Here is a 288358-nt window from a genome sequence, read left to right on the forward strand (position 1 = left end):
ATGTGAAGTCCCATAGTGCTCAGTGCCATCTGAACCATTTCTGATACATCTGCTCGACGGGTGTGTTGTTTACAGTGTTAGTGATGGCATGACGTGTAATTTCACATATTGGACGCCGCTGCTATGCGTTTACCTATTTCCTTGTAAGAGGTATTCTCCGTTACTAACGATCATTTTTTTAACGATTTTTAACGATTTTTTTCCGCTCAATATTTTTTCACTAATGAATATGTCAATGCTTTTTCTAAGTACCAAAAATAGAGAACGTATAAAAAGACTCTTAATTTGACTTTTTTAGGTACTTGATACTGTGACAAGACAAGGTACCAATCATGCTCGATGAAGGGACCTCGAGAAAATTTAGTTGGGAACCCCTGTTCTAACTCGTAATAGGTCATCGACTGGCTCAGTTAATGAATTCATATTACTGAGCATCAACGTACTGCAATATATGTGTGACACCGACTCGTTTGCGCCACTTAAGGCAAAATTATATAACTTATCATGTTATTTCGAAGTAATGGAACGCCGTATAAAACATTTGTTTCAACATTTGTTTAGGTGTAAATGCTGTAACAAAGATTTCTTATTAAAAACGTCACATAATAAGAAAAGGTTTTATAATACTTATAATACGACTTGTTGAGAAAGTGTCTGGTAGTATTGACCATAAAACAAAATATATATTATTAAATAAAGAACATGTTCATGTGCCCACAAACCCTTAGTTTGTATATCAAAAGGAACAAGATATTAAAAAAAAGACTTTCTATTTAAATTATTGATGCGGGCATATTATAACTTCTGAACCGTGAACGGATGTGATCAGTAGATTCTATACTTCTCTGGAAAGCTACATTGTACATGTATCACACAGACTCTATATTTTAATGGAGAAACTTTTTTTTTAATTTTATTTATTTATTTATTGTTCCGTGGGACCAAATTAAGGAGAAGTCTCCATTGTCATGGAACGAGTCAATACATGAAATTATACCACGATATTAGAAACAGATAAAGTGAAATATAAAAAAAACGTATTCAGGTGACAAGTCATAAGTTTAAATAAAGAAAATCAACAATGTAGTCCGCAGCTCGTGGTCGTGCGGTTGCGTTCTCGCTTCCCACTCCCGGGTTCCCGGGTTCGATTCCCGGCGGGGTCAGGGATTTTCTCTGGCTCGTGATGACTGGGTGTTGTCCTTAGGTTAGTTAGGTTTAAGTAGTTCTAAGTTCTAGGGGACTGATAACCATAGATGTTAAGTCCCATAGTGCTCAGAGCCAACAATGTAACACTGGAATTTGCTTAATTTTTTAGCTCATCCAGGAGCTCCTCTACAGAAAAGAAGGAGTGAGCCATGAGGAAACTCTTCAGTTTAGACTTAAAAGAGTTTGAGCTACTGCTAAGATTTATGAGTTCTTGTGGTAGCTTATTGAAAACGGATGCAGCAGAATACTGCACTCCTTTCTGCACAAGAGTCAAGGAAGTGCATTCCACATGCAGATCGGATTTCTGCCTAGTATTAACTGAGTGAAAGCTGCTAATTCTTGGGAATAGGCTAATATTGCTAACAAAAAACGACATTAAAGAAAATATATACTGTGAGGGCAATGTCAGAATTCCCAGACTATTGAATAGGGGTCGACAAGAGGTTCTCGAACTTACACCACATATAGCTCGAACAGCCCGTTTTTGAGCCAAAAATACCCTTTTTGAATCGGAAGAACTACCCCAAAAAATAATACCATACGACATAAGCGTATGAAAATATGCGAAGTAGACTACTTTTCGTGTTGAAGAGTCATTTATTTCAGATACTGTTCTAATAGTAAATAAAGCAGCATTTAGTTTCTGAACAAGATCCTGGACATGGGCTTTCCACAACAGCTTACTATCTATCCGAACGCCTAGGAACTTGAACTGTTCCGTCTCGCTTATAATATGCCCATTCTGTCTGATCAAAATATTGGTTCTTGTTGAATTGTGGATTAGAAACTGTAAAAACTGAGTCTTATTGTGATTTAGCATCAAATTATTTTCCACAAGCCACGTACTTATTTCATGAACTACATCATTTGATACTGTTTCAATATTACACACAAGATCCTTCACTACCAAGCTGGTGTCATCAGCAAACAGAAATATTTTTGAATCACCTGTAATACTAGAAGGCACATCATTTATGTAAATAAAAAACAGCAGTGGCCCCAGCACCGACCCTTGGGGATTGCCCCACTTAGCAGTGCCCCACTGGGACTGAACATCACTACCACTCTCAATATTGAGGAGAATTACCTTATGCTTTCTGTTCTTAAAGTAAGAGGCGAACCAATTGTAAGCTACTCCCCTTACTTCATAATGGTCCAACTTCTGCAGTAATATTTTGTGGTCAACACAGTCAAAAGCCTTCGTTAAATCAGAGAAAACACCTAGCGTTCGCAACCTTTTATTTAATCCGTCCAATACCCCACAGAGAAAAGAGAATATAGCATTTTCAGTTGTTAAACCATTTCTAAAACCAAACTGAACATTTGACAGCAAATTATGTGAATTTAAATGCTCCAGTAACCTTGTATATACAGCCTTCTCGATAACTTAGCGAACACCGATGGCATAGAAATAGGTCTAAAATTGTCAACATTATCAATGTCTCCCTTTTTATAAAGTGGCTTCACTACCGAGTACTTTAATCGGTCAGGAAACCGACCACTCCTAAAGGAAAAGTTACAGATATGGCTAAGTACTGGGCTAACATACATAGAACAATACTTCAGTATTCTGCTAGATACCCCGTCATATCCATGAGAGTTCTTGGTCTTTAGTGATTTAATTATTAACTCAGTCTCCCTCTTGTCAGTATCATGGAGGAGCATTTCAGGTAACAGTCTCGGAACACTTTTTTCTAAGAGCGCTATATGATTCCCATTTGGGACTAGGTTTCTATTTAGTTCACCTGCTATATTCAGAAAGTGATTATTAAATACTGTACATATATGCGACTTATCAGTAACACGGACATTCCCACTACGCACTGATTCTATATCCTCGACCTGTCTCTGCAGACCAGCCACTTCCTTTACGACTGACCATATGGTTTTAATTTTATCCTGAGACCTAGCTATTCTATACGCATACCACATACTTTTTGCCTTCCTTTTTAAGCACCTTACAATACTGTTTGTAATGGGCTGCTGCATTTAGATTTTGCCTGTTTCTAACGTTTTGATATAATTGCCACTTAGTTCTACAAGATATTCTTATCCCTCTAATCAGCCACCCAAGCTGCCTGTTTGTGCTAGTACCCTGTTTTGAACGTTCTAACGGAAAGCAACTTTCAAAGAGCACGAGAAAAGTCTTGAGAAAAGCATTATATTTATCATCTACTGTATCAGCGCTATAAACATCTTGCCACTCTTGTTCCTTGATAAGGTTTACAAAGGTCTCTACAGCAACTGGATCAGCTTTCCTAAGCAGTTGATAACTATATTTAACATGTGTTGCAGCACAAAAATCTTTTAGAGTTAAAATTTGTGCATCATGATCTGAAAGGCCATTCACCTTTTTGCTAACAGAATGCCCTTCTAGTAATGAGGAATGAACAAAAATGTTGTCTATGGTTGTTCTACTGTTCCCTTGCACTCTCGTTGCAAAAGATTATATGAATTAAGGAGGTCTACCAGCTTCCTCTTCCTTGCACAATCACTTATACAATTAATACTGAAGGCACCACATATAACTAACTTTTTGTATTTCCTATAAAGTGAACCAAGAACCTCCTCCAGCTTTAGCAAAAATGTTGTGAAATGGGAGTCTTGGGATCTATAAATAAAAACAGTTAGAAGTTTAGCTCCATTAAATGTAACCACACCTGCACCACATTCAAACACCTTTTCAGTGCAGTACTTTGAAACATCAATTGACTCAAATGGGATGCCGTTTTTCACATACATGGCTACTCCCCCACACCGCAAAGAGCTCCTAGAAAAGCTACCAGCCAACCTGTATCCTGGTAAAGGAAGCCTCTGAATTATCTCCTTATTTAAGAAGTGTTCAGATATACAAATAATTTCAGAGTCAACATCTACAAGCAGTTCACTAACTTTATCTCTAATACCTAGTATATTTTGATGAAATATAATAATTCCCTCATTACTCGGATACCTAAGCTTTGTCAAAAGTGGTTCCTTTGTTAGAGAGACTTCCCTTAAGCAGGAATACCTATCAGCTGACTTCAATCTAAAAAAGGTGCAGCTCTAACAACCACTACTGCAGGAATTTTCCAATGAGTGATCCCACCAACCCCACCTATGCTGTCACCTAGCTTTGCCAACCTCCACTTCCCATACCTGTTGAGGTGCAGGCCGTGTCTAGTGAACCCCGTCCTGCTGATAGACTCCACCGACACCACTATAATGTGACCCATGCTTTCTGTCATCAGCGCACGCCCAAGTGTCATGTTATTACGCCTGACGGCTGCATTAAAATGAGGCCGATCGTGACGCTGAAACAGTTCCACGAAAGGCACATTCGTGTTGCCAGTCTGAGTGGCTATCTTTTCCAGGTCACCATCTATGTCATACTCCCCATACCTATCAATACTATTACCAGCCCCACCCACAATCACTACCTGATCCTCTTTAGTAAAATCCCTACATAACCCCCCTATGTTAACAGTCACCTGAGCCAATCCTGCATTAGGCTTCACAATGCTGGTGACCTGGTACTCACTCCCCAGCACTTCCTGCAACTGCTGGCCTACACCTCTGCCATGAGAACTACCTAACAGCAGAACCTTCTTCTTCCTCTTCGACTCTGCAACTGTTCTAGCCACCGTAACCACTGAGGTCTGCTGCATATTTCCTACATCTACAGCTACTAGAGATTCCTCTCCACTATGACAGTTGGTCATATCTATTGTAAACACCAATAGTAAAACTATCTGAAAATCTTCTTCTCCTAGCAGATCTCTTGCTAACAGCCAGCTCCCATTCCCCAACCCCCTTCTCCCTCCTCATCCTATATAGCTCCTCCTGTGCGTTTTTCAACTGCACCTGAAGGGCACAGATCTTACGCTCCTGCTCCTCTATCAACTTACTCTTGCTACATAATCTGCAGTTCCAGGAGAGGATCTCACCAGAATGCCCACTGGCTTCCCCACTGCATTCCCCCCAGTGAAAATACTTCGAACAAGTCTCACACCGCAATCCACTACTCACGAACCTACAGCAAAGCCCACACTTCTCACTCATGGTAAAATTTTGCTTTTTCTAAGTTCCGCTACTACAATAAGAAGATGTTAAAAACCTGACTACAATAATCGCAAACTTATTGTACAAGGGAATTAACTACTATTATTAACAGTATTAATAAACAACAAATGTGAATATAACAAAAGACTAATACTGAAAGAGAATCAAACGTCTAATGGCACAGTAACGAAGCTGAAAACAGTTCCCAAAAGGTTCTTCTGAAATTATTTCACCATAAAACACAAAAAACACCGGTTGAAGACTATTAAAGTTCCTAAATAAACCACTATACACAAACAATTAATTACTACTTTTCATTTTGCAGTTTGTTGCGATAGTTTATCGTAGAGAAACCTGCAAGAAGGATGTATGTCATGCGCTGTAAATATATTTCTTACATTGGAATATTAACAGCGATGCATTCCACACTACTAACAGGTCGGAAACTGAAGCGATCTAACATTATAGAGTGTTTTAAGGTCAGACCATGCAGCTTTAGGAGTGCGTGTGTTTATGTTGTCTCTTACCAGTACCCTCCTGGTGCTGATCCCAGACACTAGAACAATACTTTAAAATTAATAGCGTAGTTGATTTATGTAAAATGCTTCAAACTCCATCCGTCTGGAGCTCCATCATGTATAAAAAACACACGTTTCTTGTTCTACTTAACCGTCTGCTATTACATCACAACACTTTCAAATCTACGACTATAGACCGTTAAGGTGTGCTAACCTCCTAGACATTGGCGGATTCGGAGAAATCTTCCGCACTTGAATGGTCGAGGACTCTGGAAGCTCCATTCATTCACGACACACGGGCTGTAATGGTCTACTTATGGTCAGCTGCAGATTAAATTGGTAAAGGTGTTGCAAGGCGTTTTGGTCAAAGACAGTGCGAGGGGGTCTTTCAGTCTCTAATTTTATTCCCTGTGACACCCACCCACATAGAGATAGACTGTAAATTATGCACTACGCTCGAGGTGCTATAAACTCACATCAACAGACATTTTGCATCTCACCGGTTCCCAGAAGTCCGAAAGATAGACGTCGACTGTGGATATTGTATCACAGTCACAGTCCCTTTGACTGTTCAGGGATGTCACTAAACCCATCCAAAGTAGTGAGCAGCGCTTCTCAGACGGAGGGGGTCCCACAGCTGATCAGTTGCAGTCATTCCACTAGGAACGAGGTACACGGCTCGTGTTGTCTGTATTTCGAACATGCTTAGATGGTTAATACCGCGGTTCGATTGCGTCCGTATTGTTACTTTGATCCAGAAAGGTCTCTCAACAAGGGGAGTGTCCAGGCGTCTTTGAGTGAACCAAAGCGACGTTTTTCGTACATGGAGGAGATATAGAGAGACAGGAACTGCGGATGATAGCTACTACTGCAGTGGATGGTCGCTACCTACAGATTATGGCTCAGAGGAACCCTGACAGCAACGCCACCATGTTGAATAATGCTTTTAGTGCAGACACAGGACGTCGTGTTACGGCTCAAACCGTGCGCAGTAGGCTGCATGGTGGGCACCTTCACTCCCGACGTCCGTGGCGAGGTCCATCTTTGCTGTACAGATGGACCCAACAAGCCGAATAGACCGCTCAGTATTGGCATAGTGATCTCTTCACCGATTAGGATCCCATATGCCTTGAACCAGACAATCGTCGGAGACGTGTTTGGAGGCAACGCTGTCAGGCTGAACGCCTTAGAGACACTGTCCAGCGAGTGCAGCAAGGTGGAGATTCCCTGATGGTTTGGGGTGGCATTATGTGGGGCCGACGTACGCCACTCGTGACCATGGAAGGCACCGTAATGACTGTATGATACGTGATCGATAGCGCAGCCATATCGGCAGCATATTGGTGAGGCATTCGTCTTAATGGTACAACATGCAATGTACGGTTTTCATGAGCAATAAAAAGGGCAGAAACGATGTTTATGTTGATCTCTACTCCAAATTTCTGTACAGGATCCGGAACTCTCGGAACCTAAGTGAAGCAAAACTTTTTTTTATGTATGTGTGTAGATCGTCATCTGGTATACTTTGATGTATATGTTTGAGAATTAACAATGAATCGACGTACTTCACAGTCATCTATCTACATTTGCAATGATGCAAAGCAGAGAAGTGGTGGTTTAGTGATGATTCTGAAATAAGGAAACATGATGTCGTATCATTGGCCGGTGTCGAATTTACTGTAGAATTGCTAAAATTGTTCACACTATCAACAGTGTCTTTTCCATTTCATCCGTCCACTGGTACGCTATTGGTTACCACATAATGACTGACTGACATCGCTTGTTTGAGATGGAGAAAGAGTTTTGGTGGAGGGGCAACGCCTTCTAGGGATGGCTAGCACTGAAACAGTGAGTGCGTACATGACTGCAATATGAAGAATCAGTCGAAACGGAACACAGAGCCATCAGCTGTTCCGTCACAGTGACAGATGAGTTTGAGTGTAGAGGTCGTCAATAACCTTCGGACAGCAGGTTGGAAACCCTCCACAGTGCCGCCAAACTCTTCCAGTTTCCTTATGTTGTAACCGTCTTTTATTTAAAATCATCCAGTGTGTGTAGTGTGTTATGGTAGAAGCAGTAACAACATGATTTACACTGTGCGACGTCTAGTTTTCTGCAAGAAACAGTGGATCAGAACGTGTTAATGTCAGTTGAGAACCTGACAGTCGTGGCGGAAAAAACAAAATGTATGGCAGTGCACAAAGCGTGTTACATCAGAAAATAACAATGTATCAAAGAACGAAACGGTGTCACAGGGGGCATCTCTTGTGACTTATAGTGTATTTTTTTTTTCTTTATTGAATTTCAATTCCCCCCGAAGGGGGCGGGCTGGCAGCAGCTTACTACGCCGCTCTTCAGCCTACAGAAGTTGTGTTAAAAAGATGAAGATAAGAAAAAAATAACAGTTGGCGACAAAATCGGTGATTTAAAGGTAAAATGGCAGAAAATTCTAGAACTTAAAACATAAAACACAGGGTTGATGATACTAATAAAATACACAAGAAGCAGAAAAATAACAGACAGACAGTTAAAAAACACGGCGACAGTCTGGTTTCTGTTCGCAAAATATAAAATGCACACCCAGCGACAGCATGATTTCTGTTCGCATCACTGTGGAAGGACGCACAACACTGAACACTCACTTAAACACGGCACTAAAAAGTGGGCACAAACATGACATACCACAGCCGAGAGCAGGTGGGGGGGAAACAGGACAGATGACGGAGAAATAAAAAAGGGGGGAAGGAGAGGAAAAGGGGAAGGGTGGGAGGGGGGAAAGAAGCCAGTGGAGAATGAGGACCCATAAGAGGGGTGGGGGGCGCTGAGCAGACGGGCCAGGGAGTGGGGAAGGCAGAGGAGGGGAATGCAAAAGGACTCGGGGGGGGGGGGAGAAGGGACCTAGGGGGAGGATGGGCGGGGAGAAAACACAGGAGGGAAGGGGGGGAGGAAGAGGGAGCCCAGGGAAAGGACGGAGGAAAGGAGGGGGAGTGAGGATCAGAGTTGATAGGAAGGATAAATGGAGGGAGAGAGGGCATCATCCGGGCTTATAGTGTAGTTTGTGAGATACGGTTATACTCCTACAATACAGGCGATGCAACTTTACACTCGTCTATGCAATGGATCAATACCTGTATATTTAACAGGGTCGTCACATGTGCTCGATGCCGGCATGCAGACAGTATCTGTTTTTCATGTACAGGGTGGTCCATTGATAGTGACAGGGCCAAATATCTCACAAAATAAGGAACAAACGTAAAAACTACAAAGAACGAAACTCGTCTAGCTCTAAGGGGGAAACCAGATGGCGCTATGGTTGGCCCGCTATATGGCGCTGCCATAGGTCAAACGGATACCAACTGCGTTTTTTCCAAATTCTCGATTTTTTATTACATATTCGTGTAGTATGTAAATAAATATGAATATTTCAGTTGGACCACTTTTATCGCTTTGTGATAGATGGCGCTGTAATAGTCACAAACGTGTAAGTATGTGTATCACGTAACATTCCGCCAGTGTGAAAATACTGCTTCGTGATACATTACCCGCGTTAAAATGGACCGTTTACCAAAAGGTCGATATCGTGTTGATGTATAGCTATTGTGATCAAAATGCCCAACAGGCGTGTGCTATGTATGCTGCTCGGTATCCTGGACTGGATCACCAATTTAGTATTGGAGGGCATCGTGGAGGGTAAAAATCGTAGGGGGAGACCAAGAGATGAATACACTAAGCAGATTCAGAAGGGTGTAGGTTGCAGTAGGTACTGGGAGATGAAGAAGCTTGCACAGGATAGAGTAGCATGGAGAGCTGCATCAAACCAGTCTCAGGACTGAAGACCACAACAACAACAACATCCTGGACGGACCGTTCGACGGATACTTACATTATTTCAGGAAACAGGAAGTGTTCAGCCACATGTGAAACGTCAGCCACGACCTGCAACAAATGATGATGCCCAAGTAGGTGTTTTAGCTGCTGTTGCGGCTAATCCGCACATCAGTAGCAGACAAATTGCGCGAGAATCGGGAATCTCAGAAACGTCGGTGTTGAGAATGCTACCGTACCATATGCACCAGAAATTGCATGGCGTCAACTTTGAACGTCGTGTACAGTTCTGCCACTGGGGGCACAAGAGAAATTAAGGGACGATGACAGATTTTTTGCACGCGTTCTATTTAGTGACGAAGCGTAATTCACCAACAGCAGTAACGTAAACCGGCATAATATTGGGCAACAGATAATCCATGATGGCTGCGACAAGTGGAACATCAGCGACCTTGGCGTGTTAGTGTATGGTGCGACATTATGGGAGGAAGGGTAATTGGCCCCATTTTATTGATGGCAATCTAAATGGTGCAATGTATGCTGATTTCCTACGTAATGTTCTACCGATGTTACTACAAGATGTTTCACTGTATGACAGAATGGATGACAGAATGGACATGATGGCTGTCCACCACATAGCTCGCATGCGGTTTAAGCGTTATTGAATATCTTATTTCATGGATAATACGGAATACGATAATACGACAATACTGAATAACGATGATGTCGTATTGGGGTGATAGACGAGAGTGGGCCCTGAGAGACGTGGATCTGCTTCGGACTGCAGTACCTGTGTGTAGTTTGGGGACTCACCATAGTGCAGTAGCCAAATCCTCGTCCTTCTCCCAGATCCAGTACTGTCTTTTATGCTATCTCGTGTTGCAGGAGCACGCTTCGTTTGGCGCTGACCTTACACATTGTATACTGTTGGCGGAGCTACGATCACATGTTCCCATTTCCACTGATTGGTCAAAACGAGGTCCTGTCACACTCTGTTTCTACGCGGGTTGCAGAAGGTGGTAGATATAGCTCTCTCCGACTTCTTCTCAGTTCCATCTTAAATTGGGATTATCACATGCGCAAAGCTGCATAAGTGGCAGCAGTAGCAAGAGGCATAGGGACTATCTAAAATTTTACTGTAGCAGATAGGTTCGATAAAAGGTGACCCTATTTGAGATATGAGAATGCCAGAGATATGATTCACAGTGACTTCTCCATAGGATAAAACGCAGGTATGTGGTTGAATGGAAAGACTTGATTAGAAATCATAGACATCATTTCTCCTGGAAAGCGTTGCACTAGAGATCTGAAAAGCTCATTACCTCAATCAGCACACCATCTACCGTTTGTGATTCAACCATCTCCTATACCCCAGTGGATACATCACTGAACCTCCGACACGTTATCGAGACACAGTGCATTACAAATACTGGAGAATATCTAGCGGCGGCATCAGGAAGTAGCAAATACCGGTTTCATACCATGATACTTAGCGAAGCAGTTTCTAAATTCGGTAATTTTATTACAAGGTTGCAACGTCTGCGACGTGTAATCGCGCTGATGGTCTGATAATATACAGTCTGGCGATCACTGTCTATATTCAGTGTCGCGGTATTTGTCTGGAAAAACCACTTCATTCGGGGATAATGCAATATCTCGATTGCTAAAGCCAGTATAGCTTTTAACATGCGTACTTGTGACCACCTCTAGAACCGCTTCTGACAGTAACGTACAGTCGTTGCTGCGATCGTGTTTTTTAACATCTGGGATCTATAGGATCATTACGTTTCTCTTTCTAAGACAGAGTGGTACCACTCACAGGAAAATTTATGAGACAAGTCCACCAATCGCTGATTTTCGGTCAGTATTATTTCGTATCGCCAGCAGTCAGCTATTGGCGAAGTATTATACTTAGTAATAGGGGACACGTGATAGGTTCGCCTTGAGCATCAGGTTTATAAAGTATGTGTGTGTTCCGACATGTCCAATCGTAAGAAAGGTATTGATTTGAAGTGAAATACTGTAATAGAAATGGGAAAAAGTATGTCAAGTCATGAGAATGGTACAGAGATTTCTATTTCCAGGGCCACAGCCACCAGCACAGTGTATTTCTGATACTTCACTCATTGTCGAATGTCGTCCAATTGAGACCGCGATCGTAATATTTAATTGCAAGTATAGCAATCAAATATGTATGTGGCTGGTTCCCTAGGACGATTCTGTCTATGGGTGTGTAGTGCGCGGTGACATTGTCCTGCAACGGAAATGATTCATGTTTCCGACTAACAGCAGGAGCTGTCCGAATGGAAAGGTGTGTAGGAAAGCAGAAATTTACCTGAATTAACAGTGTCGTCCTCTACAACTAATCCTTAGTATGTGTTGGACAGTATTTATGATTACGTGGAAATTTGAGAGGATTCAATATGGACGTGTGTTTCCGCTGTAAATTTTCCAGCTTACTGTTTCTGCACCTTTCCCATCTTTATTTGGTTGAGAGAACATCGATTGTGGTGTGTGTTGTATGCGTATAGCAGGTGAAGGACGGCTAGAAGAAACGTTTGCTGCTTCTCTAGACATGAGAAACACTTAAGTTGACTTTGTAATTTATAAAGATGATTTGGAATCCGTTATATCACCGACATCGGTATTCGCGAGTGGAAATATCAGTCTCCTATATTTTTTTCGAGGTATCACGTTAAGGTCTTCGCAGACGAGATAAGTTTCTAGTTACTCAAGTTTCGAGTTTCTAGAGAAATAATTTCAGGTCTGTATCTTCGGAATTATACTGTGCAAGCGATACTGCTATGCAAGCGATATTGCTTTGTGCTTGATATAGAGAAATATAGCGGAAATGGTATGATATTCTGGCAAACCATGTGATATGAGATATGTTCTTGTAATCTCATAGTCTGGAGACGGATGTAGAAAGCAAGCAAGCAAGCAAACAGGTCGGGGCCAGGAACAGTAACGATTTAATGCCTTTGTGCTGAGGGGAACTGACCCCAACTCTGTGAAACAGTTTGGAGAGTGACTTCGGTCCGTAGAGGTCGCTCTGGTCGTGAGTTGGGGGAGGATGACTTGCGACCGACAGCTGCAGTGGATGACTGCCCGACCTTGCGGGAAATATCTAGCACTGCGAGGAGTATATACGGTGCATGTGCTTATGCTGTCTGTCTTTGCATTATGTGTACGAGTGTCTGGTGGTCGATAGCTATATACATGATGGAAAAGGGGCGATTTTGTATGGCGCACGATACAGGTTGTATGTTTACTACATTGACATGGTGTGTGGTGATATACTGCCATGTTGGAGATCGGTTTCACGCTGTAATATTTAAGCTTCCGTCCTCAGTGGCATAGCAGTGTAATTGGGCAAGTGTCTTTCCGTATTTGACGATATGTAGACCACTTTTGCAGGGTTTAACTGTCAGTACAATATGGCGATCTGTACAATATAGTTTTGCTGCTGAAAGTATCGTCTGCAGAAAAAAATGGCGGAAAGTGCTCCTGCACTGGCAGAGACAGGAGTTTGACGACTAAATTCAGCCAAAATGCTCCATTCATTTATGAGACATCGTTTGTGCTGGGATATAGGAGCCTCTACATAGTGGTGAGAACGTTTACCATTTCTGAGACGTATGTTGAAAGCAGGACATTATGATTTTCAGGAAGGGTAGCATGGGATGTCTCATCAGCACCACCAGGAAGAATGCATTCGGTATTATTCTGAGCTATTTTCGTAAATTGCTCCTGCTAGGGCGGATATTTCGATGCAGATAAGCCGAGACCTCGCAAAAGCTCCTACAACAACAACAAAAGTGACCGTTAACTATTACTGCAACACTTTATGTTTTCAGTGAGAGTCTAATATGTGATAGACATACTCTGCGATTAGCAGCATCAGGAAGAATATATGCCACTTCAGTTTTTCTCGGGGTATTCCACTGATGAATTCTTCTCGGGTTATCAGCCGAGTGGTGGCGTCGTCTTGTCGCAACGTTTCAATGAGTTTCGTACCCATCATTCGCCAGACGATGATGGGTACGAAACTCACTGAAACTTGCGTGAAGATGACATCACCACTCGGCTGATAATCCGAGAAGAATTCATCATCAGGAAGAATGCTTTCGGTGTTATTCTGGACTGTTTTCATTAACAGTTTATGAAAGCATTGCAGAAGATTTCTATGGCGCGTCCAGAGGAAGACTTGGATATTATTTACATATACATGAGACATTGGTATAACAGTGAGTGCCTTTTAGCTGCATCTGTGGGGGTCAGCCACTACGCAGACATCTCTCACTTGGCAATGAGGCCTTTGCTGGACCAGCAGATACGTGTGGTGGCTGGGGAAACATGTACGTGGTCGGAGGCGTATCGCATGGCCCGTTAGGGTCACTAGGGAGAATGCACCCTGTGCTACTCTTGGAAGCATTGCAATGGATTTATATAGTGCGTTCAGAGGGAGACCTGACTGTTATTTGCATAGATACGTGACGTCAGTATACTACTGAGAACCTTTTAGCTGCACTTGCGCTGGTGAGCTGCTCGGCAATTAGGTCCTTGCTGGACTGTAGGTACCAAGGCTATGCGTCATCGCGCCAGCGAAGATGGTTAGGTGAACACGTGTGGGTCCAGACAGAAACTTAGCTCTTATTTACGCAGACATGTGACGTCAGTATAACACTGGAAGAATTCTGACTGTATACCCGAAAATGGAGGCAAGCCATTTGCTGATACGTCACGGTCGAATTTCTTAACGATAGTTCAAAAGCTACATTATGTGCAATGAGTGTTTGTCCACTGCATTATTTTCGGCTGTTTAAGCATTGTGAGCGTGTTGCCAAAGCGTCATATTTGCATTATTTTGACAATTTTACGCATAGTTAACGTGTCTGTTGCATTATTTCGTGAACAGGTCTGTAGGCTGTGCTGTACATTATTTTGGTAATTTCCGAGTTGTGTGCGTGTCTGTACGTCAGTGTACTGCATTATTTCGTTAATTTTTCGAGTTATTTGCGTGTACTGATATTATTTCGATAATTTACGAGTAGTTTGCAGGTCTGTAGGCTGTGCAATGCATTATTTCAACAGTTTACAATTAGTGAGCGTGTTTGCGGAGCGTTGTACATGCATTATTTTGACAATTCAAAAACTGTTCAACTGTGTGTGAAATCTTATGGGACTTAACTGCTAAGGTCATCAGTCCCTAAGCTTACACACTACTTAACCTAAATTATAAGGACAAACACAAACACCCATGCCTCAGGGAGGACTCAAACCTCCGCCGGGACCAATCGCATAGTCCATGACTGCAGCGCCTTAGACCGCTCGGCTAATGCCGCGCGGCTAGTTTGACAATTTACAAGTAGTTTGCGTGCCTGTACATCAGTATACTGTATTATTTCGGTGACTTTCGAGTAGTTTGCAGGTCTGTAGGCTGTGTATTGTGACCCCAAGCGCGTCATAGCGAGTGTTTTGTATCAGTGTAATAAATAAACTACGTGAAATCTGTCCCCAAATAAATTGTTCCAAAATAAATACACTCCTTTCTCTCTCCAGCAGCCCAGAACAGGCTGATTCCTTTACCTGCCGTTTTTCCCCCAGACTGTCATGGGATAACAGTGCCCTCTTGTGGTAGTACTGTGTACCATGTCAGTTGGAGTCCGGACCTCATGGTGAACACACTGGATGGAGCTACTACCTATGACAATTCAAATTATTTAAATAAACACTGCATGCAAAATAAGGATTTACCTCCATCCTATCCAGCAGCACAGGACAGGTTGAGTCCTTTTCCCCAATTCCAAGGAAGAAGTGGCGGTCGGATGACTTAGGTTAGTGGAGGTAGACAAGTGACCTATTTTCCTGCCATTTTCTTACGTTAGTGGAGGTAGCCTAAGTGACCTTTCTTCCGCCAAGGTTTGAACTTCCCGCCATTTTCTGGAGGTTGGGAGTGGGGAAGGGAAGGTTAGGGGGTTAGGTTAGTGGAGGCAGCCCAATTGTCCTATTTTCCCACCAAAATTTGAGCTTCCTACCATGATGCCATTGGACAGTGCCACTTCTGTTGCCGCCATCTTGGATCCGCCATCTTGAATAAATTTGGCAACAGTACAGAGTGGGGTAACGTTCTTGTTGTCCCAATAGTATTGTGTTTTACATATTTTAGCATGACGCTACTCAAAATTCGTAAAGTTTGCAATGAAAAACAGGTTCGATATGATTTCGCGTTTGTTGCGCATTGCACCATATGATGCTGCGTATGTACAGGGGAATTTAGGTAGTCGTTCTTCGCGCGCCCCAAACACGATTGAAACGGGAAGAGACCCTTTCGCTAGGCGCAAATTGAGACGCTTATAGCGCGTGGTAGGAAATTCAAATTTTAGCAGGAAAATAGGACAACTGGACTGCCTCTACTAACCTAACCCCATAACCTTCCCTTCCCCTCCCCGCCTCCAGAAAATGGCGGGAAGTTCAAATTTTGATGGAAGATTAGGCTACCGCCACTAACCTAAGAAAATGGTGGGAAAATATGTCACTTGGTCTACCTCCACTAACTTGTCATGCACCTGCCAATTCTTCCTTGGAATTGGCGGGAAAAGGACTCTGCCTGTACTGGGCTGCTGCATAGGATGGTCGTAGGCCTTTATTTTGCATGCAGTGTTCATTTCAAGAATTTGAATTGTCATAGGCAGTAGCTCCATCCAGTGTGTTCACCATGAGGTCCGGACTCCAACTGACATGGTACACAGTACTACCACAAGAGGGCACTGTTATCCCATGACGGTCTGGGGGAAAAACGGCGGGAAAAGGAATCAGCCTGTTCTAGGCTGCTGGAGGGAGGAAGGAGTGTACTTTATTTATTTTGGAACAATTTATTTAGGGACAGATTTCACGTAGTTTATTTATTACATTGATACAAAACACTCGCTCTGCCGTGCTCGGGGTCACAATACACAGCCTACAGACCTGCAAACTACACGTAAGTCACCGAATTAATGCAGTACACTGATGTACAGGCACGCAAACTGCTTGTATATTGTCAAAGTAATGCATGTACAATGCCGTGTAAAGAATGTGCCAGTTCAGGTTATTCATCATTGCCATGACGCTCTTCTGTGAGTCAAACAAACCTGCGACACTCGTGCCACATTTTTTCCTATACCTTGAGTGTCCCGTTTAGTTCTGTTTGGTAGAGATCCCACATGCTTGAGCTGTAGTCTTCAGTGGGGCGCACACATTATTGATAAGCACTCTCCTTTGTAGATTGACTGCATTTTTCCTGTATCCTGCCAAACTATAGGCCATCTGCCTCATGTATATAGTGTGTCTCAAACCTTTTTGCGTAAATTCAATCAGATGATAGTGGATCCACAGCCGATTATACTGAGAGAAGGAACCAACGGTTGGAAATGCATATTTATTATATTTTTTTAAGTAGTTAGATTCTAATTGTAACTGATGTTGCGCTCTTAGGATAACACTTAATTCGTTTTGCGACAGGCATTACTTTACATTTTCGAGCATTTGGAGCAAGTTACCAATCTCTTATCACTTTAAAATATTATCGAGATCTGACTGGAAGATACTTTAGCAACCTATTTTCGTATAGCATTTCATTATCCCCGGTGTGTTAAAAACGGCTGAACTTTTGAGATAACAGAATATAAAAATGCAATTTTTCAAAACTTTGTCTGTTTGAACACGCTAATCTCCAAAACTACTAGACGAATTTCCATGAAGTTTTCACAGGTAACTTGAGCGCAACTAGGGAGATCATATACGCGTGATTTAATCAAAATCGGATCATGACAATTAAAATGTTTTAGGGGTCTACTCAGCTTAGCAAGTTTCGATATATACCTCATTAATATGGTCGTCACAGCGCTACACACCAGAGCCAGTACATGGCGCTGCTTGTTTCGTAGTACCCCAGAAAAACAATAGATGACACTGTTAGTTTTTTATGTCAGTGACACAAGTCTATTTTTAGAAGTTTACGCCAGTGACAGAATAAGTGCCGCAGTCATCTTTACTAATACAAACATTGAATTTGCTTGGCTGGGATATAGGGATTTACTGATTTGTAGACATTGCTTTGCTTCAAAAATGACTCTGAGCACTATGGGACTTAACTGCTGAGGTCATCAGTCCCCTAGAACTACTTAAACCTAACTAACCTAAGGACATCACACACACCCATGCCCGAGGCAGGATTCGAACCTGCGACCGTAGCGGTCGCGCGGTTCCGGACTGTAGCTCCTAGAACCACTCGGCCACTGCTTTCCTTCTTTCGAATGCTTTTATTTATATTTTGTGACTAGGAAAAAGAAATTTATTGAGTTCGCTTTGTGATTTGTGTGTCTACTTCTCATAGCTTAATTTCGTTTTGCTTACAAATAAAATGCCTTGAAAACGATCAAGTCTCTTTAAGTACTATTGAATAACTAAAAGACTGAGGACTATATGATCTGTAATGTCAACGTCAATATTTTGTGTCTCCAGTGTATGCGACAGTGTATGAGATTTATGAAGTAACAAATATTTTTCCAGAAATGATTTTTAAGCCTATATGTGAGAAGTGAGAAAAGGCTTATTATTACATTGTGACTTATTATTGTACTGTGAAATAACAACAATATGTTTCATTAATTTTATAAGCAGTTTTCTACAAAGAATAATCATATAACAAAAAATAATAGGCCGGCCGGTGTGGCCGTGCGGTTCTAGGCACTTCAGTCTGGATCCGCGTGACAGCTACGGTCGCAGATTCGAATCCTGCCTCGGGCATGGATGTGTGTGATGTCCTTAGGTTGGTTAGGTGTAAGTAGTTCTAAGTTCTAGGGGACTGATGACCACACAAGTTAAGTCCCATAGTGCTCAGAGCCATTTGAACCATTTTTTGAAAAAATAATAGCACTAAAGGAATGTATTGGCATTTTATTGTCTGTGAAATTTTTTCGTTCTTCTGTTGTTTCCTACGATGTATGAAGCGAATCAGATCGAAGATAAGCTGAGGTCTGTTCTTTTAAATATTGTAAAAGGTAGACATAAGTGATCAAAAGAAAAATATAACGTAAATTTAGTAAATGGTATTCTGTTGTAGGGACTTTTATTTGTAAATACATAACCGACTGTGAATGTTTTAAGTTTTGTGTCTGCAGCAGTCCAGACTGTGCTTTGTCTGCCGCCATTACGTGTGGGTATGGAACGGCAATTTCAAACTGCAATTTCAAACTAATCAGACATTAATTCTTTCGATTGATATTACAATATTTGAACTCAGAGGACAAGAACCCACAGGAATTTATTATTTTTTATTCTAACAGTAAAAATAAAAACTAAGTGAACAATATTAGACTTCATGTAAATGAAATAATTTTTACGGCTGGTGCGTAAGATTAATTTTTCTCACAATAATTTAACAGTGACTTTAAATAAAAATATTTACGACACCAATGTTGTTATGGTTAGAGGTTGTGGTGTGATATATTAATTGTTTCATGCATACATTTTAATGTCAAGCACTGAATTATTGAAACATCATTTCAATATTTACACTACTGGTCATTAAAATCGCTACACTACGAAGATGACGTGCTACAGACACGAAATTTAACCAGCAGGAAGAAGATGCTGTGATATGCAAATGATTAGCTTTTCAGAGCATTCACACAAGGTTGGCGCCGGTGGCGACACCTATAAAGTGCTGACATGAGGAAAGTTTCCAACCGATTTCTTATACACAAACAGCAGTTGACCGGCGTTACCTGGTGAAACGTTGTTGTGATACCTCGTGTAAGGACAGGAAATGCGTGCCATCAAGTTTCCGACTTTGATAAAGGTCGGATTGTAGCCTGTCGCGATTGCGGTTTATCGTATCGCGACATTGCTGCTCGCGTTGGTCGAGATCCAATGACTGTTAGCAGACTATGGAATCGGTGAGTTCAGGACGGTAATACGGAACGCCGTGCTGGATCCCAACGGCCTCGTATCACTAGCAGGCGAGATGACAGACATCTTATCCGCATGGCTGTAACGGATCGTGCAGCCACGTCTCGGTACGTGAGTGAACAGTTGGGGGCGTTTGCAAGACAACAACCATCTGCACGAACAGTTCGACGACGTTTGCAGCAGCATGGACTATCAGCTCGGAGACCATGGCTGCGGTTACCCTTGACGCTGCATCACAGACAGGAGCGCCTGCGATGGTGTCCTCAACGACGAACCTGGGTGCACGAATGGCAAAACGTCATTTTTTCGGATGAATCCAGGTTCTCTTTACAGCATCGTGATGGTCGCATCCGTGTTTGGCGAAATAGCGTTGAACGCACATTGGAAACGAGTACTTCGTCATTGCCATACTGGTGTATCACCCGGCGTGATGGTATGTGGTGCCATTGGTTACACGTCTCGGTCACCTCTTGTTCCCATTGACGGTACTTTGAACAGTGGACGTTACATTTCAGATGTGTTACGACCCGTGGCTGTACCCTTCATTCGATCCCAGCGAAACCCTATATTTCAGCAGGATAATGCACGACCGCACGTTGCAGGTCCTGTACAGGCCTTTCTGGATACAGCAAATGTTCGACTGCTGCCCGGGCCTGCACATTCTCCAGATCTCTCACCGATAGAAAATGTCTGGTCAATGGTGGCCTAGCAACTGGCTCGTTACAATACGCCAGTCACTACTCTTGATGAACTGTGGTATCGTGTTGAAGCTGCATGGGCAGCTGTACCTGTACCCACCATCCAAGCTCTGTTTGAGTCAATGCCTAGGCGTATCAAGGCCGTTATTACAGTCAGAGGTGGTTGTTCTGGGTACTGATTTCTCAGGATCTAAGCACCCAAATTGCGTGAAAATGTAATCACATGTGAGTTCTAGTATACTATATTTGTCCAATGAATACCCGTTTATCATCTGCATTTCTTCTTGGTGTAGCAATTTTAATGGCCAGTAGTTTATTTGTAGTGATAAGGTGTGACAAAATAATTCATTATAGTCGGGCTCAGCAGCACATAAATAAGAATTATTTATCTCTTTCAAATATTATTGTTATTCTTGCTACTACATTTTCATGCGTTTTACATTGACACGTACACACCACAAAAACAACTTTAAACACAAGCCCAAAAACCCATCACTGGTCTCAAGAATCCAGTTGAGATCGTGAAGCGAGAGTTGCTGCGGCTCAAGGACATGAGGCCTTAACGTACTGTTTGTAAATTCCTGCCGAAAGCGAGGCGCAACCTAGCCCTGATCGAGAGCGTCACGCATTATCTCACTCCTCACTACGTATTACAAAGCAAGTCGTCCAGGTATACATACTTGGCCTACTTGTGCCAAACCGCGGCGGGACACTAATGAACAGTAAAGTTGTTACAGGTTTTTTTTAACACCTCTCGTAGATAACTGCAGCATCTGCAAAAAAAAGTCGGTGGTTACTATTAACATCGTCTGCCAGGTGATTAATACAGAATATGACGCAAGGCTGCTAACACACTTCCCTGGAGCACTCTTGAACTTCTGTTGATGACTCTCCATCGAAAGTAACATACTATGTCTTCTCTACCAAGAGATTCTCAATCCTCTGGCAAAATATTGTTTGATATCCCATGAAATCGTAATTTGGTTAAGAATTGTTGATATTGTTCTGAGTCAAATGCTTGTCGGAAATAAATACTGCATCCGCTTTATTTCCTCGATCCATGAAGATAAACAAATGGTCGGTCCCACGTATCGATACCAGCCTCCTTCCTCCCCTGTTTGTGTCTCAGTGCGACACCTATGTGCCGCCGGGGGCAGAGGAGGAGGAACAATAGCAGCCAGCGCGCAACTTGGCCGCGGTGCACCGCCGTGTTATTTGCCGGAGCATCCGCGGCGTGGCCTTCTCCTAGGCGGCCGGTTTCGCACACGTGTGTGACCGAAGGGCAGCCCGCAGCATTTGCCGAACAGCTGACTCATCGCCGAAAGTCCGGGTGCAAAGAAGTCACCGACGACTCCTTCTTCCGAGGAAACGAGACTGTGTTCGTAGAAGAAAACACCTGTACGCTTATTTGGCGTCTTGCTACCATCATCTCCATATCTATCAATGTCACAGAGTCAAAAGTATTTCTGTCTTCAGAAGACTAACGCTGTTTTCGTCATTGCCCCCTCCCGGTTAAAAGTCCCATTGACACTTAAGTGCGGAGACGCGTTACCCCTTTGTGTTTGAATAACATAAAAAAATCAATATTAAAATTTTTCTCAAAATTGACCTCTATCTTCATAGTAAGCAATGAAACAAGAAGAAATTGGCAAAAAGCAAACAATCAATTGTCTTAAGCAGATGGTTTCACTATGGAACCACTAGGCCACACGGTTCTCAAGAAGCCTGCATTTCATGACATATATTACAAAGCAATCTCGAATTTTCTCTAGACACAATTCCACATTTCTATCAAATCATAATGTCTAAAACAAATTACAGTCCGAAAAAAGAAGTAAAAAGTGGGCTTCAAAATTAATAAATCTGTATCAAAAGTACATACTGCCTATGCGATTTCATTTCGAAATCACACATAAAAGCTACAGTGCAGATTCAGATTTACATTACAATAACTGTGGATGTACTTACATTCAGTTTCAGTGAGCTCCTCAATACGATCTCAAAAAAAAAAAAAAAAAAAAAAAAAAAAAAAAAAAAAAAAAAAAAAAAACCTACAACCATGTAGCACAGTCTCCGCGCCGACTGCTGCTTTGAACACTACAGTACACACTACTTTCGTAGAATGTACCACTAGCTGTCTCTGTGTTGCAATAACATCAATGGTTTCACGCGAAAGGCACTAGTACTACAAAAAAATGTTGGTTTCAGACAGAAACCACTGGTACTCAAACGGTTAACGAGTAGGTTAGGGGTTCCCACGACATCAATTTAAAATAAAAAAACACTTTCTTTTGCTATTGTGTTTTGGGGCCTTGTATTTCGTAAATTACCCACAAGTAATTATTTTTTATGCGCTTATTCGCCTAATTTCTTCAATGGACAATTACGACTCGCTTTTTACACATCTTATGTATTCTGATTTTCTCAATGTTTCAAGAAAAAAAGCATACTAACAATGGGAACAGCATTGGCAAATATCAAAACAGAAAAAGAGCTTTTCTTTCGTTTCAGTACAGCAAAATGTTCCTATAAAACCATGATACAGCCAGAAGAACTGTTCGAAGAAACATGTAACATTAATTATTATTCTAATAAGGTTGGATAGACTAGAGTCACGGAATCTGCTACATGCAGCCAACATACTGAAAACGACGGAGATCTATGCTCCACATCAAAATAAACGGTGGGAAATCATCGCAAGAATGAAAGTTCCATTCCGAACACATGTTAAAAGATTAATGAGTAAGGTCAACCTCGAAATGAACTGTTTAATAGTAAGTTACCTGCAAAAGTGGATATAAATGTCTAATGTATCAAATACTGACACTTATAATTTTGTATTTGCAATAACGATCCTCACGACAGGTGAGATGAGAAAGTATGTTTGGAAACTACATCTGCAAGTAATCGCAAATTTAGCAGCGGAATATTTTCGCGCATCGAATTATGTTTATGGCTGCAGTAACTTGGCGACTCGGAAACGTACTCGAAAGCTGAAATATTGGGGGGGGGGGGGGGGGGGGGAGCCGGCCGAAGTGGCCGTGCGGTTCTAGGCGCTGCAGTCTGAGACCGCGAGACCGCTACGGTCGCAGGTTCGAATCCTGCCTCGGGCATGGATGTGTGTGATGTCAGGTTAGTTAGGTTTAAGTAGTTCTAAGTTCTAGGGGACTGATGATCTCCGATGTTACGTCCCATAGTGCTCAGAGCCATTTGAAATATGGGGGACAGTACTATTCTCACTACAAAAAGGAATTCTAAATTCCAAACCGATTCAATATGAAATTCTGGCGGCGTATGGACCAAATATATACATATATACAGGGTGGTCCATTCATAGTAACCGGGCAAAATATCTCACGAAATAAGCGTCAAACGAAAAAACTACAAAGAACGAAACTCGTTTAGCTTGAAGGGAGAAACCAGATGATGCTATGGTTGGCCCGCTAGATGGCGCTGCCATAGGTCAAACGGGTATCAACTGCGTTTTTTAAATAGGAAGCCCCATTTTTATTACATATTCGAGTAGTACGTAAAGAGATATGAATGTTTTAGTTGCACCACTTTTTTTGGCTTTGTGATAAATGGCGCTGTAATAGTCACAAACGTATAAGTACGTGGTATCACATAACATTCTGACAGTGCGGACGGTATTTGTTTCGTGATACATTACCCGTGTTAAAATGGACCGTTTACCAATTGCGGAATAGATGATATCGCATTGATGTATGGCTATTGTGATCAAAATACCCAACGGGCGTGTGCTATGTATGCTGCTCGGTATCCTGGACGACATCATCCAAGTGTCCGGACAGTTCGCCGGATAGTTACGTTATTTAAGGAAACAGGAAATGTTGAGCCACATGTGAAACGTCAACCACAACCTGCAACAAATGATGATGCCCAAGTAGCTGTTTTAGCTGCTGTCGCGGCTAATCCGCACATCAGCAGCAGACAAATTACGCGAGAATCGGGAATCTCAAGAACTTCGGTGTTGAGAATGCTACATCAACATCGATTGCACCAGTACCATATTTCTATGCACAAGGAATAGCATGACGACGACTTTGAACGTCATGTACAGTTCTGCCACTGGGCACAAGAGAAATTACGAGACGATGACAGATTTTTTCCACGCGTTCTAATAGCGGTGAAGCGTCATTCACCAAAGCGGTAACGTAAACCGGCATAATATGCACTATTGGGCAACGGAAAATCTACGATGGCTGCGACAAGTGGAACATAGCGACCTTGGCGTGTTAATGTATGGTGCGGCATTATGGGACGAAGGATAATTCGCCCCCATTTTATCGATGGAAATCTAAATGGCGCAATGTATGCTGATTTCCTACGTAATGTTCTACCGATGTTACTACAAGATGTTTCACTGCATGACAGAATAGTGATGTACTTCCAACATGATGGATGTCCGGCACATAGCCCGCGTGCGGTTGAAGCGGTATTGAAAAGCATATTTTGTGACAGGTGGAATGGCCCGCACGTTCACCTAATCTAACGTCCCCGGATTTCTTTCTATGGGGAAAGTTGAAAGATATTAGCTATCGTGAACCACCGACAACGCCTGACAACATGCGTCAGCGCATTGTCATTGCATGTGCGAATATTACGGAAGGCGAACTACTAGCTGTTGAGAGGAATGTCGTTTCACGTAATGCCAAATGCATTGAGGTTGACGGACATCATTTTGAGCATTTATTGCATTAATGTGGTATTTACAGGTAATCACGCTGTAACAGCATGCGTTCTCAGAAGTAATAAGTTCACAAAGGTACATGTATCACATTGGAACAATCGAAATAAAATGTTCAAACGTACCTACGTTCTGTATTTTAATTTAAAAAGCTACCTGTTAACCAACTGTTCGTCTAAAATTGTGAGCCATATGTTTATGACTATTACAGCGCCATCTGTCGCAAAGCGAAAAAAGTAGTCCAACTAAAACATTCATATATCTTTACGTACTACTCGAATATGTAATAAAAATGGGGGTTCCTATTTTAAAAAACACAGTTGATATCCGGTGGACCTATGGCAGCGCTATCTAGCGGGCCAGCAATAGCGCCATCTGGTTTCCCCCTTCAAGCTAGACGAGTTTCATTCTTTGTAGTTTTTTCGTTTAACGCTTATTTCGTGAGATATTTGGCCCGGTCACGATCAATGGATCACCCTGTATATGTCACATTGACGTGTAGCGTAGCATTCAATGAAAGTTACACGATCTGTCATAATGATGTGTAACTTCTTTATTGAAGTCCCTTGATTTTACTATAGTCTGGCTCTCCGGAAAACGAGAGTCATCGTCAGGAAAAAAATTGATTAAAAACAAACATTGGACGATTATTTCTCGAAATTGAACTGAAAGAAAGCGATACGAAACGACACATTTTTTTTAAATATAATTCTGTAAATAGTTTGTCAGTTTCCGGGGAGTAACGGACTGATCTTTCAAATGTGAGATATAGGGGGCTGGTTTTATAAGTTTGGTAAATTTGCATGAGAAAATGAAACATTATTGTCGCTCCTTTATGGTTGGTAGCGATCGTATAAAAAATTTCAACAGCGTGCAGTTCATTGTTGACAGCCGCCTTTGGTCAGCGGGTCGAGTGCGACTGTAAACGGAGAAAACCGAGTTTCATTTGAACATTTTCATTTGATGGGTTTGACTGACGTACTGACCAAAGCAGAACTGCATGAAGTTCGAGCGTACTCTCCACCATCATTGAAGACCATTTACTTTTGGATTAATGAATTTAAACGTGGTCGGACAAGCACCGAAGGAGAAGCGCTCTCCGGCCGTCCAATGGAGGTCACCACTAACGAAACCATTGTCAAAATCCAAAGACCGCCGAAGACTGTACGCATGTCAACTGAGCGAGCGCACAATATCCTGCACGGAGAACTGGGTACGAAGAACCTGTATGCGTGGTGCCTGCCGCAGTCAACCAAAAGCTTTTTCGGCTCATTTCAACACAATGTCTGGCGATATCGAATCGAAATGCGCAAGACTTTTTGCGCCGATTTGTGACTGTTGATGAAACCTGGATCCATCATAACACACAAGAAACAAAACGGTAGTCAAAACAACGAAAAAAATTTTTTGGGACATTGACCCAGGAAACAGTGATCTAAATTTTTGTGGCGGCCTTCGTAGCGACAACACTTCGCTGTAGAAACGGCCTACGAAGTCACCGCCACACTTTTAATAGCGGGCCGACCGGTCCGCTGGAACAGTGAACAGAAAGATGAAAACCCAAACACTCGGATTAAATGAAAGTCGGTACTTATCTTTATTAACGACGATACAGAACACAGTGGTGAACATGGTCTACAGAAATGTGTCTAGTTCGAGTCGGAGCGGCTAGGTCAGCGTCGGCTGACGACAAACAACAACTCTGCTGCGATGAACACACAACTTACTAGCAGGTACACAATTCGGTGGCGAGTATACAACTGAGCGGCGAATCCAGAACTGTCCTAGCGCTCGCGACTCCAGCGCTTAAGAAGCCAGAAGCCAGCGGTGGCGCGCGCAGACTTGCGGCGATTTCCTGTATCGCTGGCGCTGGTTATGCGGACGGCGTCCGGACTTGATGCTGCCAACCTTTTTGGCAGCGGGCTCGGTTGGCATTACTGGCTAGGATATAACATAAATTATGATTTATTTAGCAAACACAGTCGTGGTCGCGTATAAGTAGTTACTTTTATCTGTGAATGACCGCTTTCGACCTACTACAGAGGTCACCATCAGATCCATATTCCTCGGTGGCAGCAGGATTCCCTGGCCTGGATGAGGCGCACGTCCGTGCTGGCTCTGAGAACACTGCGGAGGACTGTTCACCTCCACGCCAGGGATTCCTGCTACCACCGAGGAATATGGATCTGATGGTGACCTCTGTAGTAGATCGAAAGCGGTCGTCCACAAATTAAAAGTAACAACTTATAGGCGACTACGACTGTGTTTGCTAAATGAACATTGAACTAAGGCTGGCGAAAATGCACCGGAGAAGGCAAACATTTTTCTGTCGGCTAATAAGCTGATGGTCACAGTTTTTGGGGATTACCACGGAATAATCCTCATGGGTTACTTGTAAAAAGGCATAAACTAAACTGAGCGCTATTATGTTTCATTGTTAGTTCGTTTGAAACCTGCGTGGTCTGAAAGAAGACAAAGATTGGCACGCAAGAAAGTGCTCTTTGATCACGATAATCCACCATCCCCCACATCAGCGATAGCAATGGAAAAAGTGCGTGAATTGGGCTTTGAATTGATTCCTAAACCAGTCTATTCGCCAAGAGACTTTCTTTCTGTTCCCTGACTTAAAACTTTGGCTTGCAGGGAAGAAAGTTTTAACGAATGAGGAAATTACACTTACAGTCAACGGGTATTTTGTAGAATTTTCCCTACGGGATGAAAACATGGAGGATCGCTGGACGAAGTGTATGTCCTTCAAAGGAGACTATGTCGAGACGTCTGGTGAGTTGTTTACGAATAAGGTATTTGGCTTTCTTTCTTTCCAGACTTATGAAAACAACTTCCTAGTACGTTTCGCGAACAACAGTATGTGGTAAAAAACATGGTTTTCCGGTTATCCGTGCGGTCTCGGGTCCTCATGACCCGGATAAGTGGGAGCTCTCTACAGGGTGTTACAAAAAGGTACGGCCAAACTTTCAGGAAACATTCCTCACACACAAATAAAGAAAAGATGTTATGTGGACATGTGTCCGGAAACGCTTAATTTCCATGTTAGAGCTCATTTTAGCGTCGTCAGTATGTACTGTATTTCGTGGATTCACCGCCAGTTGGCCCAATTGAAGGAGGGTAATGTTGAGTTCGGTGCTTGTGTTGACATGCGACTCATTGCTCTACAGTACTAGCATCAAGCACATCAGTACGTAGCATCAACAGGTTAGTGTTCATCACGAACGTAGTTTTGCAGTCAGTGCAATGTTTACTAATGCGGAGTTGGCAGATGCCCATTTGATGTATGGACTAGCACGGGGCAATACCCGTGGCGCGGTACGTTTGTATCGAGACAGATTTCCAGAATGAAGGTGTCCCGACAGGAAGACGTTCGAAGCAATTGATCGGCGTCTTAGGGAGCACGGAACATTCCAGCCTATGACTCGCGACTGGGGAAGACCTAGAACGACGAGGACACCTGCAATGGACGAGGCAATTCGTCGTGCAGTTGACCATAACCCTAATGTCAGCGTCAGAGAAGTTGCTGTTGTACAAGGTAACGTTAACCACGTCACTGTATGGAGAGTGCTACGGGAGAACCAGTTGTTTCCGTACCATGTACAGCGTGTGCAGGCACTATCAGCAGCTGATTGGCCTCCACGGGTACACTTCTGCGAATGGTTCATCCAACAAAGCGTCAATCCTCATTTCAGTGCAAATGTTCTCTTTACAGATGCGGCTTCATTCCAACGTGATCAAATTGTAAATTTTCACAATCAACATGTGTGGGCTGACGAGAATCCGCACGCAATTGTGCAATCACGTCATCAACACAGATTTTCTGTGAACGTTTGGGCAGGCATTGTTGGTGATGTCTCGATTGGGCCCCATGTTCTTCCACCTACGCTCAATGGAGCACGTTATCATGATTCATACGGGAGACTCTACCTGTGCTGCTAGAACATGTGCCTTTACAAGTAGACACAACGTGTGGTTCGTGCACGATTGAGCTCCTGCACATTTCAGTGGAAGTGTTCGTACACTTTGTAACGCCGGAAATGCATATCCTTCTATTTCCATCTATTGTACTATACATTTTTTTCCTTATTTTGTTACTTGAATATATGACATTTCTGTGCCTTTATATATTGTAGTTCTTTTACTATATATATATATATATATATATATATATATATATATATGTCGATGTATAATTGGTTTGTTTTGTAAATATTATTTGTATTTTTACGCTGGGTCTTGCCTAGGTAAAACTATGCTATCGAACGAATACATCGGTAGGTCGTGTGGAGAACCAAAGTGTTTAGGATCTTTGGTAGGGTTAACTCTGCCGCGTGGAGCGCGGGCAGAGAAGATTCTGGCTGGGGTGGTGCAGTGGAGCAGGTGTGTTGTGTGAAGCTCCCGCGAGTTGCCGCGCTTTCGGGGTTTGGCAGCATGTAATTGCGCTCGACTTGCGATGATAGTTTCTGACATGGTGTCGCGGACGGGAAGCATTAGCTGGCGCACATCAAGAGCCCGTTTCGTCTGGTGACCGTGTCGAGAAGAAGCCGCGCCAACATCCAGCTTCTGTAACAGCGACGGCCGACAATGAGTGACTGTCGCCACCTCCTCGATCGACGGCTTCAAACCTTCAATCAGCCAACAAGGAAGACTGGAAGCACGTAAAGTTTTAGAACTGTTTGGCAGACCACAGCTTTTCAAACTTTTAAAATTGTTGCATCACAAAATTACAGCAACTTGGCATGAACCTTTGTTGCTCATTGTCCCAATTGCATTGCCAAGCAGGGTCCCTTCCTTTTCCGAAATGAGCCCGAGTGTCGTTGAAATTCAAACGCCAGCATCATTAGATTTCACTGCTTTAATTTCAAAGTTCAGTTAAGGTATTCATAGCTGGCTACAATATTTAGATTACACAAGCACAAATTAAGAGTGCGAGTTTTGTTACCGTATTTTAGCTCACCTGTGACTGCAGCTCAGCTTGGTACGTACTAAATTTTACTATTGTTAATTGTTCAGAATCATTTAATTCCAGTTCAAAGTTAAATCTCTTATTTCTAAATTGCGTAGATTCAAGTAGCTTTTGAAATGATTGTTGAGGTAGTCCATGACTAACGGTATTTTACTGAATTTCGATGTGCTTCAGAAAGAAAGCTCACTATTAACTTCAGTCACTAAATTAACTTTCGATTTTTCCGGTTTTATTAATTCTTTTGCTAAATTAAGTCAGAGTGTAGGGAAATTTATTACTGCTGACAAACTTTCAGTTTTCACACTACATGTGTCAACCTTCAGTTGCCACGCTTCTAGTGCTAATTATATGTGTAATAACCTTTCTTTTTCAGTTACTATAGTAATTGTCCTTAGGACTGGCGACCGTAATTTCCCCCAAATCTCAAATATCTAATTACCGCTAGTTAATTAACTTCGGTGACGATTGCTTTTTCCAAATTTCCATTAGGTGCACGCGGTTTAATTTTTAGTGTCATTAAGGTCGATAAGTGAGGGGGAGGTTACACGTGGCGACCTGGTGACAGGACGATCTTCAGATTTGAGGTTGTCCTGGACACGAATTTTGCATTGTGCAAATCTCGTAACAAAGTACTGGTTTTGAGAATATTAGTGTGAGGAATCCTAATTAGATTTGAGATTTGGCATTTATATTGAAAATTATTAAAATGAGTGAAGGCAACAATTACGAAAATTTGGTAGACTTGGATACGGAACAATCGGTCGAACAGTGGGAAACGCGCACCGCGGAACCCATTGTTCAGGGGCAGGCGGCTAGCATGAAAGACGCGACCGCCGAAACGCAACAAAGAGCAGAAATGGAATTCCAAACTGTAGAAAATGTTTCGGAATCGGAAGTGAAAATCAAATCTGAATCCCTTGATGACGAATACGGGGGGACAATTAAAGAGGAAGCCGCTACGGAAGTAAAACCAGTAGTTTCCGGGAATTTAACTGATTTATTGAATGTTTTGATTAACGAAATCAAGAGTCAATCGGCAGAAATTAAAGCTCTGTCTGCCAAGCAAGAAGATCAGGCTGCCAAGCAAGAAGCTCAGGCTGCCAAGCAAGATGCTCAGGCTGCCAAGCAAGAAGCTCAGGCTGCCAAGCAAGAAGCTCAGTCTGAAAAAATTGAACGAATGCTAGACAATCAGAACAAAGCTATTAATATTGTTAACAACAATGTTGAAGTTGTTAACACAAAAGTTGATAAAATCAAAGACGATATTGTCGTGATTAATACCGAAATCAGTAATCTTAAACAGGAAATGATAGGCGTTCAGGCGGAAATTGCGAGCATAAATACTCGTTTTTATTCCGAAATTAGCAGAATCGAGAAAAGTGTAGGAGAAGCAGTTGCTCCGATCATCGAGAATAAGGTGACGGAACAAATTCAATTAGTGAAAAAAGAGGATCAAAAGAAGGTGGAAACTTTAAAGGCTTTGGTATCCGAAGTAGATACCAAAGTGACGAAGCAGGCTAATACCTGCGAAGAGAAAAAAAGGGAAGTAGAAACGCTTGCGACAACCACTTGCCAAGTAATTACGAGAGTGTCGGAATTAGAAAAGAAACTTGACGAAAAACAGAGCTATGCCCCAATCTGTGCACATAATTCGGAATTGTTGACGAAAGAGGAGCGGTTCGACCCCTTGAAAAAAGGCGGTATGCACGCGACGGATTTCATTAAAAATTGTGAAAGAGTTTTACCCAGATCATGGACTAATGAGAGAAAAATTAATGCGGTTATTGATGTGTTGGCTGGTGATGCCAAGCGTTGGGGCTTAAACCTCAACATTACGAACCTGACTTTTGACGAGTTTAAGAATTTGTTTCTGGCTGAATACTGGTCAGAGCAAAAACAGCAAAGTGTCTGGCGCGAATTTGTCGTATCGAGGCCTTTCGATGCGAATTCGCGCGGCTCGATGAAGGAGTTTTGTGAGGGCTGGATCCGCAAGTTGGAATATTTGCGTGATCGCCGCACGGAATCCGAAATAGTCTGGGAACTCTACAAGAAGCTTCCAGATGATACATAACGCTACATAGGAAGCAATTACAGGACAATCAATGATTTCCTGGAAAGAGTTGAGGACGAGGACAATTGGCGCAATAATCGCGACAGTGGTAGAGGCCGTGGTAACAAAAACAGGTACCACAGCAACCACAACAACGATAACCATGGGAATAATGCATACCGCAACCATGTCAGCAATAACAATAATGTTTCGGACCGTAATAACAATCGGTACAATGCAAATAATAATAGGAATGACGGAAACCAGTATCATACTAACGTGATACGGGCTTCACAGAATAGTAATAACGCCAGAGGGAGCGATAAGCCGCCTCAGCAGCGTCCAGGGAGCAGATCTGCTGGGACGAGACAGGGAAACCATTAGCCACGCCGGTGAGGGGCCCACCGGGCGTGGAGAAGTTTTGGAGGCCCAATAACAGGAGATTTTGCAACGTTTTCATGACGTTAAGTTCATGACTAGTCTCGATCTGACGGCTAGTTACTGGCAAATAGAACTCGAAGAAGGATCTAGGCCATACACCGCCTTCTTGTTTGCGGGCAGGTGTTATCAGTATAGAGTACTGCCGTTTGGACTTAATATATCTGTGTCCGTATTCATCAGAGCCCTAGATAAAGTGCTAGGACCGGCTTTGAGTTCTAGGTTAACTGTATATGTTGACGACCTGTTGGCCAATGCCACTTGGCATGACCATTGTGACCTGTTAGATGAAGTTTTTAGAGCATTGCGCCGTGGCGGAATGACTCTAAAGCTAAAGAAATGCGAATTTGTGAAGCAGGAACAGAAATTTTTAGGGCATGTAATTACCACTGTTGGTATTACGAAGGACCCAGAGAAACTAGAGGAAATAAGGAATTGTCCTCCACCCAAGTCTAGGAAACAGTTAAAAAGTTTTCTAGGGCTCACAGGATTTTACCGTAAATTTGTAAAAGGACAAGTGTTTAATGATGAAAATTTGAATAACCTCTTACGCAAAAATGTTCCATTTGTGTGGACTGACGGGTGTCAGGCCGCTTTCGAGAGATTAAAAGACGAGTTGTTAAGATCTAACATACTATTTCATCCTGATTTATCGCTACCCTTCCATCTGGGAACGGATTCATCGAATTACGGGGTGGGAGTAGAACTGTTCCAAGAAGTTGGTAAAGGAGAGGATAAGGAACACCGGACGATAGCGTTCGCGAGTCGAACTTTATCAAAAAGTGAGCGAAACTACACGATTTCTGAGAAAGAGTGTCTCGCTATCGTGTGGGGATTCAAAAAGTTCAATGGTTACCTATGGGACCGTAAGGTGATTATTCATACGGACCATAAGGCGCTCACTTATCTGAAGGATTGTAAACTACTTCACGAAAGACTGACTAGGTGGTCGCTGTATTTACAGCAATTTAACTATGACATCTGTTACGTAAAAGGGACCGACAATTGCGTAGCGGATGCGCTGTCGCGGTTGCCCGAGTCTAATCAAGATATATTGAAAGATGAGTCAGATGGAGTGGTCAAATTATACTATTTTAAAGAAGTTGAGGGACGCAAATTAATAGTGGACATCTGTAAGAATCTACGTCGTCATCAGAACGAGGATGGTTGTTTCAATATGGAGAAAACCCGATATGACGAAAGGAGTCCAGAAGGAGAGAAATTAAGGAAGTATTACAAGATATACGATCATATCTTGTACATACGTAAGGATGAAGATAGTAATATTTGGCGGGTATGCTGGCCCACCAAATACGTCACGGAAATAATAGACTACTACCATTTGGCGTATGGTCACTGTGGACCAAAGAAATGTACAGAAAAGCTGAGTAAAGTAGCGCATTTTAACAACATGTTAAAACGCGTTACTGACAGAGTGAAAACTTGCGATTTATGTCAGAAGGTGAAGGTTACCAACTGTACGAGTCGTGGTCCTATGCAAAGTATAAGGCCTAACGACACCTTTGAATTACTGTGCGTGGACTTGTGCGGACCTTTGCCCAAGTCATCAGGAAACTTTGCCTACATTTTAGTAGTGCTAGAAGCTTTTTCCAAGTTCATCAAACTATACCCGATTAGGAAAGCTACAGCCAAAGCGGTCTATAGCAAGCTTGTAAACGATTATTTTGTTCATATTGGTAAGCCCAAGGCGATTCTATCAGACAATGGGGCACAATTTACTTCTAAGTTGTGGAATGAAGGCATGGAAAGTAATGGGGTCGAGGTGATCCATATTTCAGCTTATTGTCCGGCTGGGAATCCCGCTGAGAGGTATATGCGCGAGCTAGGCCGACTTTGCCGTACCTATTGCCATCACAACCATAGGGCATGGGGCAAATATGTAGCAGTATTTGAGAGAATTATGAACACCTTGAGACATGAATCTACGGGATTTTCTCCAGAGGAAATCCTGTTGGATGACAGAAGTAAAAGTTTAGTGGAAGAGATAATCAAAATCCCTCCACGGATTGACATTAGTATTGATGTGAAAAAAGATCGTTTGCGAGAAGTAATGAAGCTAAAAGCCGATGCTCGCATACGTCGTCATGACGCTAAAGCGCGTTTTGCTAAGTTTGCAATCGGAGACTTAGTACTTGTAAAAGCTCATGAGAAATCTAGCGAGATAGACAATGAAATCTCTAAATTTAAGTTTGTTTATAATGGACCATATAAAGTCATTGGTGTACCTCACACAAATGCTTATTGCTTAGAGTATCCAAGCTCTGGAAAACTATTAGGTATACGGAACATTGTAGACTTGAAATTGTACCAACCTAGGATCGATTAATACCACACAATGGGTAATTTGTACAGTATGTAAATATAGAGTGTAAGATTTAAGGTTTGCTAGATTGCCATGCTTTTGCCTGACCAAGAGGACATTAAAGAAGTTGTAATTAATAAGTAATTAATTTTGACTGAATGATTTAAGAGGAACTGATTAGTAATCATCTGAAAAATCCAAGCTGCTAGTTTAAGTTTTCAGCTGAGTCACAGTAGATTAAGGAATGTAAATATGATTTTAACTAGCTGTCAGATTTCATTAATGTGTGTTTTACTAGTCATTGCCGATGTACTTAGATGCTGTTTTAAGTTTCAGGCTAGTACATGCGTGTGATGATGGACAGTGTTGAGTTATCCACTGTGATAGTATTAATGGACTCCTTGAGATTACTCGGGAGTGAGTTTTTCCGAAAGAATTCAGTGAAACGGACGTTCTGGAAATGCCGCTACACAGGCGAGTGAGATCAAGCGTGCCGCACAGGCGGGATCAACAATATTGGCGAGGCGGAGCCGCTGTCGGCTCTTGTGCCGCTGTCGGCATTCTTTGTACTTGCGAGTACGGAAGGCGGAGTTGTTTTTCTTCCCAGACAGCTGATGTGAAAGAATTCTGCTATCAATATTTATGTTTTTGTCGATCTGCTGTATATTATTTTCTTGTTTAGCGTTAAGTGGACACTCATGGCGAGAGTATTAATTATGAAAAGGTTATATAAAGTGTGTACTCTATGCAATTAATTATTAATTTGCGTATTTTGATATAACTGTTTTTTTGACCATGTACTCTGATTAATTTTGTAAATAGTATTCCATTTCTTGATACTGTTAGGAATTTTGATGATTTTAGGATAGCTAAACGATTTTCTATGAATTTTAATATGTTGTCAACATGCTTTCATTTGTGTAAGATGACAGAGTGGAATAAGATTAGGAGTGTCTCCACTCAATTATTATGGTCTAAAAATTGGTTTATGGTTAATTAGAGGAATGCTAAATTTTGTTGATGTTTTGAGCATATGCATTTCCGCTGTTTCTTTTTTGGGACATTTTCTGAGCCTGTTTAGGTTACACGAACTTCCTCAGACAATGTGGGGCACGTGTAACGCCGGAAATGCATATCCTTCTATTTCCATCTATTGTACTATAAATTTTTTTCCTTATTTTGTTACCTGAATATATGACATTTCTGTGCCTTTATATATTGTAATTGTTTTACTATATATATATATATATATATATATATATATATATATATATATATATGCATTTATGTCGATGTATAATTGGTTTGTTTTGTAAATATTATTTGTATTTTTACGCTGGGTCTTGCCTAGGGAAAACTAAGCTATCGAACGAATACATCGATAGGTCGTGTGGAGAACCAAAGTGTTTAGGATCTTTGGTAGGGTTAACTCTGCCGCGTGGAGCGCGGGCAGAGCAGAGAAGAGTCTGGCTGGGGTGGTGCAGTGGAGCAGGTGTGTTGTGTGAAGCTCCCGCGAGTTGCCGCGCTTTCGGGGTTTGGCAGCATGTAATTGCGCTCGACTTGCGATGATAGTTTCTGACATGGTGTCGCGGACGGGAAGCATTAGCTGGCGCACATCAAGAGCCCGTTTCGTCTGGTGACCGTGTCGAGAAGAAGGCGCGCCAACATCCAGCTTCTGCAACAGCGACGGCCGACAATGAGTGACTGTCGCCACCTCCTCGATCGACGGCTTCAAACCTTCAATCAGCCAACAAGGAAGACTGGAAGCACGTAAAGTTTTAGAACTGTATGGCAGACCACAGCTTTTCAAACTTTTAAAATTGTTGCATCACAAAATTACAGCAACTTGGCATGAACCTTTGTTGCTCATTGTCCCAATTGCATTGCCAAGCAGGGTCCCTTCCTTTTCCGAAATGAGCCCGAGTGTCGTTGAAATTCAAACGCCAGCATCATTAGATTTCACTGCTTTAATTTCAAAGTTCAGTTAAGGTATTCATAGCTGGCTACAATATTTAGATTACACAAGCACAAATTGAGAGTGCGAGTTTTGTTACCGTATTTTAGCTCACCTGTGACTGCAGCTCAGCTTGGTACGTACTAAATTTTACTATTGTTAATTGTTCAGAATCATTTAATTCAAGTTCAAAGTTAAATCTCTTATTTCTAAATTGCGTAGATTCATGTAGCTTTTGAAATGATTGTTGAGGTAGTCCATGACTAACCGTATTTTACTGAATTTCGATGTGCTTCAGAAAGAAAGCTCACTATTAACTTCAGTCACTAAATTAACTTTCGATTTTTCCGGTTTTATTAATTCTTTTGCTAAATTAAGTCAGAGTGTAGGGAAATTTATTACTGCTGACAAACTTTCAGTTTTCACGCTACACGTGTCAACCTTCAGTTGCCACGCTTCTGGTGCTAATTATATGTGTAATAACCTTTCTTTTTCAGTTACTATAGTAATTGTCCTTAGGACTGGCGACCGTAATTTCCCCCAAATCTCAAATATCTAATTACCGCTAGTTAATTGTTAACGTAACGGCCGCACATTTACTTTCTTTATTAACTTTACCCCTTTTCAGAATTAATTTCCACCACTTTCATTTGCATTTTTCGTTTCATTTAGATGTAACCCTTTCCTCCCTCTTTACCGACAAATTAACTTCGGTGACGAATGCTTTTCCCAAATTTCCATTAGGTGCACGCGGTTTAATTTTTCACTGTCATTAAGGTCGATAAGTGAGGGGGAGGTTATAACTTCTCAACAACAGATTCGGTGACCGATGGATTGGTAGAGGCGGACCAATTCCATGGCCTCCACGCTCTCCGCAACTCAACCCTCTTGACTTTCATTTATGGGGACATTTGAAAGCTCTCGTCTACGCAACCCCGGTACCAAATGTAAAGACTCCATGTGCTCGTATTGTGGAAGGCTGTGATACAATACGCCTTTCTCCAAGGCTGCATCAGCGCATCAGGGATTCCATGCGACGGAGGGTGGATACATGTATCCTCGCTAACGGAGGACATTTTGAATATTTCCTGTAACAAAGTGTTTGAAGTCACGCTGGTACGTTCTGTTGCTGTGTGTTTCCATTCCATGATTAATGTGATTTTGAAGATAAGTAATAAAATGAGCTCTAACATGGAAAGTGAGCGTTTCCGGACACATGTCCGCATAACATATTTTCTTTCTTTGTGTGTGAGGAATGTTTCCTGAAAGTTTGGCCGTACCTTTTTGTAACACCCTGTATATGTGGAGGTCACAGCCTCGGGTTTAGTAGTGTAGCACATTGTTTTATTGCGAGATGACTGCGGGGCCGTCAGCGGTGCATCAGACAGGCGGGCCGGCAGCGCAGCGCGCAGGCGCAGAGGGCCCCCCTCCCCCCTTCCGACGCCGCGGTCCACGCGCGCCCCGCGTGACGTAGCCGGGCCAGGCCGCGCGCCGCCGGCGTCCACGTGCCGCCGGCCGGCCGCCGCCTCTATAAAGATGCCGTCGCGACGCCCCCGCCGACACACGCGGACACGCCACACGTCGCACACCTCCACAACCGTCGCCGGTAAGACGCCACGCGCCGCCGCCGCCGCCGCCGCTGCTGCGTCACGGCACAGGTCTTTGTGCCAAACATTTACTTGTCCCTGTCCCCCCGCAAGCACCGTGCCCTTGCAGCTATTGTTATTTTGCGTTTCCGAAAGTTGAAACCCGATGGGTTGTAATCGCTCTCCATTCCTTCTATTACACGCAGTCGTCTTCCTCAAAAACATTTATAGTATTCTCACTATGTCCGTACATTAAGGGTCGAGCTTTCGATGATGTTCACCATTTTCTGCTTCAGACGTACTGAATATTTTCGAAAGCTCGAGTTTTAAATCAGACATGACGCTGATGCAGATCAACTCAGACATTTTTGGTCGTGTCGGTCCAGCGGGTAGGGCGCTGGACAACGGCCCTGGCGGGATTTTTCTTCGTTCCATTTCTCTACAAGACGGTGCGCGCTCCACTCAGCCTCCTATCAAACTGGGGAACCTTTCCGGGGGTAAAAGGCAGTGCGGGCGAAGGGCTCGCCACACTTCCCTCCTAATGCCCTGGCAGACGGAACGCTGCATTCTTCCTAGAGTCGGGTCAGAAGCCCGCTCACGGGTTGAGCGCCATCTACATTTATACTGCACAAGCTTCTGAACAGTATTTTAGTTTTCAGAATGAGATTTTCACTCTGCAGCGTAGTGTGCGCTGGTATGAAACTTCCTGGCGGATTAAAACTGTGCGCCCGACCGAGACGAGCTCGGGACCTTTGCCTTTCGCAGGCAAGTGCTCTACCAACTGAGCTACCCAAGCACGACTAACTCCCCGTCCTCACAGCTTGGGTAGCTCAGTCGGTAGAGCACTTGCCCGCGAAAGGCAAAGGTCCCGAGCTCGTCTCGGTCGGGCGCACAGTTTTAATCTGCCAGGAAGTTTCATACCAGCGCACACTCCGCTGCAGAGTGAAAATCTCATTCTGGAAACATCCCTCAGGCTGTGGCTAAGCCATGACTCCGCAGTATCCTTTCTTTCAGGAGTGCTAGTTCTGCAAGGTTCGCAGGAGAGCTTCTGTAAAGTTTGGAAGGTAGGAGACGAGATACTGGCAGAAGTAAGGCTGTGAGGACCGGGCGTGAGTCGTGCTTCGGTAGCTCAGATGGTAGAGCACTTGCCCGCGAAAGGCAAAGGTCCCGAGTTCGAGTCTCGGTCGGGCGCAAAGTTTTAATCTGCCAGGAAGTTTCAGTATTTTAGTTGCAACGAGGTCCATAGCCATTCTGCACTGGCAGTTATTGTTGGGATTGAACCGCTTTTACTTTATAGAGGCGAACCCGACCCTGGGGTCGCAATTGCTAAGTAAGTATGCGAATTTGATATATGTTCTAATATCCTTCTCCCGCTTCTCTCTGTCCATCTCCTGCTGCCCCCTCCACCTTTCCCCTCTCTGTGTCCATAGACTCTCCTCCCCCTATTTGCACCTCCTCTTCCTCCCTCTCTCCGTCCTTGTTGAGCATTGTTGATACCAACGAAACCTTGACTGGGAACTGAAGTCGCTGGGTATATCGATTGGGACCATTGGTATGCAGGGTACCACAGACCTCTCCTGCTGCTGCTACATCTGTAGTGACAGTAGCTGCAGTGACAGTATTTCGCATATTTTCTATGTACAAACAGGTCATATTGCAAAGTTCACTCCATTCAGATTCCGTAGTACAATTCTAATCAAAAGCCGATAAGCCACAAACACAGTTTTCCTGTCTTCTGCGAAAACCGACTGCGAGGAAGAAATAACAGCGCATATCTGTGTATACAAAATTCAAATGGCTCTGAGCACTATGGGACCTAACATCTGAGGTCATCAGTCCCTTACAACTTCAGAACTACTTAAACCTAACTAACCTAAGGACAGCACACACATCCATGCCCGAGGCAGGATTCGAACCTGTGTCCGTAGCGGTCTCGCGGTTCCAGACTGAAGCGCCTAGAACCGCACGGCCACACCGGCCGGCCCTGTGTATACAATTTTTGTTTGCAATTATATGGGCTCTAATTGCACAAGGAGAAACAATATATAAATGGCAGAAACAATTTGTCTAATTAATTAAATACCGTGCTACCGTAGTTAAAACTGACTGCGAGAAATGAAACGAACCTGACCATTTCCACAGTACAGTACAGCACAGCAACAGCATTTTCTTTCTCTCATTCCGTTTTAACAGAAAACCTATGCATTGTGGTTTAATAAATAAAAAAACACTTATCTTATGCTCGTCTGAATGTTTATTAAAATATCGTGCAAAAATCTGAAATAAGTCGGCCAAGAAATTTTAGAGATGTTAGAATGTTTAATGTAAGTATATTAAATTTCTTGACCGACTTATTTCAAATTTTTACACGGTACTCCAATAAACGTTTAGACGGGCATAAGATAAGTATTTTATTTTTTTAAAACAACATACGCAGGTTTTCTGTTAAAACTGACTGCGAGAAATAAAATGCTGTTGCTGTGCTGTGCTGTGCTGTACTGTGGAAATGGTCAGGTTCCTTTTCGTTCTCGCAGTCAGTTTTAACTACGATAGCAGGGCATCTAAATCATTAGGCAAATTGTTTCTCCCATACATATTGTTTCTTCTTGTACACGTAGAGCCTATATAATTTTAACCAACAAATATATATATATATATATATATATATATATATATATATATATATATATAGCTTATGTCAGTCAGAACATTTATTAGAATGTCATGTAAAATTCTGGAGTAAACTGGTCAATAATTTTTCGATGTTATTGCAAACAATGGTGTACATAAAAAGCGCTCAAGTATGTGTTTTTACAATATATATATATATATATATATATATATATATATATATATATATATATATATAGGGTGTACATAAAGTCCGGTAACGCTTTCAATTACTTATTGCACAAGAACCAAACATTGTAGAGATATCATTCATATGTCATTTTGAAGAGAAACCATGAAAGCTTTTTTTAAATGTGTACCGCCACAGCATAGTTTGGTAATTTGCCGATAGTCAGCGCTAGTCGCATACATGGCGTGTTTAGGTACGGAGCGAGCGTTCTGTGTGTTGGAGTTTACTGTTTCATGAAATGGCCTCCCCGATTACCAGATCTCGCTCCGTCTGACATTTTTCTGCGGGGACACATCAAAGATCTGGTATAGGTACCGCCTCTACCACGTGATGTAGCAGAGCTGCGGGAGAGAATACGGGAAGCGACTGCCACAGTCGAAGATGCCATGCTGGGACGGGTATGGCAAGAATTCGATTACGGTATTAACGTCTGCCGGGTCACTCAAGGTTCGCATATCGAATGTTTGCAAAAAAAAAAAAAAAAAAAAAAAAAAAACTTTCAGAGTTTCTCTTCAAAATGCAATATGTATGACATCTGTACAATGTTTAGTTCTTGTGAAATAAATAACTGAAAGTGTTCCCGGACTTTATGTACACCCTGTATAGCTTATGTCCGTCAGAACATTTATTAGAATGTCATGTAAAATTCTGGAGTAAACTGGTCAATAATTTTTCGATGTTATTGCAAACAATGGTGTACATAAAAAGCGCTCAAGTAGGTGTTTTTACAATCGCGTTTCCGAATGGAACATTAGGTCAAAGTTTCAATGGCTCTGAGCACTATGGGACTTAACATCTATGGTCATCAGTCCCCTAGAACTTAGTACTTAAACCTAAGTAACCTAAGGACATCACACAACACCCAGTCATCACGAGGCAGAGAAAATCTCTGACCCCGCCGGGAATCGAACCCGGGAACCCGGGCGCGGGAAGCGAGAATGCTACCGCACGACCACGAGCTGCGGACTCAAAATTTCAAAGCAATCGGTGAAAACTTTCGGAGATTTATAACATTCTGAATAAAGGAATATTTATATTTGTATTCGCACACGAAGATTGTTCATTGCTACGTATTTTCGGTGATTTAGCCACTCCCAAGATTAAAGTATAACCGATTAAACGCACATACTTCTGTAGTTCTGTTCCGCTTCGTCGGTGCTGGCAGGGATTATCGTAGACACATCAAAACATTTGGATAAACGGGGCAAAACATTTGCTGGGCAGCTTGGGAGATTATCTATTACTCATCGCCTCTGTCAACAATAGATGAGACTAGCGTAAGGCTTGTGTGCGTATCAGGGCGAGGCATTTTACGACGACCGTAATAAAATTTCTGTGTAAGATCGGCCACAAGCGCACGTGAATTTAACTTGTACTCAACCGTTGAAGACCTGCGATCCTTAAAGTGTACCTTTCTGAGTCTCATTTATGATGATGATGCAAACTTTCTAAGCGGGCTGAAATCACACGATTTCTTAGCAGCAAAAAGAAAGAATACTTGGCTCATAGTCAACGTAGTTATCTGCGTTACACAATTTAGTCCGATCCGCTTCTAAAATTATGTAACGCGGTTTAGTATGTTGACTGTAACCCAAGTAGCGGTGCATGCGTTTACCTAACACGGCGAAACTATAAACCTGTGAAAAATATAAAACAAAAGACTGGCTTAACACAAAGAACCACAGCCATTACGGCAGGCTAATGTACGTGGCGGGAAGTACATTGTACGAATATTATCGATTGGCTTTCCAATTCCATTCGCTTGCTTTTATCTTACTGCCATCGACCCTACGCGAGTTATACAATGGTGGCAGCATGACAAACACTCAAAATTCTTCGAATACGGCTCCTCTAAACTAGCTCAAATGGGCATCGCTGGACGATAATATAACGTTCTTTTCGCGAAATACTGTTGAGAAAGTTTAGAGAAAAGATATCTGCAGCTGACTGCACAACGATTATACTGTTTCCTACGTATATTTCGCGTACCGACCGCGAAGAGAAGATAAGAGAAATCAAGGTTTGTACTAAGTGGAGTAGGAAAGGAAATGACTAGTAGTGGTACGTAGTGCGCTCTATCATACGTCATACGGTGGTGTGCGGAGTATGTACGGAGTAGATCTGGATGAAGTCTCCGCTATTCCTAATTCTGATTTTAAGTGATCGTCCCACTTCACATCGTTTCTCTGTATTGGCCATGAACACATTCCAAGTGACGAGCTGGAGATGTTCACCACTAATCTTATAGTCAGATACAATCGGGTTCTTCCTCTTTGTTTCAGGCACTATCTTACAAGTATTCACATTTAAAGTGCGTAACCTGCCAGCTTAGCCGAGAGCGCTAATGCTCTGCTTCCCGGACTCGGGTAGGCGCGCCAGCCCCGGATGGAATCCGCCTTGCGGATTAACGACGGGGGCCCGTGTGCAGGCCAGCCTGGATGTGGTTTTTAGGCGTTTTCCACATTCCACTAGGTGAATACTGGGCTGGTCCCCACGTTCCGCCTCAGTTACACGACTTGCAGACATTTGAAAACCGCACTATTTCATAGTTTACATTAGACTCAGACATCCGGGATACGGGGTGGCGACAGGAAGGGCATCCGGCTACCCTTCCGATCCTAACATCATCAGACCCATAGTAACAAGGCCGACCCCGCGTTGAAGTGGGACAAAGGCCCAAAGAAAATGATGATTCGCACTTCAAGTGCAGATTTTGTCCACGCCCTTCCGCAGCTTTTTATGACCGTCCAGCAACGATACTTGCTTGCATCGTCAGCGCCCTGTCTGATTTATTGTATATGTACGTTGAGAACTTGAGTGACCTTATCACACTTCCTTGATATTACTTCTGTTTTTGTGGAACATTCGCCACAGATCAGTGCAAAACCATTATGTGCTTGTCTTTATTTTTTTATTTTTAATACTACTTCACCCATTTATAATGGGTTTTGCCATCACATGACCAAGAAAACACAAAATTCTAGAGTGATGATTCCTAATCTATATGAAGACTGCACTCACTTCGTGTGAAACTCAGTTTCGTGACTGAATATTACAGGGATGTTTGCTGGGAAATCTCACATCAAGCGCAAATGCTTTCACCGCTTCCCGAGCTAATTGTTTCTCTTGTGCCCCAACAGAGAATAACGCGTGATATTACCGCACGCTCTCATTGCGGCGTTAGTAGGCTGTACAACGTGGCAGGTAAACTTCCTCAGTTAAAGTCGGAAATGTCATTAACGATCTTCGCAAACTACGAAACTCTTACATCCTGAAATGGCAATACATCGCCTAACAGCTCTGCCTCAGTATTTATTTACACGCAGGATTTTCGTGTCTTCACTGGTGATGTCAGAGAAACGTAGTGAAAATCTACCGAGAGCTCTTCGTTCTTAAGAACGTTCTCTACGTAACGTGATTTTTTCGTTTTTTCGTTGGCTCCAAATAAATCTCGTCAATTTAATCTTGGTAGCGGCGGTAAAAACCTAGTAGACACGCGGAAATAATGCCCGGGTCTAACCAAATCAGCACGTGCGGTCTTACGGGTAGAAGTTGGCTCTCCAAAGGCGATAGGAAGAAAACTTCGAATATAAGTTTCCTTGCGTTCCACGTAGTGCGTTGTGCACGTGGCTTGCAACCGTACCACGAGATCCTTTATTTATTTATCTAACTGCTTTGAACTTCATAAACAATACGGTCATACAGATCGGAAAACAGAATCGAAATGGCTTTGGTAAATTTTCTAACTGCGATGACCTTCCTTCTAACGCACTTTATTACTCCTGTGCTATACCTATGTATGGAACAACGAAATCGATAAAGATTCAGAAAGGGGTCCGGCAAGGCTGCATACTGTCACCGTACTTATTCAATCTGTATGCAGAACATGTTATGAGGAATGCGAGGCTAGATGAAGAAGAAACAGGAATTAAAATAGCTGGAATAAATGTAAACAACCTCAGGTACGCGGATGATACGATCCTGTTGGCAGAAAGTGAAGAAGAATTGAGAACATTCTTACTGAAGGTGAAAGACGAAAGTGAAAAGGCCGGTCTTATGCTGAATGTGAAGAAAACGAAAATTATGGCAACTACACCTACAAATTCGTGGCATACAGCAGGAGAAACCATGGAGGTAGTGACCACATTCAGTTATCTCGGTTCCCAGATCTCTGCTGACGGCGACTGCAGCCATGAAATCCGGAGACGCCTGTTGCTCGGTAGACAGGCGATGTCAAACCTTGACAAGGTTATAAGGTCCAGAGATATAACACTAGCAACAAAGATGCGTATTGTGAAGGCTATGGTCTTTCCAATTGTGATGTATGGATGTGAGACCTGAACCATTAGAAAGGCTGAACGGCGAAGAATTGACTTCTTCGAATTGTGGTGTTGGAGGAAACTTCTTAGAGTTCCATGGACTGCAAAGAGAACCAACAGATCAATATTGGAGCAAATTAAACCAGATTTCTCCCCGGAAGGTCTAATGTTAAAACAAAAGCTGACCTACTTTGGACACACAATGCGAAGGCATGCCTCGCTGGAAAAAACATTAATGCTGGGGAAGATTGAAGGAACTAGAAGAAGAGGACGTCAGAGGATGAGATGGATCGATGGCATCACAGAAACAATGTGTTCCAACCTGGAAGGTCTACGGGAGAAAGTGCAAAACAGGAAAAAGTGGCGTGATTTGGTTCATGGGGTCACGAAGAGTCGGAATCGACTAAACGAATAGAGAGGGAGAGAGAGAGAGATACATTGAAAATTTTACAAAAAATAATTGCTTGCTTTCGATCTCCAGCGTGGAGGGAAATCAGAAGCAGTACTGACTCTCAACATCGTTAGTAGAATTACAAACTGCACGTTTGCTCGCGAATCGCAAGGACGGACAATGGCCTTATTAAGCTCTGGCCGCTGAGTGACTTAGTTGGGACATTGTGTTTATAGGAAGCCTGCTCACACTGATACGTATCTGCGAGCTGATAGTTGTCACCATCCAGCTCAGCGTGAAGAGTACTTCGTACCTTGGTTCACAGGGCCCACGTTATCTCAGACCCTGAAAGTTTGGCAGCTGAGCTATCGCATCTCGAAGTTACCTTTCGTCAGAATGGTTATAGGAGAGGCAGATGAAACGTGCGTTGCGCTATCAGTCTTCTGTGCAACGGGTGAGTGACGATAGCAACGAAGTGGCACCTAACTCTACGGCCTTTTTGCCTTACGCAGGATGCATTTCCAACAGGATTGGTCGTATTTTGCGGAAATATGATGTGCAATGTGTTTTTCGACCACCTTCTACAATTAAGGCTCTGTTGGCGTCCGTAAAAGATGATCTTGGTTTGCGTAAGGCTGGTGTCTTTCCTTGCAGTTGTGGCATGTCATATATTGCACAGACAATCAGGACTGTGGAAGACCGGTGTATTGAACATAAGCGTCACACACGCTTACAACAGCCGAGAAAATCCGCTATTGCAGAACATTGCCTTGACACCGGTCATCCTATGGAATACAACAACACGCAGATTCTGGCTTGCAAATCCATCTACTGGGATAGTGTTATTAAGGAAGCTGTTGAAAGCAAACTATCAAGCAACCTTATAAACAGAGATGGCGGATTTTGTTTAAATGTTGCTTGGAATCCGGCTCTGTGTCTCATCAAGAAACTGAGGGACAGAATTAGTGCTACCTCACCTGTTAATAGTTACTATCGATATTTCTGATGTTGGTTATCTTTGGTTGTGTGTTGACTCTGCGGTTACTTGTTCTCTGTGTGGTATCTTCCTTGTTTCTCCTCTGTGAACCGAGGTATTAAATTCCCTTGCGCATTGCTTCCTCCTTGCAGTTGTGCCTTGAGAATGGCAGGGTATGCTACTGTCGAAATATCGGCGGTGGTCGACGACGTTATCCGGCAGAAAACCGGTAAGTTATTTGAACAAGTCTACAGTTATTTGAATGTGTTCGTCAGTAAGCGAATTGGCGCATTTGGGGAACTGAGATCGAGATCGAGAAGTCTCTTCACCCTCAACGGGTGACTGTGTGGTGTGCAATGTCCAGTCACTGAATAATCGGTGCAATATTCCTTTATGACACTGTGACTACCGAACGATACGTGAAGGTTTTGAAAGATGATTTCATCCCCATTATCCAAAGTGACCCTGATTTCGACGTGGATCACGCAAGACGGAGCTCGACCCCATCGAAGCAGGTTCAAATGGTTCAAATGGCTCTGAGCACTAAGGGACTTGCATCTGAGGTCATCAGTCCCCTAGAATTAGAACTACTTAAACCTAACTAACCTAAGTACATCACACACATCCATGCCCGAGGCCGGATTCGAACCTGCGACCGTAGCCCATCGAAGCGGGAGAGTGTTTGATGCACTGGAGGAGCACTTTTGGGACCGCATCCTGGTTCTGGGGTACGCAGAGGCCACAGGCATGGACCGCGATTCGCCGCCATATTCTACGGATATGAACACATGCGACTCCTTTTTGTGGGGTTATATTAAAGACAAGGTGTACAGCAATTACCCCAAAACCATTGCTGAGCTGAAAACAGCCATTCAGGAGCTCATCGACTGCATCGACGTTCCGACAGTGGGTCGTGCAGAATTTTGCTATTCCTCTGCGCCACATCATCGTCAATGATGGCAGGCGTATCGAACATGCCATAACCTAAATCCGAACATGCTAAGTTTGTTTCATGCAAAAGTAACTCATATTTTAAGTGACAAAATGGAATTCAATAGAGCTTTCTACATCATCTACTGATTATTACTACAATGACTTTACAAAATACGTATGGTATGTCTTATGTCTTATCAATGGGCAACATCGATAGTTGATATTTCGTCTTTAACGTCGATGTTACGAAGTTTCATAGATTTCAGTATCGATATTAAAATATCGATGATTACAATCCCAATGAGTATGTTTTCAAAACAAACGCTGACAATCGAACATTCCAGACTTTTACACGAAGCACTGTCTTCTCGGCTGCGTCTGGAAGCAGCTACGTCAGACGGTCATACGAGTACACCACACCGCACAATCCAGACTATGGGGGCGCCCATGGTTACCAGCGTAATACGTCATCAGATTAGCGACACCCATGCTCTACTCGAAGAAAAATGAAACAAATTTTAAGCAAAAAAAAAAAAAAAATCACTGTGGACATTCACTTTCCTGTTAGTATCAAGACAATCTACTGCCAAGTTTTGCGACAGATCGACAATAATCGTACAATGGAAATAATTTTTTTTCCAACGACATTACTAGTCAAAAACTATCGCGTTTTTACACTATTTGACACATGTCGCCACGCGAGTCAAGTCTCAGTGCACCGACAGACGGCAGAATAAATGTATATTACTAAAGTAGCATTCTGTTGATAGTGAAATTCAAAACTGTAGACGTTATGTTATAGTCTAGTACAATACCTGTACTATTAATGGGAGCATTAACTAACTCGATGCCAGTTCTTCCTGAGTCTCACAACGTAGATTTGCAGACGGTACTACTACACACACTGTTGATTTCTTGTTCGGAGATTCATGTATTAAGCAAAAGCTAACGTGCCGACGTGTTTGCCCATTGATACGATATAAAATATACCATACGTATTTTATGAAGTCATTGTATTAATAGTCAGTAGATGATGTAGAAAACTCTATTGAATTCCACTTTGTCACTTAAAATATGAGTAGCTTTTGCATGAAACGAACATGTGGCTCTTCTGTTTTACAGACTGTCCATAATGCCTTGTTATAAAACCGACTACAGCATGATAAATGCAAGCGCGGTGACATGACAGTTGTAAATTGTCTTAGTTGTGTTGGGAAAGTACCAGAGCTCCAAGCGCTAATAGAAAGCACTGATGCTCAAACCGTTATAGGCACTGAAAGCTGGCTAAAGCCGGATGTAAGCTCAGCTGAAATTTTTGGGAACTACGTAACGGTGTTCGGAAACGATAGGCTAAACACGGTTGCCGGTGGCATATTTGCTGCTGTCAGAAGTAGTTTAACTTGTTGTGAAATCCAAGTAGATAGTTCTTGTGAGTTAGTATGGGCAGAGGTCATTGTTGGAAACTGAAATAAGATAATAATTGTATCCTTTTACCGACCTCCCAATTCAGATGATACAGTTGCTGAAAGGTTCAAAGAACACTTGAGTTTGATTTCAAACACGTACCCGACTCATACGATTATAGTTGGTGGTGACTTTAATTTACCCTCGACATGTTGGCGAAAATTTTTGTTTAATTCCGGACGTGCGCATAAAATATCGTCGTAAATTGTGCTAACCGCATTCTCTGAAAATTTCGAGTAGCTATTTCATGAGCCCACGCGAATTGTAAACGGTTGTGAAAACACACTTGACCTCATAGCAACAAATAATCCTGAGTTAACAACGAGAATCAAAACCGATATAGGTATTAGTGAACACAGAGTTGTCGTCGCGAGATTGAATATTGTAACCTCAAATCCTCCAAAAATAAACTAAAAATACCTATTCAAAAAGCAGATCAAAATTCACTTGACGCCTACCTGAGAGACAATCTCAATTCCTTCCAAATTAATAACACAAGTGTAGACCAGATGTGGCGAATTCAAAGAAATAGTATCGGCAGCAAATGAGAGATTTATACCAAATAAATTAACAAACGACGGAGCTGATCCTCCATGGTACACAAAACGGGTCAGAACACTGTTGCAGAAACAACGAAACAAACACGCCAAATTTAAACAGACGCAGAATCCCCAAGATTGGCGATCTTTTACAGAAGCTCGAAATTTAGAGCGGACTTCAATGCGAAATGCTTATAACAGTTTCCACAACGAAACTTTGTCTCGAAACCTGACAGAAAATCCAAAGAGATTCTGGTCGTATGAGAAGCATGTTAGCGGCAAGAAACAATCAATGCCTTCTCTGCGCGATAGCAATGGAGATACTATCGAAGACAGTGCTGCCGAAGCAGAGTTACTAAACACAGCCTTTCGAAACGCCTTCCCAAAAGAAGACGAAGTAAATATTCCAGAATTCGAATCAAGAACAGCTGCCAACATGAGTAACGAAGAAGTAAATATCCTCGGAGTACTGAAGCAACTTAATAAAATCAAGTCTTCTAGTCCAGAATGTATACCAATTAGTTTTCTTTCAGAGTATGCTGGTGCATTAGCTCAATACTTAACAATCATATACAACCGTTCGCTCGATGAAATATCCGTACCCAAAGACGAAAGATGCACAGATCACACCAATATTCAAGAAAGGTAGTAGGGAGTAATTAACTAAATTACAGGCCCATATCGTCAACGTCGATATGGAACAGGATTTCGGAACATGTAGTGTGTTCGAACATTATCAATTATTTCGAAGAAATCGGTCTATTGACACTCAGTCAACATGGATCTACAAAACATCGTTCTTGTGAAACACAACTAGCTCTTTACTCCCATGAAGTGTTGAGTGCTACTGACAAGGGATTTCAGATCGATTCCGTATTTCTGGATTCCCGGAAGGCTTTTGAGACTACCACACAAGCGGCTTGTAGTGAAATTGTTTGCTTATGGAGTATCGTCTGAGTTATGTGACTGGATTTGTGACTTCCTGTCAGAGTGGTCACAGTTCGTAGAACTCGACGGAAAGTCATCGAGTAAAACAGAAGTGATTTCTGGCGTTCCCAAGGTAGTATTATAGGCGGCCGTTTGCTGTTCCTTATCTGTATAAACGATTTTGGAGACAATCTGTGCAGCCGTCTTAGATTGTTTGCAGATGACACTGCCGTTTATCGACTAATAATGTCATCAGAAGGTCAAAATAAATTGCAAAACGATTTAGAGAAGATATGTGAATGGTGCGAAAATTGACAGTTGACCCTAAATAACGAAAAGTGTGAGGTCACCCACATGAGTGCTAAAAGGAATTCGTTAAACTAAGGTTACACGATAAATCAGTCTAATCTAAATGCCGTAAATTCAACAAAATACCTAGGAACTACAATTACGAGCCGGCCGCGAAAGCCGAGCGGTTCTAGGCGCTTCAGTCCGGAACCACAGGGCCGCTACGGTCGCAGGTTCGAATCCTGCCTCGGACATGGATGTGTGTGATGTCCTTAGGTTAGAAAGGTTTAAGTAGTTCTAAGTTGAGAGACTGATGACCTCAGATGTTAAGTCCCATAGTGAGTAGAGCCATTTAAGCCATTTTTTACAATTACCATTTTTTACATTTACGTACAACTTAAATTGGAAGGGAGACATAAAAAATGTTGTGGTGAATGCTAATTAAAGACCGCGTTTTATTGGTGTGGAATCCTTACCAGATAGGACTGGCGGAGTATATCGAGAAAGTTCAAAGTAGGGCAGCACGTTTTGTATTATCGCGAAATATGGGAGAGAGTGTCACTGAAATGATACTGAATTTGAGCTGGACATCATTAAAAAAAGGCATTTTTCGTTGCGACGGAATCTTCTCAAGAAATTCCAGTCACCTACTTTCTTTTCCGAATGCGAAAATATTTTGCTGACACCGACCTACATAGGGAGAAACGATCACCTCGAAAAAATAAGGGAAATAAGAGCACGTACGGAAAGTTATAGGCGTTCATTCTTTCCGCGCGCTATACGAGATTGGAATAATAGAGAATTGTGAAGGTGTTTCGATGAACCCTCTGCCAGGCACTTAACTGTGGTTTGCAGAGTATCCATGTAGATGTAGATGTAGACTGCATCACTTTTACAATATGCGCGTAACCCCTGACAAGAGTGGTTACACATAATAATAATTAACCCATTTACTAAGTTTATTCGGTTTCTAGATAAATATTATGCATTTACGTTCGTTAATATATTATAACGTTGACATGTAATCATAAAGTTACGATCATAAATCTTTCGTACGACATTTAGTAACACAGCAAAAAGTTGCATTTTATAGTAGAATTCATTTTTGTTGGTTACAAGTGAACATTTATAATACGGATATAATATATGTGCAACGATGAAGAACTAAATCGACTTCACGGTGCTCGAGACTAGCAGTATATGGCGCGGGATAATTTGCACCTTTTTGCCAAATTCAGTCTAATATTTCATTTACGGCAATTACTATTTTAACAGAACAGTGGCGGTTACTTACCAATAAATTTCATTGGAGAGTATACGTGTAGTGAAGCTGAATCGGCATGGATGTGTCTACACGACGATCGACGACGGATTTTTCTCTGGTATTCGCAATGATAGAAAGTACAAAGTTTCCAACCTATGTGTTTACGAGGCTCCATGAATTAGCCGTCTATCTGTGCGTCCATAACATCAGGAGCCTGACGCTACTCATTTATTCCTTATTGTCTATACTTGTTAATTTATTAATAATGCTGTAACCATCAGCTGTAATATGAGATACTGTACTGTAGCGAAGGTATGTCAATTGTTACGTTCCTCTATGCAATCTCGAATGCGTATTACGGTAGCGTGCGTATTGTGATTAAAACGTAAACCTCCAATGCTTACCGTCAACGAGTACGAGCGATACATCGAAGAACTGGTCTCGACTCCCTGTACCGCCGCGAAAAGGACGTGGCGCGGTTTCCTTAGGCCTCTTGCAGACGACGGAAGGCCGTGCGTCTCTACACAGTGGACGGCTTCCCGCTTCCTTCTATAGCACCACAAGTCAAAAGTTTCGAAAAAATGTTCAAATGTGTGTGAAATCTTATGGGACTTAACTGCTAAGGTCATCAGTCCCTACGCTTACACACTACTTAACCTAAATTATCCTAAGGACAAACACATACACACCCATGCCCGAGGGAGGACTCGAACCTCCGCCAGGACCAGCCGCACAGTCCACGACTGCAGTGCCCAAGACCGCTCGGCTAATCCCGCGCGGCAAAAGTTTTGACTCTCGTCTTCTCTGGTTTCTCCACAGTCCATTATAATACTACCATATAACGAATTCAATGTTTCAGACGCACATTCTCAGTAATTTCTTCCCTAAATTGAAGCCCGTGTTTGGTAATAGTAGAGCTCTTGGCGAGGAATGTGCTCTTTGCCCGTCCTTGTGTGCTTTTGATGACCATCTCGCTTCGTCCGTCATACGTCGTTTCGTTTCCGATGTAGCAGAAATCTTTCACTTCGTCTACTTCACTCTCACCAATTTTGATGTGAATTGTGTCGCTTCATTCATTTCTGCTACTCCTGATTACTTTCTTCAGTTTCACCTCGCATTCTACCCTAATTAGACTTTTAATTCTATCATCTGAGGGTAGTAATGTCATCTGCGAATCTGATCGTTGATATCGCCTCACCCTGAATCTTAATCCCACTCTTAAATCTTCCTTTCCTTTCAGTCATTGTTTCGTCGATGTGGAGGCTGAACACTAAGAGCGAAAGACAGCACAAGTCGAACGCCATTTGTAATCCAAACACTTCGTTCTTAGTCTTCCACTGTTACCGTTCCCTTTTGGTTCCTGTTCGTATCGTATACTGTTCGTCTTTTGCTGTAGGTTACTCATGTTTTTTCACAGTATTTAGAACATTTCGCAACATGTCGAACCCTTTTTCTAGGTGACTGTTCCTTTGAAGGTGCTCCATGTTTCTCATGCAATCCTTCCATTTCCAAGCACAACGTCAGGGCTGCCTCTCTGGAGCCTTACCTTTCTTATAGCCAGACTGATCATCGTCTAACAATTCCTCAGTTTTCTTTTCGACGCTTCTCCATACTCGCCTTGGACAGAGTGAAATGGGAGCCTTCAGAGGCAGGCAGCGAGCTGCTTGGCGTTAGCGGTGAGCTTTTCGCGTTTAATTTCGGAACACATTGTCAGGTCAGCAGCTTTGTAGTTTCTGCCCGCCATTTGTCGTTAGTGTACAGTATAGTAAACGATTTTTTGTGGATGTCGGATGATTGAAGAAACTGTGACTATATATGAGTAAATATTAGAGAGTTTCGCTAGTACTGCCTGACTGTTCCATACGTGCCTATGCAAGCAAATAAAAAGAGGCTGAAACCTGGAATCAAATATTTAGATTATATAACACAGATTTTTGACACACTGCCATCACAGGAGAAGAAAATGATCGAAACTTACTTTTCTTATTTTTTATTAATCTTTGGCAAGATATTTACAATACACACGTGTATATGGGCTGTACAGGCTACTGCAGTTATTTCCGTGGTAACTGACAACAGCAACTTACAAATTTCCTTCCTCAATCTGTACAGTTTCCATGACTTAAACTAGAGAATATCGCCATTCGCGTTCTCCAGTACTGCTAACGAAGTAGTCCACTAAATTATTTGCAATAGTTTTCTCTGCACTCGATCTGCAGTTTGTAACCGAGACAGATCCTCGTATGTTTAAAACCATCGCACCGTTAACTGTCTTCGAATTTTACTCCGTGTTGAGCGCAAACGAAACTGTGAAGCGCAACACACCACTTAGATGTTTTGCATACAGGATGGAGCCACTGAAAGGTTGGTGAATATTGGATATTATTGGATATCAGTCCTGTTGTACATTCAATAGGACGACTTGCTCTACGCAGTCGGTTATTCAACATTCTCTTTTCCATACATACAGATGTTCTACAAAATGGATGCATGTAATTTCAGGACAAAGAGGACACCTGCAACAACAACAAAAATGGCATCTCTGGCTTTGTGGTCCCTGTCAATGGCCGTGGGTAAGGTACATCAGCTGTTTCGTTTAGTATTTTTTACCCAGGACCCGAGTTCACGGAATGAGGAGAGTCACGACGTCTCTTCCATATTTTGCATTTCTTCACAATTACAACACCTGCAGCTAGCACTGCTACCCCCTCTACGAGGAACACTTTGTGACTATATGGTTCTCCAGCAACACACCGACAGGCTGTAGCTCCGCTACTAGGACTAGGGACTAGGGCTCTGTGTACCCTAGCCGGCCGTTGTGGCCGAGCGGTTCTACGCACTTCAGTCTGAAACCGCGCGACCACTACGGTCGCAGGTTCGAATCCTGCCTCGGGCATGGGTGTGTGTGATGTCCTTAGGTTAGTTGAGTTTAAGTAGTTCTAAGTTCTAGGGGACTGATGACCTCATATGTTAAGTCCCATAGCGCTCAGAGCCATCTGAACCATTTGAACCTGTGCGCCCTAGACGGCTGCGGGAGCCGTCCACTGTGCAGAGACGCAGGTCCTCCCGTCGTCCAGAAGAGGCCTAAGTAAACCCCGCTTTGTGCATTCCGCGGCAGTGCAGGGAATCGAGACCAGTTCTTCCACGTGCCGCTCGTACTTGTAGACAGTAAGCATCGGAGGTTTATATTTTAACCACAATAATCACGCTACCGTAATGCGTATTCGAGACTGCACTCGGGTATATGCTGCGGGACATACGAGTACATCGTTAGCGTAGACTAACACGGTGACTGATCAACGAAAGCATTCAGAGAGAGCCGGCAGGGCAGTCTGCGAGAGAACGTGTTACACCGCTGCCGCAAGTAGGCCGACACGACACACGATGTGCAACGGCCGGCCTTGCCGCGAGGCCACTGAGGCAGTTCGTGTCAGACCGACAGTGGTTACAGGGGAATGGTCGGACCTGTCCTGGAGAAATTTGTGCTGATTTCGTTCCCACCGTTAGTCAATTGCAGATCGTAATTTACCACTCGCAGATATGGCTAGCTTAGTGTTAGAAAATGAGGTACATGAAAGCTGCAGGGAGCACAATAGGGGCTAACAATGGAAAGGAGCTTCATGTTTCATCCTTACAAAAAAGTGATGTAACTGCAATCACAAAAATCTCGATGGTAGAGACGATGCATCCATAGAAATCTGCAAAATTCTCAGGAAACTGTGTTAATGTTCTCCAGAATGTATTTTTATGTTCCACTTACAAGCGGCATTGTCACCCATACAACAACAATGGTAAGAAAATAATTTTTTTACAAAGTTCTCGGGAATGCAGCTTAGCATTACGGTCGTTCTTGAACGATATTTCATCAGCCAGTCCTCCCAGTGTTGACAAGGGAACAACTGTCCGATAAAAAAGATTCATTTTTATTTCGTTGGAGGTGTATTTCAAACTCTTCACCACTGGAAATGGAGTCCCATGCTTCTTGACAGAGCGTAGGGGAACGATGCTGGATGACCGCACCGCCGTACTAGGCAAGGTCCTAATGGAGGTGGCTTGCCGTTGCCTTCCTCCGACCGTAATGGCGTTGCATGATGATGATTAAGACGGCACAACAACACCCAGCCATCTCGGGGCAGGTGAAAATCCCTGACCCCAACGGGAATCGAACCCGGGAGCCCGTGGTACGGAAGCGAGAACGTTACCGCGAGACCACGAGCTGCGGACTAGAGAACTAAAATCGAAAATAAATATCGCCTCCGACGTTGTTGTAGCATCTCTTGGGCACTGAATATCCAGTATGTTAGTAACAAACTAAACGTTGATTCTATCTGCATTTTAGACAATAGTTTCAGTCATAGTGAAACTTCGTGCCTTAATAAAAAAAAGGAAATATCCTTCCCTAGTTCATCTCTATGGTTCTACGACTGTAAGCTAACAAGACCTGTAATTGTAAGCTTAGAGAGTCTCTCGTGAAATGGTCCAGCTCTTTGAACGCCCATAGTGCTCAAAGCCATTTGAACCATTTTTTGCTCTCCCAGACAAAGTGTCTAAACATCCATCTCACAGCATCCTCTTTATGCATAACGGAATGTGAAGTAGCGATGAATTGCCAAGTATTTGGCAGCGTGTCTAAGACCTGCCACAGACAACAAAATGACAGTGAGTGATACTAGATCACATAAAACTACAGTTTGGTCATACACGCAGATATCAAACCTGTGCCCACTTAACTATCCAGATAATTACGGTTATAATTCTGTCTGTTTGCTTTATAAATGTGTATTGTTCAGTTAATTGTATTACCTGTTTTTTTTATCTTTCATTCCACCTCTGAGATAGATGGTGGACTGTAGGATAGCATAGCCCTTTTCAGCCAGTAGTTGTGTGCTTATTTAATTTTTACGGATTTTTATTTGAATATTAATGGATAACTGAGAGGAAGCTGTTGTTCTTTGAGTTTTCTTCGTCCAAATCCCGACATTCGTCTTACGGCTGAGCGAAAAACCTCTCGGTCGAAGAAACCCCAGCTGAGATTGGTTGAATGTTTTTCTGGCTTACGTCTCTTCATATTATCTCACTGGTCTTGATAATGTCACATTGTGATCTTGGAATTTTGTTTATGTAGAGAATTTTTGTCTAATTACGTAAAAGACGGAAAACTTGATAGTCTAGTCGATGTAGAGAACTTTGCCTCCTTTTGTAGGATTTGACTGAAGTACCATTGCTCAATAAGTTGTTCTTTCCCTGTCAGGCTAAGTCATCCGAAAATCTTGTAGGTGTTCTTGGTCTGGTGGCAGTTTCATTGACTTCTCCGTTTTCCAAGGCCTCTTTTGGAGTGAATTCGATACTACTTCGACAATAATGTAGGGAGAAAATGCATATTTAAATTTCGGAAAATTGAACGTAGTAGGATCGTGCTGCAAGGGTGACTTTGTAAGCCCATTGTCACGTAAACTGTCGAGTCCGAATCTGGTGACTTTATTTTATTCTGTTTAGCCTGCTTTTGCTTTTAAGTGTTTCATAAAGGGAATTTGTTGGGAAGTCGTAGCGCATATCTGCAGCTATAAGAAGATATCACATTGGTGTGCGAAAGGTTGCTATTCGGTCAGAATGTAGGTGCGGTAGTGTATCCCTTCTTCGTTATGGAGAAGGGTGGCAGAGATGCTTGAGGGACAAATATTTTATGTGTAAGAAGGGCGACTGGTTGTTCCACTCTACGCGTTCGATATTTCATGAGACGTACTAAGTTAAGTCGGCTTTCAGCTTGTATGGTCTTTTCAGAAATGATTTTCTTCCAGTTTAGAAGTCCATAGAGAGAGATTATGAGATATTTAACGTTTGGTTGTGGAGTAATGTCTTGTCCCTTTTTCTCCGTGTACGTTATGTATCCAACAAATACCCGGACACTCCTTCAGTCCAGAGTAATTCTAACTCTGTGCCGAATGTCGCTTGTCGTTTACGGCCCAAGTGCTCGTTGGCAATTCGTGGTGCGTTCCAGCGCGCCGTACATATGCTACGGCGCTCCTGGCTTGTGATGTCTGGCGCAGTCGGGCTGCGGAAATTTGCATCTTCAGTACGTCGAGTGTAAGATTTATTGCAAGAAAATAAAATGCAATCAACATAAAAAAGTATATTTTCCTTTTTTTAACGCCTCAAATTCACTCTCTACTGAAACAATCGATTCTGCGTAATATAATTTATCGTTGCTTGGGAAAAATACCCGCATCACCAACATTACGTACACAACTCCATTCAGCACGCTAATACTAGTGCGTCGTATTACTAGTTAGTGGTTACATTCTCCTTCTCTCTCTCGTTTTCAATTGTTCGTTTGCTGACACCGTGAGCAACTTGCATTTTACGAGTGATTTAAATTAAAGGATACGATTTGCTTATATAAAGAAACGTTCATTTTCCGCGCATAGAAAAAATATTTTTGTCACTCTTTCGACTTATTTATGCCCTCTCACAGAGAAAACAGTATCATAAAATAAACGTTACATATCGTTGTCTCCCATGGAGAAGCACTACCTCAACAGTTTCGTTGATTATGCGCAATCCACCCACTGGTTGGAAGTAACGGCCAAAAACTAAAATCGGGATAAATCCTGAAATGGGCAGTATAGAGACAGTGATATTTAAATAATAAGGTCACATACTTCACCACACTTGACTACAGAAAAGAAATAACGGAGAGTATTAACGGCTTTTGAGTCGAATCAACGCATAATGTTCAAAATAGTTGGCGCTAACACATGTAATTGGTTTTGTGGTCTTCAGTCCGCAGACTGGTTTGAATTAGCGTTCCATGCTAGTCTGCCCTCTGCAAACCTCTTTATCTCTGCGTAACTACTGCGACCACCATGCAGTGAAACTGTTAACTGTAATCAAACCTTGGTGTCGGTCTAAAATTTCTATCCCATACATTCCACTTCGCTACCAAATTATGTTTTCCACGACGCCCCAGGACGCGTTCTTTAAACTAGTCCCTTCTTTAGCTAAGTACTGCCATATTTTTTTTCTGCATCCTCATCTCTGTCCAGTACATCATCATCAGTTATTCGATCAACGTATGTTATATTACGATTTCTTCTGTAGCACCACGTTTCAAAAGCTTCCATTCTCTTCTTGTCTCTTTATCACCCACGTTTCGCCTGCGTACAACGCTACATATCAGATAAATGCTTCCAGAAAAGATTTCCTCACACTTAAAATTATATTCGATGTTAGCCAATTTTTCGTTTCAGAAACGCTTTTGTTGTGGTTGCAGTTTGCATTTATACTCGTCCTATTTCAACAATCGTCAGTTATTATGCTGCTTAAACAGCAAAACTCACCTACCACTCTGATTGGCTCGTTTTCTAACTCAATCCCCTCAACATCGCCTGAGGACGCTGTAATGAACGTAAACAGTTTAGAGTAAGTCCTTGAGCAAAAATGAGTGATATATATATATATATATATATATATATATATATATATATATATATATATATATACGCTGTTTCAAAATGTATTGCCTGAAAGAAAATGATTGGGTCCGTGTTGTAAATCCACACAAGTCAACCGATTAGAAGGCATGTTGTAAGAGAGACTGTATTCACTTTATCGAGGACTGGACCTCAAGTCGCCGTCTGAACATCTAGATTTAGAATTGCCACAATTTCCCTGTCTCACTTGAAGCAAACGCTGGAGTGGTTCTTTTGAATAAGAAAACGTGTGAACCGTCCATTACATCAGCTTGTGCTCCAACTCTAAACGAACCTGTCTTCGATGGGACGTCGAACACTAAACTTCATGCCTTCAAAGAGGGCTGCACAGTTCTGATTCGATGGAACAAGAAGCGCTTGGGGGTGAGACTCGCTTACCTATGAAGGAGTTTGGACGGGAATGAAGAAGAACTGTAGCCCACCACGCACAAATACCCGGGCTTTATTTATCCAGGATATGAGACTCAGAACACTTACTGACTTGCTACGAACTTCACACGTAATTTCAAATCTTTTCCAAACTTTTTTCTTGCTGACAATCCCCACAAAATGACCAAAAGAACTTATTGCTTACAACATTTTCGCTGCCGCATCAGGCATGAAGTTCTGATTTATTACTACCTTAGTACTTACTTTATTCGCAACAGATTTCTCAGCCCATATCCACATATGTCGCTGAACGAACCTTCAAAACTATATCATTGTACAACATTTTAATGTACCACTTCTTTCCTGTTAACTCTATTCGATACCACTGAATGTACCTCCCAAATTATATCATTTTACAAAACAGAAGTCAGGGGACATGACGTCATAAACAGCAAGCTGGAACTGGAGGGTGAAATTCGCTAGATATGCTGGGGAAATATGTGTACAAAAACCTGTGAAATATGTTAAATACTGTATACGTGGCTTGTGCGAACACGGGTGTAGTCGCAGGTACAAAACTTTCTAAATCCCTGGGTCGATTTCAACAAAAGTTGATAACGATAATACTATCTGGAAAGAAATACTGTTGGGGCAAGAACCACATACCTCGTTTCGTTGTCGGGCTGGATGGAATGGTCAGAGGCAGAGGGAAGAGGGAAAGAGGAGATGGAGAGAGAGATGGGTGGGGGGGAGGGGGGGGAGGGCGCAGGAGATGGACCAATAGAAGACTGGGATAAATACAAACCCTGGCAACGCCGGGTATTCAGCTAGTTTTCAAATATATAAATTCAGAAACCTCACTGTTGCTTTCGGAGAATAAAGTAGAATGCCAAGCAGTTGTGGAAATTACAGCCTGTTTATACGCACCATACTTTCGAGTGATTGCTGAATGACTACCCCAGCACAAGTGGCAGTGAGTGGAAGGCACAGATTACCCCTCATTTACTGGCTGATAAAGCCACAGTCTTCAGGTCTGTGGAGTGCTACGTAACTGAAATCTGATCCCGCTGCAAGTACACTACGATTTTATATTGTGTAAATTATGACCGTGTCAAAATTTCGAGACTTTTTTCTGTTAAGGTTCTCTGAAGGAGCGAAATTTTCTTGATGATTGGGAAAAGTCTACTTTATTCCCGTTCTCAAGAGGAGTCATCGAACAGCCGCACAAAACTATAAACCTTTTCTGACGTATGTCAGTTGTAGGATTTTGAAACATGTTCTATGCTAGCGTATTATGACATTTCTGGATACTGAAAATCTCTCCTGCAGGAATCAACTTGAGTCCCGAAAACAAGGAGCTTGTGAAACCCAGCAGGCTATGTTCGTCCACGAGATCTAGAAAGCAGTAGGTACCGCCGCCCAAGCCGGCCGCTGTGGCCGAGCGGTTCCGTCTGGAACCGCGCGACCGCTACGGTCGCAGGTTCGAATCCTGCCTCGGGCATGGATGAGTGTGATGTCCTTAGGTTAGTCAGGTTTAAGTAGTTCTAAAGGACTGATGACCTCAGATGTTAAGTCCCATAGTGCTCAGAGCCATTTTGTACCGCCGCCCATGTAGGCGCCGTTTTCCTCGACTTCCGCAATGCATGCGATATAGTTTCACACTGCCGCCTAATGGACAAAATACGAGCATACAGAATATCAGAACGACAGTGTGAGTAGATTGGAGACTTCCTAGAAAACAGAACACAGCATGTCATTAAAGTCTTCAGACGTAAAAGTGACCTCCGGCTTACTCCAAGGGAGTCTTGTACGTGCAATATATCATCAATGAGGCTTTTCCCGGATGGTGGTGTTGTATACAGAGTAGTCCAACGCTAGAAAACGTGTAGCGGAATGCAGGAAGACCTGTAGAGGATCGAAGCTTGGTGCAGGGAGTCGCAACTGACTCTCACCATCTTCACATGTAACGTACTGCATATATACGTAGGTAGAGAGAACCATAATTGTATGATTACGCAATCACTGGAAGCAGTTACTTCCATAAAATATCTAGGAGTATGGGTACAGAGACAGCAAAGGAGTTGGAAGAGCAGTTGAACGGAATGGACAGTGTCTTGAAAGGAGGATATAAGATGAACATCAACAAAAGCAAAACGAGAATAATGGAATGTAGTCGAATTAAATCGGGTGATGCAGAGGGAATTAGATTAGGAAATGAGACACTTAAAGTAGTAAAGGAGTTTTGCTATTTGGGGAGCAAAATAACTGATGATGGTCGAAGTAGAGAGGATATAAAATGCAGACTGGCAATGGCAAGGAAGGCGTTTCTGAAGAAGAGAAATTTGTTAACATCGAGTATAGATTTAAGTGTCAGGAAGACGTTTCTGAAAGTATTTGTATGGAGTGTAGCCATGTATGGAAGTGAGACATGGACGATAAATAGTTTGGACAAGAAGAGAATAGAAGCTTTTGAAATGTGGTGCTACAGAAGAATGCTGAAGATTAGATGGGTAGATCACATAACTAATGAGGAGGCATTGAACAGAATTGGGGAGAAGAGAAATTTGTGGCACAACTTGACAAGAAGAAGAGACCGGTTGGTAGGACATGTTCTAAGGCATCAGGGGATCGCAAATTTAGCACTGGAGGGCAGCATGGAGGGTAAAAATCGTAGAGGAAGACCAAGAGATGAATACACTAAGCAGATTCAGAAGGATGTAGGTTGCAGTAAGTACTGGGAGATGAAGAAGCTTGCACAGTATAGAGTAGCATGGAGAGCTGCATCAAACCAGTCTCAGGACTGAAGACTACAACAAACTTGGGTACAGAGCGATTTAAAGAGGAACGACCACATAAAATTAATCGGAGAAAAGGCGGATGTCAGGCAGATCCATTAGAAGAATCCTCAGTCAACAGAGGTTTGCAAAACACACTCTCGATCAATATTTGATTACTGCTCGTCAGTCCTGGTCGACACTGGAGAGAAACCAGGGGATGTTTCTGCCTGAAAATTTGACTTGCGTACAGAACTTCAAGATTGATCACGTTATTGCAGTGCCTAACCTACGTCCAGGGCGATTATAATTAAAGTGAAACTTTCAAACTGCGGTAGAAATAACACGAGTGGTCGGAATGACGTCAAATTGCAACTGAATATTTTCGGAGAAGGGAGAAAACGTATGGCAGAAGAAAAATAAATAGTTACAAAATGTAGCAACAGATGGCGCTGCAAGCATCATAATTTAATAGTGTTCTATTACCAATGACAACTGAATCGTACAACAGTGCCTAAGGTGTACGTTTGAATTAAACATACTGTAGTACTCAGTGTGCGTGGGTGTACAGGTGTGATACTGTAAGTTACGCAAGCCCATTCACCACAGCAACGTCATATTACATCGGATGGCAAAAAAATCGGTTTTTAATTGTCCTGAGGCAAAACCCCGCATTAAAAGCATCAATCACACATACTTTTTATAGTCCTGAGGCCAAAAACCGCATAAAAAGCATCAATCAAAATCAAAAGCGGGTTATTAATTTCCGTGTGACCGGCGCAAAACATACGGGTTAAGATCAGTTGACCGGAACGGCCAGGCTGTAGGGAAATGGCGGCTGATAGTTCTAGCATTTCCAAAATGGCGTTTCAGCAGCCGCTTAACTGGATTTGCAATGAGCGGAGGTGCGCCATCTTGCATAAGAATGCGCCCATCCACACATCCACGCTGTTGGAGAGTTGGAATCACGTGTTTGCACTCATAGCTCTTACCAGTGACGGTACAGGTATCACGATAGGATGCACCTGTCCCTTCGAAAAAATATGGGCTTATGATAAGTGACGCCGTAAACCCGCAGCACACAGTGATCTTTACACGATCAAGTGGTGCTGGTTAATTTGCTTGTGGATTTTCCGTTGCCAGTATTCGACAATTCTGTCTATTCACATATCCTGTCAGATGGAGGTGGGCTTCGCCTGTCCACAAAATCTTCCACAGCCAGTCATTGTCCACTTCCATGCGAGCAAGAAATTCTAAAGCAGAGGTCTCGCTTGCTGGCAGGTCAAAAGGAAGCACCTCGTGCACATGGGTGATTTTGAATGGATTTCAAAGAAGGGTGTTTCGTAGGATTTTACGCACCGTGCTCACGGGTATGTCCAATGTTCGTGCAATTCCCCGTGCACTACACGTTTGCACACCACCACTCGTCTCCTCCCGCACTGCTGTGGCCACTGCTTCCACTGACGTCGAATCAATTCGCTTCCTCCCTCTACCAGTATGCACGCCAAAAGAAGCCGTCTTTTCGAATTCCCGAATCATTATCTCCGGACCCACGGCAGTTATTGGACCGCCTTTTTTCAAACCCTTCAGTGTCCGGAACTTCTGCAGAGCGACGTGTGCACAGTCATTAATTCTTCTAATACAGCTTTACAAGCAGAGCACGATCCTGCATTGAGGCAGTCATGGCGAACGCCGCAGATGCGAAAGGAGAAAAAAATGGTTCAAATGGCTCTGAGCATTATGGGACTCAACATCTCAGGTCATAAGTCCCCTAGAACTTAGAACTACTTAAACCTAACTAACCTAAGGACATCACACACACCCATACCCGAGGCAGGATTCGAACCTGCGACCGTAGCAGCCTCGCGGTTCCGGACTGCAGCGCCAGAACCGCACGGCCACCGCGGCCGGCGCGAAAGGAGAAAAAGCCGTGTAACCGGAGTCTTTATACTAACTTCAATGGGTCGTGCGCATGACAGGTGTTTTCATTTATGTATTCTGACACATACAGAGCCATCTGTTGATCAATTTTCACACTATTTTTTTCTTCTGCCATACGTTTGCCCCCTCCTCCGATAATATTCCGTTGCAATTTGGCGTCATTCTGACCAGTGGCCTTATTTATACAGCGTTTTCAATATTTAATTATAATCACCCTTCACATGCCATACACAAGTAGATCTGACAGAATACAAAGTATCTGCTTATTAAAGAAACCGAAATTGTGATCTCAACGGCAAACTATAGTGAAAGAATGCCAAAAATGATCCTGGATTTTCACTCAGACTATTTGTCTTCTATTGACATCATCCGACCTTAACCTATAGCTAAATCCGAGTCGTTCTTTATTTTTACTGTAATGATCGGAGACGCAGTCTGATCTCCATTATTTGTGTGTCTATGTGGCCCGGCGGGATAGTGTCACACTTCTATACCAAAGGTCTGGTATTCAGGCCTCTGTTTGCTGACATTTGTCACATCGATAACTTCAAGCAATGATTTCAAGTGATTAAATCGCCCTTCTCACACTGCCATTCGTGCATACTTTTCAGAAAAAGTTCGCCTTTCTATCGGCCGTTATGCAACTCCGCCCCGAATTCTTCTGCAAAACAGTGGCCTTGACAGAAGTTGCCGATTGTGGAAACGTCCCGTCGGCTGCGGCCTGTTAACTGGTAATGAGTGGTTGCAGGAATTCGCTGCCGTCTGCAGTACGATTGTTCCTCGAGTAGAGGCGGCGCCCCTGTCTGGGCGACTCGGATTACGTTCCGCGTCAGTCCGCGCATAGCGCTGCCTAATGGGTGCATTGCTTGGAAAAGCTGGCGACTGCAGTTTCTTATGCAACACGAAACAATGTTACTCTCACGTAAGCTGACGCCTTGCGCGATATTAGCCAAAGCGGACCGGGTTTCTGCTATCCAATAGTGTTAACACTCGCCTTCTTTTACATCTGTATCACCGCACTGTCATGTCCCTCTTTTCAGAAACAATAAGTGGCTAGTGAAAATTTCAATTGTCATTTTGTATCTAATTTGGCCAGCGAATAATACATCGAACATGCCGCTCTTCCTTGTCACTTCTTAATTACAGTTTTACTTACTTTTTATTTATGCATTCCTTTTACCGTGGAAGATTACTACCTTCAAAGCCTTCTTACATCGATGTCTATGTACGGTTGGCTCTAATAACGTGGCTGTTTAAAGTGAGGGGTGATCTGGAGTATGGTTGGGAAAGGTATAGGTCGGGACTGTATTGCTTCGTTTATGGCGCTGCCATCTTTCCACCGTGTCCTGGAGCAGCATCTTTCAAATGGTTCAAATGGCTCTGACCACTATGGGGCTCAACTTCTGAGGTCATTAGTCCCCTAGAACGTAGAACTAGTTAAACCTAACTAACGTAATGACATCACAAACATCCATGCCCGAGGCAGGATTCGAACCTGCGACCGCAGCAGTCTTGCAGTTCCAGACTGCAGCGCCTTTAACCGCACGGCCACTTCGGCCAGCAGCAGCATCTTTCACTAGTAATCAAAACGTTATCGGTTTCGGGTTCGAATCCAACTACTTAACTTTTCAATAAAAATCATCAGCAGTGCCGGCCAAAGACTTTCAGCTTAAGAAGTCACCCTCGTTCTGCCAACGGCTTTCTCAAAGAGGGCAGAGGAATGGACAAAGGATCACGGCTCTCCGATTAGGAAACTACCCCTAAAAGGCGGAAGACTCAATAATGATTAACAGCATGAGCATACAGAAGGAAATGGAAATCACTTCATTAAAGACACATATTATGCATCTACAGCACATGTGGCGCGTAACTGAAAAAGTATCACGATGATCTCTCCACAGTCAGAAGATTCCGGACTAGTCCGCTATCTGAATCTCCGGAAAGGAGCTGGCAGAGGGGACGTAGCCATGAGAGTTAGGGTAACGTTCTACTAGTCGGGACGTGGAATGTCAGAAGTTTGAACGTGGTAGGGAAGCTAGAATATCTAAAAAGCGAAATATATAGGCTCAATCTAGATATAGTAGGGGTCAGTGAAATGCTCAGATGAGTATAGGATAATATAAACAGCAACAGAAAATGGCATAACGGGAGTAGGATACGTTATGAATAGCAAGGCAGGGCAGAGAGTGTGTTACTGTGAACAGTTCAGTGTTAGGGTTGTTCTTATCAGAATCGCGAGGAAACCAACACCGACAAATATAGTTCAGGTATACTTGCCGACGTCGCAAGCTGAAGAGATAAGGAAAGTATATGACGATACTGATATGGTAACATAGTACAGAAAGGAAGATGAAAATCTAATAATCATGAGAGACTTGAATGCAGTTGTAGGGGAAGCACTAGAAGAAAATGCCACAGGAGAATATGGGCTTGAGTCAAGGAATGAGAGATTATAAGACTAATTGCATTCTGTAATAAATTTCAGTTGGTGATAGCGAATACTCTGTTCGAGAATCACAACTGGAGGAGGTATACTGGGAGAAGGCCGGGAAGATTACAGTTAGATTACATCATGGTCAGACAGAGATTCCGAAATCAGATACCGGATTTTAAGGCGTACCCAGGATCAGATATAGACTCAGATCACAATGAATTAGTGATGAAGAGTGGGTAGAAGTTTAAGAGATTAGGCAGGAGGAATCAATACGCAAAGAAGTGGGGTACGGAAGTACCAAGGAATGGCGACAAACGTTTGAACTTCTGTAAGGATGTAGATACAGCAAAAAGGAATAGATCAGCAGGCAGTACAATTGAAGCGGAATTGACATATCTAAAAAGAGCAATCATAGAAGTTGGAAAGAAAACCGTAGGTACAAAGAAAGTAACTTCGAAGAAACCATGGGTAACAGAAGAAATACTTCAATTCATCGGTGAAAGAAAAAAGTTCAAAAATGTTCAAGGAAATTCAGGAACATAGAAATACAAGTCGCTGAAGAATGAAATAAATAGGAAGTACAGGGAAACTAAGGCCCAATGGCTGCATGAAAAAGTGAAGAAATCGAAAAAGAAATGATTATCCGAAGGACTGACTCAGCATATAGGAAGTCAAAACAACCTTCGGTGAAATTAAATACAAGGATGGTAACTTTAAGAGCGCAACGGGAATTCCGCTGTTAAATGAAGAGGAGAGAGCACGGAAGGCCTCTGATGTGACAGAAGAAGAAACAGGAGTCGATTTAGAAGACATAGGGGATCTACTATTAGAACCAGAATTTAAGAGACATTTGGAGGACTCAGCATCAAATAAGGCAGAAGGGATGGATAACATTCCACCAGAATTTCTAAAACCCTTGGGGGGGGGGGGTGGCAATAAAACGTCAATTCACGTTCGTATGTAGAATGTAGCAGCCCGCGCCATCCCATCTGATTTTCAGAAAATTATAATCCACTCAATTCCGAAGACTGCAAGGACTGACAATAGCTTAACAGCTCGTGTATCGAAGTTACTTATAAAAATGATATACAGAGGAATGGGGAAAAAATTGAGGATGTGTTAGGTGGGCATCAGTTTGGCTTTAGGAAACGTAAACGCACCAGAGAGGTAATTCTGACAATGCTATTGATAATGGAAGCAAGACTAAATAAAAATCAAGATACGTTCATAGGACCCGTCGACCTGGAAAAAGGGTTAGACAGTGTAAAATGCAGCAAGATGTTGGAAATTCTGAGAAAAATACGGATAAGTGACAGGGAGACAAGGGTAATATACAATGGTACAACAACCAAGAGGAAATAATAAGAGTGGACGACCAAGAACGAAGCGCTCGCGTTAAAAAAGGTGTAAGACAGGGATGTAGTCTATCCCCCCTACTGTACATCGAACAAGCAATGATGGAAATAAAAGAAAGTTTAAGGAGTGGAATTAAAATTCAAGGTGAAAGGATATCAATGATACTATTCGCTGATGACATTGCCATCCTGGGTGAAAGTGAAGAAGAATCACAGGATCTCCTGAATGAAATGAACGGTCTAATGGGTACAGAGTATGGACTGAGAGTAAATCGAAGAAAGACGAAAGTAATGAGAAGTAGCTAGAATGAGTTCAGCGAGAAACTTAACATGAGATAACGTTAAGGAATTCTGCTACCTGGGCATCAAAATAACCAATGACTGATGGAGCAAGGAGGACATCAAAAGCAGACTAGTTCTGACGAAAATGGGATTCCTGGCCAAGAGAAGTCTACTAGTATCAAACGTAGGCCTTCACTTGAGGAAGTAATTTCCGAGAATGTACGTTTGGAGCACAGCATTGAACGGTAGTGAAACATGAACTATGAGAAAACCGGAACAGAAGCATTTGAGATGTAGTGCTACAAACGAATGCTGAAAATTAGGTGGACTTATAAGGTATGGAATGAGGAAGTTCTGCGCAGAATCGGAGAGGAAAGAAATATGTGGAAAACCCTGACAAGGAGAAGGGACTGGATGATCGCACATCTGTTAAGACATGAGGGAATGACTTTCATGGTATTAGAGGGAGCTGTAGAGGGCAAAAATTGTAGAAGTATACATTGATATACATTAAGCAAATAATTGAGGACGTACAAGTGCTCCTCTGGCTTGATTGTAGGAACGAGAGGGCAAAGACTAGCTGATTTCTACAATAAATATCAGTTAATAATAGCGAATAATCTGTTTAATACCACTACAGGAGGAGGTACACGTGGAAAAGGCCGGGAGATATAGGAAGATTCCAGTTAGGTTGCATCATGGTGAGACAGAGATTCCGAAACACTCAGAAACAGGTATAGACTCAGATCATAATTTAGTAATGATAAAGAATAGGCTGAAGTTAAGAGACTAGTCAGGAGGAAATTTTTTTTTTTGTCATCAGCCTACTGACTGGTTTGATGCGGCCCGCCACGAATTCCTTTCCTGTGCTAACCTCTTCATCTCAGAGTAGCACTTGCAACCTACGTCCTCAATTATTTGCTTGACGTATTCCAATCTCTGTCTTCCTCTACAGTTTTTGCCCTCTACAGCTCCCTCTGGTACCATGGAAGTCATTCCCTCATGTCTTAGCAGATCTCCTATCATCTTGTCCCTTCTCCTTATCAGTGTTTTCCACATATTCCTTTCCTCTCCGATTCTGCGTAGAACCTCCTCATTCCTTACCTTATCAGTCCACCTAATTTTCAATATTCGTCTATAGCAACACATCTCAAATGCTTCGATTCTCTTCTGTTCCGGTTTTCCCACAGTCCATGTTTCACTACCATACAATGCTGTACTCCAGACGTACATCCTCAGAAATTTCTTCCTCAAATTAAGGCCGGTATTTGATAGTAGTAGACTTCTCTTGGCCAGAAATGCCTTTTTTACCCTAGCGAGTCTGCTTTTGATGTCCTCCTTGCTCCGTCCGTCATTGGTTATTTTACTGCCTAGGTAGCAGAATTCCTTAACTTCACTGACTTCGTGACCATCAATCCTGATGTTAAGTTTCTCGCTGTTCTCATTTCTATTACTTCTCATTACCTTCTTCTTTCTCCGATTTACTCTCAAACCATACTGTGTACTCATTAGACTGTTCATTCCGTTCAGCAGATCATTTAATTCTTCTTCACTTTCACTCAGGATAGCAATGTCATCAGTGAATCGTATCATTGATATCCTTTCACCTTGTATTTTAATTCCACTTCTGAACCTTTCTTTTATTTCTATCATTGCTTCCTCGATGTACAGATTGAAGAGTAGGGGCGAAAGGCTACAGCCTTGTCTTACACCCTTCTTAATACGAGCAGTTCGTTCTTGATCGTCCACTCTTATTATTCCCTCTTGGTTGTTGTACATATTGTATATGACCCGTCTCTCCCTATAGCTTACCCCTACTTTTTTCAGAATCTCGAACAGCTTGCATCATTTTATATTGTCGAACGCTTTTTCCAGGTCGACAAATCCTATGAAAGTGTCTTGAGTTTTCTTTAGCCTTGCTTCCATTATTAGCCGTAACGTCAGAATTGCCTCTCTCGTCCCTTTACTTTTCCTAAAGCCAAACTGATCGTCACCTAGCGCATTCTCAATTTTCGTTTCCATTCTTCTGTATATTATTCTTGTAAGCAGCTTCGATGCATGAGCTGTTAAGCTGATTCTGCGATAATTCTCGCACTTGTCAGCTGTTGCGGTCTTCGGAATTGTGTGGATGATGCTTTTCCGAAAGTCAGATGGTATATCGCCAGACTCATATATTCCACACACCAACGTGAATAGTCGTTTTGTTGCCACTTCCCCCAATGATTTTAGAAATTCTGATGGAATGTTATCTATCCCTTCTGCCTTATTTGACCGTAAGTCCTCCAAAGCTCTTTTAAATTCCCATTCTAATACTGGATCCCCTATCTCTTTTAAATCGACTCCTGTCTCTTCTTCTAACACGTCAGACAAATCTTCACCCTCATAGAGGCTTTCAATGTATTCTTTCCACCTATCTGCTCTCTCCTCTGCATTTAACAGTGGAATTCCCGTTGCACTCTTAATGTTACCACCGTTGCTTTTAATGTCACCAAAGGTTGTTTTGACTTTCCTGTATGCTGAGTCTGTCCTTCCGACAATCATATCTTTTTCGATGTCTTCGCATTTTCCCTGCAGCCATTTCGTCTTAGCTTCCCTGCACTTCCTATTTATTTCATTCCTCAGCGACCTATATTTCTGTATTCCTGATTTTCCCGGAACATGTTTGTACTTCCTCCTTTCATCAATCAACTGAAGTATTTCTTCTGTTACCCATGGTTTCTTCGCAGCTACCTTCTTTGTACCTATGTTTTCCTTCCCAACTTCTGTGATGGCCCTTTTTAGAGATGTCCATTCCTCTTCAACTGTACTGCCTACTGCGCTATTACTTATTGCTGTATCTATAGCGTTAGAGAACTTCAAACGTATCTCGTCATTCCTTAGTACTTCCGTATCCCACTTCTTTGCGTATTGATTCTTCATGACTAATGTCTTGAACTTCAGCCTACTCTTCATCACTACTATATTGTGATCTGAGTCTATATCTGCTCCTGGGTACGCCTTACAATCCAGTATCTGATTTCGGAATCTCTGTCTGACCATGATATAATCTAATTGAAATCTTCCCGTATCTCCCGGCCTTTTCCAAGTATACCTCCTCCTCTTGTGATTCTTAACAGGGTATTCGCTATTACTAGCTGAAACTTGTTACAGAACTCAATTAGTCTTTCTCCTCTTTCATTCCTTGTCCCAAGCCCATATTCTCCTGTAACCTTTTCTTCTACTCCTTCCCCTACAACTGCATTCCAGTCGCCCATGACTATTAGATTTTCGTCCCCCTTTACATACTGCATTACCCTTTCAATATCCTCATACACTTTTTCTATCTGTTCATCTTCAGCTTGCGACGTCGGCATGTATACCTGAACTATCGTTGTCGGTGTTGGTGTGCTGTCTATTCTGATTAGAACAACCCAGTCACTGAACTGTTCACAGTAACACACCCTCTGCTCTACCTTCCTATTCATAACGAATCTTACACCTGTTATACCATTTTCTGCTGCTGTTGATGTTACCCGATACTCATCTGACCAGAAATCCTTGTCTTTCTTCACTGACCCCTACTATATCTAGATTGAGCCTTTGCATTTCCCTTTTCAGATTTTCTAGTTTCCCTATCATGTTCGAGCTTCTGACATTCCACGCCCCGACTCGTAGAACTTTATCCTTTCGTTGATTATTCAATATTTTTCTCACGGTAACCTCCCCCTTGGCAGTCCCCTCCCGGAGATCCGAATGGGGGACTATTCCGGAATCTTTTGCCAATGGAGAGATCATGACACTTCTTCAATTACAGGCCACATGTCCTGTGGATACACGTTACGTGTCTTTAATGCAGTGGTTTCCAGTGCCTTCTGCATTCTCATGTCGTTGATCATTGCTGATTCTTTCACCTTTAGGGGCAATTTCCCACCTCTAGGACAAGAGAGTGCCCTGAACCTCTATCCGCTCCTCCGCCCTCTTTGACAAGGCCGTTGGCAGAATGAGGCTGACTTCTTATGCCGGAAGTCTTCGGCCGCCAATGCTGATTATTTATCAAAATTTACGTAGTGGCGGGGATCGAACCCGGGACCGAAGACGTTTTCGATTTTGAATCAAAGACGCTAGCCCTGGACCACGGGAGGAATTAATGCGCAAAGAAGTGGGATGAGGGAGTACTATGGAATGAAGAGATACGCTTGAAGTTTTTTGAGGCTATAGACATTGCGACAATGAATGGCTCAGTAGGCAGTTCGGCTGAAGAGGAATGGACATCTCTAGAAAGGGCAGTCACGGCAGTAGAAATGAAAAATGTAGGTACAAGCAAGGTAACTGCGAAAAAACAGTGGATAACAGAACCGCTCAGTTGACCGACAAAAGAAGGAAGTACAACAATTTTCAGAGAAATTCAGGAATAGAGAAGTACAAGCCACTGAAGAACGAAATTAGTAGGAAGTGCAGGGATATTAAGGAGAAATGGCTGCAGGAAATATGGAAAGAAATCGAAGTTGAAATGATTGTAGGTATACCATACATAAAAGTCAAAACAACCTTCGGTGAAATTAGTAGCAAGTGTGGTAACATTTAGAGTACAACCGGAATTCCACTGTTAAATGCAGAGGAGAGAGCGAAAAGATGGAAAGAGTAAACTGAAGGCCTCTGTCAAGGGGAGGACTTGGATTATTATGCAGCAGAAGAAGAAACAGGAGACGATAGGAAAGAGGTAGGGGATGCAGTATTAGAATCATAATTTAAAAGAACTTTGATGGACTTAGGATCAAATAACGCAGAAGGGATAGATAACATTCCATCGGAATTTCTAAAATCGTTGGATAAATGGCAGAAAACTCTTTCATGTTGCTGTGAGTACGAGGGTGATATCGCTCTGGGTGCGCTTTTGGTATCAAATTGATATGCAAAGTAATTAAATTGATCAATTAACTAGCCCACCCCACACCCAGATGACATCATGCGTTTTCCCCAGCTGGCATGTCGGTCCCCTCCACACCAGGCCTCGTTCCCTACCTACTGTATTGGCAAGAATTTCGAATTTTGGTGGGAAATATAAAAATGGTGGGAATTTCAAAATTGGCGGGAATTTCTTTGTCCCAGGGCTGTTCTGTCGTTCCACCCCATCCCCACCTGGGAACTGACGGGAAATTCAAAATGACAGTGCCCTTTATTGGACTCGAACCCCGCTCCTTGAGGACGGAAAGCCCAAGTGCATCCCCCAACACACCGAAACTGTCCAGTCCTAGAGAGAAAGTTAAGAGGTTAGTGTACTTTACTTATTTTGGTCAGGGAACTGAAGTGAGATTGGTACTAATTACGTAATTAATCATAAAGGTTGGTTCTAATTACACAAATATCTGCATAGCGCTAGACAAGTAGCACCTAAAATCGCAATACAGCTCAAAAATTGAAAACGTCACACAACTGGTGTTATGCTGCTGGAAAAAATTTTCACAATACCACTCGAAACTACTCAGACTCTACGTAAGATGATCCCTTCGCCTACAAGGTGGTGGGGAAAAAGGCTAGGTTGAAAGGTAATATCTTTATTTTTGGCGGGAATTGTGTCCAACTGACGAGATGCTGGTGTTGGACAGAGGTGAGTTTAATAAGTGTATTACCTGTACGCATACAGCTGAGGACTTTGTTTATCACCGTTTTGACGTCAGAGTTCGCTGTAGACGCCTCCCGCTGCATTGCTCGGCGATCACCCTGGAGGCCAGGAAATCAAAATTAAGGAATGTCTGTGCACGCTACCGCAACTGATGGAAAATGCTTCAATGTTCTAATTATACATCCTAAATTGTCGTTAAAAAACAAACAGCACTTGCAATCAACGGGTCATAATGCAGCACATATACTGGGGATTGGGGAAAATCATCGCAATTACACAACTACCACAAAATGCGATCCCAAAAGTTTATACCAGGGCAGAAGGGCGGCAGTTGTACGTAAGTTCGCCTCGATGTGCGGTCAGCAACTAACCGACTTAGAGCCATGATTACCTCCCCCCGTTCCACCACTCCACCTCTTCCGACCGTAGATAGGGATAGAGGCCTGTCCTTTCTTGTCGCTGATGGCCCACAAAGAGATCCGTCTGGTGGCAGTGATACAAGCTCTCCAGTCTGCGGAAATCAGTCACATGTGGACGCTTCCTGCAATCCATTAAACGTATTTCTCGGAAAGATTGGAAGAACAACGAAATTACAGAGAACTCTACAGACAACTCTTTCTAATGTCCATTGTCACCGCTTCTGCGTACAGGCACGTTCTACGGCGACAAACTTTAAGATGATAAGTTGCGTCCTTCTACACCGTTCAAGCGTCCTAGGAAGTGGCTGAGCTGTCCTCACCACGACGGCGTATATCCAGCGATCGAGCTGCTTATAAACCAACTAGGCCGATGTTTGCTGTCTCATAGGAAATTGATGGATTTTATACGTCTTTTTAAGTTGGAAACGAACGTATCCTCATTCACATTTCCTGCGTTAGTCGTTCTTATTAGCAGTAGTAGCGGTTTTTATGGCCTCACTAGGAAACAGAGCGAGGAAGAAACGACATGAATATTTTCGATAGGTGATACATTGAGTTGCCATCCACAGCCTGGTGCACGATAATGCACACGAAGAAATTGCAACTTCTTACAAGGGAGTAAGCACAACGATAAATGAGCCAATGAAGATCTAAGAGTCTTATTTCTGTTTACGGTAGCATCATCACGATCATGGTAGCGTTCTTCTTGAACATAGAAGACATAGTCTGACGTCAGGTACTCGAGGTCATACGAGGTGTGGCTAGAAAAAAACCGGACTAGTACTGGTGAAACAATAAAACGAATGCAATAAGGCTGAAAGTCGCGTGGCCTGTCACGTGACTCTCGCTCCGCCTACTGCTCGAGTTTCATCTGCCTCCTGCACTCAGTCTGCCCGTGGCGTCTGTTTTAAGTAGTTGACGTTTTGTCTGTGCGTCGGAAAATGTTGAGTGTACAGAAAGAACAGCGTGTTAACATCAAATTTTGTTTCAAACTAGGAAAATCTGCAAGTGAAACGTTTGTAATGTTACAACAAGTGTACGGCGATGATTGTTTATCGCGAACCCAAGTGTTTGAGTGGTTTAAACGATTTAAAGATGGCCGCGAAGACACCAGTGATGACACTCGCACTGGCAGACCATTGTCAGCAAAAACTGATGCAAACATTGAAAAAATCGGTAAACTTGTTCGACACTTTCCTTGTCAACTCCTGTTAACTCAGACACTGCTCTGATTGTTAAACGGCGATCTTGTCGAACAAGTTTACCGATTTTTTCAATGTTTGCATCAGTTTTTGCTCACAATGGTCTGCCAGTGCGAGTGTCACCACTGGTGTCTTCGCGGCCATCTTTAAATCGTTTAAACCACTCAAACACTTGTGTTCGCGATAAACAATCATCGCCGTACACTTGTTGTAACATTAAAACCGTTTCACTTGCAGATTTTCCTAGTTTGAAACAAAATTTGATGTTAACACGCTGTTCTTTCTGTACACTCAACATTTTCCGACGCACAGACAAAACGTCAACTACTTAAAACAGACGCCACGGGCAGACTGAGTGCAGGAGGCAGATGAAACTCGAGCAGTAGGCGGAGCGAGAGTCACGTGACAGGCCACGCGACTTTCAGCCTTATTGCATTCGTTTTATTGTTTCACCAGTACTAGTCCGGTTTTTTTCTAGCCACACCTCGTATGTAGGATACTACTGCAATTTCGCCGTAACACCACGTACTCACCATCCACAATGAAATCATACTTCACATCATTTTATTGAGATGAGATTTGTGCGCTTGCCACACAGTATACATCGATAAATATTTTGTGCTGGTTCAATTATAATAACAGCATTACTTTTGTCCAACATTCACAATCTATCGCACTTTCATTCTGAAGAAAATGTATGAACATTTTTCTACAGTTTGAAACATTGTTTGGTGCTGCAAAACAGTCACACGCCAAAATTACAGACACAAAATCAAAATTCATCACCGGTGCTTCGAAACTGAGCCACGAACTGCCAATCTGAGGCTCATTGGTGGTGGGGGAACAAAAGTGGCGTCACAAAGTTAGAGTATTATTAACGTTTATTGGTATGGCTGAAAATGGTGTCACTCAGTTGACGCCATAGGACTCTGGATGTCTCCATACTCAACATCAGTGATTGCACTCGAGTGGGAACCGAGTGGTAGCTACATGTGGAAACCGAACTTAAATTCTCGTTGTTCTATGGTTTCCACGTTGAAGTGCCCTTATCATAGCACATCAGTACATTATCAGTAAATTTTAATAATAAGCAAAAAGTGTTCTGCCGTGAGTAATCACGATTTTCTTCTGTTTCACTCACACATGATTATGCGAAGTTTTACCATCGCCATTGGGTTCATTTTCTGTCGAATAACCGGTACAAATTGTTTAATAGTATATACGCTTTGGCACTGCGGTTATTACAATCAAAACATTTAACAAAATATCAGTACAGTACCTCACGGGCATATACTGATGTACATATAGCTGTCAACTGTAATATAGCTGAGATTTTGGTCGTTTGTCCTCTGCGGCTAACAGGGATTTCTCTATCGTAAATTACCAATACTGACCGAAAATGGTTTGTCGGCTTCGTGTACAACGATTCTTCTATCCGGCAATCAATTTTCTCTCAGTAGTTTTTAGTCTAGCTGCAAAGTTTATGCATACACAAGTACGTCGCATTTTGAATCACGTATCAAGAAAGCAGTGCTACATCTGCGTGCAAGGGGCCACTTAGACGTACAATACTTGAGATAGCATTTAAAAGATGAATAAAACTTGTAACGTCTTTTCAAAACACAGTAACGCCCTTTGTGCTGCAGCTTACTCAAACAGTTTTCTTCCTGTACGGCGGACAAAGAGTAACTTTTTTTTTTCCACGGCGTGGTATAAATAGTCATTACGTGTGAGTCACTGGCGCTAATCGATCGACTATGGAGATTCTGTCATCGCCGAAAGTATTGTGAGAAAAAATTATAATTTCTGTAGGAGGACTAAGATTGAACGTAATGGTCTGTACTGCAGAGGTGAACAAGGATACCGGTGTGCCAATCTGCTGCTGCGCCTCGATAGAGATGACGAAGGCCAATGCGAGCCAAGGCACGAGACGAAAAAGACTATCGTATCGTGTGAGTAGAGCCGAGTAGTTTTGCCTGGCGCCTTCGGTGGGCGGGTGCACGCTGACGCGACTGGTCGCGGGTTTGTCCTTGTACGGAACGCAGATGCAGGTACGATATCTCTAATGGCGCTCTGCAGACTCCCATGTCGTAATTCGAGTCGTCTTTCAATAGGTACAGTTTCCTTTCTGAATCTTAGGTAGCTTCCTTAACGTTATAAGACTGTATATCGAATTTCCTGCAAAGTCCCAGAAGCGGAAAAATACTAGAATACTTTTCACGGCCTCAGACTTTACGGTGTTTGGTTCAAATGGCTCTGAGCACAATGGGACACAACTGCTGTGGTCATAAGTCCCCTAGAACTTAGAACTACTTAAACCTAACTAACCTAAGGACAGCACACAACACCCAGCCATCACGAGGCAGAGAAAATCCCTGACCCCGCCGGGAATCGAACCCGAGAACCCGGGCGTGGGAAGCGAGAACGCTACCGCACGACCACGAGATGCGGGCTTTACGGTGTTTCTGAGCTACAAAGAAACTAATACAGACTTCACACCTTTGTAGTTGGATGTAAATTCATTGAGGAGAGCAGACGTGGCTGATTCTGAAGTCGTTCTTTTGAAAGAAGCGTCTGTGTTTGACTCTGGTACCGTCATAGTGCAGAACAGCGTCGTATTCTATAAAACTGGCTCGGTTTGCATCTCTTTAGCTGCTGCGTGCTTACAGAAAGTTTATATCTTGAACCATAAAGATATTTGTAGGTGCAAGAATAAAAGTAACTGATGTAAGTACATAAAGAATGAGCTCTCGCGAACAGTGTCAGTATCATTAAAATCCTTCTCCCTGTTATCCCGAACCGTCGATTCTTTTGGTATTCTAGTATTTTACACGATTGCGTTATTAAAAAATTTTCTCCTGAAATTTTAAATCGGTTACATAAACACAAAGGCTTTTTTTGAAAATATGATCTTTAGTAAGTAGTGAACTTTCTACTTAAGGGGGGTAGGACGGCAAACGGGCCGACTTGGTGCAGGAGAGGCACCACAGGACATTTTAATTTCCACTGTCTATACTTTCACAAGTAATTTCATAAAACTTTGTCAGAATGACCAGGAAGGATTCAGCATTCACACTCGTAGCAGCGGAAGTTCAAAAACATAACAAAATAATTTTTTTACATGTGAAATTTCATTATTTTTTCACTTACTATTGGCTGCATTTGTTGCTATAGGTACACTTTTCTTCATAACTAAGAGAGACTCTTCGATGAATTTTGTACAGCATACAAACCATACTTACAGGATTCTGAAGCTTTAGAATCTATTTAATTTATGAAAAAATGAATGAGCTGTTACGTTTTAAACTTTATGTTTAGAAAAAATCAAATTTTTTAGTTAATTATCTCAATTTTTACCACAGTTTTAATAGATTTGGAAATTCTAGAGTTTCATACACCTGTAAGTATGGTTTGTATGCTGTGCAAAATTCATCAAATAATCTCTCTTACTTGTGAAGAAAAATGTACCTATAGCAACAGATGGAGCCAATAGTAACCGAAAAAATGATGAAATTTACATGTAAAAAAATTTATTTTGTAATGTTTTTGAACTTCGACTGCTATGAGTGTGAATCCCGAATCCTTTCTGGTCATGCTGACAAAGTTTTATGAATTTATTTGTAAAAGTATAGACAGTAGAAAATAAAATGTCCTGTGGTGCCTCTCGTGCTCCAAGTCGGCCCGTTTGACGTCCTACACCCCTTAAGTGGGAAAGCTGAGTGTGGGGCAGTGAAAACCACGGCCATTCAAACAACGCACTGGTGGCAATCGAAAACCTAGTCTTTTGTGCCGTAATTTTGTGTCTTAAGTTTACACATTAATTACATGCCCCAATGATATTGCTTACCTCCGTGCCTTAAGTCTGTGCTGCAATACGATCCCTTCCTCCCTCTCTCATGAGAACAATTTACAGGTTAATGTACTAGTTATCTACAGATTTATTAAGGTGATGGAGATTTCCGTATACACGTCCAACGAGCTGGTCTACCGCGGCACCACCTTAAGAATGTTTGCATTTTCATCAGTGACCGTTTACCAGATCAGCGGACAGATCGAGGGAGGGGATTAATGAAAGGTAAATCCTTTGCGCTATCGCCGACTACAGTCGCTGAGCCTACAAGAAGAAGTATGTCGCAGCTGAAGGAGTTATGCCTGATTTGCTGCAGTGTGTGTAACATCGAGTTTCCAGTGGAAGTCGTACTGAACTTAGAAAATGTAAGGCAGAAAAGTTATTTTATTTTTTTAAGTTTCGCATTCAGTTATGTCTGTTTTGTGATCTGCAAGAATTTCACCTTGCACTTGTTAGCTTTAATGCCTGTCTAGTACTCAGGATTTTTCAGAGCTCTCTCTACTTTGCGGCCGAGTGCCTTTCAGCCGTCGAAGTCGTTGCTTACTTGAGTGAGGCAAGTCATGCGAGCCGCCTGTCTTTGAACCGGTGCACTGCCGTTAATCCGCAGCGCGGCTCCTACCGTGGACTGGTTGGCTGACCTTGCAGTCTCGTTAGGCAGCGCGCTGCGCCGTACAATCCCGACGACACTGAACAGTTACGTAGCAGCATGGGAGCAGTACAGGAAATGCAGTGTGTCAGGATTCAAAATGGAGGAGTATAATTGTGTCTTCGTGGAACTGTGGAGCAATTATTGTGCGTAGTAGTCTTCTGAGAAACATGTTTCGCACTTAAAACTCCAGTGTTTTCGTTATGTATCAAATTTAGCCATCACTGGTGACTTATCATGTAAATAAAGGGAAAGAAAACAGCAGCTGGTAGTAGAAGTGCGAGTCACATGTCGAATAAAAGGTCTTACATACGCTCATTTTGCTGGATTCAAATTAAAATACGTATAGCCCATACAGGTTAAAGGCAGAATGCCGTATGAAAAGCGGAATGAAGAATCGTTTCTTGTTGCTCCGAAAACTCCTGATGAATAACTACTACTATGTGCTTTGCTAGACGGTAATTCCATGAGAAATAAAACATTTTAATCGAATAAAAATGGGGTTTGTTCGGAAATAGGGGATTGATCCTGTTTTAGATGGACATCCCCCAGATGCAGTCATTTTTCTGAGAATATCTTTGCTAACTTTAAAGTCAGTTCTGTGCGGCTAAAGGGTGTGAAGTTTTTGCAAATCTCGTATCCCCTTATGCAGGGTGTATAATAAGTAATTACGTAAACGCGTACGGCTGAAACTACACGATACTAGAAGCAAACAAATATGAGTAAATATGGGCTCTAAAGGGCTTGTCTTAAGAGCTATGAGCATTTCAACGTCTTCGCTACTGTGAAAGACATCTCTTCTCCTGAACAAGTGCTCTAAAGATATGCGTTTTAGAGCTCCTTTTTGCTTAGACTTTTTTGCTTCTGTCATCGTGCACTTTCAGCTGTATGTGTTTACGCCGTTAATTATGATACAACCTGTATTGCTTATGACAGTGCAGGAACGGCCATCTAATAGAACGTTTACGCGTATCATCAGTGGAATTATGATTGTCAGCACCTTCAAAACTTTATTTTAACGTCTCATATTCACTCCGTCATCGTTTACCTCCTTCTATATCTTTCACACCAAATACTTTCTCACTTCAACATCGTGAAATATCGCTCATCCACATCCTCGAGCGTGACTGTTGCTTTTTGTTCACTCTAATTGCCAATAAATTTACCAATACTGATAACAAGTTGCCACGGTTGCTATGCTGCCGTTGGGCCGTACTTGCCAGACAAAAATAAAAGCCTTTGGCTTCCTGACAGGCAACTGCGTTATGGTATGGCGTTTCTTACTAAAGAATCTCAGAAAAACGGGAAGAATTCCCTTTTAGGAGAAGCCAACTGGCTAATAATTCAGAGGAAGATCGGTCGTCGCAGGGTGGGGTTGTGTGGGGTGGGGGGCAGGGGCGGACAATTGCGAAGCCCGGTCCCACTTGATGTGCTTCATTATCGAAAAGGGCTGCACCTACTTGCAGAGCCAGCGTCAACATTCCTTTCGAAGAGTTGTCTAAGTTTGAACGCGAGCCCTTACTTAACGGTTTGAAGAAGTCGACCATAATTTTGCAATTAAAGGGCGTTTTCAACACACAGTTGCACTGTAAAGACATCCGCTCATATTTTCGATTATTGCGGCACACATTACACATTTGCGGTAAAAGCATTTCACAATAATTTCAACTTGCTATCCTATCTTTTGAAATCCTTGAAACGTCACCATGATAGTGAAATTCTACGATAACAGTCCACTGGGAGTAGACTGCGACTTTCCAGATGAGCTTAACATCTTAACTACTGAAAAATTGTTGTCGCCAGATTTCGAATACAACAGATACCGTGTCACATACCTCAGCTACATCAGTGCTTTCTTATTTAACTCGTCCTTATTACAGTGTTGAGCGGTAACAGTAAACAGTGCGTCAACAGAAGAAACCCGTCGCCTGTGAAGTGAAAACATGGCTTTAAGGATATATGATATGAACTGTTTGATCACTGTTGATGCCGGCCGAAGTGGCCGTGCGGTTAAAGGCGTTGCAGTCTGGAACCGCAAGACCGCTACGTTCGCAGGTTCGAATCCTGCCTCGGGCATGGATGTTTGTGATGTCCTTAGGTTAGTTAGGTTTAACTAGTTCTAAGTTCTAGGGGACTAATGACCTCAGCAGTTGAGTCCCATAGTGCTCAGAGCCATTTGAACCATCACTGTTGATGGCCACTGTCGGGTGTTTTGACCTTGATTGAATAAACTACAGAGGAAGATGCATTCCAAATTTTGCTGGGTAATTCAAAGATTTCTGGCAGCCGGACTGTAGGTTGACCGATTCTTGTATAACCTAGTAACGTGGGCTATAGTTACACTACCTCGAAATGCTTATCAATTCTAGGTGTCTGTGACATATGGTAATACAAATGGTTACAAGCGTATAAAATGCTCGACCTTAAACAAATGCTCACATTTCGTGTAAATTGAGGTCGTGGTAGTTTTGCTTCGGCAGCTATTCAAAAGCGCGCTCATAAACCATATTCACTTTGCAAATCGATTGCCTACTAGTGGTAGTTAGAACGATAAGCTCGTTTGTGTACTGGCCAGACAGAGAACAGAGTGAAGAATTATTTATAAATATAGAATAGTTTCTACAGTCTCAAATCTATCACACACGCTGGTTATTCCTCGAGACAATGGACTGGGTGTAACGGAGGAACCTGCATGAACGCGGGCAGCTAGCAGCGTGAACTAGGGCAGCGTCGGCTAGCAAGCCGGCCTCCCTGTTGCGAAACATCCTCGCTGCAGGACGCACATGGTCAGCAAAATGTACAAACAGTCCTTGTGTCATTCCTGGACTATGTTCTGTTTTCTCTCACGTCATATTTGTGGCGGTTACATGCTGAAAAATGCCAGCCGGCTGTGGGTGTTCAGTATGTGCTAAGTTCCGGTTGCACGAACTATATACTCTAGGAGGCTGTTTAGCTGTCATCACTTACATGGCATTACCCAAAACGGTTTTTGGGGCAGTCTGTCTAGTCTTCAGTAATTCAGGAATTAGAATCGTCTTTTTGTTTCCCTTCACAGGGATCTTCTCACTACTCTTGAACACTTTTTAATATCGAAGTGCCCATGACAGTAGAGTGAAGTGCGTAATGGTTGAGACAGGGAACTCGTATTCATCAGGACCAGGTTTCAGATCTCTGCTTGGCTAACCTTATTCATATTCCTCGCAGTTTCCATTAACACAAGGATATGGTAACAGTTTCGTCTTAACAGTCGACATCCCATTCTCCTCCTCTGTCCTCCGACCTTCATTTGTTTCTGCCAAAGCTGATCAAACTATCTTTTTCATTTAACGCCGCCCCCAAAATGTGTTGATGAAAATGTGAAAGGTACACCTTTGTGAGTCAGCGATATCTGTTCTGTTCCACTATAAATGACATAGCGATTAGCGCGCAACAGACAAACTGCCTTTAGAAGCGATAGTACGTAATAGGTTCCGGAATACATTTACGTCTTGCGTCAGTACGTCTGTACGTGTAAGAAGTAAGTTTTTCCGGTAACTGGATGTACAGTGTGTTTCACAGTTCACATTACAGGCTTGTAGGGACTGTAGAGAGGACTCAGTAGGACGAGTTTTAATAAGGATCCCATGTTCGGGAACTTACCGTTTGGGAGTAAGATAAGTTTGAAGATCAAACCACTTTCGTATCTCCCGCTTCACGGCACGCGCACAGCGGAGGCGACCAGCTCTGGCCTGTGTGCGTGGGCGGTGCTGCAAGTGTTCGTCTCTGGTTATCTTCTACGTGGCGGAGGACGTCCTCTTCAAAGTCGAGATTGCGGCGGGTCCGTGGACCACCATCGGTGACCTTCCCAGTTGCGAACGTGCGCTACCAGGTTCCTCGCCGCAGTTGTTATTAGTCACACGAAAGTGCTGTGTGATGTCATATCTAGAACATGGATTGATGAAAGCACAATCTTACCGGTTTGTGTGCGTAGCGAGAAGCGAGATATTAGAAAGTTTTCTGATCTGCAAACTTAATTTATTTTTTATATCCAAGCCCGCATCTCGTGGTCGTGCGGTAGCGTTCTCGCTTCCCACGCCCGGGTTCCCGGGTTCGATTCCCGGCGGGGTCAGGGATTTTCTCTGCCTCGTGATGGCTGGGTGTTGTGTGCTGTCCTTAGGTTAGTTAGGTTTACGTAGTTCTAAGTTCTAGGGGACTTATGACCACAGCAGTTGAGTCCCATAGTGCTCAGAGCCATTTGAACCATTTTATATCCAAATGGTACCACACAAGGTGAGAGAGCCAATACATGGCCTTTCTGACAAGGGAAACTCCGCGTCATATCTCCCTCAGATTTAGTGGTAAACTGGACCATTGGACAGCCCGCCAAAGACTGAACACGGATCAAGTATGTATACAGAAAGAAGGTGCACTGGATTGTGGAAAAAAAGAAGCAAAATAAATAGTAAATGGCCCAAATTTAATATGTGCAATATCGAGCCACAGTGCTGACAGTTGTGTCGTGGCTCTGTGGTCAAAAATGGTTCAAATAGCTCTGAGCACTATGGGACTTAACATCTGTGGTCATCAGTCGCCTAGAACTGAGAACTACTTAAACCTAACTAACCTAAGGACATCACACACATCCATGCCCGAGGCAGGATTCGAACCTGCGACTGTAGTGGTCACGCGGTTCCAGACTGAAGCGCCTAGAACCGCACGGCCACACCGGCCGGCTGTGTGGTCACAGTCTTAGACTGTGAAGGGGAATATCCGGGTTCTAATCTCCCTCCTGCCCCACTTTGTTCTTTTTTTTCCACAAGATTACGAACAGTCCGTCCAATCATTGACATATCTGTTCACTATATTTAGATTTGTGTGTGTGTCGTTGTGTAATTTCCCTTTGCAACAGCGACGTGTAACGAAGGGATCTCCAGACGCACCTACCTAATATTTGTTCTACACATGTGGCACATGTTATGCCTCGTGCGTTCCGTTCTGGAAGTTTTGACTATTCAATTCCTTTGTTGTAACGCAGTTCACACCCGTTTTTATGTTGTTTTCGTTCCTGTGAGAGCTCTATGTGGCATCTCCACTTGAGATGGTAATATACACTACTGGTCATTAAAATTGCTACACCGCGAAGATGACGTGCTACAGAAGCGAATGCTGTGATATGCAAATGATTAGCTTTTGAGAACATTCACACAAGGTTGGCGCCGGTGGCGACACCTACAATGTGCTGACATGAGGAAAGTTTCCAACCGATTTCTCATACACAAGCAGCCGTTGACCGGCGTTGTCTGGTGAATCGTTGTTGTAATGTCTCGTGTAAGGAGGAGAAATGCGTACCATCACGTTTCCGAATTTGATAAAGGTCGAATTGTAGCCTATCGCGATTGCGGTTTATCGTATCGCGACATTGCTGCTCGCGTTGGTCGAGATCCAATGACTGTTAGCAGAATATAGAATCGGTGGGTTCAGGAGGGTAATACGGAACGCCGTGCTGCATCCCAATGGCCTCGTATCACTAGCAGTCGAGATGACAGGCATATTATCCGCATGGATGCAACGGATCGTGCAGCGACATCTCGATCCCTGAGTCAACAGATGGGGACGTCTGCAAGACAACAACCATCTGCTCGAACAGTTCGACGTCGTTTGCAGCAGCATGGACTATCAGCTCGAAGACCATGGCTGCGGTTACCCTCGACGGTGCATCACAGACAGGAGCGCCTGCGATGGTGTACTCAACGACGAACCTGGGTGCACGAATGGCAAAACGTCATTTTTTCGGATGAATCCAGGTTCTGTTTACAGCATCATGATGGTCGCATCCTTGTTTGGCGACAGCACAGTGAACGCACATTGGAAGCGTGTATTCGTCATCGACATACTGGCGTATCACCCGGTGTGATGGTATGGAGTGCCATTGGTTACACGTCTCGGTCACCTGTTGTTCGCATTGACGGTGCTTTGAACAGTGGACGTTACATTTCAGTTGTGTTACGACCCGTGGCTCTACCCTTCATTCGATCCCTGCGAAACCCTACATTTCAGCAGGATAATGCACGACCGCGTGTTGCAGGTCCTGTACGGGCCTTTCTCGATACAGAAAATGTTCGACTGCTGCCCTGGCCAGCAAATTCTCCAGATCTCTCACCGATTGAAAACGTGTGGTCAGTGGTGGCCGAGCAACTGGCTCGTCACAATACGCCAGTCACTGCTCTTGATGAACTGTGGTATCGTGTTGGAGCTGCATGGGCAGCTGTACCTGTACAGGCCATCCATTGTCTAAATGGTTCAAATGGCTCTGAGCACTATGGGACTCAACTGCTGAGGTCATTAGTTCCCTAGAACTTAGAACTAGTTAAACCTAACTAACCTAAGGACATCACAAACATCCATGCCCGAGACAGGATTCGAACCTGCGACCGTAGCGGTCTTGCGGTTCCAGACTGCAGCGCCTTTAACCGCACGGCCACTTCGGCCGGCATCCAATGTCTGTTTCATTCAATACACAGGTGTATCAAGGCCGTTATTACGGCCAGACGTGCTTGTTCTGTGTACTGATTTCTCAGGATCTATGCACCCAAATTGCGTGAAAATGTAATCACATGTCAGTTGTAGTATAATATATTTGTCCAATGAATACCCTGTTATCATCTGCATTGCTTCTTGGTGTAGTAGTTTTAATGGACAGTAGTGTATTCTTACCAAGTGACTGGTATTCTGTGATGAACAGTGACAGCAGGCGATAGCCGCATAGACCTCCCACAGAATTGAAAATAGCAAATAAACGGGTGTGAACTACGTTACAATGAAGGAATTCAAGAGTCCAAACTTCCAAAACGGAATTCAAGAAGCATAACATGTGGTACAAGTGTAGAACAATCGTCGCTGTTGCAAACGGTAATTACGCCATGATACATTCTGAAAGTTGAATGCAGCAAAGAGACACGTCAGTGACCGGATGGACAGTTCGTAGTTCTGCGAAAAAAAAAAAAATGTAAATCTGGACCGTTCACTATTTCTGTTTTACTTTTTTCTCCACAGTTCAGTACACCTTCTTCCTGTTCTCATGCTCGATTTCTGTTCAATTTTTGATGGACTAACCTCTGGGCCATTTTACAACTAAATCTGAGAAGGTGCGATGGGGAGTTTCCTTCGTGAGCAACACGTGGATCCCAGAATGGGCATTTGAAATTGTCAACGTGTCATTCGAAAACGTACCTTTGTTTGCATCGGAAAATAAATAAAATAAATACAGCAAACTCACAATTAACCGGGTGCAGATTAGCCGACTTGGGGATTTTTCGTGCACAATCCAGCGATTTTTGGAGAAAAAACTAAGAAAAAAGCTTGAGGTATTCTGTGATAATTAGAAATGCAGATTTCTGGCTATGAAGACGTAGATGACGAAACCATCCAATAGTGTTTAAATAGCGACGCCTGTGAACCGGGTTTTTAGCAGCTAAGTGATGTGGATGTAGTGAACAAAGTGTGTTTGGTAGAGGAAGGAAACGAGCGGATCGAGCAACCAGAAATGTGTTGGTGTGTTCTGAAAGTATGCAGGACTAAATTTGTTTAACTGTACCGCTGTTTGACTCTCCGGAAAATAATAACCGTTGTCAGGAAAAATACAGAAGCAGAAAACTAACACATAGGATGATTATTTCCTGAAAGTGAACTCGAAGTAACTGATATGAAATGTTGTGTGTTTTAAAGGTAGTGCAGTTACCAGCGAATCACGTGTAAGTAAGTAAGAGGGGCCTTCAAATGTAACATGCCTGGTAGATACGGTAAATAGCAATGTCCAGCAAGAACCTGTGCATTTTCAGTTACCCGTGTTTTTCTGATAACATTCTGCATACCAAGCGGGGTACTGCAGCACCCCAAAATAACTAATTTATTATTTATAGCTGTTTGAAATGGTTTATTCTTACAGACTATCTGACATTGTTAAACAGTCCCACTGAACACTAGCATTGTTGGTTTTTAAGTACATTTACCCGTGTAATAAATAATAGTTTAAATTTTATTACGGTCCTTTGGTAACCCGCTTCAGACTCTTAAGTGACAAAGACACGCACACATATAAAAGCACATTGTAGCTAGTTATATTGGTACAAGTGTGAAATGAATGTTTGAAATTTTAATGCATGTTGTGTGTTCAATTAAATATTTTTCTCTATTTGTCATTAGCTTCCGTTCTGTTGCTATAGTATGTTGTGTTGTGAAACGTACAGGTCAAACAAGCTAACGTTACAGAAGAAATATACTTTACACAGTGAATGAGATCTAGAAGAAGTAATGCAAGTAACAGAATCAGAATCAGTATCTTGCAATAGTGATGAGGAGACAGTGTGGAAGAAATGGACATAATCGAAGACGTTATTGAATTAAGGGACAACGAAGACGTGATTGGTCAGAAGCTCTCTTCGATTATGGAGATTTTCATGTAGTTCATTACACCTAAAACAGTGTACAGAGTTGTAAAATACAGAAATCAAAAAGCATATACAGTTTATAATTTATGTGACGCGACTCGTCCTTCTAACAACTATAAGTGAAGCCCAACAAGTGCAACAGAAATGATCGATGTCGTAGGGCTCCTTGTAACTATGGGAGCACTAAAAGCTAAAAGGGAACCACTTTCTTTATTACGCTCAACAGATTTTCTGAACTTCTTTCTTACATCAGATATGACAACATGGCCAGAAGAGAGGAAAGGAGACAAATGGACAAACTTTGTGCATTTAGTACAGTATTATACAATTAGTCATTTGACAGTGGATGAGCAGTCGGAAGCCCGTTTAAGGCTTACGTAAAGGTATACACAGGGAAAGAAGGATCTGTGGAAAACACTCGAGGTGCTAGAGTTGTAATGGATCTTATGTCTCATTTAGGAACTTGATATGGTGTTACAACAGACAGCTTTTTTACGAATGTTCCACTTGCATAGGAGCTCCTGAATTTATTCGTACTCGTTAAAAACGAGCCTGAAATCCTATCCGAACTTCAGCAAATGCTATTGAAACGACAATTTCCATCTACACTCCTGGAAATTGAAATAAGAACACCGTGAATTCATTGTCCCAGGAAGGGGAAACTTTATTGACACATTCCTGGGGTCAGATACATCACATGATCACACTGACAGAACCACAGGCACATAGACACAGGCAACAGAGCATGCACAATGTCGGCACTAGTACAGTGTATATCCACCTTTCGCAGCAATGCAGGCTGCTATTCTCCCATGGAGACGATCGTAGAGATGCTGGATGTAGTCCTGTGGAACGGCTTGCCATGCCATTTCCACCTGGCGCCTCAGTTGGACCAGCGTTCGTGCTGGACGTGCAGACCGCGTGAGACGACGCTTCATCCAGTCCCTAACATGCTCAATGGGCGACAGATCCGGAGATGTTGCTGGCCAGGGTAGTTGACTTACACCTTCTAGAGCACGTTGGGTGGCACGGGATACATGCGGACGTGCATTGTCCTGTTGGAACAGCAAGTTCCCTTGCCGGTCTAGGAATGGTAGAACGATGGGTTCGAGGACGGTTTGGATGTACCGTGCACTATTCAGTGTCCCCTCGACGATCACCAGTGGTGTACGGCCAGTGTAGGAGATCGCTCCCCACACCATGATGCCGGGTGTTGGCCCTGTGTGCCTCGGTCGTATGCAGTCCTGATTGTGGCGCTCACCTGCACGGCGCCAAACACGCATACGACCATCATTGGCACCAAGGCAGAAGCGACTCTCATCGCTGAAGACGACACGTCTCCATTCGTCCCTCCATTCACGCCTGTCGCGACACCACTGGAGGCGGGCTGCACGATGTTGGGGCGTGAGCGGAAGACGGCCTAACGGTGTGCGGGACCGTAGCCCAGCTTCATGGAGACGGTTGCGAATGGTCCTCGCCGATACCCCAGGAGCAACAGTGTCCCTAATTTGCTGGGAAGTGGCGGTGCGGTCCCCTACGGCACTGCGTAGGATCCTACGGTCTTGGCGTGCATCCGTGCGTCGCTGCGGTCCGGTCCCAGGTCGACGGGCACGTGCACCTTCCGCCGACCACTGGCGACAACATCGATGTACTGTGGAGACCTCACGCCCCACATGTTGAGCAATTCGGCGGTACGTCCACCCGGCCTCCCGCATGCCCACTATACGCCCTCGCTCAAAGTCCGTCAACTGCACATACGGTTCACGTCCACGCTGTCGCGGCATGCTACCAGTGTTAAAGACTGCGATGGAGCTCGGTATGCCACGGCAAACTGGCTGACACTGACGGCGGCGGTGCACAAATGCTGCGCAGCTAGCGCCATTCGACGGCCAACACCGCGGTTCCTGGTGTGTCCGCTGTGCCGTGCGTGTGGTCATTGCTTGTACAGCCCTCTCGCAGTGTCCGGAGCAAGTATGGTGGGTCTGACACACCGGTGTCAATGTGTTCTTTTTTCCATTTCCAGGAGTGTATGTTCGCATGCAACGAAAATCTAAGCCTGGTATTACACGTGCCTAAAATGAACAAGGCAGTAATCCTTTTGAGCTCTGAACGTCATGATGACAATTGTGATACGGAAAATGCCGGTATTATTCTACACTACAAGGATACTGATCCAATGGACAAAATGATAAACGAGTATTCATGCAATCGGACTACTAACGGATAGCCATTTCTACTGTTCTTGAACGTGACTGATACAACAGCCATAAATGCCTACGTTATTAGGAAGACAAAAAATCCTGAATAGAAGGCTCTTTCACGCAGCAGGACAAAACTTTTGTTAGATCTAAGACAGTACGTTATAAAGCCTCACGAAAAACCAAGGAAGCGGAAGCTGAATGGAATGCCCGCAAAAAAAAAAAAAAAAAAAAAAAAAAAAGACGCCAGCAATAAAGGACTTATTGTTTGGTGAAGATGCAAGCCCCCTGTCACAGCAATGAAGAGACTGCCGATGTTGGACGCTGCAAACTGTGTCCTAGGAAAAAAGCCGTAACTGTAAAACACAATGTGACAAGTGCTTTTCTTTTGTGTGTAATGAACAAGTTGTTATAAAAACGGAAAATGTATGGAAATATTGCATAAGTTCAGATTGAAACGACAATAAGTACCAATAGAAACTACATTTTAAAAAATGTTTAATATTTTACATAATTTGTTACCAACACTATTGAAGTAAGACGTCGTTTCATCACATTGTTATTGTAAAAGATTGCTCTTTTTCCATCACTGTGTTATCGTACATGCTTAATTTTGTTTCGATACATGTACCACGTATAACAATACATTCTGGTTTGAGGTACTCTGGTTCTTCGCCTTGGTATACACTTATTCTTTCAGCTTGGTATGTAGAATGGTAATCTCGGGTCAGTATTTATCCCGGTAACTGCCTGCCTGCTGTATAGTAATGAGGGTCCTCTCCGGACTATACAAAATGTCGTATTTTATAAAACGTTTGCCCAGACAGGCACTGAAAGCACTTACGAATTTGATAATACAAGTTATTAAAAACAATGTTAAGTGACAACACGGGCTGCTCCAGAGCAGCACGCGGATCTGGTCGTTTTCAGACTGTCGAAGTCGGTTGTCTGAAAACATAATTATCATTATGCACAAAAAATAATCATTTTAAGAAAGTAAGAAATGAGCAACTCAGCCAGAGGTTGCCGCTGAAAAGGAAATAGCCGTGGCGCACGAAACCGTTTGACGTGACTGGGGGGTAGCGCCAATCCTTGCACTGGCCGCCGCGTTGACAGTCTGATTTACAATGGGCACGTCTCTTCAAGTCAGCCCGTCTTATGTTGGGGCTCGTGCTGGGACTTCCACCTTGTTAATGGTGTGTATTCCTACAGCCTCAGTTCGAATAATTGTTGGACAACTGATGGCAGGGGTTAACAGTCGACTCTTCGTACAATTTGGAACCACCTCCGGCCAATCGGCATGGCCTGTGGAACACTGGACATAAACCAATTTTAGTATCTCGTGTAGTCTACTAGGTGACACGTTGAAAACGCCGAAATGGAACGTTATATGTCGCTACGTGGGTGTAGTTACATAATTTAACTACTCACGAATGCGTATCATATTTATGGATGTAATAATTTTCATTTTTGATCCTGTGTCTCCTTACTATTCAATGTTCAGCTGCAAGGTGTGTTAACAGAGTCGAGTCGCTATTTCAGACTGACAACGATGAGGGAAGAAATGGACTGTAGTGTTACAGAAATGGCTCCAATATTCGTAAGGACCAGTTCAGAGAATCCACGGAGAATTTGTCTCTATAGCTGAACGGTAATTTGATTCTCATTGCTCCCCAACAGAGCGCAGATACCTAGCGTTAAATGCCTAACTTCGAATCGATTAGCTAATCAGCTTCCGCAACATTTCAAGACAATGTTGGCAGAGGACGTATCAGAGGTACGTTCAGAATGTTTATCGATCAGCACTATAAACGGATGAAAGAGAAGGTGTTGTTCACGTGTACGGTAAGTTCATGCGAAGACTGCTGAGCTGCGTGTAGGCTATTCTATGCCGTATCGCAAGAATTTTTCTACAATATAATGGCAGACGTATTCGCGACACTTTCTGTCAGGTTGGAAGGCGTTGGGGGAAGATATCTACGGTCCGAAGCTTGCAGAGTTGTGCTGAGTATTCTCTGACGACAAAATAAACAGGAGGAGGACCGTTCAGAGTTTAACATCACGTCAAGGATAGTAGAGACGCAGGGCTGGCCCTGGAGATCGAGGATGCGAAAGGAAACTGGCAGGTGCCTTTTCAGAATAAACAAACAGTTAATCGCCCGATATAACTGTAGACAACCTAATTGTCGATAACTCAGAGACATAGCTTTAAAAGAGCAGTGCCGACAGAGATTACGCCTAGACACTGTAGGAGTGGGTCTGCTGTGGTTTCCTGACACCGTTTACAGCGAACTGTGACATAGTTTGTGTCGAATAGTTTCCCTTCCTTTGCTTGACCAATCCAAGTTTACACTTCATCTCTAATAATCCCGTCGTTGACACGACTTTAAACCTACTACCTTTTTTTCCTTGCTTCAGAAATAAATCGCAAACTGTAGCAGAAAATTCTGTTACAAAGTAAGGGTTCAGCAACAGTAGTTATTATTTTCCAAAAACATCCTTTTTTGTCACATCTCCGAATGAGCAGTAGTCACAAGAGCACAGACTTTGTTAGGATTTGACGCGGAAATGTCGACAGCTCTTTCGCAGTTAGCTGGGAAAGTTACCGGACTGTGCGAAGCCGACCCGCGAACCACGTGCAAAGATGCCGGAGGTATAACGCCAGCGACGGCTGGCCAGCGAGCGGTCGGCGGCGACAGGTGTTGGGGTAGCCAGGTGGCCGGTGCCAGGGTGCCTATTCTGTATCTTCCCGCCATTGTGCCGATCGTTTCGGTACTCAATTATTCAGTATGCATTTCGGTAGCGATACCGTTCGGGTCTCCCGGCTGGCCAGCGAGCGGTCGGCGGCGACAGGTGTCGTGGTAGCCAGGTGGTCGGTGCCAGGGTGCCTATTCTGTATCTTCCCGCCATTGTGCCGATCGTTTCGGTACTCAATAGCACCGAACGGTCTCGTACTCGAATTAGAGTCTCTGCATTATTCAGTATGCATTTCGGTAGCAATACCGTTCGGGTCTAGAGAACCGAAGCGCTGTTGTCGGTTCGCGTCGCACAAGCCAATCGAAAGCAAGCGGCTGCTTATCCGCGCGAGCTGACGTGCCCGCCTTCATCGCCCTTGCCTCCTCCTTAACAGTATCAGGCGCAGTATATCCATGATTCTCAGCTGAAATACATAGAAAACTTTATGGTTTCTTTGACCGCATGTCTCCATGCATGCATAATAACGATAGCATATTTGACTGTATTCTGCAGATTGTCGTAAATGCCGCATTATGTCATCTTATTCTCATTCACACTGACATCATGTTTTGGATTTTACATTTCGGAAAATGAGTTAGTAGTAGTGTGTACTACCACATTGTACTAATACATCTATAAAAACACCCGAAAAATTGATTCTGAGAGTTTTAAAGAATAATAAGATAAACAGAATGTGGTTATAACACACTCCTAGAGATCCAAATGATTAAGTAGCCCACTTCCCTACATGATGTGTCAACGATTTGGGTGTTAAAAAAAAGTTGAAAAAAAAACGCATTTTCGACAGCTCCTGCAGTTCGTCGAAGTTTATAAGATGCATCTCATGAATGAAAATGTTTCGTATATAGTACTACAGTCTAAAGATATTATGGCAGAGATCTTTCATTTCTGTTCGTATTTTAAACACATAGAAATCAGGAAATCATTACTGAGGAAGTGCGCTCTTACATGTAAGTAATAGCGAATATTGCAGAAAACTCTTAACTTACACGAATATCAATGTCACAGAACGTGTTGCATATATGAAGGGGAAACAAAAATTTTTGCATCCACCCATGCGTGAACCCATGACCTTTTGTATCGCATGCCTGCAGGCAAACCACTTTTTTTTAACAATAAATTTTTTTGATTCCACAAAAACAGTAACAAAAATGGCTACAATGAAATGACATAAATAAGGTGACAGATAATTGCAGTCAATTCAAAGAATGAGGAATCATATTCAGTGTTCAGCAGTAGCACAATTTAGCACCTTTGCCATACCAAACAACAGACACACAATGCTCTTTTGTTGTAGTACCGTGGAGAGGAACGTAGCCTGACTTCGTTGCCAAATGGTGCTGTGTAAGTCACAAATGCGTGATAGTTTGGAAGGTATCCAATATCAGGCTTCACATAATTGCTTTCCATTGTTACTTGAGAGTTGTAAACACGTTTTGATAATTACTAACTAACATATTTGTGGGAAAAAGTACACACAGGCACTAGTAACGGCAGTTCACACTCATGTAATATACGTAAGCACAACCGATGTCTTGATATTTAATGATCTTTAAAATCTTATTTGCATAAAAATAGCACGTATTTTGAGAGAATATTGACTGAAGACAATTTTTTGGCTGTAATCATTCACAGTAACAACCTAACCTAACCATATTTCTAACAGAGGAAAGTAGTCTATTACGAACTCACTTTCCTACTGTATGCGTCCTCTGGTGATTCTTTAGTAACACAATTACTAAATCCAAAGCTAAAACCGCTAAATATGTTTAAAATAACAAATTATAGGTGTACATAAACCACAGCTCACCGATCGACAGGGCCAGACCGAAATCCAAAAGCTCTCGGTACAATTGTCGTAAAATCGGTGGGACGACCGTTCGGTAACAAGTCTCAGAAGCTTACTGAATAGGATATTTCGATACAGAACCGAAAATGACGTCACTACCGAGACGAACCTACTACACCGATCGGCATGAACGATACAGAATAGGGCCCCAGGTGAGCGTGTGGTGTTGTCCGCCGCCGCCGCCGCCGCGCTCCCCAGCAGCAGGTGCAACGGCGACGACTATTAGCTGCTGCTGCCTGGAATGCTGCCGAGTCATTTCTCCAGGCTCCAGCGAAGTAATTGTCGTGCAGTTCGGCCAGAAAATTTGGGTCGGCGTATTAGGGTTGAAAATGTTTCATATCTGCGAAGGTCTTGAAGTCAGACAACATACGCCTTGAGCTTAAAAAAAAAATAGGATACGTACCAACGGAAGTGTTTAGTTCTTTTGTTTGAGATGAGGCGCGTGATTGTACTTGTATCTGTACGTATAGGGAAAACGGTAATGTGTGTTTATTAAGCCTAAATAAATATTTTTGTCTGATGTCATGTTTTCCTATTTCGATTTTTTAGAAGCGTAGACGGAGTTTCCCCTGGATGAAAATTAATTAAATTGACAAACTCTGGGAGGCTGCATGGGACCGTCAAACTCTTTATCCAATGTGTTATCCTGTGAGGACAAAAAGTAACGCATACTACTTATAATTCTTTATTACCAATTAGAGGAGAGGTCGGAAAACTTCGTCCATTGACTTGCGAACAGAGGCTACAACGGTGGGTAGTGTCCTGTCTAACACGGTCAAAGACGGCAGGAGTGGCCTTAATCCCTTTTGCCGCTGCTGCTGCTACAGTGCAGTACGAGTGAACCGCGCGGGAGCCCCGTCGTGACGCGCTGTCCTACAGCGACCGGCACGTCCTCCAGCAACTCTGACGAGGACACTCTAACAATGGCTGTCGTTTAAAAGCCTAGGTGGCAGATATCGCCAAACAACAACTGCCCACACATCGAAGTAGAAAGGCAATTGATGAGCGGTCATTAAGGTGCTATGTTGATTAACCTCCCTCAAAACATATGAACTGCGGATGCCGAAGACCCCATGAAGCCCGAACGGTGCTACATTTGTAAACAGCACAGCGGACGGAAATGCAGGATGCATTCTGTTCCAGGAACCTCTACGAAAACTGTGCTGTGAGTGGTTAATCGTCTGGTTTCAGGTTGTGCATATGCTATAAGTGAAATCGATTAACAATTGCTCGCTTTCGGGAGGACGACCGTTCAAACCCGCGTCCGGCCATCCTGATTTAGGTTTCCAGTGATTCCCCTAAATCGCTTCAGGAAAACTGCGGGATGGTTCCTTTCAAAGGCCACAGCCGACTTCCTTCCCCATCTTTCCCTAATTTGATGGAACAGATTACCTCCCTGTTTGGTCCGCTCCCCCCAAACCAACCAACAATTGCTCATGAAGTACGCTTCTTATATTCGTGTAATTCGTCCCCTTGTTGTATGCAATTGCACGAGTGCTGAGAGGGATTACACCTCTACAAGATTAAAAAATATTCACAGGTAATTATGACATTACAGAAAAATGTTTGTTTTAGTGTCCCGTGCAACCTGCCACAATTTGTCGGCTTAAATAATTTTCGTCCTGTAGATATAAATTCCCACTTCAGGCGGTATATACAGGGTGTTTCAAAAATGACCGGTATATTTGGAACGGCAATAAAAACTAAACGAGCAGCGATAGAAATACACCGTTTGCTGCAATATGCTTGGGACAACAGTACATTTTCAGGCAGACAAACTTTCGAAATTACAGTAGTTACAATTTTCAACAACAGATGGCGCTGCGGTCTGGGAAACTCTATAGTACGATATTTTCCACATATCCACCATGCGTAGCAATAATATGGCGTAGTCTCTGAATGAAATTACCCGAAACCTTTGACAACGTGTCTGGCGGAATGGCTTCACATGCAGATGAGATGTACTGCTTCAGCTGTTCAATTGTTTCTGGATTCTGGCGGTACACCTGGTCTTTCAAGTGTCCCCACAGAAAGAAGTCACAGGGGTTCATGTCTGGCGAATAGGGAGGCCAATCCACGCCGCCTCCTGTATGTTTCGGATAGCCCAAAGCAATCACACGATCATCGAAATATTCATTCAGGAAATCAAAGACGTCGGCCGTGCGATGTGGCCGGGCACCATCTTGCATAAACCACGAGGTGTTCGCAGTGTCGTCTAAGGCTGTTTGTACCGCCACAAATTCACGAAGAATGTCCAGATAGCGTGATGCAGTAATCGTTTCGGATCTGAAAAATGGGCCAATGATTCCTTTGGAAGAAATGGCGGCCCAGACCAGTACTTTTTGAGGATGCAGGGATGATGGGGCTGCAACATGGGGCTTTTCGGTTCCCCATATGCGCCAGTTCTGTTTATTGACGAAGCCGTCCAGGTAAAAATAAGCTTCGTCAGTAAACCAAATGCTGCCCACATGCATATCGCCGTCATCAATCCTGTGCACTATATCGTTAGCGAATGTCTCTCGTGCAGCAATGGTAGCGGCGCTGATGGGTTGCCGCGTTTGAATTTTGTATGGATAGAGGTGTAAACTCTGGCGCATGAGACGATACGTGGACGTTGGCGCCATTTGGACCGCAGCTGCAACACGGCGAACGGAAACCCGAGGCCGCTGTTGGATCACCTGCTGCACTAGCTGCGCGTTGCCCTCTGTGGTTGCCGTACGCGGTCGCCCTACCTTTCCAGCACGTTCATCCGTCACGTTCCCAGTCCGTTGAAATTTTTCAAACAGATCCTTTATTGTGTCGCTTTTCGGTCCTTTGGTCCTCTGTTCTCAGGAATAAACCATGTTGTCTACAGCACACTTGCACGTTGTGAACAGCACACGCTTACAGCAGAAAGACGACGTACAGAATGGCGCACCCACAGACTGCGTTGTCTTCTATATCTTTCACATCACTTGCAGCGCCATCTGTTGTTGAAAATTGTAACTACTGTAATTTCGAAAGTTTGTCTGCCTGAAAATGTACTGTTGTCCCAAGCATATTGCAACAAACGGTGTATTTCTATCGCTGCTCGTTTAGTTTTTATTGCCGTTTCAAATATACCGGTCATTTTTGAAACACCCTGTATATATCGGTAATTTCCCTTTGAGGATAGCGCTGAAAAACAATCAGTTTCCACAGCATTTTTTTGTCTCTGTCTTCATTTCTCCCTCTTCTGTGGAGATTTTTGTTTCTTCAGTTCGTCCATGGTTTCCTTTACCTAGTTGATTTGCAGCGTTCGTATTCGACTGTGCCAGAGTTTAGGAAGCAAGTTACACACGTCGTCCCTCGCTAAGACCACTGGGCAACAAGAGCGGCGTATATCAGAAGAGAGCCTCGTACGTGTTGCAGGGTTCCCTGCAGATCCAGTTTGCAAGTGAAATGGCGGCTCAACCGGAAACGTAATCCGAAGTTAATATATGCGGCACAGTACGATTCTCGTGGGAAAAACATTTAATTTGCACGCAGATTCGCAGTTAAACTCTGGCGGCACGTGTACTAAATTCAGTGTCGCGTGAAATGGTGCCAACAGTTTCACAGAGACAGTACAGAAGCGGATGATGGTGATGGGGAATTAAGGCCATCGATATCGACATCGGCTAGAGGTGACAGTGTCCCGGCAATCGAGGAACTGAAATCAGAGATTTTTCAACGATACAGACGACCGCACCAGAGATCTTCGAACGGTTCCGCCACCAAGCAACGGTTTTCTAGCGACGAGAAAGTGAAGGACTCGTAAAATCTTCCTATCGTTGTTTATAGACTTTAGTGACTTTACTGAAAAATAACGTTACATATCCGTGTCACATGTAAGTGTGGCGCAGCATTCAGTAAAAATACTTGGCCTCCTAAAAGTTTTTAGTTTGGATTAATAAAATGCAGGGGAAAGTTAGAATGGTGCTTGTAATGCTTTATATGTTCTACATAGTCTACCCCGACAACGCACAGAAAGTTCGTACAAACATGTCAAACTGTCAGACCAGACTCTTTTTGCATGTCGTTCGATTCCACGTCGCACAGGCTTGTATGTTGGCTATGTCTTCAAAGCCTTGACCCTTCGTGTGAATTTCTGCCTTTTGTCGTTTCGTGGTAGGATCGTATCGGTACAAGCAAGTCTCGTCAACGGTGACGATATTTTCCGGAAAACAAATGTCTGCGTTTTTCATTTCAGTCAAGTCGCGGCAGGCGTCCACGAGTCGGCGATCTTGTGCAGTAGACAATGCGTGCGGGACAAATTTTTTCCTCCTCAGCACATTCTGACCAATGGTCTGAACACTAGATTCAGAGACGTTGCTACATTGCGATTTGTGACGCAATAACAATGACTCCCGAACGTCGCGCGTCCACTACTCTGTTTGGTCGCAATTGGTTGGTCAAATGCACATCTGTTGTTCACAGTTTTTAGTTCAAGCCGACACCTTACATTATGCGGTGACGTCGCTTGTACGACAGGAATAAAACTGGCAGAAGTAAAGCTGTGAGTAGCGGGACGTGAGTCGTGCTTCGGTAGCTCAGATGGTAGAGCACTTGCCTGCGAAAGGCAAAGGTCCCGAGTTCGAGTCGCGGTCGGGCACACAGTTTTAATCTGCCAGGAAGTTTCATATCAGCGCACACTCCGCTGCAGAGTGAAAATCTCATTCAGGAATAAAACCAGTCTCGGAACTTCTTGGACGGACGGTTTATATGTGTCTGAGGCAGTTCTAGAAATATTTTTTACACTCTGATGTTCATATTAGAAAAACATAGTTTTGGAAGGTAGCTTCTTGAGGTACTGAAACTCACAATCCAAAAATTTATTTGTTCGTAATAATGAGAAGAAAAGGAATAATGTCGCGCGGGGTAGCCGTGTGGTCTAAGGGACCTTGCCACGGTTGGCGCGCCTCCCTCCGTCGGAGATTGGAGTCCTCCCTTGGGCATTGTTGCTACACACTAGTGAAATCAAGGACACAGTAAAACTTCTGCTCACACACACCTTTATTCTCACACGTCCATTTTACAGCTATAGTTGAAATATATCCGCTGCAGAGGGCAGCACAATGTACAGACTTAACAGAACACCAACAGATGGCGTAGGAGTCTTCATTCCCCGACATCCTCCCCACCCTGGTCCATCTCGAGGGGGATGACCAGCTGGACCGGTCGACACATCTTCATACCATCTGGCTGGCGGAGGATGATGCACCGTATTTTACTGTCTCTGCCATGCCACACTTCTTCTGCCACAGCCCTCTTCCACGAGTGCCGTGGTTTGCTGTCTTCTTGGAGCAGAACGACCTCTCCAATTCTCGGTTTCCTCTGCGAAGAGTAACCCTTCACCTCATGATATTGTCTTAGCAGCAGGAGGTATTCTGTCTTCCACCTGCACCAGATGTCGTCATTGACCTTTTGTCTGAGTCGGAACTCCTTGGCAAGGTCCTTTCTAGTTGCTGGCTCTGGCCCACATGGAATTGTTACTAATTTCCCACCATTCAGAAAGTGGGCTGGCGTCAATGCAGTGTCGCTCTCTCGTCCATGAACACTGATTTGTTTACAAGTCCTGAGGGTAGTGGATATTTTTCACTATTTAGTGCTGCTAGCTCCCTTATGGCAGCTGACAACAGGAATGGGCTTGGTGCAAGTCCAAATGGCAAACGTTTGAAGCGATATGTAATCACGTCATTTGTGGTCATGTAGGCGCCACTTCCAGCTTGCTCAACACGATACCAAAGGAACCTCGTGAGGTCTCTGTCTTCGTCTTTCAACGTTAACTGCAGGAAAGCTTGGTCCACATCACACACTAAACCCACCGGAAGTGTGCGGAATCGTAGTAAGATTGCTAGAATATCCGGAAGTAAATTTGGTCCCTTTTCGAGGGCATCATTCAGCGATAGAGACTCTGGCTCATGTGAGGATGCATCGAAGACTATTCTGTACTTCACACTTCCACTGATGCATTTCTTCACCATGTGGTGTGGCAGGTAGAATGTGTTTCCAGCAGTACAGTCCTCAGGTGCTACCTCTACCTGGTTCTTCTCAATATATTTCGACTTGGTCTCGTGGTAAATGACCTTCAGCTCTTCATTCCCTCGCAGCTTGTTTTGTAAGGAGCGAAGACGCGCTTCAGCAGTTGTGCGGTTGCAGGAGAGAGGCATATCCTTCTTTCGAGGCAGAGATACAACTCTGCGGCCATATTCCACACAGTATGATTCTCGGAATTCCTGATAAATGGGGTGGTCCATGGGTTTTAATGCTCGCTCTTGATGTTCTGTTATCCCGATTGTCTCCAGGTCCCAAAATCGGCGCACTGACTCATCAGATATGTCGCTGCAGCTGCCCTGAATAACGTTGACAGTTGCTCTGTTGACGGTGGTGCTAGATCTGTTTCCACTGAGAACATGTCCAAAGATTGTTGGGAGAAGAACCAATGATGGTGATACCTTGATTGGTTGTTCCAAAGTCACGATTCTCCAGTAATAATCAGCTCCAATCAGGATCTCAATAGGTAGATCTTCAGTGTCTCCTTTATGATCTGCGAGTGGTGTACCACCCCTCAAGGCCATATCTCCTACATCTTGTGGCACTGATGGTTGCTGTGAAAAATTATTTGTGCTTTCAAAGGCTGTTACTGATATGTGGGAATTAGTGGAGCACCCCATCATATTAAACTGCACCTTCTTCCTTGAGAGTGATGAACTGTAATTGGATTCGAAAGTAGTTATCTCGAGAGTAGTGTTTCCAATGACACTTAGTTGGAGAGATTCGATCAGTGAATGGTGAATGAAAGTCGATTGACTCCCTGTGTCCAGGATGGGACGTGTCTGTTTGCTCTTACCAGTGGGTCCTGTGATACTCACACGAGCAGTCTGCAGGTATGTGAAGTTAGAAGTCATAGTTTCAATTTTATTTACTGTTGTGGTATGACTACTACAGATAGAAATGTGATGCTCCCCCTTACATTTCGCACAGGACCCCTTTCCCCGTTTGAAACACTGATTTCTGTTGTGGCCACGTCTCAGGCATAGAAAGCAACGGTTCATTGTCTTGAGGGCGTCGATTCTTGCCTGCAAGCTTGCAATCTTTTGGCAGTCTTGGCCCCAGTGCCCTCTTTCGCCGCAATACACACAGAAGGGCTCTGAATTCTGTTGTTTCTTCTTGTCCCTCTTCGTTTTAACCTTTACATGGAAGGCAGATGCTGTTGGTACGTAATTTTCGCGTGGTACAGTATCTCCACGAATTTTGTGTGTGTTGATAGCTCCTTCCACCTCTTCATTTAAGAACTCCATAAGGTGGGTGAGGTTCCCTTCTTCAATCTTTTGCCTTCGGGCATGAACAAGCCAATTTTTGCAAATTTCTTCAGGAAAGGCTCGAAGAAGTTTGGGTGCAAGCACTCTCCCATAAGAGTCCACATTTTCTCCTAGAGCTCGTAGTGCTTGGATGCGCTTATGGCACTCAATGTAGGTGGAATTGAGAGCCTCTGGACTGCCTGAAGTCGAAGTGTTGATTCTCCAGGAAATCCAGGTGACTTTGGATAATTCTGTTCTTATCCCCATATTTGGATTTCAAAATTTGCTTAGTCTGCTCATATGTATCAGCTGTAACAGCAATGCCATCGACCAAGTCCTTAGGAGGAATACATGCTTGTTCATTGTTGACACCATCGGATTCTCGTCTATGGAGGCTGTAAACTGCTCCCAAAATCGAGGCCAAGCTTCTATGTCCCCTGAAAATGGGTGCGGTTTGATAGTAGGCAATTTTATGTCCATACAGGCGTGTTGTTGAGCCGCTGACGTCGCGTTTCTGTCTCCTGAGCGCGCTCCTCCTAGAAGGCCTTTCGCCTTTCGGAGGGCGCGTTTGCATTTATCAGTATATTCGTCACAAGCTTCCGTGTCGGCTTCGTATTCAGAGTCATCCAGCATGTCCTGTATTGTATCGTTGAGTTGGGTCAATTCTTCTACTGTTTACTGAAGGCGTTCCTGGAAGTGTTCTACTTCTTCTGCAGCTGTAGAACCATCGAAGGCATTTATTTGGCTGACGAAACGCGTCGCATTCGATCGCAAGGTCGTACGCTTCCGGCGCAGCCTCCCCAAGTTCGTAGCTACTGCTTCTGGCATGGTGAGTTGGTAGTTTTGCTTTCTGTCGCGAGAGTGCGTTCAAGGACAACGTCAGTTGGATGCTATCACTAAGGGATGGCGCTGTCCTGGAGTGTGAACCGTTAGCACATTTCTATCTGTAGTAGCCATACTACAACAGTAAATAAAATTGAAACTATGACTTCTAACTTCACATACCTGCAGACTGCTCGTGTATCACAGGACCAACTGGTAAGAGCAAACAGACACGTCCCATCCTGGACACAGGGAGTCAATCGACTTTCATTCACCATTCACTGATCGAATCTCTCCAACTAAGTGTCATTGGAAACACTACTCTCGAGATAACTACTTTCGAATCCAATTACAGTTCATCACTCTCAAGGAAGAAGGTGCAGTTTAATATGATGGGGTGCTCCACTAATTCCCACATATCAGTAACAGCCTTTGAAAGCACAAATAATTTGTCACAGCAACCATCAGTGCCACAAGATGTAGGAGATATGGCCTTGAGGGGTGGTACACCACTCGCAGATCATAAAGGAGACACTGAAGATCGACCTATTGAGATCCTGATTGGAGCTGATTATTACTGGAGAATCGTGACTTTGGAACAACCAATCAAGGTATCACCATCATTGGTTCTTCTCCCAACAATCTTTGGACATGTTCTCAGTGGAAACAGATCTAGCACCACCGTCAACAGAGCAACTGTCAACGTTATTCAGGGCAGCTGCAGCGACATATCTGATGAGTCAGTGCGCCGATTTTGGGACCTGGAGACAATCGGGATAACAGAACATCAAGAGCGAGCATTAAAACCCATGGACCACCCCATTTATCAGGAATTCCGAGAATCATACTGTGTGGAATATGGCCGCAGAGTTGTATCTCTGCCTCGAAAGAAGGATATGCCTCTCTCCTGCAACCGCACAACTGCTGAAGCGCGTCTTCGCTCCTTACAAAACAAGCTGCGAGGGAATGAAGAGCTGAAGGTCATTTACCACGAGACCAAGTCGAAATATATTGAGAAGAACCAGGTAGAGGTAGCACCTGAGGACTGTACTGCTGGAAACACATTCTACCTGCCACACCACATGATGAAGAAATGCATCAGTGGAAGTGTGAAGTACAGAATAGTCTTCGATGCATCCTCACATGAGCCAGAGTCTCTATCGCTGAATGATGCCCTCGAAAAGGGACCAAATTTACTTCCGGATATTCTAGCAATCTTACTACGATTCCGCACACTTCCGGTGGGTTTAGTGTGTGATGTGGACCAAGCTTTCCTGCAGTTAACGTTGAAAGAAGAAGACAGAGACCTCACGAGGTTCCTTTGGTATCGTGTTGAGCAAGCTGGAAGTGGCGCCTACATGACCACAAATGACGTGATTACATATCGCTTCAAACGTTTGCCATTTGGACTTGCACCAAGCCCATTCCTGTTGTCAGCTGCCATAAGGGAGCTAGCAGCACTAAATAGTGAAAAATATCCACTACCCTCAGGACTTGTAAACAAATCAGTGTTCATGGACGAGAGAGCGACACTGCATTGACGCCAGCCCACTTTCTGAATGGTGGGAAATTAGTAACAATTCCATGTGGGCCAGAGCCAGCAACTAGAAAGGACCTTGCCAAGGAGTTCCGACTCAGACAAAAGGTCAATGACGACATCTGGCGCAGGTGGAAGACAGAATATCTCCTGCTGCTAAGACAATATCATGAGGTGAAGGGTTACTCTTCGCAGAGGAAACCGAGAATTGGAGAGGTCGTTCTGCTCCAAGAAGACAGCAAACCACGGCACTCGTGGAAGAGGGCTGTGGCAGAAGAAGTGTGGCATGGCAGAGACAGTAAAATACGGTGCATCATCCTCCGCCAGCCAGATGGTATGAAGATGTGTCGACCGGTCCAGCTGGTCATCCCCCTCGAGATGGACCAGGGTGGGGAGGATGTCGGGGAATGAAGACTCCTACGCCATCTGTTGGTGTTCTGTTAACTATAACTGTAAAATGGACGTGTGAGAATAAAGGTGTGTTGTTGAGCCGCTGACGTCGCGTTTCTGTCTCCTGAGCGCGCTCCTCCTAGAAGGCCTTTCGCCTTTCGGAGGGCGCGTTTGCATTTATCAGTATATTCCTCACAAGTTCCCGTGTCGGCTTCGTATTCAGAGTCATCCAGCAAGTCCTGTATTGTGTCGTTGAGTCGGGTCAACTCTTCTACTGTTTCCTGAAGGCGTTCCTGGAAGTGTTGTGCGCGTTGTCCTTGGTATAAGTTAGTTTAAGTTAGATTATGTAGAGTGTAAGCCTAGGGACCAGTGACCTCAGCTGTTTGATCCCATGGAACTTCCACAAATTTCCAAAAGGAGTGATGGGAATCGCATCAGGGCTAAGAGACATTAAAAGGATGTTTTTCTGCGTCAAATAACTGATACTGTCATGTGTTTTTTACTTCTGGCATTGTGATGACGGAGACTAATGGGGCGTTTTCTGTTGTTTTTTACTTAGCTCGGTTACGATTTGCGGCAAACAAGTTGTTGTCACCATTCAGCATTCAATGCTCTTGCATCATTCAAACCAATGGTGGCGAATGGCTGGTCTAACCAAAGGAATAATCGACCATTTTACTCGAAGTTCATCACTAATGAACCGCTTTTGTTGATTTTCGTCCATCTTGTAGCATCCAAACAGTCGACTGTTGCTTATTTTTAGGGTCATAAGAAGATATCCAATGTATGATATCTTGTAACATCCAGACAGTCGACTGTTGATTATTTTTTCAGGACATAAGAATACATCCATGGCATAATATTGTATACGGATTTTGCATTTCGCCATTCCGGTTTTTTTGAGCATTTTCTTACTCCAATTGACACGTAACTATTTAGAGCTTCGGCCAAATTGTACGGCACTCATCGGGAACGTAATATTCTCAGAGCTACTTGTCGATGTAAAATCGAACCTACTGCAGTTGCGAGTGTGGCTGAGGCCCTCTGTCTCACAGGAAGTCGCTTGCCGATCCTCATCGCAGCATCAGTGTTTTCCGCAACAATATCCAATTTTTTCGATCTCCAGGGAATTAATTCATCGCCGACAGAAACATGACCAAGACAAAATTCGTAAAACCAGTTGTAAACAGTCTTTTCAGAAATTGGTTAACTGCCAAAAGCTGGCCAGAGTGAGGCATTGGTATTGAGGTCGGCCTTTTCAGAAATGGTGAAAACAGTCCCAGCGAAAATGTTCACTTGAAATTCCATTTTTTCCATAACACTGCTTCTTTAAACAGTCTCTGCAAACAAAGTACTTTGGAATTTCTGAGCTATTATTAACATTGGAAAATAACAATTTTAAAATAACAGTAATGACTTCACAACTCAGTAGCTCATCTACTGACCGCATGTATAACTCAAATGGTGACACTCATATATGATCAAATTAATAGTATCCAGCCCGCTCGGAAAGCTACTTTCTAAGTACTAAAAGCTTGAGAATCTGTACAAAAATGTAAGAGTCAGTCAAAGCATACCATATCGTCGTTCAAAATAGAAATGAAGTCACCAGCTAAGTTATGAATTAGCACAAGAGAGGTGCTCCAATAAAATGCAGTCTACTGGTATATTCGTACATCAGGAGTTCCATCCACTGTACCCTCCTTCGCAGCCGAAGACGCTGGGATTCGATTTGTATGCATGCCGGTTCTAATCCTGGTGGTGAATGAAGATTCCACTGCCAGTACTTGGTCAACTAGGTCAGGAGACGTGGTGGCGTAATGTTACGTCGATGTCCTGGGTTAAACTCCAAACCTGTCCACAGTGTGTCACGGGGTGAGCGCCGGTGACACTAGACGGTGACCCGTCAGTCGGATGCGCGATGTAATTCATAACAATCAATTTAGTGACCATTTCCTTAAAGGTGCTACTTGGATAAGCGCTGTCATGACAACAAACAACTTCCCATTACTTGATAATAATGTGAATATCTCTTCCGATAGTGTATATCGTTAACTTAAGGTCGTTATCTATTAACGAATGGAATCAGCGTCGAAGAAGAAACTCAGTTGCTAACTGTAACTCCAGTGTCTATTTGCTGAATGTGTTTCAGATGAGACAGTTTTGGTAAGTGAATGGACTATCAATGCAAACAAGTGATGACAAATACGAGCATATGGTATGCTAATTGACCTTATATTAGTAGATACAGATGAATTTTTCCGAACTATTTCCAATACAAAAATATAGCAGAACAATCGAATAACTGGAACTGATTATTTCCGGAAATCATTAGAAATGTAGGTACCCACAAACACTATGCTGTAATTTAGCTTCATAAAGGTAAGTGCAAATAATGTTTCTTTATTTCTCATGTATGAAGAAGCAGCAAGACCAAGAGGAGCGTAATTGTGTTCAGACGTGAGCAGTTATGTTAAAACACAGATTGCGTGATAATGTCAACCTACCCTATGCGATCAAAAGTATCCGGACACCTGGCTGAAAATTACTTACAAGTTCGTGGCACCCTCCAACGGTAATGATGGAATTCAGTATGGTGTTGACCCACTCTTAGTCTCGATGACAACTTCCACTCTCGAAGGCATACGTTCTATCAGGTGCTGGAAGGTTTCTTGGCGAATGACAGCCCATTCTTCACGGAGTGTTGCACTGAGGTATCGATGTCGGTCGGTGAATCCTGGCACGAAGTACCCGTTCCAAAACATCCCAAAGGTGTTCTATAGGATTCAGGTCAGGACTCTGTGCAGGCCAGTCCATTACAGGGATGTTAATGTCGTGCAACCACTCCGCCACAGGCCGTGCATTATGAACAGGTGCTCGATCGTGTTGAAAGGTGCAATCGCCATCCCCGAAATGCTCTTCAACAGTGGGAAGCAACAAGATGCTTAAAACGTCAATGTAGGCCTGTGCTGTGATAGTGCCACGCTAAACAAGAAGGGTTGGAAGCTCCCTCCATGAAAAACACGACCACACCATAACACCACCGCCTCCGAATTTTACTGTTGGCACTACTCACGCTGGCAGATGACGTTCAGCGGGCTTTCGCCACACCCACGTCCTGCCATCGGATCGCCACATTGTGTACCGTGATTCGCCACTCCACACAACGTTTTTCCACTGTTCAATCGTCCAATGTTTACGCTCCTTACACCAAGCGAGCCGTCATTTGGCATTTACCGGCATGATGTGTGCCTTTTGAGCAGCCGCTCGACAATGAAATCCAATTTTTCTCACTTCCCGCCTAACTGTCATAGTACTGGGTGGCCCAAAAAGGATGGTCGGATTTGAACTGCGTAGTACCATTGAAAGGTGAGGAGGGGGGACCACTGCCGGCCGTCTGCAAGTCGGCCATTACACCCAGTTTGCCACGAGATGGCGCAGTAGACGGTCGAGCATCGTGTTTTTGCTGTGGAACAGTTTTTCAGAAATGATGAATCGTTTATTACTGTGCAACGATTGTTTCGACAACGTTTTGGTGTAGCGCGTGATGGACCCATTCCAGATCGCAGATCCATATCACGTTGGGTGACTGCATTCCGGACAACAGGGTCTGTCAAAAGTGGTAAATCTACAGGGCGTACACGTACGGCAGTTACTCCACAGAACATTGATGATGTTAGAGCGTCAGTGCTGCAAAGCCCGCGTCGTTCCACTAGGCGTCGTGCTCAAACTTTAGGCCTCAGCCGTAGTTCGTTGCAGCGTATTTTAAGCCGTGAGTTACAGTTTCACCCATACAAAATTATGATCACGCAAAAGCTGTATGATCGTGATTTTGAGCAGCGAAGACGATTTTGTGAATCAATGCTTGACATCTTGTACTCTAATAATGATGTTGTGCTTCTTATGTCAGATGAAGCCCATTTCCATTTAGACGGCTATGTCAATAAACAAAACTGCAGGTACTGGGCAGCAGATAATCCCAGAGAATTCCACCAAAAGCCTCTTCATAGTGCTAAGGTAACAGTCTGGTGTGGAATTTCAAGATTGGGGATTGTTGGTCCTTATTTTTTTGAGGAGAACAACGCTACAGTCACAGTGACCTCGAAACGTTACGTTAACATGCTACGTAGCTTTTTGGTGCCGAAACTGCGAGAGTTACATGTAAATCGAGATCGAATTTGGTTTCAACAGGACGGGGCCACGGCCCACACAGCCAATGACTTCATGTGTGTTTAAGGCGGATGTTCCCCCACCACATCATCTCGCGTTTTGGAGATGTCCACTGGCCCGCGAGATCACCTGACCTCTCAGCCTGTGATTTTTTTCTTTGGGGATACCTAAAGTCAAAAGTCTACGTACAGAAGCCCCGAAACTTAATTGATCTGAAGGAGGCAATCAGTGCGGAAATTATGGCAATTCAAGAAGAAACAGTAGTGAAAGTGATGGAAAATTTCGAGGAAAGACTTGTGGAATGCATCACCGAGGAAGGACACCATCTTCCGGAAGTCATTTTCCGTACATGATTTTTTGTGGTTAGTTCTTGTAATTGGGTGCCTGGGAGCATTTAGTTACGTAATTGAATAAAATTAATTTGTAAAACTGATGGAGTTATAGTTATTTAAAATGTGACCATCCTTTTTGGGCCACCCCTTACTTGCAGTGGATCCTGATGCAGTTTGGAATTCCTGTGTGACGGTCTGGATTAATGTCTGCCTATTACACATTACTGTCGGCGGTCTCTGTCAGTCAACAGCTTGTACGCTTTTGTGCTGTACGTGTCCCTTCACGTTTCCACTTCACAATCACATGGGAAACAGTGGACCTAGGGATGTTTAGGAGTGTGGAAATCTCGCGTGCAGACTTTAGACACAAGTGACACCCAATCAGCTGACCACGTTCGAAGTCCGTGAGTTCCGCCGAGCGCCGCATTCTGCTCCCTCACGATGTCTAATGACTACTGAGGTCGCTGATATGGAGTACTGGCAGTAGGTGGCAGCGCAATGCACTTAATATGAAAAACGTATGTTTTTGGGGGTGTCCGAATACTTTTGATGGTTCAAATGGTTCAAATGGCCCTGAGCACTATGGGACTCAACTGCTGAGGTCATTAGTCCCCTAGAACTTAGAACTAGTTAAACCTAACTAACCTAAGGACATCACAAACATCCATGCCCGAGGCAGGATTCGAACCTGCGACCGTAGCGGTCTTGCGGTTCCAGACTGCAGCGCCTTTAACCGCACGGCCACTGCGGCCGGCCGAATACTTTTGATAACATAGTGTAAATGTAGTGCAGCTATGCTAAAAAAAAAGAGGGGGGGGGGGAAGGTGGAGGGAGGAAACGAAGAAATCAATTGTCATCTTATTAGCAAAGTAATGCAAGCTTTCATTCGGTGTGTGCACTACAGAAATTCGGAAAACAATAGGCAGCTTCAGCGAAGCACTACTTGGTTATAGGTGCTGCTTTTCATCATATTGCTCGCTGTACTCGTCACTTGAGCCAAGTAACCTCAAAAACTAGACCTGCATCTTATGCAATGGAGTAGCGGACACAGGGGCAAAAACAAATTATGACTGCGTTGTCAAAGATATATCTAGTTTAGTGTCATTCGCAAGGTTATATGGGTCCTAATTTCTCTTCTCCCACTGATACTACAACACACAATTGCATTTCAGTCGTGAAATTACGAAGAGTCGTAATGCAAACTCCAGATCACACTGGATTGCGTCAATGGTAACCTGCAGAAGGTATTGCCGCTTCTTTCTCAAAGCTCGTCGCAGGTTGTGTTCCAAAATGAACAGCAATACAACACACTGACATTCTGCTCCTATGGAGCTCTATACGTTAGGATAACATAATCACAATGGTGTGCGAGAATCACCATAACTTTCACATTATTGGGGTTACGACGAACTTACGATCGTCATGATGATCCATAGTGGAGCCATCTGTTTGACTGGCGTTTCATGTGTGGTTCGTACTATTTGGTCTATGTCTCATCCAGCGTAACGATACGATGCAAGAAAATCTTTGGCGTTCCAAGCAGCGTCTAATCGTAGTCATTTCTGCATTTCCGTCAAATCATGTGGCATACATCGTGATGCAGTTTTTCTCATGCCCAGCGTCCCTTCAGAATGTGAAGCACAGTCATGTGCGCTAATCCTGTCTCTCGGGCCATCTCACGAATGGTTTGGCGTCGAAGACGGTCCAATAACAGCAGACACTTCCTTTACTGGCCGCAGACTGTCCGCTACATTTAGCATTCCTTGTCTCTGTTCTGTAAGGCAAAGCAGATTCGCCGCAAGTGATGATCATGAAGGCACTCTGGTGCTGTACGCCGATTGGCACATTTTAGTTCAAAGGGCTCTGAGCACTATGGGACTTAACATCTGTGCTCATCAGTCCCCTAGAACTTAGAACCACTTAAACCTAACTAACCTAAGGACATCACACACATCCATGCCCAAAGGCAGGATTCCAACCTGCAACCGTAGTGGTCGAGCGGTTCCAGACTGAAGCGCCTAGAATCGCTCGGACACACCGGCCGGCGGCACATTTTAGTCCAACGCCGTTGTTCTTATTACTAAAACGTCGAAACAGAACTTTATTAGACCGCATGCGATACAACTCTGCAGCAACGCACCACTATTACATTTCCAATTCTTCGATGTTGCTTTTGTGTTACGCATGTCTACTTCTCTGTAGCTTTGCAATACGTTAAATAAGCAAAAATCGGGACGAATGCTACGGTGGTTCCTTAAACAAGGACACAGCCGATCTCCTGCCCAGCCGTGTCCAACACGAGCTTGTTCTCTTCTCTAATGAACACGCATTCGACGGAACGTGCAGCTCTAAGGTTCTTTCTTTTCCCTCCCCAGTACCTGCCACAGCTTAAATTTGTCTTGTTACCACTAACCTGGCGATTAGATGTTAAATGTCGAATAAATAAGTTTCCTAGTTACATGAAAGTTGTTACGTCGTAATATATTTTATGGCATTACTCTTAATAAACGGCATGCAGCGTTCTTCGTTTTCCTATATAAATGGGAACGTGACTTCGAATTGGGCCTAAGCTGCTTAGTGGGAACCGATATGAGGCGATTTCGTAGATAGGTATTATTGGTAGAATTGCTTGTGAATTATAAAACTGAATGTACTTAAGTAAGTATACAAGTATGTATGCATTTTCCACGTCTCCACATAAACTACAGGACAGATTTCCACCAAACTTGGTACACATATTTTTTACTATCTAGAAGAGTTACTGTGGGGGTAAGAACTACTCTCCCATCAAATGAAGTCGGTCGGGGTGGAAAAGGAGTGTAGCCCACGACTCATAGTTTAGTTATCCTGTGTTTCAGAATGAGAGCAGTTAGACTTGCAACAAACTTTACACATAATTTCATACCTTTAAGAAACCTTTTCTCGCTGACGACCCCACAAAATGACGTCACTTGCTGTTGATGTAGTATAACTGTCATGCGAGTCATGACGTTTTAATTTATTGCTTCTTTTCTACTAACTGTATTCATGACACATTTTGCAGACAGTATTTATATATATATCACTCAATGTACCAGAAAAATTACATCATTGTATGACACGTAGTTCAGGAGAAACGACTCACAAACACTGAACGCTTCTAAAACAACCGCATCATGCAAGACTTCATCATGCAAGTTATTACTTCTTCGATACTAGCTCTTTTCGGAACACTTTTCGCAGATAGTATCCACGTTTTCCACAGAATACGCCTGTCGCAACACTTTTTGCAGGCAGTATCCACATATGCCGCTGAATGAACCTACGGAAATACACAATTTTACGAGACATACGACATCATAGACAATGAGATGCGTGAGCAACTGCCGCATCATGCACGACGTTTTAATCGATTACTTCTTTACTGCTAATTCCATTCACAACACATTTTTCAGACGGTAGCCACTTATACCGTTGGATGTACTTGCAAACTTATATCATTGTGCGGCACATGGTTCAGGAGGTTCTACGCCATTAACATTAAGCGGCGTGAAAATGAAATTGCACAGCGCAGTTCGGTAGACATACAGATACGAAAAACTACTTGTGAAATGTGTTAAATATGTGTGAACGATTTAAATCAAATTTGGTACACGTATTAGTTGTGGGGTAAGAACCACCAGCCTCTTATTGCGGTAAGGTGGAGAGGAAAAAAAGGGGGTGGCGAGATGGACTAACAGAAGACTGGAATAAATCCATACCAGGGGAACGGTGGGTACTCAGGCAGTCGCCTGCAAGGTTACTGTCCTTCAGCCCACTGATACAAACAGGAGATCGTTGTAGTCACTACTGCCCATTACTTGTAAAACGAATTGTCTTATTAGCTTATGCTAAGTTGAGGAAATAATTGTTCATTTGCAGCAAATGAATCACATTCATAGAACTAAGTTCATTGCTATCATCCGCTGGGCGAGGGGCTTACAGCAATAAGAACTGCATACACCAATTCATTTACACTGACGAGCCAAAACATTATGACGACCTGCATAATAGCTTATTGGGCCATCTTTCTATACCAACAATCAGTGTTACATCGTTTCTACAGTTCGAGGGTAGATTTGTGGAGCTATATGGCCCCAGGTGTCTACGCTCAAGTCATTTAGTTCCCGTGAATAAATGGCAGCTGATTTGTGTACGCGCTGATGGAGCTCGATAGCGACCCAGGTGAGAAAACCGGATTCAGTCAGGCGAATTTGGTGGTCAAGACATTAACGTGACTTCACTATCATGTTCCTCGGTCCACTGTAGTACGATTCTGACTTCAAGACACGGACAGCAATATTGCTGGAAGATCACATCGTCGTCAGGGGAGACATCAAGTATGAACGGATGCAGGTTGTCCGCAAACGACCTGGTGTCTTCGATTACTGCCATAGGTGCCGTCCAAAGGCAGGAGAATGTGAATCGCAGCATTAATACTGCTATCGAGCCAGCTAGCACAGTGGTTAGCAGACTGGAGGCATTCGGGAGGACGACGGTTCAACCCCGCATCCAGCCATCCAGATTCAGGCTTTCCGTGAGTTCCCTAAATCACCCCAGGCAAATGTCGGAATGGTTCCTTTGTAAAAGCACGGGCGATTTCCTTCCCCCTCCGTGACACAATCCGAACTTGTGATCTGTCTCTAATGACCTCGATGTGGACGGGACGTTAAACCCAAACTTTCTTCCTTGCGTTAACACTGCTCCCACTTGTCTTCGTCTGTGGGGCGGTGCACGTTTCGAGCAGTCGTTTGCCGGATGACGGTGTTCGAGGATGGGACCGACGGTATGGCGTAGCAAAAATGCGATTCATCCGACGAGCTGATGTTTTTCCAGTCATACTCGGTCCAATCTCGATGATCTCGAGCCCACTAAAATCGTAATTGGCGATGCCGTTGGGCCAATATCTGAACACGGAGGAATCGTCTGCTGCGTAGCCCATTGTTCAACAATAGGAGCTGAACGGTGTGCTCCGAAACACATGTGCGTCCAACGGCATTGTGCTCTTTCGCCAGTAGTGCCATCTGTCCTACTTTACAGAGCAGACAAGCCTTCACACCCAACGTTCTGTGAAGAGTCGTGGACGTCCAGCCACTTAGCACCTAGTGGTAGTTTCATTGCCCTTCTACCTATTTCCGTAGTTGCTCAGGACAGTAACACGTCAACGTTCGACCAGCGACGCCGTTTTCGAGTTACTCGTTCAAAGGCTCTGCGTAATAATAATCTGGCCTTTGTCAAAGTCGCTTATCTCAGTGGATTTCTCCACTTGCAGTCGTCGTTGTCGCTAGGGTAGTTCTCCATCCATCTCCTCTCGGCTTTCACACTTCTGTTACTGCGTCACGTGTTCGCTAGGCCACCAGGACTCATTCGTCCGTGCAGTGGACAGTCGTCTTAATGTTCTGGCTGATCAGGGTAAGTGCTACGTGGAGCTACGAGAGCCTCTGTAAAGTTCGGAAAGTAGGAGACGAGGTATTGGCAGAAATAAAGCTGTGGAGACGGATCGTGAGTTCTGCTGGGCACCCCAGTCGGTAGAGCACTTGCCCGTGAAAGGCAAGGGTCCCGAGTTCTAGCCTCGCTCCGGCACCCAGTTTTAATCTGCCAGGAAATTTCAAACGCTACATAGATACTAAGTGAACTGTTTGGGAGAAGAAATAGTTTTGAGATGATGGTGTCAATAATTCGGCACTAAACAACATGTCACAGATTTTCCGCCATTTATTTTGTGAATTCAGGTGTCAGTTGAGTATTCACTCAAACACACGACCAGTAGAAAGAAATACATAATGACTTTAGTGATGTCATCAAGTGCGTTGGTGAGTCTTGTCGAAAACTATTACAGTGAGGATTACCGTCCTCACGTACAGACTACACGGATAGCCTATCGGATTTCCTGTAGACAGAGGTTGAACAATGCTGATAAGGCGCAGGTCTTCAAACGAACAACAGCTACAAAACAGACACACAACTGCTAGTGTGACTGCTAAAGGCTGTAAAGTTCTCACGTGAAGCGGATGAAGAGCCATTTTAACAGTCTGTTAACAGGACAGGAGAGCGTTACACAGATTGCTAGACAAGCAGCAGTGGCAATGGAAGAGTGCAGACTGATTAGGAAGCATCGACGTTGCGACTCGTCTGCAAAAATTCCTAGGGACGGCAGAACCCGAAACCTGCTACCGAAGGGCTTTCGGGAGACAATGAGCAGCGGTGACTCAGTGCTCGTCCGATAGGGCTTTATGACGATAAATCATGCCGGATCGAAAAACGAGATGCTGGCACACCAGAACGCAAACCTGCACTCAAGCCTCCCTAATTCCTGTTGGCCCTTCCTTGAAGAATTACATTAATTTCTATTGGGCATACAAAGACATCCAATTAAAACTGGGTACTCACACGCTGATGATTAGCCTATACGTTCGGTGACTCCACTCCTTTGAATGTAACGCCTGTCTGCAAATCGCTTCTGAAATCACTGCTACATAAAAAAAAAACTTATGGCTAGATGTACTGTGATGACAACAATACGTTCTTTTATGAAACACCGATCTTCGAAGCTGACAAACACTATCTCGTCGTAATTTTACCTAGTTAGTATCTTCGTCCTGGTCCACTATCAGACATATCCCACTGTTCCACGTGAAAACACGTTTGTCAGCCCATCCGATGCTAGTGCCAAGGTCATTACTGGCCTCGTGAGTCTTAGGGGAACATGTAATGCCCAACACCGTTTAAGATCAGTGCGCTGTACGAAATAGTGCACTTTTTTGTTGACTCGTCACGTGCTTTTGTCCACAGATGGAGATCGTCATGAGAATCGCGTGGGTACTGGCTTTTCTGGCGTCCACAGCAGCACACTGGTATGACGCTGGATTTCCGACGGTTCGGCTTAACGAGACTGACATCGTCGGGAGCTGGATGACGTCATACCATGGCAGGATATTTGCCGCATTCCGCGGGATCCCGTACGCCGAACCACCGGTGGGCGACCTGCGCTTTCGTGTAAGTGTTACAAATACTGCTGTAATGAGGGATATAGGCCATAAATTTCGTTCAGTGTATTGATTAATATGCTCCTGAAGAAAGCATCTCCAGCAATGTAAATTGGATTTCAACTTGTCTTCACTCGCAGGCTAATGAATGATTGGCACAGTTTCTATCGATCCACACAGATTTGTAATCATTTCATATAATCGATAAGTATAAATCTGAAACGAACTTTTCGTCGACTAGAGTGACGGTAAATTCGTATGGCGTGATTGGGTGGAAGGCCGGCCTGAGTGGCCGTGCAGTTCTAGGCGCTACAGTCTGGAACCGAGCGACCGCTACGGTCGCAGGTTCGAATCCTGCCCCGGGCATGGATGTGTGTGATGTCCTTAGGTTAGTTAGGTTTAATTAGTTCTAAGTGCTAGGCGACTGATGACCTCAGCAGATAAGTCGCATAGTGCTCAGAGCCATTTGAACCATTTTTTTTTTTTTTTTTTTTTTTTTTTTGTGTGGAAGTTCCTGAAGATGGATGTTTAGCCGCCTGCCTGCGACTACTTTCAACTGATCGCTACTTCGATCACCTGCGCGCCTTTGACATACCCCTGTGATAGTACTGGGGAGAAGGAACTAAAGTTTAAGCGGAACCCAAACCACGTGTCGACTCTGGTATGTCTTCATACTGAGACGTGAAGACTAATGTGAAGACAAACAGAAAGATTCCGGAGTTTGGCCAAGATTAGACCCCACGACCGTCGAGTCTCCAGCCTCGCATTTTACTACTAGACAACCAAACCCAACTGCGGACATTATTACCATTCAGACACACAACCACGCACTAGGCCTTTATGGTTATGACTGCGATACACTGTCTCAGAAAAAAGTTAAAAATAGTTGCAGTCCCCCGGTTTTGGTCAAGATTTTCGGAAGAATTTCTCTGGCTGTTAGGTAACCGCGGGGTCTGGTAAACCCCCCAAAAATATACCCAATAAGAAACCTTCTGCTTCCCCTCTCAGATTTTTGACATTTGGCTGAAAAGAAGCGAGTTATTCAATCTGCTAAATTTCAAACAGCCCACACAGTGGTATAGAGAATCCGCTCGTAACTTTGTTCATCGACTGTTGAAGTCGTAAGATGTGGAATATAAACAGCCTCTAACATTCTGCGAGGTGTCTGTTTGTTCTAAGTCGTGTCTCCCTACCACTTTCGCGCAACGACGCTCTGAACGTGTTTTTTAGGGAACTGACTGGTTTGAACCTGGGAGCTGTTGCTGGTAAGGAAACAGCAGACCACACATGACATGTAGAGTTCAGTGTGACTAGCAATGATATAATCAAATACTTAATGATTTCAGCGTCAGCTCCACTGCACTCCCTGTAAAAGAATCGTAATACTAACTAAATTTAGTGGAAGGGGTTGACGGCTTTCTTATTTTTAGTTAGCTGGTAAAATAACGTCGAAAAAGCAGTTAAGTTTACCATTGGAAATTTTATTCTACTCACAAAACATTGTTTATAAATTGCACTATTGATAAAAGGAAATGTTTTAATACAGGATGGTAAAAACCAACTGCGTTCAACAAAAATGTGAACGAATATTCCCTGAACGGGTTTCCAAGTTCTATAATGGATCGAAGGATGACCTATGCCATATCACATCTATAATCTAGGTTTAAATTAAGTTTCATAAAAGAGAACATTATTACTGGTCTACAGTGACCCTCAATTATCTTTAATTACTTATTTAACTTGTCGTAAATTACAGTGGCTGATGTGTCTTCTCAATAATTATATAACAGAAAAATCATCGCATTTCAGATTTTAACTTCAAGTAGCAAATGTGAATACCACGAAGTTTAATTGACGATCGACACTACTATTACGTAAAAAGGGGATGTAACAGATGACACTTCTGCTGTTCTGAGTGAAGCATTATGCGCTGTTATGCGGCATCGCGTGCGTTCATTACCTTGTCGGTGGTTAGGCAGCGTCACGGGGCGGCTGGCAGCGCAGCTCCACACACCTCGCCGTCTCGGAAGCAACTCTCTCGAACTTCTCCTTACTACAATTTACCGAAGTTGGTTTAAGAAAAAGGTATATGGCTGTGTTTTCAACTGACCAACCAGCGTCTCAATGTTAACCTTAAGCTCCGCCTACAAAACTTCTGTCTATCCAATGAGAAATGTTATACTTTTCGTGGTGGGGCAATGTTTTTAATGTCTGCTACGAAACAGAGATGTGTATAATCTCACGCTAAAACTTGCAGCTGGCGTAGCCCTTTTAGTGTTATGGTAAGATCTATACTGTTCTTCTGGAACAGTATAGATCATCATAGCTATCATGTCAGGGTTTTCATGGAAGGTGTTGGATTTGCCTGACACCTTACAAGCACAAGTTAAATTGCTTTGTTTTTACTTAATTATACGTGTGGTACTGAAATTTCACCGGGAAACTTTGTTCAGAAAAGTCAGTATTTCACAAAAAATAAACAAATAAATAAATAAAAATCAATGTCTCGTACCCTCTCAAATATCCAAAACAGGTTCAGCAATGTAACATGCGCTTGAAATTTGTGACACTGCCAGCAGAAGAAATATGTTCGCTTGCTCTGTTACCTCCTGCCCAACAACCCTCATAATGAAAACTTCCTGGCAGATTAAAACCGTGTGCCGGACCGAGACTCGAACTCGGGACCTTTGCCTTTCACGGGCAAGTGCTCTAACATCTGAGCTACCCAAGCACGACTTAAGCGCCGTCCTCACATCTTTACTTCTGCCAGTATCTCGTCTCCTACTTTCGAAACTTTACATAAGGTCTCCTGCGAACCTTGCAGAACTAGCATTCCTGAAAGAAAGGATATTGTGGAGACATAGCTACTCCCCTTATTCTATAATAGCCCAACTTCTGGTGCAATGTTTTGTGATCAACACGATCAAACGTCTTAGTTAAATCAAAAAATATGCCTTGCGTTCGAAACCTTTTCTTTAACCCATTCAGTACCTCACAGAGGAAAGACAATATAGCATTTTCAGTTGTTAAATCGCTCCTAAAGCCGAACTGTACATTTGATAGCAAATTATGTGAAATAAAATGATCAATTGTCCTCACCTACACAGCCTTTTCAGTAAATTTAGCAAGCACTGGTGGCATAGAAATAGGTCCAAAATTGTCTACATTATCTCTTTCTCAATTTTTATGAAGCGGCTTTACTACTGAGTACTTTAATCGTTCAGGAAACTGATTATTGTTAAAGGAAAAATTACAAATATGGCTAAGTACGGGGCTAACATGTGCAGCACAGTAGGTTAGTATTCTGCTAGGCTCTTCATCGTATCCATGAGAGTCCTTAGTCTTCGGTGATTTAATTACTGACTCACTCTCCCCGTTGTCTGTATCACACAGGAGCATTTCAGAAAACAATCTCGGAAAGCCATTTTCCAAGAAAGTTATATGATTCCCTGTGGAAATTAAGTTTTTATTTACTTCACCAGCTATGTTCAGAAACTGATTGTTAAATACTGTACGTATATCTGACTTATTTTTACTACGAATTGGCTTTATAACGTTGACCTTGTGCTGCTGACCAGACACTTCCTTCACAACTGACCATATGGTTTTAATTTTATCCTGTGAATTAGCTACTCTATTTGCGTACCACATACTCTTTGTCTTCCTAATAACGTTTTTAAGCACCTTACAATACTGTTCGTAATGGGCTACTGTAGCTTGATTGCTACTACTTCTGACATTTTGATATGATTCCCGCTTTGTTCTATATGATATCCTTATCCCTCTAGTCAACCACCCAGGCTAGTACCCTGTTTAGCACTTTGTAATGGAACGCAACTCTCAAAGAGCATCAGAAATGTGCTAAGGAAAGCATTATATTTGTCATCCATGTTATCGGCACTATAAACTGCTGTGGAACATCACTACTGGTCTAGCACTAACTGCCACGCGGGATTAGCCGAGCGGTCTCAGGCGCTGCAGTCAGGACTGTGCGGCTGTTCCCGGCGGAGGTTCGAGTCCTCCTTCGGGCATGGGTGTGTGTGTTTGTCCTTGGGATAGTTTAGGTTAAGTTGTGTGTAAGCTTAGGGACTGATGACCTTAGCAGTTAAGTCCCATAAGATTTCACACACATTTGAACATTTTCTAGCACTAACTGCAGATCTTTCTTGCGAGAACTGTGACACGTTTCTTCGTATCTGTGTGTTCTCTTGCTGTTTTCTCTTCATATTTGTTCACGAAAGTGTTGCCAACCTGACGAAGTAAATTATGTCACGTTGACGACTGTTCATGCCCGACGTATAATTTTTACACACGTTACGGCCGGGTGCTTATTAAGGAACCTTTTCGGCAGAATCCCCGGCCCGCACAGCTGCCGGCGGGTGTGTTCAACGCCAGCGTCGACGGCCCGTTGTGCATCCAGAAGAACGTGCTGGTGCCCAACGCGGTCGTCATGGGCCAAGAGGACTGCCTATACCTCAACGTCTACACGCAGCCCGCGGTAAGTACGGCTAGTCCCAATCTGCTTTCACTGCATCATTTGTAGTACGTGAAAAGCTTCCACTTCTTTATTTGCTTTACTGTTACGTCTTTATTAAAAAAAGAACAGACACACACACACTACAAACGCTGGTCATTACTTCCGGACGATAATACGATTCGTACAGGATGACGTTACAAAGTGTCAGGGATCATAGAGAGGGCTAAATGTATCAATTTAAGGTAAGGGACCCAATCGGGTCGAAATTTATAGGCGAAAATCGTTCTGATGCTTCTGGCAGTGGAATTCGTAAGTTAAATGTACTGGTACTGTTGTTGCTACGATTATAGGGAAAACACCTTCCAGGAGTGGTGTTGTAGACCAAACCAAGACAAAACTGTCATCTAAACAAGGGCTCTAAAATCCAGGCCTTAAGAGCACTTGTTCAGTAGGAACGATGTGTTTCACAGCAGCAGACATGAACAAGTCCTCATACCTCTTAAGGTTTCCATTTTAGGTCCCATGTATAATGGACACTTTTTCTTGTTTTCGTCGCGCAAACTCCTCCGGAATACGTGAACGAAAGAGCTTGCAGCAGAAAAACTCTTACAGTATGAATTCTAAAGCCCATGTTTACTCGCCATTTCTTTCTTGTTTTGGTCCGTACTACCACCTCAGAATGTTTCCCATCCCACAAACTTCAACAACAATACCGTTATACGTATTTCCCTGTCGGAGGGATCAGAACGATTTTCGCTTTAACTTTCGACTTGGTCGCTTCCGCACCGGGGTCCCTTACTTCAAATTGATACATTTATCCTTTTCCACCGGAAGTTTCTAAAGTCATCACGGAAACACCCTGTATCTCAAAGTAGGAAGCTGAGACAGAAGAACAGCTTTACAGAGCACTGAAAGGCCTTAGTCGAAACAAGTCTGCTGGAGTAGACGATATTCCTTTCGAATTATTGAGATCCTTAGGAGACAAAAATACTCCACCTGCTCTGCAAGATATCACACTGGCGAAATACCCAGAAGAAAGTAATAATTCCAGTTTCAAAGAAACCAATTGCTGACATATGTGAATATCATTTATTAGCTTAATAAGTCCTGTTTACAAAATACTAACACGAATTCTTTACAGAAGAATGGAACGACTGGTACAATCCGACCTCGCGGAAGATCACTTTGGGTTTCGGAGAAATATAACAACACGCAAGGTAGTACCGGCCCTACGACGTATCTTAGAAGATACACTTGCAAAGGGAAACCAACATTTATAGGATTTTTAGATTTAGAAAAAGCTTTTGACAATGCTGACTGCAGTACACTCCTAGAAATTTTGAAGGTAGCAAGGATAAAACGCAGAGGGTGAAAAGTAATTTACAACTTGCACAAAAGCCAGAGTACTGTTCTAAGAGTTGTAGGACATGAAAGAGAAGCAACAGCTGAGAAGAGGGTGAGACAGGTTTTTTTTATTCTCTATATACAGGGAGTTACAAAAAGGTACGGCCAAACTTTCAGGAAACATTCCTCACACACAAATAAAGAAAAGATGTTATGTGGACATGTGTCCGGAAACGCTTAATTTCCATGTTAGAGCTCATTTTAGTTTTGTCAGTATGTACTGTACTTCCTCGATTCACCGCCATGATTTCGTACGGGATACTCTACCTGTGCTGCTAGAACATGTGCCTTTACAAGTACGACACAACATGTGGTTCATGCACGATGGAGCTCCTGCACATTTCAGTCGAAGTGTTCGTACGCTTCTCAACAACAGATTCGGTGACCGATGGATTGGTAGAGGCGGACCAATTCCATGGCCTCCACGCTCTCCTGACCTCAACCCTCTTGACTTTCATTTATGGGGGCATTTGAAAGCTCTTGTATACGCAACCCCGGTACCAAATGTAGAGACTCTTCGTGCTCGTATTGTGGACGGCTGTGATACAATATGCCATTCTCCAGGGCTGCATCAGCGCATCAGGGATTCCATGCGACGGAGGGTGGATGCATGTATCCTCGCTAACGGAGGACGTTTTGAACATTTCCTGTAACAAAGTGTTTGAAGTCACGCTGGTACGTTCTGTTTCTGTGTGTTTTCATTCCATGATTAATGTGATTTGAAGAGAAGTAATAAAATGAGCTCTAAAATGGAAAGTAAGCGTTTCCAGACACATGTCCACATAACATATTTTCTTTCTTTGTGTGTGAGGAATGTCTCCTGAAAGTTTGGCCGTACCTTTTTGTAACACCCTGTATTGTGCGATCAGTAAAGAAAACCGAGGAGTGATTGGGAAAATGAATTAAACTTCATGGAGAAGTAATAAAAGTTTGAGCTTAGCCGACGGCATTGTAATTCACCAAAGACGACAAAAGTCTTGGAAGAGCAGCTGAATGGAACGTATAAGGTTTTGAAAAAAGGTTATTATACGAACATCATCAAAAGTAGAAACAAAGACAATGGAATGCAATCGAATTACATCAGTCGATGCTAAAGGAATTAGATTAGGAACTGAGGCACTAAAAGTAGTAGATGGGTTTTACTATTTGGGCAGCAAAATGACTGATGATGTTGCAAGCACGGAAGATAAACAATGCAGACTGGGAGTAGCAAGAAAAGCATTTACGATAAACAGGAATTTGTTGAAATGTAATATAAATTGGAGTGTTTGTGCTACAGAGTAATTTTGAAGGTTTGATGGGTATAGTAACTACTAGGGAGGTCCTGTATCGAGGAGGATAAAAAATAAATTTAGGAACAACTTGACTGAAATATGTAATAGGTTGATGAGATATATCGCGAGGCAACACGGAATCGTGAATTTGTAATAGAAGGAAATTTGGGGGGTAAAATTGTAGAGGAAGACGAAGTGTTGCGCAGAGATAAAGAGGCTTGCACAGGATGACTAGCGTGGGGAGGTGCTTCAAAACAGTCTTCGAAATGAAGACCACAACAACAACTCAAAGCAACTCTTAACTAGGAAATAAGGCTTTCGGCGATGATCACCGTGCGTTTGCTTGAAATATCCCCAGATCTTCTGTGTAAGAGTAGTCGATCTTCCTTGTGTCTCGCTGGACTGGTGCTATGATATTTGTAAACAGTTTTAAAGTGACAGACTTCGAATTAAAAAATCAAATGTATTCGAATTTGGAGGTGAGGAAATAGTTTTCAGACAACTAAAAAAAATTGAGTGGCCTTCTGCCACGTCACAAGTCAGTCAAAATGGCTCCGAAATTACTCAATTTTCTCGCTATTGCACTTCAGGTATGCGAATGTTATTGACTTCTTTGCTCGGGAGAGCTATTACTTTTAAATATGGAGTATAAATACGTTCCTTCGAAATGAATTTCCAGAAGAGAATAAATTCCATTTCAAGATATAGCATGGAAACGTGAAAAAATGAAAATAATAATCTGTTCATATATTTTATTTCGACAGTCCGTAAATTAAGGTCCTTCTCGGTCCCTCACCCATTCCAGCACTTATTTTATGTTATTTAGATCCTAAATAACTTAGAGTTGACAGATTCTGAAAGTAAACATCGCTGTTACTTCATTTTATCAATTTCAATGGGAAGAAGTAGTGATGAAATTGTACATTATATATATTTTATACAAGGTGCAATGAAAGCTTGGCTGCACTCACTATATCAGTGTAAGGAACCACACACAACTCCATAAGAATAAGCTTACATTTACAGGTATTTAAATACATACGCATTATACTGTGTGTTCGTCTCGCAATCCAGAAGAGGAATATATTATTTATTTATCTGTTATTGTAAATATTCAAAAGCGTACAGAATGTCACATAGTTGTTACAGTATCGTGAATCTGAGACTCACCTGAAGCTCCCGAAAGGATAGTGCATTCCCTTTGAATCAAAATTAAGGACTGAATAGAACTACTTGTATTTCTTTTCGGTATTATCCTCATTGATAACATACGGGATGCCTTCTGCTTTGGGATTGCCACAATTAACTTCTGCTATTTCTAGCTTCTTATTTATATGTACACATCCAAAAATGTTTTGAATCACCCCGGTTCTAGGAACTCCTGAAGACAGACGTTGACTGTGGATATTGTATCACAGACACAGTCCCTTTGACTGTTCAGAGATTTCACTAAACCTGCCCAGGAAGGTGGTACACGGCTTGTATCGTCTGTAGTTCAACCATGCCTAGACGGTCAATACCGCGATTAGATCGCGTCCGCATTGTTACTTTGTGCCAGGGAGGGCTCTCAACATGGGATGTGTCCAGGCGTCTCGGAGTGAACCAAAGCGATGTTGCTGGGACATTGAGGAGTTACAGAGAAACAGGAAATGTCGATGACATACCTCGCTCAGGCCGCCCAAGGGCTACTACTGCAGTGGATGACCACTAACTACGGATTTTGGCTCGGAGGAACCCTGACAGCAACGTCACCATGTTGAATAATGCTCTTCGTGCAGCCTCAAACTGTGCGCAATGGGCTGCAGATGCGCATCTTCATTCTCGATGTCCATGGCAAGGTCAATCTTTGCAACCACGACGCCATGCAGCGTGGTACAGATGGGCCCAACAACATGCCAAATGGACCGCTCAGGATTCGCATCACGTTCTCTTCACCGATGAGTGTCGCATATGCCTTCAACCAGACAATCGTCGGTGACGTGTTTGAAGGCAACCCGGTCAGGCTGAACGCCTTAGACACACTGTCCAGCGAGTGCAGCAAGGTGGAGATTCCCTGCTGTTTTGGGGTGGCATTATGTAGGTGGGACGTACGCCACTGGTGGTCATGGAAGGCGCCGTAACGGCTGTACGATACGCGAATGCCATCCTCCGACGATAGTGCAACCATATCGGCAGCATATTGGCGAGGCATCCATCTTAATGGACGACAATTCGTGTCCCCATCGTGCACATCTTATGAATGACTTCCTTCAGGATAACGACATCCATCGACTAGAGGGGCCAGCATGTTCCGCAGACATGAATCCTATTGAACACGCCTGCGATGGACTGGAAAGGGCTGTTTATGGGCGAGTGAACCCCAACCACTCTGAGGGATCTGCGCCGAATCGCCGTTGTGGAGTGGGACAATCTGGATCAACAGCGCCTTGATGAACTTGTGGATAGTATGCCATGACGAATACAGGCATGTACCAGTGCAAGAGGACGTGCTGCTGGGTATTAGAGGTACCGGTGTGTTCAGAAATCTGGATCACCACCTCTGAAGGTCTCGCTGTATGGTGGTACATCATGCAATGTGTGGTTTTCATGAGCAATAAAAAGGGCGGAAATGATGTTTATGTTGATCTCTATTCTAGTTTTCTGTACAGGTTCCGAAACACTCGGAACCGAGGTGACGCCAAACATTTTTTGATGTGTGTATTAACGCCATGCAGCTTTATTTTTTGCATCATATTGCTTACGTTGCACTAGCGTGAATACACGCGCTTATTTTGCGAGTTTTGGCCGCGTCAGTAGGCTGTGTTAGTGTAGATTTTTAATCGTGCTGACGGCGGGTCCCGTGTGCTTGCAGCGGAGGCAGCTGCCGGTGATGGTGTACCTGCACGGGGGCGCCTGGTTCGGCGGCAGCGGCGTCTCCGTGCTGACCGGGCCGGAGTTCCTCATGGACCGCGACATCGTCCTCGTCACCTTCAACTACCGCCTCGGCGTCTTAGGTCAGTACCGTCCTCCTCTTCCTGCATTTCCGTCGTTTTTACTCTTCGCTCTGTGGTTTTGTAAATAAAACCCCAGATTTCTTCAGTAGTTCAAGTGCAGACATAACAGCGATTGTGATGATGAATCATTTGGTTTCAGTTAAGTTGTATACAAAAATTACAAGACGGTGACAAGCAGTTTGGCCCGTCTTGTGGAGGTCAGATGAGGAACACTGAGTACCCCTCCGCTTGCCCACCCCGCTATATTAACGCCCTTTCTTTTTATTGAGGACTTCATCTGTGAACAACATTACACTCGAGGAATTATAGACACAGTAGGTCCATAGTTTCTATATTATACCAACGATGGAAAGCAGTGTTTGTGAGTTTCGTATCCATCACGTTAAAAAAAAAGGTCTCTTAATTCCTACATATACATCTACATTAATACTCCGCAAGCGCCGGCCGCGGTGACCGAGCGGTTCTAGGCGCTTCAGTCCGGAACTTTGCGAAGCCGCGGTCGCAGGTTAGAATCCTGCCTCGGGCATGGATGTGTGTGATGTCCTTAGGTTAGCTAGGTTTAAGTAGTTCTAAGTTCTAGGGGACTGATGATCTCCAAAGTTACGTCCCATAGTGCTCAGAGCCATTTGAACCATTTACTGCGCAAGCCATCTGACGGTGTGTGGCGGAGCCTATTTTGCTACAGCTCCTAAGGCACTCGCAAATGGCGCGGGCCAAAAATGGTTGTCGGTGAGCCTCTGTATTGGCTCTAATTTCTCGATTTTCTCGCCGTGGTCATTTCGCGAAATGTATGTGGGAGGAAGTAATATGTTCTCCGACTCTTCCGGGGAAGTATTCTCACGAAATTTCAGTAGCAAATGATGCACAGTGCCTCTCTTGTAGCCTCTCTGTAACGCTCTCGCGCCGACTAAACAAACTCGTGCCAAAACGCGCCCATCTTCGTTGGATCTTCTCTATCTCTTGTTATCAGTCGAACCTGGCAAGGGCCCCAGATTGATGAATAACACTCAAGAATCGAACAAGCGTCTTGTAAGCTACTTCCTTCGCGGATGAGTCACCTTTCTTTAAGATTCTTCCTATGAGTCTCGATCTGCCATCTGCTTTTTCTACTGGTTGTTCCAATTGGGGTCTCTCTGGATAGCTACTCGTGATGAAATGAAGTGATCGTATACCACTGGTGGCTGTGAGTCCCCACCTGGGAAAGTAGAGCCTCCCAGCTGCAAGTCTTTTCAGTTGTCGGCACTCTGGGCGACATGCGTGTCGATAATGATGAAATGATGATGATGAAAACACAGGCCCCCGTCCCCGAGCGGAGAAAACCTCCGACGCGCATGGGAATCGAAGGCGGGCCCGCTGCATGGCAGTCACACGTACTCACCTCTCAGCTAAGGGGCGGACAGTTACTCCTAGATATTTTACGACAGAGAATGTTTCCAAAAATTTGTCATCAATAGTGTCGACGTACAATAGTGGATTTCTTTTCTTATGTATGCTCAATACGTTAAATTTATTTACGTTCAGAGTCAACTGCCAGAGCCTGCAACGTTCATCAGTCCACTGTAGTTCATTCTGCAAATCGATACTGCCTCCTGGCGTTGCTAGTTTCTTGTAGACAACTACATGATCTGCGAACAGACGACGATCAGACGTGTACCACAGCAGCGTTCTGCTTTAGGCGCTGCGTTCTCTCTAATACACATCGGTGTTCTTGCACCTTCGTTTTCAGCAGATCTAAAATTTGTCCATTTTGCAGGGTACAAGTATAGGATTTAGTAATACAAAATACTATCAGCTTACTTCACTGAAAAAACAGCTAATGCTATATTTGAAAATATTTAGTACAAATTTGTCATTAGATTTTGATTAAACTCAATACATAAAGTTCAGTGCTCCGCGCAGAACTAAACAACTTTTGGCCGAAGTCTGTTACCATGCGACAGACCAAATATTCAAATCTAATCCGACGAAATTACGCAGCTGCTACCCGCCTCTGGAGCCGGGCTCGCTTACGTACGGCTATACTGCGGTCCACTGAGACCTATGCGGCCATCTGAAATCGTGCAACAGTTTTCATCATTAGCATACGACTAGCCGGAGGTGGAGTGGAGGTCACGTAAAATTCTCGATTACTGGTGTTTGCCCCATTGTTCTGAGCAAGAATTTCAAACCTCTTTACACTCTCCGACTCAGTGAGAAAATGTAGCTCTGTTCATGACGATTCGTTCGTTGAAAGGGGGCAGCTATACGTTGACGGCCACCTGGAGGTTATAGAGAGATGTAAGCTGTTCCACCATCTCCCTTAAGCTGCTGCACCATCTCACTCTATTTTTATTATCATCAACTACACTACAGGCATTCCAACGGAAAGACAGTGCTGACTCTTGACATGCAGACAGGTAATGGGTCACAACAGAGCAAACCCACAGCAGAGTCAGTCGAAGTTTTGAAGAATATTGGTAGGTAGGTCATCACAGAGTAGACCTACTGTAGTCCTGGTAGAGATTACGGTATTGGTGGGCTACCAGAGGTGCAGACCCACTGCAGTCCTTGTGGAAATAATGGTATTGATGGATCATCAAAGGTGTAGACCCACTGTAGTCCTTGTAGAGATGGCCAGCAACCATCTGTTGCGACTGTGCAGGTGCACAATCACCAGCGAAGAGTCTTGCGGAGAATATAGCAAGTCCATAAACCACCACTTGTGCACTCACAAAAAACTTTTTTTTGGAATGTCCTTAGAACCAGCAATGCTGTTATCCAGTCCCTTGCTGAATTATCAACACACATGCATGCACTAACAGTCCCAACTTCTCACATACTGTGCATGTATTATGACCAACAGAAAAATGTGCAGCGAAATGAATGCTTACAAGTTACTTAATTTGATGAACTGGTGTCAATTACAATATTATAACATGAGAATACAATAACAAAGGTACAAAATACATCATTAAAGAACATAACAATACAGATAACATTTGTAGTAATACAGGCTTTACAAAAGAATAGAAATATACATATACATCAGTGTTACAGGAATTATGACATAAGTAAATATATAAAATAATGAGAATAGTTTTCAAAACACTAATTTCCCGTATGAGCATTGAAACAAAACAGAATAAATAATGTCTAAACATCTTTACAAAGTAGATAACATATTATCAGAAAAATTCTACAACATATCTCTTATTAGATAAACACATACAGACAGGAAAAACACAAATTCACACAGTGTAATAACACAAAAATTTAGAACAGGGTTTGTTTTCAGTGGGACATTTGGTACTGCAGTCCAACCCAAAACTTCATTCTGTAGATCTTTCCTCTTATTTCAACATTTGTTTCAACCAAAAAAAAAAATCCTATCCAAGCATGCTTTCTGTATTCTGTTCACATCCTCTTTCAAAATTATTTCTTTGGCCAAACCATTTTCTTATAGATTCTCAATACATTTCTTCCAATTCATCACAACTCGTTCTCACATATAGCCTACCCCATCTTAAGCTAACTTAAATCTACTGAGCTCAGATGCTAAACTAAGGGACGAGGCAATGCAACAGCACAAAACAATTAACACAAACAGCAATGACAAAAAAAATGGAAATTGGCAAAGCAAGCAGCAGTAAATCTAAATTTGGAGAGCAAATGCAACATTATCACTAATATGAGCCAATGTGCAGCAAATAAATCAGTAGTAAAACTGGCTTCACAGAGTAATACAAAGTGAAATTTAGTAGCACTATGCCTGGCAAACAGCAGCAGCAAATGCAATAACTTATATCTAAACATGACAAAGCTCAAGCAGAAAAAATATTACAGTAAAAATGGCCATGTTTAATACCTATGTCACATCTTAACACTAGTGTGATGCATCACGATAACTTACTCTACCAAAAAAATTACCAAGTACTTGAAAAGAAAATTATGGATGCAGTTACTGTTATTAATCCCTTCTTATTGTTCTATCCATTCCAAGTGCTCCTTTTTCGAAGAATATGGATCATAAAATTATTATTTAATAGATCTGTTGGCAGAAAGTGTTCACATTAGCAAATGCACTTAATTTTATTTTATAAAGCCAATGCTGCAACACAGCTGAAAACCAGATATTAAACAAAATAAGCAATCTCTCAACTAGAAAGACAATAGATGTAAAATGTTTCTCATAATTTCATTAGGCATTTTAGAAAATATCATAAATTAAGAGCTCCCCAGTGTAATCATATGTTTTCAAGTTTGAGCGTGTTGTATTTGCGATGCTTGCTACAAAGAAATGTCAATAGCGAGGATAATGGCCTCCTTTTTTCTCCACCTGTGCCTCTGAAAGGCACACACTAATGACTTTTTACCAGGCGACTGTCGCGCAGCTGGGTGCCCACGATGCACCACGTGAAGGGCACTTAACTTTCTTACCGAAATATTTACGACACCAGTTTGCACCACAGTGACAGTCTCATATAAAAAATTTCACAGGTCGAGAATTTGCGTTACAAATGTGTAGAAAGAAAATCCTATAAATATAACAGTGTCCAAAAAATTTTCATCGGCGTTGTGACACATTTACACATATACATACATTTCATAATTCTGAAAGTACGATTCTTGGTTTCCAACATCCTTTTTCCACAAATCAGAGTCCCTAACCACTACTCATTATTCGTTACCTTATTATACATATACATATTCGTCGACACTTCTTCAATATTTCATCATAAGAAATATGTAGCATAATCAAATTCCTCATATACGGTAGCATCATCTTATTGATCATAAACATACCTCAACAGCATAATACACATCGTCGTCGTAATAATATCATAACATCTCAGTCAATTCTCAAAAACGTTGTAGCTTCCTCCAATAATTTCAAAACCTAAAAAAAAATTCTCTGCTCATTTCAATAGTGTCATCTACCTAAAAACGTACTTTAAAAATCATGATCCCATACCAAATACATCATTCAGAGCTCTCATAGTATCACAATGGTTCCGAAAAAATATGAACAGTTCACAAAGTACAGACAAAATATAATTTCATAAGTGTGAAGTTATCCAACTGTGTAATTGCGTAAACATCTGTCACTGATGTAGTAAAAAAAAATGTTTGTTTCTCTGTTAAATAATCAGATAGCTGTGTAATTTGTGTGTTAGAGAAATATGGTACCGATGTGTAAAGTTGCATAAGCAAATACCATATTAGCTAGGGCTCCTTGTGCTTGCCACACACATGGTACACAAAGTAAGCGTGTACCCCCCTGAGGATTAATGTAATTATACCCTCAGGTGTTACAGATCACAGCAATGGAATGAAATGTATCAGGGAAAACTTTCTTTGTAATTTAAAAATCTTGAAAAATAAATTGTTTAAGTACAAAATTAATCACTCAAATGCGTGTCCTGTATCACTAAATGTGCGTCTTGCTGTAAGATAATTCTGTGGACTGTCATAGTTATCGTCCTCTGTAAGCAAAGTTCTGCTGAAGTCAATGTACTCACCTTGTAATAAACAAAAGTGAAATGCTTTGCGTATAGATATCGTAGTTATTACGTACATTACTGTGATCAAGAAAGTACTATAATGTAACGTATTGTTGTGCTAGGAAAAAGGCTGTCTCATTGTAGCTATACCACAAAAGTTACTACTAAAACATGTTTTACTTTCCAGAATAATACATAAAAACTGTATAAAACAGATACACCGCAAAAGCAACAATGTAAATAGTGTCACACATTAGTAGCGTCGTGATATAATCATGTAGCTATCAAATAAACTAACCACTGTGTCATCTGGTATCTCTCAGAAAGTACTTTAAATCCATAATGTATTTTCGAGTAAGCCAAAACGTTGCATTAAAATCTCATTAGCAGTATATGTTCTAAGTATGTAAGCCTGGTAGTCGTTACGTAATTGTGCAACTAACAAACAAGAATGTACAAATAACAACATTGTGTCGTCTGTTCACTATAACAATGCATTCGTAATTTCTGTTTAAATAAGTTCTACTGGTTCTAGACTGGATAGTTAACTTCAAAACATTGTTGCATGTTAACAGTTTCTCAGTGTGACAAATTGTACTAGTAGCACGAAGTGAAAAATTTTATGGCAGTGACAAAGTTAAAAAGCAGATTATCTCTCAATAAGCGGTTTTACATGTGAAGTGTGGTACAATCCTTTATTCTTCATAGTACTCAGAGTTTCAACTTGAACGCAATTATCATGCGGTATACGTCGGTAAAGAATACTGGAATTTTTCTCAAGGTTAGCGTCTATGTTATTTTTCTCTGAGCCAGCCAGCGCACGTGGCTGCCTGCGGTGCGAATCATTGTCTGCTATCTCTTTGCTGGCGTGCGTCGTTATTGGGATTAGGAGACCTAATTTCTACAAATTCACCTTGCCGAGAGGGCCCAGCCCTGTCTGAATCCCGCCAGTTCTGATGCAGTTCAGGTCTGTCGTTACGATTGTATTGTCTGTCGTCATGTCGGTAGATTCCATAATTTAATTCTTGTCGGTCACGTGGTGGAGAAATTCTCCCTGAATCGTAACTGCGCGCTGGACTGTTGCGTCTAAAGTTATCCTGTCTCCCGAGATAATAATAGTTCTGGTTGTCATATTGTCTGTTTCTATGATTGTCTCTGTCATATTCATTACTACGGAAATGCGATCTTTTTCTGTAACTATTGCTCTGCCAGTGGTTGTCATATGGGTGGTGTCTGTTTTGTTCACGATTTGCGTTGTAAGAATAGCCTTGTCGTGTCCAGCTATAATTTCGTTCATCGCGGAATTGTGACGAATGTGTTCTGTAATTGTTGTGTTCCTGTTTTCGCGTTCCGCGATTGTCAGTGTCAATTTCTAATTCTTGTAATAGTCCCTGAAAAGCTTTAATGTCGTCTTTGCAACGTCCTGCCAAAATAATATGTCGTAAATGTTCAGGCAATTTGATTAAACAAATGCGGATGAGTTCTGAGGGGCTGTATGGGTTTGACAGGTACTGATTCTTGTGCAACATGTCTTCAAAATATTTCACAAGACTGGAAAATTCAGATTGTTCGAAACGTTTCATTATTATGATGCTATGTTTTACTCGGTCTTGTGTAGCTTGAGACCAATACGCTGAGAGGAAGGCATGATAAAATTCTCCTTTACTGTGACAATCGTAAATGACCGATCGCATTCTTACAGCTGGTTCATTCTCCAAGTAGCCACACATAAATTCTAACCTGTGCTGCAATGACCAGTTGGGAGTAAAACAATGAGAGAATTGATGAAGCCATGCTTGTGGATGAATGTCGTTGCCAGAATTCTTAAATGTTTTGAATTTACGTGCAATAATGAACAGCTTATAGTCAAAATCATCGTGCCGGCGAGTCGCACATCGCTCATTGTTACGTCGTTTCGGCGGTTCCATTTCAAAATTCGGTGCACCTTGCCAATTTCTTTCATAATTTCCGAAATGTCCTGTGTTATTATTTTGTGGTTGTTCCGTATTTCTATGTCCCTCTTCCTGTACTGGAGCGCGAGTGTCCTCTGAAATATGTAATTCTTGTATTACTTGTGCCAACTGATCTTGTACTTCCCGGATTTCTCTTTTGTACTGTGTATTGATTTGATTTTGATTTTGTTTGAATTTTCTAATTTGTTCATACTCTTCAGTGTCCGTGAAGGCTACAGGTCTTGTGTCATTCAGATCATCATCTACCTTTGTAGATAAGTTAGTGAACTGATCTGAAAGTTCGGCTACTTTATCCGATAGTGAAATTATTTCCTCTGTGTGTTTTTCTGCGTAACCGAATCGGTAGATGCAACTGAGTCAATTTTAGCTTGTCGTGATTTTCATGAACAATAGTTTGCAGTTCTTGTATGGCTGCTTCGTGATTCTGTAGTGCATTTTCATGACGCGAAGAAATAGGTTGGAAATGCTCACAAATTTGTGTTTTTACGTCATTACAGACTTTTCGACATTTCGATTCAATGTTATGTAACTCAGTAGTTAAATCTTCACGTGTTTGTTCAAGTGTGGTGTCTAACTTTTGAAGTTTTGCTGTGTTTGTCTCTGATTTTGTTCAAGCGTTGTGTCTAACTTTTGTAGCCTTTGTCCCATTTGTTGCATTAACTGTAATAACAATGCACTGGTGTCTGAAACATGTTCCTCGGTGCTATTCGGCAGTGCATTTGAACCGGCAATATTCGCATTTTGAAAAGCAGAAAATGTGACTTGACTTATTTGAAAAAAACGGTGAGGACGCAAAACCTGAATCTACAGTATTTGCAAGATTGTGACCTGTCATTTCGGAATCCTGAGGCGAGCTGTTGCCGACCGATCGATCGATAATGCTTCCCAGTTCAATAATTGTTTTACTGTCTACACCATTATTTGCAGCCCGTTCCTTTTCCCTATACACAATTACCAAATTACTACTTTGAACATTAGTTAATTCATTACTCGGTGGCGCTAACACACTGCTTTCGTCTTCACTGTCATTTCTCAGTTTACTTTGGAGCCTAGTATTACGTTTTTCACACGCCATTATTGTCACAATATTTCACACGATAACAGAGAAAAGCACAATTTGCAGAGCAAAAATAAGAGAACACGTTAACATAGCACTGAAAATAATATCTCGTTAATTGCAAGCGCAGCTGCAAAATACTTGCTGCAAATCTACATGCATGCCACAACTGTTTTACTGTACAACAATGAGAAACTACAACTACAAAGGAAATTCTCTTTATGATTACGCGCTAGCAATAAACAATAGCTACATTAATTACACAAACTACAAGAAAAAAATCAGAAGATTCCGGTGAGGTATCCTCGGCTAAGGGTCGACATATGAAACGTCCCCTTAGAAAAATTATACATGGCTGTGTTTAAACTGACACACGATATTGTTTTAGCGAAACGCAATCTGACTTTCAATACACCCTACAAAAGAATGGCCCTGACTAACATTAACCTACACCTTTCACAAATCACTTACCTCACAAAAATCTTCGTTACTCGAACTACTGCAATACAGCGAGCGCCACTACTGCCTGAAGGCACTAACTACTGATAGGCATTGTTAGCAAATGAAAGATTTTGATAGAGAACAAACAATGTATTTACCTCAATAGTGTTCAAAAGTCATAATGTATATAGCAGTTCATGACATCCAGTCTTACAAATTTCAAAACTCCGCCATCTCTCTCCCCACATCCACCACTGCTGGCGGCTCACCTGCAACTGCGCAACGCTACGCGCTGTTCACATCCAGCTGCCCAACACTACAATGGCACACAACAATGCAAACTAGCCACAGACTGCACACAGCACAGCCAATGATTTTCATACAGAGCGCTACGTAACGTTGCCAATAAGAAAACCATAAAAGCCTACTTACACATTATCATTCGCTATAGCGATATTTTCTGCAGAACGGCTGACACGAGGACGCCCAAGTGTTTAGTGTACACAAACGAATCGGTTTTCTCAAATTTAGGAGTCAATCTATCACAGTATGACAGTCTGTTAGATGACCCATGGATTGTCACCTGAGTGAAATGAGATGTCAAGACGACCGTAGGTGCAGTTAACTTCTTTATTGAGGCCGTCGGCCGTAGTTCTCAGGAGCAGCTTGGTGGAGGCGTCTAGCTGCCCCTCATGCGATGCAATAGACGTCCGGCATTGCTGACAGCACAGAGAGCGGGGACAGGCGTGGCGTCACTCGAATCCCGCTGTCAGTGACATCTCCGGCTGTGGCCGCAGCTCAGCTGACAATTCCGTAATCTCCCTCCAGCGAGCGGGCGGCTCTCTCCTCCAGTCCTCCAGCGGCAGCTTTCTCGTGACTCGGGGCAAGCTGCCTTGTCCTGTGGTCCAACAGCGGATCCCGTACTGCATCCAGGATGTCGCTCGGGGTGCCACAGGCTCGTGGCGCAGGCTGTGATACCGAGATAATATTTTAGTACACGAACGACCGAGTACTTACACACGACTACCATCGTTTAGGGCTTAAGACATGTACTCTAAACACTTCAGCATTGGCAGATGACGGAAGGCTTTCATTCTTCGGCCGGTGTATTGCAGCGTCGGCTACTACTGCACTGTGCGCAGCTGGCGCTGCTTCACGACACCTTTCGGCCGTGTTTTGCTTCGGATTGCATAACAGCCTGGAATGCCTGTCGCTGGTCTCTTGCAGCCCAGTTCCGCTCTGGCATACTTTTTGACCGAATACGGTCGATATGCTACAGGTGCATTCATCTACATCTACATTTATCCTCCGCAAGCCACCCAACGGTGTGTGGTGGAGGGCACTTTATGTGCCACTGTCATTACCTCCCTTTTCTGCTCGAGTCGCGTATGGTTCGCGGGAAGAACGACTGTCTGAAAGCCTCCGTGCGCGCTCGAATCTCTCTAATTTTACATTCGTGATCTCCTCGGGAGGTATAAGTAGGGGGGAAGCAATATATTCGACACCTCATTCAGAAAACGCACCCTCTCGAAACCTGGCGAGTAAGCTACACCGCGATGCAGAGCGCCTCTCTTGCAGAGTCTGCCACTTGAGTTTGCTAAACATCTCCGTAACGCTATCACGCTTACCAAATAACCCTGAGACGAAACGCGCCGCTCTTCTTTGGATCTTCTCTATCTTTTCCGTCAACCCGACCTGGTACGGATCCCACACTGATGAGCAATACTCAAGTATAGGTCGAACGAGTGTTTTGTAAGCCACCTCCTTTGTTGATGGACTACATTTTCTAAGGACTCTCCCAATGAATCTCAACCTGGCACCCGCCTTACCAACAATTAATTTTATATGATCATCCCACTTCAAATCGTTCCGTACGGATATTCCCGGATATTTTACAGAAGTAACTGCTACCAGTGTTTGTTCCGCTATAATATAATCATACAATAAAGGATCCTTCTTTCTATGTATTCGCAATATATTACATTTGTCTATGTTAAGGGTCAGTTGCGACTCCCTGCACCCAGTGCCTATCCGCTGCAGATCTTCCTGCATTTCGGTGCAATTTTCTAATGCTGCAACTTCTCTGTATATTACAGCATCATCCGCGAAAAGCCGCATGGAACTTCCGACACTATCTACGTTGACCAAACATTCCACAGACTTTGTAATCAGTCTCTGTACAACATTCACCTCATTTGTAATAAGTTATACGCTGTTACATCGTGAAGCGCTCTATTACTAACCACAAAGAAAGTAGATGAAAACAGTGCACCGTTCAAAGCTGCCAAATTACTAGAAGAAAAACGGCGGGCATTTTAAAAGGTGTGTTCTTTATGGAACATTTTTATAAGCTTTCCGTTTCTCCATCTTTCACTTTCCCTACCTGCTTATTTTTCTCTTTTTATTTCTCTTCTTCATCAATACTGCTTCCACATATATTATTCTCAAAATATGTTTATAGATTAAAAGTAAAGTTCTTCTCTGATGAGAGGGAGAACATTTAACCATACAACTAACCAATTAGAAGTGTGAGCTTACTCTGTGCTGCGATTTCACGTACTGTGTTGCACGTAAGCAGGCTTCCTGAGCGTGGACGACGAGGAGGCGCCGGGCAACGCCGCCATGAAGGACCAGGTGGCGGCCCTGCGCTGGGTGCGCGACCACGTGGCCGCCTTCGGCGGGGACCCCAGCGCCGTCACCATCTTCGGACAGAGCGCGGGCGGGGGCTCTGTGCATCTCCACATGCTGTCGCCCATGTCGGCCGGTAAGCACCCTGCACTCCGCACTGCATGCTTGTTAAGAGACGACGCTGCAGGCGGAAAGTCGTCCGCTGCATAAATTAAGGCAGTAAGCTAGGAAAGATTGACAGAATGTGCTGAGTGCGTTTCGGCAGTTGTTCGATCACGAGTGTAGCCTGCAAATCCTCACAAAAAACTGCCATTGTCACTACAAAAAAGGTACAAGAATGTTATTTCAAGCGCCGTTTACTCTGTACCATCGATACTTACAGGATGTATAGGGGCATCCATCCCATTTGCATTCAGATATATCAATGTCATTGAGTTATTGTGAGAATGTCTACGAGTGTGTTATTCACCGGGCTTCGAAAATATGCTTTGGAGGAGCCACTGTTCACCTTCTTCCCTTCCCTTTCCCTGACAATATCCTCCTCCCCATCTCACTCTTCATCTCGTTCTCCCCCTATCTATGTCCATCTGCTCCTTCCCCTCTCTATCAGTCTCGTCCTCCCCACCTTCCTCCATCACCGTTTTGTCATCCCCATCGCACTAGGAAGTTGGTGGTCCTTACCCCCACAGCATTTATTTCCAACTAGTGGGTATCATGTGTGCCAGGTTTTGTTAAAATCGATCCAGGAGTTTAGGAGTTGCTTTTTACGTGCAGCTTTACCCGGGTTCACAGCTTTCACATATATTTCAGCCATATTTAACGTACTTCACACATATTTGGCATATTTCACCAGTATCTCTAGCCAATTTCACCCTGCAGTTTCTTTTTCACACAACTCAATGTTCATGACGTCATCTCTCCTGAACCATGTGTCACACATTGACATATTTTTGCTGCTACGTTCAACGGTACACGTGAACAGTGATTGCAGAATCTGTTGCATATACAGTAACTAGTAAAGAAGTAATACATTAAAACATCACGCTTGATGAGGCAGTTTTACTGCACGAACAGCGAAAATATTGTAAGCGAGTAACCTTCCTCCATTGGTAATTTTGTGGGGGGCGTCAGTCAGGAAAAGTCTCAGGTTTGAAACTATGTCTGCGATGGAGTTTAGAACCGCGATGCACGGCGTTGTAATCACACGGTTTTTATTATGAGTGGCCGAGAAAAACATTCCAGTTGCAACGCCACTCAGAATCGGCACGAAAAGGCCGCAGGACCGCCATGAAAGCACCTTTTGCCCCTTGGGTGTTGATTCCCATACATTTCGCGGTCGGACACGACAGTCTGCAGTGCGACGAGCGACAGGAAGTAGTCCTTGGCAACCTTTAAGACTGCTGTAACACTCGGACGTTTCAATCCTTCATTAAGGACATTCCGCTCCGATAGCTGAGTGGTCAGCGCGGCGGTCTGTTACGCAAAAGGGCCTGGGTTCTATTCCCGGCTGGGTCGGAGATTTTCTCCGCTCAGGGACTGGGTGTTGTGATCATTTCATCATCATCAGTGGAAGGCAACGGGAAACCTTCACTGGAATCACTTCCCTAGACGCTTATGCGGTGGACCTCTCTGATGAGGCTTCCCCCATGACCAGACCTGCCGTGAGGCAGAACACATGGTAAGTTTATGGACATTGTCTGACACCTTTGGAGCGCAGCGCGGCCTCAGTTTGTCCTATGTGTACAGGTTGGAACCACTGGGCACCATTCAACACCACTCGACGGAATTTAAACGTGGTCCAAAAATGGTTCAAATGGCTCTGAGCACTATGGGACTCAACTGCTGGGGTTATTAGTCCCCTAGAACTTAGAACTAGTTAAACCTAACTAACCTAAGGACATCACAAACATCCATGCCCGAGGCAGGATTCGAACCTGCGACCGTAGCGGTCTTGCGGTTCCAGACTGCAGCGCCTTTAACCGCACGGCCACATCGGCCGGCAAACGTGGTCCAAAGCAGCAAAGGGTTCTTATGCTTTTTCAGCGATCCTATTTTGTTTCCTCCTGTCGCGTGATCACCGAGGGATGTGACGTCGAGACATGCGCGAATAAACGGCGAAGTGTCCCTCTAAGACACTCGCTGGCACCCGCCCACCTTTATCGAGAATTTTAAAAATTACATGTACAGACTGGACCTGTGGCAATGTCCTACGCCTAGGTTTCTTTCTGCTGTGCCCACTGTTGCGTCTCCCTATTTTCTGCCGTCGCACAATGCTAAACAGAGCGATTCTGAATTATGTAATGAACGCTTTTCCTAAGGCAAGATGGCTTTTCAGTCAAAAGATGATTTGATGCAGCTCTCGACGCTACTATATTCTGTGCAAGCCTCTTATTGTCTGCGTAAATAATGCAACCCACATCCATTGGAGCCTGCTGAATGTATTCGAGCCTTGTCTCATTCTACAATTTTTATCCTCCCTATTTGCCTCCAATAAAAAATTTCTGATTCCTTGATGCCAGGGACATTTCCCATTAACCTATCCCTTGTTTTAGTCAAGTTGTAATAAAAATTTCTTTTTACTCAGTTCTATTCAGTATACCTTCTCGTTAGTTATTTGATCTACTAATTTAATTTTGGACATTCTTCTGGAGTACTACGTTTCAAAAGCTTCTATTCTCTTCTTGTCTGAACAGTTTATCATTAGTGTTTCACTTCTGTACTACGCTGTATTGCAGACAAATACCGACGGAAGAGACTTGTTAACATTAAAATTTATATTCAATGTTAATAAATTTATCTTTTTCCGAAATTCTCTCCCTGCTACTGTCACTGTGGATTGTATATCCTCGCTACATTGGCGACCGTTAGTTATTTACTTTCCCAAATAGCAAAGCTCATGTAAAACCTTTAATGAGATTCTTGTAAATTATCACTGGTCTTTGTATCAGAGCTGTGACTTCATGGAGTACACGGTGTAGGAGTTTGCAACAATGAAAAATACCACCTAAAAGACGTCGTTTGCTTAACGACAATCCTTTGCATCTAGGTTTGCCACTAAAGAGCCAGGCACTGGAGATGCTGTAGAGAACTAGCGGGTTTTACGAGCAAAAGAAAGAATACCTAAGTATACATGGACAGCCATGAATTCCTTCCGATAGAGTTTTAGATCAAAAAGTAATCGAGGGTTATTGCAAAACTTGAAAGAGATTCATGTGAGCCGTAACGATTCCGATCCGTTTGGACCAAATAATGTATTCTAGAGACCTCTGGAAAGAAGGAAAAGCAGCCTCATCCTGTTACCGATGTGTCCCCAGCGGTGGGATCGACTATATCGTTATGTAGGTTAAGAGCCGTGCTAACACACACTGCAGCCATTCACCCTGATGGGTCCTCGTTTGCGAGCAACTGACGGAAAAAGAATTTCGAATTTTGTGTGGCAATCATTACTATTAAAAAAACTAATTTAAGTAGTTTGGTTGCGTGGTGTAATGAATAGGATTATAGCTTCCTGTGCAAGAGGGTGTGGGTTCAGATATTGTCAATTGCAGTAATCCTTTTTTAATTTTATATCTTTATGGAAATGACTTTGATCGTCGTGATTTAAATGTAATTTTTTTATTTCCATTCCTTTGTCACGTGATTTTAATCATAATATCAAATTCTTCATTTGCTCTCATTTTTCTTCCTATCTCTTATTTTCCACTTAAATCCTTGTTCATGCCTTTCTAATTAATTTTGTGTATTAATTGCGACTCAGCTTCTTTTGTTTTATCACCCTGTTTTTTCGTCCACATTATTGCGTTCATTATATCTATTTCTCATTTTGTTTTGAATTTAGTTATACTTGTAAACCCTTCTTTCGATTAAATCTTCGTCTGCGTTATATTGTTCCTAGTGCAATACGTATTTGGTTGTGTTTTTAATGTATCGGTTATGTTTCAAATTTTTGTATGACGATTACCATTCAAAAAAAGAAAACTGTACATCTGATAACGAAAAATACGTTTTTCACACCGCTGCTCAGTCAATATAAATATATTATTTGGTGTTTTGTTTTTTAACTGATTGATCGGCACTTTCAAATAATCAGATATTACAATACATAATTATATTGAATTAATATTTACAGAAATTCAGACTGGAAAAAAGAATGATATAAAGGAAAAATAAAACAAATAAAAATAGTTCATATGGTAATAAAATAATGTGACAAAGAAATAGAAATAAAAATTTACATTTAAATCAATTAACTGAATAAAAATAATGATCGAGGTCATTTCGATGAATTTTTTTTTTAATTTACTGTATCTGACAAGTATTTGAACCCAAAAAACTCTAACATGTGAAGTTATTGTCCTCTCCATTAAACCACATATCTAGACTGTTTAACTCACCTTCTTTTAATGTTATTAAGCATTATGCAAAATTCTGATTATTTTCGTCAACTATTAGAATGGCTGCAAGGTGTGGTACCTGTGATCTTTACCTACATCACCGCACAGAGAGTTTCAAAAAGTGGATCACACCACCAAGGACCTCTCTTTGTTAGATTTTCATTCTTTATTAACAATCGGGTAAAAAGCCATAATACAGTTAGCGACGGCAGCAGTAGTAAAGATTTTCTTTGTTTTTAAACAATCCTTTTTTAAAGAACGGGTGGTTTGGATTGGTAATATTTGCATTGCTTTGAAATATTGCGCTATTGTAGAAAATTGGGAAAGCGACCAGTGTTATTTTAATAACAACGCCAACTGAATCGAGCAACATACACACCTGTTAGCATGTGGGGTGGTCTATTAGATGGTGCCCTTGTACGTGGTATGTCGTCGTCGGGCATGAGTCGCATTACACAACGGCATCATTATTAACCCCTCGACAGTGCTGTTTGTTGTAGCGAAAAGCGCCCAGTGACGGCCTACTGTCGGCTGCTGCAGCGCTGCTCAGGCGGGGAGTTTTAGTATAGCTCATAGCATGGTATTGAACACAATCCAATATCGCACTCTTCACAATACACACGCGTTTCTCTTGTTATTTTTTCCCGTTGTCATCCAGTTGGCTGCAACACACTCGGCATTTTCGTGTCGGCGGTTTCTTGTTTTCAGTAGCTGGAATGTGTTTGGGAAAGTACCGGCCTACCAAACGTGTTGGGGCTGAAAGTCGGCAGGGGCGTCCAACCTTACTGTGCAGAGAGGACGAAACAACATGAGCACTGTATTTTTCCAGTACACTTTCGATTAGACGAATTTGAAAATCGATTCGTCCCTATTTTCCACCAAGTTTCTTATATATAAGGTAGGAATTGAGAGCTGTCACGCCCATGAAATGGCAAAACTGCTTCATATAATATTTTCGCAGGCGGTTTCTTGTGGCAGTATAATCTGTAATGTACTGGTCAGCCAAATCAACGCCACCCATTCTGTCATTGTATTTCAGTATAACTTCAGGCTTTGTTTTTACTGTTCTCCTCTTCTCAGTTTCTTTCAGTTCGTTACTATAGATACTGGATAGAGTGTACACACCTCCTTTATCTCGCCATCGCATCGCCATCAACTTTCCTCTATAAAAGGTCTTAACTTGACCCTTCTCGAGTTTTCCCTCCCTCAAAGCTGCTGGCATTTCTTTTCTGTTCACCATAAACGTTCCAATACAGTCAGTGCTTTTAGAACAAGAAGATCTAACAGCTGGCGACTTGAATAGAATTGGTCGGTAAAAACCGTATATACCTTTCCAAAATACCCTTCGAGTAACGACAAAACAACTTTCGACGCTACAGGCTATTCAGTACGTTGTGGCTCAAACACTGAGTCTTTTCCTGTGTAAATGATAAAGCGACACAAAGAGCCACTTTTTGCTTCGCACAGACAAAATGACTTAATTCCAACAGGAGCACGTTTCAATGGAAGCCGCCCTTTCCACAGTAGGAGGGATTCATCAATTGTAAATCCTTGTTCCGGAGTATAAACCTCTTCAATTTTTTTCATGTAAATGTTCTATGACAAGTTTCAGTTTGAACAGTTTGGAAGGAATTCCACAGTCTTGCGAATACAAAGTATTGTCATTGAAGAGAAAACTAGATCTACTTTGCCGCGCGGGATTAGCCGAGCGGTCAAGGCGCTCCAGTCATGGACTGTGCGGCTGGTCCTGGCGGAGGTTCGAGTCCTCCCTCGGGCATGGGTGTGTGTGTTTGTCCTTAGGATAATTTAGGTTAAGTAGTGTCTAAGCTTAGGGACTGATGACCTTAGGAGTTAAGTCCCATAAGATTTCACACACATTTGAACATTTTTTTTAGATCTACTTTCAGACATAATTTTTCGGAAAATTGGAGTTTCAGCAACTTGTTTTCTCGGATAATACATTTCGAATTCGATTTTTGCACAGTTCCTTGGAGAGATAGCAATGCAAACAACGAATAGAGCTCTCCATTATTTGTAGGTAGCCAGTTGTGCACACCAGATCGTTGTTTCATTTTGTCTGCGTATGAACTTTTAAATTGTTCGGCATTTTTTTTTTTTGTTTCACTTGATATAATTGTTAACAAGCTGTCACCAAGAAAGAAGGTAAAAATGTTTAATGGACCTAGAGGATCGTCGAAACTAATTTTTACTGCTGGTGTGCCTCTGAAAGGAGACTTACTCCTATGAGCACTATATTTAACTGACCAAGATGTTGGAGAACTAGCGTCGGCAGTCAGCACTTGTGAGACGTCCTCTTGCAGACTTGACGTTTCTGTATCGCTATCACTGAAATTGTTATCACTGCCATCTCCACCGCTCGAAAAACTGTCACTAGACCACTCATTATCGCTTTGGTTTAATAATAGTTCAATGTCTTCATTACGCAAAGATGAAGAAGATGAGCGCTTCGACATGTTTGCACTTGTAAAACTACTGTCTCACAGAATATATTGTTTCACTGAAAAGACCGCGAACGATCTCCGTTAAAAGAACTTTACACTGTGAAGAGCGACTCTAACGGCTGATATAGACGTCAAAATGAATTTCGTAGGCTGTCGACTGCACGCCCGAACGCCTTTCTTTGAGCACATACAAGAGCGCCAACGGGCGGCCGAACTGAATTCGAGGAGCACGCCCGGCAAGAGAGCACGGCTGCACGAACGCAGTTCGTCGAGCACGACAGTGCAGCAATGGCTCCCGAGCCCAGTTCGTCGAGCTCGGTCGAGGGGTTATTGAAGTACAACTCTCCATTTGCTTTAAAAGATTAAAAATGGAAAAGCCACAGCAAACACGTGATATAATATAAGGAGAAAACTTAAAACTTAACAGTTCGTTCGCAGTTAAAATAAAAATAGAAAGCAGCCAATCTACTGCCTGTGTCTGCAGAACACGCGTCTGCTTATGGTCCTTCAAAGCGGAAAAATTCGAGTTCTTCAACTTCAGTTGAAGCCGTGCCCAGTTCGTCGAGCTCGGTCGAGGGGTTATTGAAGTACAACTCTCCATTTGCTTTAAAAGATTAAAAATGGAAAAGCCACAGCAAACACGTGATATAATATAAGGAGAAAACTTAAAACTTAACAGTTCGTTCGCAGTTAAAATAAAAATAGAAAGCAGCCAATCTACTGCCTGTGTCTGCAGAACACGCGTCTGCTTATGGTCCTTCAAAGCGGAAAAATTCGAGTTCTTCAACTTCAGTTTTCGCCTTTTAACACTGAATATTCGTAATTTCCTAGTAGTAGTGTGATCCCCGATTACAACGTTATGCTTGAGCAGAGTTTCAAAAAATTAGAATCAATAGGAGAATATCGTGATTTTTTTTGTAGTAGTCAACCACTTACCACTTTTCAAGAAAAGCAGTGAACGATGGACGGATTAAGTTTTCTTTTATTTGCCTATTTAATTTAATAGTTTGATTCTATGTTTCTTAAAAGTGAGAAAGTCAAAGTGTTTCAGCTTCTGTTCGGTTTCCACGTTTATTATAGAAAATAGTAAGAATTAAAAACGGAAAATCATTTATTTCAGAAACCGGTTATTCTGAGTGGTTTTGACAGTCTAGTTAAACTGGCGTTGAAAAAAACCACATGTAACCAAGAACCGGTTGTTCTGCCGATAACCACCAACCCTTACCGTTCACCCATTCATCTGTGGTCCTACTGCATCACAGTTGCCTCGGAGGCGGATTTGGATAGCGCCATTTTGCCATGCCCGACGTATTTTGACCACGGCGGTATGCAAACAGTTTACAAACTTTTGGAAATGCTTCCACACTTGGCCCGAAAGCCAACGACCGTGCCCTTTTAGGCGTTACGTAAATTGCTCTGTTTCCGCATTGCAACAACGACTGCACAGTTTTTCGCATCCCCCAAACACGCTTCTGTACCGTCTGGTGCTGGCGCTGCCACTGCTGCCTGAGAGAGTTTGTTGCACGTTGACGCCGAACATTGGCGGTCGTCACGTTAATGTGAGTGTTGGACCACGTATCTGCGTTACTTCGTGGTTGTTCATGTGTTGTCACTGTGACTTTTGAGTATTCACTCAAAAACTAATTCTTATGTGCACTGATATTGTCCAACAGCTTACTTTTATGAGGTACAATGGAAAACCATTTAGGCTGTTGTAAGTGTAGAGGCTGCTGCTGCAGCATCGCTGTTACGTTCAAACCAACCTAACTTGACGTAACGTGAACTGTCGACGGCAGCGCAACGCCGGTGCAGGTACAGCAACCGTATTACCACAACCTGGCTGAAATGTGCATTCTTATAGGACAACTATCCAAGGATTTCCATCCAATAATATCCAAACAGCAGACTCTGTACACAATTTATTAAATTACCAATACTAAACTCCTTTAAATAACAAATTCATATAACTTACAAAACTTAACAAATGGTTACAGAGTGAGCGTTGAAAAACAATAACGGCAGCTTGCCACCATAAAATCAGGAACCTTTTACAATAGTGCTTTTAGAGTTTATCCAAAAGACAAAATCCAATAATAAGTTAACTTGGCATAACAATTTAAAATGATTTATACAAAAAACTTTAAGATAATGGCGCTTGGCACCATAAAATGAAAGAAGCGCAACACACAACCAATAAATATAATAACAAAATAATTTGATACAACCAAAGGGCGCTGGCAAATCCCAACGCAATCACAGACGAGCGAGCTCTCGACACTTCGGAGCCTTCCCACTAGAAACGGTCCCCGAAACAAACCGCTGAGAGCTCCCCGACATGCCTCCCACAACTGCCCATCACTTACGCACCTTGGTTATGTTCTGTAACACACAACGGATAATATCAACACAAGATAAAATTCAAAATACAGTATAACATCCCGACAGCACACAATAACCACAGCGCCGTTAATTCGGGCGCTCTTAAGTACCGGAAGCCAACACACAAATCTCAAACAATTCTCGCTTCCTAAAACGAAACAATAAAAGCCAAGCGCACATGAATAGTCACACCACAGCCTTATAAGTGCCTTAACGACACCAAACGCGACTATTCCACCAAGTTAATAATAACACAATAAAAAAATACAGAACATACCACTAAATGCTTTTACACAACCAACTGACGTGTTGCTCAGGTCCCAGAAGACCACATATACCAAACAGCAGTAATTCACAATGTACATACTGTACAAAACCGCCCTTCTTAGGCAGACTTTACCTAACACATCGACTGCCAAATGTACCATACATGAACGCGACTCCGGGCAGGACTCCAGTTGAGCAAATAAATTAGTACCAACAAATATCGTAACGAGCCACACACACAGCAAAAAGTTCCAACAACACCGTCCCATATCAGAAAAGTTCAGAAACCGCTGCTGGAGCTTCCATGGGAAAGTCTGAAGAGCCAACCGAGTCCACAACCTAACCTGGCAGACGACTCCAAAATTCAGCAACTAGTTGTCTCCGGGCCAGAATATCACAGGACCCCACCGGACCTCCACATCAGACAGGCAGAAAGAACAAGTACGCCGACTCCAATTGATCACCACCGCACGGCCAGCACAGCGGCGAGTCGCCTCCACCCCAGACCACTCTCCTCATATTGCGAGGCACAACAACCTTAGCGCTAGTCACTAGCAGGTCAGGCAGAGCGAACTTCACGTTCCGTCCAGTCCCCGGAAAACCAACTACCCTCTCGCTTTCCGCCGGCCACCGCAAACACACGCCAGCGACGTCATAGCAAATCGCCACCGGAGCGCCACCTGCACCAGGACAGCGAACTATAATCGATTACAGTGCGCGCTCTGAATAAGATCACAGGTTAGCGGCGCGCGCCATATCACTGACCTCTCCACAAATTTGGAAGAATCCCGTCACATTCTTGCAAGAAGGCGAGCAGTCTCGTGGTGTGTGTGTACAGGACTGTTCCACCGGGCCATCAGCGAGAGCGGCAACTCGGTGGCTGCGTGGGCGTTCCCCACCGAGGACCCGGCCGACCTGGCGCGCCGGCACGCCGCCCTCGTCGGCTGCGACGACTCCTCCAACTCCAGCTCCAGCTCGCAGCTGGTCGCCTGCCTCAGGACCGTCGATGCCACGCGCCTCGTCGACGCGACGGACCAACTGAAGGTGCGCACAGCCGCTTCCAGCAGCAGCCAAGCCGCAGCTATCGTCTTCTTGCTGGCACATAGCAGCTCTTTACAGGATCTGTGCCAGAAGTTTCGAGGTTTAATTTTTTGTAAAGGCATTTATTGATTCTTAATCTACAAAACGTTATACAGGTTCGAAGTACATTCCTTCCGCATCTACATATCGCTACCACCGCCTCACCCAGTTCGCAAAGACTTGTTGGCAGGCGTCGTCCGTTTCCTCCTTACGACAGTGAGTCCAAGTCTCTCTTACTTCCTCCAACGACTTTGTCCTCCGAAACAGAAAGAAATCCGGTGGTGTCAGATCAGGGCTGTCCGGCGCTGAGACAGCGTTGCCATACCGTTCCTGGCGAGAAACTTGCACGACTAGAGCAGTGTGGCGCGGTGGGTCGTGATGCGAAATTCAGCTGTTCGTGATGTCTTTCCTGACGCGTTTGCCCCTATCCCACAACCGAGGCAGGACTTGAATATAAGACTGACCATTAACTATTTGTCTCTGAGTCACAAATTCGCTGTGAACAAACCTCCACAGTAAAAAGAGACAATAAGCATTGCCAACTCTGGATTGGCGCATGTGGGTCTTCCTGATGCGTGGTGAATTTTTCCGTGTTGCACTCACTGCTTTATCTTTTTCACTCGGGATTGTACTCTGAAACCTAAGTCTCGTCGTCTGTCACTAGCCTGTCCAAAAAATTTCACGGTGTTGCAACAACTCGTTACACGTCCCTTGTCTTCATGGGTCAGCACATTTCGGATCATCTTTGTCCACTCTTTTCTCATCCTTAACTCGTCTCTCAAAATGCTGTAAACATTCGACTTCAGCAGACTAGAATCCCCTACTACTATTATTATGCTCTGGTATCGCTTCCTATTCTAAATTTTCCCCACTCTCTCCACATTTTGGTGCGTTTGAAACGTTGAAGGACACCAGAAGCGCCCGTTTTTGGCGATGTCTCGGCCCACCCGGAGCATCTTCCGCCACTCTTGAATTCATGGTTGGCAGTGGGTTACTCCCCTAAGGCTTTCGGGTCCCGACCACCGTCTCAGAGCCAGATTTTTTTTAGTTTAATGCAAAATTTTATAGCGGTTCACTGCTCGATTTATCACTGCAATTCGAATCTCCAAGCGTTATCATAACACACTACGACTGAGGCGCGATCTTCACTCTTGTCAATGCCGAGAGGCGGCGTAGCCAAGTCGCATTCGTTAGGCAAGACCTGTCACCTCCGAAAACTGCATCCCTGTAGCCCTTCTCGTTCACATGAGAATTTTATTCTCGAAATTTTTGGGACAGATCCTGTATTTCCTTCCGAAATCCGAATTTGCGTTCCATCTCTGAAAACTTCATCATCGATGGGACACCAGTTCTTTTATACCCACGTATCTATCTCATATTTTTCTAATGTCATGTTCCGACCTTCGATTAGCTGGTTGTCTCAGTATTTTCTCAGTTCTTGGAATCCAAGAAAGAATTTTCTTTGTCTGTTTATTGTCCATTCCCATTTATCACCATTTCACTTCAATTGCTGTCATAATTATGTCGTCAACTTCAGTCTGTCTGTGACGCTACAACTCAAGTCAGCCTCACCGTGTGCGAAGACGCCTACATGAGAGCTCACACGAGGCCACTTCACACACACACAGACCCCTATGTAGATGCCTGAAACTTCCCGGCAGATTAAAACTGTGTGCCTTACCGAGACTCGAACTCGGGACCCTTGCCTTTTGCGGGCAAGAAGACATTATCTGCTTTCTACGTCTCCACAGGTAGAACTTAGCCACTGCCCTTCTCAGCAGACTTCTTTCAGGAGTGCTAGTTCTGCAAGGTTCGCAGGAGAGCTTCTGTGAAGTTTGGAAGGTAGGAGGCGAGGTACTGGCAGAAGTAAAGCTGTGAGGACGGGTTGTGAGTTGTGCTTGGTTGGCTCAGTTGGTAGAGCACCTGCCTGCGAAATGCATAGGTCCCGAGTTCGAGTCTCGGTCCGGCACAGAGTTTTAATCTGCCAGGAAGTTTCATATCAGCGCACACTCCACTGCAGAGTGAAAATCTCATTTTGCATGTAGATGCTTCTTTGGCAGAAATTTTATTTCTGTATCTGGGTAACTTATATGCAGATTAATGCTTCTGAGATAGATTGAAGAGAGAAGTGGCAATGACAGAAGGACAGGTACTGGAGATCAGTACCCCAGAATTTCATGAGAGAAATTGCGGTTTTCCTCAAAATGGCGACAACCGTTAGAATCCGCTAAAAATGTAAAGGATTTCCTCTTCTTCAGAAACGAACCTTGACATGGAACATGGCCGCCCTCGTGTCAGTTGGCGCGAAAGCAGGATGGGGTACTTCTGAGCTTCGAAGGCATTATCTGCTTTCTACGTCCCCACAGGTAGGACTTATCCACCGCCCTTCTCAGCAGACTTTTCTCTTTGAGGTCGGAGACCTACTGAGGAGCAGTCAGTCCAAAGCCATAGGACTCCGAGGCACGGCAACTTTAGCCCACTTTCTCTTCGGACAGCACCGGTTGCAGTTAAATTATGAGCTCAAAAGACACCAAAGAAAACCACAACAGGCTCTTAACAATTGCAGCCTGAAAACTCGTTACAGTTTTCATATTCATCCCTTTGCACAGGAATGCGTAATAACGCCTGCGATAGGGCGACTGGTTTAACCTGGGAAAAGAAACTATTTTGCATCGGTGCATTGTTACAGCCTGCTGATTACTACGAAAGAAGAACAGAGTTCCAGGGTACAAAGAAACAGAATAGAGAAAAAGAAATACGGTACTAACCTAACTATAGCTGATGTTGAAAGTGACCACCATTCATCTCTTGGCACTTCTGGGCCCTGGTCAGCAATTTTCTGAAGGCCGATCGAAGCTGGCCTGCTGGAATTGCTGCGGTTCTGCTGCGGTTCTTGAAGACTATGACGGCTATTGCGGTACAAGCTACACTTGAAGGCTCTCCACACAAAGTAATCGCACACTGACAGCTCAGGTGACCTGGGTGGCCAGCTATGGCCGCGCGACCAGAGTGAACTCTCCTAACAGCTCTGCCTGGCGCGGATATTGTGTAAATGTGCTCCGAAGTTCGCCCTCGGCCGGCTTTATCAGCAGTTTCTCCATCCTGTTGGAAGTAACTGTCGGTCTTTTCCTCCCCCGTTAATGCTGCCACTCGCCTGGGCCACTTTTACTTGCCCCGCTCTGTAGTAAGGAGGACGTCGCAACCATCCTTCTCTTAGCTGCTTCGACAATCTCTCACGTGTTCGGTTCTCCCTCTGATCTCTCTGAATTGTCTCGAAAAGATTCCCTCACAGTCACTAGAACAGAGGTAGAATATGTCCTTTAGTGCAATGAAACATTGTCCGCCACTTCGATGCTACCTCCTGTTAATAAGTTTCAGTGTTTATCACTGTTGCGTATGTCATTTTCTGCAGTATTTATTTGTTGTATAATTACTTTGTGAAGGCTGTTCTCGGAAATGAATAAGGTCCTGATGTTTAGTATATATAAACATATCAATTATAATCATTTTCTTTGTGTGTTGTAACCTCTACCCATCCCCTCAGTCTCTTTACTAATCAGTTTGTATGTAAGGATGAATTCTATGCCTTTACATTGTCAAGACTGAGTTCGAAACTAGAGCCGCTTTCCCCACAGACACGGCGCATGATGGAAGCTCTCCCTTTCTCACTTAAACAGGAGGCCTCCCACACAAGCAAGATTAGAACCTGGCCAATGTGGCTACGCCGAATCAAGAAGCTGTTTATTACAGCACCAACGTTTCGTATCTCCTGATATACACTCCTGGAAATGGAAAAAAGAACACATTGACACCGGTGTGTCAGACCCACCATACTTGCTCCGGACACTGCGAGAGGGCTGTACAAGCAATGATCACACGCACGGCACAGCGGACACACCAGGAACCGCGGTGTTGGCCGTCGAATGGCGCTAGCTGCGCAGCATTTGTGCACCGCCGCCGTCAGTGTCAGCCAGTTTGCCGTGGCATACGGAGCTCCATCAAAAATGGTTCAAATGGCTCTGAGCACTATGGGACTCAACTGCTGTGGTCATAAGTCCCCTAGAACTTAGAACTAATTAAACCTAACTAACCTAAGGACATCACACACATCCATGCCCGAGGCAGGATTCGAACCTGCGACCGTAGCAGTCGCACGGTTCCGGACTGCGCGCCTAGAACCGCGAGACCACCGCGGCCGGCGGAGCTCCATCGCAGTCTTTAACACTGGTAGCATGCCGCGACAGCGCGGACGTGAACCGTATGTGCAGTTGACGGACTTTGAGCGAGGGCGTATAGTGGGCATGCGGGAGGCCGGGTGGACGTACCGCCGAATTGCTCAACACGTGGGGCGTGAGGTCTCCACAGTACATCGATGTTGTCGCCAGTGGTCGGCGGAAGGTGCACGTGCCCGTCGACCTGGGACCGGACCGCAGCGACGCACGGATGCACGCCAAGACCGTAGGATCCTACGCAGTGCCGTAGGGGACCGCACCGCCACTTCCCAGCAAATTAGGGACACTGTTGCTCCTGGGGTATCGGCGAGGACCATTCGCAACCGTCTCCATGAAGCTGGGCTACGGTCCCGCACACCGTTAGGCCGTCTTCCGCTCACGCCCCAACATCGTGCAGCCCGCCTCCAGTGGTGTCGCGACAGGCGTGAATGGAGGGACGAATGGAGACGTGTCGTCTTCAGCGATGAGAGTCGCTTCTGCCTTGGTGCCAATGATGGTCGTATGCGTGTTTGGCGCCGTGCAGGTGAGCGCCACAATCAGGACTGCATACGACCGAGGCACACAGGGCCAACACCCGGCATCATGGTGTGGGGAGCGATCTCCTACACTGGCCGTACACCACTGGTGATCGTCGAGGGGACACTGAATAGTGCACCGTACATCCAAACCGTCATCGAACCCATCGTTCTACCATTCCTAGACCGGCAAGGGAACTTGCTGTTCCAACAGGACAATGCACGTCCGCATGTATCCCGTGCCACCCAACGTGCTCTAGAAGGTGTAAGTCAACTACCCTGGCCAGCAAGATCTCCGGATCTGTCCCCCATTGAGCATGTTTGGGACTGGATGAAGCGTCGTCTCACGCGGTCTGCACGTCCAGCACCAACGCTGGTCCAACTGAGGCGCCAGGTGGAAATGGCATGGCAAGCCGTTCCACAGGACTACATCCAGCATCTCTACGATCGTCTCCATGGGAGAATAGCAGCCTGCATTGCTGCGAAAGGTGGATATACACTGTACTAGTGCCGACATTGTGCATGCTCTGTTGCCTGTGTCTATGTGCCTGTGGTTCTGTCAGTGTGATCATGTGATGTATCTGACCCCAGGAATGTGTCAATAAAGTTTCCCCTTCCTGGGACAATGGATTCACGGTGTTCTTATTTCAATTTCCAGGAGTGTAGTATTTGTTTCCCCGTCTCTGCTAGTACTTCCCAACATCTTTTGAGTTTTCGTATTAGAGATTCATATCGCATTTCTATAAACCAAAATCCATAATACAGATAACGCATTTTTTTCTTTTTCAAATACGTCGGAAGCTTTGCTAAGATACCAAAAGTTCTCCCGACCATTTTTCGTTCTCTGCTTATTTATTTTACAGTTCATCTAGTCTGCAGTCTTCGACTAAATATACAAGCTCATCAGCTGACTTCGTTTTTGATTTATAGATTTTTTTCGATATGTGGATTATTTTAGTCTTATTATAACAGTTTTCAGGCCTAGTCTTAAGAGACAATCAGCGCAATGTAATTTCCGAAACGGAGATATTTCAGATATGTTCTATTAAGACGACTTCGTTTTTCCAGGTTTAGGGCATGAGGTCTACTCAGAACAGTCTTGGTGAATTGAAGCTCCTTTCCTGACTCACATTTCAAATCTGAATTTCTTAGTGGGCTGGTGTAATATACTGGAAGCTGTACCACTGACGTGAATATTCATCAAAATATTAACATAGGTTTTGCAATGGATATCAGTACAGACAAATTATGTGGAGTCTGTGCCAAAAGGGATCTCAAAACCTGTAAATCACAGGGATACCTAAGGATGCGTGTTTGTCAACTGACCCCTCCTTTTAGTCAAGTTGTGATATAAATTTCTTTTCGCTCTGATTCGATTCAGTATAACTTCATTAGTTATTCAAACTACCCTTCTTATCATCGGCATTCTTCTGTAGCAACACATTTAAAAAGCTTCTATTCTCTTCATGTCGTGTAGGTGTCACTTCCATTCAAGGGTACACTGTAGATAAATATTTTCAATAAATACTTTTTAATAAAATTTAGATTATAGGTTAATATATTTCTGTATATCAGGAAAGCTTTTCTCCCTATTGCCAATCGACATTTTATATTCTCTTTATTTCTGCTGTTGCCATTTACTTTCCCTTAGCCTCGGTTACTGACCTTATCCACTCATAACCACCTGAGTTAAGTCGTCTACTCTCCACTATCCCTGTTCTTCCGATATTTGTCTTCATCCTGTAACCTCTTTTCAAGACTTATCATATTTCACTCATCTAATGTCCGATGTCCATTGTTGTGACGTCCAGAGTTAAACTCCACCGTCATATCTCAAAAGTTATTATTACTTTCTCCATTTACTTTAATTACTTTTCCAAATTTCTGTTTGCTTTCCTTTTACGCTTACTATATACACAGATTGAACAATATGAGGGATAAACTAAAACCCTCCTGCACTCCGATCACAATTACTGCCTCCCCGTCACATCCTTCGACTCTTAGAAATGCAGTCTCGTTTCTAAAAAGTTGTACATGCCCTATCGCTCCCTGCTTCCTTCAGAATTTCAGAGACTGTATTCCAGTCAACATTGTCAAAAGCTGTTTCTAAAATTTACAAAATTTTGCAAATGTAGTCTTGTCTTTCTACAACTTATCGTCTACTAGCGATCTGACTTGGTTTCGCACGGGTAGCACGAAGTGTCTATGTCGGACGACTTCTCTGGCCTAGTGGTAATAAATTATGCACTCAAACGTTCCTCGTGATTCAGTCTGTCTATTAGTGCAAACTGTATCAAAAGCCTTACAACAGTTTCTGCAATTAGCCTTCACAGGAAACGTGGCAGGGGACTTACATTTAAAATACATGTATATAAAAGTAAAGTCGTTGTGTTGCTACATTTCTTTGAAACCCAAACTGATGTTCTCCTGGTTCGATTTCTACGAGTCACTACATCGTTCTGTAGATAAATACAGTGTATATCCACGTCTTGTCCTTTGTTGTTCTTTGAATGCCTCGCCCTTCAAGAACAGCGGCGACCTCTATCATAATCTGTTGTCTGTCCACGGCTCTTCTGAAGAGCGGATAAGTGCTCAATTCACTGGCTTAAGTTCTTGAGCGAGGATAATCTTCTACATCCTGGACCACATCTTCCATCATTCTTTCCTTGAAGTATATTTTGTTGTTGCGAATTATATGCGCCCGCATCTCGTGGTCGTGCGGTAGCGTTCTCGCTTCCCACGCCAGGGTTCCCGGGTTCGATTCCCGGCGGGGTCAGGGATTTTCTCTGCCTCGTGATGGCTGGGTGTTGTGTGCTGTCCTTAGGTTAGTTAGGTTTAAGTAGTTCTAAGTTCTAGGGGACTGATGACCATAGATGTTAAGTCCCATGGTGCTCAGAGCCATTTGAACCATTTTTCGAATTATATGCCCAAAGTATTCCAGTTATCTTACTACTACATTTGTGAATTTATCTCGAAGTGTTACACTTGATATCCTTCAATACGCCCACACTTCAGATTCCTCTAATACGTTACTTAATACTGCAGAAAGTGTCCATGACTCAGGTCTATAAAGTAGGGTACTCAACACGTAGCATCGAAGTAATGGACGGCGAAATATGATAATTATGTCACCGCTAGTCAGAACTTTCTACATTCTCTGGTAAGAACTTCTAGCCTGTTCAATTCAGCAGCGAATTTCTTGAGAAAAGTCGCAGGCATCGCTGATTTGACACCACATATACACTCCTGGAAATTGAAATAAGAACACCGTCAATTCATTGTCCCAGGAAGGGGAAACTTTATTGACACATTCCTGGGGTCAGATACATCACATGATCACACTGACAGAACCACAGGCACATAGACACAGGCAACAGAGCATGCACAATGTCGGCACTAGTACAGTGTATATCCACCTTTCGCAGCAATGCAGGCTGCTATTCTCCCATGGAGACGATCGTAGAGATGCTGGATGTAGTCCTGTGGAACGGCTTGCCATGCCATTTCCACCTGGCGCCTCAGTTGGACCAGCGTTCGTGCCGGACGTGCAGACCGCGTGAGACGACGCTTCATCCAGTCCCAAACATGCTCAATGGGGGACAGATCCGGAGATCTTGCTGGCCAGGGTAGTTGACTTACACCTTCTAGAGCACGTTGGGTGGCACGGGATACATGCGGACGTGCATTGTCCTGTTGGAACAGCAAGTTCCCTTGCCGGTCTAGGAATGGTAGAACGATGGGTTCGATGACGGTTTGGATGTACGGTGCACTATTCAGTGTCCCCTCGACGATCACCAGTGGTGTACGGCCAGTGTAGGAGATCGCTCCCCACACCATGATGCCGGGTGTTGGCCCTGTGTGCCTCGGTCGTATGCAGTCCTGATTGTGGCGCTCACCTGCACGGCGCCAAATACGCATACGACCATCATTGGCACCAAGGCAGAAGCGACTCTCATCGCTGAAGACGACACGTCTCCATTCGTGCCTCCATTCACGCCTGTCGCGACACCACTGGAGGCGGGCTGCACGATGTTGGGGCGTGAGCGGAAGACGGCCTAACGGTGTACGGGACCGTAGCCCAGCTTCATGGAGACGGTTGCGAATGGTCCTCGCCGATACCCCAGGAGCAACAGTGTCCCTAATTTGCTGGGAAGTGGCGGTGCGGTCCCCTACGGCACTGCGTAGGATCCTACGGTCTTGGCGTGCATCCGTGCGTCGCTGTGGTCCGGTCCCAGGTCGACGGGCACGTGCACCTTCCGCCGACCACTGGCGACAACATCGATGTACTGTGGAGACCTCACGACCCACGTGTTGAGCAATTCGGCGGTACGTCCAACCGGCCTCCCGCATGCCCACTATACGCCCTCGCTCAAAGTCCGTCAACTGCGCATACGGTTCACGTCCACGCTGTCGCGGCATGCTACCAGTGTTAAAGACTGCGATGGAGCTCCGTATGCCACGGCAAACTGGCTGACACTGACGGCGGCGGTGCACAAATGCTGCGCAGCTAGCGCCATTCGACGGCCAACACCGCGGTTCCTGGTGTGTCCGCTGTGCCGTGCGTGTGATCATTGCTTGTACAGCCCTCTCGCAGTGTCCGGAGCAAGTATGGTGGGTCTGACACACCGGTGTCAATGTGTTCTTTTTTCCATTTCCAGGAGTGTATTTATATGATGAAATTTTTACTCATAACTGCATCAACCACCACTCCTTTATACATTCCATCGAGAGCATCTTGGAAGATTTTTGCAGAGCAGATGTTGAAAATTAATCACCGACTGCGAGAGTGCCAGAAACTAGAATTTATTTTGCAGTTAGAACGTCAGTAACACTTAACGCTTCGGTCGCTACACAATGTACTGATTTGTTTTCGCTGGGAAAAAGTGAACGATGACCTGTTTTTTTCTTCCTTTTACTGCGGTGCATGGGAGAGGTAGGGGAAGTACCGTGCTCGTTGCTGACAGATGGCCCCCTCTTCTGAACAAGCGAATGGAATCTATCGGTGCTTCAGATGAAAACATCTCACTACTGGCAAATTATTTTTCGAACCGGAAAATTCGCGTATAATACCTTTCACGAAACAGAGAAGTTTGATAGGACTGCCTGTAGACAGCAGCGAGAAAAGGCGCGAAGGGCAGTAATTTAGCTATAGAGGGCGTCTACGATTAACATTGTGATTTTTTAATCCGTGCTCAGCTTAAGGCCTATGAAACCGTTTCTTTGCGAAAATACACAGCTGGCCAGAATCCTACGAACGAAATATTTTCAAATATAACATTTAGTACTCTTACGTTCTATTCTAATGTGTAACTCAAATCGTTGACCGGTTCCCATTCGCTCACCGAAGTCGAGCACTGTCGCGCTCGGCGCGTACTTGGATGGATGACCATTCAACCGTGCCGAGTGCTGTTGGCAGTAAGGCAAGCAAAGGAATTGTAAACAGTCTCCAACGACCTTCGCCTTCGACGAGACGTAAAGCCCTAAGTTTACTTCTTTTTCCTAATCTTTGAAAACACAAGAACTCTATGTCAGATTAACGAAATAGGTACTTCTTAGGATTTTGATGCCGAAATAGGCAAAATTAGGCACTAACGTCGAAATAGGCTTTTTTAGGTCCTATAGAATTAACGCTATTAAGTGTAAATAGTCATGAAACGCATAAGTACAATTTTTTATGCAAATAGGAACTCAGGAACAAAATAGGTTTTTACCTAATATCCGCGGTCTTCTCATCAGTATACGTCAGTTTGTTATGATGAGTAGTGTGAAAAGCTTTCTCGTAACCGACGAAGCGAGCATAAACATCGACATAAGCGTGACATCGTAGAATCAGTACCGGAAGAGTGAGTAACGCCTTTCGAGTCTTCCACAAGCTTGCCGCTTTGCCTGATGACATTCTGAAGATTTTTTTTCCACGCATCAGATTCTGTTGCACGCCTGTGGTGCGCAGGTGTGGTCGGTGGACCCGCTGACACTGTACCGGCCGACGGTGGAGTCGAGCGGCGACCCCGAGGAACGCTTCCTGCCCGCCGCGCCGCTGGCCATCCTGCAGGCGGCGCTGAGCGCCGGCAGCTCCGCCGCCTTCACGTCCGTGCCCTGGCTCACCGGCGTCGTCGCTCAGGAGGGCATCATCAGGGCCGTCCGTGAGTACCCAGCGGCTCTCGACGCCCGACACGTAGCCAGTAACCGAGCGAGCGCGTGACATCCGACGCGGGGCGCGAGCGCGTGCGATACGCGAGAAACTACCAACAACAAGCTATATCTTTGGTTGAAATATGAGAATCTCATGAATCGCTGAACACGCGAAATGACATTGAATCCTATCTACCCACAAACTCCTGTAGTATTTCAAGACATTTACAGTAATACGTAGGGACTTCAGAGAGCAAGTTACACTTCTCGTCTCACAGTAAGACTAGGTCACAACTGTTGTGTTGGCAGAAGAGCCAAGACCGTGTTACTAGAGGAGGCCGAAATGCACGCGTTTTAGCTCACGCAGGCTGGCATGAGGAGGGAAGGACTATACTGACGTGAGGTCTGGAACATGGCAAGGAATTAGAATTCAGAAAGCGGACGTAATTAGTTTCATACTTAACTTTAATCCATTAATGATGAACGTCGCTCTTGACGGTACATGATTCAGAATATCAATATCAATAGTAACTGCATATGGCGCCTTGCTAGGTCGTAGCAAATGACGTCGTTGAAGGCTATGCTAAACTGTCGTCTCTGCAATTGAGAGCGTCTGTAGACAGTGAACCATCGCTAGCAAAGTCGGCTGTACAACTGGGGCGAGTGCTAGGGAGTGGCGGCGCTCGGTCTGCGATCACTGATAGTGGCGACACGCGGGTCCGACGTATACTAACGGACCGCGGCCGATTTAAAGGCTACCACCTAGCAAGTGTGGTGTCTGGCGGTGACACCATAACAAGAACTGCCAGAATAGTGTACATGTTCCTGGCGTCCAGATAACACGTGCATCACACTGTGCAAACGAAATGACGCACCAACTGGAAATGTACTGCGAAGTTGAAATGCGCGGGACAGTGAGATTCTCGTAGCCCAACGTCTAAATTTCACACAGTTTAACCTTGAAATTGTGGCGGTGTGTGGATCAAATGCAATGCCGTGTCCAGCAGTAGTCAAATAGTACCAATAAATTTGACCAAGGCCGCGAAGACGTGTCTAACGCTGATCGGGAAGTCCAGATGTTGCCCCGTGCGATTTTCATCTTTCTGGCAAGCTGAAAGAACATCCGTGGAGACAGATTTTCCAGCGATGACGACATTCGCTCAGCGGTTCTCGAAAGGCTCCGCGACCGAGGAGCGGATTTCTATTGCCGTTGTTTACAGAGACTCGTGACTGTAGAAAAATAGTGTCAAGCATCTCTGTGAATTTAAAGTGCGGTGCAACATTCAAAAACAATTACTTCACATGTTATGACAACGCGTAGCTTGCTTTTTGAAGTCCCCTCGTAGTTCTCATACATTATGTGCGGTTGCTTAAGGATTTATTGGGGATTATTTAAAGAAAACTAACAGTTAAGGCAAAAATGTTGTCTTTAAAAAGTATCACTTGACTCTGGACCCAACGCAGTATTTTATTTGATGATTAGAGGCTACAATCGATTAGTAAGTGATTTGCAAATGAGCATTTTGATCCCTATTTCAATATTAGAATAACGTTTACAAAAGTTATCAGCTTTCAATCAGCTTGAAAACACGATAGTAACATACGGATGAAGCCAAGAGGTAAATTAATTAGAAATTAAATGCCTAATAAACCAAATAGATCCTATTAAACGAGCGAGGTGGCGCAGTGGTTAGCACACTGGGCTCGCATTCGGGAGGACGACGGTTCAATCCCGCGTCCGGCTATCCTGATTTAGGTTTTCCGTGATTTCCCTAAATCGCTCCAGGCAAATGCCGGGATGGTTCCTTTGAAAGGGCACGGCCGACTTCCTTCCCTAATACGATGAGACCGATGACCTCGCTGTTTGGTCTCTTCCCCTCAAACAATCCAATCCAATCCTACTAAACGGGCTGTAAATACAGATTTTGTGTGGTAGCGGTAAGACCAGTCGCGGAGAAGGTACCAACAGACATCAGTTGATTGCGGGACGAGTGAACGCACGAGAATTTGAATCGTAATTGTGGTTTTTTATTTATTGATTAGTTGATGTTTTTACAAATTACTTGTACCATAAGAAATATCGCATTCGGTGTTTAAAAGAGATTTTTAGTATTAAAATCTATGGTATGTCAGTAACACTGAGAAACGTCGCGAAAATATCACCGACAAAAGTAAAGAGATCGCGCAGCGATAGAAAGCTCTAGCGAAGCCTGGGATTTCTCGCGATCCACAGATCGAAGACAGCTAGTAGCAACGCACGCACCACCGGCCAAACTTCCTTGGTGTCTGGACCGGAACGGGCTTCGCTCAACCTTTAGGGCAGCGGTTCAAATTCCCCTCAGATCATCTTGATTTTTAGTTTACCATGTTTTCTCTAAATCGCTTAAGGTAATACTGAAAATGTTCATTTCAAAAAGACACTGCTGTCTTGCTTCTCTATATTTCTTCCAGCCTGACGTTTGTGTTCCGTCCGAGAGCCTCGTCGTCGGTCGGGCGTTAAACGGTGATCTTCCTTCCTTTTCCCAGCCCTAAAAGGACAACACAATGAGTACTTAAAGGAGAAGCAGCAGTTCCGACGTCGGGAGTCACCATTACTAGAAGGGGGCGTTGGGTGTGGGTCAAAGTACCGCAACGCCGGATGGCCAATGTACCGCAGAACAAGAGCACCACCGTGTCAAGCTTGTAATTGTGCAGAAGACTTGGGGTGTATCAAGAATTACATGACACTGAGCAAACTTTACCTTCTCTCACGGATAATGTTGTCTTGAGCTAACGCAAATTTCGATAGAGGTGGATCGAGGTCCGTTTCTGTTCTAGTCCAGTAACTATGAAAGGTCTCTACCTATGCTCTTTAATTATGTTTTAACCTAAGAAACTTCCTCGCAGATTAAAACTGTGTGCTGGACGGAGACTCGAGCTCGGCACCTTTATCTTTCGCGGGCAAATGCTCTACCAACTGAGCTACCCAAACAGGACTCACGAATCGTCCCAACAGCTTCAATCTCATTATGTGGCTAAGCCATGTCTCCAGGTTTGGTTCGCACTAACATGCTGCCTGTGTTGTGACGTGGTATGCTCGAAAGGGCGTCGTCGTGTCGATGCTTGCCTAGGAGATTGTTCGTGATTGGTAGCAGAGCACAGTGGTCTGACGCGTTTACTGTCTAGTATGATTTGCATTACGTGAAGCTCTGTCTGTATGATAGTGGCTCGTGATACTTACAAAAAAATGGTTCAAATGGCTCTGAGCACTATGGCACTCAACTTCTGAGGTCATTAGTCCCCTAGAACTTAGAACTAGTTAAACCTAACTGACCTAAGGACATCACACACATCCATGCCCGAGGCAGGGTTCGAACGTGCGACCGTAGCGGTCTCGCGGTTCCAGACTGCAGCGCCTAGAACCGCACGGCCACTTAAGGCCGGCTGATATTTACAGAAATTACTGAGTACCACGACGGATATTTTGAGGAAATTAGACATACGGTAACTGTTAAAATAAACATAATCCTTGAACCGTATTTGACAACTTCTTTGTTAACCAGAGACCATCAAAGCCTTTCCTGGAATTGTCAGAACAAAGTTGTACTATCAATTAAAGTTGTGAGCAAGCTCTCTGTGCAGCCCGCGGGGTAAGAAGAGGATCAGCAATATATTCAGCGAGAGGGTAATGGGGGAGGCCCTCTCCACGTGCTGTGATACATGTGCACGTACTGCAAAGCTACAGATGAAGCGGTTAACCTTATAGAGAATCGTACGAGCTATTTGTGGGTGAGCCCAATATAATACGGTTTAAAAAAATGCTACGAAGGAGTTATTCGAATGGGACAGAAATCGGTAGACGTGACGTTTATGTATAGACAAATAATTCTCGAATCTCATTGACTGGAGCTGAACTGTCAGTGATGAGGCCCGTTTCTGAGTCCTGATGACCAGCGAAGTCGTATCTGAAGGCGCTGCAGGCAGCGTTGGGACACCAAGCTGACTGTAGCCCGCCGTACGGCCCGACAACCAGGCAAGAGAGCTGGTCTGGGGTGCCGTTCCATTTCATAGCAGGACCCATTTGGTTGTCACCTGCGGCACTTACAGCACAGCGGTACGTCGACGACAATCTACTCGATTTGTTGCCCTTTATTACAACCCGTCCAGCGCTTACATTTCAGCAAGGTAATCCCGCCCACAAACGGCGAGGGTTTCTGCTGCTTGTCTTCACGCTTCCCAAAGACTACCTTGACCAGCAATGTCGCCATATCTGACCACAACTACGAACATTTGGAGCATTATGGGCAGAGGCCTCGAACCAGCTCGGGATTTTGACGAACTAAAGCGGTAGTTGGAAATGTGGCACGGCGTCCAAAAACTCTGTCAATTAACGCCAAGCCGAATAATTGCTTTGCATGAGGGCCAGAGGTGCATCAGCGCGTTACTGGCTTTCTCAATTTGTGAAACTCTTTCTCTAGGATAAATTACCCAATGTGTCTGTAACTACACACATCAAAAAAGTTTTGCTTCACCTCTGTTCCGAGAGTTCCGAAACGTGTACAGAAAATTGGAATAGAGATCAACATAATTTCCGCCCTTTTTATTGCTCATGAAAACCACACATTGCATGTTGTACCACCATACAGCGAGACCTTCAGAGGTGGTGATACAGATTTCTGAACACACCGGTACCTCTAATACCCAGCAGCACGTCCTCTTGCACTGGTACATGCCTGTATTCGTTATGGCATACTATCCACAAGTTCATCAAGGCGCTGTTGATCCAGATTGTCCCACTCCACAACGGCGATTCGGCGCAGATCCCTCAGAGTGGTCGATGGGTCACGTCGTCCATAAACATCCCTTTTCAGTCTATCCCAGGCATGTCGATAGGGTTCATGTCTGGAGAACATGCATGCCGCTCTAGTCGAGCGATGTCGTTATCCTGAAGGAAGTCATTCACAAGTTGTGCACAATGGGGGCGCGAATTGTCGTCCATGTAGACAATGCCTCGCCAATATGTTGCCGATATGGTTGCACTATCGGTCGGGGGATGGCATTCAGCATTCACGTACCGTCGTTACGCAGCCTTCCCTGACCACCAGCGGCGGAAAGACCACATAGATAACATTGTCGGGAAGGCGAAACAAAGGCTGCGCTTTATTGGCAGAACACTTAGAAGACGTGACAAACCCACTAAAGAGACAGCCTACATTACACTTGTCCGTCCTGTGCTGGAATATTAGCCGGCCGATGTGACCGAGCGGTTCTAGGCACTTCAGTCTGGAACCGCGCGACTGCTACGGTCGCAGGTTCGAATCCTGCCTCGGGCATGGATGTTTGTGATGTCCTTAGGTTAGTTAGGTTTAACTAGTTCTAAGTTCTAGGGGACTAATGACCTCAGCAGTTGAGTCCCATAGTGCTCAGAGCCATTTGAACCATTCAATCACCAACTTTCTCTTCCGAATGCGAAAATATTTTGTTGACACCCACCTACGTAGGGAGAAATGATCACCATAATAAAATGAGAGTAATAAGAGCTCGAACGGAAAAATTTGGGTGTTCCTTTTCCCCACTCGCCATTCGAGAGTGGAATGGTAGAGTAGTAGTATGAAAGTAGTTCGATGAACCCTCTGCCAGGCACTTAAGTGTGAATTGCAGAGTAACCATGTAGATGTAGGTGTACGTCGGCCTCACATAATGCCATCCCAAAACATCAGGGAATCTCCACCTTGCTACACTCGCTGGACAGTGTCTCTAAGACGTTCAGCCTGACGGGGTTGCCTTCAAACCCTGTCACAAAGTAACAATGCGGAAGCGATCGAACCGCGGTATTGAGCGACTAGGCATGGTTGAACTACAGACAACTCGAGCCATTTACCTCCTTCCTGGTGGAATGACTGGAGCTTATCGCCTGTCGGACCCCCTCCCTCTAATAGGCGCTGCTCATGCATGGTTGTTTACATCTTTGGGTGGGCTTAGTGACATCTCTGAGCAGTGAAAGGGACTGTGTCTGTGATACAATGTCCACAGTCAACGTCTATCTTCAGGAGTTCTGGGAACCGGCGTGATGCAAAACTTTTTTTGATGTGTGTATAAGCATTTGTTTGTCTGCATATGTACATCATGTCTGCTGATTTCCGTTCCGTTCGGATAATTCCTTCGTGATGCGACTTTTTTTTTTGTCTGAGAGTGTATACAAGCGGTGCATTCTTGTTTTTGACGCCTTAAAACACACTTGTTGTTGAATACTATTCCCTAACAAATTAGAATTCAAAACCATCGTACAATATGCGTTAGATCAGAATGTGCCAAGCAAGATCGTAAGAGATGGAAAAGAGCCACCGTGGTACAACAACCGAGTTAGAAAACTGCTGCGGAAGCAAAGGGAACTTCACAGCAAACATAAACATAGCCAAAGCCTTGCAGACAGACAAAAATTATGCGAAGCGAAATGTAGTGTGAGGAGGCCTATGCCAGAGGCGTTTAATGAATTCGAAAATAAAGTTCTATGTACTGACTTGGCAGAAAATCCTAAGAAATTTTGGTCTTATGTCAAAGCGGTAGGTGGATCAGAACAAAATGTTCAGACACTCTGTGACCAAAATGGTACTGAAATAGAGGATGACAGACTAAAGGCCGAAATACTAGATGTATGTTTCCAAAGCTGTTTCACAGAGGAAGACTGCACTGTAATACCTTCTCTAGATTGTCGCACAGATGACAGAATGGTAGATATCGAAAGAGACGACAGAGGGATAGAGAAACAATTAAAATCGCTCAGAAGAGGAAAGGTCGCTGAACCTGATGGGATACCAGTTCGATTTTACCCAGAGTACGCGAAGGAACTTGCCCCCCTTCTTGCAGCGGTGTACCATAGGTCTCTAGAAGAGCGTAGCGTTCCAAAGGATTGGAAAACGGCACAGGTCATCCCCGTTTTCAAGAAGGAACGTGGAACAGATGTTTAAAACTATAGACCTATATCTCTAACGTCGATCAGTTGTAGAATTTAGGAACACGTATTATGTTCGAGTATAATGACTTTTCTGAAGACTAGAAATCTACTCTGTAGGTATCAGCATGGGTTTCGAAAAAGACGGTCGTGTGAAACCTAGCTCGCGCTATTCGTCCACGAGACTCGGAGGCCCATAGACACGGGTTCCCGTGTTTCTTGACTTCCGCAAGGCGTTCGATACAGTTCCCCACAGTCGTTTAATGAAGAAAGTAAGAGCATATGGACTATCAAACCAATTGTGTGATTGGATTGAAGAGTTCCTAGATAACATAACGCAGCATGTCATTCTCAATGGGAGAAGACATCCGAAGTAAGACTGATTTCAGGTGTGCCCCAGGGGAGTGTCGTAGGACCGTTGCTATTCACAATACACATAAATGACCTTGTGGATGACATCGGAAGTTCACTGAGGCTTTTTGCGGATGATGCTGTGGTATATCGAGAGGTTGTAACATTGGAAACTTGTACTGAAATGCAGGAGGATCTGCAGCGAATTGACGCATGGTGCAGGGAATGGCAACTGAATCTCAATATTGACAAGTATAATGTGCTGCATAGAAAGATAGATCCCTTATTATTTAGCTACATTATAGCAGGTCAGCAACTGGAAGCAGTTAATTCCATAAATTATCTGGGAGTACGCATTAGGAGTGATTTAAAATGGAATGATCATATAAAGTTGATCGTCGGTAAAGCAGATGCCAGACTGAGATTCATTGGAAGAATCCTAAGGAAATGGAATCCAAAAACAAAGGAAGTAGGTTACAGTACACTTGTTCGCCCACTGCGTGAATACTGCTCAGCAGTATGGGATCCGTACCAGATAGGGCTGATAGTAGAGAGAGAGAGGAGATCCAACGGAGAGCAGCGCGCTTCGTTACAGGATCATTTAGTAATCACGAAAGCGTTACGGAGATGATAGATAAACTCCAGTGGAAGACTCTGCAGGAGAGACGTTCAGTAGCTCGGTACGGGCTTTTGTTGAAGTTTCGAGAACATACCTTCACCGAAGAGTCAAGCAGTATATTGCTCCCTCCTACGTATATCTCGCGAAGAGACCATAACGATAAAATCAGAGAGATTAGAGTCCACACAGAGGCATACCGACAATCCTTTCGACGAACAATACGAGACTGGAAAAGAAGGGAGAACCAACAGAGGTACTCAAGGTACCGTCCGCCACACACCGTCAGGTGGCTTGCAGAGTTTGGATGTAGATGTAGATGTAGAATATTAAGGTACTGTTTGAAAAAGTCGAGGTAGTACGTAAAGAAAGAAATGCAGGACCAATGGAGGGTGTGGTCTGTGCAGCTATCCTGAGCAACGCGACGCAGCTGTCGGAGCTGAACGCGCGCCTCGACGAGCTGATGCCGGTGCTGATGGAGCTGCCGGCCAACCAGTCGCAGCAGCTGTGGCAGCAGATCAAGCGCTTCTTCTTCCCCGGCGGCGGGGACGTCGTCCTCGACGACAGCAACGCCGGGGCCTTCATAGACGTGAGTACGCGTGTGCAACTGCTAGATGCCTGTCATCGTCTCCCTTTTGTCCTTATGGTGGTGTATGGACTTCCCAACTCATCAAAACCGTTGTAGAGTAACCTAATCGACTGTCGCTCAGCCTGTAGCCACTGTTCTGTTGGAACTCGATCTAAACCACACACATCTCTTTCGATTCTGTCTTCCTAGATTTCCGTAGCCGTTCGAAACTCCGCCGCGCGGGATTAGCCAAGCGGTCTAGGGCGCTGCAGTCATGGACTGTGTGGCTGGTCCCGGCGGAGGTTCGAGTCCTCCCTCGGGCATGGGTGTGTGTGTTTGTCCTTAGGATAATGTAGGTTAAGTAGTGTGTAAGGTTAGGGACTGATGACCTTAGCAGTTAAGTCCCATAAGATTTCACACACATTTGAACATTCGTCCGAAACTCCACCACAACACCGACTGCTAACCGAGAAGTTCCTCGCCGGTCGTTATAATGTGAATTAATGCCAAGCGAGGAGCAATTTAGACTTGTAGGAGAAGTGAACTCAGCTCTCCTTAGTTAATAAAGCTAAATCGTAGGAATACCTGATGAGCGAGTAGAAGGCACGATGGTTTCACAAAATAATTACTAAAATATCCTCGCACTTGGCCGCTTAGCAAAGGACAACACTGACACAATGATGTCAACCATTTCGCTACACAACAAGTTAGAATTATTGTTGTGTACATGGTTCCGCGTAGTCAGCGCGCCCCGCTAAGCACAACAGCGCAGGCGCAGCGCTCGTCCGTCTAAGCACTACGAGGTGGCGCTGCCATAAAGACGAACCAAATTCTGCTTCCGCCGATCCGCGTATTAATATGTCACGCAGCCAATGAGATTGCTGCTAAAGTAGAACCTTTTCTCCTCGCGGACCACACTCGCGCAGTGATACCTGAACGCGCGAGGTATTATAACGAGTGTACAGACCTCGGATTAGTCAGTCTGCATTTATCTGCACCAGTCTGCATTAGTCTGCATTTGTCTGTACCAGTCCATGGTCAAGTTTCAGTCTGCGCCTAAGAAGATTATCATATTCCTGTACATAGCTATGAAGGTAAATGTGATGTCCTTAGGTTAGTTAGGTTTAAGTAGTTCTAAGTTCTAGGGGACTGATGACCATAGATGTTAAATCTCATAGTGCTCAGAGCCATTTGAACCATTTGAAGATAAATGAATAGACACTTTGTCAAGTATCAGAGATATGTGAGAATAAGAGTAACGTATCAAGACCAAAGGAACTTCAGAGCGTCAATTGTAAACAGCATCCAGAATCAAGTTACGTAATATCTATGATTTTTATTATTTTAATAAATGTGTGTGATAATTAATCAAGTTCTGTTTAAAGTTGGTCACCGTCAATCTGCTACTCTAAGTGTGCAAGTGGAATTTCTATAGTCTGACCTAACGGCAGAAGATAAACACTCCACAATAAGACCAAGAGACATATTGCTGACACTCGCCTACTTCGCTAGAGCGACAAGTCAAATAATCTGATGGTGTGTGTACCGAAGGTCTTACAGTACGCACACCACATTTATTATTAACGTTTGCCTAACCAGGACAAGCTTAAAGATCTTGAAATTTAAGTCAAATCCACGTACAACAGTTTATTTGCTGTGTATGTTTAATGCAATAAACAACAGATTCAGAGAAAGTGCAAATTTATTCGAATATTCAACTAAATTAGTTGAGAACGACGCTAACACTGCGGCAAGTATCAAAATCTACCTGGAAGACTGCGTGGAGAAGCTCAGAGACACTGACCTGTGCAGCTCCTGAATTCAAAAGCAAACAACCTAAAATTACAGTTCACAATAAATCAGATTGTCGACCCAAGTTCCGTACTTGAAGCACAAAAGTAAGCGAGCTGCTCTGAATACGGATCACGCTACGGTGTTTGTGTACTTACGTTCCCTCGACAACAGCGAAATGTGCCGATGCCCAACAACAGCAGACAGCCGCTTAGAACACAATCCATCAAAAATGACCTCTCCAGATGGCAGCCGGCCGCCAATAGAATCTAACTGCTTTGCTTATTGCTCACTTCCCTTTTTTTAAAAAAAAAATATAGACAATGACTCCATGCTGTTACCAATGAAACGGGAGGGGATTGTTGCTAAGCTCATGAAAAAGTTGGGTAAAGCACATGTACACTCCTGGAAATGGAAAAAAGAACACATTGACACCGGTGTGTCAGACCCACCATACTTGCTCCGGACACTGCGAGAGGGCTGTACAAGCAATGATCACACGCACGGCACAGCGGACACACCAGGAACCGCGGTGTTGGCCGTCGAATGGCGCTAGCTGCGCAGCATTTGTGCACCGCCGCCGTCAGTGTCAGCCAGTTTGCCGTGGCATACGGAGCTCCATCGCAGTCTTTAACACTGGTAGCTTGCCGCGACAGCGTGGACGTGAACCGTATGTGCAGTTGACGGACTTTGAGCGAGGGCGTATAGTGGGCATGCGGGAGGCCGGGTGGACGTACCGCCGATTTGCTCAACACGTGGGGCGTGAGGTCTCCACAGTACATCGATGTTGTCGCCAGTGGTCGGCGGAAGGTGCACGTGCCCGTCGACCTGGGACCGGACCGCAGCGACGCACGGATGCACGCCACGACCGTAGGATCCTACGCAGTGCCGTAGGGGACCGCACCGCCACTTCCCAGCAAATTAGGGACACTGTTGCTCCTGGGGTATCGGCGAGGACCATTCGCAACCGTCTCCATGAAGCTGGGCTACGGTCCCGCACACCGTTAGGCCGTCTTCCGCTCACGCCCCAACATCGTGCAGCCCGCCTCCAGTGGTGTCGCGACAGGCGTGAATGGAGGGACGAATGGAGACGTGTCGTCTTCAGCGATGAGAGTCGCTTCTGCCTTGGTGCCAATGATGGTCGTATGCGTGTTTGGCGCCGTGCAGGTGAGCGCCACAATCAGGACTGCATACGACCGAAGCACACAGGGCCAACACCCGGCATCATGGTGTGGGGAGCGATCTCCTACACTGGCCGTACACCACTGGTGATCGTCGAGGGGACACTGAATAGTGCACGGTACATCCAAACCGTCATCGAACCCATCGTTCTACCATTCCTAGACCGGCAAGGGAACTTGCTGTTCCAACAGGACAATGCACGTCCGCATGTATCCCGTGCCACCCAACGTGCTCTAGAAGGTGTAAGTCAACTACCATGGCCAGCAAGATCTCCGGATCTGTCCCCCATTGAGCATGTTTGGGACTGGATGAAGCGTCGTCTCACGCGGTCTGCACGTCCAGCACGAACGCCGGTCCAACTGAGGCGCCAGGTGGAAATGGCATGGCAAGCCGTTCCACAGGACTACATCCAGCATCTCTACGATAGTCTCCATGGGAGAATAGCAGCCTGCATTGCTGCAAAAGGTGGATATACACTGTATTAGTGCCGACATTGTGCATGCTCTGTTGCCTGTGTCTATATGCCTGTGGTTCTGTCAGTGTGATCATGTGATGTATCTGACCCCAGGAATGTGTCAATAAAGTTTCCCCTTCCTGGGACAATGAATTCACGGTGTTCTTATTTCAATTTCCAGGAGTGTAGCTTCCCACTTTTTGGTTACAAGACCTACATTTTTAAGCAAAAAGTTGTAGCTGGACAGAATCAGTGTCTATACGATTCGTCAGCCTTATGCACCAAAACACGATACACAGTCATGCAATTCCATTGGCTGAAGCAGATTTTTAGAACGAAAGCAACAGACTCTCCCATGCTGGTCTGATGTTCTTGCAGCATCCTGCTCTTCGGTGTATCCACCGAAAAGCGAAATCGTCGCGCTCAGTTATCCTGTGAGAACTGCCGGGCGGCCGTGATGTTTACTGACCTCGGACTGTGCTTCAGAGCAAGTCGCCTCCCGACTTCCGCAAAAACTGCCCGCATCCCGGAAAGAGGCGCTCTTCATCTAATGAGATCCACAGACTGCCTTCCGCCGACAAAGGTCACAGAGACATTTCAGGTGACTGACCACTCCAGCATTACTCTTTAATGAGGCAGTGTACATCAATGTGCGAATTATCCAAACTAAATTTATCCATTATTTCAGAAAGACAGAACTTGGTGACTTCCAAGAAACTTTATGCATTATTTCGAACCTTTACGAAACGTTTTCTCCCTGGCACCCCACTAAATGGATGGAAAGAAAAAAATTTATTGCTTACTACATTTTCGCTGTTCGTGCAGTAAAACTGCCACATGAAACATGACGTTTTAGTTTATTACTCCTTTCCTACTGACTGTATTCGTGACACATTTTACAGACAGTACTCACATATACCGCTGAATGTATCCGAAAAGTTATATCATTGTACGACTCTTAGTTCGGGAGATAAAGATTGACACAAAGTTTTGGTTTTGACATTCGTTAGTATATGGATGAATGATACGTAACTATCAAAACCGACATAATTAGGGTTCTGCGTCTTCAACATTAACCGTTTACGTACTTATTGTGAAATATTTAACACATTAATCCATTCGTAAAATAATCAGACATTTGAATCTGTTTGGTACAAGAGATTCTGATAATTTAACTAATCAGGTGGGGGATGATGTTACCAGTATTTGACTAGCAGAACCCAGTACCTTATATTGGATGACAAATGTTACAGTGGGTGTGCCCTGATGATGGATATTAGGATCTCTAACGTTTTCAGTGTGCATAAACGACTTAGCAGTTAGGCTTAGTGGCACTGCAACATTTTTTTGCTAACGACGCTCTTACACACAGGAAACTACCGTCGTTGAACGATCTGCGGAGTTACAGGAAGGCTACGACGAAACGTGAGCCTCCGCAGCCGACTCGTCAGTGCAACAGACCCTCATGCGGGGGACCCTGGTTACGGTTACATTCCTGGCATTGCCAGGGGACTTTCCTCGGTAGGAGGACTGGACCGTGATGCACTCAGCCTCGTGATGCCGACTGCGTAGCTGTATCACTGAGAGGTCGAAACGTCGACAACGGCAGAGAGTGTGCTGTGCTGACCCCATGGCCCCTCCGTACCGTATCCAGTGATGAATGGCAGAGGATGTCATGGCGGTCAGTCGACTATTGCTTGGTCTTGAGAGCCTGATTATAGGGTTTCTCTCTTTCCTAGGACAAAATTTGCGTTTGATGTCACGAATGGTAACTTTTTTAAAATACGAATTTACGTAAGATAATGCCTATTACAAAGAGAAATAACCACGTATTATTTGATAAGCAGATTAGTGGTGGATATGTTGACCTTGTCGTATCGTTTGCGCATTGAGAGGTAGTACTAAGATACAGTATGAAGTGGGACAGTATTAGGGAATGCGAATGGAAGAATTACTTTTGTTGGAAGGTTTGTGGGAAAACGTGGTAGATACGCCAAAGGAAATCGCACACAACACTCTTGTGCGGCCACTTCTACAGTAGAGTTCCAGTGTTTGGGATCTTTATCAATTAGCCGTGAAACGGCTTGTAGGATCGTAGCAGATATGTAACACAAATGAAAAGGGAAACTACAGTGGCAATCCTTAGAAGAAAGTCGACATAGCTATCATGAAACTCTACTGAGTAAGTTTGGAGAACCTGTATTCGAGGACTATGCGACCATTATTTTGCGACCAACGTAGACTGATAAGCCAAAACATTATCACCACTGCCCATCGCTACGTTGCATGCCTGCTGGTGGCGTTGCGGGCACGTGACGCGATAGCAAAAGTTTGTAAGCGGAGCAGAAACAGACGAGGGATCATCCTAGCGAAGATACGGGCTAAAAATAGGGAATTCTATTGTGAAAACTCCGTCCGAACAGGCCTTGGAAGCCCCAACGGTACCGACCGGCCGCCGTGTCATCCTCAGACCACCGGCGTTCACTGGATGCGGAGATGGAGGGGCGTGCGGTCAGCACACCGCTCTCCCTGCCGTACGTCAGTTTACGAGACCGGAGCCACTACTTCTCAATCAAGTAGTTCCTCAGTTTGCCTCACAAGGCCGCTTGCCAACTGCGCTCGGTAGACCAGATGGTCACCCATCTAAGTGCTGGCCCAGCCCGGCAGCGCTTAACTTCGAGGATCTGACGGGAACAAATGTCATCACTGCGTCAACGCCGTCGGCCGACTCTCACAAAGGCAAGATTATTATTACGCAGAACCTATGGACGAGTACTACGAAAACGGCGAAACTGGCCGAATGTTCACGTACTAGTGCCGTTATCATCTACGGAAAGAGGTAGAAAGACAGTGAAACTAACACTAGACGGTAAACGGTTGCTCATCTGCGACTCTTCACAGAATGTGGGGTTCGGAGGCTTGTCTACTCTGTAAAGTATGACACATGGTGATCTGTGGCGTCTCTGCCGAAAGACCACAATGCTGGTGAACGCACAAGTGTTTCGGAGCACACCATTCATCGTACAGTGCTGAACATGGAGCTCCAGCAGACCTACGCTACGTGTTCACATGTTGACCCAACGACATTGCAGAGGGCACTGGACTATGGGGATTCGACCATCGATCAATGGAAACGTGTCCGCTCTTCGGATAAATCACATTTTTGCAACACTAGGTTGATGGTAGCATCGAAGACACGCTGACTGCTACGAACCACCTGCATCTCTTCATGCTTGATGTCTTGCCCACGGATGATGTCACCATGCAGCACTAATTTCCCGTCTCTCGGAGCCAGAAAAGTGCTACAGCGGCTTTAGGAGCATTACAGTGAACTAACTATGATATCACGGCGACCAAATTCGCTTGATGTAGATCGTATCTGGGTCGCCATCTGGCGCCATGACCGCGTAAGCAAATCATCGGCCCCTTATTTAGGCAAATTACATGACCTGTGTGTAGACATCTAATGCCACATTGATCCACAAATCTACCAACAAGCTTTCGGATCCCTGATAAACAGAATCGGTTATGTATTTCATTCCAAAGACGGACAAACAAGTTATTAAGCAGGTGGTCATAATATTTTGGCTCATCAATGTATATCTAAAGTAGGGATCCTGAAAAAAGGATAAGGGAGTCCTGGGTGCGCACAGATCCTTTTTCCCTCTCTTGATACTGAATGGAATGGGAATAAAAATCCGTGATATTTATGCAATGTACGCTCCGCCATGCGCTGTACAGTGGCTTGCGGGTGATCTGTGTGGGTCTAGAATGGTTATCCACATGCACTCAGGCCTTATAGTTCCATGAAGTTCCGACAGGTGGCGGCGCTATACATAGCGTTCAAAATGGCGGGAGGCGCGTTCCAAGCAGGGAGCCGTCGCTGAGTTTCTGTTGGCGAAAAACCAGATCATCGCAGATATTCATAGGCGCTTGCAGAATGTCTACGGAGACCTGGCAGTGAACAACTCCCCGTTTTCAAGAAGGGACGTCGAACAGATGTGCAGAACTATAGACCTATATCTCTAACGTCGATCAGTTGTAGAATTTTGGAACACGTATTATGTTCGAATATAATGACTTTTCTGGAGACTAGAAATCTACTCTGTAGGAATCAGCATGGGTTTCGAAAAAGACAATCGTGTGAAACCCAGCTCGCGCTATTCGTCCACGAGACTCAGAGGACCATAGAAACGGGTTCACAGGTAGATGCCGTGTTTCTTGACTTCCGCAAGGCGTTCGATATAGTTCCCCGCAGTCGTTTAATGAACAAAGTAAGAGCATATGGACTATCAGACCAATTGTGTGATTGGATTGAAGAGTTCCTAGATAACAGAACGCAGCATGTCATTCTCAATGCAGAGAAGTCTTCCGAAGTAAGAGTGATTTCAGGTGTGCCGCAGGGGAGTGTCGTAGGACCGTTGCTATTCACAATATACATAAATGACCTTGTGGATGACATCGGAAGTTCACTGAGGCTTTTTGCAGATGATGCTGTGGTGTATCGAGAGGTTGTAACAATGGAAAATTGTACTGAAATGCAGGAGGATCTGCAGCGAATTGACGCATGGTTCAGGGAATGGCAATTGAATCTCAATGTAGACAAGTGGAATGTGCTATGAATACACAGAAAGAAATATCCCTTATCATTTAGCAACAATATAGCAGGTCAGCAACTGGAAGCAATTAATTCCATAAATTATCTGGGAGTACGCATTAGGAGTGATTTAAATTGGAATGATCATATAAAGTTGATCGTTGGTAAAGCATATGCCAGACTGAGATTCATTGGAAGAATCCTAAGGAAATGCAGTCCGAAAACAAAGGAAGTAGGTTACAGTTCGCTTGTTCGCCCACTGCTTGAATACTGCTCAGCAGTGTGGGATCCGCACCAGATAGGGTTGATAGAAGAGATAGGGAAGATCCAACGGAGAGCAGCGCGCTTCGTTACAGGATCATTTAGTAATCGCGAAAGCGTTACGGAGATGATAAACTCCAGTGGAAGACTCTGCAGGAGAGACGCTTAGTAGCTTGGTACGGGCTTTTGTTGAAGTTTCGAGAAGATACCTTCACCGAAGAGTCAAGCAGTATATTGCTCCCTCCTACGTATATCTCGCGAAGAGACCATGAGGATGAAATTAGAGAGATTAGAGCCCAGACAGAAGCATACCGACAATCCTTCTTTCCACGAACAATACGAGACTGGAATAGAAGGGAGAACCGATAGAGGTACTCAAGGTACTGTCCGCCACACACCGTCAGGTGGCTTGCGGAGTATGGATGTAGATGTAGATGTAGAGTCGTTGTGCGTGGCGTCTGTCATCATCTCAACAAAGACGCACTAAACTGTGCGATCTCCCGCGTGCTGGCCGGTAGCGCACAGCTGTGACTCCCGCATTATTGGAACGTGTGGACACCCTCACTTGAGATAATGCAAACGAATTTCTCGTTCTTCGTGAGAACACAAGGCCTCACATAAGTATGCGCATCCGAGAAGAACTTAAAAAACTTCACTGGTCTTTTCTTCCTCATCCTCCCTGTAGCCTGTATCTCGCACCTTCCGAGCAGCGCTGGGTAGCCGCGCGGTCCGAGGCGCCTTGCCACTTTTCGCGCGGCTCCTGCGTCGGAGGTTCGAGTCCTCCCTCGGGCAAGGGTGTTTATGTAAGTTAGATTAAGTAGTGTGTAAGCCTAGGGACCGATGACCTCAGCGGTTTGGTCTCATAGGACTCTACCACAAATTTCCAATTTTTTTCGCACCTTCCGACTTCCATCTGCTTGGCCCAATGAAGGATGCACTCTGCGGGAAGCAGTAAGTGGACGACGGGCAGATTATTAATGGAGCAAGACGTTGGCTCCGACGTCGGCCAGCAGATTGGTACAAAGTGGGCATGAGGGCCCTCCCAGTCTCAGTGAACGGAGATGAAGTTGAAAAATGTGGTAGCCAAAAGAGTGGGTAATAATATGATGTATTGGAATCCTGAATAAAACCAGCCTGCCTTCAGAAGAAAAGTGTGTTACATTCCGAATTGGAATCCCCTCGTATTAAAGTATTGGAATAAGATTAAAGTCCTGTCGACGATAACGTCGTTAGAATCGTAACAGGAGCTTGTCCTATTCCAAGGAACCATCCCACCATTCGTTTTAACAGCTTAACAGGAAGCACAGATAACCTAAGTCAGGTTGGCTTTGAACCCCACTACTTCAAAATGAGAGTCCAACGTGCTAACACTCCGCCAGCCGCCAGCTCGCTAGGGCACACGTCAACAAAATTTTGTCAGTTCGCATTGCCCTTCTTCGTACATTACTCATTCTCCTTGTTCGTCCAATTGTATACGTATACAGAAGGCTTTTACAGTGTTCCATTGCAAGGCTGTAGAAGTGTTCTCTTTCGTACACAAACAACACTTACCCCCTATCCTCCCAATGAACAGAAGCTTGTAAACTGCTTGTCTTCTGTCGGCCTGTGTAGCCATATTAGTTTCTGTTCCTACACCTTATTGCTCCCAGACAACTGTGTGAGGAAACTGGATTCTGATGTGTCTAATGAATAATTTAATGAAATATAAATTTTTTTCTAAATGGTGTGAAATACAAAGTTTATTTCTCTACAGTTGGAGGTGGTTGATAATTTCTGCATCAGGTTGACATTTAATACGACCTGACAAGACATTAGTTTATATCGAATGATACTTCCTCGTAGACATATGTACCATTTACAGAAACTCTAATATTGTAGCTAAGTCGTTGTTGTATGGCGTGAACAGTAATGCCCCTATCGCATTTCCTAGTGACACTACAGCAATTCTCTCTTCCACTGTGAATGATTTTCGCTTCGATATAGCTTTCTGCGTTATCTCTGTCAAAAAGTGCTAGATACGTTTGCAGACCTGCTTAGGCAAGTATAAGTTGCACTTAACCCGATTTGTTTTGTAGATGTGGATGAGATGCTGACACGAAATCTGACCGGACGTCTTTAAACACGGAATCAAACTTGTTTCTTCTATCCAGGATTCTTGAGATATCGTCTAAGAAAAGAGCGACTTAGGTTCTATACAGTCGATGTTTCTAGGTGCCATGAAGAAGGTCGCTTGGATCCAGTGGCGTAGTAAACTGTGTTTAATAAATTCGTGTGAGTTAGTATGCACTTTATGGATGAAGAACTTGGAAGAGCAGCTGCGTGGAATGGACATGGTCGTGAAAGGAGAATATAAGATGACAATCAACAAAAGCAAAACATGGAGCATAGTCAAATTAAATCAAGTGATGCTGACGGAATTAGATTAGGAAAGGAGACACTTAAAGTATTGTATGGACAGTAAAGTAACTGATGATGGCCGAAGTAGAAAATAGTTGAAATGGCTCTGAGCAATATGGAACTTAACATCTGAGGTCATCAGCCCCCTAGGTCTTAGAACTACTTAAGCCTAACTAACCAAAGGACATCACACACATCCATGCCCGAGGCAGGATTCGGACCTGCGACCGTAGCAGTCGCGCGGTTCCAGATTGAAGCGCCTAGAACCGCTCAGCCACTACGGCCAGCGCCGAAGTAGGATATGAAATGTAGATGGGCAATGACAAGAAAAGCGATTCTGAAGAAGATAAATTTGTTACCCTCTAATACAGATTTAGGTGTTACTAAGCTTTTTCTGAAGGTATTTGTTTGGAGTTTAGGCATGTATGGAAGTGAAACATAAAGGATAAACAGTTTACACAAGAAGAGAATAAAAGTTTTTGAAATAATGTGCTACGAAAGAATTCTGAAGATTAGATGGGTAGATCGCGTGACTAATGAGGAGGTGCTGAATAGAAATGGAGAGACAAATTTTTGGTACGACTTAACTAGACGAAGGGATCGGTGATAGAACACATTCGGACATATTATGGATCAGAAATTTAATATTGGAGGGAACTGTTGAGGGTAAAAGTTGTAGAGGGAGACACAAGACATAATTGCAGTAAGCAAACTGAAAAGGCTGTGTGTCGCAGTAGTTATTCGGAGGCGAAGAGGCTTTCACAGGATAGAGTAGCATGGAGAGCAGAATCAAACCAGTCTTCGGACTGAAGACAAGAACAACAACAAAAACAACGCATTCATATCTCCTTTTGACTTACGGCTAGTTTTTGCTGTTTTCAGTGTCGAGTTTCAGAGCTTGCGTGGTTTCTGCTCAAGCAAGACAACTAAGTAACACGTTTGAGACCTGAGTTACACGTGGTTCATTCGCAATCGGCTACTGTCATCCGAGTCGAAACTAAGCAAGTGTTTCGCCTCTAGTTAGCTTGGTCTCGGTTAAGATATCATAAATAAACAGAAACTATTCATACAACACATGTAACAAAACTGCAGTATTCGCAGGACTTAAACGTACTGCGATTAGTTGTGCATTTAGTTGTAGGAGCTCCGTGCTTTAAACAAGATATGCTGCGGCTAATATACCTGTAGTTACAATTACGAAAATGAAGTTTAACAAATAATCACGGCTACTGACAATCCTTAGCCTGGTAACGGAGAATCTCGAAAGATGTAAGAAACGAACTATAAAATCGTGATTTGTTTCCATTCGCGCGAGTAACTGAAATTGTAAAAGTCCAAGCATATAATTCTGATTTTACAGCTATTTCCACAGCAAATAGCTCGTAACTGAGCGATTACTTTGAAAAACTAAGGTGAAACGAGTACTAATTTCAAAATTTGTTTGCAGCTTTACAGTGACCGGTCATTCAACCATCCCCTTCACAACGCGGTGCTGTACCATAGAATGGCAGGCCACAAGAACATCTTCGTGTACAGCTTCGAGTACAGAGGCATGTACAGCTACTCTAGCCTCTTCGCAAACACCACAAAGGACTACGGTAAGCAATGTAGCCGGCTTCTTAATTATCTTTTAAGTGAAAACCTGTGTTGCCTCATTTCCTTGTGCTCTTGGAAATAACCGGTTTAGCGTTCTTACGATTATATCGAGTGCAAACTTACACTCTACTGCCGAATGCCGTGCTAAAGGTGTGTTGTCCAAGGTGCGACGCACCAGTGACGAAACGGGCTGCCTACTTGCGAATGCGCAGTTTGAGTTTGGGCTGCGACGCGCGGCTGCTGCGGACGTCCGCAACACTGCGCCATTGACCTGTGCTGCAACGGAAGCTGTGGAGACAGGTGTTCTACCTAGTATTGTCGCGTGATGTGTACCCAAAGAAAACTCCAATGAGACACCCACAGAAAGTAGTAGTCTGTGAATTAGTCTGTCAGAGTCGGTGTCTTTAGGTTTAAAGCATCATATATACAAGGACGCTTTGTTCCGGCGCCGTCACAGTTTGAAAACTGCCATTTCGTCGAAAATTCCTTAGCCTGTTCCAAAAGTTTCTGTTCAAGAAAATGGGATACACGTAGGGGACAGTTTGTAGACAATTGCAGACAGTATTTCTTCCACACTTCTGCTGACGTGTTCTGTCGAGATTCAGAAGGAAAACACTAGAGATAGGTACGATCCTTCGGTTGCAAAAGCCTAAAAAATAAGCTATTACGCTTTTATTTTTAGTAAGTCTATATTTCACGGCATTTTGGGCAATATTTTTAGAACATATGAAGAAATACAAGAGGAAGAATACTTGGAACAGGATCAAATGTCTTAACAAAACCAAGGAAATGGGTTGTGTATGATCATTAGGTTTTCCGGGTATAGTTCAAATTTATTGATTTTAAGCAAACTACTTTCATCTGCCAGTAGTTTCTGCTTCTTTGCCTTTGGAAAAAATAAATTTGGACTGTTAAAGCGCTTGCAGGAAATTTATGGACAGGCCTAAATGTCGATGAATCCTCGCGTGTCCATAAAGTAACAGTATTTCAGTCAGCGTTATTAGAAGTCTTAATCACGCGTTTTCAGTTAAATTCCTCTGCTGTAGTTCGAGTACTTTGGGAGGTGGAATGTTTTCAGTTTTGTAAACAGAGCTATAAAATCCCGTTTTTCTGACTAAAATGTTCACTTTCTCGAAAGCTACTGCTTCTACAGCAATGAAATTTTTACTGTTGCTTCTTTGGAGCATAGGAATAGTACAATTAACACCTCATTTCGTCGTCTCTGAAACAAACATGTTCCACAATAAATTCTGTGGCAGAATTAGTCAGTTTCATTCTGTGATAATTCCTGTTTGGCAACAGTCATACTCATTTTGACTGCGGATCCATTACAAACAAGACACGAAGAAATCAAACGCGTGGTCAGTATTCGTCTAAGTGTTGTTAATCGGTAGTTATCGCGGAACAAAACTGACCACTTTTATCAGTGAATTTACCAGAGAAAAACAATCTTGTCGGAGAGGTAAACAAACCATTTTAGTCGTAAAAACGGGATTCTCTTAGTTGTGTTTCCAAAACGGAGAAACGTTAAACCTCGAAAAGTATTAGAGCCAGAGCAGTGAAATTTTAACTACACATTCGTAATTCAGATCTCTAATAACGTCATGTAAAACATTGACTGAAATGTGTTAGTTATGGGACACACGTGAATTCAATGAAATTTAAATGAGTCCCTAAAGTTTCTGCAAGCACTGTATTGATACATTTGACGAATTAAAACAGAAAATATTTTGTTGCAGATCGGTCTTCAACATTTGACTCTTTCAGTCGGAAGAGAAGACCGACAGTATTTTTTCAAACATTATGATTTATTCCAGTTCCAGAAGTTGTATCCATATTACTTAACCTGGGACAGCCTGAGACGAGACAGAGGTACAAGTTCCACTAAATGTTTCAGATGGACGTACTACTTACGTGCAGATAAACGAAGGTCCTTATCCCTGTGGCAAAAATTTACATAGGAGGAAGAAGATGAGCGTTGAGGGCAAGATGCACATCTCCTTCTCGAAAATAAAAAGGACGGACTGAAAGGGGGAAAGCAATTCAAAATAAAACACCTAGAGGCGCCAACGAAGGAATATATGCTCTTTAAGGCTTTTCGCAAATGATAGCAGATTATAGCAGTGATGCAGTTGTCTATACAAAATTAGCAAGGCCAAAAGATAGTAAGAATTTGCAGAACGACCTGCAGAGAATTGATAAATGGTGCAGGCTCTGACTGCTGACGCTGAACGTAAATAAATGTAACACATTGCGCATACATAGGAAAAGAAATCCACTGCTGTACAGCTACCTTATAGGTGACAAACAGCTGGAGATAGCGTCTGCCGTAAAATATCTAGGTGTAACTATCCAGAGCGACCTTAAGTGTAATGACCACATAAAACAGATAGTGGGGAAAGCAGACACCAGACTCAGATTTATTGAAAGAATCTTAAGGAAATGTAACTCATCCACGAAAGAAGTGGCTTATAAACCTCTTGTTCGCCCGATTCATGAGTATTTTTCATCTATCTGGGATCCCTATCACGTAGGACTGATGTAGTAGATAGAGAAGATCCAACGAAGAGCGGCGCGTTTCGTCACGGGATCGTTTAGCTGGCGAGAGAGCGTACAGAGAAGCTAAACAAACTCCACTGGCAGACGTTACAAGAGAGGCGCTGTGCATCACGGAGAGATATACTATTGAAATTTCGGGACAGCACTTTTCAGGAGGAATCGGACGACGTATTATTTCCCCTCACATATATCTCCCGTATTGACCACGAGGAGAAAATTCGAGTAATTAAAGCTAATCCAGAGGCTTACCGACAGTCATTCTTCCCACGCAATATTCGCGAGTGGAACAGGGTTGGACGGATCAGATAGTGGTACCGAAAGTACCCTTCGCCACACACCATTAGGTGGCTTGCGGAGTACGATGTAGATGCAGATATAAATTTGTTTCTATTGAACATTGGTATGGCTATGAGGACACCCCACGCCACTATTTCAGTTGAGTCAAAAAACCATATGGAATCTAGGAATTAAATGATGGATAAAAATGACAAGATTAAGATTGTGTCAGAACAGACTGATATTATTTGAAACTGGCGATCTTAGGGCAGGACGTACTTCATTTTAACATAAAAGTCTTGTTTAACCTTTTTATTTCATTTTGTATATTTCTTAAAAGCATCTTGTTCTTGTCATGAATACAAATTCTCTCCCTCTCTCTCCGTTGCTGTAAACCTGTCGATGGTGGGAGAGTAAATAACGACTTTTATCACTGGATTTAGTACTCTGAAGAAGTTATTACCTACATAATATGCAGGAGTGTTAATGACAGAAGTAGGACAAAATGCGTTCTTGTACTTAAAACATATATACCGCCAAAAATATTACAGTTAAAATAGTGAAACATGAGATTATTATGTACAACATAATGCTTTATTTTCTGTGCAATTTGTGTTTGAAAATGCCCCTCGACATACATTTTATAAGGATTTGAATTTTTAACATTGTTTCTATAAAGCACCTTTTCTCGTAAACTAATCAGGCAATAAAACTAGAATTTCACCGTTCACATCTGCGTAAGAGGCTAATAGAAGTGTGGAACAGATTTTTGTTTAAGGTCATAGTTGCTTTGAAATAAATTTTTCAGTTCTGTATTACCCAGGACTGCTCTATTTTCCTCAAATTTTAAAAGAGAACTTTTCTCGGTGAAAAGATGACGGAAAAATGGTGTACACGATTATTCAGTAAGAAATTCTGAACACCTATGCCAAATTTCAGGATGTTAGATTCTATAATTCCTTAGGAAAGTTACATTGTAACTTTAAGTCAGTTTATGCCAATTAGCATTTAAAGTTTTTATTTCAATTTTTGACAATATTGCTATACCTCTAGTGACAATGCTGTTCGTATCCAAAATCTTTATTCTCTTCCTCGTCTTTCTGGAGTAATCTCTTCCTCTGCCTCCTTTGCCTAGCCAACATTTGCATTTTTTCTTCTGCTGCCTGAGCTTTGTCCGGTCGCACTTCATTGTGAATGCACCTGGATGGAAGGCTAGTTTCTGCAGGCTCTTAATCCTAACTACCTTTCCACTATTGAACACTAGACAGGCATCACATGTAGCTATCTTCATAACAACTGAGGACGCAAATACTGTTTTTCGACGGTGCATCCATATAAGGTAACTGTAGCTCTCATACGTATTCTGTGTTTTCCCGTGTACACATTTTTTCAGCAGTTCAGCATTTGCTAGGTACCTGAAAGTTGATTTTATAACATCTAAAACAGCAAGAGACAGACTATATTTGTAAGTGTGTGGCTTTCCACTGGCTTCTGCCTGAAGATATTTGCACCATGATATGTCACAAAAGGAATGTTGAGGAATATCATCTGTGGAAAGTTTGTGAAAGAATATTGCCCACATGGCTTGCTGTGTTGTTTTCATACTATGTAAGTTATCCCTGATAGCTTTTCCATGAAATATTTGTAAAGTGTGAATTTCCTCATCCGCCAGTCTGTTCACACCTGCCAGTAGCTTTCCATCTTCTAATTTCTTGACCTTCATTTCTTTCTTCACTCTGAGAAGTTTACCTCCCATTCGCTTTTGAACATGCCCCACACATTCCAGTGTTTCAATTTTAGTATGTGAGCCATAAGGATTGCTCTCTAAAACCTTCTATAAAGCCCTGGAATGTCCATCATCTAGATACTTCACATACCTAACACCATATTGTTGAACTGATCTTTGGAATATTAGTTTCATCCTAGATGCTTCCATCCCACCGCATGACCCCTGGTAATTTTTGCTGCACACTTTCTTGTGTTCTTGCTGCCACCTTTCTTCTTCACTGCCGTCATTGTTCTTCCTTGTGTCACACTGAGACCAATATTTGCTGATTACTTGGAAGTCTCAGGTTTTCCCTGTATCCACACTGACAGGTGATACACCATGAAGTGATGTATCGCCCCTCTTAACCAGGTTCCATCATAGGAGATACACAGATCTGTCTTCACTACATAGTGTCCTTCTTCCCTTCACTGTTAGTATCTACACCTTCCTCAACAGCTGCTCTGATGTCCTTCTCGCACTCAACTTCAAGAACATTGAGGAGTGTTTTGTTGTAATCACTGAATATGGTCACAGGAGGCATGTTGATCAAGTCACAAAAGGAATTTGTGCCTTCTCTCCGTACACCTAAGCATCTCATGGCGTAAGGCAATATTGTATTCGCCTCATACAGCTTCCCATAGAGAGCAGAATCTTGAACCGAACATCATATTTACAAACTTTACACAAAACATGTGTATTACTTACAATGCCATTTCTGTCACTGTCATCATACAGCCCATGACCTTTTGAACCGCAGTTGCCACATGCACATGAAACATTAATCATATGGGCAAGTATTTCTAAGTCAATTAACCTAAAACCACTGGAAAACTCGTCTTTGACACTGTACACAGCATCATCAATTCCTTCACTAATTTTCTTCTTTGATGAACTCATTGACTTTGTTGAAAATTGTTCTTCACAGCAGCAACTGTAACAGTGTTATTTAAATTTCCTGTACCTTTTACATGTGAAATTCGACATTTCCTTACTTTTTTGAATATAAGTCCTCTGTTACGTCACATTTCGAGCAAAACAGATTGATATACGCAAAACTAAAAACTGAAATAAGTTTGTAGTATGTACTATTCGCAAAACCACATTGTAAACAAAGGAAAAAGCAACGATAATCTGTCTCACAGCCTTCTAGACTCATCTGCAGTTCGATTCGATTGTGTGAACAAAAATTAGCGCACAAAAAATTTCTAGCGTAGAGAACGTGTGTATCACAGCATAGAAAGAGTGGGGCGTAGCAGGCGCAGATGCCCAAGCAAACGTTTTAAAAATACATCTCTATCCAGAGTTCGATTATGAAAGTTCGTGATATTATCCTTAAAGAATCAATTTAATAAGTTATGCAATAAAAAATGGAATTTTTTCGCAATTTTTCCCTACATGTGCTCTTAATAAGTAGCTACATTCCAAACGTTTCACTGTCCTCACCTTAAGGGGCAAATGTGGCAGCATGTAGCTGGAAGGGGTTCAGTTACCATCTTCAAACATTCGCTCTTGACAGTAAACGACGAATTACTTAACATTCCATGGGCCATTAAAACGTTAGAAGTTGTTACACTAATACAGCTGTGACAAAGAGAAAAATTATTTTAATAATTGTAGACAAAAATTTGTGCATTAGAGAAGAAAATTAGCGTCACTGCAAATTTTTCGATAAAGCCTGGATTTGGTGTCGACATTTAGAAATGCCTGTTAATCAAAATGTTATAAGAACTTTCATTATCATGTGCCCCAAAAATACTATCAATCTTCTTCTTTATCCTCCTGCTGAGGGGCCACAGTCAACATTAGGGTGTCATCCACTTCTTCTTGTAGTAATACACTCCTGGAAATTGAAATAAGAACACCGTGAATTCATTGTCCCAGGAAGGGGAAACTTTATTGACACATTCCTGGGGTCAGATACATCACATGATCACACTGACAGAACCACAGGCACATAGACACAGGCAACAGAGCATGCACAATGTCGGCACTAGTACAGTGTATATCCACCTTTCGCAGCAATGCAGGCTTCTATTCTCCCATGGAGACGATCGTAGAGATGCTGGATGTAGTCCTGTGAAACGGCTTGCCATGCCATTTCCACCTGGCGCCTCAGTTGGACCAGCGTTCGTGCTGGACGTGCAGACCGCGTGAGACGACGCTTCATCCAGTCCCAAACATGCTCAATGGGGGACAGATCCGGAGATCTTGCTGGCCAGGGTAGTTGACTTACACCTTCTAGAGCACGTTGGGTGGCACGGGATACATGCGGACGTGCATTGTCCTGTTGGAACAGCAAGTTCCCTTGCCGGTCTAGGAATGGTAGAACGATGGGTTCGATGACGGTTTGGATGTACCGTGCACTATTCAGTGTCCCCTCGACGATCACCAGTGGTGTACGGCCAGTGTAGGAGATCGCTCCCCACACCATGATGCCGGGCGTTGGCCCTGTGTGCCTCGGTCGTATGCAGTCCTGATTGTGGCGCTCACCTGCACGGCGCCAAACACGCATACGACCATCATTGGCACCAAGGCAGAAGCGACTCTCATCGCTGAAGACGACACGACTCCATTCGTCCCTCCATTCACGCCTGTCGCGACACCACTGGAGGCGGGCTGCACGATGTTGGGGCGTGAGCGGAAGACGGCCTAACGGTGTGCGGGACCGTAGCCCAGCTTCATGGAGACGGTTGCGAATGGTCCTCGCCGATACCCCAGGAGCAACAGTGTCCCTAATTTGCTGGGAAGTGGCGGTGCGGTCCCCTACGGCACTGCGTAGGATCCTACGGTCTTGGCGTGCATCCGTGCGTCGCTGCGGTCCGGTCCCAGGTCGACGGGTACGTGCACCTTCCGCCGACCACTGGCGACAACATCGATGTACTGTGGAGACCCACGCCCTACGTGTTGAGCAATTCGGCGGTACGTCCACCCGGCCTCCCGCATGCCCACTATACGCCCTCGCTCAAAGTCCGTCAACTGCACATACGGTTCACGTCCACGCTGTCGCGGCATGCTACCAGTGTTAAAGACTGCGATGGAGCTCCGTATGCCACGGCAAACTGGCTGACACTGACGGCGGCGGTGCACAAATGCTGTGCAGCTAGCGCCATTCGACGGCCAACACCGCGGTTCCTGGTGTGTCCGCTGTGCCGTGCGTGTGATCATTGCTTGTACAGCCCTCTCGCAGTGTCCGGAGCAAGTATGGTGGGTCTGACACACCGGTGTCAATGTGTTCTTTTTTCCATTTCCAGGAGTGTATATCTAAGGAGTTCAGAGCGAGATCCAATTCGGCTAGGCCTCACTCCATCCCGTTGCCTCGGGATGCTCCTGGGCCGTGTCTTGGAGAAAGAGCGGCGGCTGCGGACGAAATCCGGTGGTGTCGCCACACAGCAGGCAGCCCATTCCGCCGTGGAGGGTCTGTCGCGGCCGCAGACCGCTGCCGCGCCTCGGACAACGCACATTAAGCCACTTGATTATGAACTGCCGTAGTTCTATATTCGTTATTGTTGTTAAACTAGAGGCACTACGTTTCATATCAACCCAGCGACGTGCATCCGCCATATACTGCGCGAACCACTATAACGTGCATGGCAAGAACATTTCGCTCATTTTCTTCTTCATTCTGCGTATTGTCCGCCCCTGGTAGCTGAGTGGTCAGCGCGACAGAATGTCTATCCTAAGGGCCGGGTTCGATTCCCGACTGGGTCGGAGATTTTCACCGCTCTGGGACTGGGTGTTGTGTTGTCCTGCTCATCATCATTTCATCCCCATCGACGCGCAAGTCGCCGAAGTGGCGTCAAATCGAAATACTTGCACCCGGCGAACGGTCTACCCGACGGGAGGCCCTAGTCACACGACATTTATTTTATTTTTATCCTGCGTATTCAGCAAAGGAGAAGTACAACCACTATTCCCTCTTAATTTATTCTTATGACGCGTTAAATATAAAGTGGAGGCAGTGGAATCGTTTTACAGTCTCCCTGAGTACTGGCGTTCTAAAGTTATAAAAACAATTTCAGCAAAATACAGAGATGAAGGTTTAGCACTCTGAAATACGTCCTTGAATTCTAAAGGATTCTCACATGTTAGAGGTATTATTTTGTGTTCAGAACGAGTCCCAACACACAATACGTAGGTCTGGCCTAAAAGTAAACCAACAGGGTTTCTTGTAAACAGTGTGGTCTCCATGATACTCTCATAGAGACTGGACCAGCAGTTTAAAGTTCTAACAGCATGATGCTGCACTCCTACGATTTATCTCTTTATCCCACCTGGTGAGGAATGTAAGCTCTATAGCAATAACAGGTCAAACATGAGATATGTATGCTATTTATTTGCAGAAGCGCTACAGTTTCTCAGAACTCTCTCGGTAAGTCGATATTGATTACGTGAGCTAACAGTAACTGACCTCATGTCTCTCCCATCGAAATGTCACTTGTCCTATACTGGAATCCAAGAACATATATAAAGCACTAGAACATCCATTTGTTACATTGTCGCTTGCCACAACTCTCAATAAACTTTTCCAAAGGTCTCTGTAGCAACACACACAAAGACCGTAGAAGCCGTAACATTTTACAGCTTTTGATACTCCTGTAGAGTCGTAGTTTCACATATGATTAGCTTGTCGTATTCGTCAAGAGAGTTCCCATTTTCGCGCTCGAAAATATAATGAAATGCAACAGTGCAGAAAATTTCTGAGTATTATGTTTCCAGAGTCCATCATGAGCTTACAATTCTTTTGTTAATGAGATATTCACTCTGCAGCGGAGTGTGCGCTGATATGAAACTTCCTGGCAGATTAAAACTGTGTGCCGGACCGGGTCTCGAACTCGGGATCTTTGCCTTTCGTGGTTAAGAGCTCTTCCAACTAATCTACCCAAGTACGAAACACGATCCGTTGTCACAGCTTTAATTCCGCCAGTTACATAGTTCATTGAACCTCGGTGGAGTAGGCCTGTAGCTTAGGTGCCACTTCTGAGCTCCTTCAACGATCTTTTGTTATATTTAACTCGTTTTCTTGTGCATGAACACTATAGATACTTGAGAAATCTAAAATCGCTCTATGCATTAAATTGCACTTCAAATTGTAGTTCTGACTAGATAATCTGATTTACAGATATATAGACGCTAATGGCATTCCATATGCAAAAGTTTCTTCCGTAGTAAATCACTGCAATGTTGAGTCGACTTGCGAAGTGGGTTTTTACCTTACTTTCTCAACAATTTACCTTCATGAAGCATCTGAATTAATAAGTAAACTAAAAAGGAGGTTCCCTGACGTCGAAACTGTAGTTGAACGTCCTATCGAGGATGAGAGGTGTTACAGACGATAGAACCTCAGATTTGACAAGAATAGGGAAGGAAACGGACCACGTCCTTTCCATGGGAACCATTTTCACATTCACTTTAAAGCGATTTACGGTAACTGCCAAAATCAACTCTGGTTGGCCAGAAACAGTGTGAACCAATTCCTCCAGTGCCTTAACTTCAGGGCTACCACTCCGGTGGTCTGATATGGGAAGCATGACATTTTTTGTGGGCTGTCACGTTACATACGCATGTGTAACGCAATTTCATGTATTTCGCAAATTGAGTTAAAATTTTCGGTCACACAGTCTTGTATTTTGAAACTGCGCTTCTGCATAAGGTTTCATTTCCCTACTGACAAAATTCAAATGGCTCTGAGCACTATGAGACTCAACTTCTAAGGTCATCAGTCGCCTGGAACTTAGAACTACTTAAACCTAACTAACCTGAGGACATCACACACATCCATGCCCGAGGCAGGATTCGAACCAGTGACCGAAGCGGTCGCGCGGTTCCAGACTGTAGCGCCTATAACCGCTCGGCCACCTCGGCCGGCGACAAAATTCAAGGCCGAGCTTAAATTACCTATAGACAACGAATGTTGACACCGTACAGTGGAATTTACCAGTTAGTAACTGAGACAATAGCACCGTTTCAAATAAACTAACTGGAAAAATAAGTGAAGTACCCAGAAATGGAGGACGAAATGAAACAACACTTTATGGGTTGAGAGTGTGTGTGATTACAAAACCGAGTCAAATTTACAAAGAACTTGGCAGTACGAGCCCAGTCGACGTATGGCGCTGCATGCCCTCTAGCACGGATGCACGCACTGATTCGGTTGTGAAAGCTGTTGTATCCTGTCCTGAGGTAAGGCGGCGCGCGGCTGTTGTAACCAGGCCTCGATAGCCTCGATACTGGCTCACTAATAGAGTTGACATCCGTGCTGGTCCCACATGTTTCGTCAGGGACAGGTCTGGGTGTCTTGTTCGCCACTCGGGTACCTCAACGTCACACAGACAGTTCATGGGGACAGCTTCCATGTGTGGATGATCACAATCCTGTTAAAAAAGGGCGCCACGGTACTGTCGCATGAGAGATAACGTGTGACGGAGCAGGATGTCCGTGACGTGCTGTCGTGTCGTCAGAGTTGCCTCAAACACTTTCGGCCGTGACCTGAAATAACACGCGATGATGGATCAGGACACCGTGATGGCAGGAGCAGCTCAACTGTGCTTCTCCAAAACACTGCAAGAATGTGACCTCTGTCCTGGTTGTCGCCATGCTCCTTGTCGATGGTCGTGTGGGTCATCTGGCACAACTACGTTTCTCCGCTTGGAACGTCCCCTTTGAACAATTATACAGGACTGTGCTTAAACTGACACACAATATTTTTAGCGCAACGCAATCTGACTTTCAAAAATCCCTACAAAAGAATGGCCCTGACTAACATTAACCTATACGTTTCACAAATCACTTACCTCACAAAAATCTTGGTTACTCGAACTACTGCAATACACCAAGCGCCACTACTACCAGCTAAATAAAAGATTCAAACTACGGAAGGCACTAACTACTGGTAGGCATAGTTAGCAAATGAAAGATTTTGATAGAGAACAAACAATGTATTTACCTTAATAGTCATCAAAAGTCATAATATATATAGGAGTTCATAACATCCATTCTTACAAATATCAAAACTCCGCCATTTCTCTCCCCACATCCACCACTGCTGGCGGCTCACCTCCAACTGCGCAACGCTACGCGCTGTTAACAGCCAGCTGCCGATGCCCAACACTACAATGGCAGACAACAATGCAAACTAGCCACAGACTGCACACAGCACAGCCAGTGATTTTCATACAGAGCGCTATGTGGTGTTACCAATAAGAAAACCTAAACAGCCTACTTACACGCTGAATGCGAATCCGTTCATCAGCAGTCAGTGCTTCCCAGTCATGTCACCATTCCAAATGTACACAAAGAGAAGAGTATTTTGCGATGTGGTTATTATGGAAAACTACATTATCTGCGATGTTATTTCACTATCCACGGATTTTTTCGATGAAAGATTGCAATTTGTAAGGGCTATCGATAGTATTTGAAACGAGAAATGCTATGAGTTTTGGAACAACGGAAGTGGAGACATTACACGCTTATTTTGCATCAAGAACGCTGTTTTTCATAAGCTACTGACTTTACTTTTCCTGAGTTCCTCAATAAACTTAATAAACCGGTTTTTCAGAATTATTTTGCGAACCATCTGGACAATATGTTAATGAGGTGAGACTGTGTGAACGCCGCTGTGTTTTGGAAGAAGAAACAAATTTTAACATGGCAACCAGAGAAATGTGTTAGTTTTACTCAAAATTCGCTACTCATGATACTTCCCTGAAAGTTAAAAATGGTTAAAAAGCCAGGCGAAAATAAATCGCTGCATTTTTGGCGAAATTCGGTTTAGATACTAACCAAAGATGATGTGAAAGACATTTCTTAAAGCTCACTATGCAAGTGTGGGCGTGAAGGGAACCGGCATAATATTTACCGAGAGTGTAGGCTTCAGTTTAGAACGACCTTCCCCTCCAGCGCTCGGCATTTCCCCTACAGCACCTGCCTGTAACCCCCACCACTACCACTCTCCCCATGAGTTCATCAGGTGGCCACAGTTTTCTGTGTGCACTGTACCCCAGGGACTTCCTGCAACAATCTGTTTCATCAGCAGTTTTGCTCGCCATATCGCAGTACTGTCATATACTGCTGCCACATTGCTGCAAAGTCGACAATGGTTGCTGGAGAGCGTAAGAGTGCAAATCTCGTTAACCACAATATGTCATGAGGTCGGATGTCCTGTCTGCATCAACATTAGCTACCTCGCCCTGTGATAGAATGGCCTCAGTATCTTGTGTTGCACTTGCTGTATACTCGTGTATCGCTTCAATTCTTGTACAAATTGTCAAGCTTTGGCTGTAAGTTCTCATCACTGCGCATATTACCTACTGCTCTTTCTGTTAGAATGAGCAGTCTGCAATCACTGATTCTACCGATCCTTCACTATTACGATGTACTCCAATACGTTTTCCCCTGGTAGCTGAGTGGTTAGCTGGCACGGAAGCTCAGCGTGATCGGTTAGAGGGTTAGCAGTCCTCTGTAATAAAAAAACTGAGCTAATCGATCAACAGCGAACTTCAACGGATGTCTAACGACGTCCGCTCCGAGCAGATGCAACGAACAAAAGCGAACAAAATGAGATTAAAAAAAAAAAAAAGTGGTCAGTGCGACAGAATGTCAATCCTAAGGGCCTGGGTTCGATTCCCGGTTGGGTCAGAGATTTTTTTTCCGCTCAGGGACTGGGTGTTACGTTGACCTAATCATCATCATTTCATCCCCATCGACTCTCAAGTCGCCGAAGTAGCGTCAAATCGAAAGACTTGTGCCCGACGAACAGTCTACCCGACGGGAGGCCATAATCGCATGACATTTATTCCAATACGAAACAGGAACTCGACATGGTTAGAAGTAGCCTGATGCACTGCATCCGACTTATCAGTCTGACCATGTTAGTATTTCATACACCAGCTAGGTTGTTTGCAGCCAGACACGTGAAGTGACTACCGGACGCTATGTAACTGCATCAGATGCTCAGTGCGCATGCACCCCAGTACCTCGCATCAAATATTAAGTACCTATCGCCTCGTTATAATCGAGACAGAAGGGTTTACTTATCTAGTACCCTAAAATAAAACAAAAATATTCACAAAAAAATGGTTCAAATGGCTCTGAGCACTATGGGACTCAACTGCTGTGGTCATAAGTCCCCTAGAACTTAGAACTACTTAAACCTAACTAAGCTAAGGACAGCACACAACACCCAGCCATCACGAGGCAGAGAAAATCCCTGACCCCGCCGGGAATCGAACCCGGGAACCCGGGCGTGGGAAGCGAGAACGCTACCGCACGACCACGAGATGCGGGCAAATATTCACAAACTCTTGGTCTGCTTCTCCTGCTCTCCTATGGAACAAGCTACTTTGCTCCCCGTTGCTTATAAGAAGCTGAGACACTTCCTTCTGTCATCCTAATCACTTTTGTGAGAAATGAATGGACAGACCAATTTCCCTCTGTCAAAAAGTTAGCAATTTTTCCAGACATGCTTGTATCTCTTTTCATTTTTCACTTTTCCCCTATCTTCATTGATGGTATTGAATCACCTTTCTCCCTCTTCGACCACTTTTCTCTCCCCCAGAGCTCATAGTTTAAAATTTAAATCATTTTGCTTTTTATTTGTTTCATCTTTTTACTTTCTCCTGAACTTACGTAAACTGGGTCTTTATTGTGCACTATTTGTAAATGTTGCATTCGATATTAGATGTATCTTATAAGTCGCTCATGGAAATGAATGCAATGCGAAATATGTAGAAAGCCCAGTCACATGTCAGTGGGGGTGAGATGGCCCTAATCACGCCATGTTCAGTGAGTAAATAAATATTCAACATGATGAGTGGCGTGAAAAATTTAAGAGGTGCGCAGAACTGGAAATGATCGATTTCCATTTCTCAGCAATAAGATTACTGCAAGCGAAGATATAACTTTCAAATGAAGTCCACGATATGTTTATTTTTAAGTAATTCCGTTGCTAATTATACAACTTGGCGCTCGAAAAACCGGCCCCGAGTAATGGACTGCTTATTGTCGCCTGCCAATTGTCCTCTATTGTTTCGAAGATGAAAGTAGGTATGCTGTCTTCCAACAGGATGAGGCGACCTGTCGCACTTCACGCGAGTCAGTCTCACGAATTCCTGAAACGTTCACAAAAGGAAGGACTCTCAGCAAAGGATTGTGGCCGCCGCTTTCGCCGGACCTAAATGCTTGTGTCTTTTATTCGTGGGGCAGTCTAAAGGAAAAAGTCCATGCAAACAACCTAGTAACGTTAAAAGAGTTGAACGACAACAATCACAATGAAGTTTTGAGAACTGATCTGGAAGAGTTGCGCAAAGTGAGTATTATATGTCAGGATGTGCGCAAAAGTGCACTGAAGCACGAGGAGGTCATTTTCAGCACCTTATATACCGAAGCGCCAAAGAAACTTGTAAAGGCATGCGCGTTTAGATACAGAGATATGAAAACCGGCAGAATACGGCACTGCGGTAGGCAACGCCTTTATAAGACTATAAGTGTCTGGCGCAGTTGTTATATCGGTTACTGCTGCCATAATAGCAGGTTATCAACATTTAACTGAGTTTGAATTTGGTGTTACGGTCGGGGCATGAGCGATGGGACACAGCATCTCCGATGAAGTGGGAATTTTCCCGTACGACCATCTCAGGAGTGTACTGTGAATATCAGGATTCCGGTAAAACATCAAATCTCCAACATCGCTGCGACCGGAAAAAGATCGTGCAAGAATGGCTGCAAATTTCAGTGCTGGGCCATCAACAAAGTGTCAGCGTGCAAACCATTCAACGAAACAGCATCAATATGGGCTTTCGGAGCCTAAGGCCCAATCGTGTACCCTTGATGACTGCACGACACAAAGTTTTACGCCTCGCCTGCGCCGTCAACACCGACGTGAGACTATTGATGACTGGAAACATGTGGCCTGGTCGGACGAGTCTCGTTTCGTGTTGTATCGAGCTGGTGGAGGCTCTGTAATGTTGTGAGGCGTGTGCAGTTAGAGTGTCATGGGACCCCCGATACGTCTAGATACGACTCTGACAGGTGACACGTGTGTAAGCATCCTGTCTAATCACCTGCATTCATTCATGTCCATTGTGCATTCCGACGGTCTTGGGAAATTCCAGCAGGATAATACGACACCCTTCACGCCCAGAATTGCGACAGAGTGTCTCCAGGAACACTCTTCTGAGTTTGAACACTTCCACTGACCATCAAACAAACCAGACATTACCATTATTGAGCATATCTGGGGTGCCTAGCAACGTGCTGTTCAGAAAAGGTCTCCACCACCTTCGTACTCTTACGGATTTATGGACAGCCCTGCAGGATTCGTTGTGTCAGTTCCCTCCAGCTCTACTTCAGACATTATTCGAGCCCATGCCGTGTTGCAGCACTTCTGCGTGCTCTCGGCGGCCCAAAACGATATTAAGCAGGTGTACCAATTTCTATGGCTCTTCAGTGTACAATGTAATAGACAAGATCAACCGCCTATATGTAGACTTCTGCATCAACTACTGTTTGTTATGTCTCTGCCATCTTATTGTTACATGTTTATATGTTTGTGTTGTATCTGCTCATGGCGGGCAACGATTCGTGCGTAACTGGCGAACAGTCTGCACTCAGAGTTGGCTTTCCGTGTGTAATCCTGTATTTTTGCAATACTCAGTACTAATTTGAAAACTATAAATGTCGAAAGTCGAAAACAAACTAATGGAGGGGAGGAGACGAACGCCAAAAATTCTCTGGTCGCGGTCTCCTCCGTCTGCAAAAGTGGTCCCAATAAAATTTATTTCCTGCGTATTTTGGTGGGAAGTGTTCGCCATCATGTTCTTTCCGACGTGCCGGCAGGAGTGAGCCACTGCGACGACCTGCTGTACCTGGTGCCGGCGCCCGCCATCTTCCCGGCGTTCCCCGACGACAGCCCCGACTGGGAGGTGGTGCACGCCCTCGTCACCCTGTGGACCAACTTCGCCAAATACGGGTAAGAGACGCTGCCGCCGTTAATAAATGACACACTCGCGTCTGTCGATCGATATCTATAGTGTTAAGTATCCAAAGACAAAGAGCTGATTGCCTTGATTCTCAGATGGCATTCCGTATATTTGCGGACTGTCGTTTAGTGGCTACCTTACCGACTATCGGACAAGTTTTGTGACCAGGTTCGAGACTTCTCATCAGACACAACTCAACAAAGCTGTTCTTAATCCCGCTCTTTGGTTACGGTCTACATGCCCAAAAGTGGTTATGAATTTTGTTTCTCGAAATTTAAATACCAAGATTACTTTATTAAATTCGGTGATTTTGTCTGAAAATGAACGAGCAATACGTGTATAGAAATGTTTCAAGAAATTCCCCACTCGTGACATTTGTCTGAAAGATACAAATGGTTAACAAACCAGGCGAAAATAAATCGCTGCATTTTTGGCGGAATTCTTTTTAGACAGTAACCGAAGACTAGATTTTTCTGAACGGTCACCATGCAAGTGTGGCCGTGAAGCGGCTCCGTTCAATATTTACAAAAAAAAATGGGGATTGTAGGCTTTAGTTTAAAACGGCACTTCCCCTCCAGCACTTCGCATTTCCCCGACAGCGCCTGCCTGTATGCATGCCGTACCATCCTCGCATCTGGCAGACATTGAATTCTACATCTACATCTACATCTACATCCATACTCCAAAAGCCACCTGACGGTGTGTGGCGCAGGATACCTCGAGTACCTCTATCGGTTCTCCATTCTATTCCAGTCTCGTACTGTTCGTGGAAAGAAGGATTGTCTGTATGCTTCTGTGTGGGCTCTATGATTTTATCCTCATGGTCTCTTCGCGAGATATACGTAGGAGGGAGCAATATACTGCTTGACTCCTCGGTGAAGGTATGTTCTGGAAACTTCAACAAAAGCCCGTACCGAGCTACTGAGCGTCTCTCCTGCAGAGTCTTCCACTGGAGTTTATCTGTCATCTCCGTAACGCTTTCGCGATTACTAAATGATCCTGTAACGAAGCGCGCTGCTCTCCGTTGGATCTCCTCTCTCTCTTCTATAAACCCTATCTGGTACGGTTCCCACACTGCTGAGTAGTATTCAAGCAGTGGGCGAACAAGCATACTGTAACCTACCTCCTTTGTTTTCGGATTGCATTTCCTTAGGATTCTTCCAATGAATCTCAGTCTGGCATATGCTTTACCGACGATCAACTTTATATGATAATTCCATTTTAAATCACTCCTAATGCGTACTCCCAGATAATTTATGGAATAACTGCTTCCAGTTGCTGACCTGCTATTTTGTAGCTAAATGATAAGGGATCTATCTTTCTATGTATTCGCAGCACATTACACTTGTCTACATTTAGATTCAATTGCCATTCCCTGCACCATGCATCAATTCGCTCCAGATCCTCCTGCATTTCAGTACAATTTTCCATTGTTACAACCTCTCGATACACCACAGCATCATCTGCAAAAAGCCTCAGTGAACTTCCGATGTCATCCACAAGGTCATTTATGTATATTGTGAATAGCAACGGTCCTATGACACTTCCCTGCGGCACATCTGAGGATGACACGGCGGTCGGATGGTCCCGATGGGCCGCTTATGGCCTGAAGACAGAGTGCTTTTCTAAGAAGAATGGGTTACTGGAAACTGTCGGTTGTTTAAAATTTACCCTGTATGAAAAATTATATAGTAATGTTCGAAATATTACTATTATTTTTATTTTCAGCAGCGTATTGGAGTATAACAATGCCAACAACTATATTAAAAATGTATGTTAGCAGAAATTTTTTTTGCTGTACTTTAACGTTGGGTCAATATGAGAATTTATAGTGAAAGTGAACAGAACACTATGCTTAAACGAGCCGAAATCGACTGATATAAAAGTGGTAACCCAACGGAGTGTTATACGACCGTTACTGTATACAACAACAAACTTTCGATTACCCAGTTGCGAGGAATCTAGCTTGCAGATTATCGATGTGTAGTTCGGAAATAAGAGTATATGAAAAGAATAAAAAATTTAATCTTATAATTAGAAAGAAAGTTTTCGCTTAAAACACAAATTTCTTGTTGTGAAGCTGTAGATGGCAAAAATGTCTGTGAATGATTGAATAGCAATCCCCATGAAGCAGGATTTGAGGTGCTAAGTTACACGGATGTCGTGAGCAAAGTGCATTCAGTAAAGGAGCAGAGCGTATACGAGGTGATCGAGGAACCCGAAATCGGGCCCTAGAATACGTTCATAGTTATTAGTTCTCATCTTCTTCTTGTGCCATTGTCCCACATCGGCTCGGGGTCGGCAGAGTTTGGAAGTAGAACGGATTAGGCATTATTAATTTAAAGAGTGGCCGGATGCCCTTCCTGTCGCCACCTTGTTACCCCTTCCTCCACCCCCCACCCCCTGCCCTCCAGAACAGAATATGTGTAGCCTAATAGTCTGCACATAGTGTTTTTCATATTAAAGTGAACGAATGTTTTGTAAAAGTTTGCGAATCGTGTAACTCAGATGGGACTAAGGGAACCAGTCCTGTATTCAGTTAGTGGGATGTGGGAAACCACCTAAAAACCAAGTCCAAGCTGGCCAGCAGACCGGCCCTCGCCGTTAATCCGCCGGGCGGGTTCGACCCGGTGCCGGCCCAACTCCTTGTGGCGGAGTCTGCGCTTTGACACGCACGGTTATCCGAGCGGATATGATCCGTTATTAGAATACACAGGAGAGAATGTGTTTGACTAGACAGGTGTTTTGACTCTGTGGAAAATGAGAACCGTCGTCAGGAAAAAAGTTAATAAAAACAGATACAGAAGAGGAAATGCGGATATTTCCCGAAAGTAAACTGATAATTAGTGATACGAAAAATTAATTTTGTAAAAAAAATATCCGGTTTTCGACGAGTAACGAGTAAGTAATGCAGAAGGTTCTCAAAAATGATATGTAGTGTATGTTGTAAAAGCAGTAAATAGTAATTTCCAGTAAAAGCATGGGCTGTTAGGATTGTCTCTTGTGCTTTGGTTATTTGTGGAGTCTCGGGTCTGAGTTAATCAGGATAGCTTGTTGCATTTGTAAATGATGTAGTGGGTAACATCGGAAGCTGCGTTCGTTTGTTGGCGGGGGCTGACTCGTCTCAGAGAAGTTGCACCGTCAGAAGACGTGCGAAACGGGGGAAGTCTGCAGAGATCGACGGCTGGTGCAGGGACTGCCAGTTGGCTGGTGAACGTAAATAACTGTAATACGTGGCGTATAAAAAGGCGAAGAGATCCATACTATCAGATTACGCATTGGAAACAATACCACCGTGAAATATCCAGTCCTTGGCGATGCAATGTTGAACAAAAGCATAAAACTGTTTCTAGGAAAAGTAGGTGCCAGGTTGGAATTCATATTAAGTAAATGTAATTCACTCATGAAGGAAGAGGCTTACAGAACACTCGATCGACCCTTCGTGAGTATTACTCGTGAGTCTAGGAACCATACCAGGTTGGATTAATAGGAGAGATAGAGGAGACAGAAAGAAATGCGGTATGTCTCTCAGCGGGTTCATTTTGTAAGATTCCACTGGCAGACGCTTCAAGAGAGGTGTTGCGCATTGCCGAGGGGTTTATTGTTAAACTTCTGAAAGTATACGTGTCAAGAAGAGCAAGGAAATATTTTATTTCCTCCTACACAGTCTTCCGAAATGATGAGACGAGATAATAAACTCATACGGGGTTTACAGACATTCGCTCTCACGCAACATTCTCGGACGAAACAGTGAAGGAGGGGAGGGGAGGGAAATGGTTCCACTGTACCCTCCGAAATACACCGCAAGGTGGCTTCCAGTGTATGGGTGTGCACGCACAAAACTAAAAATTCCGGGCTTTACACAGAGATGGCGCTAGCGTAAATGATGTATATTTGTTGAGTTTTTACGCGTTGTTCTAAAGGTTTGAAGCAGTAAGAAATTGGTGGTCATATTAAAACTTGACGGTACTTCTTTTGAAAATTATCCACGTGAAGGGTCTCCCACAACTAGACAGATGAAATCACGGATAGTTATTGCGTCCGCGTTTTTCTCATTATTTACTAATATTCGAACTGGTGTCGTGTCATTAAAATACCCCGTGTTAACGTATAATCAGCCAAAGCGAACGCTCAGTTATTTACTCTGTGCAGTCGTTCAAATATTCTATCTCTGAATTGGGTATTAATACTGAGAATATTATCCTCTTACACTTCTTCTGCCGGCCGAAGTGGCCGTGCGGTTAAAGGCGCTGCAGTCTGGAACCGCAAGACCGCTCCGGTCGCAGGTTCGAATCCTGCCTCGGGCATGGATGTTTGTGATGTCCTTAGGTTAGTTAGGTTTAACTAGTTCTAAGTTCTAGGGGACTAATGACCTCAGCTGTTGAGTCCCATAGTGCTCAGAGCCATTTGAACCATTTGAACACTTCTTCTGCTCGTACCAGCAACGCAATGACTCCACGTGACAATTCATTCCTTCTCTCTGTTAAGCATGCATGTGTTTAAAAGCACGTCTGCTAAAGCTCACTCCTTTGCACTAAACTAAATATTCTGTTGTTCGTCCCAAACTAATCTTCCACAGGTATGTCGTCAGACGATTGACAACTCTGCTTACTGATACAGTTTTTCGATACATACGCCTTTTCTAAAGCATTTGTTCCAGATAAATCCTGCCGTGTCTCGTACACGTATTATTTGCCACTTTGACCATACAGCGATTCTCAGAAGTTTGTTCGTGCCTAATTCGGCCTCCGTACCCTAACTACTAATATTGTTCTTGCAGCACAGAACCTTCCTTCCGCCTAGATGGGAAAGTTACAACACATTTATTTCAAATACATTACCACCAGAAAATCAGAGTGGAATTCAGCGCCTCGAGTGACTTGAAGGACTAAAATGTATTAATTTGCGTTAATGATTATTGCAAGCCTTTACTAAGTTTTTGGATCATTAATATCAACTCAGCACAACACTTCAACCTGTTTGTTGGTTTTGCAATATGGTAGGTGTGACAGCTTTGTTTGCACAAGTTCAACGATCTTACCTTTATTTTGTGACGCCTTCTCGCCTTATTGCTAGCTGTGTAGAAGTTTCTGTAAACGTCAATGTTTCTCGACACTATGAAATCCAATATGCAAAGAATAACAGCTGTTACTTCGATTTATCTGTTGTGCACAAAACCTTCTCCAGATAACAATTGTCAATGACCTGAAAAACAAGAAACAGTCCGGTAGGATCACAAATCAGAATATAGGAGGGATTTTTCCTGTAGAAAGTTTCTTGTATGTGCTCAGAGAACGAAATTTTATAAATTTTAGCTACGCATGTATTTCATAAAACAGCCCTAATGTACGAAAGCATGCCGACATAACAGTTCTAAAATAAGCAATTCTCACATTTGTAGCCAGAAGTAATTACCTTTCATTTTTGTTATAGGAAGCTGCACAAAACTTAGAATTGTCAGCAGTATTGAGTTTTGAAAATTCTGTTAAAATACACAATACATTAACAAGGCTGTTATTTTCTTCCACTGACAACACTCACTTCAACTGTCCTTCTCTGGCTTCTGCATCATCTCAGATATTAGACATGACATATTTCTTTGGGCGTAGCTCATTAACATCTTAACAAGGAAATCTTACATTTTTTTTGCATTTTTTTTGTTTTTATAAATGCAATTGACGTAAGTATTACATGCAGGAACATTACATTAATTCCAACACAGGGGCATAATATAATATTGCGACATCGGCTATTAAAGAGGTACCGTGAAATTGTTTAATGCCATAGACAGGAAAAAGAAAATGTTTGTGCAAAATGAATACATCATTTGTTGAATGCTTTGCAGTGGTGAAAACGAATTTCTTAGTAATGTGTGAACTTAAATCGTAGCGATTTTGTGCACTGATTCGCTGCTGGCGATAAGACGTGTGTCCGCCATTACCGCCGTAAACGTACTTAAAACGAAGCAGTAGGCGAATGCTAATTTTGTTATAACAATAAGGCCACAACGATTTCATAAGATTTGGAAATCACTAAGTGCTGCTCCTATTCTCGGTTATTACACTCGTATAACATGAGTATTTATTTGCACGCAGTGAGTTAGGCTGCCGCGAAGCATGTACACCGCTTCTATCTGCAGTACTTGTTTTAGTCTGTTGTACATTTAACGTAAGAATGTACCTCTTAATGAGGACATTATGAGAACATCTTTAATGTTCAAGTTCAATCAATAAATATAAGAAGTATTGAGAACTAGATTTTTGTTGCTCCTAGAAGCCGTTAGATAGCAACCTGCAACGGCTAAGGGTGGGCGTGCACCGGGCTAGTCGTCTGGAAGCATTGACAAATTGCTCAGGCAGGCTCGGGTCAGCAGGATTTCAAAACCGGGAGTCGGATTATACGTTTTTATTCAATAAATTGTTTAAATTGGCATATCGAAAATCAGTTGGTTTGAACACAGATATCACAGAAATATTCTTAATTTTATTTCCCACACCAGCACGTAAGTCACAAATCCAACCTTTACGTTTCATACACGGAATCACGTCTTCTTCTTCATCTTCCTCACACAGTTGACAAAACCAATTCACTCTCTCCTTTATTTTTTTATTCTTCTTAAAGTTTCCATCTGTTTGCCTCTTTTTCACAAGTTGTGCAGTGGTTTCTTCTTCTTATTTGCGTTTTGTTTGCTTCTGTCTCCTTCCTGTAAGGACTTGATACTGGTTTAGGTCGTTTCACATTTTTGTTGATTACTGTTATTATATACTGGTAGAAGATAAAGCGCTCAGGAAAATGACGCTTCATTGCAACTGTTTTTTAGTGTTTTAAACAACGATCTGTCCAGTGGCTGTAGATAATGAGTCGTGTGCACAGGAAATAATAACACGATTACACCATAATCAGGAGCCAGCTGAATTGCCCCAACAGTTTTCGTGTATTTGTTATGCCCATCCAGTAAAAGCAAGGCTTGTCTCACGTATCTTAAACAACAAGTGAAATAATTTTGATACAGCTGGCTCTCACAGTGATTCGGTAATTCTGAGGGAATGCCACCTACTCCAGGGGCCTTATTTCTACATAGATCTTTGACAGCTCTACCAGATTCTTCTCGCAGTACCATATCTCCCATCTCACCTTCATTTACTTCTTCTTGCCTTTCTATAACGTCATCTTCAAGCTCATTTCCATTCTTAGCTCTTCTATAAATTCCTCCTTTGCTTAGTACTGGCTTGTCATTTCAGCTTTATGAACTACTGGACATTAAAATTGCTACACCATGAAGATGACGTGCTACAGACGCGAAATTTAACCGACAGGAAGAAGATGCTCTGATATGCAAATGATTAGCTTTTCAGAGCATTCACGTGCTGACATGAGGAAAGTTTCCAACCGATTTCTCATACACAAACAGCAGTTGACCGGCGTTGCCTGGTGAAACGTTGTGATGCCTAAGGAGGAGAAATGCGTACCATCACGTTTCCGACTTTGATAAAGGTCGGATTGTAGCCTATCGCGATTGCGGTTTATCGTATCGCGACATTGCTGCTCGCATTGGCCGAGATCCAGTGACCATTAGCAGAATATGGAGTCGGTGGGTTCAGGAGGGTAACACGGGACGCCGTGCTGGATCCCAACGGCCTCGTATCACTAGCGGTGTAGATGACAGGCATCTTATCCGCATGGCTGTAACGGATCGTGCAGCCACGTCTCCATCCCTGAGTCAAGAGATGGGGACGTTTGAAAGACAACAACCATCTGCACGAACAGTTCGACGACGTCTGCAGCACCATGGGCTATCAGCTCGGAGACCATGGCTGCGGTTACCCTTGACACTGCATCACAGACAGGAGCACCTGCGATGGTGTACTCAACGACGAACCTGGGTGCACGAATGGCAAAGCGTCATTTTTTCGGATGAATCCAGGTTCTGTTTACAGCACCACGATGGTCGCATCCGTGTTTGGCGACATCGCGGTGAACGCACATTGGAAGCGTGTATTCGTCATCGCCATACTGGCGTACCACCCGGCGTGATGGTATGGGGTGCCATTGGTTACACATCTCGGTCACCTCTTGTTCGCATTGACGGCACTTTGAACAGTGGACGTTACATTTCAGATGTGTTACGACCCGTGGCTCTACCCTTCATTCGATCCCTGCGAAAACCTACATTTCAGTAGGAAAATGCATGACCGCATGTTGCAGGTCCTGTACGGGCCTTTCTGGATACAGAAAATGTTCGACTGCTACCCTGGCCAGCACATTCTCCAAATCTCTGACCAACTGAAAACGTCTGGTCAATGGTGGCCGAGCAACTGGCTCGTCACAACACGCCAGTCGCTACTTTTGATGAACTGTGGTATCGTGTTGAAGCTGCATGGGCAGCTGTACCTGTACACGCCATCCAAGCTCTGTTTGACTCAATGCCCAGGCGTATCAAGGCCATTATTACGGCCAGAGGTGGTTGTTCTGGATACTGATTTCTCAGGCTCTGTTGTTGTTGTGGTCTTCAGTCCTGAGACTGGTTTGATGCAGCTCCCCATGCTACTCCATCCTGTGCAAGCTTCTTCATCTCCCAGTACCTACTGCAACCTACATCCTTCTGAATCTGCTTAGTGTATTCATCTCTTGGTCTCCCTCTACGATTTTTACCCTCCACATTGCCCTCCAATGCTAAATCTGTGATCCCTCGATGCCTCAAAACATGTCCTACCAACCGATCCCTTCTTCTAGTCAAGTTGTGCCACAAACTTCTCTTCTCCCCAATCCTATTCAATACCTCCTCATTAGTTACGTGGTCTACCCACCTTATCTTCAGCATTCTTCTGTAGCACCACATTTCGAAAGCTTCTATTCTCTTCTTGTCCAAACTAGTTATCGTCCATGTTTCACTTCCATACATGGCTACACTCCATACAAATACTTTCAGAAACGACTTCCTGACACTTAAATCTATACTCGATGTTAACAAATTTCTCTTCTTCAGAAACGATTTACTTGCCATTGCCAGTCTACATTTTATATCCTCTCTACTTCGACCATCATCAGTTATTTTACTCCCTAAATAGCAAAACTCCTTTACTACTTTAAGTGTCTCATTTCCTAATCTAATTCCCTCAGCATCACCCGATTTAATTCGACTACATTCCATTATCCTCGTTTTGCTTTTGTTGATGTTCATCTTATATCCTCCTTTCAAGACACTGTCCATTCCGTTCAACTGCTCTTCCAAGTCCTTTGCTGTCTCTGACAGAATTACAATGTCATCGGCGAACCTCAAAGTTTTTACTTCTTCTCCATGAATTTTAATACCTACTCCGAATTATTCTTTTGTTTCCTTTACTGCTTGCTCAATATACAGATTGAATAACATCGGGGAGAGGCTACAACCCTGTCTCACTCCTTTCCCAACCACTGCTTCCCTTTCATGCCCCTCGACTCTTATAACTGCCACCTGGTTTCTGTACAAATTGTAAATAGCCTTTCGCTCCCTGTATTTTAACCCTGCCACCTTCAGAATTTGAAAAAGAGTATTCCAGTTAACATTGTCAAAAGCTTTCTCTAAGTCTACAAATGCTAGAAACGTAGGTTTGCCTTTCCTTAATCTTTCTTCTAAGAAAAGTCGTAAGGTTTGTAGTGGACTGACAAGGCAGTAGCCGAAAGGGCACACGTACACACACGCCGATTGGCGCGAAGTCTGGAACAGGATACGTGATGAATGTGATAAAGAAAAGAACGTAGCTACTAGAACACTTAACTTTTATATCGTCCTTTGGTATACAGCATTCTTGATGATACAAGTGAGACTCTTTAGATTCATGAAGTAACTAATGGCGCCTTGCTAGGTCGTAGCCATGGAAGTAGCTGAAGGCTATTCTAACTGTCTCTCGGCAAATGAGAGAAAGGCTTCGTCAGTGTAGTCGTTAGCAAAGTCGTCGTACTACTGGGGCGAGTGCTAGTACGTCTCTCGAGACCTGCCTTGTGGTGGCGCTCGGTCTGCGATCCTGACAGTGACGACACGCGGGTCCGACATGTACTAATTGACCGCGGCCGATTTAAGCTACCACCTAGCAAGTGTGGTGTCTAGCGGTGACACCACAAGGTTAGTATTGCCTCACGTGTTCCAACATTTCTACGGAATCCAAACTGATCTTCCCCGAGGTCCGCTTCTACCAGTTTTTCCATTCGTCTGTAAAGAATTCGCGTTACTATTTTGCAGCTGTGACTTATTAAACTGATAGTTCGGTAATTTTCACATATGTCAACACCTGCTTTCTTTGGGATTGGAATTATTATATTCTTCTTGAAGTATGAGGGTATTTCGCCTGTCTCATACATCTTGCTCACCAGATGGTAGAGTTTTGTCAGGACTGGCTCTCCCAAGGCCATCAGTCGTTCTAATGGAATGTTGTCTACTCCCGGGGCCTTGTTTTGACAGGTCTTTCAGTGCTCTGTCAAACTCTTCACGCAGTATCTTATCTCGCATGTCGTCTTCATCTACATCCTCTTCCATTTCCATAATATTGTCCTCAAGTACATCGCCCTTGTATAAACCCTCTATATACTCCTTCCACCTTTCTGCCTTCCCTTCTTTGCTTAGAACTGGGTTGCCATCTGAGCTCTTGATATTCATACAAGTGGTTCTCTTCTCTCCAAAGGTCCCTTTAATTTTCCTGTAGGCAGTATCTATCTTACCCCTAGTGAGACAAGCCTCTACATCCTTACATTTGTCCTCTAGCCATCCCTGCTTAGCCATTTTGCACTTCCTGTCGATCTCATTTTTGAGACGTTTGTATTCCTTTTTGCCTGCTTCATTTACTGCATTTTTATATTTTCTCCTTTCATCAATTAAATTCAATATTTCTTCTGTTACCCAAGGATTTCTGTTAGCCCTCGTCTTTTTACCTACTTGATCCTCTGCTACCTTCACTACTTCATCCCTCAGAGTTACCCATTCTTCTTCTACTGTATTTCTTTCCCCCATTCCTGTCAATTGTTCCCTTATGCTCTCCCTGAAACTCTCTACAACCTCTGGTTCTTTCAGTTTATCCAGGCCCCATCTCCTTAAATTCCCACCTTTTTGCAGTTTCTTCAGTTTCAATCTGCAGTTCATAACCAATAGATTGTGGTCAGAATCGACATCTGCCCCTGGAAATGTCTTACAATTTAAAACCTGGTTCCTAAATCTCTGTCTTACCATTATATAATCTATCTGATACCTTTTAGTATCTCCAGGATTCTTCCAGATATACAACCTTCTTTTATGATTCTTGAACCAAGTGTTAGCTATGATTAAGTTATGCTCTGTGCAAAATTCTACAAGGCGGCTTCCTCTTTCATTTCTTCCCCCCAATCCATATTCACCTATTATGTTTCCTTCTCTGCCTTTTCCTACTGACGAATTCCAGTCACCCATGACTATTAGATTATCGTCTCCATTCACTACATGAATAATTTCTTTTATCTCATCATACATTTCATCAATTTCTTCATCATCTGCAGAGCTAGTTGGCATATAAACTTGTACTACTGTAGTAGGCATGGGCTTTGTGTCTATCTTGGCCACAATAATGCGTTCACTATGCTGTTTGTAGTAGCTAACCCGCACTCCTATTTTTTTATTCATTATTAAACCTACTCCTGCATTACCCCTATTTGATTTTGTATTTATAACCCTGTAATCACCTGACCAAAAGTCTTGTTCCTCCTGCCACCGAACTTCCCTAATTCCCACTATATCTAACTTTAACCTATCCATTTCCCTTTTTAAATTTTCTAACCTACCTGCCCGATTAAGGGATCTGGCATTCCACGCTCCGATCCGTAGAACGTCAGTTTTCTTTCTCCTGATAACGACGTCCTCTTGAGTAGTCCCCGCCCTGAGATCCGAATGGGGGACTATTTTACCTCTGGAATATTTTACCCAAGAGGACGCCATCATCATTTAATCATACAGTAAAGCTGCATGTCCTCGGGACAAATTACGGCTGTAGTTTCCCCTTGCTTTCACCCGTTCGCAGTACCAGCACAGCAAAGCCGTTTTGGTTAGTGTTACAAGGCCAGATCAGTCAATCATCCAGACTGTTGCCCCTTCAACTACTGAAAAGGCTGCTGCACCTCTTCAGGAACCACACATTTGTCTGGCCTCTCAACAGATACCCCTCCGTTGTGGTTGCACCTACGGTACGGCCATCTGTATCGCTGAGGCACGCAAGCCTCCCCACCAACGGCAAGGTCCATGGTTCATGGGGGGTCTCAGGATCTATGCAGCCAAATTGCATGTAAATGTAATCACATGTCAGTTGCAGTATAATGTATGTGTCCAATGAATACCTGTTTATCATCTGCATTTCTTCTTGGTGTGACAATTTTAATGGCCAGTAGTTTATGTCAATGCAGCTGTTTCTCTACTCTCCGAAGGCCACTTTAATAATTTTTTTAGTGTCAGCATCTATTTTTCCATTTGTGATGCGTGCTTCTGCAGCCTCGCGTTTGTGCTGCAGCCATGCCTGGCTAGTGATTCTGCCCTGTCTGTCGACCTCATGTTCTAGATGTCTGCTATCCAACGATTTCTACAGGGTCCTGTCTTTTCACCTGACCTTACATTTTGTGGAGCTCCAGTACAGTGGAAACCTCTCTTCCAGGCAACCCACGGCGCCGGTGTCGTGGAGGCGTTGCCGCAGGTCGCAGGACGGCTGCGCCAGCACTGTGGACGAGGCGTGGTGGCCCAGCACCACGGACACCACCTCCTTGCCCTACCTGCAGATAGCCGCGGCCACGGGAGCCGGCCGCACTGCGGAAGACGGTACGTCACCCACTGAGGACCCGCCCGAGTCCGGCTGGGGCAGCTTATCTCAGTATAGGAGCTAATGACGTCAGAAGTACAGCTTTTTACCAAATTATCATTCATACAATGTCAACTGACGCTGAAGGCTAATTTTCAGCGTGATTCAGTGAATCACGATGGAATCTAACGATCCTCACGGGGTGCATGCAAATCATGGACAGGGTGAGGCGAAAGTCTGAATACACCCTTGCAGAAGACGAACTGTGAGAGGAATCATAATGGCGTCAGGTAGAGGGTGTCTGTAGGTAGTAGCGCAACTTACAGGAGCTATGATGACAGCGGCGGCCCTCTCTCAATCCTCCATGTTGGGTTTGGGTTACGTGTTACAGGAGGGAAGGGGGTCATAAGGCACATCATTTTGAACTGCCTCCTTCTCAGGAATACAAACGTGAAATCTGTTTTAAGATATCTTTATTTGTGGAGGAGTTATGACCGCTAAAATTTACGTCACTTGTCAGAGTCGGCATTACAACGTACGCTCAATATAGCCTTCATTGCGCTGAACACACAGTCGGAGTCCTTTTTTGCCAGTCTTCCTGCACATGTCGCAGGATCTATACGTCAACAGAGGCACATGCGCCGACCGCTGTAGCCGAGCCGTTCTAGGCGCTTCCGTCCGGAACCGCGCTGCTGCTACGGTCGCAGGTTCGAATTCTGCCTTAGGTTAATTAGGTTTAAGTAGTTCTAAGTCTAGGGGACTGATGACCTCAGATGTTAGAACCATTTTGAGAGGCACATGCCTCCTCAATACGCCGAGAAAGATGGGCCACATTATTGATTTTTACCTCATGCACAGCTGACGTCAAATGCCGCACAAGTAAAAGTCAAGAAGCGTAAGATCAGGGGACTATCCAGTGACTTCCAAACGCTTCATCCAGAACTGACTTCAGTAGCATAGTAGCATAGTGGACGAAGGTTGGGAAATCACCCTGCGAATTCATCAGTGTTGGAAGCACATAATCACGGATCATGTTAAGATACCTCTTCGTTTTCAAAGTTCCATCAATAAACGCCGAATTCACGATTCTTGAGTCCCAAATCCCGCACCAAACCATTACTTTTCACCGACAGCACCTTTACAGGGATCTACCCACGAGGGGTTTGCATCTGACTACTAATGACTACTCTGTTTGTTTACTTCTCTTTGCACATAAAAATTACCTTCATCACTGAACAACAGCTACGTACGAGGTCTGCACTCCTGTTAACCTGATCTAGAGCCCGTTCTGCAAACTGCACACTCCGAGAGACGATATTGTAGTTGTAACTTGCATGGGTACCATTGGTGTGTGTGCAACACACGGAGGATTTAACACTGACACCGTATATTGCTTGTAACCGGCACGTACCGCGATGTGGAGTTTTCAGGAACGACGCCACAACTGCTGCTTCAGTCTCCTCATTGGTGGCTGTTCTTGGACGTCCACTGCGTGGCTTGCCCACCACAGAACCTGTAACACGAAATTCGTCCAATAACTTGGGTGCTGTCATATGTGAAATGTAATTTCTCTTAGGATCCCGGGCACTGAAGTCAGCAGAAGTTACTTTGGTACTTCGTCCACCACTCATTAACACAGTTTCAATGCATTCTGCTATGTAAGTGCCATTGTGGATCACCTGCAATAATAAACGCAATTTATCACCTCCTTGCAATTGCAAACTTTAACAGGTCATAACCCCTACAGAAATAAACATATCTTACAACAGGTTTCACATAGGTATTCTTGAGAAAGAGGAAGCTGAAAACGATGTGCCACATGATCCCCTTCCCATTTGAAACACGTAACCCTAATACAAGAGCGTGGATTTCGAGATAGTCACAATTAGACACACCATACCAGACGCCATCATGATTCCTCACGCCGTTTGGCTCTGATAGGGGTGTATCCAGACTTTTGTCCGCCCTGCTTTAGATGAATGAACAGAGTTGACACGAAGACAGAATGGCTAAAAACATACAAAACAGAAAATCATTGTAAAAATGTCAAAATAAAAGTTGAACACGGTGTATTTGATATGCATGTCGGATGATCGCATTTGATTTATCTACTACTACGCAGAAGATGTGGTCAGGTGTGAATGTAACTTCGTACGTGTACATACCGTGGGGTGGGGGGAGGATTGTGGGGTGAGGGGAGGTAAGTAAGTGATTAAAGTTGCAATTGGCCGACCGCGATCGCCGAGCGGTTCTAGGCGCTACAGTCTGGAGCCGCGCGACCGCTACGGTCGCAAGTTCGAATCCTGCCTCGGGCATGGCTGTGAGTGATGTCCTTAGGTTAGTTAGGTTTAAGTAGTTCTAAGTTCTAGGGGGACTGATGACCTCAGAAGTTAAGTCCCATACCATTTGAACCAAAGTTGCAATTCTCTTGGCAAGTAAACAGCCATCAGGGTACAATAGTATTGTTCATCTTCAGCGTTGCTGCCGTGCCTGGTACGGTGTGTAAGAGGCGCGTTCAGTGTCAGATGTGGAGTGATGACTGTGAAAGATACAACGATGCCACTTACGCTTACATTTGCGGAACAGCGTAATCAGCACCTGGGGCAGTTTGAAAGGGGTCTCATTCTGGGAGTCCATTTCGCCAGCTGATCGAATCGTGCTACAAGTAGAGTTGTAGGGCATTTGATTGTGACAGTGCCCCGGTGTTGGACTGCACGGGACTGTGACGGCAGACATACTCGTCGTCAAGTTTCCAGTCGACCAGGTGTGACAACTGCAAGGGACGTTCGCCATTTTGCGCACCGAGCACCATCTGCGGCTGCCGTCTGAGAGCCAGTAATCGACTCCCTGCCGTATTCTGTGTCCGATACTATCGAAGGGAGTGCTGCCAAAGCAGAGTTACTAAACACAGCCTTCCGAAATGCCTTCACAAAAGAAGTCGAAGTAAATATTCGAGAATTAGAATCAAGAACAGCTGCCAACATGAGTAACGTAGAAGTAAATATCATCGTAGTAGTGAAGCAACTTCAATCACTTAATAAAAGCAAGTCTTCTTGTCCAAACTGTATACCAATTAGGTTCCTTTCAGAGTATGCTGATGCATTAGCTCCATACTTAACAATCATATACAACCGCTCGCTCGACGAAAGATCCGTACCCAAAGACTGGAAAGTTCCACATGCCACACCAATATTCAAGAAAGGTACAAGGAGTAATCCACTAAATTACAGGCCCATATTGCACTACTGGCCATTAAAATTGCTACACCAAGAAGAAATGCAGATGATAAACGGGTATTCATTGGACAAATATATTATACTAGAACTCACATGTGATTACATTTTCACGCAATTTGGGTGCATAGATCCTGAGAAATCAGTATCCAGAACAACCACCTCTGGCCATAATAACGGCCTTGATACGCCTGGGAATTCAGTCAAACAGAACTTGGATGGCGTGTACAGGTAAAGCTGTCCATGCAGCTTCAACACGATACCACAGTTCATCAAGAGTAGTGACTGGCGTATTGTGATGAGCCAGTTGCTCGGCCACCATTGAACAGACGTTTTCAATTGGTGAGAGATCTGGGGAATGTGCTGGCCAGGGCAGCAACCGAGCATTTTGTGTATCCATAAAGGCCCGTACAGGACCTGCAACATGCTGTCGTGCATTATTCTGTTGAAATGTAGGGTTTCGCAGGGATCGAATGAAGGGTAGAGCCATGGGTCGTAACAAACTGAAATGTAATGTCCACTGTGCCGTCAATGCGAACTAGAGGTGACCGAGACCTGTAACCAATGGCACCATGTCGCCAAACACGGATCCGACCATCATGGTGCTGCAAACAGAACCTGGATTCATCCGAAAAAATGACGTTTTGCCATTCGTGCATCCAGGTTCGTCGTTGAGTACACCATCGTAGGCGCTCCTGTCTGTGATGCAGCGTCAAGGGTAACCACAGTCATGGTCTCCGAGCTGATAGTCCATGCTGCTGCAAACGTCGTCGAACTGTTCGTGCAGATGGTTGTTGTCTTGCAAACGTCCCCATTTCTTGACTCATTGATCGAGACTTGGCTGCACGATCCGTTACAGCCATGCGGATAAGATGCCTGTCATCTCGACCGCTAGTGATACGAGGCCGTTGGGATCTAGCACGGCGTTCCGTATTCCCCTCCTGAACCCACCGCTTCCATATTCTGCTAACAGCCATTGGATCTCGACCAACGCGAGCAGCAATGTCGCGATACGATAAACAGCAATCGCGATAGGCTACAATCCGACCTTTATCAAAGTCGGAAACGTGATGGTACGCATTTCTCCTCCTTACACGAGGCATCACAACAACGTTTCACCAGGCAACGCCGGTCAACTGCTGTTTGTGTATGAGAAATCGGTTGGATACTTTCCTCATGTCAGCACATTGTAGGTGCCGCCACCGGCGCCAACCTTTTGTGAATGCTCTGAAAAGCTAATCATTTGCATATCACAGCATCTTCTTCCTGTCGGTTAAATTTCGCGTCTGTAGCACGTCATCTTCGTGGTGTAGCAATTTTAATGCCCAGTAGTCGATATGCAGCAGGATTTTTGGAACATATATTGTGTTCGAACATTATGAATTACCTCGAAGAAAACCGCCTATTGACACACAGTCAACATGGATTTAGAAAACATCGTTCTTGTGAAACATCACTGGCTCTTTATTCTCATGAAGTGTTGAGTGCTATTGACAAGGGATTTCGGATTGATTCTGTATTTCTGGATTTCCGGAAGTCTTCTGACACTGTACCACACAAATGGCTTGTACTGAAATTGCGTGCTTATGGAATATCGTCTCAGTTATGTGAGTGGATTTGTGATTTCCTGTCAGAGGACACAGTTCGTAGTAACTGACGGACAGCCATCGAGTAAAAAAGAAGTGATTTCTGGTGTTCCTTATCTATATAAAAGATTTGGGAGACAATCTGAGGAGCCGTCTTAGGTTGTTTGCAGCTGACGCTGTCGTTTATCGACTAATAAAGTCATCAGAAGATCAAAACAAACTGAAAAACGTTTTAGAAATGATATATGAATTGTGCGAAAAGTGGCAGTTGACCCTAAATAACGAAAAGTGTGAGGTCATCCACATGAGTGCTAAAAGGAATTCGTTAAACTTCGGTTACATGATAAATCTGTCAAATCTAAATGCCTTAAATTCAGCTGAATACCTAGGAATTACAATTACGAACAACTTAAATTGGAAGGAGCACACAGAAAATGTTTTAGCGGAGGCTAACGAAAGGTGGGCAGGACACTTACGAAATGTAACAGATCTACTGCGCTTGTCCGTCCTCTTTTTAGAACACTGCTGTGCGGTGTGGGGTCCTTACCAGCTAGCATTGACGGAGTACATCGAAAAAGTCTAAGAAGGACAGCACGTTTTGTATTATCGAGAAATTTGGGAGAGAGTGTCACTGAAATGCTGCAGGATTTGGGCTGGACATCTTTAAAACAAAGACTTTTTCGTTGCGACGGAATCTTCTCACGAAATTCCAGTCACAAACCTTCTCCTCCAAATGCGAAAATATTTTGTTGACGCCGACCTACATAGGGACAAACGATCACCACGATAAAATAAGGGAAATCAGAGCTCGCACGGAAAGATATAGGTGTTCGTTCTTTCCGCGCTTTGCTAGATTGGAATAATAGAGATTTGTGAAGGTGGTTCGATGAACTCTCTGCCAGGCACTTAGTATTGCATAGTATCTATATGGATGTAGACACCGCACTGTCGGTCGGGGACCAGCAGCAGCTGAACTAGGAAACTGTCTCCCGCGCGTGGGCTTGCTCTGGAAAGTTATCCCTTCAGCTTCTTTGAAGTTGTGACAAGTTGCGTTTGCTGTGCAGGAGTGCTGAAGTTCTGCATGCGGGACAACTTGCTGCCGGAGCGGATGGCCTTCTGGGACTCGCTGCCTCTGCAGGAGAACGCGCTGAGGAGCGCCTAGCCGGCTGCCCCAGCCCGCAGCCAGGGGGGCGGCTCGCCCCTCACTCAACTCTCATACAGTATTCTCGCCTCTCGCGGCACAGTACTTAACTGCCGTGCTGTGAAACTGCGTTTAAGGACTACACTTTGTGCGTCTTGTTTCTCTGTGATGTAATTTCACCTCCATCAGTGGACTGGTCCACAATTCGTCTTCATTTACCATAACCATTCTATTTTGTTACACTCTTATTGATTCTACAAGTAAGAATATAGTTCAATAAAATAAAAATGTTTGCACAAAAATAAAGAACCTTCTTTAAGACAAACCCTCAACTGTCCTCTACTGCAGATGGCAGTGCCTCATAGTGCTTTTCAACTACATTACAAATTTTGTGGTGAACTACGAGATAACAATAACTGGATAACCAAACTGTACCATCATTTGCAGTTTACTTGGAATACTTGTCAAATAATGTTGGTTCAAAACTTTTATAAAACTCCATCTTTACATTACTTTTAGGAGAATAGTGCAGGAATCGTTTGAATCTAAACGTAGCCAGCCTTCGCGAGAAGGAAGTGTATCTCACTCTGCGAGTGAATAATAAAGCCACGTTAGTATCAGTAGATGAGACAGTAAAAAAGCTTGATATACGCGTGTTGAAGTATTTCAGAGAAAGGCTATTTCGTAAACCACTCATCCGAAGTAGCCTCAGAAGGGCCAGTGGCACCGACCGACCGCCGTGTCATCCACAGCCGGTAGGTGGGGCCCTCGGTCATCACACCGCTCTCCCACCCGTTGTCAGTCTTTGTGACCGGAGCCACTACTTCTCAGTAGAGTAGCTCCTCGATTGGCCCCACGAGGACCGAGTCCACCTCGTTCGCCATCAGCACTCGGCGGACTCGGCAGGTCACCCGTTCACCTGCTAGCCAGTGCTTAACTTTAGTGAACCGGTGGTACCACTGCTGCGAGGCTGTTTGCCCCAGTTCCAAAGAGGCTGCCATTATTACAAATTAATACAGGGCATTCCTTGACTTCAAAGACAAATCCTTAGGATCAACAGGTCACATTTAGTAAATCACTTTTTACTAAGAAAAATATTCTTTTCTACCCATTTTTTATGGCCTACTCACATACTTCTGACAGTTTACTCGGGTTCCAAGTAAATTTACAATGGTGATTCAAGTCATTATTGCATTGTATATTTTTACATGCTCTATACAGCAATAAAGGCCCTGTTTTGTCAAAAATGGCAAAAATTCTGTTTCACACAGTGGATCATAACATCGTTGCAGTAACAGCTCACCTCTCATCATGAATGAGGTAATCTATACCACACTTTTGGTATGCCTCTCCTCATAAAAAAACACGATGCTGGTGTGTATTTGGAAAGGGGAAAGGGGGGACAGGGGATGTTAAATTGGGCAAAAGCATTTGCCATGCAATGGGCACCATCGTGGCAGAGAAAAGAGTAGCCATTCACGAATCTCTTTGTTCAAGTCTGCAACCAGTGAACCATAATTAATATCTGTTCCTTCCCAAATAGTAACAGGGCACATTCGCTAAAAAGCTCTTACAGAAATTCATTCATGGCTCAAATAGTCACAGATGTTCTACTGTAACTGTTAGAATTACACGCGTGTGAATAACTAGACCGCATTTCATAAATATATATGCTATTCATAAATATATATATATATATATATATATATATATATATGTTAAATGTTACAGGATTCATATTTGCCTCTTACTTCTGTACAGAAAACGTGGAGAAAGGAGGTTTTGCCATATTTGTCAGAAACTGTTTTAATTTCGACAAGTCTGATATTAATAAATTTTGCTCAGAGAAGCGCTTAGAAGCTTGAGCAACAGTAGTAGTATTTCATAATAAGTCCTTTATAACAGTAAGTAAATACAGAGCACCTTCTGGACACTTTAAGCTCTTCATAAAAAAGTGGAATCTCTGTTGTCCCATGTCACAGAAAAAACAATAAATAGTGGTTGCTGGTGATTTTAATGTAGATTTGTTGAAACGATTCGACAAGATCGCCGTTTAACAATCAGAGCAGTTTCTGAGTTGACAAGGAAAGTGTCGAACAAGTTTACCGATTTTTTTCAATGTTTGCATCAGTTTTTGCTGACAATGGTCTGCCAGTGCGAGTGTCATCACTGGTGTCTTCGCGGCCATCTTTAAATCGTTTAAACCACTCAAACACTTGTGTTCGCGATAAACAATCATCGCCGTACACTTGTTGTAACATTACAAACGTTTCACTTGCAGATTTTCCTAGTTTGAAACAAAATTTGATGTTAACACGCTGTTCTTTCTGTACACTCAACATTTTCCGACGCACAGACAAAACGTCAACTACTTAAAACAGACGCCACGGGCAGACTGAGTGCAGGAAGCAGATGAAACTCGAGCAGTAGGCGGATCGAGAGTCACGTGACAGGCCACGCGACTTTCAACCTTATTGCATTCGTTTTATTGTTTCACCAGTACTAGTCCGGTTTTTTTCTAGCCACACCTCGTATATATACAACTACAGAAATCCGTAATTATTGATACATGTTCAATTACCCAAAAGTTCCTAAATGCAATATAACACATACCGTACAGTTAATAGGAAGTGACGCTTGATCGAGGTCCACGTCACTTTCCATTCTTAACCAGACTTAACGTCTGAGAAAGTAAAGAAATAATAATAATAATTTTATTGTCTTTAAGCCATTACAGCAATAGACGAAGTCATACATGTAACACAATACAGTACAGTACATGCTATAGAAGGACAGAATTGTTAAGAACTTTACAGTTTAATATCACAGGTCATGAAATCCTTTACATTGTAGAATGGGTTTACAACTAACCAGTCATAAAGTGTTTGTTCATGTTGTTGCTCTGGTAAATTTTGAATACCTTGTAGAAGTTTGTTAAATAATTTGTGGCCCATAAGTTCATAACTGTTAACTGATTTTGCAGTCTGTGGTAGGGCGTATAGATAGAGCTGTTTGTCCTAGTGCTGTAACAATGTATATTTGCCCTGCGTTTTACTTTAGGTAAGTTCTTTTTTGTGTAGATTAAAACATAATAAATATATAGGTTTATTACTGTCATGATTTTTTGTTGAGTAAACAAAGGTTTACAATGAGCCTTGTATGGTGAGCCTGTAATTATCCTAATAGCTTTCTTTTGCAGCAATAGTATATCGTGCACACAAATGGAGTTTCTCCATAAAATAATGCCATAGGATATGATGCTTTGGAAAAATGAGTAGTAAGATACTTAACATAATTTTTAGGTACACAGTGCATTAATCGCCTTAACAAATAGATTACCCTAGGCAATTTACCGCTAATATACTTAATATGTGGATTCCAAGTATACCCCCAAAAATTTAACACAACTAGGATCACCTGATGGAAACTTGTCTTTTAAACTAAATACCATCTGCTGGGTTTTGCTTTCATTAAGCAAGAACCCATTTACTTTAAACCAGAGTGAAGCTTGCTCAATTGTCTCTGTAACACATGTTTTAAGGCTATTAAGATCATTACTGCTGTTCAGAAACGTTGTATCATCGGCATAGAGTACTGTTCTGGATTTGATAAATGATGGCAGGTCATTTATCATTATTAGGAAAAGGAAAGGGCCCAGCAAGGATCCCTGCGGAACACCGACCTCAACATGTTCTATACTGGACATTTCTTTCCCAACACAGACGGCTTGCTTACGGTTTTGTAAATATGATCTTAATAGCTTAAGGCTGTTAACTTTAACACCATAAAAGTCCATTTTTTCGAGTAGTAGTGTATGTTCTACACAGTCAAAGGCTTTGCTTAGGTCACAAAAAGTCACTTTGGCAAAGCATTTATCTTCAAATACTTGATGGATGTATTTAACAACATTGTCTGTGGCATCAATGGTTGACAGGTTTTTCCTAAAGCCATACTGTGATCCACTTATTAATCCTATGTTATCAAAGTAAACAGATAATTGTTGGTAATTTATTCATTCTAGAACTTTTGAGAAAACTGGGACTATGGATATTGGCCTGTAACTTAAGACAGAATTTTTATCTCCTTTTTTATGTACTGGAACTACCCTAGACAGTTTAAGCTCATCAGGGAAAAAACCCTCCAGTATACACTTGTTTATACAGTATGTTAGGGGGTACACTATACAGTCTATTACTTTCTTAAGCATGTTACAAGACAGGTCATATACATCTACACTGTCTGATGATTTTTAACTGCTTCACTATTCTTAACACAAAACCAGGTGAGACCTCAGAAAAATTGAAGGTACTTGTGTTTGTTGATGACCTAGCAATATTTTTTGACAGTAACTGTGATGAGCTGATTTCAGGTTTAATTATAGCACTTCCTACTTCCTCAACTGATTTAATAAAAAAGCCATTAAATTCCTGGGGAGGGATACTAATTTTGTCACTTCTTTTATCTTTGGCGACACTATTTATTAGAGTCCATGCTGCTTTGCACTTTTTGGTGGATTTCTCAATACTTCTGAGATTGTGTGCTTGTTTGGCTTCCACAATTGCTTTTTTGTGCTCATTCCTAGATCTAACATAGGCTAGTTTAGCATGGTTGGTTTTCAGATTTTTATAAATATTGTACAACAACATAACTTGATTTTTCATAGTAGACAGATGTTTTGTATACCATGTATTTTGTCTATTTGGAACTTTTGCTTTTAGGACTCTGTCAGTTACTTTGCATTTCTTTATTGGTATGCAGTCATTAAAGTGTCCCAAAAATGCTTTGAGAAATCTATCAAATAGTACTTTTGCTGGCAGATAATTGCTTAGAGTATAATGTGTCTCATCATAACACAGGCCAAACCAATCTCTGTTAGAAAGGGACGTACGAAACCTGTCAATTTTCTCATCTGTGACTGGTCTAGTGACCACAACTTCTGGGACAAGCTTATTTACATAACTCTTATCAAGAGGGAACCGATTTGTATAATTTAAAGATACTGAATCATGATCAGAATATGGAAATACTGTCACAAAACATGTTTCTTCTGTTGTTTTAAAATTTACAAAAATATTGTCAAGACATGCATGTTCTCTTGTAGGTTTGTTATTGACTGAAGGTAAGTTGCACTGTCATAGTAGGTTTTGGAGTTCAGTGACAGTACGTTTTTGTGTTGTGACATCGAATTCAGCATTCACATCTCCACCTATCAGTATCTGTAAGTACATGTAACTTTTATGTTTTGCAGTAGAATAATAAACTAGCCATAATGTTTAATTAATCAAGCTTTCAGGAAAACTAATTGCATCACTGAAATCAGCAGATTTAATATAATAACTGGACAATAAATATACACTCCTGGGAATTGAAATAAGAACACCGTGAATTCATTGTCCCAGGAAGGGGAAACTTTATTGACACATTCCTGGGGTCAGATACATCACATGATCACACTGACAGAACCACAGGCACATAGACACAGGCAACAGAGCATGCACAATGTCGGCACTAGTACAGTGTATATCCACCTTTCGCAGCAATGCAGGCTACTATTCTCCCATGGAGACGATCGTAGAGATGCTGGATGTAGTCCTGTGGAACGGCTTGCCATGCCATTTCCACCTGGCGCCTCAGTTGGACCAGCGTTCGTGCTGGACGTGCAGACCGCGTGAGACGACGCTTCATCCAGTCCCAAACATGCTCAATGGGGGACAGATCCGGAGATCTTGCTGGCCAGAGTAGATGACTTACACCTTCTAGAGCACGTTGGGTGGCACGGGATACATGCGGACGTGCATTGTCCTGTTGGAACAGCAAGTTCCCTTGCCGGTCTAGGAATGGTAGAACGATGGGTTCGATGACGGTTTGGATGTACCGTGCACTATTCAGTGTCTCCTCGACGATCACCAGTGGTGTACGGCCAGTGTAAGAGATCGCTCCCCACACCATGATGCCGGGTGTTGGCCCTGTGTGCCTCGGTCGTATGCAGTCCTGATTGTGGCGCTCACATGCACGGCGCCAAACATGCATACGACCATCATTGGCACCAAGGCAGAAGCGACTCTCATCGCTGAAGATGACACGTTCCATTCATCCCTCCATTCACGCCTGTCGCGACACCTCTGGAGGCGGGCTGCATGATGTTGGGGCGTGAGCGGAAGACGGCCTAACGGTGTGCGGGACCGTAGCCCAGCTTCATGGAGACGGTTGCGAATGGTCCTCGCCGATACCCCAGGAGCAACAGTGTCCCTAATTTGCTGGGAAGTGGCGATGCGGTCCCCTACGGCACTGCATAGGATCCTACGGTCTTGGCGTGCATCCGTGCGTCGCTGCGGTCCGGTCCCAGGTCGACGGGCACGTGCACCTTCCGCCGACCACTGGCAACAACATCGATGTACTGTGGAGACCTCACGCCCCACGTGTTGAGCAATTCGGCGGTACGTCCACCCGGCCTCCCGCATGCCCACTATACGCCCTCGCTCAAAGTCCGTCAACTGCACATACGGTTCACGTCCACGCTGTCGCGGCATGCTACCAGTGTTAAAGACTGCGATGGAGCTCCGTATGCCACGGCAAACAGGCTGACACTGACGGCGGCGGTGCACAAATGCTGCGCAGCTAGCGCCATTCGACGGCCAACACCGCGGTTCCTGGTGTGTCCGCTATGCCGTGCGTGTGATCATTGCTTGTACAGCCCTCTCGCAGTGTCCGGAGCAAGTATGGTGGGTCTGACACACCGGTGTCAATGTGTTCTTTTTTCCATTTCCAGGAGTGTAAATGAAATTTCATCTAAACACACTGAAATACACTCCTGGAAATGGAAAAAAGAACACATTGACACCGGTGTGTCAGACCCACCATACTTGCTCCGGACACTGCGAGAGGGCTGTACAAGCAATGATCACATGCACGGCACAGCGGACACACCAGGAACTGCGGTGTTGGCCGTCGAATGGCGCTAGCTGCGCAGCATTTGTGCACCGCCGCCGTCAGTGTCAGCCAGTTTGCCGTGGCATACGGAGCTCCATCGCAGTCTTTAACACTGGTAGCATGCCGCGACAGCGTGGACGTGAACCGTATGTGCAGTTGACGGACTTTGAGCGAGGGCGTATAGTGGGCATGCGGGAGGCCGGGTGGACGTACCGCCGATTTGCTCAACACGTGGGGCGTAAGGTCTCCACAGTACATCGATGTCGTCGCCAGTGGTCGGTGGAAGGTGCACGTGCCCGTCGACCTGGGACCGGACCGCAGCGACGCACGGATGCACGCCAAGACCGTAGGATCCTACGCAGAGCCGTAGGGGACCGCACCGCCACTTCCCAGCAAATTAGGGACACTGTTGCTCCTGGGGTATCGGCGAGGACCATTCGCAACCGTCTCCATGAAGCTGGGCTACGGTCCCGCACACCGTTAGGCCGTCTTCCGCTCACGCCCCAACATCGTGCAGCCCGCCTCCAGTGGTGTCGCGACAGGCGTGAATGGAGGGACGAATGGAGATGTGTCGTCTTCAGCGATGAGAGTCGCTTCTGCCTTGGTGCCAATGATGGTCGTATGCATGTTTGGCGCCGTGCAGGTGAGCGCCACAATCAGGACTGCATACGACCGAGGCACACAGGGCCAACACCCGGCATCATGGTGTGGGGAGCGATCTCCTACACTGGCCGTACACCACTGGTGATCGTCGAGGGGACCCTGAATAGTGCACGGTACATCCAAACCGTCATCGAACCCATCGTTCTACCATTCCTAGACCGGCAAGGGAACTTGCTGTTCCAACAGGACAATGCACGTCCGCATGTATCCCGTGCCACCCAACGTGCTCTAGAAGGTCTAAGTCAACTACCCTGGCCAGCAAGATCTCCGGATCTGTCCCCCATTGAGCATGTTTGGGACTGGATGAAGCGTCGTCTCACGCGGTCTGCACGTCCAGCACGAACGCTGGTCCAACTGAGGCGCCAGGTGGAAATGGCATGGCAAGCCGTTCCACAGGACTACATCCAGCATCTCTACGATCGTCTCCATGGGAGAATAGCAGCCTGCATTGCTGCGAAAGGTGGATATACACTGTACTAGTGCCGACATTGTGCATGCTCTGTTGCCTGTGTCTATGTGCCTGTGGTTCTGTCAGTGTGATCATGTGATGTATCTGACCCCAGGAATGTGTCAATAAAGTTTCCCCTTCCTGGGACAAAGAATTCACGGTGTTCTTATTTCAATTTCCGGGAGTGTATTTATGCAGATATAGTATTACATATTTCTTGCAGCTGTATTACAAATAGAATGAAAAATCAGAAAAGAAACTAGTTGTTGATGGGAGTAGGAAGACGTAACAGATACAGTTTCCAAATTGCTATGTTACAAATTGATCAGAGAATCTTCTACAGATACACTACAGTGCTCCCTGTTTACTGAATGAACCTGAACTTCACCAAAATACTCTGGTATAACCAAGCAGTGGTTGCTGGTGTCTCATTCCAGAGCAACAGTGAAATTGTGATTTCTTTGTTCCACAATTGTCTTTTTTCTGTGAAAATAACTTCACAATAATGAATAAAACAGATATATGGAATCATGTAAATGTACAATGTAAAACCCAAAGTATTGCAACAAACTTCAACCAATACACAAGTTCCATAATGTGAGTGCTGTTGCTGCAGGAACAGCTCAGTATAGTGTTTTCATTCCAATTTTACACTGGATTGAATGAACCCATACAAAAGGTGCACATCAGTAACTTATCATTTGCAAAACTATCCATATTGCTGTGCCAAACAGTGGAGACAGCATGTGCCTTATGGAAAAATGCTCAGAAAACATGTATCACTGAACAACCTACAAAATCTTTTTAGTCAAGTAGCATTTCACCACGTATACTTTTAACAACATCCTGAATTTTCATGTGTTTTTGAGAGAGAGAGAGAGAGAGAGAGAGAGAGAGAGAGAGAGAGTGAGTTAGTAGTTAAGTCATTATCTGTCTGTGTTGGTTTGGATGAGAGGTTAAATTTGTGGAAGACAATACTCCTTGGTTTAGCTTCAGAAATGCTTGCAGACTTTGAGTGTGCAACAGCTTATTGGTGACAAAGGTGCAGTTTGTAAAGTGATAATGAACTGTCAATAAATAGCATGATACAACAGTGTAATCTGAAACAGACAGCAATGTTGAACAATGCTCTTTAGATGTCAAAATAACTAAGGTGTAACTGGTAACATTTATCTGCTTAACTCCCATTGAAAGCAAATATGAAATTAGGATCAGGGAAGAAGGACAAGTCAACAAAGCATAGAAATTCCATTTTTATCCTCTTAAAGCCTTCCAGGATAACAAATGACGTTGACTACTTAAAATTCTATGTTCCAGAGTCCTTATGTGAGCATGAATTCTCAATGATATAGTGAGTGCCATCACTTAACCATTACCACAAGAGTAGTAGACATACATGTTCATAATGCTATAATGTGGCAATAAATCAGTGGTAGGTGTATCTTTTACACAGCATCACATACACCAGTGTTTATAATCAGATATCTCAGATCTGAATAATTATATTCAATACATTACACTGAGAAAGCAGTGTTTCTGTTTCTATGGGCTGACACATAGTCAGCAAATTTGTGAGGACAGTTACTTTGCAATGTGGAACATAGGAGCCCCAATACATTTGTACTGTTATCTGGGAGAGAAGGAGACATACAACAGTAAGAATGACAATAGAGATACTCTGCAGAAGGAATAAAGTTTAGCAAAAGATTTAATGGCCAGCTACAGTAATACTACTGTAACATTTCTAGAGGTCCAATATATTGCTGTACCAACATACATTCATTTTAAATACATGCTACTCGCTTATACTCATTTACTTTAGAGTAGACTAAATATTTAGGATAAAGCAAATATCAAACTAAAAATCATGCTTAAGAAAATACAACGGGAAATGTCTCAAGTTCATTTCCAAGAAACAGCAAAGATTGATGTAGAGCATATTGAAAATTGACATTGCTCTGTAGTCCTCCGCAAATTCCTTTCTTGTCCAAACCTCTTCATCTCTGAGTCGCAGTTGCAGCCAACATCCTCAATTATTTGCTGGATGTATTCCAATGTCTGTCTTCCTCTACAGCTCCCTCTAGTACCATGGCAGTTACACCCAGATGTCTTATCAGCGTTATCATCCTGTCCCATCTTCTTGTCAATAGGTTTCTTTTTGCCAGGAACACCATCTTTACCTGTGCTAGTCGCTTTTTATGTCCTCTTTCCTTCACCCAACATTGGTTATTTTGCTTCCAGGGCAGCAGAATTCCTTAACCTTTTTAGTTTATCATCACCAATTTTGATATTAAAATTCTCATTTCTGATTCTTCTCATTACTTTTGTCTTTTTCACTTTACTCTCAATCCATACTCTTAACTGATTATACTGTTAATTCCATTCAACAGATTCTGTAATGCTTCTTTGCCTTTGACATTTGGCAATGTCATCAGCGAATCTTATCATTGATATCCTTTCACCCTTAAATTTTAATCCCACTCTTGAACCTTACTCCTATTTCCATCTTTGCTTGTTCTATGACTAGACTGGATATTACACATCATTCTCTGTTCATGTTTTTCTCAGAATTTCGAACATCTTGCTCCATTTTACATTGCCAAACACTTTTCACAGGTTGATAATTCCTATGAACTTGTCTTTATTTTTCTGCAGTCTTGCTTCGATTATCAAATGCAATGTTAGTGCTACCTCCCTGGTGTCTTTACCATTCCTAAAGTGAAACTGATTGTCATCTAAAACACCCTCAATTTTCTTTTCAGTTGTTCTATATATTATTCTCAACAAAAACTTAGATGCAAGAGCTGTTCTTGCACTTACCTGCTCCTTGTATTTTAGGAGTTGTTAGGGTGATATTTTTCTGAAAGTCTGATGGTATATCACCTGCCTCATATATGCTGCTGGGTATTCCTTACAATCCAATATCTTATTTCAGAATCTCTGTCTTACCAAAATGTAACCCAACTGGAATCTTCTAGTGTCTCCCAGCATTTTCTGGGGATACCTCCTCCTATAGTGATTCTTGAACAGTTTGTTTGCTGTTACTGGCTGAAACTTATTGCAGGACTTAGTGCTTCTCCCCTTATATTCCTATAACCAAGCTCATATTCTCCCGTGACTCTTTCTTTCACTCCTTCCCTTGCAACCATTTCTTAATTCCCCATGATTATTAGATAATCATCTCCCTTTACATACAGAATTATCTACTGATATCCTCATATACTTACTTTCTTTATCCCTTCATATTCCGCTAGAAACATCAACAGATATTGTTAGTGTTGGTTTGCTGCTGAATCTAATGAAAACAACCCTATCAATGAACTATTCAGTGACTTACTCCCATTCCTAACTTCCTACTCATAATGAATAAGTGGAATTTAGATGAAAGCGTTGCATCAGAAATTAGCTCTTAACATTGCAAATGAAACTAATGCAACTCTTGAAATAGATTGATACATAGTTTTCAACGCAGTAACAGAAACTGCTCTATTTCTGCTAGTAAGCATATTTGTTGAAATAAATATTACTTCATAAAAAACTTAATTTCAGTATAAAGAATATAGCACAGCCATCTGAAACATTTGTTAATAGTTGTAATTATAAATGGTGAGAGAGAAGATGGAACATGACACAAATGTGTAACTATCTGAAGGTTCAGAACAGCCAAATGAAGAAAAAAAATTAGGAGTCCATAATAACTCAAAAAATAATCAGAAACATATATTATTTATTTGTTTTACATTTACCTCATCAGCACACATTCCATGGCAGAGTGAAAATTCATTGTGAGTATAGTAATAGTTTATTTTTAACACAGTGTTGAGATTAAGTTCTTAGAAAGCCTCAGCACCAGGAAACTTCCACACAACCAGTTTTTGCCCTTTATTATAAAAGACATATAACAATTACAGCAAGCTTCTGATCATCCAATTTCATGTGCAGGCGAGACTACACAGATTTTCTTAAAAAAAAGATGATTCAAAATACACATATTTTTGTTGGAAATTGCTTTCACTACATTTACATGCTGCATATCACATTTGAAACCCCACTGCATTACTTACGCACTACTCATCAAAAACTGACAACTTAATTACAAAATTATGCTGAAGGTGCATTTTCTTCACATCACTTGTACCAGTTCAGTTTCAGGAAACAATCATCTAATTTTTTCTAACCTATTTTCCATTCACTTTTTTATTGATGATGGTTATCGTTTTCGAGGGAGTCAAGATATTGACATAGTAAAATTAATATTGTCCTGAACTCACTAATAACAGATCAATGTATTTCAGTGACTCAATGTGTGTGATCAAACATGAGTCACACATACAATGTTTCTAATTAGAGAAGAAAACTTCATATTTTTTTGAAAATCACCAAACTATGCATGGATAATCCAAACCAGATAATCCACACTATTTTAAAATGCTAGCATCCCCAGGCATCTGCAAGGAGGGGCAAGAGTGGACACTTGTCCTCTCCTAAAATTTGGGATACAGAATTCTAACACAGGCTGTTCATGTGAAATTATTCCTTTTCTTCAGTGCAGAGATGGTTTTGTTGTTGTGCTGCGCTCAAGGATGATGTGACAATTTACAGAATCTTGGTGAAATAAAGACTTGGTTGAGCTCAGAGCTTTTATGACACTCTGGTGCAACAATTTTGGCACCTATTCTCTGCATAAAATTAACTTGGCTACAGTATCCCAGCCCTGAATCCATGCCTAATTCCCACAGGTACACTCCCACCTCCTACAGCAGGCTACAGCTTATTTAAAAACCCAAAGAAGACTTGCTGAGACCACATACAGTTTTGCAAGTGCAGAGTTGTTGTAGTAGACTCTGGAGTGCATGAACTTGATATACCATAGGTATATTCATCTGTACCTTGCTTATGGACCCAGATGCATCAATCAAAAATAAAAGTACAATTTTCTGCCCTAGAAAATAGGGAAGAAAGTGTGAGAAATCGGGTTTGAAAAGATGTCCCCTTAAAGAAATGGAATCAGCTCAAACTCCAAGGGGTGCAACACACTGCAATATGCAGTTATATAATTAAAAATTAAATAATATAGTTGGCATGGCTGCACAATAACCTGTCAAACTGGAAGGAGGGCAGGAGATAAGACTCAGCATCTTTCAATCATAGGCTGTTGAGCAGTTTCTAATGATTTTAAGAGGGTTCCCAGATTCTTAATATCAAATGCTGGTCAGGGTTACACCTTACTCAAGGAACTTAAAAAAATGTAGATTTTGAACACATTTTATTATTATCATCAGCTGATAAGTATTTTAATCAGTATTATAGATGGCATAAATGTTTTTTTTATTTACTTCCTGTTCCTCACGTTCAGCACAACAAATCAGTGTCATTTTTCTGTTTTTTTTTTTTTTTTTTTTTTGTTAAGAAGTACAGTGCCCTTTTATAGGCCCTCTATATACTCCCTCCACCTCGCTGCTTTCCCTTCTTTGCTTAGAAGCTCTTGATATTCATACAAGTGGTTCTCTTTTCACCAAAGGTCTCTTTAATTTTCCTGTAGGCAGTATCTATCGTACCCCTAGTGAGATAACCCTCTACATCCTTACATTTGTCCTCTAGCCATCCCTGCTTAGCCATTTTGCACTTCCTGTTGATCTCATTTTTGAGACGTTTGTATTCCTTCTTGCCTGCTTCATTTACTGCATTTTTATATTTTCTCCTTTCATCAATTAAATTCAGTATTTCTTCTGTTACCCAAGGATTTCTACTAGCCCTCGTCTTTTTACTACTAGGTCCTCTGCTGTCTTCATTACTTCATCTCTCAAAGCTACCCATTCTTCTTCTACTGTATTTCTTTCCCCCATTCCTGTCAATTGTTCCCTTATGCTCTCCCTGAAACTCTGTACAACCTCTGGTTCTTTCAGTTTATCTAGGTCCCATCTCCTTAAATTCCCACCTTTTTGCAGTTTCTTCAGTTTTAATCTACAGTTCATAACCAATAGATTGTGATCAGAGTCCACATATGCCCCTATAAATGTCTCACAATTTAAAACCTGGTTCCTAAATCTCTGTCTTACCATTATGTAATCTATCTGAAACCTGTCAGTATCTCCAGGCTTCTTCCATGTGTACAACCTTCTTTTATGATTCTTGAACCAAGTGTTAGCTATGTTTAAGTTGTGCACTGTGCAAAATTCTATCAGGCGGCTTCCTCTTTCATTTCTTAGCCCCAATCCATATTCACCTGCTATGTTTCCTTCTCTCCCTTTTCCTAATACCGAATTCCAGTCACCCATGACTATTAAATTTTCGTCTCCCTTCACTATCTGAATAATTTCTTTTATCTCATCATACATTTCTTCAATTTCTTCGTCCTCTGCAGAGCTAGTTGGCATATAAACTTGTACTACTGTAGTAGGTGTGGGCTTCGTGTCTATCTTGGCCACAATAATGCATTCACTATGCTGTTTGTAGTAGCTTACCCGCACTCCTATTTTTTTATTCATTGTTAAACTGACTCCCGCATTACCCCTATTTGATTTTGTATTTATAACCCTGTAATCACCTGACCAAAACTCTTGTTCCTCCTGCCACCGAACTTCACTAATTCCTTCTATATCTAACTTTAACCTATCCATTTCCCTTTTTAAATTTTCTAACCTACCTGCCCGATTAAGGGATCTGACATTCCACGCTCCGATCCGTAGAACGCCAGTTTTCTTTCTCCTGATAACAACGTCCTCTTCAGTAGTCCCCACCCGGAGATCCAAATGGGGGACTATTTTACCTCCAGAATATTTTTCCCAAGAGGATGCCATCATTATTTAATCATACAGTAAAGCTGTATGCCCTCAGGAAAAATTATGGCCATAGTTTCCCCTTGCTTTCAGCCGTTCGCAGTAGCAGCACAGCAAGGTCGTTTTGGTTAGTGTTGCAAGGCCAGATCAGTCAATCATCCAGACTGTTGCCCCTGCAACTACTGTAAAGGCTGCTGCCCCTCTTCAGGAACCACACGTTTGTCTGCCCTCTCAACATATACCCCTCCGTTGTGGTTGCACCTATGGTACGGCCATCTGTATCGCTAAGGCACGTAAGCCTTCCCACCAACGGCAAGGTCCGTGGGTGGTTCTTGGGGGGGTGTGAGAGGGTAAGATAAGTAACTTTTTATTCATTCATGTAATAAAGGGAATTAATGTTTCGTTTCATAGTGTGAGAGGGTAAGATTATGAAATGAAACATTAATTCCCTTTATTACGTGAATGAATAAAAAGTTGCTTATTTTATCCTTTGTCACAAGAGTGCTTGATAATTTACAGCTGTCGTTGACTCTTAAAGCATCACTAATTAACAAAATCTTCTGTTGAAGTACAACACTTGCTAAAATACATTTCCAACTGACACTTGAATAACTCTTTATTCCTACTCAGTGATGATGACTGCTTCAACTGTGGTCTCATACTGGGGCAGAGTGATTCCATGCTTGGCCCTATACTGATCTCATGTGAGGGCACTGCTGTGCCGAGAGAGAGAGAGCGTGTCCTCTTTAGCCTCTCCCATTAGTCATTGCAGACTGCCGTGGGATGTCACTAATGCCTGTGGCTCTGAGGTGTGTTGCCAACTTTGGTGGGGCACCGCAATCGCTGGATGATACCACGAGTAATTTCTCAAGTTTTCTGATGACAAAAATGTCAGTTTTAGAATCTTGCCCTCTTGCATAAATTCCTGTGGATGCCTGTGCTAGCAGCTGATGGCCTACACAGCGTAATTACAAATAATGATCCATAACAACTCATCATATGTAAAATGTTTATCTAACTTGTCATTAGTACAGTATATGCTCACAATCATATAAAACTTACGTAAAAGGAGTGCTTTTTTCAGGTGGAGTGCTCTGGAGAGACTGGTGGAATAGGAGAAGCTTATGCCATTTTAAGGGAATAAGCGAGCAATAGAGGGGGCCAGCAGTGGATGGGACGCTAGACCAAATAACAGTTGAGCAAAATAATTTTGAGCACTATACTTTAATCCCAAATGCTGATATGATAATAAAGATAGACAGATACTAATAACGTAGGCATGAAAGTATTAGTCCTACAAAATAGTCCTTTCTAACCAATATGTCCAGAGCACTCCAACTAGAAAATGACTGCTGTTATGTAAGCTTTATAAGTTGGTCAGCATATATCTCACTTGCGATGAGTTAGATATATAGTTCACGTTTGATGAGTTGTTAAGCAACATTATTCATATTTATACTATGTGTAGTTGCTAGTGCCTCATTTTAAGATACTTTTTGTCTGTCTTACATAGTCAGCTATGAACATTTGAGGTTTGTCTAAGGACTGGAGCTGCCACTCAATAAAACATTTCTTTTGTTAAGGTATACAGTGACTTATTCCACATCCTTGAAGATCCTCATAAGTGGTGTTTCATGTAAATTTCACAATATCATGCTGATGGAATTATAACCCAAAAATGGTATGAGGGTCATTTCAAAAGTCCTGCATACTATGCATCTGTGACCATTATGATGGCATGATCAAGTTGAAATACATGTCAATTATGAGCAAGACTTTAAGGCATGATGGTCATATATGCGGTTCATGTGCCTGTGTCAAGAGTAATTCAGTTTTAAATTGAAGCTGAAATTGATTCAGCTCAGATTACACATAGTGAACAGCATTCCTACATCAGAATCCAGTCTGTACAGGTAACAATCCAATGGAAATCTACAACCCATTGAGAGAGGTGTCTGGGAATTGTATCATGGTGGTCTGTTCTTTTCTATGAAGGTCAGGAAAGGATTGAGGACAACCCAAGAACTGGAAGTCCATCAACTTAAACAGCCTGTACCTTCCAGGTTACATTAATTACATACAAAGAAAGGATCAGTGAAAACATGTGAAGAAATTGAACATGAGATGAGAATATCTGTCGCTTCGTGGGAGATTTGTTCTGCACAAGGTTGGAAGGATGTCACACCCAAAAATGTGTGTGACATAGAGTGCTGGGTAACTACACTGGGTGCTACACATAACTGAGGCAGTGAGCAAGGTGTATAAATCTCTGCACTTCTCAATGAGGATATTGATGTGTGCAAGGAATGGCAAGGTGGTGAAAGCATACATGTCCATTGTAGGGCCACAGTTGTAGTATGCTGCAAGGATATGGAATCCCCAGCAAAGACATCCATCGAGCCAGACAGAAGGAGTGTAATGGAGGGTAGCCAGGTATTTAATGAGTTCCTTGAAATGGATGAGAAGGGTCATTGGAAATGACAAATTGAAATTCGAAAGTCTGACATGAAGAGGACTAAGAGCTAGTTTTATGGGAATTTATCAAGTGTTTTAGGGGGCAGGCTGCATGCAAACACATATTTACTTATTTAGCTGTTCACATATACCTCTTTTTCAGTACATTTGTCATACATAAGATATTCAACAGAAAATCTTTTTTACCTGTTAGTTTCACAACCTGCAAATATGTCATTTAAATTTTTATAACAATTGGATCCATATAAAAAGTATTTACAATTTTGAATATATGCTGTACACTTACAATTTATTTTGACAATTAACAAAATGAATTACATATTTTTATGTATGCATTAGTGAGAGACTGAATAAAAGTCTGTTTTTAGTGGGTCAGATGTCACAAATTTTCTTAAGGTATGTAGTCCAGGAAGAAATTATATGTGTCTGGATAATTTGTTGTATACTTTTGTTCCTGCATGATATACACCTCCTCGGCACAATATAGAGTTGCAGTAACTAAACATATATATCATTGTTCGATGTGGCAGTGTAAATAAGGACAATTTTTGTTGGAGTAAATAAGTTGTTTTTCTTCAGAATACTTTGTTTGACATGGATAACCACTTATAATGCATAAATGCAGGAAAGGGGTAAGATTTTTAGAACTTTAAGAAGTGGTTTGTATGGTAATTTTTTGCCTCCACGTTTCATTGTTCTTGTAATCGTCTTTTTTATTCCTGATTACTATTTTGGGCTGTTTGTACATTTCCCTAGAAAATTATTGTGTACCTTAGTAATAAATGTACACGAGGTAAGTATGCAGTCCTAGCTGTTTGAGCACTAGTGCTATTTCAAACAATTTATACTATGTAATTCATATTTACTAGTTTTGTGTTTTGGGATGTGGTATTATACTCAACATTAAATGCTGGATTTTCTGGCGTCACAGTTTATGACATCATGCTACCAAGTACCCAGCTCTGCCAGTAGATGTCACAGCAACAAGTTGTTTCTCTAGCTCTGGTCACTCTTTTAAAGACTTGTGAAAATGACTGCAATGTATCTGAGTTGTTGTCAGGTTTGTTACACACTCTGTATAGGTCTACATCCCTGCCAGGCCACAGGCAGTATAGATTTTACATCTGCAAGCATATAGATGTGCTTTTATCAGACAGTGGGAGTTATGGAGGGTGCTGTTCAATTTTCTATATGTTGGTTAATAGGATTTGAAAATCTGTACCCAGACATCAGTTTCCTAAAATAGTATGACACAAACTTAAAAATAAAAACTTGACATGAGATGATTTATGAGCACTGTTATTAAGTGCAAAAAAATTCCACACAATAAGCAGTTGCTTTATACATTAGAATATTACGATTCAGTATTTCTTTATTATAATTTCCACTAAACAAAAGACAGTATTTAAATAAAGAAAAGAAAAAAGAAAGAATGTTGCTGTAAGGAGATTCAAACCCATGACTTGTCCATCACCAGACATCAGCACTATGAATTCAGCAACAGGATTCTGCTTAATGTGTGTGAATATTTAGCACTTAATAGCAGTGCTCAGAAATAATCTAATCTAGAGGCATGTTGTCAAGGTTTTCTTTTTTTTTAATTTGTGTCACTCTGTTTTAGGAAACTGATCTCTGGGTACAGACTTTCAAACCCTACTATAAAATGTAAAGAAAATTGAACAGCACCATCCATAACATCCCACTGTCTAATAAAAGCTCATCTATATGCTCGCAGATGTGGTGTGGCCAGAATGCAGTCCTATATAGAGTGTGTAACAAATCCAACAACAACTCATACACATTGCAGTCATTTTCACAAGTCTTTGAAAGAGTGACCAAAGAGAGAGGAACAACTTGTTGACTGTGACATCTACCGGCATGGGCAGGTACTTGGTAGCACGATGTCATGAGCTGCGACCCCAGAAAGCTCAGGATTTAATGTTGTGTCTAATATCACATCCCAAAACACAAAACTAGCAAATATGAGTTATGTAGCATAAATTGTTTGCAGTAGCACTAATTTTAAAACAGTTACAGCTGCATACTTAGCTCGTGTACATTTATTACTACAGCACACAATAATTTTCTAGGGAAATGTACAAACAGGCCAAAAGAGTAATCAGGAAATAAAAACACAATCACAAGAACAATGAAATATGCAGACAGAAGATTACTATACAAACCTCTACTTAAAGTTCTAAAAATCTTATTCCTTTTCTGTATTAATGCATTGTAAGTAGTTACACATGTCAAACAAAGTATACTGAAGAAAAACAACTTATTTACTCCAAAGATAATTGTCCTTGTTTGCACTGTCAGGTCAAACAATGGTTTATCTGCATAGTCACTGGAACTCTAAATTGTGTTGAGGAGGTATATAGCACGCAAGAACAAAAGAGAGAAGTACATGATACCTCTATTACCAATGAAAAGATGGAAAATTATTTGAACATTTTCAAGCATAACTTTGACATAGCTTTTCCCAAAGGAAAGTGATTTCCAAAAGCACAGGTAGATTCAAAAACTGGATTAGATCAGGCATTAAAGTATCTTGTAAAAGGAAGCGTCAATTTTTTCTGCAGTCAAAAACTCACAGCAGTCCAGAATTTATTATTTAATTCAAGAAATACAAGCTAGTTTTGAAACACGTCATAAAAGAGGCAAAAATTAAGGAAAATGACAAATATATTATGAAGTCATCCAATAAAACTAAGTCAATGTGGAAAGCTGTGCAGGATCTTACAGCGAAGAAGACACCTCACAAAAATATTGCGATATCCCATGATGACAAAAAGGTCAGAATGAAACTGACCCTAGGACAGTTGCAAACAGTTTCAATTCTTATTATGCAACTGTTGCTGGAAAATTAGTGAAGGAAAAATTTGGAAGTCCACCTAATACGACACGGAAATAACTTTCATCTATTGAAATAAATAATCTAGCCAGGTTCCTCAGTCCAGTAAGCCCAACAGAGCTCCTAAATACCATTAATTCACTGAAGAGTAATTACTCAACTGGTACTGATGATATTCCAGATTATATTATAAAAATAACAGCAAGACAAATACTTTTACCTTTATTGGACATATGCCATTCATCCTTATCATGTGGTGTCTTCCCTCAGCAACTGAAAATGGCAAAAGTATTACACCTATATAAAAAAGGTGATCATCACCTATAGGCCTGTGTCTCTATTATCAGGGCTTTCGAAAACTATTCTAAAAGTGTTCCTTTCAAAACTAACTACATTCTATGAGAAGAATAATATTATTTCTGGATGTCAACATGGCTTCAGACCACAGCAATCAATTGAAACAGCCACTTTCAATCTGATAAACCATGTCTTAAATGCATCAGACAGCCACAGAAATATCTCAGGTTTATTCTTGGCCCTCACAAAAGCTTTTGACATGATTGATCATTCTGTACTCCCGAGGAAGCTTGAATGGTATGGTGTAAGAGGTGTACCAAATCAGTGGATTTAATCATATTTGGAATATCACTCTCAGGTAACTGAAATTAAGTACATGGAAGGAAATGAACTGCAGGTACACCTTTCAGAACCATGTGAACTAAGTCATGGTGTTCCACAGGCCTCCATTTTAGGTCCCTTTCTTTTTTTGGTCTACATTAATGATTTCTCATCACACATTAGGGATTCTGAACCAGTATTGTTTGCAGATGACACCAGTCTATTGATTGAAGGGAATAAAGAAGAAAATCTTACTGCATCTGCAAAAGATATTACAAAATGAGTGTCTAAATGGTTTACCAGAAACAGGCTAATAGTTAATCCCAAAGAAACAGTACTCATGAACTTCCACACTGATCAAAATAAAAATGCAGCACAACCCATATGTATAGATAACCAAAACATTACTGCTTTCAATGAAACTAGATTTCTTGGGATTCATATCCAGGAAAATCTTAAATGGAGCACTCATATCAAATTCCTAAATTCAAAACTAGCAAAACTAGCAAAAACGAGCTATGTAGTAAGAATTCTTTGCAACAATATCAGTGCAGAAACAATTAGGGCTGTATACTTTGCTCATGTACATTCAATACTGAAATATGGTATCATTTTATGCGGAAATGTACACCAGGCCATAACACTTTTCAGGAAACAAAAGGCAATTATAAGAATAATGAAACAAGTGAGCAGCAGAAAACCATGCAAACCTTTCTTTAAAGATCCTGCATTTATATAATGGAAGAAGTCATGCATGTGAAAAAAGCATACTGAGAAAAGAAAACCTTTTTCCTCAAAACAAAAGTGTCAATGACTACAGTACCAGGTCAGACAGTGACATACATGTTAATGTTGTAACACCACATTACGCCAAAAAGGTGTATATCATGCAGGAACAAAATTTTACAACACATTATGAAGACATATAAAATCTCTTCCTGAACTTCAAAGCTTTAAAAATTCTGTGACAGCCCACCATCTGAGAAACAGCTACTATTCAATCTCACAGTATCATAAACAAGAAAAAATGTAAATTGTATTTTTAATTGTAGAAATAAGTTATAAACATACAGTATTATCTTAAGTTTGTAATTATTACCTGTATACATCCAATTTGTTATAAAAAATTAAATAATGTATGTTTGATGTTTGAAAAACCAATAGCTAAGACGGTTTTAAATGGTTCAAATAGCTCTGAGCACTATGGGACTCAACAGCTGAGGTCATCAGTCCCCTATAACTTAGAACTACTTAAAACTAAGTAACCTAAGGACATCACACACATCCATGCCCGAGGCAGGATTCGAACCTACGACCTTAGCAGTCACGCGGTTCCGGACTGAAGTGCCTAGAACCACACGGCCACCACGGCCAGCCTAAGACGGTTTTATTCCCAATATCCTGTGTACAACATATGTATTGAAAAAGAGATTTATATGGACAAATAAATAAATAAATATTCCATATATGTATATAATCTCTTCCTGAACTACATACCTTAATTTTTTTTTTTTTTTAATGTTATCTACTGAAAACCTTTTATTTAGTCTCTCGATAACTCATGCATGAAAACATTTAATTCATCTTGTTAATATAAGAATAAGTTGTAAGTGTACAGTATATACCCAAATTTGTAACTGTACATTATATGGATCCAACTGTTACAAAAATTTAAATCACACATTTGTAGGGTATAAAATCAACAGCTAAAAATATTTTCAACTGAATATCTTATTTACAACATATGTACTTAAAAACAGATTTATGTGGGAAACTAAATAAGTAAATATGTGTTTGAATGCAACCTCCCCAATTACACACTTGGAAAATTCCCACAGGCCTAGCTCTCCCTCTTCTTCATGTGAGACTTTCAATTTGTCGTTTCCAATGACACTTCTTGTCCACTGCTAGCACCCCATTAAACATCTGGCTATCCTCCAATACACTCCTTCAACCTAATTTGACTTGTGTCTTTGCTGTGAATCACATATCCCTGCAGCATATCCCAACTGTGGGCTTACAAGGGACATGCATGCTTTCACCTGCTTACCTTCAACAGCATCACTGAAATATGCAGAGCTTTAAATGTCTTGTTTATTGCCTTACTTATGTGTAGTACCCACTGTATTAACCCAGCACTCTGTCACAACCAGGTTTGGGTGTTGACCTGCTGTGATGTTGTCTGAGACCAACTTATAGCACTCGTGTTATTTATGAAGTTGACTCTTCTCTGCATTTGCCAACATCCAGTTTTCCCTGGATCTGATTTCTGATGAATTCTATATCCTTCTGTAGAATTTCACAGCCATCTTCATTTGTTGCTTCCCTGTAATGACATCAGCTAACAGCCTTAATTCTAAATTTCTCCTTCTCCAATATCACTCACATAAATCCAGAATAACTGCTGCCCTAATTTACTGTCTTGTGATACAACTTTGATGTAATGTCTTCCATCCTTAGTCTCTCTGTTTTCTATGGTGAAGATACGCTGTCACCCAATATACTACTGTTACATCAAGATCAAGCCCTTGGTTTTTTTATTTGTAGTCTCATGTGTTCATCCTAAAAAACACTTTTGGTGATATCAATGGGTATACATCAAGATGCCCTTTCCTGTCAATCACTTCTGACATATTCTGCTGAAAACTAGCTAGCTGTGACTCACATGAGAACACAGGAAAAAGTAATCATTCAGAATTTTTTCTAGAGTCCTTTGTTCCTTTTACCTTGTATGCAGATATTAACTACCACTTCTATCCAATTACCAGGGAGCATACCTATTACTGGTATGTATACAGACATCAGATAGGTGTCTTAGATAAGCTACAGAGCTCCAAACCATGATTTTAGCATTTCTACACTTATTCTGCCTATTCCTGTTGCCTTCCTTTCACATATTGCTTTTATGGCTTCAAATATTTCCCTCTTCTTAAATGTAAATGCTTTGACAATGTGCCTCTCCTGTCACTTTGATCCTCAGTCCTGCCCCTTCCCCATGCACCCAGAATATTATTTTATTCCTGGTCTGCCTTTTTGAGTCCAGCAATATTGCCTTCTCTGCTTAAATGTTTACAGTTGTCATTTGTGTTCTTTAATGAATTACCCTATACATGATTCTCCAGCTCTTGTGGAAACCCTTTTTACCTACAACCAATTGTTTGAGGATGAATTTCTTTGTTTTTCCTTTCAGATTATCTGATGCCATCATTAGTGCTTCCAGGCACACTTCATTGGCCTTTCCCCATTCCTAATCATATTCCTCTGCATTCTAACTCATCTAGTGTAACAAACTGAGTTTGAATGGTTGGTTGTTTGTTTGGGGAAGGAGACCAGACAGAGAGGTCATCGGTCTCATCGGATTAAGGAAGGATGGGGAAGGAAGTCGGCCGTGCACTTTCACAGGAACCATCCCGGCATTTGCCTGGAGCGATTTAGGGAAATCACGGAAAACATAAATCAGGATGGCCGGACACGGGAATGAACCATCGTCCTCCCGAATGCGAGTCCAGTGTGCTAGCCACTGCGCAAACTGAGTTTGACATTTGATTTACAGTATGATTTTTTGTGGGACATGATTTGGTTCACATTCTGTCTACTTCTATTCTGACCACAGTATTTAACTTTTGACTGATCATCTTAGCTATGCACCTTTTTATTTGCTACACTTTTGTTTTCTGATATTCAACCTTGAGATCTCTAAACATATATAAACTACCAGATATTCCCTCAATTATGTTCATTTTCTTCTATATATCACCAGGCTTTATCAGAAAACCATACAATAAATTATAGCCCCTTCTATTTTATGTGACAAACTGCTCATAGCCCTCTTCCTAGATCAGCCCGTTTGGTACCAGTGGATTCTGGTCCTGTGAGTCCCTTTTTCTTTTCCAAGCCATTTCTCGCTGATTAGATGTTCCCACTTGACATACTACCACACTTCTTTTCAGTGAGATGAGTAATCCAAAAATATATCAACTATTCTGTCATCCATGTCCCCCCACCCCCACCCCTCCATCCCCGCTCCCATAAATATGCATAACACATCTAACCCTTCTGCTTTAAAATTATTGTGATATGATCCTAAAATATCATGCAGTCCATCACAGGCAGTCTGTTGACATGCATTTGCATAATGCAGTAGAATAAATACCCCACCACCCCTTCCAAATACATGGTATTGTAGTAAACTGGACTGTATTAAAATTAATTGTATAGCCCAACATTTGGAGTCAAAAGTGTAATAAGTTACCGTTGATTGGGGTTTTGTTATACAAATGGCCCCATGCTGAGCATCAAAGATGAAATAAAGAAATTCAAGAAATTGATTTGCTAATTAAATTGCCTGTTGTTGGATGCCAAAACTGTACTGAAAACAAATTGACTAAGGAGTAGGTATGAAAATAAAGTTTCCTCACATTCAGCGCCAAAAAGTGTGACAAAATAAATTGACCTAAGGATTGATGTATAAATAATGTTACCTCACACCGGGTACCAAAACATCATGAATTATATAGTAAAAAATGATAACTACATGGAAATATTTGCATTTATTATCATTTATGGATCAAGAATACAAATATAATCTCAGGGCTGATTTGACTGCTCATAGACATATCTTGGTATTTGAGCAAATAGTGCAGAGGGGAAGATTAACCACTTCATTTCAACATTTGATGGAGTCTGTATTACTTGCTGGCATATGTAACTGATGAAACATTGTCATAATGTGTCAATCTCCTCTTATGTTGTTGGCTTTGATTGACAGTCAGCAGCATTCCTCTCCCATGTCTTACAGCTCTGAGGTGGTGTTTGAGGATAGCTCTTGTCTTTCCTTCTTCTGCTGGGTGACAGCTGGCCTAATCCTTCCATGCAGAATATTTTCTTGGGAAGTCTGCCTCATCCCACATATCCTCTCTCAGCCAGGATACTGCTCCTGCAGGATCAGTTCCTTCAACTAATGTAATGAATTCCATTTCTTTCCTGGTGACACTTCTGCTGTTTACCATGAGACACCTCAGTGCCCTTCTAGATACCCTCTTGTTTGACTAATATTCTGACAGTATCACACCCGGTTCCACACAAAAATTAAAATTTTTGCTACCATCACAAGTCATCAGTTTCTCTTTTTTTACTATTTAACGAACATTTATAATTTTTTTAAGTTCTGAAGCCAACCCATTCAATTGCTGAAGGTACATTATTAAATCAATATATTTTGCATTTAAGTCCTCATTATCTAGTCTAATCTATGATGTAATCTCACCTCACACTTTCATTGCAATGATAATAACAACACTATGAGGGTCATTTTAAAAGTTCTGCACACTGTAAGATAGAATTGAAGAAAATAATTTGTTTTATAAAATACCTTTACAGGTCTTCAATATGGTCTCCATTCTTACTTATGAAACCTTCCCAACATTTTGGAAACTTCTAAATTGTGGATAGGGTACTTTCTTGATGAGCCATCTGATTACTCAGGCCACATATCTGGAAGTTTCATCAATTGTATCAAAACGTTTTTCATGGAGTTGTTCCTTCAGTTTGGGAAACAAATCAAAATCTGATGGCCTCATATCAGGGTTGTATGATGGGTGGGAAAATGTTTAACATACATATTTGTCAGGCATTTCTCTCACTGCTAGGGCAATTTGCATTATCAAGCAAGATGAGGATACCAGCTGCTAGCATGTCAGGTCTTCCTTGATGAATTTTTGGGTGCAAAATATTCTGTAGAAACAGCTAGTTGTACAGATCTGTTACAGACATCCCTAGGGCACTCTGTTTGTAGCTATGACTCTATTCATGCCATACACAGATATTATCATTACTCTCTCCTTTTATCATTGACATCAGAACTTTTGCATTTTGATGACTGAGACTTCAGTTATAGCTCAAAATCTCATATCCAGGTTTTATCATGTGCTACAGTCCTTTTCAGAAACACTTCTTCTGTTTGATAATGTTGAAGCAATTCTTCTGTGATTATTTTGTGTCCGACTTTCTGATATTCACTCAGATCAAGTGGCACCTTCTGACAGCAGCTTTTCTCATCTTTAACTTTTCAGATATGATTCTGTAAACTGAAGTGACAGACATTCTGGTCTCACATTCAATTTTCTCATGTTTTTCACTGATCCTCTCTCAATATGTTTAGTAACAATAACCTGAACGGTATAGTCTGTTGCAATTGATGGCCTTCCTCTTCTTGGGTTGTCCTCAGTGCTTGACTGATCTTTGTCAAAAAGAACAGACCACTGTGATGTTATCCAACACACCTCTCTCAAAGGGTTGTAGATCTCCATTGGATTGTTTCCATGTACGGACTGGATTCTGATACAGGAATGCTGGTCACTATGTGTAATCCAATCTGACTCAGCTTCCATTTCAAAAATGAATTACAACACAGCCATGAGAACCAGCAAACACACATATGACCATAACACCATTAAGTCTCACTCACAAATGACATGAATTTCAAGTTGATCATGCCACTATAACGGTCATGTGTGTAGTTCACAGGACATTTGAAATGATCCTCATATTATTATTGGATATAACATTGGATAAATAACATTATTCCATCAGCATAATGTATTTATTGTGAAATTTACATGAAATGTCACTTAATGAGGATCTTCAAGGATGTTGACTAAGTCACTGCATACCTTAATAAAAGAAAAGTTTTATTGAGTGGCAGTTCCGATCCTTAGACCAACCTCAATCATTCATAACTGACTATATAAGATAGACAAAAAGTATCTTAAAATGAGACACTAGCAATTATACACAGTGTAAATATGAATGTTGCTTAACAACTCTGCACACATAAACTATATATTTAACTCATTGCAGGTGAGGTGTATACTGACCAACTTATAAAACTTACGCAACAGCAGTCATTTTCCTGTTTGAGTGATCTGGACAAATTAGTTGCAAATGCAATGCTGTTGCTGCTGAGAGAGCAAGAGAGGGAGCAGGCAGAGAGCAGGGAGTCAAACTAAATAACATCTGAGTACAAATAAATCCTCGAAACTACACTGTAAAACCAAATAATGACACAGTTATAAAGATAGATACAAATAACATACAAATGGTAGTAGCAGGGATGTAACATGTCTAATGTACAATTTTGTAGGGCTGATACTTTCATGCCTATATTATTCATATCTGTTTACCTTTATTGCCATATTGGGATTTGGAATTCAAGTATAGATCTCAAAATTATTTTTGCTCAACTGTTATTTAGTCTAGCATCCCATCCAATGATAGCCCCATCCATTGCTCGCTTATTCCATTAAAATGGTATAAGCTTCTCCTATTCCACCAGTATGTCCTGAGCACTCCAACTAAAAAAAGCACTTCTTTTATGTAAGTTTTATATGTCTGGTAACAAATATTGTACTAATGACAATTAGGTACTTACTTTATTTATGATGAGTTGTTATGCACAATTATTTGTAATTATACTGTGTAAACCCTTAGATGCTAGCAGAGATGCCACAGGAGTTTATACAAGAGGGCACAAGATTCTAAAATAGCCTTTTTTGACATCAGAGAACTTCAGAATTAACTTGTGGTATCATCCAGAGATTACAGTGACACACCAAAGTTGGCAATGCACACTGCTAGCACAGATATTAGCAATGTCTTACTGTAATCCACAATGGCAACTGGGAGAGGTTGAAGAGGACATGCCCTCTCTCTTAGCACAGCAGCACCCTTGCACAGAGATCAATAAAGAGCCAAGCATGGAAGAACTCTGCTTCAGTTTGTGACCACAGCTGAAGCAGTCAGCATCATCACGTAGAATTAAAGAATTACAGGTAGTCAAGCATCAGATGAAAATATACTTCTGTATATGTTGAACACTGTACTTCAAAAGAAATGTTAATTAATTAGTGCAATCAAGTGATGCTTTAAGAGCCGTAAGTTGTAAAGAACTCCTGCAGCAAAGGATTGTATCAAGTTACATAAATCTTTTTATGCATTCCTGTAATAAAGTGAACTAATATTTCATGCATTGTGGATCCAGTGAGCCATCTCCCAGAGCACTCAAGGAACCCAAGTTATGGCTGGATGATTGCAGTTTCATCTAGTGAAACAAATGGCAATGAGAACTGGGCTTAACCTGCTCATCTTTCACACCAGGTGCCTGCCCTGTGTGTGAGTTGATCACATTTTTATGGATGTTGCCCTGTTATTGTCCTGTTGTATTAATGTGTCTCCTACTACATTTCACTATGTCTGAGCCACCACAGGAAATGTCTTTAACTGATCTTGCCCAGTTTCAGGCAGATCTGACTGAATGCCTGCTGCTTACTGGCAGCCACTTGATGTGTTTACTGAAGAAGCAAGGAGCGCCACCACTAGTAGCTGCTCCAAAATTTCACCTATAACACAGCTGAGATGAAGAATGCTTGGACTGTCAGACTATAGCACACAATTAGAGGCCCACTTAACTATATTTTTCGAAAATAGATTTGCGAGAGGTATATACAAGGTTACTGCTGGATGAACAGCTCGAGCAATACAAAATAACAGGTATGGAGCACAATGCTTTCTTTTCATCCACCATTGGTCCCAATCTGTGTCAAATTATGTGCCAAAACTGTTTATGAGGAAGTCATGTATAACGATCTAGTGAAACTGTTGGATGATCATTTTGACAGCCAAATTCATGTAGTGGCTGCTGTGCTTAAATTTTTTCCACCTGAAGCAGCAGCCTGATCAGTCAGTCAAACAGTCAATAGCAGAACTCAGAGATCTCACCAGCCATTGCAAATTTTAAGTGTTTGTGTGGAATTACCAATAGTGAAGTCATATGATGTGATACTATCACACAGAATGTATCAGACACACACATTCACACTGCAGTTCTAAAACTGCTACATCCTGTCTACAGTGAAATCACAGACAATTGTGGGCCCAACAGAGGTAAGTTTTGAGGATCCATGTGTTTATTTTGTTTGTAGTGCACAACTCACTCATGTGCAGAATAGTGTTCAAGTGATTAATAATAGAGCTGAGATAGAAATAAGAACAATTAAGCACAGAGGACATAAAAAATTTTCACATCAGTGTCAGCCACTTGATGTGCTTACTGAACAAGAAACCAAGTCTGAAAGCCATAATTTTTCCTGAGGGCATACAGCTCTATTGTATGGGCAGACTGGGACAGGGCAGATACTTTTCAAAAATAGATCTGTGAGAGGCTTATATAAGTTAGTGCTGGATGAACAGTTCAAACAATACTTTGTGATAAACACCCACTCAATTTTGTTCCACTTTCAAAGACTATTACTTGTTAGAAATTAAAAAAAAAATTGCCCTCAATGCTTTTGAGGGATGACCAGAAAGACTGTCCTCCTTGTAATGCTAGCTGCTTTCATTGTGGATGTGAAAGTAATATTCAGTCAGTGTGTTTATGCAAAAAGTAAGGCCAAGACTACAGCCACCATTATGCATGTGCACGGTGACCACAGATATGCCGTCAACAGGCATATATAGTACGGGCCATACCACTCACTAAGGTGTGAGTTGAACCAAGCATTTTCACACTGCTGAAATCTTCTGTTGCAATATGCATGCAGGCAAACAAACTTTTCGTTCATTTAAAAGTGGAACAAAAGGCAGTTAAGTTACAGTTAGACACTGGTGCTTCTGTTCCCCTGCTAAATAAAGACATTTATGACAGTATAGGTAGCCCACCGCTACAGCAGCCTACTTTCTATTTTTTCCATCTATTCTGGATATGAAATTCCAGTCCTTTGCATGTCTAGTTTACCAGAAACTTTTCAGGGTCTGATAAAATACGTTTCATTTCATGTACTCAATTCTAATAAAAGTGCAAACAATTTTGGGTTAGATTTATTTGATTTGTTAAATTTGCATGTTTGAAACAATGTTTTGCAAATAGTATTTCTGTGCTTCACAGTAACATTTCTGACTTGTATAGTACGTACGAAGAACTATTTAGACCAGGCATGGGAAGGGCTAAAGACTTAGAAGCACACATAACTGTCACAACCAGTACCCCATGCATTACATAGAGCAAGTTGCTCAGGAATTGTGAAGATAGCAAGTCAATGGGGTTATCCAGTCCATTTCTACAAGTTGACAGGCATCACCTTTGATCATTCTAAAGAAGCCATCAGATGGTTCACATCTGTGTGTGGATTTTAAGGCAACAGTAAACCCGCAGACAGTAGCAGATTGTTTTCCTCTTCCATATCTGGAGGAATTGATGGACAGACTGTGACAGAGCAGATACTTTTCAAAAATAGATTTTTGAGAGGCGTATACATAGTTACTGCTGGATGAATAGTTCAGGCAATACTTTATGATAAACACTCACTTAATTTTGTTCCACTTTGAAAGACTGTTATTTGAAAGTGCATTAGCCGCAACAGTTTTTCAATGGTTCTTGGAACAGTTAACAGCAAAATTTTCTTCCTGTACAAACTATTCAGACAATACTGTCATCACAGGTCATATGCCTGCTGAACATTTAGCAAATTTAGGCTGCTTGTTTCAACTTCTTTCTGCTGCTGGCTTAAAGTGCATCAAGGGAAAGGAAGAACTGAACTATTTGTATCACATAATGAATGTAAAATTGTAACACACCAGCTGATAGCAAGGGAAACTAGAGCCATAATTTTTCCTGAGGGCATTCAGTTCTACTGCATGGTCAAGTAGCTATGGCATCCTTTGAGGTAAAATATTCCAGAGGTAGAATAGTCCCTCATTTGGATGTTTGGGCAGAGATTACTCAGGAGAATGTTGTTATCAAGAGAAACAAAACTAGCATTCTATGGATTGGAGTGTGGAATGTTGGATCCCTTAATTGGGCAGGTGGGTTAGAAATTTTAAAAAGAGAAAGGAATAGGTTAAAGTTGGATATAGTGGGAGTTAATGAAGTTCAGTGGCAGGAGAAACAGGACTTCTGGTCAGATGAACATATGATTATAAATACAAAATCAAATGGGGATAATCTTGGAGTAGGTTTAATAATGGATGATGGCGGATGGAGAGGGTTCGATGGGCGCTTGACGGCAAGGTCTTCAGCGCCCGGTCACTAACAGATTGAGACGGGTGTTAAGACAATACTCAGAACAGTAAGATAAAACAGAACGTAAAACACAGGTAACAAGGTTGGAAAAATATGTGTCTACCCACACCAAAACGTGGGACGAAGCATGTCGTCAGCAGTAAAACATGGACAACACAAGAAGAAAGTGGTAGAGGGAGCTAAAACAATGTAGCAGATGGAAGTGGCTGGCAGACTGCAAGGAAAAAAGGGAGGAGTCAGCCACTTTGCAATACACTAAAACCTCCAGCCTAAAAGTTTAGGCCAGACTCCAGACACATCACAAAACTTTAAAACCCTAGACACACACGTCTCGTCATTAGCTAAAACACAGGGGTGATCCCCAGCAACTTGCACTTCTGCCCTTGCATCACGATATAAAATGCAGACAGATATGTGCACACCACAAGTATCATAAAATGGGGGATCCTCCCATCATAATAGAAAGCTATGAGTAAGAGGACAGTGCCCAATCCGAAGACGCGTGAGGGTCACTTCTTCCCGCCTGAGCAACCAGCAGGAAGAACGCCACGGATGAGTTGTTGACTTCACCAACCGCAGTTTATTGGCTGTCACCGCACCGCCAGCCATTCTCCCTCCCACAACTCCATGCACTTCTTGTGGAGTGCAGAAATGACACACTGCAAGGGAATAGGACACTGGACCACATCCTGCTCTCTGCAGGCATCCTTGGCAGCCCGATCGACCTGTTCATTGCCCCATATACCTACATGACCAGGCACCCAGCAGAAGGACACCTCCTTACCCCACCATTGGAGCAAGTACAGTTGGTCATATGAATAAAAAAAATAATAACACAGATAAGCTACTATGAACAGCATAGTGAACACATTATTGTAGCTGAGATATACACAAAACCCACACCGACCACAGTAGTACAAGTTTATATGACAACTAGCTCCGCAGATGATGGAGAGATTGAAGAAAAATAAGATGTGACAGAATAAATTATTCAGATAGTTAAGGGAAGCGAAAATTTAATAATCATGGGGGGGGGGGGGGGGGCTGGAATTCGACAGTATTAAAAGTAAGAGAAGGAAAAAGGAATGAAAGAGGAAGCCATCTGGTAGAACTTTGGACACAGCATAATTTCATCATTGCTAAAATTAAATTTAAGAATCATGAAAGAAGGTTGTATATGTGGAAGAGACCTGGAGACACCAGAAAAGGTTTCAGGTCAGTTATATAAAGGTAAGACAGAGATTTCAGAACAAGATTTTAAATTTTAAGACACGTCCAGGGGCTGATGCTATGACCACAATCTATTGGTTATTAACTGTTGATTAAAACTGAAGAAATTGCAAAAAGATAGTAATTTAAGAAGGTGAGACCTAGATAAAAAGGAAGAACCAAAGGTTGTTGAGAGTTTCAGAGAGAGTATTAGGTAAAGACTGACAAGAGCAGAGGAAAGAAATACAGTACAAGAAGAATGGGTAGCTGTGGGAGAGGAAATAGTGAAGACAGAAGAGGATCATATAGGTAAAAAGACAAGGAATAGGGGAAATCCATGAGTAACACAACAGATATTGAATTTACTTGATGAAAGAAGGAAATATAAAAATGGAGTAAATGAAGCAGGAGAAAGAGAACACAAATGCATAAAATATGAGATTGGCAGGAAGTGTAAAATGTCTAAGTAGGAATGGCTATCAGATGAATGTATGGATTTAGAAGTACATATCACTAAGGGAATGATAGATACCACCTACAGGAAAATTGAAAATATCTTTGGAGAAAAGAGAACCACCTTCAAGAATATCAAGAGCTCAGATGGAAAACAAATCCTAAGCAAAGAATTAAAAGCTGAAAGGTGGAAGGAGTGTAGAGAGGGTCTGTACAATGGAAATGAACTTGAGAGCAATATCATAGAAATGGAAGAGGACGCAGATGAAAGGAAGATAGAATATAAGGTACTACATGGAGAATTTGAAAGAGCACTGAAAGACTTGAGTCAAAACTGGGCCCCAGGAGTAGACAACATTCCATTAGAACTACTGATAGCCTTGGGAGATCCAGACATGATAAAACTCTTTGATCTGGTGAGCATGTTGTATGAGACATGTGAAAGAACCTTAGTTTTCGAGAAGAATATAATAATTCCAGTTCCGTAGGAAGCAGGTGTTGACAGGTGTGAAAATTATCAAACTATCTGTTTAATAAGTCATGGTTACAAAACACTAACATGAATTCTTTATAGTAGAATGGATAAACTGGTAGAAGCCAGTATCAGGGAAGATCAGTTTATATTCTGGAGAAGACGTGAGGGCTACTAACTATATGACTTCTCACAGCTTACAGAAAGATTTGACAATGTCAACTGGAATACTCTCTTTAAAATTTTAAGGGTAGCAGGGGTAAAATACACAGAGAAAAAGGCTGTTTACAACTTGTACAAAATTCAGATGGCAATTAGAAGATTTGAGGGGCAGCAGAGGGAAGCAATGATTGAGAAAGTGAGGCAAGGTTGTGGCCTACCTCTAATGTTATTCAATCTGTATATTGAGCAAGCACTAAAGGAAACAAAAACAAAGTCTGGAGTTGCAATTAAAGATCAGAGAGAAGCAATAAAAACTCTGAGATTTGCCTATGACATTGTAATTCTGTCAGAGATAGACAAGGACTTGGAAGAGCATTTCAGTGGAATGGACACTGTCTTTGAAGGAGGATATGAGATGAACATCAACAGATGCAAAATGAGGATAATGGAATGTAGTCAAATTAAATTTGGTGATGCTGAGGGAATCATATTAGGAAATGAGACAATGAAATTAGTAGACGAGTTTTGCTATTTGGGCAGCAAAATAACTAATGATGGCTGAAGTAGAGAGGATATAAAATGTAGACTGTGGATGGTAAGAAAAACTTTTCTGAAGAATAAAAATTTCTTAAGATTGAGTATAGATTTAAGTGTCAGGAAGACTTTTATGAAAGTATTTGTATGGAAGTGAAACATGGCTAATAAACAGTTCAGACAAGAAGGGAATAGAAGCTTTTTAAATGTGGTGCTAAAGAAGAATGCTGAAAATTAGAGGGGTATATCACGTAACTAATGAGGAGGTGCTGAACAAAAATAGGGAGAAAAGAAATTTGTGCAACTACCTGAGTAGAAGAAGGGATCAGATGGTAGGACACATTCTGAGACATTAGGGGATCACCAATTTAGTATTAAGCATGGGGAAAGGAGGGAGCGAGGGTGAGAGCAGGCGGGGGGGGGGGGGGGGGAGGCGGGAGGGGATGTAAAAATCATAGATGCAGATGAAGAGATGAAAACAGTAAACAGATTCAGAAGGTTGTAGGTTGCAATAGTTACTCAAAGATGAAGAGTCTTACACAGGATAGAGTAGCATGGAGAGCTGTATCAAACCAGTCTTTGGACTGAAGACAACAACAACAGCAATAAATGCACAGGGTATACATCCAACTACTTTCAGTCAGTCATGGGGAGGCTTACGCTTACCTATTATATCAAATCTACTCGAAATGCTGCACAAATTGCTGTGCCACTTAACTGGCTGTGCTGGAAAAATGTTCCTTTTGTGTGGCCCAAGGAATGCCAGAATGCATTTCAGCAATTGAAAGATGTGCTTTAAGGGAAGATGGAAGGCAGTTTTTACCCCTATTCTGCCATTGCTATTTCACCTTTTTAACAGGTACACTTTTCAAAAGAATTACAAGGGTTAAAGCAGTAAAATTTTTACTGAATGTATATAACATATATGCTTGCATTTACAAGTAAAATGAACAAAATACCTCTTGTGGAATTGAAGAATTTTTTTTTATTCTTTCACTAATAAAATTACACTTTTTTATTACATTAATTATTACAAAACAGTTTCTGTTGAGTTGGTGGTTCTCAATTTATGTGTAATAACTTATTACCATTCTGAACAAATTTTATATCTCTAACCCAATTAGTTCCAGAAAAACCAATTTAAAGTTTATTATTGCCATTTCAGTATAGTTATTGATGGAGTTACTTACCACTAATATTTTCCTGAATCAAACTCAGCATAATGTGAATCATACTGATCTTCTTTTACTTCTCTCAGTCACTCATCTTTTCTGTCTAGCTTCTTTTGTGCATTTTAAATTAGCAATTTCTGCTTTGCACATTCGCTCTTTATCTATTTTCACCAAGGATTTTGCAGTATTTCCACTAGATTTTGTGCCCTATACTTCCAAAACAACCGGTTTTCTTGTTACGCCATCACTGAAGCATGAAACAGAATCATAAACACCAAATTTTAGGGTTGTAATCATAACAAATACAACAAACTTCCAGCATGCTGGAATAATTTGGGTCACCAACTTCTGTTAATCAGCAGAATGAGAAACCACTCCAAGTTGCAAATTGTTTACTTTTTATTCATTCGATGGCTAATTTCAGGACGAGACTCATTTTCAAACCACCATAACATAGTCGGAAATGATATTTTTGAAGAGATCAAAAATGTGCACTGAACCTTTGCAGTGGATACTGATAACTCTTCTGTATGCACTGCAAATGTTCATTGCACATCTTTGACATCTTCAGAAATGCTATTGTCGACTATGTTATGATGATTTGAAAATGGGTCTTGGCCCAAAACTACTCATCAAATTAATAAAAAAAAATTACCACTTGTACTGGTTTTTCATTCTACTGAACAAATACAGTTCCTGGTAACTAGGTCCAAATGACAGAATTCACATATTCATTTAAATTTTGCATTTCTCCTTTAAGATATTTCTTCAACATAGTATCTTTACAAAGCTCTCTAAATATTGGTTTAATTTCATTTGTTACTGCTGCAGGTAAAGAACGTTTGTAGTACTAAGTTGCACTTCTCCTGTACTTGTGCCAAGTGTCAGGATCTTTTGGGCAAAGGCAGTGCTAAGGATTTTCATTTGTGGAAAGCTTATGGGAAAAGATAGCCCATATAGCTTTTTCTTTGGTTTCTAAATTCCCAACATTTCTCCTTATGGCAAAACCATAATAATTCTGTAATCTATTTCAACTTTTATCAGATGACCTTTACCATTTATCTTCTTACTGTCTTCCAGAACTATTTTTGACTTTTCTTTTAATAATCTTCTCAGCCTGGACCCAATTCTCTTCCATACATGCCCAATGGAGGCCAACTTATTTTTTCAAACTAGTTTTCATTTCCACAAGCTGACTGGGGAGAAACTTCTTAAAGACACTGCAGTTTCTTTCTTGAGGTGCAGATTATCTGCAAATTTAATATCCTTGGTTCCTTTGATCCACTAACCTCATTTACCTTTTTTTATTTTTTTCCTCTGAATTTCAATTTAGGTGAAAATTTCTTTATTCACAGTATTTTTATGAAAATGTGTGAAACCAGAAAAAATATAATTCAACACTTACTTCACTTGCAACAAAGGTTCAGTTGCACAATCTTGGGTTAAATCCAAGATTATCTAACTGAAGAATAGGCTAACCAAGTATTAACTTGGATCATGCATTGTATAACACCATTTTATTCCCTGGTTAGTTATTACCTTAATAGCATTTCTGTCCAGTTATGTTGGCAACAACTTAAAAGCACACTGGATATTTTCACGTAAATCATTTCATATTTACTGTAGCCATCATCTGCAGAAATAATGTGTCCAACATAAGCAATAAGCATTATAGATCACAAAACTGTTCATTTGAGGATATTTTGAGGCTGCTATATACTGTAGACAAGTTCAAGAGTGTAATAAAAAACATGAGAAGTTCTGCAGTCTCATTCAATGAAAACATTAGTGCAAAACATTTAACTGAGTTTGTAGGGTATGTGCATGTATAACAGTGTACCTATCTATTATAATATTAGTTAAGGTTCAAGTATTTGCTGTTTGACCTGTAAGAGATCTGTCTAGATTTCTGAATAAAGTATGGGAAAAAATATGCAAATTTCCATTCGTAAAGAATTTCAGACAGGTCAACAGAGCAGCCACAGCAGATGTATGATTTTTTTTTTCCTCCAAGGAAGAAAGACATAAATGTTATGCCTGGAAAAGGTAACAGAGGCTACAGATTGGTGGTGCCCCCTATGTGGAATGTAAGTTCCAAGTTGTGTACAGTGAAATTTACAATTTGATAAAGTTGTCAAGGGGAGGATGCCACTGTGCAAGAACAGACATAATGTAAAAGCAATTGTGAAATGTAGTCTGCTTTGTGAAATAGTTGGTCTTTTCAGAGTCTCCAACTCAGACAACACAGAGATCATTGAGACTGATTTGAGTTACAATCCTGAGAGATGTTACTGGCCAGTTTGCTGTTGTATTTATGTCTTAGAATGATTAATTCCTTACAGCAGCAATAAGTTTCTACAGCAAGTACCTTTGCTGAATTACTGAACAGTGTGCATCCATTTCCAGTAACTGGGCATGTATAAATATTTTTTCTGTGATGTGATTATTGATAATTATATTGTGTATATACATTAGGCATAAGATGCTAACATTTATAACAAGAAACCATAATCTTTTTTATAATCCTGTAGTATACATGTACCTATGGCACATATCCAAACTGGAAGCTGTTATTGTATCTCACCATAAATGTTTGAGGAACAACAACTATTTCATACACAATTTTGTCCTTTGCAATAATTTTTAGCAGCTATATGAAGGACTTATTTCAATAGTGGTACAAGTCCATTTTTGTTCATTGTGAGATACAGAGTCCTAAAGTTAGATGAATGTGGAAAAATCTGCAGTTGAGATACTAGAAATATTCAAGCATATGGCTTCTTGCTAGAGATGAACCTTTATTTCTGTTTGTTTGGATCATTAATTTCAGAAGCATTATAGGCAGAAAAGTGGAGGTAATGGACTTGTACCACTATTGAAATAAGCCCTTCACATGTAATGTGCAAAGGAAGGGAAAGTAACTGGAGGCATTACATCTTCACTGTGTTCTTTCTTTTCTGCAGTCATCTCAGTTTAAAACCGTCAGTTTTCTTTTAAGAATAAAAATATCTGCTCTCAAGTGTGGAAGAATTAGCAGAATTGCAGATGGTGCTGCTTTAAAAGTAGCATGACAAAAACCAGAGATGGAAGGAAGAGCTGTATTATAATTCATAATTATGACCAGAAAATATAAATTAAACAAATCATTTCAGAATAAAAGTATGTTATTTCAGATACACGTGTTTATTGTATTTTCAATTAATTACAAAAAAACTGAAGTAATTAACACAACTGTTGTATATGTTTTCCAGTGTCATACACATCCCTTTAATAATCCTACTGGCTGTTCCCTTGTCAATACCAATGAAGTGTCCAATGGACAATCACCGGAGGCAAAATATTTGAGTCATTCCTGAAAGAAAGAAAAAGGATGACATAAATGTAAATGTCGTGTGACTAGGGCCTCCCATTGAGTAGGCTGTTCGCCAGGTGCAAGTCTTTTGATTTGATGCCACCTCAGCGACAAGCGCGTCAATGGGGATGAAATGATGATGATTAGGACAACACAACATCCAGGCCCTGATCCGAGAAAATTTCTGACCCAGCTGGGAATCGAATCTGGGCCCTTAGGAATGACATTCTGTCACGCTGACCACTCAACTACTGACCCCATTGGGAATCAAACCCCGGACCACATGCTCAGGAAGTGAGAACGCTGCTGCGAGACCATGAGCGGTGTACTCTAGAGTTTGCACATGGTGGAAAATATCGCCATGTAGATGGGCTTATGTGGATAATACTGATAATTGAGAAACACAACAGCTGTGTTCTGTAGTTGAGGAGGCATCACCATTTTTTTAAATACTAACTTTCCTGTTAATCTTCCTATATTAACCTTAGCTTGAGTAAGCACAAATAGTTCACAGGCTTCAGTGAATAATGGTAGGTGGGAGACAATGTTGTTGTTCTGAAGCATTAATTAGCCTGCAATCCTCATATTTTCACTAAAGGCGAGAGTTGTTCTGACACTGCTGTGATGTTTACAAAAAGGGTCATTCTTAACAGAGTGGGGCAACATTTTCTGCTATTGAAGTAATGTGGCCAAATGTAATTGGAACGCTACTGTTTTGTCAAAACATTTTGCTAAATGAAAAGTCAGTGTTATTGTATAAAATTGAAACAGCTGTTAATACATTTAGTACCCATAATTGGTGTGGTTCTTCTATTTGGTTAAGTCTGTAAAGGCACTGCTAAATAAAATGAAACAGTCCTTCCTATTACTGTAGAAATTTTAACACATGCCCAATAAATAGGACTATTTTGGCATGAATCAACATTTTAATGTGCCAGATTTACATAAATAACATGACAGAATTCACAAAGTACTGAAATCAAGTCCACCCTACTACAAATAAACAGTATTATTTTAGAAAACAGAGAGATAGTCTCACCTGTCTGTCATATGCTCAGTTTCTCATGTACAAGATTAGAAAGAAGAAGTACGGCTTCCTGAGATAAGTGAAATCTGGATATAAATTCAGAATCAGCTTCGTCTCACTTTTTTCTCCTTCCTCATTCTCATGAACAGTTCAGACAAAATCTTGACACTGCTGTCACTGCTGTCTGCAACTGGATCTGTCACTATTTCTGCCATCTTGAAAACTTATTCTGCAGTTAAGCTCACCAACCAGCCAAAAATCACATTAAGTTATCCTGAGTTTATTCTCCAATTAGGTGTTATTTCAGGTTTGTACAACTTGTATCTCATGCTATTCTGAAAATAGAGCTTAACTGGCTGCTAACTGGTGACTGTACCACTGGCTTTTAAATACGAGTATATGTGGTCTTATTTCCTCTACCAAAAATATGTTCCATTCCAAAGATAAATCTCAATAGTGCAGTCAACCAATGAGAACCAAGTTACCAACAGCCATTGAAAAATGTTTGGCATGAATCACCTGGAAATTAACTTCTTAGAATTACAAAACATTTGAGTGTCCGTAAATGATTGGAGAAATGAAAGGAATATTCACCAAGGAACGGTTGGGAGTTGCAAAAGCTTCAAACCATATTGCTTTGGCAAACCATGAAACTTAGTCTGTTGCCTTCTTTTATTCCCACAAAGCTATGGTTCACTTTGACTTTTAATATTTGTGCCCATTAGTGTTGTAATGTGAAATACGAAATGAGTAATCATACCCCACAAAATAAGACCTGTCATGAAATTTTATTTTTTTGTGTATGTAGGCCTAATTTGAATTTGTAGTGTGTATGTCATCAAAACCTTGGATGTAGAGTGGTTGCAAGGTAACCTGTTTTTTTTTTCTTAATTCATAATGAAACTTTTGAATTTGTACCCACTATGTCTTTGGTGAATATTCTAGGTTAAAAAATGTTGTGGAATGATACTTATTTTTCTACAACTGGTAGTGAAATGTGTGTTAATGCTAGAAATTACCAGGTATTTAGATAGGTAATACGAATTTATTACTTAACACAATTCCAGCTGCACTACAACCATGATTTGATTTGATTTACAAGTTTATCTTTAAGCATTTTCCATGCAATTGATGTTGCCATTTTACATGGCTACATAATAAGTCATACATTTTAACATGTTCAAGGAATATATGTGGTTCATACTTGGCACATTCAGGAATCATCAAATATAAATGTGTAATGCAGAATGACAAAAGGACAAATGGTAAGTGTAACACACCACACACGCTGAGAAAAACATTTTAACAAATATAAATGACATATGCTTCATATACATTAGTCATTAAGTATGAATGCATTATGAAAATAAAATGCAACAGTATGATACAATCATATTTTGGGAATAGCTTAAGAAATGCAGTGGACATATCATACAGCAGCTTTAGCAGATTACATAATTTTTACTGCATATTTTAAATTCTTGTATCAGATAGAATGCGTTTTGTTCAGTCCACCTTTTTGTAATATTTGTGAAGACATTCAGTGACACACTGTGTGTTGTAGATGGTAACATATTAAATAATTGTATTCCTATGTACATGTAACTATTTTGGGTTTCTTTAAGGGCAGTAACTGTGAAGCCCATCATCTACTTTTGACAAGTGTCATGGTTATGTATAGACTCTATCGAATTATTTAGCAACAAAGAAACAACTTACCAAAAGGCAAAAGTGCTGTGCAATTGACAGATACATGAACAAAAGGTACAGAGCTTTGCTTTCCTAGCTTTCAGAATGAAATTCCTTTCTCAAGCTGTATTAGACAGATGCACATAAAAGCACACACACACACACACACACACACACACACACACACACACACACACTCTCACTCACTCACTCACATGCACATGCACACGCCTGTCTCCTTTCATTGTGCTCATTTGTCTGCCAGCTCTTTCCTGGCCCACACTGGGGTGAGATGGGGTGCAACCTGGGGTGGTGAGGGATGGAGAGAACCAAGAGGCAGAGAGTGGAGGATCATCTAGCGACTTTTGGGATGGTGGGGAGCCATCCGTGGGCTAGCTAGGGGAGGGGCAAGTGGCAGACGACTGAGCACGTGATTTCACAGATTGGGGTGTGAGAAGTCAGTGCACAACTAGCTGACATCTGTGCAGCTCAGAAAAGCTGGTGATGATGGGGAGGATCCAGATGGCACAGGTTGTGAAGCAGCCATTGAAATCTCGCATCTTGTGCTCTGCTTCATGTTGTGCCACTATGTGGTTCACCTTGGTTTTTTTTGTAGCAGTTTGATGGTGGCCTTTCATTCTGGTTGACAGCTGGTTAGCCGTCATACCAATTTAAAACGCTGTGCAGTGGTCGCAACAGAACTGGTATACAACATGGCTGCTTTCATATGTGGCCCAGTCCGTGATGGGGTAGGATAAGCCTAGGACGGGACTGGAGCAGGAGGTGCTGGGTGGGTGGATAGGACAGGTCTTGCATCTGGGTCATCCACAAGGATATGATACCTGTGGCAGGGGTTGGAGTGTAAGTGGCATAGGGATGGACTAGGATGTTGTGGAGGTTGGGTGGGCAGTGGAACACCGCTTGAGGAGGGGACAGAAGTATCTTGGGTAGGATGTCTGTCATTTTAAGGGCATGATGATAGATAGTCAAAGCCCTGATGGACGTGGTTCCAATCCTGAGTGGTATTGGGTGACAAGGGGGGGACACTTCTTTGTAGTTGGTTCTTGGGATAGATGTGAGGATCAGATGTGTGTGTGTGTGGGGGGGGGGGGGGGTTGGCATTGGAGATCTATTTGTGTATCAGGTGTGTAGGTTACTGCCTGTCTGCGAAGGCCTTTGTGAGGCCTTCTGTATGTTGGGTGAGTTTATGGCGGTCTTGGTTATCCCTGATATGCACCAAGTAGCTGAGAATAAACAGTGATGCAACAGACAGTATTTTCAGCTCTTTAGAGTATTCTCTGCATGGTACATGGTTTCTTACTCCAGAAACACACCTAAAGGCCTTTTTCTGCCAAATAAAAATTTATTTTTCAAGATGGCGCCTATGATAAACGATAGTGTGATGCTCTCGTCAAAAACGGAAAAGTTGAACAGTTTGTGGTGTAAAGACTGTAATAAAAATGTGATGAAAGAAATCTTATGTGTTACGTGCAATTACTGATTACACGAAAGGTGCGCCAAAATAAACTTAAAATACATCAGTGACGATTATTTATGGACATGTCTCGGCTGTTTACATTTCGAAACATCCGAACTTGAAAAAGCAGTGAAAACAAAAAGCGAAATTATCAAGATATTACAAGGTGATATTGAGGTCTTGAAAAGTGAAGTCTTGACTCTAAAGGAAGAAAACGATAAATTATTACGAGAAAAAAACAGTGTGTCCGAAAACTGTGAAACAAAAGCAAAACAACATTGTGACAATTCGTGTACATATACTAGCAGTGAACCGATAAACATAAAAAGGTGACTCCAGATAAAGACAAAAAAATAATATTAGTAAAGTAATAGTGCTGGCGGACAGCCATGGTCGTGGACTAGCGGAAATTTTCAACCAGACAACACACCTAAAATCAACAGGTATTACTTAAAAAACGCCCCATTTTCTGTAGTAGGGAAGCTAATGCGATCTGCCGATTGGTCGGAAATTAAAAAAATGGGCGTTCCTATTGCTCTGGAAAGCCGTCCAGCCTGTATGGTTGTCAGATTCATCTAAGATGGCGGCTAATTAGTATGCAATTAGTACACACTCCCTGTATAATTTATTGTATGTCACGTTCCCACTATGATTTATTACCGAAAAATGGTGTGATGGTGGGTCAGGATGATGGGAAATCAAAGGGGTGTTAGGGGAGAGTGGGGGAAATACACGCACCTGAGGAAAAATCGATGTGAATCATTCGTTACATCATTAAAACCTACGAAAGTAACTACATACCATACACTGGACATTTCTCCACATATTCCAATCGTCTGTAAATAGTTATAAACAGTACCTTAATTTTGAACATTAAAAAAAAATGTGCAAATTCATGGTATTCCCCACCCCTGAGGGTAATGACACGCAAAGTACTGGGTAATAACACGCAAAACAAACCATAAAAACGTACAATACTTGCTATTTTTATTTGCTTATTAGTTACTACAAATAGTAAACAGTATTTTTAAGAACGAAATAGTGTAATTCTATAAACATCTCTTAAAATTTTAATTTTTTTCATTTTTATTGATGTGAAGAGAGATCTTTTTCTCATACAGCAAAGATCGCACTTGTAACCTTTTGCAGTGTTCCAGCCACTCCATTCTTCATGATTCTATCTGCTACAAGAAATACATCGGTACCATAGTTCTCCATCTTTCCGAAACTCTCCACAAACTAAACAGAAATCTTCTGAAATCGCCAATGAATCAATATCATCCATTTCATCGTCATCACAAATGTTCTGCAAGTCCAGATTTAGGTCATCCTCGCTGCTACACTCACTTTCTTGGTGGTGTTTCTTCTCATATAATGTCTGTTTCTTCGTCGAGACTTTTTTAAGTTGCAGTTTTCTGCACTTATCTGCTTTATCCTTAAGATTTCTTTTCTTATTTCCTTCAGCTTTCTTTTTCATGGCTTCTTTTTATTTCTTTATTGATAACTCCGTTAGCAGTTTATTCTTCTCTGGAGCTGCTGTAAGGATCACTGACTTTCCCGTAGGCTTTCCCTTGGCTTGTTTCGTCTTAGGAAGAACTTGTTTTTGCTTTGGAACAGGAGATATGTCAAATACACTAACGTGCTTGACACGTGCACTTTTAGTTGATGATGTTGTTGTGACCTCTTCTAGGCCTACTAGAAGTGTAACCACTTCTGCTGAAGATCCAGGAATCTGTTCGTGACTCCTTTTGGGGATATGTGGCTCGTTTGTAGATGCAACCGCTTCATTTCCATTTGTTGCATTCGGAATCTCTTCATCTTCAAGAACAGCATCTCTGAAGATCTCACATTGTTGTAAGTCGTCATGCTGAAATTTGTTTGGATTGAAAGGAAATCCCACATGCCTTAAACCCCGACTGCCCTTTGTCCATGGTAGCGACCTTAATATATGCCTTATTAAAAAGTTCTGCTAACTCATATGGTGTAATTTTTTGATACACCTGTGACTTCATATGCATGTCACATTCACGATTGAAGGCTGATTTCAAAGAAGAAAAGAATGTAATATCTAGTGGTTGAAGATTGTGAGAAGTGTGTGGAGGTATGGTTACCATGACAATAGAATGTTTTTTACAAAATTCAAAAATTTCAAGTGAAATGCGGCTGCTGTGATTATCTAAAAACAGCAGCACAGGGTCATTAATAGTTGATTTTACATTGTTCTGAAAATGTTGGATCCATTCGAAAAATAATGACTCATTGGACAGGCAATTGACAGAACAACCATATATTGCTCCAACTGGTCCACCTTTACTTAACAGCAGCACTTGGAACAACATATCACAGTCGCATTTTTCCCCCTTTCCCAAAACGTGGCCCCACCTATTTGTTTAACACCTTTAGGAGCCAAAATTCTCTCGGGCTTTTGTATAGTATTTATGCCCGTTTCATCGACGTTGAACACTCGCCCCTCTTTAAATTTATATTTTTCAAAGACACATTCTAAATTTTTAAAATATGCATTAACCTCTTCTTCATTAAATGCCTGTATTCTGTTAATGCTAGTTGCTTCAGGTTTTCTCATGCTAACACTTGGGTTTCTTTTTAAACATAGAGCTAGCCAATCCTTTCTAGCTAACCTAGATGACTTATCAAAATTGTTTGCAATGTTGTTAGCCTCTGCATACTCAAATGCAATCTTTTGCAGCTGGGTGCATGTAATGTCATAGAACAGCTTGGCCATTGTAATAATATGATCCCTAATCTCATTTTCCTGTTCTGTCGAAAATGTTGGGTTTCTTCCAAGTTTTGGACCCTCGGTATTTTTAACCTTCATTCTCGCTCCCAGAGTAGCTTCATGAATCCCGAAAGCTCTCGATACTTCTCTTATTTTTCTTCCAGATTTGATGCCATCAAGAGCCTTACAAAGTTCATCTTGCGTCCATTTTGCTTTCTGGGGTTTTCTTTTATAATATCTACCCATCTGAAATTAAAAACAAAAAACCTCGTTAGTATTGAAAATATAACCTGCAAGGGGGAATACCACGCACTTCAACAGCTGCGTGGCATTACCCCACCGTGAGTTCGATGACTAACCTAAGCATAACTCTGCACCTAATTCAAATAGCGGGACAAATCTACAATTAAATTAAAGGTTTCATCTAGAGTTAGTAGTTGATACGCAAGAATTACATTAAAGCAACTTATAGTAGCACTTACCTTGCAAAATACAGCTGACCAAAATTACATGAGACATGCGAAAATAAACAGTACTTCACTGCTCCAACAATGCCACTGGAAAATGGCTGGCATAAGCAGCGTAGTAGTTGTTACTCCTGCCGGCAGGGTGTAGCACCAACTGGTAACAGCTTGCGCCATTCAAACTGCATAAATCAGCCTGCGTGGGATTACCCACATGCGTGTAGTTCCCCCACCTTCCCCTACCTATTGTTTGCAAAAGATACGTCACTCGGCATGATTGCCCCATTTATCCCACAGTAGTTGTTCTAGTGTCAATTATTAACAAAGAGAGTCTTGGCACTGATGTCCTACATATGCACAATTTTTACACATTTATATGCAGTGCAACTGCCAATGTGATAGGCAGGGTATGATGTGTAAATAAGAACGAGGATATTGGGTCACAAGTTTTCTTCATTTGTTCACAAATATTTTCTTTGGTAACAATTTTTTTGTACAGTATGTTCAGATGTACTTTTTATACACTATTTAGGATAATGGCTAGCAGCATGAAAAATTAATACAGGAAGGAATCTATAGACTGTTCAATGTTTGCTGTGAGGGTCTCTAAAAGGTTGCATGTTGGAGTTGATATTCTTCTATAATACAGTTGTTGGAATCGCAAAATTTTACAATTTACGTGTTGGAATGTCATTCTTGTTGTAAGGCAGATTAACATGGGAATACTTGGAATTAAAAAATTTTACCCTCTGAAAAAATTAAAAACTAATGAAACTGTACAATATATAAACACACAAAAATCCTCAGATGTGGACAAAGCACACACAAAATACAATTTACACGCACACATAGTGCACATTGAACTCAAGACACACACATTTATACCCACCTATTTAGACTATGATAAACAGTTCATACTATTTCTCACGCACATACACGCACACACCCATACATCCACTCTCTCGGTAACACCCAAGTGAGTAGTGTCTGTGGGTAGGGTTCTGATTCTGTCAGCACAAATGACCCCGACTGAAAAATAATCGGCTGCACTGCAATGTAATGCCATCACAATTAGGCAATAACTCAGGTTATATTTATTATTTAGAGGACCCTCAACCACAATCAGTTGTAGGACAACATTATGAGTTTAGCACATCATTTATTTGCTCTTATATCTCGACACACACAACATTAAAATGATAGAAAGTAAGTCTCCAACGGAATGAACATGTGTGGTAGTCTTCAGTCCAGAGACTGGTTTGATGAAGCTCTCCTTCGTACTCTATCTTGTGCAAGCTTCTTCATCTCCCAGTACCTATTGCAACCTACATCCTTCTGAATCCGCTTAGCATATTCAGCTCTTTGTCTCTCTCTACGATTTTTACCCTCCACGCTGCCCTGCAATATTAAATTGGTGACCCCTTGGTGCCTCAGACCATGTCCTAGCAACCGATCCCTTCTTCTAGTCAAGTTGTGCCACAAATTTCTCTTCTTACTAATTCTATTCAGTACCTCTTCATTAGTTATGTGATCTACCCATCTAATCTTCAGCATTCTTCTGTAGCACCACATTTCGAAAGCTTTCATTCTCTTCTTGTTTCACTTCTATACATGGCTACACTCCATACCAATACTTTTAGAAACGACTTCCAGACACTTAAATCTATACCCGATGTTAACAAATTTCTTTTCTTCAGAAAAGCTTTCCTTGCCATTGCCAGTTTATATTTTATACCCTCTCTACTTCAACCATCAGTTACTTTGCTCCCCAAATAGCAAAACTCATCTACTACTTTAAGTGTGTCATTTCCTAATCTAATTCCCTCTGCATCACCTAATTTAATTCGGCTGCATTCCATTATCTTCGTTTTGCTTTTGTTGATGTTCATCTTATATCCTCCATTCAAGACACTGTCAATTCCGTTCAACTGCTCTTCCAGGTCCTTCGCTGTCTCTGACAGAATTACAATGTCATCGGCAAACCTCAAGATTTGTTTCTTCTCCATGGATTTTAATTCCTACCCCGAATTTTTCTTTTGTTTCCTTTACTGCGTGCTCAATATACAGATTGAATAACACTTGGGATAGGCTACAACTCCCTTCCAACTCATGCTTCCCTTTCATGCCCCTCAACTCTTAAAACTGCCATCTGGTTTCTGTACAAATTGTAAACAGCCTTTCTCTCCCTGTATTTGACCCCCGCCACCTTCAGAACTTGAAAGAGAATATTCCATTCAACACTGTCAAAAGCTTTCTCTAAATCCACAAATGCTAGAAAATACGTTTGCCTTTCCTTAATCTATCTTGTAATATAAATCGTAGGCTCAGTAATTGCCTCACGTTTCTATGGGTTCCAAACTGATCTTCCCCGAGGTCGGCCTCTACCAGTTTTTCCATACGTCTGTAAGGAATTCGTGTTATTATCTTGCAGCCGTGACTCATTAAATTGATAGCTCGGCAATTTTCACACCTGTCAACACCTGCTTTCTTTGGGATTGTAACTGTGATATTCTTCTTGAAGTCTGTTTCATACATCTTGCTCAGCAGATGGTTGAGATTTGTCAGGGCTGGCTCTCCCAAGGCTGTTAGTAGGTCTAATGGAATGTTGTTGTCTATGAACATAAAATCTCGTAAATAATATTGCTCCAACACAACGATCTAAAGTCGCGTAAAATACTGAAACGTGTAGTTCTCTAGAAGCTGAATCAAAAATGTCCCACTAACACTGTGGGAAGGCTCTTAATTAATCTCCTCAGCGCCCAAATGCAAAGTAAACGAGTGAAAGACCCATGAAATAATGGCCGCGCCGAGTGGCCGCGCGGTTACAGGCGCCATGTCCCGGATTGCGCGGCCTCTCCCGCCGGATGTTCGAGTCCTCCCTCGGGCAGAGATGTGTGTGTTGTTCTTAGCATAAGTTAGTTTAAGTAGTGTGTAAGTATAGGGACCGATGACCTCAGCAGTTTGGTCCCTTAGGAATTCACACACACACACACACACACACACACACACACACACACACACACACACATGAAATAATGTGGTTAATCTATCAACACAAGTTGCGTAGCAAATCTCATAAATTCAGAGGTATTCAGGAAGTGGATAACGGTAACGCGAGAAGTGAAACTTACAGCAGACTCTTAAAACGTGTATCAAACAATGCCAATTTTCACCACATAAAAAATAGCTCCAATCAGCGTCAGCAAGCGTGCAAAAATGGTTCAAATGGCTCTGAGCACTATGGGACTTAACATCTGTGGTCACCAGTCCCCTAGAACTGAGAACTACTTAAACCTAACTAACCTAAGGACATCACACACATCCATGCCCGAGGCAGGATTCGAACCTGCGACCGTAGCGGCAAGCGTGCACCCCAGTTCGGGACAGGAGCGGAAGTGTACCCTTTCCGTGGCAGTACTGCAAGTGTCGAAAATCATTCTCCTCTAAACCTGACTCCCAACTTTTGGAAAACTCAATGCTGCTGCTGCCAATGTGCTTGCCGAAATGCACCTTAACATGCATTGGGGTTGGTATCGGCTCCTAGCCGTGTTGCACTCATTGGTCGGTCCTTCCGTGACGAAGCACGGTGGCGAGTAAGACACACTTGATCGGATAACAAGATCTGGAGTGTAAAGCAACGGAAGCCCTCACGGTGGCTGAGCCGAGCTGTAGTGGCCCGTTCTTAGACTTGCATACAGCGGGGTGAGTTCATCGCGCTCGGTAATACATTAGGGACCTGTAGATGCCTAGCGCAGACTGCCTTCAGAGGAGAAAACCACATTCACTGATGAACTGAGAGCAGGGGCTTACAGCAACTGACTTGCACGAACTGCAGTGCCGTAGGGGCTGACGGCTTTAGAGCCTCTGTGACTGACCTCCTGCAGTCAGAGCAGACCACCTGACGAACATCTGGGGCCAATCGTTCTTAACCAGAAAATGTGAAGCCTTCTTTCTGAGTTAGCAAGCCATGTACTCTCCTCAGAAATATCCATAAAATAAGCAGGAAGACAGTCAAATATCACTAATAGGTGACTGCCATGTCGCAGCGCATCATTCTGACTCCCCCAGCAGCACTGGTTGGAGACTTGCAGCAGCCGGACTAGCGCAGGCTGTTGTTAACACGACAATACGAAAGGCTGCATTTGGACACGAACAGGAATCACGGACTGCTGACGAACGGTATCACACTGTGTTTCACAGATGATTCGTGGTTCAGCACTGTCCCAGATGTCCATCACTGGCAAATGTGATGCCGACCTCCGGAAAGGTCCTATTCGTCCAATTTTTTCCAAGAAGAATGTGATATCATCCTGGCATCATGATGTATGGAGCCATCGCGTATGACGTCATCCCACAACTTGTAGTGACTGAGGGCGTACTGTCAACACTATGCTACGCTATGTTACCTCGTACATCGGTCATGGTGCGTCCTCAGGTGTCACAACTCGTGGGTCGGTATTATGATGCTATTTTTCAACAGGACAATGCTCGCCAATACATGGCACGAGTCTGTATGAACTATGCACATGATGTTGATGTTTCCTGTTGCCAGCAAGATCCCCAGATCTATCCTGGATAGAGTACGTGTGGGACCAAGTCGGACTTTAGCACTGTCCAACTGCCAGTGGCCAGGATATCAAGGAGAAGTTACAACAGTTGTAGGCCATCTCATCCCAGGAGAAGATTCTTTTTTTTTTTTTTTTTTTTTTTTTTTGAATCATCAGTCTTCTCACTGATTTGATAGGATCCGCCACGAATTTCTCTTCTGTGGCAAGCTCTTCATCTCAGAGTAGCACCTGCAACCTACGTCCCCAATCATTTTCTGGATGTATTCCAATCTCTGTCTTCCTCTGCAGTTTTTGCCCTCTACAGCACCCTCTGGTATCACGGAAGTCATTCCCTGATGTGTTAACACATGTCCTATCATCCTGTCCCTCCTCCTCCTCAGTGTTTCCCACACTTTCCTTTCCTCTCCGATTCTGCGCAGAATCTCCTCATTCCTTACTTTATCAGGCCACACAATTTTCAACATTCGTCTATAACAGCAGATCTCTAATGCTTCGATTCTGTTCTGTTCCGACTTTTCCACAGCCCATGTTTCACTACCATACAATGATGTGCTGCAAGCGTACGTTCTCATGAATTTCTTCCTCAAAGTAAGGCCTATGTTTGATAGTAGTAGACTTTTCTTGGCCAGGATTGCCCTTTTTGCCATTGCTAGTTTGCTTTCAATGTATTCCTTGCTCTGTCCATCATTGGTTATTTTACTGCCTAAGTAGTAGAATTCCTTAACTTCATCTGCTTCATCTGCAGGCGGATTGACTGCTTACCTGGGTGGTAACGTGCTCGCCTCCCACGCAAGCGGGCACAGGTTCGATTCCCGGCCGGGTTGGACATTTTCTCCGCTCGAGGACTGGGTGTCGTGTTGTCCTTCTCATCACTTCATCCTCATCACCGGCGCGCAAGTCGCCCAATCTGCCGTCCACTGAAATAGGACTTGCACTTGGCGGCCGAACTTCCCCGGATGGGGCCTCCCGGTCAATGGTGCCATACGCTCAGTTTCATTCCAGTCCTGATGTTAAGTTTCTCGCTGTTCTCACTTCTCCTGCTTATCTTTTCCTTAGTATTTCTTCGATTTACTCTCAACCAATACTCTATACTCATTATACTGTTCATTCCGTTCAGCAGATCATGTAATTCTTCTTCACTTTCACTCAAGGTAGCAATGTCATCAGCGAATCGTTCATTGATATCCTTTCACCTTGAATTTTAATTCCACTCCTGAACCTTTCTTTTATTTCCATCATTACTTCCTCGAAGTACAGATTGAATAGTAGGAGCGAAAGGCTACATCCATGTCTTACACCCTTTTTAATACGAGCATTTCCTTCTTGGTCATCCACTCTTATTATTCCCTTTCGGCTGTTGTACATATTGTACGAGTATATGACCCGTCTCTCCCTGTAGCTTACCCCTGCTTTTTTTTCAGAATTTCGAACATCTTGCGCAATTTTACATTGTCGAACTATTTTACCAGATTGACAAGTCCTATGAACTCGTCTTGATTTTCCTTTAGTCTTGTTTCCATTATCAAGTGCAACGTCAGAATTGCGTCTGCGGGGCCTTTACCTTTCCTAAAGCCAAAGTGATCGTCATCTTAATTTTATTTTACCTTTTTCTGTATATTATTCTTGTCAGCAAATTGGATGCTTGAGCTGTTGAGCTATTGTGCGATAATTTTCGCACTTGTCAACTTTTGCAGTATTCGGAAGTGAGTGGATGATATTTTTTTCGAAAGTCACATGGTATGTGGCCAGACAGAACGGCCTTAAGGCATCCTTCCAAACCGCATCATTGGATGCATAGAGGCCAGATGCTGTAGAATGTCGCTTACAAAGGGGCTAATATTGCCAAGTTGCTTGTAAAGTTGTCTCGATTTGGTGATCACGTATCTTCTCAACCCCTGAAATTTCATTTCGTTTGCTCCTCCTCTTCTGGGTGCTTTACTTTTTTTTTGTCAGGCACAGTGCTTACGTGCATAAAAAAATCCAGAACCGTAGAATGTTAAGATTCCGTAACGTTTTATATAAACGAATACGTATTAACAGTATGCAAGATGTGACGACAACTTGTAGCACGACATTATTTGATTTCCGGATGTTGAGGAAATATTCTAAGAAAATTTCGCACTGTCCGTTTCAGTAATTACGACAGAATGTTGTAACTTAAAGAATGTGTCAACATTATGACGAACTACTCAATTCAATAAACTTCACCAACAGCCGTATGATTTAGATTATTTTATTTTATTTCGTATGCAACCAGTTTCGACAATTCATTTTGTCGTCTTCAGGACCCATACGCTTTTTTAGAATCAACGAGCTTATCGTATAGCACCATAAAACGGGATACCGTAAATCCCAATATTTGTGCAACACATTCAACGAAATCGTGATACCAACTGTCAAATGTCAGTGTTACGCTTTCGTTGGATCTGTTGCACAATGATTGGGATACACGGTATCCCGTTTTATGGCGCTATACGATAAACTCGTTGATTCGAAAAAAGCGTATGGGTCCTGAAGATGCCTAAATGAATTACCGAAACTGGTTGCGTTCGAAATAAAATAACCTAAAGTATACGGCTGTTGGTCTACATCTGCATCTACATGACTACTCTGCAATTCACATTTAAGTGCTTGGCAGAGGGTTCGTCGAACCACAATCATACTATCTCTCTACCATTCCACTCCCAAACAGCGCGCGGGAAAAATGAACACCTAAACCTAACTGTTCGGGCTCTGATTTCTCTTATTTTATTTTGATGATCATTCCTACCTATGTAGGTTGGGCTCAACACAATATTTTCGCATTCGGAAGATAAAGTTGGTGACTGAAATTTCGTAAATAGATCTCACCGCGACGAAAAACGTCTTTGCTTTAATGACTTCCATCCCAATTCGCGTATCATATCTGCCACAGTCTCTCCCCTGCTACGTGATAATACAAAACGAGCTGCCCTTTTTTGCACCCTTTCGATGTCCTCCGTCAATCCCACCTGGTAAGGATCCCACACCGCGCAGCAATATTTTAACAGAGGACGAACGAGTGTAGTGTAAGCTGTCTCTTTAGTGGACTTGTTGCATCTTCTAAGTGTCCTGCCTATGAAACGCAACCTTTGGCTCGCCTTCCCCACAATATTATCTATGTGGTCTTTCCATCTGAAGTTGTTCGTAATTTCAACACCCAGGTACTTAGTTGAATTGACAGTCTTGAGAATTGTACTATTTATCGAGTAATCGAATTCCAACGGATTTCTTTTGGAACTCATGTGGATCACCACACACTTTTCGTTATTTAGCGTCAATTGCCACCTGCCACACCATACAGCAATCTTTTCTAAATCGCTTTGCAACTGATACTGGTCTTCGGATGACCTTACTAGACGGTAAATTACAGCATCATCTGCGAACAACCTAAGAGAACTGCTCAGATTGTCACCCAGGTCATTTATATAGATCAGGAACAGTAGAGGACCCAGGACGCATCCCTGGGGAACACCTGATATCACTTCAGTTTTACTCGATGATTTGCCGTCTATTACTACGAACTGCGACCTTCCTGACAGGAAATCACGAATCCAGTCGCACAACTGAGACGATATCCCATAGGCCCGCAGCTTGATTAGATGTCGCTTGTGAGGAACGGTGTCAAAAGCTTTCCGGAAATCTAGAAATACGGAATCAACTTGAGATCGCCTGTCGATAACGGCCATTACCTCGTGCGAATAAAGAGCTAGCTGCGTTGCACAAGAACGATGTTTTCTGAAACCATGCTGATTACGTATCAATAGATCGTTCACTTCGAGGTGATTCATAATGTTTGAATATATGCTCCAAAACCCTACTGCAAACCGACGTCAATGATATAGGTCTGTAGTTCGATGGATTACTCCTACTACCCCTCTTAAACACTGGTGCGACCTGCGCAATTTTCCAATCTGTAGGTACGGATCTATCGGTGAGCGAGCGGTTGTATATGAGTGCTAAGTAGGGAGCTATTGTATCAGCGTAATCTGAAAGGAACCTAATCGGTATGCAATCTGGACCTGAAGACTTGCCCGTGTCAAGCGATTTGAGTTGCTCCGCAACCCCTAAGGTATCTACTTCTAAGAAACTCATGCTAGCAGCTGTTCGTGTTTCAAATTCTGGAATATTCCAGTCGTCTTCCCTGGTGAAGGAATTTCGGAAAACTGCGTTCAATAACTCCGCTTTAGCGGCACAGTCGTCGGTAACCATACCATCGGTACTGCGCAGCGAAGGTATTGACTGCGTCTTGCCGCTTGTGTACTTTACATACGACCAGAATTTCTTCGGATTTTCTACCAAATTTCGAGACAATGTTTCGTTGTGGAACCTATTAAAGGCATCTCGCATTGAAGTCCGTGCCAATATTCGCGCGTCTGTAAATTTTAGCCAATCTTCGGGATTTCGCGTTCTTCTAAACTTCGCATGCTTTTTCTGCTGCCTCTGCAACAGCGTTCGGACCTGTTTTGTGTACCATGGGGGATCAGTTCCATCTCTTACCAATTTATGAGGTATGAATCTCTCAATTGCTGTTGCTACTATATCTTTGAGTTTGAGCCACATCTCGTCTACATTTGCATAGTCAGTTCGGAAGGAATGGAAATTGTCTCTTAGGAAGGCTTCTAGTGACACTTTATCCGCTTTTTTAAATAAAATTATTTTGCGTTTGTTTCTGGTGGATTTGGAAGAAACGGTATTGAGCCTAGCTACAACGACCTTGTGATCACTAATCCCTGTATCAGTCATGATGCTCTCTATCAGCTCTGGATTGTTTGTGGCTAAGACGTCAAGTGTGTTTTCGCAACCATTTACAATTCGCGTGGGTTCGTGGACTAACTGCTCGAAATAATTTTCGGAGAAAGCATTTAGGACAATCTCGGAAGATGTTTTCTGCCTACCACCGATTTTGAACAAGTATTTTTGCCAACATATCGAGGGAAGGTTGAAGTCCCTACCAACTATAACCGTATGAGTGGGGTATTTATTTGTTACGAGACTCAAATTTTCTCTGAACTGTTCCGCAACTATATCATCGGAGTCTGCAGGTCGGTAGAAGGAGCCAATTATTAACTTAGTTCGGCTGTTGAGTATAACCTCCACCCATACCAATTCGCACGGAGTATCTAGTTCGACTTCACTACAAGATAAACCACTACTGACAGACACAAACACTCCACCACCAATTCTGCCTGATCTATCTTTCCTGAACACCGTCTGAGACTTCGTAAAAATTTCTGCAGAACTTATTTCAGGCTTTAGCCAGCTTTCTGTACCTATAACGGTTTATGTAGAGTATGTTGTACTAAAACGTAGTCATGACGGGCCTCTACCTTCTTAATCCGTGGAAAGTAGTTTACGAGTTCCGTCTTCAGCAAGAAAAAAGTTTCGGGCAATTGCAAGCCTATCGTCTGAACTCCAGCGAACCTAACGATATGAAAAAGGTTGTGTATATATGAAGAGTGAGAACAGTAAGCATGAAGTGATGTTCTCCTGTGTATTAGTTAGCTTTTCTGCCACTGCGACGAGCTGCTGTACCTGATGCCTGCGGCCGCTTTCTTCCCGCCCTTCCCGCAGGACAGCCGAGACTGGAAGGTCGTCGACGCTCTCGTCACCCTCTGGACCAACTTCGCCAAATGCTGCTTCCAAGGCCTGCTGCGCACAGCTGTACGGATATGAGACGTGTACGTTTGTTAATGAAATTCTTCGACCTGAGGCAAAACAAACACACTGCAGAATAGTGCGTCCAGTGGAGTCTACAGCTGAATGAAATTCTGGAAGCATCAGTGTTGTATGTTTGGTGTGAACCAAACCTCTTGCGTGGGTAGCTCGCAATTTTATAACGGACAGTGACATTTGTCATTTGTCTTCCGACTTTGGACCAATACCACACTTAAACGGTTCTGTGTTGCATTGTCATTCCGACAATGCAACACAGAATAAATTCTTAAGTATTACCGCTGAGTCCAGTCAGTAAACACAGAGAGCGTGTGAGCGTAAGGATCTCGAGTAACGTCAGCAGAACAAGGCGGGAGAGAAAGCACGTGTCTGCCGTGGGCGTTGGGGCGGCACGCAGTCACAAAGCCCTGCCCCCGCTGCAGTTCACACCAACTCCGTGGCATTCACCTGCCCAACACTGGACATCCACACCTCGCCCACAGGTAGTCACACCGCCAGGACACACACTCCGCCGCTAGGGACAGAAATGGCCGACGTCGCAGTGCAGCAATGTTAAGGTAATGCGTACTAACACATTTTCATTAAAAATTTACAAAAAGGTAAATTATTATATTAAATGCCGTAAACGGGAGAAGAATGACGATCATACAGCATGTATTACTCCTCAAGTCAACATCCCTTTTTTTTTTTTTTTTTTCAAAACATACCAATCGTACAGGGATGAATGTAGTAACGTTGGAAAGGTTTTTTCACCGGATCCTGACATTGCGTATTGCACTAAAACTTACTATTTGTGAAAAATTTGTGACATAAAAGAGACTTTTATCTATCAGAGGCAAAAGGCCATCATGGATGTCTAGCTTCATACCTATGTACCTATATTTTTCGGTTCTAGGCGCTACAATCTGGAACCGCGCGCCCGCTACGAACGCAGGTTCGAGACCTGGCTCGGGCATGGATGTGTGTGATGTCCTTAGGTTAGTTACATTTAAGTAGTTCTAAGTTCTAGGGGACTGATGACCTCAGATGTTAAATCCCATAGTGCTCAGAGCCATTTGAACCATTTTTATATTTTTCGAAGCTGACTTACTAGTCGCGAATAAAAGGGCCCCTTTTCATGTTACCTTGTTATCAATACCATTTTATTTCTTTTAAATACTTATTAACTGCATGATTTGTCTACAACATAGTCACACATAATAACTGCGACCACTGCATTAGTCCATTATCTCTGCCCGCCGTACAAGTTGACGATTTAAGCGAATACATTTTTCGAAAAGACAAACATATTTGTCATTGTCGCCTTGAATAGTGGTTATCTGTTGCTGCTACGTTCTAACGTGCTTACTGTAACTGAAAACGTTCGTCGGGCTAAAGTTACATGTTATGTGGCCCTGCTGACTGTCCCAGCTCGTACGACGGGCGGAGATCAGGGACTAACATTCTGAATACAAAACACATTTCTGGCCACATCGAAATGTATATACAAGTACGTGTCTTAAATTCGTGGTTATTATCTCACATCGGTCAGTTCATGATTAAAGACGCTTTCGCTTCATCCCCACAACTACTCCTGTCCGAACAAGTACTCTTATTCCAAATACTGTTATTAATTAAAACTATAAAAGTGCGAAAGTTTCACACAAGTCCCCTGGTAATAAGTAAAGAAAAGAAATTACATTCACTCACAAAATAATGAAGCACGACGTGAGCAGACGATTATTTAACTTCGTACACGTGAACAACATCAGCGGGTGTGTAAAGGATCAGTGAGTGTTAGCACGGGCCACCAGAGCGCATTAGTGTTGTTCGTGTTTAGTGCTGTTGGCAGGCCTGGTAGGGTATATGAGGGCTGTGGACAGCGCCGGACGCCGAGTGACCGCCGTGAACAACGGGGAGGTGCTACATAAACGTTTGAGACAGCGTTATCAGCTCCCGACAGAGTCTGAAAGCGGCCTCACTGCGTGTCTCCACCTGGCTGCCAAGTCGAATCGCCCAGTATATAGATTGGGGGTGCATTCGCATGTGACAGCGGCCCTGTGTTCGGTGGCGTGGCAACGTGCGTTTAATACCCACTACAGTGGACGTTAGCGGTAACGCAGCATGGGCACTACAGTTAAACTTACAAGGAGACCGCACGAACTCCCCCTCACCGATTTGATTCATACTGACACGTTGCGTAGGGCACAACACATGTATACAGCAAGACGCAATTCTCGACCATCTACGAGAAAACAGATTTTGAAAATTTTAGGTGTTCTTATACACCTTGTAGGGTCGGAAGTATTCAAGGAGTCCGCAACCGAGCGACTGAGCGCTTAGTTTCCTAAGCGTGACGCCTCTGGATCGAATCTCAACGCCAGGGCCTTTTTATTACACGTAATTCTACACACAGATTTATTATGACTCTGCTAATTATCAGGCAACGGCCTTGCCGCAATGGATACACCGGTTCCCGTGAGATCACCGAAGTTAAGCGCTGTCGAGCGTGGTCGGCAGTTGGATGGGTGACTATCCAGGCCGCCATGCGCTGTTGCCATTTTTCGAGGTGCATTCAGCCTCGTGATGCCAACTGAGGAGCTACTCGACCGAATAGTAGCGGCTTCGGTCAAGAATACCATCATAACGACCGGGAGAGCGGTGTGCTGACCCCATGTCCCTCCTATCCGCATCCTCCTCGGAGGATGACACGGCGGTCGGATGGTCCCGGTAGGCCACTCGTGGCCTGACGACGGAGTGCTAATTATCAGCATTCAATGATTTATTTATTATTTACCTAATATTTATAACGAAAGGAGAAGAAAAATATTTATTATTAAGGAGGCTGGAAATAAAGTGTATACGAGAAATTTCAGTCAAATCGGTATGTTCAACTGTGACAAGGACTGCTATGAAGCAAGCAAGAAACATGGAAAACAATAATTATTGCAGCATATAGCACATGTAATGAACGCCGAATTACTTGCAAATGCATGATTTTTTTTCAATGTGTCTATTGCAAAACAAAGTTGGCTTTCTTTGATAAACGGTTCTCGGTCGTCATATATTTTCGTGGCGCACCATGCATATCGAAACATATCACAGAATATAGCTCACAAAACAAGTTGTACTGGCAGGAATATTCGATATTATTGGCGTTTATGAAACTAAGAACTTACTTGGTATTATGTTCAGAGTTGCGTCTTCCTGTTTATGTGTGTTGAAGTCCTATCGTGCCCTACATACACCGTCAATGTGAATCATATCGGTGAGGGCAAGTTTGTACGGTCTCGTTCTTAGTCGGGCACGACCAGGAGTCAGTCTGCCCGACTCACTTGACAGCCACAGGGTAAGAGAGCCACGGCGACTCAGTCTAATACGTCACATATGCTCATTTCTATGCTAATTGCTATTGGATATTCGACTCTGGACTTGGACATTCTGGTGTTTGTTCAGTGCTCTGCTGACCACAACATTGGATTTATTCAAGGATTACGAGCGCATATCGTACGCGGATTCTCTAGGGGGGATGAGTTCATAGGCTGTCGTGTTTGCGGGTTGTGTTTTCTTTCAGTTCCTGCGCTATAGACCCCTAGCTCATAGATCTGTGTCGGCAACAACTGTCATTCCAACAGTAAAACCGGCTCAGCAAACACAGCAGCCAGCTCCAACAGCTACTGTTTGTGGCTGATGAGGAACAGCAGTTTCTCCTCCTACAGACTGTCTCTCAGGCAACAACAACAACAACAACAGCGGCACCACCACGAGGTTCGCTCTCTCCGATGGAGTTTCAGAGGGCTGGGACGACGTCTACTTCCGACGTTTCGACACGCATTGTGGTGCGTACAACATTTCCAGTAATCAGGAACGTGACAAAATTCTTGCCTTCTAGTGGTCGCTTATACGAAGTGGTGTGGGATTTGCAGCCACTCTCGGAACCTAGTTAACTGTCTTTCAGTGATCTGTGCGACCTGTTAACCGAAAACCGTGGTCATCAGCTGCACCTTGTTCCTCTTAGACTTCAGTTTAATCAGTACCATAAAGAACATCGGCAATCGTACGCAGCTCGGGCGGCCAACTTGCATGTCTCGCACGCAAGAACAATTTTAAGTGCCAGAACACAAAAATTTCGTATGCGGAATTATTGATTGTGCGCCTTGCCGCTGACAGAAAAGGACGGTTAAAGATTTGTCCAATTCCGATCCTGGTCTTGTGAAGTGCTTCAAATTACCAAATCTTTCGAGGTTTCTTCGGCAGATGAGCATGCTTTTGACATTCAAGTTGCTTAAGCTATTAGTCGCCGTCGTAAACAGCGGTCGTCTCATGATTCAGCACATCATCCTCTCATTCTGCTTCTCAGTCCACCTAAGTTCACGGACATCCAAATTCCCGGTGTCTCAAATGGTTCAAATGGCTCTGAGCACTATGGGACTCAACTAATGAGGTCATTAGTCCCCTAGAACTTAGAACTAGTTAAACCTAACTAACCTAAGGACATCACAAACATCCATGCCCGAGGCAGGATTCGAACCTGCGACCGTAGCGGTCTTGCGGTTCCAGACTGCAGCGCCTTTAACCGCACGGCCACTTCGGCCGGCCCCGGTGTCTCCTGCGAGATTTGAGCACATCGCTCGTTCTGTCCCGCACCCCCCCCCCCCCCCCCCCCCCTCCCGTCTACAGCGTGTCTTGTCCTGAATACGGAGACCGAGCTGGCTTGTTCTCAGTCGATGAGGGCACACATTGCCAGAACGGTTCACATCCGCTACAACGGTCACGGCGCCCAGTCCGAAGGCCGTTCCTCTCCTAGACGAGTTGCCGCTGGAGACTAAGTACAAAACGGTTGAACGAGTATTAATTTTTATAGTGGTGTGTTCCCCAATTGCAACTAACATTTACAGTTTACATGTCTTTACTAGTTTTCGGTTGACAGTAGCGGACCAAATTTCTTCAGTGTCAACCACGGCGCCTTTTTGTGGTCTCGAAGCACTGTGCTCAGCATAGAGGCAGGGATTTGAACGAACTTTCGGGTGTGCACGTAACTTTATGGCTCATTTCTCTGAAGCCTTCAGCGGTGCCTAAATTTTGCTGAGTTCGCCTGCTTCCATTAGTAGTTCGTGTGGCGGTTCAGCTGGAATTCGCACGGTTTCAGAAAGAAGGTGTATTTGCCTGGTTTCCATCAGTCAAGGGGCAAACCGTATGGTGGTAATTAGGAAACCAAACAGGTCGTCTGTGTTGTTGTAAGCCCACTGTTAACTCGCAATCTAACATTGACCTTTGGCCCTTGCCGCGCCCAGAGTACGTGTGTGTAAGCTAGACAGAGGCTAATGTTTTTCGAGAGCTGATTTACAGGTCGTTTACCTCGAACTGTCACATGAAGAGACATCACGTCAGTTACTTATTTTAAATACGCCATTCAGCTTGTTCGAGTACAGTCACTTACTGTCTGGGGTTCTGAGAGAACCCACCACGTTCCAACAGTATTTTGAACAGTTATTCCACAATGTGTTTTTTATATGAGGTGGCGAAAAAAATGAGACTGATTTTCTTTGCAAGATGTGGCAACCCTGCAGGCTTGCATAGGCACAATATCTTTGACCTTGGTTTATAAGCTGCTTCTAGTCCAAGCAGCACATCGATGCAACTGCTCAGTCTTGAGTTATGCTGTAATAATTTAACACGTGTTTGTGTCTCTCGTCACGGAAATGGAACAGCATAATATCGTGTAATGGGATGGTATTCCTTCTTGCATTAAATTGGGTGAAAACGCGATGACAACTTACAGTAAGCTTCAGAAAGCTTTTGGAGTGGAGGTTATGTCAAGATCTCAAGTTTTTCGTTGGCATAAAATGTTTAGAGAAGGCAGAACGAATTTTAAAGATGAAGACCGCAGTGGACCTCACGGACGGATGTCAACTTGGCCAGGGTGAGTGAACTCGTACGATTTGATCGAAGATTATCCCTGAAAATGACTGCAGAAGAACTGAACATCAATCGAGAAATGGTTCGTCTAATAATAACTAAAGATCTTGGTATGAGAAAGATTTGTGCAAAAATGGTCCCCAAAAATCTCACACCACAACAGTGAGAAATACGGAAAAATGTGGCACCCGATCTGTTAGAGCAAACGGAAATCAATCCAGAACTGTTGAGACATGTTATCACTGTTGATTAAAGTTGTTTTTTTTTTAGTACGATTCACAGACAAAACGCCAAAGTACGCAATGGCGCTCAAAGGGATCACCCAGACCAAAACAAGCTCGCATGTCAAAGTCAAATGTCAAATGTATGCTTGTGTGCTTCTTTGATTCCAAGAAAATTGTTCATAAAGAGTGGGTGCCTCCTGGACAAACAACCAATATCACTACAAAGAAATTTTAGAAAGACTTCTTAAAGGAGTTCTTCGTGTCCGTGGCAACATTAATTGGATTCTGCATCACGATAATGCGCCATCCCATACTGCTCTGTCAGTACAACAATTTTTAACCTCAAAACAAATTTCAGTGCTACCACAGCCACACCAGATATCGCTCCAGCCGACTTTCTTCTATTTACTTCTGCCAGTACCTCGTCTCCTGTGAGGACGGGCCGTGAGTCGTGCTTGGGTAGCTCAGTTGGTAGAGCACTCACCTGCGAAAGGCAAAGGTCCCGAGTTCGAGTCTCGGTCCGCACACAGTTTTAATCTGACAGGAAGTTTCATATCAGCGCATACCCCGCTGCAGAGTGAAAATCTCATTCTGTATGCGTGATGTTCAGATACTCCAACGCGTAGCAAGATCTCCAGATCTGTGCCCAATACGACACATGAACTTTGTTCCTGTACCAATATCCAGGATGTCAAGGACCAGTTCCTACAGTCGTGGGAAAGTTTACCTGAGAAGAGGATAAAACGGCTTAATGATACCCTTCCCAACGGAATCAGTGCATGCAACCAGACCAGTCATTGTGCAGTGCTATACCAATAAGTGGGCTCATACTGCAAATATTTTTTGTACATTTGACTGGATTTTGTTATCACTGGAATAGCATCGCACACACTCTCAACCTGTGAAGTTCCTTCTGGGTGCTCCAGTTTTCTTTGCCAGGCACTGTGAATAATAACGATCTTTAACTGAAACTACTTTTATTCAGGAGGTATTTTATTAACTAAATATAATATTTATGCCTCTTATCAAAGCACTTCCCAAAGCGCAATTATTTTCATGCTGCGCAATATTTTTCTAGGTGCATTTCTTTAGCTTTTCTATCAGATTTTGCAACGAATCCCGAGCCTAGTTATTTAGCCGAAAGTAAGAGGCTGTTTGTACCCAACTCAAGTTACAAAAATGCAGTTTAGAGGCGATTCGATTCAAGGAAAGAATAAAAACGAGATTGAAAACTCTCGCACAGTACAAATGTTATATAAGTTCGTAAATTACATATTCATTTCATGAGACTCAAAATATTACTTTTAATTTTTAAGAGAGAGAAAGACAGATGTATGTGTGTAGCAAGTCTTTGATATTCATAGATGCATTATTTACAAATGCAAACTGCTGCCCATGTGGGCATGTGGGTTCGAATGGCTCACAGAACATTATTGAAATGTACTGCTTATCAAATATGCGATATAAGAAACTGTTCTGAACGGCCATATACTTGAAATGCAACAACGTGACGAAGGAACTGCATTTCATGAGACTCAAAATATTACTTTTAATTTTTAAGAGAGAGAAAGACGGATGTATGTGTGTAGCAAGTCTTTGATATTCATAGATGCATTATTTACAAATGCAAACTGCTGCCCATGTGGGCATGTGGGTTCGAATGGCTCACAGAACATTATTGAAATGCACTGCTTATCAAATATGCGATATAAGAAACTGTTCTGAACCGCCATATACTTGAAATGCAACAACGTGACGAAGGAACTGCATTTCATGAGACTCAAAATATTACTTTTAATTTTTAAGAGAGAGAAAGACGGATGTATGTGTGTAGCAAGTCTTTGATATTCATAGATGCATTATTTACAAATGCAAACTGCTGCCCATGTGGGCATGTGGGTTCGAATGGCTCACAGAACATTATTGAAATGCACTGCTTATCAAATATGCGATATAAGAAACTGTTCTGAACCGCCATATACTTGAAATGCAACAACGTGACGAAGGAACTGCATTTCATGAGACTCAAAATATTACTTTTAATTTTTAAGAGAGAGAAAGACGGATGTATGTGTGTAGCAAGTCTTTGATATTCATAGATGCATTATTTACAAATGCAAACTGTTGCCCATGTGGGCATGTGGGTTCGAATGGCTCACAGAACATTATTGAAATGCACTGCTTATCAAATATGCGATATAAGAAACTGTTCTGAACCGCCATATACTTGAAATGCAACAACGTGACGAAGGAACTGCGATGTTCTAGCCCTCGGCAGGCAGCGATCTTACTGTACGTACTTATATCAAGCAGCATGTTGAGGCACTGCGAGAGCCATCTCTGTCTACACAGAGTAAGAAACAGGGCCACAATCAACTAAATCACATGAACACCGGGTCCAGAGAGCACGCTGGCTCCACTGAATTTCGACCGTCTGTGCAATAATTGGCTCCCGCATGTCAAAGACCCTAAGGCGGCTGGGATATGTTATTGTAGGTGGCTCAAAGATGGTGTGACGTTTGTTTTAAGTCACGGACTGGTGTAATGACCTCACTGGGAACTTCAACTTAGAATCTTAAAAGTGAATAACTGTAGGTACGAATAACACCGTGAAAGACTTGTCGGTAACAAGCACGTGTAATACGCAAGAATCTTGGAGCGGAAACAAGTGCAGGTAAAGAAATTTGGAAAAAAATGAAAAGAAGAATACAAATGACGAGCGTTTGGTCATAGGATCAAAAAAATGGGTCTGAGCACTATGGGACTTAACTGCTGAGGTCATCAGTCCCCTAGAACTTAGAACTACTTAAACCTAACTAACCTAAGGACATCACATACATCCCCAGGCAGGATTCGAACCTGCAACCATAGCGGTCGCGCGGTTCCAGACTGTAGCGCCTGGAACCGCTCGGCCACCCCGGCCGGCGGTCATAGGATCGATAAGAGACTTGTGGTACGAAAAATACGAAAATTTCACTGTAACTGGGAAACGAATCCGCAAATAGGGATGTAATATAGTGAACAGAAGTAATGGCACGCTTGTGTAATTGAGAGTACAGAAAATTTTTGTAAAATGAAAAAAATACCACAATCTAGATCCGAAATAAAGCATAGTAGCATTGAGATACATGTGCAACTGTCTAAATAGCAGAAAATTTACGAAAGAACAAAAATTAGTGAAAAACTATACCTGGACTCTATCTCAGAACATCACAGATACAAATCTCCATGCGAGGGGTCGAAAAGGTGAGCTATTTTGAAATAACCGCCAAAGTAGGCACCAGAGTATCCTGGCTGCTGGATTTAAGTCAAGTTTTAGTTAGGTAATTTTCCCATACCAGTGTTTCATAACTATTAATCTTTTCAGAATGGAAATTGTCAATAAACAAATATTATCTTTTCTTCTACTTGCCTTTGCACATTAATATGGAATTTTATTACGTAGGTGAATAACCTCGGTACGTAAACAACTCAAACTTTAGTAGCTATCAGTTATTTGGATCCGTCACCCAGCCCAAGGACCAATGTGGAGGATATGTCAGAGGTACTCGGACATGTGCAATTGATGGTAAGCGATTGACCCGGCCTGTATTTACCTTTTTCGCTTCAGGTGGTTTTTTAGACTGTTTGCACATGGTTATTGCAAGTTCAAATTTGCAACTATAACATAAACCAGTGCAATAGCAGTTATGTTCACAGTTTACAGAAGCGGTTCCTAAACGTTGGGATATTACAGATGTATTCGCACGGTTCCTTAAATTCAAATAGGCACCAATAGCATCGAAGATGTCGTGATGACAGGGGCCGATTATAAGATGATCACAGCATCAATTACGACACACAGTTTCAGATTTCCAAACCGATGGAGATTTTCACTGAAAGCTCGAAATTTTTCTCTAATTTGACACGGTTAGGAGATCGACAATATTTTATGTAAGGAAACCGTCACAAGAAACTTCATTCACATGAAGCTTCTATGCTTCTAAGATCTCGACAGAATAATAAAATTCATAAGGGAACATAAAACTTAGTATGAGCAGTACAAGTGGCGAAATAATATTTTTGTCTGTCCAGTAGGCCCTCAGAGACCAGTGTGGCCTGAGCTCTCAGTTGGAGCACATCGACAGCGCAGAAAGATACGTATATAGCTTCTTTTCTGTGTTTACTTCGTAGATTCGTACTTAAATTGCGTGTGAGTTTCGTATAGGGTGTAATTTCGAGTTTTAGTTACTGTAATCGTAAATTCAGACAGATTGTAGCGCAGTCGTTAGGCATTTGTACAGGTTAGTTCATACATTCTTTGCGTGTTTCCCTTGCATTGTCTAGGCACAGACTCGTGTTTCAATAACCGTTGTTCAACATCGATTAGAATGGACAGGGACTGTGATTGCTGTGTTCGGATGAGGGCTGAGTTGGCATCCCTTCGCTCACAGCTGCAGGCGGCGCTGACTTCGGTCGCGCAGCTTGAGGCTGTTGCCAATGGGCACCACAGTGGGGAGCCGGACTTGGGTATCACGGGGATATCAACCTCGTCCCGTCTGTCCCCAGATCGGTCTGCCGCTGTGGTTGCCCCGGTTGGTGCCCGCAGTGGGGCTGAGCCCTCGCCTGTGGTTGATTGGGAGGTCGTTCCAAGGCGTGACAGGCAGCGAAAGACGTCCCCAGAGGCTGATCAGAAAGCCTCCCCGATGCGTCTGACAAACAGGTTTCAGGTACTGTCTCTGTCTGAGCCAGATGCAGCTGCCTGCCCTGTTTCAGAGGATGATTCTCAGCCTTCCAGGTCCGGGCAATCGCTGAGGGTGGGCTTATTGGTACTTGGGAGAACCAATGTTAGGCGCGTAATGGAACCCCTTAGGGATATGGCGGCTAAGGAGGGGAAGAAATCCAGTGTGCAATCCGTGTGCATTCCGGGTGGAGTCATTCCTGATGTGTAAAGGGTCCTTCCGGATGTCATGAAGAACACAGGGTGCATCCAGCTGCAGGTGGTGGCATATGTCGGCACTAATGACGTGTGTCGCTTTGGATCTGAGGAAATTCTCTCTGGATTCCAGCGGCTATCTGATTTGGTGAAGGCTGCCGGTCTTGCTTACGAGATGAAGGCAGAGCTCACCATCTGCAGCATCGTTGACAGAACCGACTACGGACCTTTGGTGCAGAGTCGGGTGGAGGGTCTGAATCAGAGGCTCAGACGGTTTTGCGACCGTGTTGGCTGCAGATTCCTTGACTTGCGCCATAGGGTGGTGGGGTTTCGGGTTCCGCTGAATAGGTCAGGAGTTCACTACACTCAGCTGGCGGCTACACGGGTAGCGGAGGCTGTGTGGCGTGGTCTGGGCGGTTTTTTAGGTTAGAAGGCCTCGGGAAAGTACGGGGTGGGCTGCAATCTCAAAGGGGTGTATGGCAAATACAGGACGTGTTTGGATCAAGGAACAGTCGGAATTGTAAATTGTTGTAGTTGTGCTGGGAAAGTCCCTGAACTTCAAGCGCTAATAGAAAGCACAGAAGCTGAAATCGTTATAGGTACAGAAAGCTGGCTAAAGCCTGAAATAAGTTCTGCAGAAATTTTTACGAAGACTCAGACGGTGTTCAGGAAAGATAGATTAGGCAGAATTGGTGGTGGAGTATTTGTGTGTGTCAGTAGTGGTTTATCTCGTAGTGAAGTCGAAGTAGATACTCCGTTCGAATTGGTATGAGTGGAGGTTATACTTAACAGTTCGTTCTACCGACCCCCAGACTCCGATGATATAGTTGCGGAGCAGTTCAGAGAAAATTGAGTCTCGTAACAAATAAATACCCCACTCATACGGTTATAGTTGGTGGGAATTTCAACCTTCCCTCGATATGTTGGCAAACATACTTGTTCAAAACCGGCGGTATGCAGAAAATATCTTCCGAGATTGTCCTAATTGCTTTCTCCAAAAATTATTTCGAGCAGTTAGTCCACGGACCCACGCGAATTATAAATGGTTGCGAAAACACACTTGACGTCTTAGCCACAAACAATCCAGATCTAATAGAGAGAATCATGACTGATACAGGGATTAGTGATCACAAGTTCGTTGTAGCTAGGCTCAATACCGTTTCTTACAAATCCACCAGAAACAAACGCAAAATAATTTTATTTAAAAAAGCGGATAAAGTGTCACTAGAAGCCTTCCTAAGAGACAATCTCCATTCCTTCCGAACTGACTTTGCAAATGTAGACGAGATGTGGCTCAAATTGAAAGATACAGTAGCAACAGCAATTGAGAGATTCATACCTCATAACTTGGTAAGAGATGGAACTGATCCCCCATGGTACATAAAACAGGTCCGAACGCTGTTGCAGAGGCAGCAGAAAAAGCATGCGAAATTCAGAAGAACGCGAAATCCCGAAGATTGGCTAAAATTTACAGACGCGCGAATATTGGCACGGACTTCAATGCGAGATGCCTTTAATAGGTTCCACAACGAAACATTGTCTCGAAATTTAGTAGAAAATCCAAAGAAATTCTGGTCGTTTGTAAAGTACACAAGCGGCAAGACACAGTCAATGCCGATGGTACTGTTACCGACGACTGTGTCGCTAAAGCGGAGTTATTGAACGCAGTTTTCCGAAATTCCTTCACCAGGGAAGACGAATGAAATATTCCAGAATTTGAAACACGAACAGCTGCTAGCATGAGTTTCTTAGAAGTAGATACCTTAGGGGTTGCGGAGCAACTCTAATCGCTTGATACGGGCAAGTCTTCAGGCCCAGATTGTATACCTATTAGGTTCCTTTCATATTACGCTTATTCAATAGCTCACTACTTAGCACTCATATACAACCGCTCGCTCACCGATAGATCTGTACCTACAGATTGGAAAATTGCGCAGGTCGCACCAGTGTTTTAGAAGGGTAGTAGCAGTAATCCATCGAACTACAGACCTATATCATTGACGTCGGTTTGCAGTAGAGTTTTGGAGCATATACTGTATTCAAACATTATGAATCACCTCGAAGGGAACGATCTATTGGTGCGTAACCAGCATAGTTTCAGAAAACATCGTTCTTGTGCAACGCAGCTAGCTCTTTATTCGCACGAAGTAATGGCCGCTATCGACAGGGGATTTCAAGTTGATTCCGTATTTCTAGATTTTCGGAAAGCTTTTGACACCGTTCTTCACAAGCGACTTCTAATCAAGCTGTGGGCCCATGGGGTATCGTCTCAGTTGTGCGACTGGATTCGTGATTTCCTGTCAGGAAGGTCGCAGTTCGTAGTAATAGACGGCAAATCATCGAGTAAAACTGAAGTGATATCAGGTGTTCCCCAGGGAAGTGTCCTGGGACCTCTGCTGTTCCTGATCTATATAAATGACCTTGGTGACGATCTGAGCAGTTCTCTTAGGTTGTTCGCAGATGATGCTGTAATTTACCGTCTAGTAAGGTCATCCAGTATCAGTTGCAAAGCGATTTAGAAAAGATTGCTGTATGGTGTTGGAGGTGATAGTTGACGCTAAATAACGAAAAGTGTGAGGTGATCCATATGAGTTCCAAAAGAAATCCGTTGGAATTCGATTACTCGATAAATAGTACAATTCTCAAGGCTGTCAATTCAACTAAGTACCTGGGTGTTAAAATTACGAACAACTTCAGTTGGAAAGACCACATATTTAATATTGTGCAGGACACTTGGACGATGCGACAAGTCCACTAAAGAGACAGCTTACACTACACTCGTTCGTCCTCTGTTAGAATATTGCTGCGCGGTGTGGGATCCTTACCAGGTGGGATTGACGGAGGACATCGAAAGGGTGCAAAAAGGGGCAGCTCGTTTTGTATTATCATCTAATAGTGGAGAGAGTGTGGCAGATATGATACGCGAGTTGGGATGGATGTCATTAAAGCAAAGACGTTTTTCGTCGCGGCGAGATCTATTTACGAAATTTTCACGCCCGGGTTCCCGGGTTCGATTCCCGGCGGGGTCAGGGATTTTCTCTGCCTCGTGATGGCTGGGTGTTGTGTGCTGTCCTTAGGTTAGTTAGCTTTAAGTAGTTCTAAGTTCTAGGGGACTGATGACCATAGATGTTACGTCCCATAGTGCTCAGAGCCAACCATTTACGAAATTTCAGTCACCAACTTTCTCTTCCGAATGCGAAAATATTTTGTTGAGCCCAGCCTACATAGGTGGGAATGATCATCAAAATAAAATAAGAGAAATCAGAGCTCGAACAGAAAGGTTTAGGTGTTCGTTTTTCCCGCGCGCTGTTCGGGAGTGGAATGGTAGAGAGATAGTATGATTGTAGTTCAATGTACCCTCTGCCAAGCACTTAAATGTGAATTGCAGAGTAATCATGTAGATGTAGATGTAGATGCATCAACAAGCACAACCGCCATCTGTTGTTATTGGAAAGACCACTATCGTTGAGACACGACCTAGTCAGGAGAAGAGTTAATCACAACCCAACAAACCATCTGAGGATGTTTCTTGTGGCACATCTAAGTAACATGAGACGAAGGCAGTACTGCCACGCAAATAAGGACTTGGACAATTAGGTTGCTTGATCGCAGGCTAATGATGTATGTATTGAGGGAACTCCTCAGTACGCACATTGTACTTTAATCTATTTGCTCATTTGTCCATAGTACAATAGCTTCCCATTAAAGTCCCTACAGCTTGAATCCCACGTGCCGTGGTGCAGTGCTGGCTGGTCTTGCAGGCAGCCAAGGGCACCAGAGGTGCGGACCCCGGCCACAGGCCGAAGAGCGGCTGCGCGGACTCTGTGG

The 288358-nt window shown here is 42.9% G+C and overlaps 1 protein-coding gene across 2 annotated transcripts; it reads left to right on the forward strand.

Annotated features, from left to right (window-relative positions):
• The first annotated feature begins 38179 nt into the window (after positions 1–38179).
• Positions 38180–216933, forward strand: LOC126198667 (juvenile hormone esterase-like). 2 transcript variants are annotated; one of them, XM_049935153.1, is made up of 12 exons: positions 38180–38296; positions 117194–117397; positions 121739–121885; positions 127394–127535; positions 139065–139250; positions 149455–149660; positions 160394–160586; positions 168881–169062; positions 181171–181321; positions 197755–197887; positions 210542–210702; positions 216566–216933. In XM_049935153.1, the coding sequence occupies exons 2-12, from the start codon at positions 117194–117196 to the stop codon at positions 216661–216663; spliced, it is 1803 nt and encodes a 600-aa protein (XP_049791110.1). In that variant the 5' UTR covers positions 38180–38296; the 3' UTR covers positions 216664–216933. The 2 variants fall into 2 exon arrangements, with proteins under 2 accessions (XP_049791110.1, XP_049791109.1); XM_049935152.1 differs by lacking the exon at positions 38180–38296 and adding an exon at positions 78093–78156.
• The last annotated feature ends 71425 nt before the right edge of the window (positions 216934–288358 follow it).

The sequence above is a fragment of the Schistocerca nitens genome, chromosome 8, assembly GCF_023898315.1.
Source record: "Schistocerca nitens isolate TAMUIC-IGC-003100 chromosome 8, iqSchNite1.1, whole genome shotgun sequence".
NCBI lineage: Eukaryota > Metazoa > Arthropoda > Insecta > Orthoptera > Acrididae > Schistocerca > Schistocerca nitens.

What these genes read in the sequence shown, in the direction of transcription:
- LOC126198667 (XM_049935152.1), top strand. An exon ending in ACGCCGGGGCCTTCATAGAC is followed by an intron (nt 169,063 to 181,170) that starts GTGAGTACGCGT and finishes ATTTGTTTGCAG; the next exon opens with CTTTACAGTGACCGGTCATT. An exon ending in CGGCCGCACTGCGGAAGACG is followed by an intron (nt 210,703 to 216,565) that starts GTACGTCACCCA and finishes TTTGCTGTGCAG; the next exon opens with GAGTGCTGAAGTTCTGCATG.